This window comes from Cibotium barometz, chromosome 10, assembly GCF_041138505.1.
Source record: "Cibotium barometz isolate CiBa-2024 chromosome 10, ASM4113850v1, whole genome shotgun sequence".
Lineage (NCBI taxonomy): Eukaryota > Viridiplantae > Streptophyta > Polypodiopsida > Cyatheales > Cibotiaceae > Cibotium > Cibotium barometz.
In genome coordinates this window covers 20,862,227-21,124,726 of record NC_141055.1, presented here as the reverse complement: position 1 = coordinate 21,124,726, position 262,500 = coordinate 20,862,227, and the positions used below count along the sequence as shown (strand labels likewise).

The window sequence follows — 262,500 nt, the reverse complement described above, 5'->3', positions numbered from 1 at the left end:
GGTAAGCAAGCAAGGCATCCCTTTCCTAAGCATGGGAATATGAGTAGGATACCCTTAGAGGTCATACACACTAATATATGGAGATCCACACATATATCTCCCTTAATGGCTAACAATGTTATGTTTCATTTATAAACAACCATACTAGGAAATTGTTTTATGAAAGAGAAGAGCAAAGTATTTGGGTATGTTTAGTAATTCAAAGCTCTGATGAAGAAGCACAAAGGCATGTGCAGAAATGCATGAGGTTAGACGGTGGAGGTGAAAACACTTTAGATGGTGGAGGTGAAAGTACTTCAAATGTTATATGCATTTTTGAGAACTCAAGGGATTTCTAGATAGCTCACATGTAGGTATACTCCTTATAAAATGGGGTTGCCAAGAGGAAGAGCATGCACATTGCAGAGGTGACTAGAGCCATGATGAATGAGAGGAATGTGTCATAATACATGACAACGAAGTGATTGCAACAAGAGTAACACTAAGAATAAATTGCTAACAAACAAGCAGTTACAATGATCTTCTCTCTGTACACCTATGTCAGGCTAAGCCCTTTAGTGGGTGGAAGAGCTATACAGTGTGCCTCATATGATGCATGTACCTTAGTTGACTCTCGTGAGTAAATGATGAATACAAGACCCTGGGGTTCTATTTATAGGGTGCAAATTGCCAACCCTGACCAATTGGTGCAACTAGACCATGCCCACACTAGTCTACCCATTGGTTTGCCGATCCATGGCACCCAAAAGAGTAGTTCCACACACTTATACAAGCCAGTGCCCAAGCTAAGCTAGTGTACATAGGACCAATCTCCACCTAGTCAAGCATACAAACAACCACAAACTATCTCCTAAGGGTGCTCACAACATGGAGATGTCCGTCGCCCCCTCATTTTCATGGTTGTGAAGTCGATGTTAATATATTGATGCCAAGGCTCCTTGTAATCTCCTTAGCAGCTAGAGAAAGCTCACATCCATATATTTTCTCCAAACTTCCAAATGAGCAGAACTCCATGTCCTCCTCTAGTACAATCGTTTGGAACCTTGATCAACACATGATCCCACTAACACCACATCCCATCTTTGGGCATGCATTCCCACCTTGCTAGTGGAGAAAATATATATCAAGACCTCATTAAATCTATATAGATCTATACCAAGGACTCATAATCACCCTTTTGATCTTAGCACCTGTCAATGACAATGTCCAACTATCTTGAACCACCATGATCTGACATGCCTGAAACTCGAGACACACTTCCCCCTCTATCCAAGGAAAACATGAGCAACTTGGATCCGTGCACATGAAACTTGTATGCTCCCACATCATGAAGTATGTACCCTATTCCTCTACCATCATCCTAAATGCTCAATGGTCCCACTCAAAAATCACATGCACACCACCTTTGCAACGGTCATCCACAACTGCCAACTCGCCAAGTCCCTCTAGATAGTCCAATGCCTCTATGACGTTGTGCGAACAACCCAACATGTGAATTGCTCCTTAGAATTGGCCCAGCCCTCTTCCTAGCACATGTGAAGGGCCACCATGTGTGAAGTCTAAGCCTTAGGCTCTAAGGCCCATGCAAGAGAAGAAGAAATAAAGCTACAACATCAACTCCATGCAGCCAGTATGCATAGAGGGAAAAAAACGTAGCACCTTGTCTTCAAATCTTCACTGACCTACCAATAAATAATGTAGCTACATTGCCTCTACTGTTGTGTCACCTTACACCTTGCCATGTATGATCCACATAGCCACAATAGCTAGCTTTAGCTCCATCTCACCTAGACATAATGCATGGTCTTCTTTTTGTCATCACTGATCGCTCCATAAAGCCACCTCATGCTCACTATCATGTTGTCTCCCATGTGTCTCATGCTCAAGCCTCTCATTGCCATGTTGCTCCAAGTCTCCAAGAAAAATGCAATCCATGTGCTCATGTAATGTAGCCCATGGTTGCCTTCACACAAGCTCCTTGCCTACAATACTATGTCATCACCTTTCCATGAAGCACTGATGCCATAAGGCTTGGTTACAAACAACTCATAGTTAACCAATCCTTAATTCGAGTAGCCGCCTCCTCTTTGTGACAACCCCATAGCTGCCTCCCATGCAAGAAAGAAACACAACCATGGCCCTTGCCTTTGTTCTAGAGCCTTCACCCAAGCCCATGCTCTCCTAGCTTTAGTCGGAAAACAAAATGCAGCACATCCTTCCATCTATTCAACAAACACAAGAGCCCCAATGCTAACAAACAAGAAACATAGCTCGTGGCTCCTTGCCTTCCAATGCATGAAGAGAAAGATCCATCCACCACATACATCAACAAATAATTTATAAATGTAGATCCACAAGCAAAGTATGTGCTATGATACCATGTTAAAATAGATGACAACGAAGTGATTGCAACAAGACCAACACCAAGAATATATTGCTAACAAACAAGTGGTTACAATGATCTTCTGCAACAATGAACCATGATTGATCACTCAAAGTATGGAGTAGTAACATGGGTGTAGGAGCACCATCCATGAGCAAGGAGAAGGGCAAGATTGCCATGAAAGCTTATTAGCTTGTAATTCTTGATTAGTATGAGTTAATTGTGATTAACAATTCACATTGGCTTATATACCATGGCCCCCTTTTCACACATAGATTAACAATTCACATTGGCTTATATACCATGGCCCCCTTTTCACACATACTTATTAATGTCCACCCTACTTGGCCTTTGGCCCATAAGCCTATGTCCTTCACTTACACTTGGGTCCTTGGCCTAATACAACTTATGCTTGGCCCTTGCCCTCCTATGTACAATTTGTGTCCACTGCTTCATTACAAACCATCCCCACCCAAATATGTTTCATCCTCGAAACATGCACAAAAGTAAAATCATAGTATGGATGTTTTGCATAAGCATCAAAATGAACCACTTAAGACTTCTTTGCAAAAGCTGTCCCCAAAAGAGCATGATTTGAGCCTTTAAGACCTCCAAAGCTTCATGTAATGCTCCCCAACTCATTGTCAATCATGGCTAAGAAATGTATATGTCAATCGCATCCGTTTGAGCCTCTCTTATGCCTCATACATTAAATTACATCAAGCATTTTTTTCACTATTTTGACTCAAAAATCTATCTCAGATGCATCAAAAAGGTGTTCCATCCCCTCCGACATAGAGGCGGGTTGTCATGTTACTTCATCTCGAGGTAAACCTTTCCACTTGACAAGGTATTCACGCAAAGTGCGATTACATAACACCTTCTCTCTTTCTCCCAACACCTTCTTGGGAATGTACTCTACTGTGCCATCTTCATTCATGGGTGGAAGCTCGTCTAATACTTGCACCTCAGGCCCAACATGTGCCTTCAAATGTGATACGTGAAAGACATCATGTATCCTTGTAGTAGATGGAAGTAGCAATTGATAAGCCACTTCATCAACCCTTCTCGATACTTCATCAACCCTTCATCCTTGTAGTAGATGGAAGTAGCAATTGATAAGCCACTTCATCAACCCTTCTTGATACTTTGTATGGCCCACAATAACGATGTGCAAGCTTTGTGTTGGTACTACCTTTGAGAGATCCATATCGAGTCTTAGGTATCCTACACAAAGTCTCCTTCTTTGAATTCCAATGGCCTTCGATGTGCATCTTCATAATACTTCATCTTCTCTTGAGACTTCTTGATGTTCTCTTTGCATGTTTGCAGAAGAGTTTGCATTCTTTCAACTTCCTCCCTTTGCATGTGGATTTCCATTCTCTTGCTTGAATGCTACGATCGGTACATGCACCTTGTAGCCATACATAGCCTCAAAAGGCAACATTCCAATACTACTATGATAGGTGCTATTATAGGCAAACTTCACAAAATGCAACTAATCGTCCCATGCATGTTGCGTTTCATAGCAATAATGCCTCGAGTCTCTCTCAAGTCATTTATTGACCCTCTCGGTTTGACCATCAGTTTTCGGGTGATAGGCTGTGCTAGGAGTCAACTTGGTACCAATGCTATCAAACAATGTACACCAAAATGTGCCCATGAATTCACATCTTGATCAGTCACCATTTGTTGTAGCATACCATGCAACTTGAACACATTTTCCATGAATTGGTGTGCCACCATAGATGCAAAGTATCTCACTTTTGTTGGTACAAAATGGGCAGCTTTTGTCAATCGGTCAACCACCACATAGATGCTATGCCATCCCCTCTTAGTAGAAGGCAAGCCGGTAATGAAATCCATAGAAATATGCATCCATTTACCCTCCGGAATAGGTAAGGGCTAAAGCAAACCACTGGGCTTGTGTGTGGGATCCTTGTTGAGTTGACAAGGCATACACTTAGCAACATACTCTTTAACTTCCCTCCATTGACCCTTCCAATGAAAGCTCTTCCTTATGGCATCATAGGTTTTGAACAAACCCAAATGTCCCACCATAGGAGTAGAATGCATCTCATCCATGACCTTTTTCTTAAAGGATGAGTGGGGTATAAGATACACCCTTTCCTTGTGACAGAGGAGACCATTTTGTAGCCGAAAATGAGGTAAATCATCACAAACACCATGTTGTAATTTCTGCACCATTTGTGAAGCTTCATCATCAAGCATATATTCTTCTTGAGTCTCCTCAATCCAATCGTTATGCACTTCCGTGATGGCTGATAATGAACATGCCCACATTCTAGAAAGTGAATTTGCTACCACATTTTCCTTTCCCTTTGTATATGTGATCTCAAAGTCATATTGTTGAGCCAGCCACCTTCTTTGCTTAGGTGAAATATTTGATTGTAATAGGAAGAATTGAAGAACCCTATGGACACTTCACACATAAAACTTGCTTCTTGCATTTGTAGCACCCAAAGTATGAGGTAAGCCATCAGCGTAATCATAACGATCACCAAGAGAACCATCAGGGTTAAAACAAAACTCCTCTTTCGGTTCTAAAGAATGGTCGACATCCACAAACTCATAAAGCTCATCAAGTGGCTCCATTTCTTTATCATTAGTCTCATCCACCACTTCCAAATAAACCGTATTAATTTTAACATTGCGGGCTTTGCACTCCTTCCAATGCTCTTTGTGATACTTCCCACCACATTTGTAGCATAGGTTTTTGTCCCTCATCTCATTGATGCGGTCTTCCTTCACAAATCTAGTCTTATTAACCCCATCATTGGTTGGCTTTACACCCACTTGTGAAGGAAGTATTCCCACTTTTGAAACCTCCCGCATTGTATGGTTTGCCACCACTACCATAGATGGTAAGAAGTTTAGGTAAATTAGGAGTGGTAAAAGGTGGCTTTGTGAAAGCACTTGACCCATAATCTGGCCGATGATTCACCCATGTATTTGCATACTTTTCCTCATATACCTCAGCCAAGATCATAGCATCCTTGAGAGTTGTTGGTCTTTGTGCCTTAACATCCGTTCTAATTGCATTCTTTAAGCCCTTGATATACTTCAGTATTTTAAACTCTTCACTAAACCCTTCAACATGAAGCATAAGTTTGAGAAACTTATGTGTGTACTCCTTCACACTCGATAACCTTTGTTGTAGATCATCCCATTCACAAACCATTTTATCTTTGTGCATCTTGGAAGTGAATGCTTCTCTCATATTTGCCTTGAATGCATCCCAACTCGTGACCTCATAATCTTGTGATTGGAGATGCCTCCACCATGTATGAGCATACCCTTCCAAGTGCAAGGTAGCAAAGTAAACCTTAGCTTCCTCACTTCGAGGGTTCATCTCGAAATAGAGATCCAATTTGTTCACACATTCCTCAAAGATGTCATTGTTAGTGCCTTCACCTCTAAACTTTGAAAGGACAATCTTGTCTTTCACACCCTTGAATTCATCTCCATCCCCATGACAGTCACCACGCCTATGCATACGCCCATCCATATAATCATTGTTATCCTCAAACTCACCAACAAGATCTTCCTCAACATGAGGTCTTGAAGCATTACCTCGATGAGTATTCCCCTTGAATGAAACATGATCATCACTCCTTGGGAATCTTGAGCCTTCATTTCTTGGGTTTGGAAATGCATGACCCTTGCCTTTGGCTTCATTGGGTATGTACGAAAACATTGGATTTTGCATAGCACCATAAGTAGAATGAAAACTTTGGTGATAGTTCTCTTTGTCTTCAACATGAGCTTGTCGAACATTGTAAGATGGTCTACCCTTATCTTCATCCTTGCTCTTTATGTCATCACACGAATGCCCCTAATCTCTTGCACAAGGCTGCATCATGTTTTTCACAAGTGATTGCATCATGGTTTCCATCATGTTTTTCACAAGTGATTGCATCATGGTTTCCATCATGCCTCTCATCATCATCATCATTTGTGACGTCATTTGTCATAATGGGCATCGTTGGTGCATTTGCTTCTCCCAATTGATTTCATGCATTGGCCACATTTGCAAAACTTGGCCCGATTTACACATTATTTGTCCTATGTGTCATATTTGCATTGTTGTTCTTTCCTTGTCAATTCATGTCCTCTTCACGAATCACCTCTACATAATCCTCATTCGCTATTTCCTTGTCTTCTCTTATCTCTTGAAGTCCCATCGCTTGCTTGGATGGACGCGCCCTTGGCATAATGGCTGAAAATAGAAAATGGCTCGTAGAAGGCTCAAATGGTGTCGAAAATTGGTGATCTAGGGCTCTATGGTGGATAGCTCTTGTTGCGTAGCATCCAAATATGCAAAAATAGAATTTTTTGGGATAGCCCTAATATTCTCTATTTTAGGGTTTGTACAACACTGTTGAAAATAGTAATTTGACTCCAAAACCCTAAAATGAGGTCAAAATTTTGTCGGCGATATCTTGTTGGAAAGCTCTTGAGTGGTACCATCCCTAAACCAAATCCCATTGCTTGAGTCAAAGTGGAAATATTCTCTATTTTGACTTTTTGTGAAAAAAGTCAACTATGTGTGTTGACCAAGCATGCGATACCTAATTCCAAATTTTTTTATGCCATTTGGTAGGTCTTAGGGAGTACTATAAGCATATCCAAATCACTTCTTTGAACCTCCAAAACCCCTTGAACTGAATTAGGGTTTTATGAATCCGGTGAAACTCTAAACTAGGCCCACTTCCAGTATCTAATTTCCAGTATCTGATTTGTGCAATCAATAGCTTGCTTCAAAGCTCTAGAGAAGTACTTTGCAATGATGTAGAGACCTTGTCACTTGCCTAAAACCCTGATGATTGAATAAGGGTTTTTTTACAGCCACACATGAAATTATGAGTAAAATCGGATAGCATCTCCTTTGAAATCGAGGTAAAATCTCAATGTAATGAAGTGTTACAACACTCATGGACTCATTGTCAAATTCCCCTAATGTCCAATGAAATCCAATTGCATGTGCATTTGACAATTGTAAGTGGCTTTTTGCATGCCAAAATCACTGCATAAATGTCCCAATACCTCACTCATGTATCATTTTGCCACAAGATTTGTCTTGAGGATGTATGTCGATGGAACATGTTGAAGCTTGCCGATCTCTCAGCCAAGCTCTTCCAACCCCTTTACCCAAGTTTACAATCCAAGGGCAAAGGTGGGCCATTTCTTCACCACCATGTACCTAATCCCTCACTGTATCGCTTTTCCATGGCACTCACAGCACGGTGAGTTCAAGCATCACTAGTATGCTAGAAATAGAAGGTGTAATGCAAAGTGATGTGGAGAGTGAATGAACTCAAATAGGTGGTGAGATCATTTACAAATAGATTTTAAGCATGACTCATGCTTTTACAATTGTTCATACATTCAAGTATGTACTCATGCTCCATCAATCATCATCAATGATTCAACACATCCAAAATGGGATCCAATAGTGATTAGAAATCAAATTTCCCAATCCCTTTTCCTTGATGCATACCATTAATGATCTTCAAAGCCCCTTCATAACGTAGGGTTTGCCAAGATTTTGCACATTTGGCATACCATTTACATGCTCCAAAAGCTTGCAATCAACCACAAGGCTCCTCAAGAGGATGCAAATGATTCATTATTAGCAAAATTTCTCCAAACTTGAGAGCAATGGTTGATTAATTAGCCATATGGTAAGAAGCTTTACTTAATGCCATCATTAATTGGTTCTAATGATGATTAAGCAATGCTAAAGGCATGGATTAATGTGGCCAATGGTGAGAAATCAGGGTTTCTTTGAAGAAAGCCCCAAATCTCAAGTGTAGATTCAAGAAACTCAAGAATTAACCAAGAAATGCTTAGCAATTGCTCAAGGATTACCACAAAGCCCCAATCTTGAATGTTGGTGAAAGAGATACCCTTGCCTTGATGAAAAATGTGGGAAACTCTTTGCAGCCTTTGGAAGAGTTCATGGTCTTCATTCATCATGAAACAAGGCTCCAAAATGGTAGAAATCTATAGGAAACACCATTGCTAAGCATATGGGAGCATTTAAACTTGTCTTGAGCACCTTCTCACGATTTTCACCATCAGGCTATTGGAATTTGTGCCACCCTGCTACCGCCTTTCCAAACCCTAAATGAGATGCTTAATATACCCAATAATCTCCCCATAGTGTTGCCTAATTGATGTGATTCAAAGATGAGGTGATTAGAGCAAGAAAGAAGATGAAACTAGGGTTTTCTTAAAGCACAAAAGGGCTGGAAATTTTTACAGCTTTTCATGGTTTAATTTGGGAAAAATAGGATCAATAGGAAGCTCTAATACCACTGCAATGAACTATGATTGACCACTTAAAGCATGGAGTGGTAACATGGGTACAGGAGCACCATCCATGAGCAAGGAGAAGGGCAAGATTGCCATGAAAGCTTATTAGCTTGTAATTCTTGATTAGTATGAGTTAATTGTGATCAACAGTTCACATTGGCCTATATACCATGGCCCCCTTTTCACACATACTTATTAATGTCCACCCTACTTGTTGGCCTTTGGCCCGTAAGCCTATGTCCCTCACTTACACTTGGCCCCTTGGCCTAATACAACTTATGCTTGGCCCTTGGCCTCCTATGTACAATTTGTGTCCACACTCATGTGTCCACCACTTCATTACATCTTTCTCTCCACTTGCACTGAGGACAATCTCTTCAGTGGGTGGAAGGGATTTAAACTTGTGGTCTAGTTCAATAGGAGAGCATCATGTAGGCAGATCACGGTGTTGGGGAGGAGTTCAACCCCATGGTCTCTTTATTCTTGTGGTCTAGTTCAATAGGAGAGCATCATGTAGGCAAATCACGGTGTTGGGGAGGAGTTCAACCCCACGGTCTCTTTATTCTCCTTTTTCCTCTGCCACCTCTCCAACTTGTATGAAAGTGTGTTTCTTAACACATTTGTTTTTTTCAACCATCTCTCTCTACCAGCTCTCGTCACACCTCCAGGGATTTCATTCACGTGATCACGTTAACCGCGAAGTGGTAATAACACTAGTTAATAACACTCTCACACACTTGTTAATATCATAGATATTCACACAACCGGGAGAAACTTGCTATCCCGGTTTTCCCGGCGGGCTACTAGCTTGGCCCGGCGGGCCACTATTTAGCCCGGCGGGCTGCTTATCTAGCCCGGCGGGCCTTTTTTTGCGCCAAAATTTCGCCGTTTTGGAGAGACCTATATAAAGGGTTGTCCGCCACTTCCAAATGTACTTTACCAACGTACTTGGGTGGCTCACCTCAGGCTAAAAGACACAAGAGGTGAGTATAAATATTCTGGATTTTTGTTTGAAGCTTGTTAATAATATTTTGTATTTTATAAGATTTTGATTGTAAATGGTTTATCGCATTTGTTACGTGGACTAGCAATGTCTCCTCTTGGGTGGTCTACTCGAGTGTCAATTGGTCTGGGTAGGAGCTTCCCTAGAGGAGGGTATAGGTGGTGAGATGTTCGGGACATCATCTCTATCTAGGGATGGATTGCCTCAAATGCATCTCACCAAACGTTTGGTTTCTTTAGGTCGACTAGCAATACCTCCTCTTGGGTGGTCTACTCGAGTGCCATTTGGTCTGGGTAGAAGCTTCTCTAGAGGAGGATATAGGTGGTGAGATGTTCGGGACATCATCTCTATTTAGGGATGGATTGCCTCAAATGCATCTCACCAAACGTTTGATTTCTTTAGGTCGACTAGCAATTACCTCCTCTTGGGTGGTCTACTCGAGTGCCATTTGGTCTGGGTAGGAGCTTCTCTAGAGGAGGATATAGGTGGTGAGATGTTCGGGACATCATCTCTATTTAGGGATGGATTGCCTCAAATGCATCTCACCAAACGTTCGGTTGCATTGGCAAGAAGTTGGTTTGACTTTATAATTGCATATTTTGGTTTTACTCAGGCTGTTTTGGATCTCAAATCTTGCATGATTGTTGTTTAGGTGTTACAATGGTTGCTTCTAATTGCGGCACATCAACCCAACGAAGCAACAGACCATTAGAAACTAGTGGAGTTTCCTTGCAACGAGATATGACAGCACAAACTTTGAATGTTGCGTCTCAAAGTGGCAAGAGGAGGAGCGGAGGAAAATCACCGGGACCTGAATGGCAATTTGCTTCCAATCTTTCTAGATTTGTCGAATGGAAGTGTAATTTTTGTGGCTTGGTAAAATCTGGGGGTGCTCCCAGAATAAGGGAGCATTTGCTTGGCACTAACACAAAAAATCCTGGAGGTAAATGCAAGGGTGCAGGAGCTGATGATGCTGCAAAGCGCCTTAGAGCTTTGATAAGTAAACAAGTATCACAAAACAAGAGGCCCAATCTCTGTGCAAGAAATCACCAATCGCCAAATTTGGCAGCATCAAGTGGAGGGATCTCCAACCAAGGAGTGACTCCAACACATACTACTTGCCAAAATGACACCCAAGGTCCAGATGTCTCAATACCGATGGATGCATCTCCTGAGTTTCAGGTGGGTATGTTTCGTACCAGACAAACTAATCTAGTTGACAGCTTTCGTGCCACTGCTTTAGAGGATGCTCAACTTGCATTAGCGAAAGCGATCTTCTTTACTGGTTCTTCATTGTCTATGGTCACGAAAGATTCATGGAAGATGGCTTGGAAGAAGATTGGAGAATATGGACCTGGGTTTTGTCCACCAACTTATCACCACATGCGAAATCAATTACTTGACAAGTGCTATGACAACACACGGGAAAGCGTTCAAAGACTCATAATTGACACCACAAATCAGTCTGGATGCACAATTGTCAGTGATGGTTGGTCGAATGCCCAAAGACGTCCATTGATAAATGTAATGTTGGTATGTCCTCGTGGGGAATGCTTTATCAAAGCTGTTGATAGCTCCGGGGAAGTTAAATCTGGTCAATTTATCGCCGATATCATTGGTGATGCTATCGACCAAGTTGGGTCTGAAAATGTACTTCAAGTGATTATGGATAATGCAGCTAATTGTCGAGCAGCAGGTCATATGTTGGAATCTCGATTTTCCAATATCTATACATTTGGTTGTAACACTCATAGCCTTAACTTGGTGTTACAAGATTGGTACAAAAATGCTGATACAGAGTGGTTCAAGGAGATTATCGATAGTGCAAGTAAGATTGTCAAATTTGTGCTCAAACGGCAACGTGTTTTAGATATGTATCGTCAACGCATGGAAACTATGCTAAAGTTGCCTTGTGAAACCAGATTTTGCACTAATTTTTATATGCTTCAATCTCTCCTAAGAAATAGGAATGCAGTGATGGAAACCTTTGTGTGTGCTGGCTTCTCTGAGTGGGAGGTTGACCAGTCCGAAAAGGTTAAAGAAAAGGTGAGGTACATGCGATCTTTGATATCGGATCGTAGTTTATGGGAGGAAGCAGCAGATTGTTATCATGTTATGATGCCAGTTATGCTTGCTTTGCGCCAGTTGGATTCTAGATTGCCAAATATCGGGAAGGTTTGGATGGCGTGGTGGTCCATTCAAGAAAGCCTCGCAAACCCAGAGGAGCCCACTAAAACTGTTGTCAAGCATTGGAGTCCTCCATTCACCAGAGCAAGGAGAAATATCTTGGCCAAGTATGTAAGCGCTCGGTGGGTAGGAGCACATAGTCCATTGCATAGTGTTGCATATTGTCTTGACCCAGAATACTGGCATATGGACGTGAATGCCCTAGATGAGGAGGTAATCGATGATTTCTATGATGTTGTGGAGCGATTTTATGAAGGTCCAGATGAGCAAGCAACAGCGGTAATTGAGCTAACCAAGTATAAATTGAAAGAAGGTAGATTTGCCTTGGAGTTTGTGCAAAAGCTTGCTAAGGAACAGCCTGCTTGGAAATGGTGGATGTTGAATGGGGGAAGTGTTCCAACTTTGCGACGCTTAGCTGTGAGAGTGCTTGCGCAATGTGCTTCAAATTCTAGTTCTGAACGTAATTGGAGCAGTTACAAGTATGTGCATTCTATTAGCAGAAATCGTTTATTGAGTGATAGAGCTGAGAAGTTGGTGTATATGTATTGTAATGATAAATTGGTGAAGTCAATTGAGTCAGATGATTACAACGAAGAGATGCCTAAGTGGACATATGACATTACTCAGTATGAGTATGATGCAGAAGAGAATGGAGATGTAGAGCCTAATGTCCCACATACGAGCGATAACTTGTGCTTTATTGAAGAGATAGAAGAAAACTTGCAACCCGATTTTGGTGTTAGTAAAGCCACCCGCAGACGCTCGTCACGTTTGATGTAATCATGTTAGTTGACACACTCCAATGTAATCCGTCTTGCAACAACTGGATATCAAACATGTTGGTGAACATTTTAGAGAGAATGGTTTTTAGTCTTGTCATGTTAAACTCAGAATACGAAATCATGTTAGTTTTGACACACTCCAATGTAATCCGTCTTGCAACAACTGGATATCAAACATGTTGGTGAACATTCTAGAGAGAATGGTTTTTAGTCTTGTCATGTTAAACTCAGAATACGAAATCATGTTAGTTTTGACACACTCCAATGTAATCCGTCTTGCAACAACTGGATATCAAACATGTTGGTGATCAATTTAGAGAGTATGGTTTTTAGTCATGTCATGTTAAACTTAGAATACGAAATCATGTTAGTTTTGACACACTCCAATGTAATCCGTCTTGCAACAACTGGATATCAAACATGTTGGTGAACATTTTAGAGAGAATGGTTTTTAGTCATGTCATGTTAAACTTAGAATACGAAATCATGTTAGTTTTGACACACTCCAATGTAATCCGTCTTGCAACAACTGGATATCAAACATGTTGGTGATCAATTTAGAGAGTATGGTTTTTAGTCATGTCATGTTAAACTTAGAATACGAAATCATGTTAGTTTTGACACACTCCAATGTAATCTGTCTTGCAACAACTGGATATCAAACATGTTGGTGAACATTTTAGAGAGAATGGTTTTTAGTCTTGTCATGTTAAACTTAGAATACGAAATCATGTTAGTTTTGACACACTCCAATGTAATCCGTCTTGCAACAACTGGATATCAAACATGTTGGTGAACATTTTAGAGAGAATGGTTTTTAGTCATGTCATGTTAAACTTAGAATACGAAATCATGTTAGTTTTGACACACTCCAAAGTAATCCGTCTTGCAACAACTGGATATCAAACATGTTAGTGTCAATTTAGAGAGTATGGTTTTTAGTCATGTCATGTTAAACTTAGAATACGAAATCATGTTAGTTTTGACACACTCCAAAGTAATCTGTGTGCATGTGTTTGTGTGTGTGCGAGAGAGAGAGAGAGAGAGAGAGAGAGAGAGAGAGAGAGAGAGAGAGAGAGAGAGAGAGAGAGAGAGCATTGGAAATCTTTTGAACAAAGTTGCCGAATCTTGTTAAATTCCAGGGTTGCATTTAAGAGAGAGATAAATTTAAATGCGGCTCTAACTCGTCCATGTGTCGTGCATTGGTCAACCGATCATGGTCGGCACCCAATTTAAAACATATATACAAATTTTTGTGAAATTCTTTGCCGCACAAAGCACACGTAGTACTGTTGACCATGTGTTGCAAAAGACAGGTCAAGTGGTACATGTGCCCACATGGGACAGTGTAGTGGCCAGACCATGAGTGAAAGAAACTATAACAAATAGGGCATGGTCCGCCACTTTCGTGCCCATGTAGAGGTGGTTGCTCCAAACTATTCGGGTGTTCAAATGCCGTCATAGGAGAGTTTGCATGGCCTTGCTCCTCCATTTGCGTTATGCGTCTCTTCAAGAGCTTGTTCTCTCTTAGTATATCTCTAGCGCTTGAACTTTCAGGTGCTTGCCCGCGCTCTGGTGCTGCTTCCGTCTGTTGAGGGCCTTGGGTGCCTCTAATTTGGTTGATTTGAGTTTGAAGCTCATCAACCGTGTGATGAACTTCCATTGAGGCTCCAAGAATGGCCAGTTGCAACTCATCTCGAGGCATAGTGATTGACTCACTCCGAATGTCTTCCACATGTAGATGAGGAGGTCGAGAGCTAAAGTCTACAACTGAATTCTGCACAAATTGTGCATATAGCATTTTAGCAAACCAGAGGGGACAGTCACCGTGATGCATGGGTTGGGCCATGACATCCACAAAAATGCGCTTCGCATGCTCGATAATTAAAGGAACACTACATTGTGTCAGCTTCAAGCGTCCTTTTTTTATGGCATCATTGGAGACGTCAGGCCAGATGCTCTTGACCATCTCTTTGGACACATTCTTGTTTACTTGGGCATACTGTAATCCATGGGCCGGTGCCCATTTGGAGGTGCGTCCGGCAATACGTGCCGCATCATTCACAGTGCCACTGCTCGAGATTTGCTTTAAGCGTTCAAATGCCTTCTTTGCGGCTTCATTATTATCAGCCATCTGAGAAAAAGTATGTACACTTTAAGTTTATAGAATCAATGTTAATTTAGGAATAGCTTTAAAGTTATTTTCAGATGTTAGGTATAAGTTTATAAAATCAATGTTTATTTACTGCAAACTTGTTATTTTCAAATACTCATAGAGTGAGAGAGAGAGAGAGAGAGAGAGAGAGAGAGAGAGAGAGAGAGAGAGAGAGAGAGAGAGAGAGAGAGAGAATTGGGATCAAAATAATATTTAACAATTGGGACCACAATAGTGTCAGTCGATTAAAGGCAGGTCATGGAATAGATAGCCAACCAAAACATATCATTTACAAGAGGCTTTATAATAAGTGTGGTGTCATCTCAGATAGTGGACGTAAGCATGCAGCAGGTGACACTTCCAAATTCTTCAATTGCTCCTCAAAATCTGCCATGGTCTTCCTATCTTCCTTTGATGGCGTCATATAGGCAGCCGTCCATTCCTTAATCAAATTTGTGTGGATGGCAGTTTTACCCACCCACGGCACTTTGGTCATTTCTGCAAACTCAGCACAAAATAATGTAAACTTTTCAATCACCCAAGCCAAGCAGAAGACATCTGATGCCTTGCTCCATGGACAAGGGGACCTTACATCTGCGAGCTCAGGGGCTCTCCAGGGGCGTTGATCGTGCTCTGCTTTGTTGGCGATATTTGTGGGTTTGAACTCAATCCCATCCCTCAATGCAAGACCCCAGTCAATGATGCCTACCCGTGGCACCCCTTCTTTGGTGAAATCTATCATTATATTCCAGGGGTGGCAATCATTGTGGATGATCCCTTCAGCATGTGCAAAGGCCATGGTATTCACAAGGGCACAGATAAGCTCGGGAGCATGAAAAATCAAAGACTTGTATCGCTCCATTTCATGAGGAGCCACTTGTTTTTTCTTGTATCTGTTGCCTTTGTCTGCAGCAAGCATGGAACTGAGGGTCCCCTTAGGAGGCGGAACACACTCCATTATATCTCCAAGACTTCCCCCATTAAAGAGGGGGAAGAGCAGTATCCATGGCTCCTTCCTTGTGTGCCCAATGGCGCGCACTATGCCCCTGTGGGTTAGGTCGATTGAAGCCTCCTGAGCAAAAGACTTCAATTGAGCCCTTCGGCTACCAAGGAATTGCTTTGCACAATAAGAAATGCCTTCTGGAAACCAGGAGACACCTTGAATATGGCATTTATGTACAACGCCGTACGATCCAGAGCCCATCTTCTTTTCTGTGATGATGGCCTCTGCAGGCAACCCAATTGTCATGCTGCAGTTAGTATTATGCATTGTGCGCTGCAAGTGGGTGCCTTTAGAGACCTCACGTGCACCAGATGATAAATCTTCTTGTTCATCAGCAGGCCGGTCCAGCTCTTTGCGAGCTCTCTTGCTCAGGATAGCTTGGGTGTCTATGGCCTTTGCACGCTTGGACCTCTCTTTCTCTACCTTCCATTTTGTGTGGAAGTGCTCCAGCTTGGATTCATTTGTTTCCGCTGGTCTGTCGTCACCTAGGTCAACAGCGCATCTAGGCATGTTGCCCACAATGCTAGTAACAAAATGCTTGATGGCTGCTCCATCAGCACCCTCATGGATATTTTTCACTGCGCGGACAACCTCACCTAATATTTGCTCAAATCGATTCCTATCAGACACAATACCCTCGATGTGATTAGGTGACAAGCAACTAATGAGGGTAACGAGTTTGATACGAATTGATTTCTTGATTTCAGGAGTAAGTGCAAGCGTCGCCATCAATCTGCACAATATAATTGACAAATAGTTGCAACATTTATAACCACAAAAAATGCTATTTGTAAGCTAACTAAAGGATTTCTACATCCAACACACTTATGACTCATGTCATGCAAACTAAATAATCACAGTCATCGTCAAAAACAAACACAAAACACAAGTTTACGACTTAACTTGACGTCAGCAGACCTAGTCAGTATACCGACCATCTGCAGATATCGCATTAAGATGAAAACTATGGCACAAGTTAAATGCTTTGACACATCGTCAGCAGACCTAGTCAGTATACCGACCATCTGCAGATGACTATCAAACCAAATAACAAAAACAAACTTCACCTCATAGCTTGGTGTCAGCAGACCTAGTCAGTAAACCGACCATCTGCAGATACCGTACTAAGTAGCAAAGCATCACACATGTCAAATGCTACGAGCGCACATCAGCAGACCTAGCCAGTAAACCGGCCATCTGCAGCGGGCTCTCAAAGCATTTAACAAAAACAAAGCCGCATTGTAACTTGGTAACTGCAAACCTAGTCAGTAAACCGACCATTTGCAGATACCGTGCCACAACGAAAACTTCTACATAAGTTAAATATTAAGAGTGCACATCAGCAGACCTAGCCAATCGCTCGGCCATCTGCAGCGGGCCTCTTAACATTTAACGACACATGCACATGCATCACAAACAACCTTAAACTTAAGCGTATGCAAAAAATTAAATGACACCAACACTTTCAACTTAAAAATTACCTCAAGTTGATCACACTAGCACCACTGACACCAAGTACAAGGAAGATTCTGTGAACAGTGACCCCCTGGACCACCCTTTTATACCACAATATAGCCCGCCGGGCCGGGAGTCGGGCCCGGCGGGCTTCTGCGCGCCCGGCGGGCCCGGCGGTCCAGGCTTGTAGCCCGGTGGGCCAATTGTGGGTTACCAGGTCATCCCACCCTCTAGGATTTGAGAACTGTGAATTTTGTGAACATTGAGATTTGTGAACAATAGCTGTGATCACAAGAAAAAAGGCTGTGATCACGTGAATATGAAATCCCTGCACACCTCTCCTCCTCTTTCCCCACCTCAACATTAGCCACCCATGGGCTGCTAGCCATGGGCCATCGTCGTAGCAGCACTGGCAACCGCCTCTAATTGCCATCGCCTTTCATGCTGAACACTGCTTACTGCACTATTGCAGAGCCCTTGCCACATACGGTTGCCATTTTGGACTTCATCGTCACTCTGTACTACTTTGGATCTCGCTTATCGCTAGTGTTGCGATCATCTGCCACACTGATGCTGCGCCACAGCCTGCGTCGCCACCAGGGGCGAGTACCTTCTCGTCTTGCGCCTTTCATTCACCTCCCATCCTTGCCATCCTCAAAGCAAAACCAGCGGCCATCATCAACCATAACAGAACCAAGCTTGGTGGCTGTCCTCGAGTGTCGCAAGAGTTTCAGTCAGGGTAGCTGAGTCGAGTTCAGTTGTAGGAGCTAGATGCCAAATGAGAGACTTGTGGTCTAGTTCAATAGGGGATGCTACCATTTCACTAGAAGGGTTGGTTTGGGGATCCAATTAGGATACTCCTCCTTGTCAAATGTTATTGTAATGCTCAATGAAGCATGTGCTTTTGTGTCTTTTGTTTGCGGGAAGGTGGAGTATATCCATCTGGGAAGGTGGAGTATATCCATCTGCTCACAACAAAATACCTTTGTCGCGTAATTCGATAGCATCGAACCCGGGTCTTCGCAATGAGACCCAACCGTTCTACCAACTCGCCTACGCGTTGCGGGCTCTTTTGTGTCTTTTTATAGGGGAGGTTGAAATGCTAAAAAGCCCCGAGTACTTGTAGATGGTTAGGTTGGGTTAAAAGTTTCTTTGGGCCTTTAGTGTAGCCTTGTGGACAAAAAAGGGCCATGAATGGTTTCCAAGTGTGTCTTGGTGGACTATTTTTTTTTTCTGAGAACTTTTGTTGGTGGGTATAAAGTAAAAGATGGTAGAATTTTGTTGTCAATTATTGGTACAAAAGGGAATGGCATAAGCACTAAGATTATGCCTTGGCTGAATTCATCCTTGGATAGAGTGGACAATAGTGATCTATGAGCTAGCTCTCTTTAATGATCTTGGGAATCTTTCAATGAGTTACACTCACTTAACACAAGAAAAGAAGGTGTGAAAGGTTGAGCATAAACATTGCCAAGGTTATGCCAAAGCAAGACATACAACTAATGGAGGTAAATCATAGTTATTCTTGAGGTAAATCATCATTATGGGTTTGTGATCATGCTAATAGACATGAGATACATATCTTAGAATCTCACTAGATGTAGTGCTAATATGCATAGGAAACATGCATCTCTATTAGTGCTAGAGGCAGTGCTAATATGCATAGGAAACATGCATCTCTATTAGTGCTAGAGGCAGTGCTAATATGCGTAGGGAACATGAGCTCTATTAAAATTGAGCTAGTTGTATTTAAGTTGCCATGTCACACATACAATGCTTAAGGTAAATCATCCATGTGGGCTTGCAATCACACTAGTGGACATGAGACATGTACCTACTAATCTCATGATCTCATTGGATGCACGATATGTATGATAATGCACACTAAAAGCCCTTTGCTTCTTCTAGCTTCAAGCCATTGCTTCTTCTTTGCATAAAAGGGGTCCAAAATGTAAATTTATTAGTGTTCTACAAGACCTTATTTTTATAAGGTTCTTTAGATTGCCATGTTCATCCTTGATGAGTAGCACCCTTCTTGTCCCTATAGAAGCTCGAAATTGGCCCCAATCTAGGCCTAAGCCATCTTCTCCTCTTCACCTCTTCCTATTCGCTTACACATTCTCCTCTTCACCTCTTCCTATTCGCTTACACATTCTCATTGATTACTTTTGGATTGTGCACCCCCTTCCTTTTTGGAGCACATGCTACATCCTACATCTATCCAAGTGTTTGCTTGTTCTTTCCTCCTTGATATCAGGGCTCATTTCTTGTCTAGGCCATAGCCATCTAGCATGTCCTTGTGCATCTATAACATTATTCATGTAATGCCCATGTAAGCACTAGAGAGCCAGATAACTTGCGCATTGTCCTCCATCCTTTAGGAATTGTGTGTAGTCATTTTAGCCTATGTGTAATTCAATTGAATTATCACGATTGTTCAATTTAATAATATATACACGAATGCCATAGGGATAATTGCATTCCTAGATGAGTGTATAAAATCTCTCTCTCTCTCTCTCAGATTGAGAACTGATTTTTTTTTAATAGAAAATTTTGGATTGAATTCTTAAAAATATATATGGTTGCTTATTCACTCTTTCACTATTAATTAATTTTGTTGGTGGTGCTTATTCAATTTTCAGTGCAAAAGAATAAAGATGTATTAAGGTTCAAAGGTTTAGAAGGGAGTGAAAAGACCTTTGACAAATTTTAGTCAAATACTTTTTGACGAAAATTAGTAGCGGCATTGAAAAGAAATATAATTAATATAAATTTCACATAAGTAAACTATATACATCATATAGAAAAGAGACATGTACATTTGAGAGCAAAACACAAGTCTGACGATACATCAAACAGAAAGCCTAATTTACAAAAGGGACACTATACATTTGATACTACAGAAGTGGCTTTTTATCAAAAACCGAAAAACCTATAGAAAACAACCATCTTCTTCATTGAGGCCCACATATTTACATACTTGCGATAGAGGTACAAAATTATGCCCTTCCACAATAGATCTCTTGAAGTTGGCAGTCCTTTCATATACACAAAGATATGATTTTTTGTAGTTTTCTTGTTGTTGTTCTGGCACATCATCATCAACCACAATCGGGTTGTTTCTAGTCCCCAGCTCATTGTTGTTTCGATATTGTTCTTCCTCAGTATTAGCTGGGTTCATCTTCATGTTGAGCTCGAGGTGCTGGATTCATGTGGTCGAAGTATCTTCTGGTGGGTTCATCAGAGAAGAAAATTTCCTTGATGTCAATACATTGGGTCAAGTGAGGGAGTTTCATTACTTTCCAAACAGCAGCTGATCTTTGCTTGTTCATGCTGGAACCAGTTTTGGGAATGATCCATGAAGCAGTCGAGTAGTATTTACCGGTACGCACCATCTTCAAAAGTGTGCTTTGCAATGAGGCTCCCAGTTTATTGGCTATGTAGTTGTCCATATATACATATGCTCTCTCAAATAAGTTTACAAGAGATAGGCAAACCTTATTTTTTAAGTCTGCTTGGCCATACAAAGCGTATAGCTGTCTACCTCTTGTTATCTCTTTGTTGGAGATGTTTTGCGAGAAAAATTTAAAGTGTGGCTTCTGCAAATCCTTCATACAGTAGCCTATCATTCCTTCTAGTGTGTCTGTCAAAGGCCTCTACACATCACTAAACCACCTTGAGGTTTAAACATATCCCACCCCAAGTATCTCTTTATGGTTTTGCCTATGCTAATTAAAGATGGAGCCATTAAACTAGCTACCATTTGAAGTGCAAGTGATTTAATGTGCCCCCCTTCTCTAGAGCAAAAAGACCTTTAAAGCTCCATTCTAATAAATTCTTCTAATGGTTCCCAGTAAGACAATTTAATATCACCATTTCCAATACCTATTGTCACAGATACTTCAAACAGCCTTGTTTTTTTGTCTTCTGGGAATTTAGGTATCTTGTGAACCGACGGTTCGGATGTCTCTGGCTTTTTGCCTTTTTTATCTGAGTGTATCGATCCTGTAGTTTAAGAGAGTTTAAAATACAAACAATTATCGTTTAAAGTATTTTTGAAAAAACATGGAGTGCATATGGGCAAAAAAATTTGTTAGGGATTTATAAGAAACTTAGGAGAAATATTTTTAAAAACAAAGGAGAATAAATATCACTAAATTGTTATAATTCTGCATAAAAACAGTCTACGTATCAATGGACTGTATCAATGTATTGTTACTAAAAAAACCATAATAAAAAAGACAATCAAAATAGTAGGAGAAATATAAAAAAAGGAAAAACAGAAATAGCCTAATTCTTATAATTCTACTTTTATACAGTCTGCGTAGCACAATTCTTATAATTTTGAATTTATACAATCCGCATATAAATCGACTACAAAATTGATTTAATTTCGCATAAATATAGTATGGGTATGAATGGACTGTATCAATCTACTGTTACCAAAAAAATAGCTCAATAAAAAATTAAAATTTAAAATCAGGAGAGACAAAAGGGGAAAAAAATAGAAATAGCATAAATCTTATAAGTCCGTATATATACAATTGTATTAAGCGACCACATAAATAGAGTCCGAATAAATAGAATTTGGGTAAACGAGGAATTTTTTTAATGGTATTCATGCATAAAAAAATTACGACAAATATAACAAAGTAATTAATCAATGCACCCTAAATCTTTTGTGGGGGTTGCATTGATTAATTATTGAATATAACCTTAATGCAGTCCTTTTGCATGTGAAGGCAGACACGTGTAACGTGCACCCCAAGTTGATTAATATGCGCACTGTATATATGTGCAATTATAAGAATTGTACTAATTTTCATTTTAATGACTGCTAAAATATTTATTTACTTTCCTGCATATTGAACAAAAAAAATTTAATGAATAAGGTGCAGGAAAAAAGAGAGCATAACAATGGAAAATAATTGAATAACTACATACCGGCTGATCTCGCTGTCTTCTTGACCGCACGAAGATTATGGACTCCAGAAGGCCCATCCGGTGGAGTGCTGATGCGAGGTCCCTGAGAGACAGGTCTAGGGACAGTAGATGTTGTGGGACAATTGGAAACTTGAGGCAATCTAGGCGGACTTTGCATACATGCATCAGAAAACATGACGGGGGAAGGACGACGATCAAGACACATATAGTTTGTTATGTCATTCATCGATTTCCTTTTAGGAGCCATTTTGCAGAACAGAACTAAGAGAATCGAACAGAAAAACACTGATAAGAGAAAGATGCACTGAAAAGACTAACAGAGCATACATTAAATAGCTGGGAAAAAGATGCATCGAAAAGACTAACAGACAGTTCATTAAATAGGCAGAAGAAACCTAATGTGCAAGTCCAGAAGGACGTGAAGATAAACAGCTGCCCATACCATTCGAGAAGAGCCACAAGCAGGCAAAACGCTGATGAACTCTTCAGAAAAACAACGAAAGGAATCACCTGATGACTCGCTCCATAACTCCATCCACAAAAAGCACGTGACCATCCCATACCATGCCAAAATCGGTAATAAGATCGCAGAAGTCGGCCATAACATCAGAGAAGTTGTCCATACTAACCTGAGCATAGGTTCCAGAAGACAGGAAAGATAGACGAGGAGGAGCATACCATCACAGATTCGACAACGAAATCGGGTATACCATCGCAGAATTCCGCGAAGAAGCACACCGAACCATCGCAGAAGTCGGCCATACTAACCCGACCACAGGTTCCAGAAGACAGGAAAGAAAGACGATGACAACCACAAATAACGTTACATGTGTCCGCGTTCACATGCAACAATGCATGCGAACGTTACACGTGTCCGCGTTCACATGCAAAAGGACATTATATAATTATTTATTACAACCGCCACAAAACCAGATTAAGGTTATATTCTATAATTATTTATTGCAACCCCCACAAAAGATTTGGGGTGGATAAGCATGACAGAGAGAAAGGTTTACCAGTGCGACATGACAACAAGAACATAAAACTGGGAAAAGAAATGAAGTTTCGAGAACAGCACATGCAGCATGGCCGACAATTGTGCACGAACGCTGAAGAAGATAGCAGACGCAACCGGCAACTGTAGATGACCCGAAACAAAGACGTTGGAGAGAGGAAGGCGCCATGCACGGACGAAGGGGAGCCCTGAAGAAGACACCACAATCAACTGGCAGCTTGCTTGCAGACGACCTAGAGAGGAAGGCACCATGCGCCATGCAACAGACGAAGGGGAGCGCTGAAGAAGACACCTCGAGCAACCGGTAGCTGCAGACGACCAGGAGAGAAAGACGTCATGCACAAACGAAGGAGCAACCGGCAACTGCACAGACAATCCGGAGAATAAGGTGATGTGCACCATCCACAGACGAAGGAGAGCATTGAAGAAGACACCTCAAAAAATCGGCAGCTGTAGATGACCAGGAGAGAAAGATGCCATGCACAAACGAAGGAGAGGAGTACATAAATGAAAGAAAGAAAAAAACGACACTTGTCAAAAGAGTGGAAAATTAATAAATGCACCATAGTTTTGTTGGGGTGCATAGTGGCTGCATTTCTTTCCTTGGTCCACATATACGAGTACAAAATAAATTACGGAAAGCGCAAGCATGATTTCGCTTCGTTTTCTCCTTCCCTCCAAACTGTCCTTTACCTACGTGGTCTCATCTACCTCCGCATTAGCACTCTACACGCCTCAAGATTAGCGTTTGGAGAAGCTAGATTTCCGTGCATTCCAGCTCCTCTTCTCAGCTCTCTCCAGCTGCCCAATCTCACTCGTTGAGGAGACATTTATCGAGCTTGCAGAAAACACTGAAAAGAAGCCCTAGCAGGATACAGAGAGAGAAGCCCTAGCGGGATAAAGAGTAGAGAAGCTCTAGCGGATAGTAACTCTAGCTGGAGACAGTGAAAAGCAGACAAAGGCAAAGAAACCCTAAATGTTGCGGGCCAGAAGCACCGTATTGTCACAGTCCATACGACATCGCATTCGCAGGCGTGCTGCCGAAGAAAGCAGAGTAAGTTTACCATTCGCAGCAGAATTTCATCATTTTGCATAGAAGTTTCATGGATATTCGCGTTGTTCTGAAGAAAGCAGATCAAGTCTCCCCGCAGCTTCATGTCAGAGTTTGAACAGAAAGTTCATGTTTTTTGTGGGGTGCTTTTTCTCTCTTCAGAACGAAGCAAACGGTAATCATCTCTTGGTAGACGATCGTGAAAAGTATCGAAAATTCCGAATACGTACCCTCTCAACAGTATGGATGATCGGTGGCTTCATCCTCATCCTATACACGGGCCATCTCTACATCTGGGGAATGATTGTGGTCATACAGATTTTCATGGCCAGAGAGCTTTTCACCCTGGCAGCCCATTCCCAAAGGGAGAAGCAGCTACCTGGAATTCGCCTGCTCAACTGGTTCGTGTCATGAAACCCTGCCCTTCAACCCTTGCTTCTTTCACATGGAAGCTCTAGAATCTATACCTGATAACCCTAGCTTTGTATATTCAAAGGCGAAGTCTGAGTACGAATGATCTTTTTGTAGGCATTTCTTTTTCACAGCAATGGTGTATGTGTATGGACGCTTCCTCAGTAAACAGCTTGTTAGTGCCATTTCCTCTGACAGGCTTCTAACTCAAATTTTCAGTGGATTCATCAAGTACCACATGCTCATTTGTTATTTTTTGTACATTGCTGGTAAGAGCTCTTCTTTTGTGTGCCTGATGTTTTCAAACATGTGAAGTTGTAAGAAGATGGTGTCTTGTACATATTTTTTGCCCTCCCTGCTCCTAAAGTGTTGTACTCAAATTCTTTTGGGCTTACAAACATGAATTTACACCCTTAGGGCAGTCGGTGAAGGGGTAGAGCAGGCTCCATGCCATTTTCACGCAGTTTTAGTCAGCACCCTGGTTATAAAAAACAATTAACTCTCTCTTAGCACTAGAGGGAAGGTAGCTTAATGGAGAACCAAGAGAGAGTCAAATTCATTCAAACTTGCGATGGCAATTCTGGCAACATATTTATGGTTTTTTTGAAACAGCTGGAGCCATGGCGGGAGGGTAGTGCGTAGGCTAGGCAGGTGAGGTATGGAGGTCGAGGGAGGGAGGGAGGAGAGGAGAGGAGGAAGAAAAAAAGGTTGTGGTTTGGTAATCCACTCATCCATAGTATTGATGTCTATTCCTTCAATAAAAATTGTAAGAATTGTTGTCTTAACATGGGGCACGTAATTTAATCCGTTAGGTGAAGTCATGGCAACCTCTTTGCATGTTTTGTTTGATGATGATAGTACTCATAATTATATTGGGTCTTCTCTTGTTCAGAGATTATGTATCTTGGTGGCATCGAGTGACCGTTGTTATGTGGTCAACCTTTCTCCAGGCATTACGAAGTGTTGAAAGATTCAAGACTACTGTGGGAAATTGGGGTTACGGTTAGTAGAGCTAGCACCCATGGAGGCTTGAAGAGATCTGTGGTGAAGTGTGTGATAGAGTGAGAGTGAGAGAAAATGACAAATTGAAAGAGAGAGGGATAGTGATTCCACGACTCAATGATCTTGTTAATTGGTTGATAACCTTACATCAAGTACATGCTTTTATAGGTTAGTAGCCTTATCTTTGACACATCACATAAAAGGGGGCAATGACACATGGCAAGGACAATGACATCACTGGTTACCACATACACACATAAATAGCTATAAGAGATTGTTCGGCGGATGGGTGCGTTAGTGTGTGGCTGGGTGGGTGGGTCGGACATTGGCACAAACAATATCTCAGAATCAACTTGAAGCTCTGATATCAATATCACATGCGGTGGCTTTGGGAGTCTTCTTTCAGTCCTAAACATAATCTTGGAACAACGTGATGCAAAACACAAGCAAGAGATGGAGAGAAGAGAGAGAGATAGCTGAGTTTCAATATATTCATATAGTTCAAAAAGGTGTACATCTTGGCTAGCCTTTGACTGTCCTTAAAAAGGTGGAAAAGCTCCTATCTAATCCTAGTCTATGACCACATTGCCACAAGGAACGAGATCACCAATAATGAGCACTAGGTTGCCCTTTTATAGGCCCTGGAGGAACTATGCGATTGGCTGACTTAATGTCGGCTAGCTACATGGACCAACAAAAACACCAAAGCTACCGATAGGTCCATGACTTTCATCATCTGGCCGACAGGGTGTTGGCCCACCTATAGCCCTCCACTAGTCTATGATTGCCACTGTAGCTCTAAGATCAAGTCTTTTATCGGTTGCATCTCAGGGATTAGCTTTTGGAATGAGTATGCACACGTCTTGCACATGACATCCCCCTCTACTAAACTTGTAACTATTTGGTCCTCCTAGTTCTATTTCACACGATGGAACCCTTGCTTGGACACCAGATAGGTGGAAGAAGGCATAGAGACAATCGGGGTTCCACGGCCGGAAGCAGAGGAAGGGGAGGTACTGTCGATGAAGAAGGTACTGTCGATGGCAGGAGCCCCTGGTGCTGGCCGACTGCACCTCGTGCTCCTGGTGGCTGGCCGACTGCCTATGATGTAGTCGTGGAGGTTTTGATGCTGGCTGACCTGTTTTGTACAGTCGTGGAGATATTTTCTGCTAGCCGACTTGCTTTATGCAGTCGTGGAGAGCCCTCAAGCGCTGGCCGACCCCATCCATGGGGCATATAAATAGGCCCCATGTTCCTCACCATTTTCTCATTCAGTTTTGTACGGGATCTTGTGTATAGAAAAGAGTTTACACGCCTATCTCTCAGTGTTTCTTGTGCTGTCTATTTTCTGCACTCTACTTGCTCGTGGACCCAAGTTTGGTTATCATTTCCGTTGTGTATTTTGACATCCCCGTGGTGTGCTCGGCATCAGAGATCTCGTGCCTCGACATTGACGACGACTTGGATACTACATTGGCATATTTGTTTGCTTTTGTATTTATTGATGTATTGATCCTGGCGAGCGTGCCTGTGGATTGTTTCTGAATAAATAGGGCGGGGCAAGTTTCCCGCTCAGTTGTTAGAAGTCATCTCCTGTCCAGTTTTATACACCAGGGCCTTTGTTGTGGATGTTCATCAGTCGTGGGCTACTGGGCTGCTGGCCGACTGGATTTCATCAGTCGTGGGCATGCATCTGCTGGCCGACTGCATTTATGCAGTCGTGGGACCTATTCAGCAGTCGTGGGCACTTTATCTGCTGGCCGACTGCCCTCCCAGGGATGTATATATAGGCCCCCAGCCCCCATACCTTATTTGTATCATATTCGGGATCTTCTTGTGTATATAGAGCAGAGTTACACGCCTACATCTCTCTCTCTCTTGTGCTGTTTTTCTGCCTGCGTTTTTGCTCTTGTGTTCCGAGATTTGGTCATCATCTCCGCTGCGTATTCTGACATGGTATCAGAGCCCTAGGCTCTAGATAGGTCTTGGGATTCGTGTGAGCAAGAGGGGGACTGTTTTGTGGCTGATTGGTGGACTGTTTTGGGCTGATCGGGAAGAGGAGAAGCAAGAGGAAGGCGGGCTGATTTGCTGGACAGCCACTTGTAGGTTTTAGTTCTTCTTTGTTCCCACCCACCCACCCTTTTCAGAGTACATCCCCGCTATGGCAGATCTGTTTGAGATGGCCGAGAGACATGTGAAGATCCCGACACTCCCCACGTTCCCGGTGGACCGTCAGTTGGACGGGAGCAACTACGGCATATGGAAGGTGATGATGGAATCCGTTCTGGAGTCTTACGACCTCGCCGATTTCGTCGTTGTTGGTGTTCCACGGCCGGAAGTAGAGGAAGGGGGGTTATCGTCGATCGGGAAGGACCGGGAGGCCCAGACACAGATGTGGGATCGTGTCAATGCCAGGGTCCGTTCGTTTATCTTTCTCAACTGCACACCACAGGTAATCAATCATGTAAAGCATATGACGCTGGCCAGAGGTATATGGCAGCATTTGGCCTCACTTTACAACAGGGTATCGCCCATGAAGAGGATTTCCTTGGAAGTACAGATGCGGGTTATGAGCCCTGCAAAGTCGTCGACGATGCGGGAGCATATTAACAAGCTGCAGGCTCTTCAGCAGGAAATTCTTCAGGCTGGGAAGGAGATGTCGTCAGAGGACATGGCCATAACGTTGCTGTCACACTTGCCCTCTTCGTACTCAGCATTTTACTCCTCTTTGATTACCAGTGGCAGGCTCAGCACCATCACGTGGGAGGAGTTTGTGCCCATGGTCCTGGACCAGGAGGAACGATTCACGAACCCTCCTCAGGGTGGAGGTTCGGAGGCCTTTACTGGCCAACGGTCGAAAGGCCGTAACTCGGGCAAAGGGAAGGCTTCATCGGAGAAGTCTTCTGAGAAGAAGTCCGACGCTGACCGCGAGAAACTGAAGGTAGAGAGGACCTGTAATGATTGTGGCGAGAAAGGCCACTATTGGAGGCAGTGTCCCAAGCGGAAGACCGAGAAGGGTGAAGACTTCTCAGCAGCAATCATGAAGACTCCGGCTTTTGTGCACCTGGAGGTGATGGGACACCGATGCTTCATTTTCTTCAGGCAGGGAGGAGATTGGAGGACTCTCCGCAACGGATACTCGGGAGTGGATTCTCGATAGCGGTGCTTCCAGGCACACGACTCCTTCCCGTTCCGGTTTACAGGATCTCTGCAAGATTTCTGGTCATATTCTTACGGGGGATACGTCCACTATCCCAGTTCACAGTGAGGGCAGGATGGAGATAGTTCCCGATGGCAGAGGGGGGAAGCATTCCTCCCAGGTGTTGTATGTTCCGGCACTTGGTTTTCATCTGTTGTTAGTGCATCAGGTTTGCAAGACTGGCGTACGGGTGGAGTTTGATGAGCATTTTGTTGCTCTCCGGGACAAAGCAACAGGCCAGGTGGTTTGGGAAGGTGGAGTGGAGAATGGAGTTTACAGGCTTTCAGCACTCTCTCTCCGAGGTCCTCAGGATTGTGATGAGCGGCAGTCTGGTAATGGCTACTCAAGTGTGGATACGCTGCAGGTGCGGGCTTTCAGAGACTAGGTGGTGGATAGCTTGCCAGTAGATGGCAGCAGTTGGCAGGAACTTTCCAGTACTGATGTTGGTAGTTCTTGTGTTCGTGAGTCAGAGGAAGCTGAACAGGTCACTTATGCTCTGATGTCTTGTAGTGTTCGGGACATAGAACTTCCAGAAGATGAGGATGTTCTTTCCACGGGGACCTTTCGGAAATCTAGGCAGGTGGCAGGTGCTTACTTGCAGAAGGAGGTGGTTTCTCCAGGCTTTGTGGTTCCGGATTCAGAGGGGGTGGTTGACAGGTTTCATCAGGTTTCCAGGACTTGTTTGTGTACCGTAACAGGTGTTGATCCTTGTGAGCAATGTGATGCCTCTTTTACTCAGAAGCTGTATGGTTCATTGATCTGGTTGATGGACACCAGATTGGACGGGAGCTTCCTGATGAGGCGGTTGAGCTCATGGTTGCAGATGTCTCTTTGGGAGGCAGGATTGCGTTTCCTGTGGTTTCTGCGGCATGCGAAGGATCATGGACTCTTGTACACAGGAGGGGGATTGTTGGGTGGAGTCCAACTCCACGGTTGGAGTGACTCAGTTTGGGGAGGAGATCCGGACACGAGGGGATCTACTTATGGCCCAGGAGCAGTTTTACGGAGCAGCAGGAGGTTACATTGCAGGTTTGGGTTTCCACTGGAGGAATCCATGGTCATCCAGAGGCACTTTGTTCGTGAACAGATCGTTGCTGATGACATCTTGCTAGTTTTCTGTTCTACAGAGGACAGTACGGTGGACCTCTTCACGAAGTCGCTCTCTCAGGATTTGCTCGGGGCACCCCAGCTCCCTGTGGTTGGTTTCACAGCCAGGAGCTGAGAGGGGGTGTTAGAAGTCATCTCCTGTCCAGTTTTATACACCAGGGCCTTTGTTGTGGATGTTCATCAGTCGTGGGCTACTGGGCTGCTGGCCGACTGGATTTCATCAGTCGTGGGCATGCATCTGCTTGTCGGGATCTTCTTGTGTATATAGAGCAGAGTTACACGCCTACATCTCTCTCTCTCTTGTGCTGTTTTTCTGCCTGCCTTTTTGCTCGTGTTCCCAGATTTGGTCATCATCTCCGCTGCGTATTCTGACATCAGTGTGGTGTACTGTGCAAAGTTCCCTAATCCCTTCTCTCTCTCTCTCCTCCTCTCTCTATATCTTTATCTCTTGGATACGTGGTTGAGTTTGTCACGGCACACCCCATTGGGCTTACAGCGATATCAGAGTAGGATTTCCTTCAAGGAATCTTTCTTGGGGTGACAGAGTCTTGTCGAGAGTAGAGGGAAACCAAGGGCCTAATGAAGGGAACCAGAGCCGTTGATCCATTACTCATGAGACCGCGGCTATGTTATCAGAAGAGTATCATGACTTTTAGCAGTTCAGGCAATTTTTCACAGACGAAGAATTCCTTGCTTGGAGAACCAAGAGGGCACATGACTAAAGAAGGGCTCAAATGTTTGAAGAATTCATCACGTAAAGAGCCATCGAGCCGAAGGATTTGAAGATGCCAAAGCCTATCTTTGTGCCAAAGGGGTCACCATTTCGGAAGGATCTAGAGCCACCATTTCGGAAGGATTATTAGATTGATATGATGCCAGAAATATCGTCAAGAGGTTTGCAGTGGATGCTAGACCAATGCAAGTTTTAACAAAGAAAGCCGTGGAATCTTTGTGGACCAAAGTTGAAATAGAATCCTTTGAAGCATCGAAACTCTATGTTTGCAAAGGACCAATGTTGGATATTCTGATGAGCTTGCATTGGAGCAGTCTTGAACCAAGAAGGCCATGCTGTGGCCTATGAACGTCAAAGACAACAAGGTAGCAGATGCATTATCTCGGAGACCCCTGAGCCATGCAGTTTCTATGGGTTACCATATGGGTTTCACTTTGATGAAGGATCTTTATGCTACCAAAGAGGATTTCAAATATGTGTTGGAACGGATTGCATAATAGAGATTTGGTGACTTCTTATGTCATCAAGAAGGGTTTTCTTATGATGCAAACCCGTTTATGTGAAACAAAGGATTTGAGGCCAAAAGTGAATAAAGAAAAGCCATGCTCCACCTTACACAGGGCAAAGAAGCATACTGACTGCAACTCAAGGTTTGGAAAGCTACTTTTATTAGGCCTTGTATGCGAAAGAACGTTGAATTATACGTTCGAGAATGTTTGATTTTGTCAGATGGTCAAGTTTTTGATCGACAAAAGCTAGCAGCATTGTTGTACGTTCTATGCAAGAGTATTGCTATGGATTTTATCTTTGGATTACCAAAGTTAGGGAATGGAAATGATAGTATTTGGACTTTTTTTTTTCCAAATTACCAAGAAGATCAACCATGTATGTTATCGTTTGGACTTTCCAGAGCATTGGAGGATATATAATGCCTTCCTTGATAGTTTATTGGAACCATGTAGAGGGTTATTCCCAAAGGAGCGTGTATTGAAGGATCCACCAGGGTTGGAAGAGCCAGAATAGATCGAGTTTCATTCTGTGAGAAAAAAGAGGAAAGATAGTGGCCAGACAGTTCCTCTTGGAATTCGAGAATTATTTGCTATTGGATGCGAAATGGATGCCAGAAAAGTACTTCAGGGACTATCCGTATATACTAATGAGCTTATGAGGAAGTGGTTAGTCCAGATGTATTTGAAGTACAAACATAGACGTCTTGCGATTAAGACAGTTCAAGAGGGAGGGATTGTATCTCTAGTCCTCTTCATTGTATATATATTGGATTGAAATTGATTATTATTCTGCTTATATAATAGTTACTCGGACATGCTCTAGGTTGGGTGGCAAGGATGTTCGATAATCCAAGGAGCAAGATTTGTATTTGGGTGGCAACGATGCCAGATGACCCATTGGACGGCAATGATGCTAGATATCTTGGACTTCATAGTCAGACGGTCATTGCGACCAGACGGCCCAGGTGACTGTATTGGACTTTACAATCGGGCGGTCATTGCGACCAGATGGCCCAGATGACTGTATTGGATTTCACAGTCAGGCGATCATCCACCATATGGCCGAGATTACTGTATTGGATTTCACAGTCGGGCGGTCATTGTGACGAGATGGTCGAGATGACTGTATTGGATTTCATAGTCGGGCGGTCAATGCGGCTAGATGGCTATTGATGAACTCTCGGGCGGTCCTAGTGACCAGATGGCCTTGAGGATAGTCTAAGCGGTTTTTCTCGAGAACCAGATAGCTTAGCACGGTTTTCGATGAAACCAGACAAGCTTGTGCACTGCATATTGATGTATGTTTTGTTTTTTTTGACTTTGTGTGTTGTTTTTGATGTGTAGACAATGCTTGGATTTATGGCATGTGATAGTCTATTGGGCTCCAGACTACCTGGCTAGTATTTGGAATACCTAGCAAACTTGAATGATGCATACTTGTTTGTTGACTAGCTTCTGTCTAGTTTTTGCAGGAAGTAGGTATGCATTTATTTTATCTAACACATATGATAGGCCTTGAAGAAGTATCATCAAGAACAAAGCCATTAGTCAAAGATAAGGCATAGAGATATTGCTAGGTGAGCAAATGACACCACAGATATGGGGAAAGACCAAATGAACAAGCTCACCAGACAGGGCTAATATTGGGAACATATGGATGTACTGGAAACATATGGATATGCTTGGAACACTTGTTCGCAATCGAGGACATAGCTCTATTTCACATAACGGAACTCTTGTTCGGACACCAGATAGGTGGAAGAAGGCATGGGGATAGGGACCGTAAGGTTTGCTCAAGAAAAAGAACCAATCTTGGTCAAAAAACAAAGAAAAGCAAAAAGTCAAAATGCGTTAACCGTGAGCCAAGGGCACCATTGGCAAGGGAGACTAAGCCGGACGAAAAAGCAAAGAGCTGCTTTCTCAAAAAGCAGCTCTAGAGCCAAAAAGCAAGGCCTTAAAGTCAGAAAAAGCAAAGCTAAAGAACTTTGACAAAAGTTGAGCAATATTTTATTATTAAAAAGCAAAAGGGAAAAGCAAAGAGTAAAAGGCAAAAGCAAAAGCATGGATAAGCTTTTGGCAAAAAGTAGGGCTCTCCTCAACCTCTCTTGTAGTACCATGAACAAGATCATTGAAGAGTGGGAGCTATCATCAAAGCTTGAAGATCAACTTCTTCATTGTCATCAACAAGAACGTGAAAGTGTGTGAGAAGATCATCATCATCATCGTCATCATCAACATCAACATCATCGGCTGTTGCCCGTTTCCCTGAATGCATTCGCCACCCATCTGTGCGCCTGTTCAACACTGCTGCCAAGCCACTTGTTACTTGATCGCCACCAAGTGTCGTTGCTCGTTGTTGCAGCTGCTTGGCTGTTGCCTCCAGAACCACCACCTGTGCCAGCCTGAGCCAACGCTGCTTCCGCTTCAGCCAATGCCGGCGCTTAGCCTGTCAGTACTGGTTGAGCCAGCCTTGCTTGTGCCGGCCAACAGAGCTGCGCTGCCATCTGCTCTCTGTTTGGCTGTCGTCTACAAAAGCTAAGGCACCAGCCATTGCCTCCTAAGGTTCCGTTTGCAGCCAGTGCTGCTACCTGCATTTAGCACCTTCCTCCACCAGCCTGTGCGCCACTTGCGACTTGGTTGCCACCACTCGAACTGCTCGCAGCTTGTATTGTGGCCGCCTGCCCTCCCTTGTGCGCCGACTACAGTTCTGAGAGTCGTCGTTACTTGTTGGAAAGCGCCGCTGACATCTTTTGCGACTGCTTGCTGTGCATCACCAACTGAACTACAGCGTACTACGTTGTACTTCAGTTTTCTACCAAGTAGTGGTTGACATATTGCTTCATAGACTTGTCTTGTGGGTTGTCTTCTTCTCTGACTTGGGCAAGAGAACTTGGCAGAACGTTGATCGTCATATACTTTGTCATCCTCACATACCACCTGTGTACCTGGTGTGCTAGGTTTGGACTTGGACTTGGACTTGGATTCATTGGACTTGAATTCATTGGATTTGGATATTGGATCTAGTACTAGCACGGTGAAAGATTCTTGTGGGTCATCCCTGTGGTGTGCTTGACATCAGAGACCTCGTGCCTCGATATTGACGAATACTATATCAACATATTTGTTGCTTTTGTATTCATTGATATATTGATCTTGACAAGCGTGTCCTTGAATTGTTTCTGAAGAAATTCTTAAAAGGGGACGGGGCTTGTTTCCCCACTCAGTGTGGTGTACTATGCAAAGTTCCCTAATCCCTTCTCTCTCTCCCCCTCTCTATATCTTTATCTCTTGGATAAGTGGTTGAGTTTTTCATGGCACGCCCCGTTGGGCTCACAAAACTTGATGACGGGATTCCAACCTGTGACCATGGGTGATTGTCATCATCTCTTTTGTCTTCTCACGAACTCCCAAACTTGTCATCCTTCCCTTCATGGCAACCTTTTCATTGAAAACCTTGTCCGGTCTCCAAATCCACTCCAAATCTGATGAAGATCTATGCATTTGTTCCACTTTGTCTCCTTTCCTTTCTTTGGTCTTCTTTTCCCGAGTATTGAGTCTGGCAATATATATTACATTATATATACACACACATGTATGTGTGTAGGCAATGGATAAACCATAGTTTAGAGAAAAGCAAAGAAAAAAACCAAGAGGTTGCCAAAAAATGTAAAGGCTTAGAGAATATGGATCCACTCTAACTCGAACTTGGACATTTGGACATTACAAGTTACATTTTTAAAAGGGGCAAAATGGTAATACTTACCACTTGTTTACACGCCACACCAATGTGTCAGTAAGTAGCACTCCCACGGTATACTGGGGGCGTCTCCGTCCAATGTACTGGCACGGCAAAACAGGCAAACACACGCAAACAAATCATGCGAAAACAAGTTTATGTATGCAATCATAAATGCATGTGCACATGTAATGGACGAAATCTCCCTTTCATGAAACTTGTACAAAAAGTTCTTGTCGGGCACAAAATTGGTATGACAGAAATATGAATATATGTCCTGGTCTTCCTATGGAGTGACAATCCCATAGGTAAGACACCATCCTGGCCATACACGGGTGGCACCAACAGGCTCCCGTAACACGAAGCAAGTCTCACACGGGTGGTACAAAACTGGTTCCCGTCCATGGGACGTAGTACTGGTCACACGGGTGGCAGGAATCTGGCTCCCATCCATGTGACACCAAAAGACTGTCCCTTTCACATGGGACACCGGCCAGGCCCCATGTGAACATGGCACAAATCTAGCCGCTCTATGGAGTGACAGTCCCATAGAATTGGCTCCAGAAATGGAGATGGACCAAATGGTGATATCTCCTCGGGCTTCTAAACAGTTGTCCTCAAATGAAAAGCCTCAAGATATGCCTGCAAAAGCTGAGGGTAGTCAGCAAAATAATCCTCGTCTACCCACTTTGCATCAATTGGTAAATAATTTTTAAATTTCACAAGGTATCTCTTGGAAAGCTTCCCATGTGGTAACTCTCTCTCCTTGTGAAATACAATCTGCTCTGGCTGGAGGATCTCCTCAAGCTCATCAATCTCGGGCGGATCTTTTGTGACAGGCTCTTCTGGATCTGGCCCCACATAATTCTGCAAAAGACTCACGTGAAAAGCATTGTGAATCTTCCAATGACTGGGTAAAGCAAGCCTGTAGGACACTTCATTGATCTTGTCAACCACTTTGAAGGGTCCATAATATTGAGTAGAAAGCTTTGGATATGATCCCTCTCGTCCTGGCCTCTTTCGAAGCCTAGTTTTCTCAAATTTCAGCAATACCTAATCACCTTCCTTGACTTGCATGTTCCTTCTATGCTTGTCTTGTGACCTTGCAATGGCTGTCCGCACCTGAGCAAAGGCTACATACAAGTCACGCACATCCTCATCAGCTGCAAAAATCTCATCCTTTGTACGAAGGATGGGTAGCAAGACCACTTTGCCATAAATAATCTCAAACGGGGTCTTTTCCGTGTAGGCATGAACTATGTTGTAGGCAAACTCTACAAGTGGAAGATACTTCTCCCACGCACTCTTTTGATCTGCCACATAACACTTCAACAAATCCAACACGGCTGAATTCGCAGCTTCGCTTTGGCCATACCTTTGGGGGTGATATGCCGATGAAAACTCAAGCTTAGTGTCCATGTTAGCAAATAAAGCCCTCCAAAAGAGGCTCGTAGTCCTGGGATCTCTATCCCCAACAATGGACTTAGGTATACCATGATGCTTGAAGATGTGAGCAAGAAAAAGCTTCACCATATGATCAACTTTAATGGTTTTCTTGGCGGGCAAGAAGTGAGCTTGCTTAGTAAATCTGTCTACAATGGTCCAAATAGCATCATTCCTATGCTAGGATCTAGGCAAATCCATAATGAAGTCCATAGTAATACTTTCCCATGGTTGCGAGGGAATAGGCAATGGCTGAAGCAAACCTGGAGGCTTTTGCCTATCAAATTTCACCTTTTGGCAAGTAATACATGCGCGTATATATGCCTCAATGTCTTTATGCATGTTTGGCCAAAAGAAATATCTTTCTATCATGCGTGTCGTAGGTAAAATACCTCTATGACCAACATAAAGTGGAGCGTGACATTCCTCCATAACCTTTGGACGCATATCCTTCATAAGATAATCCTCTTTGATCACATAAGAGGCATGCGAGTGACCAGCCATCAAATCAGTCCATATATGGGAAAAATCAGCATCCAAATGATACAAATCACGCATGACAGACAAGTCCCCATGAGAGGCCACTGAAACTGCAGCTATATAAGGCTTCCTGGACAAAGCATCTGCCACCAAATTCTTCTTTCTCGGAGTATGTACAATCTGAAAATGAAACATGGAAATAAAGTTTGCCATCCTCATTTGCTTCTCCGAAAGCTTAGTTTGAGATAAAAAATACCTCAAGCTTTGATGATCTGTCTTGACTACAAATTCATCCCCAAGAAGATAATGCTTCCATGTCTTTAAGCCATGAATTACAGCCAGGAGCTCTTTTTCATAAATGTCCAAATGGATCTCGACATCATGCAATCGACGGCTTTCATAAGCAACTGCATGACCCTCTTGATTTAGGATAGTCCCTATACAATTCCCACATGCATCACATTCCATTGTGAATGGTCTTTGCAAATCGGGAACAATCAACACGGGCCCACAAATGATAGCATTTTTGAGTTGCAAGAAGGCATCCTGCTCATGCAAAGTCCATTTGAAGGTGGCTTTCTTCTTTGTAAGATCATGCAATGGTGAGGCAATGTTGGCAAAATGCCTGATGAATCGCCTATAGTATGAACATAACTCCAGAAAGCTACGCACATTTTGCAACTTTGGCCAATTTTGAATGGTTTCAATTTTAGCAGGATTCATTCTGACACCCTCTTTGGATGCAATGTGGTCCAAATAGTGTATCTCTGAAAGGAAGAACTCACTTTTCTTAGCATTTATGAAGAGTTTATGCTTTCGCAACTCTTCAAAGATTGTAGCCAAATGAGTTTTATGCTCCTTCTCATTCTTGGAGAAAACCAAGATGTCATCAAAGAATACACCTGTGAACTTACGATGGGGTCGAAATACCCTGTCCATCATGCGGTTGAATGTTGTCGGGGCATTGGTAAGGCCAAAAGGCATTACCAAGAATTCATACAATCCAAAAGCTGTCTTGAATGCAGTCTTATGGACATCCTTGGGTACCACACGAATCTGGTGGTAACCACTCTTCAAATCTATACGACTGAAACAAGCCAAACCATCAAGCTTATCCAAGATGTCATGTATGCGTGGGATTGGAAACCTGTTCTTGATGGTGAGCTTGTTTAGAGCTCGATAATCCACGCACATGCGGAAAGATCCATCCTTCTTTTGCACAAGAAGTACAGGAAAACAAAGTGAGGAGCTTGGTTGAACTAAACCCTTTTCTAAGAGCTCATTAATCTGCTTCATAATCTCCTTTTGTTGTGCGGCACACACGATATGCGGGTTTGTTAGGTGGGGAACTACCTAGCACAAGATCTATACGATGATCCTTAGGCCTCTCAGGTGGTAGTTCTCTTGGCAATGCATCGGTAAAACAATCTTTATATGCATTAAGAAAATTCAGCCTATCTTGAGTCAATACATCCACATTCACATTACTTTGTTCAATTTTGCCACGAACAAAAACCAAGTACGCGGAAAGACTCTTTTTTATTGATTATTAATTTGGATGTGAGATACAACTGGGATGGAATCCCCTTCCTTGCCCGCATCAATAACATGCATGCGACCTCTATGCATAAATGTGATCTTGTTGGTTTTATACTCGTTTCGAGGCTCAAGCCGATGATGCCAAGGCTTGCCAAGTAATACATCACATCCATTGAGTGGGGCAATCAAGAAATGCTCATGATCCAAATAACCCTGTATATGAATGCGCAACTTTTCAATAAGAGGCATGACTTGCACCTCTTTGCCCACAAAAGCTGCCTTTGCTTCACTTTGGGGTCCCATGTCCCCAATCTCTATGCCCAAGGCGGCTGCCATTTGTGTAGAGAGGAAATTATCTGTTGCACAATCATCAAACATGAATAAGGCGGGCTGATCCTTGATTTGTCCCCAAGCTTTGCATACCACTCTCTCTTTGCCATCATGCTCGGTGGTACCCTGCACATCGGGTATGGTATGCACATTTGCCTTTGGTGGCTTGTCTTCATGCTTTTGCTTGCGGGTAGGGCATTGCCTAAACATGTGCTCTTTATTACCACAAGAAAAGCATTTCCCCTCTTTGGCATATTGCTCCCTTTGCTCAGGGGACAAGCCAAATTTGTTCTTCTTTGATGCAGTGTCTTTGGATGGGGTTCTTTCAGCTTTACCACCCTTTTGGGCCTCCTGAAATCTCTTTTTAGGTGGCTGTCCACCTTTTTGCATGTTTGGGACAGCCCTCTCTTTGCTCTTGGAACCTCCCTGATCTTGCTTAATTTTAAGCACCAATTGCTCCGCAGCAAGAGCAGATGCTATGAGCTGCTGAAGAGTGTGTTTCGGGTGCAATTCAATGCCTGAACGATAAGTTGGTTGCAATCTAGAGTGAAACTTTCTCTTTCTTTCATCCTCGGAGAGTTGCATAAAGGGAGTTACCTCAAGTAACACTTTTCAAAACTTATTGACATAATGTTGCACACTTTCATTATCTTTTTGCTCAAGTCTATCCCACTTTTGGGTGAGAGTTTGTTCCACATTAGGAGGCAAGAATTGGGCATAAAATCCGTCCTTAAACTCTTTCCAAGTGCAAATGGGATCTTTGGTGGTCTTTTCAATGATCCACCAATGGACAGCTGTCCCCTTCAAGAACATGCTTGCATGACGAATTTTGGACTTCTCAGTGAAGTCCTCATCACTAAAAGCAATGTCAAACTGTGCCACAAAAGCTAGCACCTTAGAGGCACCATACTCTCCATGGAAGGCATCAAATTTCATGGACTTGTCCCCTGCCTTGAACTCCTTGAGCTTCTTTGGATGTGGTGCATGTTCTTCTCTCTTTCTCTTCCCCTTATCCACCGGGGCAGCCCTCTCTGCATGGGCTTCATGGGCAACCAAAGATGTTTCAAGAGGCACGAGGGCATGTGCATTATGAATCTGTGGCCCCGATGCATGTGACCTCCCCAAATGATACAATGTCCCACCATGAGACAACTCAATGGGCAAAGTCTTTCGGCTTGCATGCCGACCACTCTCTCCATGATATACCTTCTTTGAATCCACAAGGCCATCATGTCGCCCACTAGCTCCAACATGCACATACTTGTTGCCTCCTGTCCCATGAGGAGTAGATGCATGGCGAGAAGTGACTGATACCTCTTCCTTGTGTATAAAAGACCTCAACCGTTGAGATGCTAGGTCTCCTTGCTTCAAACGAGGTGGATTCTTGAATACTAACTCTCCATCCTCTCCTTCCTTGAGATTCCCCTTACGGATGAGATAGGAGAGTGTCAACTCCCTTGGTTTCTTGCCCACTTCACGAGCCATGGACTCAAAGGTCACATCCACCATAGCATTAGCTTTCCTTGCTTCAATGACACTTTGTACATGGGGGTCTTCATGGAGAAATTTCAGCTCTTGCTCCTTTGCCTGCAAAAGCTTCTTCATGTGCTCCAATGCAGTCCTCAAGGCATTGGGCTCTTCCTCATGCATAGGCTCTTTTCCACGGGATGGCTGACCCATGAATGCACTGTCATAACCTCTCTTAAGACGCTTGTGCCTACCAAGCAATGCATCAGAATCTCGTGAAACACTTGATTGACCTCTAGAATCAGGCACCTCCAAAGGATTGCCTTGGCTGTCCATTGAGTCAAGTGTCCGTACTTGCTTCCGATCTCAAAACTCCGTGTCTTCTCTTGAGAAAGAGAGACGACTGGGCTCTGATACCAATGTAACCGTTCCCTACTGGAGGCCTACAAATCCGAAGACAAAATACACATTTTTAGAGCACTTAACTAATACCATCAATGGACATTATCAGCAACATTAATACTGAAAATGATAACACTTGACACTAGCACTGGGGCCGGAAAGGGTTGCCCCCCCCCCTCCCCCTCCCCCCCCCCCCCCCCCCCTCAATACATTTGTATTTCTTGGAGTATTTATATGTACAAGTGTCACGGGCCAATAAGCTAGATTTCTCCTCACATGAAGTGAATACAACTCAAACAAATTGGGTACTTGTCGATGAAGTCTGGACAGTCGAAGAAGTCCCAAGTCACAGGCACACTCCCTCCCTTCACTGGGTGCACAGCTGCCTTTCACTGGTCTTCCGGGATCGTGCACCAACAGGCACGCTCGTACTAGTGCAAGCAAAGGGGTACACCGCGGAGGGAATTTGCCTGGTTCTCCTAGATAAGCTTTGCTCCCAGATTTCCCTAGTGTGTCTAACCTTCACTGGTTCTCAGAAGTTCTGAGGGCGCGGTTAGCACTACCACTCGGGGAAAAACTAACCACACTAGGAAAGCTTCCTGAGCATGGCTAGCATAAATATGCTTTGTTCTTGCTTTGCACAAAACAAAACTTAAAGAAATCTTTGAACTTAATTTAGCAAATTTTAGTTTTACACAAATAAGAAACACGAGGCACTTGGTACAGTAAGTACAGGTCTTAGTACAGTAGGTACAATTCAGGTATTGCAGGTACTGTAGGTACAATTCAGCACATGGGCAAGTGCAGTAGGTACAATTCAGCACATGGACAAGAGCTGCGGGCACAATTCAGCACATGGGCAGGAGCTGTAGGTGTATTCAGCAAGTACAGCACACGTGTAAAAGGTACAGCAGTCGGGTACAATCAGGTGGGTACAGAGCATGTGGGTACAACTGAGGTAGAGCCAAGCGATGGAGAGAAGGTACAGCACGATGGAGAGAAAGAAGCCAGCCCCCACCACCCATGTGGGGAATCATACTAAAAGTTTCATGCAATACCTTTAACTTAAAGGTTATAAAGCCTTAATACATGTTTAATACTATGGGCACCATTAAAAGAAAATGTCCAGTCCCTTTTTAAAATGTGTGTGAACACATTAGCTTATAAATATTAAAGTTAACCATAGCTTTGTTAGAAGTCATCTCCTGTCCAGTTTTATACACCAGGGCCTTTGTTGTGGGTGTGCCCGCTCTTATCAGGTGTTTTATCATTTTTCCTCACTCCCCGTATTTTTCCCCTATTTTTTCCCATTTTTCTCAGGCTTGGGAGGGTTGCCAGAGGATGCCAGGAGCACTCCAGTGCTGGCCGACTGGATGTTCATCAGTCGTGGGCTACTGGGCTGCTGGCCGACTGGATTTCATCAGTCGTGGGCATGCATCTGCTGGCCGACTGCATTTATGCAGTCGTGGGACCTATTCAGCAGTCGTGGGCACTTTATCTGCTGGCCGACTGTCCTCCCAGGGATGTATATATAGGCCCCCAGCCCCCATACCTTATTTGTATCATATTCGGGATCTTCTTGTGTATATAGAGCAGAGTTACACGCCTACATCTCTCTCTCTCTTGTGCTGTTTTTCTGCCTGCGTTTTTGCTCGTGTTCCGAGATTTGGTCATCATCTCCGCTGCGTATTCTGACAAGCTGATGGATTTTACATTTTTAAAAGGAGCAAAATGGTAATACTTACCACCTGTTCACACGCCACACCAATGTGTCAGCAAGCAGCACTCCCATGGTACATTGGGGGCGTTCTCGTCCAGTGTACTAGCACGGCAAAACAAGCAAACACGCAAACAAATCATGCGAAAACAAGTTTATGCATGTAGTCATAAATGCATGTAAATGCATGTGCACATGTAATGGGCGAAATCTCCCTTTCATGAAACTTGTACAAAAAGTTCCTGTCGGGCACAAAGCTGTCGCGACAGAAATATGAATATATGTCGTGGTCTTCCTATGGAGTGACAATCCCATAGGTAAGACGCCATCCTGGCCATACACGGGTGGCACCAATAGGCTCCCGTCCATACACGGGTGGCACCAATAGGCTCCCGTCCATACAGCACGAAGCAGGTCACACACAGGTGGCACAAAACTGGTTGACGCAGTACTGGTCACACATGGGTGGCACGAATCTGGCTCCCATCCATGTGGCACCAAAAGACTAGCCCTTTCACATGGGACACCGGCCAAGCCCCATGTGAACATGGCATAAATCTGCCCGCTCTATGGAGTGACAATCCCATAGAAGTGGCTCTAGAAATGGAGATGGACCAAATGGTGACACACCACACCACACCACCAAAAGATCAAGACACAGTGAACTAAACTGTTTGGACATAGCAGTTTAGCATGTCGAAGGTCAACAGTCAACTGGTTGTAGATTTTTGTCTGGTCATCTGATTGGTGGTGAATTGCACCGGAAAAGTTCAGTTTAATACTAAATTTGTCAAACAACGCTCTTAAAAATTGACTAGTAAACTTGGCATCTCGACTTGACACTATGGTCCTAGTAATTCCACCAATCGGGTATCCAATGCCAAATGAACAATTGGGCAACATCTTCGGCGGTCACATTGGTCTTGCATGGAACAAGCATAACAAATTTACTGAATCTATCAACAATAGTTAAGCACCGAGTATTATGCTTACCCGGTCTTAGAGACAGATTTGTGACAAAATCCATCAATATATCTTGGAAAGGTCTTTTGGGAATGCGTAAAGACTCTAATAACAATCCTATCTTCTTCCCACGAATAGCTTTTACTTTTTGATAAATGTCATAGCATTGCACATGAGTGAACACATCTCGTCTCATTCTTGGCCAATAATATTGCCTTTCTAGCTTCTCCAAAGTCGAATTCATGTCTCTATGACCACTGGTGATGGGCGTCATGAAGAAGAGCTGCACTGAACGACTTCATGACACAAAGGCGGCCTTTGTAGAAAAGCCAACCATGTCATATCAAAAAGTGGCATGGTCTTGTGGCATCCAATGCTTTTTTCCAGTTTGTACCGAATTCCTCGGAATCCATGTACGTGTGCTTCATGTCATCTAGCCCCGTATCAATAAGGTGGAGTCTAGTGTTCTGAATAAAAGTCGTGGTTCCTCTCTTGTTCAAAGCATCGGCCATTGGGTTGGCCTTTCCTAGAAGGTACTCGATCATACCACCAAATTGCTGGAAGATATGGCTCCAGCGGTGTTAACGATCACTTTACTGTACACTTGGCATTGTTTGAATGGAGTGCAATGCTTGATGGTCAGTGCGAACCACGAATTCGCGCCCATAAAGGAAGCGTTTTCAATGTTTTAGAGCTTGAATTATTTCTAGGAGTTCTTGATCCAGATCGAGTAATTCTTTTCCGTGGGCAATAACTTACGTATGGGACATGTAAGCTACTGGATGACCATTTTGTTGTAAAACAGCTCCTATTGCGATGTTACTTGCATTAGTGATTACTTGGAACTTCTTGTCCCACGAGGCAAGCACTAGACAAGGAGCTTCTGACAAAGCCACCTTGAGGTTTTTGAATGCCTCCAAAGCTCATGGAGTCATTCCGACCCGCTACCTTCTGGTCTTGACACCAGATCCGCCGAGAGGTCAGAGAATTTGTCGATGTGGTTAGAGTATGGTTGGCATATGCCCACAAAGGATTAGATATCGTATGCTGTCTGTGGTATATTCCAATTGATCATCTTGGCCACCTTGGCCAGATCAAGTCGGATGCCCTTGGCATTGATTATGTATCCAAGGTAGTGAGCCTTGGACATATAAAACTTCGACTTCTTCTTCGAGAACTTGCTCTTGATAGTTAGCTTATTGAGTGAAATTGACGCACAATGAGGAAGAACCACTCTTTTTCTTGACGAACAAGATTAGGGCTGCAAATGGCCACACACTAGCACGTATGAAGCCAGATTGCAATAGCTCTTGGAGTTGGCGGTCCAACTTTGATTCCATTGCCTTGGACAGGCGGTATGGAAACTTGCTCGAGGAACTTGGAGGAGGTCTAACTTGTGGTCCTCCGGTCTAGACGGGGGGGTTGGGAGGGAGAGATTCTCTCGAAGAAAAATCTTTTGGAACTTGTCATGGAGAGCCTGGTACTTCTTGAAAGCATTGGCTATCGTTTGGGCAGCGCAGATATAAATCATTGCACATTGTGTGTCTTTTTGTATTTCTCATTTAGCTTGCAAGTGGCTTATAAGCGGAAAGTTCGGGACCCTTGGCTCACACTTAATGGATGCTGGGGCTTTGGACACATTCCGGGTAATCTGAAAAGTGTGCCTGTCCCAATCAATGTTTGGTTGGAACTGGTGAAACCATTGAATTCCAAAAATTATGTTTGCTCCTACAAGAGGGGCAATCGTAAAGTCTGGCACAAACTCTATGCCTTGAATCACTAGCTTGGCACCTTGAGCCACAAACTTGATGCTCGTCATGCCTATGCTAAATTGCTCCTACAAGAGGGGCAATCGTAAAGTTTGGCACAAACTCTATGCCTTGAATCACTAGCTTGGCACCTTGAGCCACAAACTTGATGCTCGTCATGCCTATGCTAAATCCCTCAACCTTCTTGTCTATCGAAGTTAGTAGGAACTTGGCTCGCCGAGCGGTATGTTTCGTGACCACATCCTCCGTGTTGCCGCTGTCAAACAAGACGATGACTCTTTGGCCACCTATGTAGCCAAAAGTCTTGAGCAGTTCGTTGCGCTCATACTCCTAGTCTTGGCCACCCTTCTGCTTATTTTCAAGCTCCTGACTAACAATTGCACCAATCGAAGAACTGGGGTCCGAAGAACTAGGGACGATTGCTGAGGTCTATGTGGGAGTGGGGCTCACCACGGAAGCCGTGGAGGCTGGGGTGGTAGTTTGCGGAGTGGTAGTCTTCTTTGGACAATCCTTAGAAGTGGGTCCTTTTGTGTGACAAAAGAAACACCTGCCCTCCTCCTGGTACTGAGCTGTCTCTTCTTGACTTAGTTTCCCATGGGTCTTGCTTGCCTAAGCTTTTTGGTTTGGAGTAAGCTTGGGTGCATTAGTCGAGTTCTTGGAGCCAGAGGCTCTCGTGATCTGTCCTGGGGAAGACGCCAAGTGGTTTTGCCTTTTTCCCCCCCTGCCTTGGGAGTGGAAGGTTGGAAAGTCTTGGGAAGTGTGGGTCCACCATGGAATGACCGCACCTTCTTTATACCAACTAGCCAAGATCATTCTATCAGTATCATTTTTCCTTACAACAACAGCAAAATAAGCTTCAAATTGATGCAACCAAGAATAAAGGGTCATGGGGTTGAGTTTACCATTATACTTACTGAAGTTCTTCCTCTCGAGTGGATGACTAGAGGAAGAAGTTGGTGTCGCTCTTGCGTCTAAAGCTGCAAGAAATCTTTCGTGCTCCACGCGTCTTCTTGTGAAGCAGCACGGGATGCTGCCGCATGGTCTTCCATCAATTGAATCTCCAATGCTCTCATCTGCAACTTGAGTGTCGAACTTGGCTGCAGTGGTAGCCCTTAAAAAGGGTTGTTAGGAAGAGGATTTGCTATCGGGATTTGGGAAAGAGAAGGAAAGAGAGGAGACGGAGAAAAAGGGGCTGGAAAACGGGTTCTTTCTTCCAGGGGCAAGATTTGTGCCTTTTGCTCTTCCAACTTGGTGCTCTGGGCTGCAATTGCTTGTATCATTGTCTGGAACATGTCGTGCTACTCATGTCTGTGGCCCTCGAAGGACTGCTTGGTGCTCCTTGTTCCGAGGTTCTTTGTTCTCTCTCTTTGTTGAAGCTCGCCATTGTGGGCATAGCACTTCCTTTCCAAAACGCAATAAAACCATCCACACTGTGTGTGGGAGACTTTTTGGAGGCTAAAAACCAACCATCCTTCTAGGGAGAGGAGTCACACCGAAAGGGGCGGTCCTCCGGAGTCTAGAAACCAACCACACAAGCGATTTTTTTTTTTTGGGGTTTTCTGGCTGAATCTTCACACTTGTAGAAGGCTTTGATACCAATGTAACATGCGGAAGCTTGGTGGATAGAATCGGTAACTTCAATGTTCAAAATTCAGCAATCTTTTGCGACGTAGATAACTCATAGCATAGAGAGAGATGTGCAGAAATAGAGAGAGAGGGAGTCGGACATGATATTGGGTCCCGAATACCCTCTGTAGTGCCCCCACCACGAATGGTGTATTTGCTTTATTAGAATGATGCAAGTCTGCAAATAAAATCTGGTTCTTGACCTTTCATCTTCACCTTGGCTGAGAGCTCCTCTTGGCTGTCCTGGCCCTTGGAATTCAGCAACCCCTTGTGAATGTTCAGATGAATGAATGAATTCTATGCTTGGCCATTTATAGCCCCTGCTGATGCTGGCTGGCTGGCTGAAATGGCAGTTGGCTTGCTTTTTATTCTCCACGACTTGCTGATTTGATCCCTTTTTGGCAGTGCTTTTCACACTGGATCTTGGCCGCCCTTTTCTGCTTTGTCCAGGCTGCTGCCCAGACCATGCGCTGGCTGCTGGGCAGCCAATGTGCCCTGGCCGCCTACAGCCTTGGCTGCCCAGTCCCATGGGCTGGCCTACTGGTTGGCCAAGCCCACATGGGCTGGAGGGCAATGGCCATGGGCCTCCTTGGCCCCCCCCAAGGTGGTTCCAAACGTAGTGAACGATACGTTTGGTAACCGTTTGGAAAACGTGCTGAAAAGATTCCAAACGTAGTGAACACTGCCTCCGATATATCTATCTATATATATACACATATATATACAAAATTTATAGTTTACTTATAAAATTTTGAAATATGAAGATCAATGAGCATTAAAGCACTTACTAATACTATACAACCTTTAATTTCAATTTTGCACAACTTACAAGTCACAAGTGATAATGGCAAATGCAAATATCAAATAAAATAATTAAACAATGAACATTGATGAAAGTGAGATGGATCACGGATAAATCTGAAATCATAAGACTATAGACATATGTCATACATGATACTACAGAGAATATGATCTCAATTCTGATTCCTAGAGGCTAGGCCCCTCAAACGTGGAGGCTGGGCCTGACAAACAAAGCAAAGTCTAGACTAGTCACTGAAAAAGTGGAAAAAAAACGACGTTGACTTGCGTCTGTTTTTTTAACCTATAAAATCAAAAGTGCACGTTCACTAACGTTTCCAAACGTTTGGAACGTTTGGATTACATCCAAACGTAGTTTGGATGCAACTATGGCCCCCCTATGGGTGGCCTAAGTTCTACCTTGTGGCTATACTCAGGGAATACAAATCCCTTCCTAGGCCAGGTAGCCCAAAGGGCTGCCCGCTTCTTCTACATGCATCTACATGCTTCTACAGAGATGCTGGGCATCTGGTTGCAAGCACAACGCATAGAACACCTGACATTATTCCAGAGGGAGACTCACAATATGGACTGGCACTGCTTTGTGTGGAGGACAATGCACACCTGACCAAGACCATGTATGGGACTTGTACACTTGACCCTGGATGCTTAGAGTGGAACCTTAGCTGACTCGTCCTGGACTGGGGCTCACATGTGACCAGTTTTCCACTCCAGGTCCAACACTTGCTGTACGGATATGGCCACGTGGCATTGAAGTGCGGAATGCACATGACACACCCATTTTGTGGTTGCGATGCCGTGAGGGGTTTGGCGGTGAAGCAGGTGGTACAAGGGAAGCTAGTATAAGGCTAGTCATGGATGATGGAGAAGAGTTGTGATGTAAGTGTGGATATGGGCAATGCAAGCTCAAGTGTTGAAGTGCGGCAGGATTGTTTACTTTGCTGATTTACAGGTGTGTTAGGGCGACAGTTTGTCTATCGCACTTTGGTTTCTACTAAAGGCCGGTTTCAAACTCCATCTATGAAGATCACCTAACAAAAGGGAGCTAGAGCACTTCTACAAGAAAACAACAACACCTGTTGGCCCCAAAGCTTGGCGCCCCTTTCGGTATTTCTTTATTCACATTCAAGGAAGAGTTCAAATGAAAACAACATGGCCAAACATGGCTTATACATATGCATGTCCAAACTGCCAGTCCTCTGGTCCTCTCAGCATACAGGCTTCACACAGCCCTGTTCTCAAAACGCCACACTGTTCTTCACCTCTAATTTGCCAAGAAGGTACATCCACAACATAGTCACCAGAAACGAGAAACGGTAATGGAAACGGGGAAACGAGTTTTTAGGGGTGGAAACGGCCGTTTCTTGTGACAATATCACTTGGGAAACAAGAAACGGCCATGGAAATGGATGGGGTTCTTAAATGGAGAAACGCGTTTCTAGGGTTTGAAATGGCTGTTTCCTGTGACTATGATCCACGAGGCCCTGAAACGCAGCCAATTGGCCCATGCACATTGCCATAAAACAGCCCACAAACCCTTCCAAAAACATGCTAGAATTGCTCCTGTTCCTGCCCTCTTAGGCTGCAAATCCCTCCTTTCACAAGGGACCAAGAGTAGTACTCTCGAACAGCCCATGAGCCGGAAGAGAGAGGAACTTTAGCCTGTGTGCGTTTGACACCGCCCACCAGCCTGCGAGAAGAGAGAGAGAGATTAAACAGTGGTCGGCTGTCTCTGTCCAGCAGCACCCCCCTGTTTCTCCTGCAATCTGTCACCTTCCACGAGAGAGAGAAAGCGTGAGAGATGCCCTGTTCGCTGTCCAGAGCTGCCTGCAGTTCTGCGCCTCAGCAACCCAGCCCGCCAGCCTTCCAAAGCAAGAGAGAGAGAGAGAGAGAAAGAAAGAAAGAAAGAAAGAAAGATTTTATTAACGTCTTCCAAAAGACCGAACTCGGCCTATGAGACAAATCGGAGTACATGTATGAAGAGAGAGAGAGAGAGAGAGAGAGAGAGAGAGAGAGAGAGAGAGAGAGACTGTGTGCTGCAGCTCAGCCCCTCGCAAGAGAGAAATCGTAGTTCAACCCTGCACTCCTTGCTGACCAGCCCACCTCCTGGAGTCCAACCCACCTCCTGCAGTCTAGCCCACTTTTCCAAGAGAGAAAAAGCACGTGTGTATGCTGCCCAACTGTTTGCAAGGGAAAGAGAGGCAGTCCAGCATGCGCTTCTTGCAGCCTGCTAGTCGCCCTAGAGAGAGCAAACATGTAGCTGCAGCCCGACCAGCCCGCCAGCCTTCCCACACGAAAAAGCACTCCTGTGCGTGTAGCTGCAGCCGACAGAGAGAGTCCACGTGCTGTTCAGCCCGACCCCTCCAAAAGAAGCCTCCCCTCCAATAATAGCGTGACCCTTCCTCAAAGGGCCACGAGCTCCAAAAAGAAAAGTAGTTAGGTTTTGAAACCTTTGTCCCCTATGGGTTATGAAAAAGGGACCTTAATAATACCTTGAGTCCATGTGCTGCTCAGCCCGACCCCTCCAAAAGAAGCCTCCCCTCCAATAATAGCGTGACCCTTCCTCGAAGGGCCACAAGCTCCAAAAAGAAAAGTAGTTAGGTTTTAAAACCTTTGTTCCCTATGGGTTATGAAAAAGGGACCTTAATAATACCTTGAGTCGTCTTTGACCCCAAGTATGAACACTTGACAAATGTCTTGCACGCTGACCACCATGCCCAATGTTCGGATACGTTGTACAAATACACAAGGTCGTGACATACCCCCCTCTTGAAAAATGGCAAGCATCCTCGGTTGCATCCTGGTGATACAATAAGACATCTAAGCAGAATCACACTGATAACGAAGGCTGTCCATACAACAAAATATCAGCCATGTGATCCAAAAGAAAGTGAAACGTACAATATGGCAAGATCAGCGTCCCAATCTCTCTGAGCCATACATATGTTGCGACATTCACTGCAAACCAATGGTGTAGTAATAGTCCAAGTTGTATACCACTGTGAACCATACATAACCACAGCATCCAATGTGACTAGTACACATATATCATAGAAGTCCCATAAGCAGATGTATAGTTTTTAGAATTTGTGCATCTCTGTGTTTTGGGGCTATACCTATTATTGGGTATTTTATACATTTCCGTCTATTTATTTTGTTGAGGGCTTGTCGGCCAGCCCTAGAGGCAATCGGCCAGGTCCCTATTGCACTATATAAGTATTAAGGAGTTCCCCATTATTCTCTCCATCATCCACTTCCCTTGCACATTGTTCAACACTCAGTTGTTGGCTATTGCCATTGTAAAGCTTTACTGCTGTTATAAAAGGTGATCTTGTCCAACTCTCTCAATCTCCTTTGCACTCTCTCATAAGTTTATTGTTTATGCTTCTGCCTGTACTATCTCCTTCATGGTATCATACGCTTAGGTCCAGGCTTCTCCAAACGCTGCAAGTCTGCCCACCTTTCCCTCCTTTGTTGTATGTTTTCCTCCATATCTCTCCCGGCTGCAGATCCGTGACAACAAGTGGCTGCGTTTCCCAACTGTGCTGCGTTTTTAGGTCTGGTCAGCCTGCTGTTTGCTGCCAGCCAGTTTGGTGGCTGCGTTTTCTCCTACAGAGGCAAGCCGGCTAGGTACTTGGCTGCGTTTTCTTCTACAGAGGCAAAAGGGAGTTGTGGCTGTGTTTTTTGCACCGGCATCTGTTTTTGGTGAGTTCTTTGCATTTGGTGCTGCCAGACAAGTGGCCTTACATTGTCTTCTTCCTCCACGAGTCCCTGCCCTTCCGGTAGGAGGTTCCTGGTGGATCTTGGACTGTTTTGCTGCTGTCCAGTCTCTTTCTCTCTCAGGTTTGAGAGGAGGCTAATTGTTCCTGGTGCCTCGCTTCGTTGGAAAGCACTTGAGAGAAGTGTTTGAGAGCTGAGATATATTCTTTGTTGCTGTGGATATGGCTCCCCCCTGTACGAACAAGGATGACAAGTTGAAAGGACCCAACTATGCTCATTGGAAGCTTCAGATCTGGATCTCGTTCATCCACAAGGGTTTGTGGGACATTGTTCAGGGCACTGAAAGGAAGCCCGAGCATCCTCAAAACTCTAGGAGGTGGACTCGGGATCAGGAGGATGAATGTGCTACGGAATTACAAGACTCGGAGAATTAGGACTCGATGTCAGAATATGCAGCGGAAATGATAACCAAACTTGGGAGAGCAAGTAGACTGTAGAAAATAAACATCACAAGAAACACAGAGAGAGAGGTGTGTAAACTCTTCTCTATACACAAGATCCCGGAAAAACTGAATGAGGAAGTGGTGGGGGCAAGGGGCCTTTATATACATCCCTGGGAGGGCAGTCGGCCAGCAGATGAAGTGCCCACGACTGATGAAAAGGTCCCACGACTGCATAAATGCAGTCGGCCAGCAAATGAATGCCCACGACTGAGGAAATCCAGTCGGCCAGCAGCCCAGTAGCCCACGACTGATGAACATGCAGTCGGCCAGCACTGGATTGCTCCTGGCACCCTCTGGCAACCCTCCCCACCACTAGGAAAAATGGGAAAAAATAGGGAAAAATACGGGGAGTGTGAAAAAATGATAAAACACCTTATACAGGGCGGGCACACCCACAACAGAGGCCCTGGTGTATGAATATAGACAGGAGATGACTTCTAACACCCCCTCTCAGCTCCTGGCTGTGAAACCAACCCAAGGGAGCTGGAGTGCCGCCTGAGCGTAGCCTGAGGTAGAGACTTCGAGAAGAGGTCCGCCGCATTGTCGTCCGTCGAACAATAAAGTAGCAAGATGTCACCAGCCAAGATCTTCTCACGTACAAAGTGATACTGTATCTCTATATGCTTGGTCTGGGCATGGAAAACCGGGTTCCGAGCAATAGCTATACAACTCTGGTTATCGCACTGGATGACTGTGGGCTCCCTCTGTGGAAACCCAATCTCGCCTAGCAGCCTCCGCAGCCATACAACCTCACAAGCAGCACCACAAGCAGCCCGATACTCTGCCTTTGTCGAAGAAAGGGCAATAGTTGGCTGCCTCTTGCTGCTCCAAGAAACTGCTCCTGAGCCGAGGGTAAAACTGTATCCTGAAGTAGATCTCCTCGTGTCTGGATCTCCTCCCCAATCTGAGTCACTCCATCCTTGGAGCTTGACTCCATTCCCTCCTGTGTAAAAGAGTCCCAGATCCTTCGTACTCTGCAGATACCGCAAGGTCCGCAATCCTGCGTCCCAATGAGACTTCAATGGCGTCTGCATAAAAGAGCACAACAGCCCCACGGAGAAGCTCAAGTCCAATCTGGTGTTCAGCAACCAGATCAATGAACCAACCAACTTCCGGTACTGCGAGGCATCAACTGGCTCACAAGGATCTGTAACGGTTAACTTTGTGTTCGGGTCCATCGGCGAAGTAATAGGCTTGCAGTTCTCCAACCCAAAGGCCTCAAGCAACTCATGAACATACCGCTGCTGAGAGACGAAAAACCTCCTTTGGGTCTGCCAGATCTCCAATCCCAAGAAGAAGTGGAGTAAGCCTAAGTCGGTCATCTCAAACTCCTTTGACAAGGCAGCCTTCGTCACTCCAATGTGCTCCACATGACCGCCGGTGAGAATGAGATCATCCACATAAAGGATGATGAGTGTGACCATGCTGCGTTTCCCGAAAGAGATACTTGTTCGGATCTGCAACCGATCTCTGAAATCCAGTCCGAATAAAGAAGGAATCAATCTTCTGATTCCAAGCCCTGGGAGCCTGCTTAAGACCATACAAGGCCTTACGTAACCTGTAAACCATCCCTTCCGATCCTGGAACAATAAAGCCGGGAGGTTGCTCAACGTACACCTCCTCCTGCAGGTCACCATTAAGGAACGCGGATTTTACATCCATCTGATACACGGGCCACCTTTGAGAAGAAGCAAGGGCAAGTACGGTCCGAATCGTGGTCATCCGCGCTGTCGGTGCAAAGGTATCCTCGTAGTCGATGCCTGGCCGCTGAGCATAACCTTTAGCCACAAGCCTGGCTTTGTGTTTGTCCACCGACCCATCAGACGCGTATTTGGTCTTAAAGATCCATTTGACACCAATGACTGACCGCTTCGACGGCCTCGGTACCAACTCCCAAGTGTTGTTCTTCTCGATGGCATCAAGTCCCACCTGCATGGCTTTCCTCCAAGTATCCTGTGAAAGGGCTTCCTTTACGGAAGTGGGCTGTTGTCCCGCATGATACGAGACATCAAGGCATAGTTCACCTAAAGAAGCTCCGCCGTGGTGCTTTTATCTCGGACTCGATGTGATCTTCGAGGGCCGTCCTCTGTGGTCCACTCGGAGGGTAGCTCCGTGACACCTGACTCCCGAAGGGTGTCTAACAACCACCTAGGTACTCGAACAGATCGTGGAGCCTCCAGTGGTCGCGGGGGCTCTACTCCAGGTGCGGGCTCAACCTCCTGTGATGAGTGAGGTGGATCAACTGGAATGAAAGACTGGGAATCATCATCAGACTCCTCTGGATCTCCAAGAAGTGGCGGCTCCTCGTCCGCCTTCCCAAACAACTTTGCCTGTCTCACGGTCCCTTAGAGCAACTGAATGCTCCTCAAATTCCACCCGAAAGCCAGTCTTGCATACCTCATGCACTGACAAAAGATGAAAACCCAGAGCAGGGACATAAAGAACACGGGAAGCATGCTTGCCCTCCTTGCCGTCGGGAATAATCTCCATCCGGCCCTCACTATGTATCGGAATAGTGGAGTTATCGCCAATAAAGATACGACCTGACTGCCGTTTCAGATCCAGAAAGAAGTCACGGGATGGAGTCATGTGCCTAGAAGCACCACTGTCAAGAATCCATTCCCGGGTATCCTTCGCGGTGAAGCCACCTGCCTCCTCGCTCGAAGATGATGAAGCATCGGAATCCACCATCTCTAAGTGCACAAATGCCGGAGTCTTTGCAGCTGAGGCTGAGGAATCAGCACTCTTCCCTATCCGCTTAGGGCACTTCCTCCAGTAGTGGCCTTTCTCGCCACAATCATTACAAGATCTTTCGGCCTTCAGCTTCTCTCGTTTTGGATCAGGCTTCTTCTCAGAAGACTCTCCGGTGAAGCCTTCCCTTTGCCCTTGTTGGTATTCCGGCCTTTCGACCGTTGGCCAGTTAAGGCCTCCGAACCTCCGCTGTGAGGAGGGTTCGTGAAATGTTCCTCCTGGTCCAAGACCATTGGCACAAGCTCCTCCCAAGTAATGGTGCTGAGCCTGCCACTCGTGATCAACGAGGAATAGAAAGCAGAATACTGACCAGGCAAGTGGGAAAGCAAAGTGATGGCCATATCTTCAGATGATATCTCTTTCCCAGCTTGTAGGACTTCCTGCTGAAGGGCCTGCAGCTTGTTAATGTGTTCCCGCATCGTCGAAGACTTTGCAGGGTTCATAACCCGCATCTGCACTTCCAAGGAGATCCGTTTCATGGGTGACACCCTGTTATACAAAGAAGCCAAGTGCTCCCATATGCCTCTCGCCAGCGTCATGTGCTTCACATGATTGATCACTTGTGGTGTGCAATTGAGGAAAATAAACGACCGGACCCTGGCGTTGACACGATCCCACATGTGTGCATGTGCCTCTCGGTCCTTCCTCGTCAATAATAACTCCCCTTCCTCAGCTTCCGGCCGTGGCACCCCGATGATAATAAAATCAGCAAGGTCATATGACTCTAGAACCGACTCCATCATGACCTTCCAGATGCCGTAATTGGACCCGTCCAACTGACGATCCACTGGGAACGTGGGGAGAGTCGGAATCTTCACGTGCTTCTCAGCCATCTCTAGTAAATCTGCCATCGCGGAGAGTAACCTGAAAAGGGTGGGTGGGTGGGGAAAAAAAATCTGTAAACCTGCAAGTGGTTGTCCAGCACCTTGGCCCGCCTTCCTCTTGCACCTTCTCTTCCCGTTTAGCCCAAAACAGTCCACCAATCAGCAGCCTAACGCTCCCCCTCTTGCTCAGAAAAACGCCCAAGATCTGTCTAGAGCCTAGGGCTCTGATACGATGTCAGAATATGCAGCGGAAATGATAACCAAACTTGGGTAGACAAGAGCAAGTAGACTGCAGAAAATAAACATCACAAGAAACACAGAGAGATAGGTGTGTAAACTCTTCTCTATACACAAGATCCCGGAAAAACTGAATGAGGAAGTGGTGGGGGCAAGGGGCCTTTATATACATCCCTGGGAGGGCAGTCGGCCAGCAGATGAAGTGCCCACGACCATGGTTGATATATACGTACGTACGGATCTGATCCGTACCGTACGTCCGTATTGTACGGATCCGTACACGTACGGATCGATCCGTACGTGAGGGTTTTTTTTGGCTGAAAATCGACGAGCGTGTATGAATGGGCGCCCGCCTGGCGGCTGGCCTTTGGGTACATACTAGGCCTTTCAACTTTGATTATTGGACTCCAGAGAGCGTGCGTTACAGAGAGGCGAGAGCAGAAAGTTTTCGAAAAAGACCAGGCGACCACAGCGTTGGAACTTTGGCGCCAGGCGTGCGTGTAGGTAAACTGAGCATCTTCCTCTCTCTCTCTCTTTCTCTCCCTCTTGAGTCTTGAGTCTTATCTCTTTCTCTTGCATATGTGCTGCGCACTTGGCAGGTGCAGACAAAAGTCTCAAGAGCCATCATGCCTAAGCCAACTAACCCGTATTGGCAAGAGCACACCAATGTGATCCGCATTGTCAACACGCCAGGGCAAGCTGGATCTGGCACGCGACGATGGCAATGCAAGTATTGCAACTTTCAGCTCACCAGCACCATTTCTCGCGTCGTTATGCACTTGACAGGCATTGGCACAACCAATAACTGTGCAGGGTGCAAGGCAGTACCAAAGGACATTAGGGATAAGTTGATTGCTGAGAATTTTCCAGCAATGGGTGCAGGGAAAAAGGTGAAAGGTAGTCAACAGACACAGGATGCTCTCCATGATGCACTCTTGGGAGACTTGGGTGGTTCTTCACAGGTTCAGGAGGAGCAGCCCACTGGCAGTAGGAAGAGGGCTCGTACCATGCATGAGCAGCAGGACTATGTGGAGGATGATGGAGAGATGCATGCACCAAGGCAGACTACCTTGCCTTCTCGAGTGGCCTCTCTTTCTTGGGTGAAGGAGCGCCAGAAAGTGGCTGAGATGGAGATTGCTCGCACTCTCATTGAGTGCAACATCTCCTTTCATGTCTTGAGGACTGAGCAGTGGCAGAGGATGGTCAGAGCCATAGCCCAGGTTGGACACACAGAGGATTGGTCGGGGTTGGAATACAATAAGATGCGGACCACTACGCTTGAGGAGCAGAAAGCATTGATAGATAAGGCATTGGTACCAGTGAAGGCAGGTTGGGGGCAGTTTGGGTGCACCATCATTTCAGATGGCTGGAGTGACATTCGTAGGCGACACATCATTAATATTCTTGTGTCGTCTTGCCTTGGCACGTACTTCTTGCGTGCTGTTGATGCAGGAAAGGCTGGAGAGCGGATTACAGGTGAGTTTATCTATGAGCACATCCGGCAGGCTATACTTGAGGTTGGCCCAGAGAATGTGGTGCAGGTTATTACTGACTACGCCTCCAATTGCAAGGCTATGGGTGAGATGATTGAGGCAGAGTTTAAGAACATTGTTTGGACTCCATGTGCAGCTCACTGTCTTGACTTGTTGATGGAGGATATTAGGAAGTTAACATGGGTGTTGCCTATTGTTTCCGATGCCACAAAAATGACTACTTTTTTTCGCAAAAAGCACAAGGCATTGGCTATCTTTAGGAGTCACAGTACACTTGACATGGTGCGGCCCTTGAAGACCAGATTTGCATATATGTATCTTGTGTTGCAGCGACTCTATGCAGTGAGGGATCCACTTCTACAGACAGTAGTGGACCCGAAGTGGAGAGAGATGCATCACGCACAGGAGGAGTCCACTAGATACATACAGCGGCGGGTGCTTGATGAGTCCTTTTGGTCGGAGGTGCAGGCTATGATAGTAGCATTGCAGCCAATTTATGTGTTGCTGCGTGTCACAGACATGGAGGGCTCCACCATGGGCCTAGTCTATCATCTCTTCTCAGAGATGAAGACACACATCAGAGGCTGCAGATCACTGGCGCTTGATCGGTATGTACTTGCTTCTGCAATGATTACTCTAGAGTCTATTAAATATTTAGTATAATACTATAATGTATAATAGTAAATACTATAATCAAAATTCAGCCTGTTAACTAATGTTGCGTCAATGCTTTTACAGTCGGGAAGAGATCTTGGCTATTGTAGACAAGAGATGGACATTTATGAGTTGGCCCATTCATGCGATGGCTGCATTGCTTCATCCTTTCTACAAGAAGCCAACTCTTTTTAATGACAGGAGTCTACTACAGGGCAAGGATGCGTACATTGGCTTGATTTGCGAGGAGGATGAGCAGTTGGACATTGATGCAGAGCTCGCTAGCTATGAAAATAATTTAGGGTCATCCTTTACTAGAGCTGTGGCGTTGAGGCCGGAGGCAACGAAGTTCTCTCTTACATGGTGGCAGAGTTATGGAAGACAAGGTCTTCCAAAGCTCACTCGTATCGCTTTACGTGTCCTCTCCCAGGTAAAGTTTTCTATCTTTACATTTTCCATACATGTGTTATAGACCTGGGACCATGGTTCATTGTCCAATGTCTATTGTCTATGACCATGTCCAATGTCCATTGTAATTTGTCACCATTGACACGTCACAATGCACATGTGACATGCAGGATTGCTCTGCTGGTGGATGCGAGCGCAATTGGAGCGCTTATTCGCTAATTCACACGAAGATCCGTAATCGACTCAGCACTGCACAGCTAGAGAGATTAGTCTACTGCCGAGCAAATATGAAGCTTGTGCGAGATTACCACGCTTTGGGGACACCCAAGCAGGTTAGAAAGTTGAAACTTTGGGCTAGCGTTTATACATATTACAAGCGAATATTTGTAATTACTAATTACTACTTTCTACGCTGTTAATAATGTGAACACTGAATTGCATTTTGTTTTTTAACAGACAGATCCATCAAAATTGAAGTTGGTCTCGGAGGGGAGTGCAGAGGAGACTGAGCAGCAGCAGCAGCAGCTTGTGAGAAACGATCAGGAGGAGATTATTCGCATGCTGCACAGAGAGCTGGAGAGTGTGGATCGACGTGTGACGAGGTCACGTGCGCGAGTTCTCAGTCTCCCGTTAGTCGGGCGAGATGCAGGTCCAGAAGTTTCACGACGAGAGACCATTCGGCGAGGAAAGCTTCCTGTCCGTACTCCTCGGAGACGGGCAAATGAGGCTGTTCCTCTCATTCAGCCTACGGAGGATGATGATCCAGGACAGCAGAGTATGATGGCAGAGCCAGAGTATGATGAAGAGGGCAACGTCCTGACAGATGGGGACTTGCTCTCTTCAGGAGTGTCATCATCCTCATCCGATGAGGAGTTTTGAGATTCAGAGAGTAGAGTCTCGAGAGTCGAGTCGAGACTCTTTGTTATTGCTTAGTGTTTTTTACTTTTGAGTCTTGACTCTTGACATCAGACATTTATGATTTGTTATTTGTATGCTCTAGTATGAGCCTTTTAGGTTGACATCAGACATTTGTTATTTGTATGCTCTAGTATGAGCCTTTCTACGTCTATTTTGTCTTCACAGCCATTGTGTCAAGTATATGATGTGTGTTTTGAAATTAGTACATACTACATGCAAATTGGTTTATTTTGATTCTTGAATGTTTCAAACTTTTATGTACCTTAAATGTAGAAAGGTGTTGAATGTCCTATTGTTTGCCAATGATACGTATTTTTACGTACATAAAAAATTTTACTGTACAGAACACCGTACAGTACGTACATATACACAACGTACAGTACGTACACATCAACCTTGCCCACGACTGATGAAAAGGTCCCACGACTGCATAAATGCAGTCGGCCAGCAAATGAATGCCCACGATTGAGGAAATCCAGTCGGCCAGCAGCCCAGTAGCCCACGACTGATGAACATGCAGTTGGCCAGCACTGGATTGCTCCTGGCACCCTCTGGCAACCCTCCCCACCACTAGGAAAAATGGGAAAAAATAGGGAAAAATACGGGGAGTGTAAAAAAATGATAAAACACCTTATACAGGGCGGGCACACCCACAACAGAGGCCCTGGTGTATGAATATAGACAGGAGATGACTTCTAACACTCGAAGGCGCATTTCGTGCTTGTGTGGACCATCACAGAGGAGGTCTCACTGGTCGTGCAAACTCTCACCAGTGCTGATCAGGTATGGTCAAAATTGGAGGATCTGTTTGCACGAGATTCATCGATGAGGGCAATTACCTTGCAAGGGAGCTCCATGGTTTGTTATTTTTTGAAAACAATTTCAGTCTTTTCTCATGAAGGCCAAGGCTATGGGTGCTGCTTTGTCCTCTTCTCAACTGGCTGCTCTTATCCTCACCAAGCTTCCTCCGGACTATGATGTGATTTCTCAATCTTTGTGGTGCCAGGTCACATCCACTCAGTTGGATTTTGATGATATTAGCTCCCTACTTTTGGAGGAGGAGTTGGTTCTCGTCTCACAGGGTAAGTTCAAGGTGTCAGCCAACAGTTCTGACTAGGCACTTTCCTCAGTTCAAAAGAAAGGTCGGAGTCGTTGCTTTACTTGTGGAAAAAGAGGCCATTTGTCCAAAGATTGTTTGTCTAAGAAGGACAAGACCAAGGGCAAGGCTTCATCTCAGAGAAAAGACAAAGACGCGACACAAGATAGTGATACAGATTCTAGTATCACTTCTAGGGCTCCCAAGGCGCTTCCGGCTTAGAAGAACCCAGATGGTGTACTTCTATAGTACACATGCAATTTCCCCCATGTGCTTCCAGCCAGAAGAGGCTTGTGGGCGGGAGAGGGGGCTGATTGCAGCTCCACTTACTAGTGCATGGGGCCGTGATTTGGAGTTCCAAGCATTAGACATCTAGCAGGACATGGTTATCTTTGGTACAACAGAGATTATGAACTGGATCTGTTCCAAGTTCATTGTTCGAGGCTTTTGGGACGTGATGTGTTCCATCCACTGTTGGGGATTATGGGTGCGGTGTGTTGAGTGTTCCATCCACTGTTGGGGATTATGGGCGTGGTGTGTTGAGCTGCTCATCATCTATTCTTGGAGTCCACCGCACACTTGTGTAGGAATTCGTGGCCAAGCAAAGTTCCTTGTTGTTCGTGGTGGCATCTTGTTTCGAGGAAATAGGTTGGTAGATGCTGTCTCCGAGGTGATTCCAGTATTCACGATGCTGGAGGATCCATGGTTGCATCTTCATCGACTTATCTTCTTCCGACTCTTGCACACTATGAGTTGCAGAGGGGGTTAGAATTTGTGCATCTTTGTGTTTTGGGGCTATACCTATTATTGGGTATTTTATACAATGGCTTTTTGTTGATGCATGGTAGATTGTGTTACCAAGCAATTACGGCTCAAGGTTATGATTGAAAGTCATGCTCCACTGCATGCAGGTCATAGGGGCATTGAGGCCACAATAAAGGCAATTGAGGCTTTCTTTTATTGGCCGACCTTGAAAAGGGATGTTGATGCCTTTGTTGATTTTATTTTTGATCTTCCGAGGACACAAACGAGAAATAATGGCATTTGGACTATCATATGCAGGTTCAGTAAGCAGGCTTATTTCATTCCCATGCGTATGAAGATCAAAGTAGATCATATGGTGAAGTTGTTCATGGCATGGCATGCCTTCGTCTATCTCATCAGTGATTGTGATCCACGGATGACGAGTTTATTTTGGAGAGGGTCGTTTGACAACATGGGTACAACTCTCAAGTTTTCATCATCGTTTCATCCACAAACAGTTGGGCAATCGGAAGAGACCAATTCCACAGTGTTAGATCTTCTCAAGTGCTGTGTGTCCGAGCACAAATAACAATGGAAACAGTATCTTCCTTTGGTGGAGTTGGCTTATAACAACACCGTCCATACCTCAACGAGCAAGGCGCCTTTCGAGATTGTGGAAGAAGGGAAGAAGGTACCATCCATTTTGCACACAAAGGATAAGATCTTTCATGCTAACCAGTATGTGGAGAGTATGGATGAAGCTTACAAGAGAGTTAAGTTGGCACTCCAAAGAACTCAACAAAAGCAAAAGAAGGCAACACACCGTCATAGGCGTGCATTAGGGTTCGCAGTGGGTGACTGGGATCTTTTGCGTTTTGAGAAAGCCGGGCTCAAGAAGATGAAGGATAAAGAGCGCTTATTCCCTAAGTTGAGCATGCGCTCCTATGGACCTTTTCAGGTATTGGAAAAGATCGGTGAGGTAGCCTATCGTTTGAAGCTACCACATCACTGGAGGATTCACAATGCATTTCATGTGAGTCTTCTTAGACCTTTCCGAGGGGATGTGCTTGAAGATGTATTAGATGAGGCTTAGCCGGAAGTAGAGGAATTTGATGAGGTTCTTATTCCTGAGCAGATACTGGCACACAAGGAAAGAAAGATACGAGGTAAAGTTTCCCGTCGCTATCTTGTGAAGTTCAAGAACTATTCACCGATGGATGCGAAGTGGATAGAGGAGGGTGACTTAGTAGATTCACCTCAGGTATTGCAGCTTTATCTTGATGTCTTCGAGTTGGAGTTGACTCGGTAACTTCAATGCTTAGAAAAAAAAAATAGCACACTTGTCGCGACGAAATTAACGCACAAAACTGAATGTAAATGTGCAGAAAAAATAGAGAGAGAGAGAGTGGGAGAAGAGGACGAAGTATTGGGTCCCGAATACCCTCTGTAGGGCCCCCACCACGAATGGTGTATTTGCTTTTATTAGAATGATGCAAAATTGAAATAAAAGACTGAACCTAAACCTTCTTGGCTGAGATAGATCTCTGCTCTTGACCTTCAATCCTTGACTCCTTTTGCGTTAGCTTGTCCTTGGCTGTCCTAGCCCTTTGTTCAGCTTCAGCACTTGGTGAATCATGAGATAAATGAACTGATTTATGTCTTGGGTATTTATACCCTCAACAGTATGCAGTCGGCCATCTAATTTTCCCTCCACGACTTGTTTATTCAACATTAAATGCTGGTTTTTTATATGTGTTCACACTTGGGCTGTTTGGCCACTGCAGGGCTGCTGTCCAGGCATGTGCAGGCTGCTGGGCAACCCCTGGGCACTGGCCAACTAGCTAGGCAGCCCTTTGGTCTGGCCGTTTGGCTGGGCTAGCCCAAAGGCCTTGTCGGCTGCCTGGCCAGGCCCCTTAGACTGGCTGACAGCCTACCCAGCCCTTACTTGGGCTGGTGGGCAAGTCCTAGGGCCTGCTTGGCCCCTTGGGGTGGCCCATAGCCTTCCTCGTGCCCATAAAACTGTTCTTGGGGCAGCCCTATGGGCTGGCCCCATTCCTACCTACAAATCCTACTTCTACACAATCGCCTGACATCTGGTCACAGAACAAACATACAAAGCAACTAACATCATTCCAGAGGGAGATTCACAGCGCGGACTAGCACTGTCTCATGTGCAGGACAATGCACACCTGACCTCGGACGACTGGAGTGGAACCCTAGCTAACTCGTCCCGGACTGGGCTCACATGGGACCAGTTTTCCACCCCAGGTCTTGCACCTTCTGTACAGATATGTCTACGTGGCATTCAAGTGCGGGATGCACGTGACATCCCCTTCTGCTTAACTTGACGGAAGCTGCATAGCCTCCAAATAATCCGTCAATAACGTCGGATAGTCGTCGAAAAATTGTTTGTCAAGCCATACCGCTTCGTGGGTCCCTCGGTCCTGAAACTTTGTGAGGAACTGTCTTTGTCTTTGGCCTGAGCCATGCTTGAAGCAGTGCAAAAGGATTTGTTCAGGAACCATAACTTCATCTTCATCAATAATATCTGGTTCCGCCTCATCTATAACTTCTGAAGGGATTGGACTTGCATATGGCTTTAACCAACTGACGTGGAACACATCGTGCATAGTCCAACACGGAGGTAGCTTCAACTTCATTGAAACCTCATTAATCTTTCTCTGGATGGGAAAAGGTCCGAAGCTCCTGAAAGACAACTTTGGGCATCGCTTGCTCTCCTGCTTCAACCTTTGCTTCATAATCCGAAGATAAACCCAATCCCCTTCCGAAAACTTCATGTCCCTTCGGTCTTTATTGACCTGTCGAGTGTAGGCCTCTTGCGCTTTAGCCAACCTGTCTTTTACTGACTCTAAAATCTCCTGGTAAGACTCCGTCACTCTGTTTGCTTCAGGTACTGAAGACCAGGTCTGGTCAATAGCGACTGGAATGGTCTTCCAAAGCTGTCTCATATGGAGTCCTGCCAATGGTTGAAGAAAAAGAATCATTCAAAACAGCTTGAACTAAAGGCAAAAATGATTCCCACTTACCTTGCTGATCGTGGACATAACACTTCAGCACATCAAAGGCCAACTGGTTGTAGATCTCTGTATGGCCGTCCGTTTGTGGGTGAAATGCACTGGAAAAATTCAATTTAGTACCAAAGTTATCAAACAATGCCCTCCAAAAATGACTGGTAAACTTGGCATCTCGATCTGACACTATGGTCCTAGGAATCCCGCCTATCGGGTACCAATGCCAAATGAACAACTGGGCAACATCCTCGACGGTCGCATTGGCCCTGCATGGAATAAGCATAACAAATTTGCTAAATCTATCAACTGTAGTTAAGCACGGAGTATTACGCTTACTCGGACTGGGAAGCAGATTCGTGACAAAGTCCATCGAAATATCTTGAAAAGGTCCTTGAAGAATCGGCAAGGGCTGTAACAACTCTTCCCATGAGGAGCTTTCACCTTTTGACAAATATCACAGTGTTGTAAATATGAAAACACATCTCTGCTCATCTTTGGCCAATAATACTGTCGTTCCAACTCCTCCAAAGTCGAATTCATGCCCCTATGACCACCAGTAATGGTGTCATGGGCATCATGGAGAAGAGCTGCCCTAAACGACTTCATAACACATAGTCGGCCTTTGTAGAAAAGCCAACCATCGCGTATCAAAAAGTGGCATGGTCTTGTGGTATCCAATGCATGTTCCCACTGTGTACCGAATTCCTCGGAATCCGCATACGTGTGCTTCATGTCGTCTAGTCCCATACCAATAAGGTCGAGTCTAGTGGTCTGAATCAAAGTCACTTGTCCCTTCCTGCTCAAAGCATCAGCCACTGGATTGACCTTTCCTGGAAGGTATTCAATCATACCATCAAATTGCTGGAATATCTGGCTCCAGCGGTGCTATCGGTCACTCCACTGCGTACTTGGCATTGATGGTTAGTGCGAATCTCAAAGTCACGGCCATAAAGAAAATGTTTCCAATGTTTCAAGGCCTGTATAACTGCAAGGAGTTCACAATAGTAGACTAAGTAATTCTTCTCGGCGGGCAGTAACTTACGAGACATGTAAGCTACTGGATGACCATTTTGTTGTAATACATCGCCAATTGCGATGTTACTCGCATCGGTGATCACCTGAAATGGCTCGTCCCACGAGGTAAGTGCTAAACAAGGCGCTTCTGATAAAGCCACCTTGAGGTTCTTGAATGCCTCCAATGCTCGTGGAGTCATTCGAATCCATTGCCTTCTTGTCTTGACACTCTTTTGTAGATCGGTGAGATCCGCCGAGAGGTCAGAAAACTTGTTTATGTGGGTTGAGTATGCCTGGCATATACCCACAACGGATCTGATGTCATAAGCTGTCTAAGGTACTTCCCAATTGACAATCTCGGCCACCTTAGCCGGATCAAGTCGAATGCCTTCTGCACTAATTATATATCCAAGGTAATGAACCTGGAACAAATAAGATTCCGACTTCTTCTCATTAACGTAGAGCTCGTTGCTTTCCAACAACTTAAGGACTTTCTCCACATCAATGTCATGCTGATCAACCGTAGCTGAAAATACCAGTATGTCATCTAGAAATATGAACACACACTTTCCAATTAATTCCCGGAATACACGCATCATCATGCGGTTGAATGTAGCTGGGACGATCGTCAAGCCAAAAGGCATGACCACAAATTCATAGTGGTCTCGTTCCGTACGGAAGGTTGTCTTGGGGATGTCCCCCTCCACAATCCTCACTTGGTGGTACCCACTCTTTAAATCGAGTTTCGAGAACACCTTAGTCCCATTTAGCCTCTCAAGAATATAATCTATTCGAGGCATCGGGAATCTACTCTTGATAGTCAGCTTATTGAGTGCACGATAATCGACACACAAACGAGAAGACACATCTTTCTTCTTGACGAACAGGATCGGTGCTGCAAATGGCGACACGCTGGGGCGGATGAAGCCAGAGTGCAACAATTCTTGGAGTTGGTGGTCCAACTCCAATTCCATAGCCTTGGAGGAAAGGCGATATAGAAACTTGCTCGAGGGCTCTGAGCCTGGGAGGAGATCAATCTTGTGGTCCTCCGGTCTGTACGGGGGGACCTGGGTAGGGAGATTGTCCCAAAGAAAAATCTTGTGGAACTTTTCATGGAGAGCCGAATACTTCTCGAAAGCACTAGCCACCGTCTGGGCAGTCTAGATGTATATCATCGCACAATGTGCGCCTTTCTTGATTGCTCGCTTAGCCTGCAAGTGGCTTATGAGCGGAAAGTTTGGAATCCCTGGCTCACACTTAATGGTCACTTGGGTGTTTGACACATTCCGATTAATCTGGAAAGTGTGCTTGTCCCACTTGACATCAAGAAGAAACTTGCCAAACCACTGAATGCCCAATATTATGTCTGCTCCTACAAGAGGGGCAACCATAAAATCACGCACAAATTCTATGCCCTAAATAACTAACTTAGCACCTAGAGCTTCATACTTGACGCTTGTTGTCATGCCTGTGCTAAAATCCTCAACTTGTTTGTCCACCGAAGTCAGGACGAAACGGGCACGCCGAGCGGTCTGTTCCGTGACTACGTCCTCCATGCTGCCGCTATCAAACAAGACAACGACTTTCTGGTCACTTATGTAGCCAAAGGTCTTGAGCAATTCGTTGCGTTCATGCTCCTGGTCATGGGCGCCCTTCTGCTTATCTTCGAGCTCTCGGCTAATGATTGCTCCAACTGAAGCATTGGGATTTGAAGAACTAGGAGCAACCACTGGGGTTTGTGTGAGAGCTGGGCTCACCACGGAAGGTGTGGAGGCTGAGGCGGCAGTCTTTGGAGTGGTAGGCTTCTTATGACACTCTCGAGAAGTGTGTCCTTATGTATGACAAAAGAAACACCTACCCTCCTTGTACTGAGAAATCTCCTTAGCACTCAACTTGCCACCTGTCTTACCTGCTGCCGCTTTCTGGTCTGGAGTAAGCTTGGACGCATTGTTCGAGTTCTTGGAGCCATAGGCTCCCGTGCTCTGTCCTGGGGAAGACCCCGTCTCCCACACCCTGCATACCATGGAGTCTTGTTGACCCTCCCATGTTTCCAAACATGCCACTATGCATTCCGGGCTGCATGCCCCCATACAAATTTCCTTGCATTCCGAGCTGCATAGCACCATACATACTGCCTTGCATTCTAGGCTGAAAACTGGCACCAAAATTCCCTTGCGTTTCCATGCTTCCTTGAGGATAACCCCCAGTCATAGATTGGAACACGGAACCTCCGCCAAAATAGCCTGGATGCAAAGATTGCTGCGGAATAGGTGGCTGCCCGAAAAAGGAATTCTGTGGGCTAGTACCATAAGTGTTCTACATGTTGGAAAACTGTCCATAAGCAGGATCTTGTGGGATAGCACTACTGTTGACCTGTGGTGGGTTCTTAGAACGCTCCTTCTTCTTCTTCTTCTTAGGCTCAGAAGGGGCCATCATAAATTCAGTAAACTTCTCACTCTGCGTGAGCTGCATGAGCACATCCACTGCACTTGCCAATCGGGCTTTAAATTGGGTATCCTCTTCCTCTTTACTTGGCATCTCTTCTGGCTGCGTTACATCCTCATAACGTGCATCTGCTGCAGCCTGTTCTTCTGCATGCGTATCCTCAAATTCAGTCCTCTCAGGTGTGGTTTCCTTCTCTTCCTCTTCATCATAGTCATTGTCTTCCTCTTGATTAGACGTTTTGCTGAAATTTACAGCAACGACTTTCCTCAAGACAACCACGAGCTCACCCCCTTTGGGAAGTTGGTGATGGTCCTGGAAACGGAACCTTGAAACCGGCCTTTAGTAGAAACCAGAGTGCGGTGGACAAACTGTCACCCTAACACAGCTGTAAATCAGCAAAGTAAAGAAACAAAAGGGAGCTAGAGCACTCCTACCAGAAAACAATGACATCTGTGGGCCCCAAAGCTTGGCGCCCCTTTTGGTATTTCTTTATTCACATTCAAGGAAGAGTTCAACTGAAAACAACATGGCCAAACATGGCTTATACATATGCATGTCCAAACTGCCGGTCCTCTAGTCCTCTCAGCATAGAGGCTTCACACAACAGTGTGATCAAAACATGACACTGTTCTTCATCTCTAATCTGCCAAGAAGGTACATCCACGAGGCCCTGAAAACGCAGTCAATTGGCCCATGCACATTGCCATAAGACAGCCCATAAACCCTTCCAAAAACATGCTAGAATTGCTCATGTTCCTGCCCTCTTAGGTTGCAAATCCCTCCTCTCACAAGGGACCAAGAGTAGTACTCCCAAACAGTCCACGAGCCAGAAGAAAGAGGAACTTTAGCCTGTGTGTGTCTGACACCGCCCACCAGCCTACGAGAAGAGAGAGAGAGAGAGAGATTAAACAGTGGTCGGCTGTCTGTCTAGCAGCGCCCCCCTGTTTCTCCTGCAATCTGCCACCTTCCATGAGAGAGAGAGAAAGTGTGAGATGCCCTGTTCACTGTCCAGAGCTGCCTGCAGTTCTGCACCTCAGCAGCCCAGCCCGCCAGCCTTCCAAAGAGAGAGAAAGAAAGAAAAGAAAGAAAGATTTTATTAACGTCTTCCAAAAGACCGAACTCGGCCTATGAGACAAATCGGAGTACATGTATGGGGTATCCTCTGTCATCCCAACAAAATGAAAAAGTACTGAATAAAAAAGCTGAATTTGGGTGTGTAGGGGATGGAGCTCTATTACTAGGAGAATGCAAAGCTATATGCATGGAGTATACAATCATGATATGCAACCTAGCTAGCTCCATCCTGTACCATACTGGGGGTATAAAATGGTATACATCAGTGAAGGGGGTGTCCACAGCTCCCTGAAGAACATGCCTGGGTGTGCTCTGAAGCGAGCCAGTCGCTCCTCACCCTCTCTGTGAAACTGAGCTCTGATCTCTGTCATCTCTCTCTGGTATAGGCGTGGTGTCCGAAAGCCAGGTGTCCTCTGTCTCCTGCGGGCTCTAAGTGTCTCTGCTCTCTGGAGAGTAATTCCCTGCCGTGTAGGGGCTGGGACGGGTATGGATCTCTGAAAAAATGTAGTAATCTGTGTCTGTCGCCCCCCCTCTGGAGCTGTCTGAGCCTGTAATAATGTCTCTCTGTGGCGCTGTATGTCTAGAATGTATCTCCCCAGTATGCGCTGGTCTGCTGCCTCAAAGATCTGGCGTAGGGAATGTGGCTCTCTGAATAAAATGGGATATCTCTCTCTGATGGCTGTATATGCTCTGCATCTGCATACATAATGCTCCTCACTCTCCACCTCCTCTCTGCACAATCTGCATACCCTCTCCTCTCGGGGGATCCGTGCTGCTCTGCCAGTCTCAATCTCCAATCGGTGTGATGAAACTCTGAGCTGACCAATAGCCACTCGGGAGCCGTGTGGTAAAAAGCCCTCCATGTATCTAGGCCTCTCTATAAATCCATCATCAGTGATACTCATGAAGTGATCTCTGTAGTATAGCATCTTCGGTGGAAGAGGCTGTGTAGGCGATATCCATGTCTCTCGTGTATAGAGCTGCCATAGATCCTGTCTCAATACTCTGTTCCTCTCACTATGAGAGAGACGGATATGTGGTGCATCCCTGTCATACTGGAATGGTGGTAGATGATCCATGTCTAGGCCATGCTGTGAGAACCAATGTGTGACCTGTGCATACCATGATCCTCTGTCTCCTGCCTCAGCCAACTGTCTAGATGCCTGAAAAGCTCTGTATGATAATCTGTCCTGTGGCATCTCTCTGAATCTGTCTAGCAGGCATATAGTCTGAAATATGGCCTCTACCATCATAGGAGGCGCAGCAAACTCTGCTCGGATAATGTCATGAGGTACTGACGGTTTGCTGCGTATCATGCGTGCCATCATGAGGGCCTGTGGTCTCTCTATCTGTGTCCACCAATGGGTAGCAAGGCCTGGCGCCCATACTGCTGCTCCATACATCAATGCCGGTGTGACTAATGTGTCAAATAGCCACCCCTTCGTCCGGGGCTCCTGAAAATGCGCCTGGTGGCACTGTCTCTCTAGCATAGCCAATGCTGCATATCCCCGTGTCAATCTAGCTCTGGCTGCTGAACCCATGGTAAAGCATGTGGCTGCTGCAGAGAAGGTAACCCCTAGGTACACGTATGATGTCACCACCTCCACCTGGCATCCTGCGAGAGTGAATGTCAGCTGACTCCTGCCCTGTCTCGATGTATGAAAGACCATAACCTTGGTTTTCCCAAGGTTCACAGTAAGACCCCTCTGTGTGCAGAAATCATGGAGTGCATGTAGATGCTGCTGTAGACCACCGGGGGACTCAGACACTAATACAATATCATCAGCATAGAGCATAATATGTACTGAGGTACCTGCTAAATCAACTCCATCTCCGCCTCCCCGTGTAATGAAGTCAGCCACCTCATCAATGTATAACCCAAATAGCGTGGGGGAAAGTGGGCATCCTTGCTTCACACCAATGGTGCTAGCAATAGTCTCGGACATACCTCCTGGACATCTGACTCGCCCAAAAACCTGCTCATATAATGCATAGATGCCCCATGTCATATCTGCTGGTATGCCAAGAGACTGCAGGCGCTGAAAGAGCCTCTCTCGTGGTACTGTGTCAAATGCCTTGCGGAAATCCACAAAGCAGCAATAGAGCTTTCTCTTCCTCACTCTGGCCTGATCAATCATACATCTCAAAGTGAATACATGGTCAGTGGTAGAGAAAGCTCTCCTGAAGCCTGCCTGCCCTGATGAGCGTAAACCTGCTCGCTCAGCATATAAGCTAAGCTCCTGCTCCAGCATTGCACCATAGAGTTTGGCCAGCACGTGGCCAACCATAACCGTCCTGTAGTTGCTCGGATCGAGCATATCCCCTGTTTTGTGAATCGGCACAATGGTGTGCATCGTCCACTCCGCAGGCAAACCCTCTGCTAGTGCCCTGTTAAACAGGTGTGCAAGAAAAGGAGCTAAAGAATCTACTGCATATATGAGATGCTCACCCTGCAGGCCCATATGGTCGGCGGCCCGTCCATGCTGTAGGCGGCGGATAGCTTCCTGTACCATCGAGTGGGTAAAGAAGCTAGCTGTGGTAGGTCGAGGCTCCTGTGGCTGAGGTATAGGTGGCTGCCGTGGGGCATGGTATAGACCCTCTGCATATGTGTGCCATGTCTGTGGGTCTGCAATAGGTGTCGGGGTCCGGGGCTCTCTGAAGTGCCGCCATGAGACAGGGCTATCTCTACTCATGAAGAAATGAAAGATCTCTAGCTCCTGTATCTCTGCGAAGGCCCGCCTTTTGCGGCGAGTAAGTCTCCTCATCTCTCTCCTCGACTCCTGCTCTGTGATGGCTCCCAAGGCTCTCTGTATGCGGAGTCGTGAGTATAGGGTTCTGCACTCGTCATCATACCATCTGTTCTGGGGCATAGTCCCAGGTCTCGCAGGCTCTCCTGAGTGTACATGATGTGGGAAGCTCTGTAATGCAGCCGTGTGTAGGAGTGATGCGAGCTGGGCTGTAATGGTATCCATAGATGCCAGGGGATCCATGAGTAGGAGCCCATCCTCTACTCTGCCAGTGTATATGTCTGCCATGTCATGTGTGAAGTAGATGGTAGTGTGTGGCGTCGGTATGTGGGGGGCTGGTGATACTGGTGATCCGGCTAGTGAAAATGCCAAGTATGTATGATCTGCCCCAATAGGACGAGGTGGAATGGAGAATGAGGTGACAAGCTGTGATGCCTCCAAAGACCCCATAATGTAGTCTACCACCGTGCCTCCGGTCCGTGTATGACCCCCATGTGGGAAGCATGTCAGCCCTCCTGATCCCGGCCACTGTAGCATCCCGTTATAAATAACGAGACGATGCCTGGCTCCCAACTCTAGTAAGTGGTCCCCATAATGTCCTCTGTCTGGTCCAGTGTCCTCTGATGCCCGACTAGCCCCTATCTCCTCTGGATCCGCAGGGTGGAGGATCTCCATGTCATCATAGTCATACACCTCACACTGTCTGCTCTGTGTGTGGGCATTGAAGTCGCCCGTAAGAAATACTTCCCCTAGTGTAGAATAATGCATAATCTCCTCTGACAGACAAGTGTATGGCGAGGCTCCTATCTCCTCCTCATGTGGCATGTCCTCTGTAATGACATAGGAGGATCCTGATGGAGAAAAGTAACATAGAGCTATGTATATAACCCTGTCCTGTGAGAGCTGTAAGCTGATCCACATGTATCTGGCCTCTGGATCCTGTGCTACCACTCTCAGTCTCCCCTGTAGCTCTCGTCTGAATAGGACTGCTACTCCCCCCGACCCTCTCGAGGTACCCTGGCGTGTGGTCCTCCTGTATGCTGACTCCCACTGGAATCCCTCTACTCGAGGTAGCCCTCTCTCTGGGCTCTGATGTGTCTCTGTCAGAAGTATGATGTCTCTCCCCACCATAACATGCTCCAGTTGTCCAGGCTGCACCCATAGTGAACCATTACAGTTCCATACTGCTATGTGTATCTCTGTCAGTGGCCTGGTCTGTGTCCCATAGGCCCCAAACCGCTAATCCATGGGCCGGCCATCAATGATGACCCGACCATCTCGATAGAAGGCCTTCTTGCCTTCTCTCCTCGCGTGTAAGACTCGTGGCATGCAAGTTCTCCTATGCTCAAGCTGCATCTTCGTGAGATCATCATCCAAGAAAATAGGAGCTCCCTCTAAACCCCGTAGTATAACCCTCTTCCTCATGAAGGTGACCCTCTCCGTCTCTCCTGCAAACTGTAGGATGAGGGCTCGCTTGCGTGTTGAGTCTTTCCCGGCTCTCCATGCTTTGGTGAAGGGGAGAGGGTGCTCTTCCTTGTAGCCGAGCTTCATGCATAGAAGCTGTCCATCTTTCTCGGGAGTGGAGTCGGGTGTCTCGGCTATACCTGTGACTCGAATGTTGAGGCGGCGGGCATGCCTCATCTTCTCCTCCTCAATGGTGGTGTGAATGATTTGGTTTTCTTCCCTTTGAGTTTCCTCTCTCACTTCTTTACGGATGTTCTTCTTCACCACCTCGACCCATCCTGACTGCTTGGCTTCGAGCTTTCCTTCCATGTCCTTTGTGATCTCCTTGGAGATCTCTTCTTTGATGGCCGTGAGAGTGTTGTCATTGATCTCCCCTTCTTCCTTCTCAGCATTCTTGATGGCTACCATTTCCACTTTCAATGCACTCACCTCCTCCTTGAGTGCCGTGTTCTCTTGTTCGAGGTTCGTGACCCGTGCTTCGAGAGCTATGATGTGCTTGTGTAGTTTGTTTTCCACCTCATTGAGAGAGAGAGAGAGAGAGACTGTGTGTGCTGCAGCTCAGCCCCTTGCAAGAGAGAGAAAGCGTAGTTCAACCCTGTGTTCCCTGCTGACCAGCCCACCTCCTGCAGTCCAACCTGCCTCCTGCAGTCCAGCCCGCTTTTCCAAGAGAGAAAAAGCATGTGTGTATGCTGCCCAACTGTTTGCAAGGGAAAGAGAGGCAGTCCAGCCTGCACTTCCTGAAGCCCGCCAGTTGCCCCAGAGAGAGCAAATGTGTAGCTGCAGCCCGACTAGCCTGCCAGCCTTCCCACACGAAAAAGCACTCCTGTGCGTGTAGCTGCAGCCGAGAGAGAGAGAGTCCATGTGCTGTTCAGCTAGACCCCTCCAAAAGAAGCCTCCCCTCCAATAATAGCGTGACCCTCCCTGAAAGGGCCACAATCCCCAAAGATAAAAGTAGGTAGGTTTTAAAACCTTTGTCCCCTATGGGTTATGAAAAAGGGACCTTAATAATACCTTGAGTCCTCTTTGACCCCAAGTATGAACGCTTGACAAATGTCTTGCACACTGACCACCATGCCCAATGTTCGGATACGGTGTACAAATACACAGGGTCGTGACAGAGTCAAGATCATGATGGAAATGAATGCGTGTGAAGTGGAAAAAGAAAGAGGGGGGGGGGGGTTGCAAAAGACGACGAAAGCGAGATAAGTATGGTGGGCTCCTATGGGTAGGGGTGGGATAGTGAAATTGGATATTTTGCATAAGAGTAGGAGACCCCATCAAATAATCGACCGTATTGGAGCTCTCCGATACGATAGGCGATCAAATATAGACAATAGGACATCATGTTATGTATGATTAGCTCATGCTTGGCTCCCATGTCTAAAAAAGGCCTCTCATACATAGTAACATGCCCTGAAGTCCCATCTCTCTCGGAGAGCATAACAGAGTTTGCATGAAAATCATATATCTAGACCAATTCAGGTTTTGGTAGTATCTTTGACTTTTTTAACTTATAGAAGTTCCCATTTGGCAAAAAAATAATAAAGGAGAGCTTTGTTTTATTTTCTTGATGTTTAGCATTATGTTGTTGGAAAGTGCATTGGTCCAAACATTTGTGAAATCTTTTAAAAAAGTCACTAGGGTATTGGATTACATTGAGTTTAACAAAAAAAAAAAGGCTATTCAAATTAAGTTTGCAAATCCCTATTGTCTTGTACTCATTGCTTCTTTTGTTGTTTAACATATTGATTCTTATTGATCATGTCTTGCAGGTTTTGTTTGGTTCATTTTGACTTTGCGGAAAGGGAATTATCAATATCAATTTGGACAATATGCATGGACACACATGATTCTGTTTGTTGTCTTTACTCAATCAGCTTTCACGGTTGCAAACATTTTCGAGGGAATAATATGGTGAGTATAAAAAAAGCCAAGTTTTAGGACTTTCTAAACTTCATAAGGTTCATTGTAGATATACCTTTTTTTCAATTGCCTAACTTTTTTTCTCCCCCAAGAAAAACTCCTACTACTAGTAGAAAAAAAAGGACGTCCGCATAAAAGTGGACCACAACCCTCTCATCTCATGAGGTAATGATACAATGAGATACAGGGAGGGGGGGGTGGGGGGCTACATTGGGAGTAAAGGCCACACTAGGGGGTTGTCATGCCAAACTAGGCCAGAGTTTAATCGGTAAATTGTTAGAGGTATGCAAGGCGAGTCATGGGCCTCACAATCTTTCCCTGATGACCTAGACCGAGAGTTTGACTTTATGAGACCAATCATTTGAGCATAGTAGAAAATAGGTTGGGGCAAGATCTCTTTAATAGTGTTAAAAGGTGGGCAAAGATCGCCAAACCGAAGACCATTGGTTGACTCACTTCTTAGTTGTCTGGAATTACCTTGGACCATAGGCATAGCATTTGCCTTCAACAGGGGAGTTCATCATTTGCAACTTGGGTTGAGATCAATAGGGTTGATCAATTTTTTGTGCTTTGAACAATCGGTTGTACTTCTGTTCATTGTATATAATACAAGGTTTAGGTTAGAATTAGTGTGTTGTGTTTGTGGGTCTTCCACTGCACATCTCTTTCTGCTAGCACTTTCACATCGCTATTAGTTTTACAATGACACCCCCTTTGGGCAAGGGGGATTTGATGGGATCATACTCCTTACGAACTGCATGATGAGGCACTTCAAGAATCAATAATGCCAAATAGTATGAAAGTGTCTACCTTAATTAAGCTGTTATGGAGAGCCCTAAATATTAGCTCTGTATAATGAGAAACATTGCTCATCCAGTAAGGGTAAAAGGGCACCTAGCTAGGTGCCTTTATTTTACATTTTGGCTATTCAAGACAAAGTATTGAGACACTTCATTTGAGCTGGTCTTGTTGTATACTTGTCTTCAAGGTTGTGAGGACTGAGAATGGGAGGGTGAAATGGTAGAGAAGGATCGGGGCCAGATTTGGAGGAGATAGTTGGGGAGGACTGAGAAGACCGGGAAAAGAGTAAGGCAGGCTCATGGTGTGCTCCAACTCCGGAGTTCCTAATGTTTGAAGTGCTAGTATGAAGTTGAACACCTTCAACTAAGGAAACATGTCTGGAAATTTAGCTAAATCTCACACACAACCCTTGTTGGAGAACAAGCCTATTCCAAGTACAAAAGGATAAGTGTGTGTGAATAGTCTCCAACATATGTATGTGTGTGTGAACTCACTCTTAGAGTGGAGAGAGAGAGAGAGAGAGAGAGAAAGAAAGTTGTATTAACGTCTTCAAAAGGCCAAAATGACCTATGAGACCAAAAGGTTACATCATATCCATGAGGTACATAGTCCTGGGTACAAAATAGTAATAAAGAAAGATAACAAAAATCTAGAACTTTAAAATCTGATCTAGGTACATGAGCAGAGAGCTCTCATATCACCCTAATACATTCCTCATGGGCCACTGTGACATGGTGCTCAAGGTGGTAAAACTGAGCTGGCATGAGAAGGTCCTGCGATGATGGCCGAGATCTTCATGTGGTGGCGTGGTCGTGGGCCAGGGCCATGGGGTCTGGGGCGTGGAGCTCTGCATAACTCAGTGGCTCTATCGAGTGTCACACCTCTCGGCCGAGCTCCTACACTAGCTTGTGGTGTGGGTATGATGGGTGGATCGGCCCTCGGTGTCACTAGCCTGGACATTTCCCAGTATGAAAGGGGTCTGCTGGACTCCAGGATGTCTAAATATTTGGAAAGTACAAGCTTTGGGAATGGGGGATTATCCTAGAATACAAAGGACCACACTCCTAAAATTTAGGAGAGTTGCTATTTTTGGCCCGACTCCGATGGAAATTCTGTTCGCGTGATTACATCTGGAATTGAGCAGATACCAAGAGTTGGCAAAGTGCCTATGACAGAATGTCTACCAGTTGGGATATTTTTAGAGATAAAGTTTATGGAAGGATCCATCTCTTAGATTGGGACATGTGGCAAGAAAGTGGACCAAAGTGAGACAAGTGGCGTGACACTTGTTAGAAAGTGGATCAAAGTGAGACAAGTGGCCTCACACTTGTCACTTCAGCTATTGTGTGGCTCTCCACTTGTCATTGTAGCCTTCTTTTGCCATTTTAGCTCATGGGAGGCCCAAATCTATAAATTGGAGCCCTCTCTCTTCATTAATAGAGGCTCTCTTGCTGCACACCAGTCTCTACCACCGTTACAGGTTGCCCTAAGGATGGCTACTCTCTTTCTCTCTCTTGAAGGCTGCCCATGAAGAATACCGACTGTTGGGGACTATTTTGGAGGCTCTTCCATCGCGAAGAAATACTGAAGGCAAGGGTATTTAATCATTTATTATGATTTTTAGCCATTGTGCTTGTTGTACCAGCCTTTGTATTGGCTGTACCAGTCCTTGTACTTGTTGTACCATCCATTGTATCGGTTGTACTAGCTTTTGTACTTGCTGTACCAGCCATTGTACTTGATGTACTAGTCACTGTACATGCTGTACCAACATTTGTACTTGATATACCAGCCACCGTACCGGTTGTACCAGCCACCGCACCGGCTGCACCACAGTCACTGTACCAGTTGCACCACAGTCACTGTACCAGTTGTACCAGCCATTGTAACTGCTGTACTGGCTGAATGGAGAGTTGTACTTGCTGTACCAGCTTTTATGTTTCATGCAAAGTGATGATGGATATATGTTAAGGCTGTGGCCATGTTTAAATGTTTTAATATGCATTCATGGTATCAACAAGTGTGTCAAAGGCCCTAGTCCCCCGGGCATCGCCGCGAGTTACATGGGGGTTGGCCCATTCCGGCCTCTATGCGGTGTCACACGTGCAAGCTCCATTTTCAGCATTTGTGGATGTTTTGTCCAGCTTTATGTTTAAATGTTTTAATATGCATTGATGGTATCAACAAGTGTGTCAAAGGCCCTAGTCCCCCGGGCATCCGCCGCGAGTTTCATTGGTATCAGAGCATAGGCTTTCTTGGAAGCGGAGGCTTCCTTCTATCAATAAGGAAGAGAAAAGATCTCAAGTGGGGACCACACTCACCATCATTGCTGTTAAGCATGGCCAGCTGCTTCATAGCTTATGAAGCAAGAGCATGAGCAGTAGACAGCTTGTTGATCTAAGGATTTATGAATTCACAAAATTTTATCTTGGAAGTGTGGAGTTGGCTTTATGTGCACACGTTTAGCACTCTTTCCATATGGATATTGTGGATTATATTATCAAGCTTACAGGCAAGCTATATGGAGAACACTACACAAGGTATGTGAACCATGAGTTCCATAAGTCCAATGCATCCCAAATAAAGGGAGCCATAAAGAATAATCCATAAACCTAAGGATGGATCCAAATCCCTAGAAAAGAAGTCCAGGAATCCATAGACCTGTGTACCATAATCCTTGTATACCATCACTCTTACCACATACTCCATGCTAACCACACACCTTGGAGTAGAGGTGGACTTTTATCCATAAAAGCATCATATCCATGAGAGATCCAAATATTTCTTCTTTATAAACTGGGTCAGATTCGTCCATAGAAATTGCTTGTGAAGGCTAATATCTATATAAATCTCATCCAAGAAAGAAATCTCCATAGATATAATCCATCCCAATAAAGGGAGTCATAAACAATGTTTCCCTGAAACGATCTCAACGCAAACAACACCACCTTTCTCCTTGCATGGCTATACAAGGGTTAGTGAACATAAAAAATACTTCATAGTAAATAGCCAAAGCACCAACTTTGCAAACTCAAAGTATACTTAGCTTTTCTTTGCCAGTTTGGTCATGAAGCCAAAAGAAATATCTTGTCACCATATCCTTAAGATATCCCGAGATATATCTCTTGTTCTAAGTGCTCTCTTGAAGATTAGTTCTACCATGTGTGGGTGGAACAATAGAGAGCAGACGGAAGGGAACATGGGTACTTCAGAGGGTAGTGTAGAGCACAACATACCATGTGTAGTGTTCTCTTGTCTTACGTGCTCACTTGAAGATTGTTTTCATCATGTGTGGATGGAACAATAGAGAGCAGATGGAAGGGAACATGGGCACTTCAGAGAGTAATGTGGAGCACAACATACCCTGTGTAGTGTTCTCTTGTCCTACGTGCTCTCTTGAAGATTGTTTCTACCATGTGTGGGTGGAACAATAGAGAGTAGATGGAAGGGAACATGGGCACTTCAGAGGGTAGTGTTGAGCACAACATGTTGTGTGTAGTGTTCTCTTGTCCTACGTGCTCTTTTGAAGATTGTTTCTACCATGTGTGGGTAGAACAATAGAGAGCAGATGGAAGGGAACATGGGCACTTGAGAGGGTAGTGTGAGTTGGTGGCCGTAATGCCTATAAACTGTGTGTAGCAGAAATGCTTATGGAACACCAGGTTATCTATGCCTGCGAGTGATTGTTTTATCTTGTTACTTGAGCCCACCTCTCATCCAAGGTGTGTGGTCAGAGTACCAACACGGAGTGCAAGTGGTAAAGTGGACATGACGCCTGGTTGGCACAGGACTTATGTCTATGCCAAGGGTCATGTGGACCGATGCCTTGTTGGCAGGAGACTTATTTTGTCTCGCCCATTTACTTGGGACATGGATTATGATATCTGGACTTCTGGGACTGTTTTTGTCTCGTCCATTTATCTTGGGACATGATTTTGATATTAGTATTATGGAGACTTATTTAGTCTCACCCATTTCTTTGGGACATGGATTCTTCAGTTATATTGGAATTTTGAGACTGTCTCGTCTCGCCCACTCGATGGGACATGATTATATCTTGAATATATGGCTTGAAGATTAAAGTTGCGGACAACTTTTAAGCAGCTGGGGAGGATGTCACTAGCCTGGACATTTCCCAGTATGAAAGGGGTCTGGTGGACTCTAGGATGTCTAAATATTTGGAAAGTACAAGCTTTGGGAATGGGGGATTATCCTAGAATACAAAGGACCACACTCCTAAAATTTAGGAGAGTTGCTATTTTTGGCCCGACTCCGATGGAAATTCTGTTCGCGTGATTACATCTGGAATTGAGCAGATACCAAGAGTTGGCAAAGTGCCTATGATAGAATGTCTACCAGTTGGGATATTTTTAGAGAGAAAGTTTATGGAAGGACCCATCTCTTAGATTGGGACATGTGGCAAGAAAGTGGACCAAAGTGAGACAAGTGGCGTGACACTTGTTAGAAAGTGGATCAAAGTGAGACAAGTGGCCTTACACTTGTCACTTCAGCTATTGTGTGGCTCTCCACTTGTCATTGTAGCCTTCTCTTGCCATTTTAGCTCATGGGAGGCCCAAATCTATAAATTGGAGCCCTCTCTCTTCATTAATAGAGGCTCTCTTGCTGCACACCAGTCTCTACCACCATTACAGGTTGCCCTAAGGATGGCTACTCTCTTTCTCTCTCTTGAAGGCTGCCCATGAAGAATACCGACTGTTGGGGACTGTTTTGGAGGCTTCCATCGCGAAGAAATACTGAAGGCAAGGGTATTTAATCATTTATTATGATTTCTAGCCATTGTACTTGTTGTACCAGCCTTTGTACCTGTTGTACCAGCCTTTGTACTGGCTGTACCAGTCCTTGTAGTTGTTGTACCACCCATTGTATCGGTTGTACTAGCTTCTGTACTTGTTGTACCAACCATTGTACTTGATGTACTAGTCATTGTACATGTTGCACCAGCATTTGTACTTGCTGTACTTGATGTACCAGCCATCGTACCGACTGTACCAACCATTGTACTTGTTGTACTAGCCACTATACCGACTGTACCAACCATTGTACCTACTGTACCGGCTGAATGGAGAGTTGTACTTGCTGTACCAGCTTTTATGTTTCATGCAAAGTGATGATGAATATATGTTAAGGCTGTGGCCATGTTTAAATGTTTTAATATGCATTGATGGTATCAACAAGTGTGTCAAAGGCCCTAGTCCCTCGGGCACCGCCGTGAGTTACATGGGGGTCGGCCCATTCCGGCCTCTATGCGGTGTCACACGTGCAAGCTCCATTTTCAGCATTTGTGGATGTTTTGTCCAGCTTTATGTTGAAATGTTTTAATATGCATTGATGGTATCAACAAGTGTGTCAAAGGCCCTAGTCCCCCGGGCACCCACCGCGAGTTTCACTCGGAGTGCTGGTATGGAAGAAGTCAGTGAGAGCTCTCTGTGCTGGTCCTCGAGCAAGTACAGCTGATCTGGATCTCACTAAGAACTCCCTATGTCTACGGAGCTCTAGAAGAAAAAGTCCCGGGCATCTCTGATCCGGGAAGTCCATGATCCTGGAAAGTGGCCCGAACCCAGCTCGGAAGAGGCAGTGGAACCTCCTCCGTATCTCATAGTACATGGGGCATCGGCATATGTAATGGTCCTCTGTCTCGGGCTCTGTGTGGCAGAGCTGGCATATCCTGTCCTCTAGTGCGGCCGCCCTAGGCCCATATCTGGCAGTCTCCACTCTCAGTTGGTGGGACGACGTGCGGATCTGGCCGATTGCACATCTCACCCCAAAGGATAGATGTATGTCCATGTAGCGTGGACGGACGATGAACCCATCCTCTGTCAGGCATAGGAGGTGATCTCCGTATAAGGCCATCTTTGTCCCCAGTGGACGACTAGGTGAACTCCATGTCCTCTGAGTATCCAGTCTGACAATGTCCTTCCTGATAACCCTATTCCGCTCTGTGCGGTTGAGAGCAAATGACGGGGCCTCTATGTTGTACTGGAAGGGTGGGAGTGCCTCCATCTGCATACTGTGCATGCCAAGTACATATGATTAGATTGATAGAAGTGATCGATACTGCCAAGTACAATGCTTTTGTAGGCTTGCAGCCTTATCTTTTGACCCATACAAGTATCACACTCTAATAAGTGGATGCCACATGGCACACTTATCTTATCCACTTGTAAGAGTGTGTTCACACACTACTAGAACAATAACCCTTTTAGGGGCTGTTCACACACATAAATAGAGGTTCACACACACACACACACACACACACGACTTCGAATTCCAACGAACTCCCCTTCGCAGCAGTGAAGGTGGAGGTGATTGAGAATACCTTCAATAGCAGCTTTAGGATAGCCTTCGGACTGTACCATGTACTCCACTATTCCAAGAACATGGCTTGTTCTCCGCTTCGAACTTAGAGGCTGGTATGAACTTGGCTCAGAGGCTCACATACGAGCATGGGTCGGGTGCTCACCAAAGCATGGTGTTTGCGAAAGACTCAGAGACCAAGTTTCCCTTTCAGGGAGACAATGGCACCAACATCCTGTAACTCAAGCCGGGTTTGACTCTTGGGAGAACCACCATATATTTGCATCATACATTAGCCCTCCCAAAATTACAGCCCCCTTGGGCCCTTTTCTAAGCAAGGATATGATGAGAATGATGAAGCCTTTTATAACATTTAGGCATTACAAAGCAGATAAAAACACACAGAATTATTGCATTCCATTTAGGGGGACTTTCGGGCAAAGAACCCATGACTCAAACACAAAAATAAGGAAAAGAACAATCTTTGCAAGTTAACAAACTTCCCCTTGACCTCTTTCGGCAATGTTTCCATGCCACTGCTCCTTCCATGGCACAATACAAACTTCAATTCGATATTGGAGGCTTCAATTTGGAAAAGACCCAAAGTTTGGATATTGTAGGAACTCATATTTGATGCAGAGGGCTAATTTTTTGCAAAACCCCGAAATTTTTGTGATTGAAATAGCTGGAATGTGATGATCTCTACTTGATTTTTGAGAAACCCTAATTTTTGCTGACGTGGCAGCCTGTAGGTACAACTGATGTGGCGGTGTTGCACATGTGATTGACGAGCTGCTACAGCATGTGTGAGTGTAGGTACAACAGAGGTACGTGCAGGTACAACATTAACAAAGAAGTGGTGGTGCTCAGGGACAGCATTGTATGGAGGCGACTGTCAGCAGCAGCAGCAATAGGGCGTTGACAGTGCCAGGGGCAGCAGCGTATGGCGATGGTGGTCATCAGCAGTGGTAGTGGTATGGCGCTGCAGAGGTGGCACATAGGCTGCACAGAGACTACTGTTGCTCAGGCAGCGACACACAGGTGGCTGCTGCAAAGAGTAGCACAGGGCAGCACATAATGGCATGGACAGCGGGCAGCTGCAGGTCGCTAGGGACGGTCTTAGCAGGTGGTAAAATTGGTATTGCAGCTATGTGCAAGAGAGAGAGGAGATGGTTATGTGTGTGAGAGATTAAACTATTAAATTAACAACATTAATGAACATCTAACCTAATAAAGACGGAAATAGGCAAAGGATTACATTGTGCTGAAAGTTGTCATAAAAAACGAAATAAAAGCACTTGATTGTTTACAAATGAAGGTACAAGTTCATTTTATAAGCTTCTAGCCTTATCTCCATGCCACCTAAGGTACCACGCACATAATAGGATCACTAGACAGGCATCCTCATCTTTATACCTCATAACTGACATTCCCATGCCACACCACACTCAACCAAGCTCCGATATACCCAACAATCCCCCCTTCGGAGCTTAGGTGATGAGACCTTAATGCAAAGAACTCACCGGACAACAACTTCATCACCTCACTGCAAAGAGGCGGATTAGCCATGTGGACCTCCCGGGCCATGCTATCCCCTCAGTCAGCGAGTAATCAAAGTTAAGAATGTGCTTTGTCAACCCCCTTCCTCCTAACTAGGGATAAAAGATAAAATTGAAGCCTTTTATATCATTAAGGCTTGAATTACAAGGCTAGGATTTGGAGCCAATAGCCTATGGAAAAACAAAAACACACATATAGATACAATCAGATTTTTAGTGGGACAACCCTAGGGCAGAGAACCCTTATTTTGATGCAACACAAGTAAAGGAGAACTTTAGAGGTCGGAGCTGCAGCCAAAAGAAATGAAACCAAAGAAGAATCCCCTCTCAAACTAAAGCAAAGTTTTGTTTGTGTTGTTGTTGTAATATGTTAAATAAAAGTGATGAAGTACTCAATGGCGATGTCGATGGAGAGATTGATACCTTTGCAAGAATCCACAATGGAATGAAGGCCAACATTGGAAGTCTAACCTGATATTGACCGTGTGAACGGCTCCCAATCCCAAATTGTAGCGTTGATACAGGGTTAATTTTCAAACCTTATCTCCTCTTTTTGTGGGGTTGTGCAAATTGCCATGTGGCGGCTTTCTACAGTGTGGCTCTCTTCTTCCTCTGCGCTGATCTCGGCCTGTTGCCTGTCTCTCAACAACCGACCTGACGATGACGTGATTCTTCTCTCAATTGTGTGATACGCCTTTTTTGTTCTAGTGCTGTGCTTGATCTGCATTACGGTTGTTGAGATGATGATGGCAATGTTGATAACCTTTTGTGGTCTTTTGATCACAGTCGCACACCGTTGCACTCAATGTGCTTCTCGCAAGTGTTGATTGCCTCCCTCTTCTTCACTCCCTCTTCTCGCATGTGTTGATTGCCTCCCTCTTCTTCACTTGCAGCTCCTCGGGGGCTTGCTTTACTACTCAGTCCCGCCCTCAATGGCTGCAACTAATCCTATTGTGCGTCTGCTCACACCCAATGATGAAAGACTCAAGCAGGCTCCTCCTCTTTAACAATAAGCTACAATAGCTGCTAATATGGTGCCTATTTTGCTCCTGTAGCAGCCTTTGGCATTGCTCTCAATCATCAAACATCATTTTAGTCTTCAAGCAGGTACGCATGAAGCCGTATGGCTCGGTGAAGAATTCTTTCCAGAGTATCCCCAACTCTTGGCGGACTACTTGGAAGCCATGAACCCATTGCCAACCTAAGGAGGGAATGCTACATGCACCTTGCACTGAGGTGCTATGTAACACATTGGCTCATCATTCAGTGTAACATTGTACATCATTAGTACCCATTCAGGAACATTGTTCGTATGGTGTGACCCCATTGTGAGCCCTAGTCCGGGACATGTCATGCCCGAGCTACGTAGGTTAATCTACCAGCCTTAGAGAGTTTGCATGCGTCAGTCCTCTTACTTATTTGGAGATTTCAGGAGATACATTCACGTAGGAGCATGTAGAAGTTAGCCTAGAATTAAGTCTTGCATCAGAAGCATTTATAGCATAAGCATGTAGCATGGGCCAGCTCTAGGCCAGCCCATAAGGCAGCCCACCATGGGCTATGCCTTGGGTTTGGTGTCTAAAACACCATCAGCCCATCAAGCATTCAGTTTGCAGCCTATATAGGGCCTTAAACAGCCAGTCAGCTAGCATTAGGCAGTCGGGCAGCAGTTGGACACGTGTGAAAGCGGAACATTTAATGCTATTTTTTGACATTTTCTCTTGTCCAAAACAGGCCGACAGCCTCTGAAGCAAACTGACACAGCATGTAGTGTCCCTATATAAACATGGGCTCAGTCCTTGCATAAATCATCAAACATCATTTTAGTCTTCAAGCATTCAAGAGCAGAAATGTGTGCCTAGAGCCTCTAATCTCTTGTGCATACATGAAGCATTCTTGTGCTACACTCCCCAAGGCCTCAATGAAGATCTTCTTCAGCATTCAGCCAGCATATGTGCATTCCTCAATAGTTCTAGGCTTGCATAGTGGTCATTGAAGAGATATTCAAAGTGTCTTGGACATCATATGGTTCAGCTTGCGTTCGGTCTTCCTCGTCCTTGCTTTGGGCAGCCCTCAGTCATCATTCATTATTATTGTACAAAGTTCTCCAAAGAAATACAAGCAAAAACTCTTTCGGGGGGGGGGGGGGGGGGACTTCGATGGGTAATTGGGACCCAATCTAGTGTCAACTCATCTTCTCTCTACTTACGCTTGCCAAGTACTACTTCCGATGGATCAACTAGCCAACGACCATAAGCATTTGTGCGCATCTGACCACACAAAATTGCCAACATGATAGACCAAGGCTGCTCTTGTTGAAAAAAGGTTTTGAGCATAGTGATCTAACGCTTCGTGTGTATTCTCAAGCTAGGTGTCATGACCCTGTGAAATGGGTGCAGCATAAGTGTGAGCATGGTGGTCGGTGAGCAAGATAAATATTTTAAGGTTCATACTTGGGTGGCCGGACAAAAAGAAAACATGTGTGGACAACCCCAAGTGTGAAGGGGACAAAGGAATTAAAGTTAAAAAGGTTTTATAACCTTGGGTGGCCCCTAGGAAGGTTTTAAAACCTGGAGTGGCCCCTAGGCTATTTATGGGGGGCTACTCTACTTTTGGAGATTGGGAGCTAGCACACCTCTCTCTCTATCACTGGCTTTTGGGGAAAAGACGGCTGGCGGGCAGCGCTGGGTGCTGGCTGGGGAAAACAGCTACAAGGGCCTCTGCACTGCTGGTCACAGGTTGCTTCTTGGAAGGGGATATAGTCGGGCTGTGTTGCAGAGTGTAGAGGCGCAGCCTAATACTTATTTATGCCTGTTTCTTGGGATATGAAAGTTCGTTGCTGTGTTGCACTACAAGGCAGAGACACAGGCCTACGTTTCTCTCTCTCTCTTTGGCTCTTGGAGGATTGGTTGGCTGCTGTGTGGCTGAATATACAGGCGCCTACAGGATCTTCTTCTTCTCTCTCCTTTGCTTATGGCAAGAAGCTGACTGTCAACTGAGAAGTGTGGACTATAAGAGGGGAACACAAGGCTGGACAGCAGGTTCTCTCACAAGTTTTCTCTCTCCCGGCTGCAAGACAAGAGGGCAGGACTAAACGGGGATTTTCCTCGCGTCTCTTCTCTCTTGTAAAAAGCGACACAAGGACTATAAGTTTCTCTCTCTCTTTGTGAGCAGGTGGGATTGCAGGAGGTGTTATATTGAGTCTCTCTTTTCACTGGCTCGTGACTGTTCCGGAGTTGTTCTCTCTGGCCCTTTGTGAGAGGAAGGGTTTGGCAGTTCAGAGGGTGGAAACAGGGCAAGATTGTGGACTGATTTGGAAAGAGTTTGAGGACTGTTTTCATGGCTGAGTTTGTGGCTATGTGCATGGTTTAGTCAGATGCATATTCAAGGCCTCATGGATGCACTGACTTAGCATATTAGAGGGGATAATAGTGTGGTGTTCTTGGGACACAAAGCTGTGTGTGTAACCTCTATGCTAAGAGGTCCAGAGGATTGGCAAATTGGACTTGTAGACATACGAGCCATGAATGGCCATGTTGTAATCATTTAAACTTTTCCATTGAAATTGAATAAAGAAATACCGAAAGGGGCGCCAAGCTTTGGGGCCAACAGGTGTTGTTCTCTTTCATGTGTTGGAGCACTCTAGCTCCCATATAATTGTTTTATTGGCTGGACTACAAATGGATTGGGTGACTGCTAGTCTACCGCACTTTGGTTTCTACCAGAGGCCGGTTTTACTAGGCTTATACCTAGGGGGGTATACAGGGATTTGATGGCAAATCAGATTCAGGTCAGCCGTGCATTTTCAGGTCATAAAACATCATCAATAATGTCATAAAACATGTCCATATAGTGTCCAACATGTGCTCTATCCATTGGTGCATGTTCTAGGCACCTTGGGCCCTCTTTTCTGTCGAGACTGCACAAATAGGACTGTATACTGCCCCTAATCTGGCCTAAAAGATGGTTGCAAGTAAAGCTCGTAGACACACAAACGCAGATACATGGCAAACTGAAGACCAAGGTGAAAGTACTGGAATGAAAATCCCAGGAAGTGCATGGATCAAGCAGTGCAAGTTGAAGCCATAGAGTCAGGGGGGAAGTGCAGGAAATCAATAGGAGAAACCAGCAGGAGTTTACAAGATGAAACATGGTTGAAAATGGCTCCAAATGGGCCTTCATGAAAGTCTGTTGGCTAAGAGATTAGCTCTTATGAATGAGTTCAATTGGTATTTTTCATACATGAATGTGTAATCTTGAGCATAATTTGTGTGGAAAGACCCTAGATGTGAATGTGAATTTGGTTACACCACATTGTTGCGTTTCTCACATGGTTTGAGAGCTGCTCTCACACACGGGATCACACCAAACATCTGGTATGTTCTCAATTATCAAGATTGTGTCCTTCATTAACATGAACCTGTTGCTTAAAATTTGTGGTGAACGTGGGTTCACCTGTACAATAAAATGATTAACCTTTGTAACACTTGTGCTGTTTTAGGAAGATTTTGATATAATGTTTGGATTTAACAAAGCGCTAAGTATTTTGTTCTAAATGCTGGCATGAACTTCAATTAAAAGATCCTGTCAGGAAGCTTGTGATATCCAGTTTTAGGTTCCTGCAAGTATTAACCGATTTTTTTAAATAAAATTTTTTTGGGCAGGTTTTTATTGCCAGCATCCTTGATTGTCATCAATGACATTGCTGCATATATATTTGGATTCTTTTTTGGGCGTACCCCTCTTATCAAATTGTCACCCAAGAAGACATGGGAAGGTTTTATTGGAGCATCAGTAGCAACAGTGATCTCTGCATTTTTGGTTGGCTCATCTGTTGTTGAATTTGGAGCTGAAGTTTTTCTTTGCAGATTTTCCTTTTCTAATGTTGCATTTGAAGAAAGTTTTATCTATACTATCCTGACACTATGCTAATCTTGGATCTGTATGCAGCTAGCAAACTTGATGGGCCAGTCTTTGTGGCTGACATGTCCTCGAACGGTATGAAGAGAGCATGGGAATGTTCACATAATCAACCCAATCATTTCCTTCAAGAATTTGCTTAGAGTTATGAATGATCTATTTTACAAAGCAATGTATGAAGCGGACCGAATATGCAAGTTTTTTCATTCATTGTTTGGTATTATTGGGCTGCTTGTTCGCTTTGGTGTGGTTTCTTTATTCTTCCAGTTTTCATATGAAGCTGATAATCAACTATGCACCTTGTGTAACATCTCATACAACGGCTGATCAGGCTTCTTTTGCAGGATTTATCAACAGGCCCTTTACATTGTGATCCTGGTCCTCTGTTCAAGCCAAGACATTATAGTCTGCAAGATTGGGCACCCTCATGGGTGAGCTCCAGATTACCTCCTTGTTCCTCTCAAGTCTAGCACTAAAGAACACACGGATGCACATGCACACATAATATCTAGTTCGGCAAATTGTTCTGATTTGGATAGAAAGGAACAATACAAACCAGCTGGCACAACTTGGAAAAACTGCATGTCTTATGATTTGTTTGCAAGTCAATTGCATAGAGAAACTATACCCTCTATTAGTTGGCTCAGCTAGATTTCTTCAAGGGTCCTACAACTCTATGGAGTGGCCTATGTGAGTTATCTAGAAATATAATCATAACCTCAAACTTTTTACGAATTCAGCCAACACACATGATGACTAGCTAATGGCCACATTATAATAGCCTACAAGTTAGACCAAGGATCAAGGGCACATACATACTTCACCACCTTGGATACACAGACTGAGACATGTAAAATAGCAGCATTGAAGTGATTCGTGTTTCAGAGGGAACTCTAGAATGGGATAAAACGAAGCACTGGAGTGAGAGAAAACAATTACATCATGTTTTTGTGTATGATAATTCTAATAGGACAAAGGCATGCTACATCAGATAGACCTTTACAACAAGAGGTCAGCCCTCTTCAGTAGACATCTCTCTTAGCCTGCTTGTCATTTTTTCCATTCGTAATACACTAATATATTTTTTCCATCTGTAATACACTAATATATTTCAACCATGGAAGCTATTTTATCTTGAATAAGTGTTGTGCATAAGTCATACTTGGACATTTTACTTTTTTGGTCTCATGAGCCACTTTGACAGTTGTCATGCCTGTGCCCCTGCGCACATGGACACCATGGCTGAGTTTTCCCTTCACCTCCTGGTAAGTGATAGGAACTCAATTTGATGGTTTATCATTGAAGATTTGTCTACTAAGGTGACATATCTTTATGCATGAACCTGCACCTGCTCGAGTGCTGATGTAGTTTATGCTATGCATGATGGAGTCAATGATTAGAAAGTTTGTGAGTAGACTCTTGTGGAGTCAAGATCACACTTCAGTTTTTGTTAAGTTTGGAAAATAACCGGGATTTTTCCTTTGGTATATAGTTTGATTCTAGCCTGAATCACAAACAAGTTATGCTTGGCTGTTGTTTACAAACAAGATCTCCAGTCCTTTCTGTTTACTAATTGCTATTTTGTTTTTGTCTTACCAGTAAGTGATCTGTCAGGTTTGTCTTTGTAAATTGAACTAACTGCTAATCAATCTATGTTTTTCAGTTTCCATTGCAAGAATTGAGTGTTTTACCAGTGCAAAATCATGCATTAGCATACGGGCTCTTTGCATCTATTATTGCTCCGTTTGGAGGTTTTTTCGCCAGTGGTTTTAAGCGTGCATTCAAAATCAAGGTCTGTAGGGCCATCCTATTTATACATCTCTCTCATAAAGTTTGTTAGGAGCTTAAATGGAAGCTTACAAAAATGACCACCATTGTACTGTAGGACTTTGGGGATAGCATCCCTGGACATGGAGGGATTACAGATCGTATGGACTGTCAGGTAAACTTTTTCCATGGGAGGAAGTATGAGTAGCATGAGTTATGCTGTAGTTTGTTTTTTTTAGCGTTGGATAAAAAAAAGTCTGTCTTCACATAGCAAGCGTGTGGGTAGGTAGTTAGGGTTAGCAGAGCAGCAGCTATGGGGGCTTAAACAGGTACATGGTGATGAGTAGTAAAGAGAGAGTGAGAAATTTGACAAACTGAAATGAGAGAGGAACAGTGATTGCATGACTCAAAGATACTCTCATTAATCTCGGTAAAGCTTCAAAAAACAATGCTTTTATAGGCTTTTAGAGCCTTATCTTTGACACACCACACATTGGGGCCATGACAACATGGCAAGTGTCCATTACATCACTGCTTATCACATACACACGTAAACGGCGACAGGAGATTGTTCACACGCACTTACTCACTTACATAAGTGAGTATTTACACACATACGATGGCTTTTCACACATGGACACAAGCGGGTACACAAACATGGGTACATGTATACGATGGATACACACACTCACAGACTCCGAATACCCAACAATCCCAAATTTTTGAGCGAAGGTGGTGAGACCCTTATGCAAGAAAAGATGCTACCACCTACCCCATTCACGTTGCCTCAGAGCAAGACTCACCATGTGTCACCTCCCATGCCATGGTCACAAAGTCTCTGTGTTTAGGGTTTTGGACCGAGGTAGTGAGGTCAGCACTTTATATCCCCCTTCCCCCTCCCCCCCCCCACACACAAAAAAAAAAAAAAACTCCTAACAGGGATAAGAGAAAACATGGAGCCTTTTATAAGTGAAGGCGATACAAACATATAAAGGACATGACACACACATGGATTATTTAACTTAGTTTTTGGGGGACTCCCCGGACAGAGAACCCATGACCCACACATAAACAGAAAAGGGAAATTTTGGAAGGTTTAATGACTTCCAAGACGCATGTCGATGAAGAATAGTCTCTTTCGGTGGTGTTTCCAAGATTCCGACACTTGAATGCCAAGTGTGGAAGGCGTACTTGCAGTGCTGACGGTTACAAACTTTTTAGGCATGAGAGCCAGGTAAGGAAAGGATAAGCTCCTCCATGATACTCTATCTCTGCAGTAGGTCAGCCCCGATCTCTCATAGGTGGCAAAGCGGTGCTAAAGGCATCAATACCTGAGATGGTGGTAGATGACAATGCTGTTCTCCAACAGCATTGGCAGTTGGCAACGGCAATGACGTGGCCCTGAAGTTGACTCTGCAGCTAGTCAGCCCTGATCTCTCACAAGCGGCAAAGCGGTGCTGAAGGCATATCAATAGCACAGATGGCACGGTAGATGACAGTACCGTTCTCCCACAGCATTGCTAGTCGGCAGCGGCAACAGTAGTTCCAGGAGCACAACAAATGAAGAAGTCCGCAAAGCTGATGGGCGAACGAGCAGCGTGAGCAGCAAGGTGGGCGAGAAGTAGGGTTGTTAGAGGCGTAAGAGATGTTTGGTACGAGGCGGGTATGGTATGCACCTTGAAAGACTCGTATTTTTTAGAGACATTAGAGGCTTGTTAGAGGCTTCTGTTAGTGAGGAAGTCCGCAAAGCTGATGGGCAAACGAGGAGCGTGAGTAGCAAGGTGGGCGAGAAGTAGGGTTGTTAGAGGCGTTTGATACAAGGCGGGTATTAGAGGCGTTTGATACAAGGCGGGTTTTGTATGCAAGGTGGGCGAGAAGTAGGGTTGTTAGAGGCGTTTGATACGAGGCGGGTATTGTATGCACTCCGAAAGACTCGTATTTTTAGAGACGTTAGAGGCGTGTTAGAGGCTTCTGTTTTATATATGTGTGTGTATGTAGATAGATTATTAGAGAGAGAAAGAAAGAAAGAAAGAAAGATTTTATTAACGTCTTCCAAAAGACCGAACTCGGGCTATGATGGGGTATCCTCAGGAGAATGCAAAGCTATATGCATGGAGTATACAATCATGATATGCAACCTAGCTAGCTCCATCCTGTACCATACTGGGGGAATAAAATGGTATACATTAGTGAAGGGGGTGTCCACAGCTCCGTGAAGAACATGGGTCTGCTCTGAAGCGAGCCAGTCGCTCCGCACCCTCTCTGTGAAACTGAGCTCTGATCTCTGTCATCTCTCTCTGGTATAGGCGTGGTGTCCAAAAGCCAGGTGTCCTCTGTCTCCTGCGGGCTCTAAGTGTCTCTGCTCTCTGGAGAGTAATTCCCTTCCGTGTAGGGGCTGGGAGGGGGATGGATCTCTGAAAAAATGTAATCTGTGTCTGTCGCCCCCCCTCTGGAGCAGTCTGAGCCTGTAATAATGTCTCTCTGTGGCGCTGTATGTCTGGAATGAATCTCCCCAGTATGCGCTGGTCTACTGCCTCAAAGATCTGGCGTAGGGAATGTGGCTCTCTGAATAAAATGGGATATCTCTCTCTGATGGCTGTATATGCTCTGCATCTGCATACATAATGCTCCTCACTCTCCACCTCCTCTCTGCACAATCTGCATACCCTCTCCTCTCGGGGGATCCGTGCTGCTCTGCCAGTCTCAATCTCCAATCGGTGTGATGAAACTCTGAGCTGACCAATAGCCACTCGGGAGCCGTGTGGTAGAAAGCCCTCCATGTATCTAGGCCTCTCTATAAATCGATCATCAGTGATACTCATGAAGTGATCTCTGTAGTATAGCATCTTCGGTGGAAGAGGCTGTGTAGGCGATATCCATGTCTCTCGTGTATAGAGCTGCCATAGATCCTGTCTCAATACTCTGTTCCTCTCACTATGAGAGAGATGGATATGTGGTGCATCCCTGTCATACTGGAATGGTGGTAGATGATCCATGTCTAGGCCATGCTGTGAGAACCAATGTGTGACCTGTGCATACCATGATCCTCTGTCTCCTGCCTCAGCCAGCTGTCTAGATGCCTCAAAAGCTCTGTATGACAATCTGTCCTGTGGCATCTCTCTGAATCTGTCTAGCAGGCATATAGTCTGAAATATGGCCTCTACCATCATAGGAGGCGTAGCAAACTCTGCTCGGATAATGTCATGAGGTACTGACGGTATGCTGCGTATCATGCGTGCCATCATGAGGGCCTGTGGTCTCTCTATCTGTGTCCACCAATGAGTAGCAAGGCCTGGCGCCCATACCGCTGCTCCATACATCAATGCCGGTGTGACTAATGTGTCAAATAGCCACCCCTTCGTCCAGGGCTCCTGAAAATGCGCCTGGTGGCACTGTCTCTATAGCATAGCCAATGCTGCATATCCCCGTGTCAATCTAGCTCTGGCTGCTGAACCCATGGTGAAGCGTGTGGCTGACTCCTGCCCTGTCTCGATGTATGAAAGACCATAACCTTGGTTTTCCCAAGGTTCACGGTAGAGTCTAGATCATTAGTTTTTAAAGAAATTAAGCATGATTGGAGGCTTCTGTTAGTGAGGAAGTCCGCAAAGCTGATGGGCAAATGAGGAGCGTGAGTAGCAAGGTGGGCGAGAAGCAGGGTTGTTAGAGGCATAAGAGGCGTTTGGTACGAGGCGGAAATGGTATGCACTTTGAAAGACTTGTATTTTTTAGAGACATTAGAGGCGTGTTAGATGCTTGTGTTAGTGAGGAAGTTTGCAAAGCTGATGGGCAAACGAGGAGCATGAGTAGCAAGATGGGCAAGAAGCACAGTTATTAGAGGCGTAAGAGGCGTTTGGTACGAGGCGGGTATGGTATGCATTCCGAAAGACTCGTATTTTTAGAGACGTTAGAGATGTATTAGAGGCTTTTGTTTTATATGTGTGTGTGTGTGTGTGTGTAGATAGATTATGAGAGAGAGAGAGAGAGAGAGAGAGAGAGAGAAAGAAAGCTGTATTAACGTCTACTAGAGGCCAAACTCGACCTATGAGACAAATCGATGTACAACTGTCAATGTCTTCTGGATGTCCAGAAAAAAAAAAGGTCAAAATGAACATGAAATAAACTATGAAAGTATTGAGCTAGTGGGGGGGGTGTGATGGATGGAGCACTATTGCTAGAGGCTCAGCATGCAACCTATATGCGCAGGGTATACAAGAATGCAATGCAGATCTATCTAGCTCCAACCAGTACCATAATGGGGGTGTAATATGTGATACATAGACGATGGCGAGGCAAAAATACCTCAGAGCATGATCTTCGGGTGTGAGTGTAAGTGAGCTAGCCGCTCTTGGATATGGTGCTGATGTCGAGCCCGTATCTTTGTGATCTCCCTCTGATGTAGTCTGGGAGTCTGATGCTCTCGGTCTCCGTCTGGCTCGGAGGTCCGCAGCGCGCTGAAGTGTAACCCCCTCCTGTGTCAGGATAGGCACTGGGATAGATCTCTGGAAGAAATCAGTGAGCTGGAGTTGTCGCCCACCTCTCCCTGTGGTATGAGTCCGTAGCAGTGTCTCTTTGTGGCGATGTGTCTCTAGCAAGAACTGGCCAAATCTGCGCTGGTCTGTGGACTCCATGATCTGGCGGAGTGAGAGAGTATCAACTTTCAAGACCTTAGACGGTAGAGTCTAGACCATTAGTTTTTAAAGAAATTAAGCATGATTGGAGGCTTCTGTTAGTCAGGAAGTCCGCAAAGCTGATGTGCAAACGAGGAGCGTGAGTAGCAAGGTGGGCGAGAAGTAGGGTTGTTAGAGGCATAAGAGGCATTTGGTACGAGGCGGGTATGGTATGCACTCTAAAAAACTCCCATTTTTAGAGACATTAGAGGCATTTTAGAGGCTTCTATTTTATCTACGTGTGTGTGTATGTAGATAGATTAAGAGAGAGAGAGAGAGAGAGAGAGAGAGAGAGAGAGAGTCAACTTTCAAGACCTTAGACGGTAGAGTCTAGACCATTAGTTTTTATAGAAATTAAGCATGATTGAACACTCAAAAAAGTGAGTAGGTAATAGATTCATGATTCATCATTGAAGAGGGCACATAAAAAAGATTCATACATGCCACATGATCAAAAAAGATTCATGGCCTAGGGACCAGGTTCCATACGTTAGTCAAAGTCCGAACTATCGGATCTACCACTAGTAGCCTCACTCTCATCACTACTAGGAGAAGGTTGTTAGAATGCACAGCGGAAATGAAGATAACTGCTGTAGAGAGCAATACACAGATGAAAGAGAGAGAGAAGCTATGTAACTTTGCTATATACACCAATAAAATCCCGGAAAATATATAATGGAGTGTGGGGGCAAGGGGCCATTTTATATGGCCCCTGGCTACTGGTCGGCCAATCCATACACAGCCGACAGCAGCCTTGGCTGCCCACGACCAGCAAAATGCTGAGTCGGCCAGGAGATGCAGTCGGCCAGCACTGAGGGATAGTCGGCCAGCACCAGAGTAGTCGGGTAGCAAGAAAACACAGTCGGCCAGCATCTGGGGGCAGCCGACAACCCACCCACTCCAGAAAAATAGGAAAAATATACTCTGAGAGAGGAAAAATGGGAAGACACTAAAACGGGCGGGCACACCCACAACAAAGGTCTTGACATAGTGTAGAGACAGGAGATGACTGCTAACACTCCCTCTCAGTGGCGTAGAAGAGTCCAAGATCCTTTGTACCCTGCAGATACCACAAGATCCGCAATCTTGCATCAGCGGCGTCTGCATAAATGAGCTCAACAGCCCCACAGGAAAGCTCAAGTCCAATCTGGTGTTTAGCAACCAAATCAGTGAACCAACTAGCTTCCGGTACAATGTTAGGACCTTGTGTTTTTCTTTGGACAACAAGCAGGTGGGCACGGGCACGGGATGGACAGTGTGAACGGCATCAGTTTGGATATGAAAAGGAAACCCATATGTGTGGCCAGCCCAAGTGTGAAGGGGAACAAAAGGATTTTAATGTTTATAAGGTTTAAGAACCTTTGAAGGCTTAAAAATAATTATTATATTTGAATGGATGCGTTTTTGCTATTGCTTTTAGTTTTTGGAGAAAAAGCAGGTGGAGGCGCCTCTTTATAAAGGGAAGGGTGGCGGATTCTGAAGCGTGAGTCATCGTGTGGTAGCGTGTGGTATATGCGGGCGCATCTCCTTGGAGCAGGCCACGTGTGGGCACTAGGCGGGCTGCAGCCAGCAATGGGCACCAGGCGGTTGCGGGTATGGAAAACAGCCAGCCGGCTGCGTGTATGGAAACAGCCAGGCGGGCTGCGTATGTGGAAGCAGTCAGACGGGAGACCTTCGGCAAAGTGGAGCAGTCCACATGCACGTGGCGGCTGCATGTGTGAAAGTAGCCAGGCAGAGTGATGGTCTGTGGTGGTGATGCAGGCGGAGCAACGGTCTCAGGTGGTGGCGGAGGCGGGGCGCAGGTGGACAAGGACGGCATGGCTATGAGACAAGTCCGGGCGTGAAGATGTACAGCAGTTCCGACGCGATGGGTGTCCAGGATGAGCTCCTACGGGGCATCTACGCCTACGGCTTAGAGAGGCCCTCGGCCATTCAGTGGCGCGCTAACCGTCCCATCATCTAGAACCATGACGTTATCGTCGAGGCCCAATTGGGCACCACCAAGACCTCCATGATCGCTCTCGCCGTCTACCAGATCATCGACACCTCCGTCAAAGAGTTCTTTATTCGTGGATTGCAGGCCTTGCCTTCCAGGGGCAGGCGTCACTCCGCCGGAGAGAGAGGGCCCCGGGGAAGCGCTTCCCCCGCCGTTTTAGAGAATGGGATACAGAGGATCAAGCTAAGATGCACAGGATGATGTTCATGGAAGAGTTGTGTTGTTACTCTTTGTCTTGGACTTATGTGTATTCAGGGATTACTTGACACGTCCTCTATCTTTCTCTCTCTGGGTTTTGGCAGTCGTGCGTGGATGGTATATCTGTCATGGAAAGAGGACATTGGTTTTAGATAAGAAACAAGACTTTGGTATCGAGGAAACATGCCTTTGGTTTATGGGATACAGGTCTTTAGTTTATCTGATATAGGTCTTTGGATTCATGTGAACAGGTTGTAGTCTTCTCGAGCTTACATGCAAGCTTTGACTATAGGGAAGGACATATGGTTTGGTACAGCCCTACTGCCGTTTGGGAAAGGGTTTGAGGGATCCATGGTAGAGATAGAGAAGACCTTTTCAAGGAGGGAGGTGTTGTACAGGTGTGCCTTATCTATGGTATACTGTGCTGTAATAACGAGAGTTCTTATTTGGAAGTCCTGGGTGAAACTATATGGATGCGAAGTGGATGGAGGAGGGTGACTTAGTAGATTCACCTAAGGTATTGCAACTTTATATTGATGTCTTTGAGTTGGAGCCGACTCATGCGACGGCTCATTCAGGTTCAGCAGAGCATAGGTCTGGAGCATTGCCTGATGCTCAAGAGGGGGGTAGCACCTCCGCTCCCTTGTTATAGACAGGCTCAATTTTCATCTAGGAGTCGCTTGGTGACATCTTTGTATTCACCCGAAGCTACTGAGGCTGAAAGTACATCTGCTTATGGGACTTCTATGATATTGTGTACTAGTCACATGAGATGGTAAAGTTGGGTTTGGTTGAGCTCAAAGTGTGCAGCAACCTAAGCTAACACTTCGAGACTCTATGAAGGGCATAAGTCTTGTGAGCAATCCTAGAGTTGGTTTGGTTCATAGATATATGGATCGAACTCTATCTGTGCATGTATTTATACACTTTCCGAGGTATTATTGTATTCTGGTGCCATTGGATCCTGGTACCCTTGGGAATACATGGGTAATACTTTGGATGTGTCAGGATGAGATGCATGTATGTTGGTATGATACATCAAGTACTTTATTATGTTCATGCATGCACCACTGGGTGTAGCTCTTGCGGGATGGCCATGTACAGTGTGGGTAAAGCATCAAGAGGGACATATGTGGCAAGTACTTAGTGGATGTATAGTTTGTTTGGATATGAAAAGGAAACCCATATGTGTGGCCAGCCTAAGTGTGAAGGGGGACAAAAGGATTTTAAAGTTTAAAAGGTTTAATAACCTTAGAAGGCTTAAAAATAATTATTAAATATGAAGGCATGCGTTTTTGCTATTGCTTTTAGTTTTTGGAGAAAAAGCAAGTGGAGGCGCGTCTTTATAAAGGGAAGGCTGGCGGATTCCGAAGCGTGAGTCATCGTGTGGTAGCGTGTGGGATATGCGGGCGCATCTCCTTGGAGCAGGCCACGTGTGGGCACCAGGCAGGCTGCAGCCAGCAACGGGCGCCAGGCGGCTGCCCGTATGGAAAACAGCCTGGCGGTTCCGCAACAGCCAGGCGGTTGCGTGTATGGAAACAGCCAGGCGGGTTGCGTATGTGGAAGCAGTCAGGCGGGCGACCTTCGGCAGAGTGGAGCAGTCCACATGCACGTAGCAGCTGCCTGTGTGAAAGTAGCCAGGCAGAGCGATGGTCTGTGGTGGTGGTGCAAGCAGAGCAACGGTCTCAAGTGGTGGCGAAGGTGGGGCGCAGGTGGACAAGGATGGCATGGCCTATGAGACAAGTCCCGGCGTGAAGATGTACAACAGCTCTGACGCGATGGGTGTCCAGGATGAGCTCCTGCGGGGCATCTACACCTACGGCTTAGAGAGGCTCTCGGCCATTCAATAGCGCGCTAACCGTCCCATCATCTAGAACCATGACGTTATCGTCCAAGCCCAGTTCGGCACCAACAAGACCTCCATGATCGCTCTCGCCGTCTACCAGATCATCGACACCTCCCTGTTAGAGAGTTCTTTATTCGTGGATTGCAGGCCTTGTTTTAGAGAATGGGATACAGAGAATCAAGCTAAGATGCACTGGATGATGTTCATGGAAGAGTTGTGTTGTTACTCTTTGTCCTGGACTTATGTGTATTCAAGGATTACTCGACACGTCCTCTATCTTTCTCTCTCTGGGTTTTGGCAACCGTGCTTGGATGGTATATCTGTCATGGAAACAGGACATTGGTTTTCGAGAAGAAAGTGGACTTTGGTATCGAGGAAACAGGCCTTTGGTTTATGGGATACAGGTCTTTGGTTTATCGGATACAAGTCTTTGGTTTCATGTGGAAAGCATGTCTTTGGATTCATGTGAACAGGTTGTAGTCTTCTCGAGGTTACATGCAAGCTTTGATTATAGGGAAGGACATATGGTTTGGTACAGCCCTACTGTCATTTGGGAAAGGGTTTGAGGGATCCATGGTAGAGATGGAGAAGACCTTTTCAAGCAGGGAGGTGTTGTACAGGTGTGCCTTATCTATGGTATATTGTGCTGTAATAATGAGAGTTCTTATTTGGAAGTCCTGGGTGAAACTATAAGGGATCCTATTGGTAGAGGATTCTACAAGTTGTACTTTGTGCTCAAATTTGATCAAGTAAAGAAATACCGCAAGGGGCGCCACTGCGTTTTGGGGCCAATCGGTGTCCTTGTACTATTTGCAGGAGCACTCTAGCTCCCCCTGTTTGTTTCCTTTTCCAGGTCCCCATGGGTGATGAAGTGTTTTGTGTGTGAGTGTTTGTTTCACCGCCCGTCAACTTTTTGAAGGCCGGTTTCATGGTTCCATTGTCGGGATATCATCGACTTTCTCAAGGAGGCAAGCCATTAAGGTCACCATCAAGGAACACAGATTTCACATTAAGGAACACAGATTTCACATCCATCTGAAATACGGGCCACCGCTGAGAAGAAGCAAGGGCAAGAACGGTCCGAATCGTGGTCATTCTCGTTGTCGGTGCAAAGGTATCCTCATAGTTGATGCCAAGCCGCTAAGCATAACCCTTAGCCCACAAGTTTGGCTTTGTGTTTGTCCACCGACCCATCTGACGTATACTTGGTCTTAAAGACCCACTCGACACCAATGATAGACCGTTTCGACGGCCTCGGAACCAACTCCGGCATCCAGTTCCACATGCATGGCTTTCCTCCAAGTATCCTGTGCAAGGGCTTCCTTGACGGAAGTGGGCTCTTTTTTCCACATGATATGAGACATCAAAGCATAGTTTACTTGTAAAAGCTCCGCTAAATGACTTTTGTCACGAACTCTATGCGATCTTCAAGGTTTATCCTCTGTGGTCCATTCGGAGGGAAGCTCCGTAACACCTAAGTCTCGAAGGGTGTCTACCAACCACCCGAGTACTCGAACAGAACGCGGAGCCTCCTGTTGCTGCGGAGGCTCGGCTCATCTCCAGGCGCGGGCTCAACCTCCTCAACTGACTGAGGTTGTCCAGTTGGAACAATCGATTGGGAATCATCATCAGAATCATCTGGGTCTCCAAGAAGTGGCGGCTCATCAACAGTGGAAACTGGAACATGCTCATCGAAAACCACATTTATGCTGACAATGACCTCGTTCCTCTCTGGATCATACAACCTGTATCCCTTGGAAAGAGAGTTATATCCCACAAAGACAAGCTTTTGAGACTTTGAGTCAAGCTTCCCCCTCTGCTTCTTTGGAATGTGAATATATGCATCACTCCGAAACACACGTAAATGGGAGACATCTGGTTTCCTGCCAAAATATGCCTCAAAGGGAGTCACGTTCGGTACTGCAGTCATCGGAGAACGGTCGAGGATATAAACAGCCGTAGCCGTAGCCATAGCCTCTTCCCAAAGTGGACGAGGAAGATCACGATGCTCCAGCATCGTCCTCGCCATCTCCACCACAGTCCTGTTCTTACGCTCAACTACTCCATTATTTGAAGGCGAACCTGTATTGGCCAGCTCCCGCTTGATGCTATGTTCCGCACAAAACGGCACGAATGCATTGGAAGAAAACTCTCCTTCTTTGTTAGCCCTAAGAGTCTTTATCTGCAAGCTAGGCTCTTTCTCCACCATCACATGCCACTCCTTGAACCGAGCAAAAGCTTGGTCCTTTTGTAAAAGAAAATTAACCCAAGTGAATCTGCTACAATCATCAAGTAGCAGCATGAAATACAAAGAACCTCCCAAGGATGGCGTCTGCATAGGTCCACACAAGTCAATGTGTACCAACTCCAAAGGTTTCGAAGTCCGCCTGGAAGTTTGCTTCGGAAAAGATTCCTTGTGTTGCTTACCACGAACTACAGTGTCCGTGCCTGCTGCCAACATCTGGCAAGCCATCTGGTCCCAGAAAGCTCACTGCAGCACATCCACATTCAAGTGCCCTAACCGAAAGTGGCACAAATCACCATTGTGAGAGCCTGTCAATGAGGAGAGTGCTGAGATTTTGTATATACCATTCTCCACTCCGCCTTCCCAAACAACTTGGCCAATCCCTTGGTCCCGTAGAGCAACAGAATGCTTCTCAAACTCTACCCAGAAGCCAGTCTTGCAAACCTCATGCACTGACAACAAATGGAAACCAAGTGCGAGGACATAAAGAACACGAGAGGAATGCTTCCCCCCTTTGCCATTGGGAATGATCTCCATCCGGCCCTCACTGTGAATTGGTATGGTGGAATTGTTGCCGATGAAAATGCGACCTCATTGCCGTTTAAGATCCTAAAAGAAGTCACGGGAAGGAGTCATGTGCCTGGAAGCACCACTATCAAGAATCCATTCCCGAGTATCCTTGGCAGTGAAGCCAACCGCCTCCTCGCTTGAAGAAGATGAAGCATCGGTGTTCGACATCTCCAAGTGCACAAAGGCTAGAGTCTTTGCAGCTGAAGCTGAAGAATTAGCACTCTTCCCAATCCGCTTGGGACATTTCCTTCAATAGTGGCCTTTCTCGCCACAATCATTACAGGTCCTCTCGGCCTTCAGTTTCTCACAGTCTGAATCAGGCTTCTTCTCAGAAGACTTCTCCGATGAAGACTTCCCTTTGCCCTTGTTGTTGTTACGGCCTTTCGACCGCTGACGAGTCAAGGCCTCAGAACCTTTGCCCTGTGGAGGGTTCGTAAATCGCTCTTCCTGGTCCAAGACCATTGGCACAAGCTCCTCCCATGTGATGGAGCTGAGCGTGCCACTGGTGATCAAAGAGGAGTAAAATGCTGAGTACTAAGAGGACAAGTGTGACAACAACGTGATGGCCATATCCTCAGAAGATATCTCTTTCCTAGCTTGGAGAACCTCTTGTTGAAGAGCTTGCAACTTGTTGATGTGCTTCCGCATCGTCGACGACTTTGCAGGATTCATCACTTACATCTGAACTTCCAAGGAGATCCTCTTCATGGGTGATACCCTGTTGTACAGAGAAGCCAAATGTTGTCAAATCCCTCTGGCCAGCATCATATGCTAATATAATTGATCACCTGTGGTGTGCAATTTAGGAAGATGAAAGAACGGACGTGGGCATTGACACGATCCCATAACGTGCCTGTGCTTCCCGTTCCTTCCATATAGAGGGTAACTCCCCATCTTCTAACTCCGTCTTGGAACCCCCACTACAATGAAATCAGCCAAGTTATAGGACTCCAAAACAGACTCCATTATTACCTTCCATATGCCGTAGTTGTTCCCATCCAACTGTCGGTCCACCGGGAACATGGGGAGTGTTGGGATCTTCACGTGCTTCTTAGTCATCTCAAGCAAATCTACTATCTCAAGGGTTCACAAGGTCTTGTGAAGGGAGGGTGGGTGGGAAAAAAAAAGAAGATGCTGCAAATAGAATGCAAGGTGGCTGTCCAACGGTGATGGCCGCCTTTCACCCGATCTCCAAGTCCCGTATAGCCCAAACAGTCTCCAATCGGCACCTCACTCAGCAAACCCTCGACGTCCCACTGTCTCCAAGCTTCAAGCTACCTGGGGCTCTGATACCATGTCAGAATGCACACCAGAAATGAAGACAACTGCTGTAGAGAGCAATACACAGATGAAAGAGAGAGAGAAGCTGTGTAACTTTGCTATATACACCAATAAAATCCCGGAAAATATAAAATGGAGTGTCGGGGCAAGGGGCCATTTTATATGGCCCTTGGTTGTTGGTCGGCCGGCCCATAAATAGTCGACGGCAGCCTTGGCTGCCCACGGACCTATTGATCCGAGAAGAGTTTGGGTGTTTTGTAGAGATGATGGATGAATGTGGCCATACCATAAATGGGCTTACGCATCCATCGCCACCTCGTGTCCATAATGGTCTTGATCTCACCAAGCCTATACAAGCGCACATCACATTGCAAAAATTAAAAACAAGCTTACAAGTACTATTTACAGACCTTGATTTAAGAGTGCATCAATTAAAATAGCTTACTAACCTTCTTGCATGAAGTGTCATGCAAGCTCAGAGCTCCTCAATTGCCTTTCTCATAAAGTATGTGAGAAGGCCCAAAGTGGATCCTTGCCCAAGTACAATGGAGTCATCACAACTATGATCATGATGGCTCAAAAGGAAGTATCCAAGCACTTGCGTTGCACCGCATAAGTCTCGGGGCTTAGATAATCATCCCATTCTTCCCACTCCTAGGACACCACTGTGCGTTGAAGCTCGCTATGGATGGCATGTAGTCTCTCCAAAAGAATCCACATGTAGGCAAACCTTGTTTTGGAGGGCTTTACGAGCTCCAATCGCGAATGAACACGGAAGATGGCCAAGGCTTTCACCTTCTTCGTAAAGGTCACAATGGTGGTTGCGTGGGTCAAAATGTCCTTGGACCGAAGTCAACTTGCCGATATCTTCCATGAGTAAGTCAATGCAATGGGATGCGCATGGAGTCCAAACAATCGTCGGAAACTCCTCCTCCGCCATGTAACCCATTGCACGACAATTTGCTGCATTATCGGTTACGACTTACACTACATTTTCACGGCCAACCTACAACCCAAACTGCTCATGTAATTACTACTATGTGACATGTAGACTTGTAGTGTACTATGAATAATGATCTTGTGTAAAATTTAAATTTATCTTGATGATTGCTTGGTGTATGTGTTAGAACATGAAGTGGCCACTTGTCTTTCTACCGGCTTCCCCAACATTCACCGCGAGTAGGAAATACGTGCCAAGAGGGCAAGACACGAGGATGTCGATGATGCTTCTCCTCTTCTGATCACTCCATCCATCGGAGAGGATTCTATATCCATACTTGGCCCATCCCAAACGAATGGGCTCAAGTGATCTACTAATCCTCTTCTCCTCGGTGAGCTTCGTCATCCTCATCTCGGTGTAGCTCACTCTTGTCCATCCCTCACATGGATTGATGGCCACAATGACCTTGACCTTTCTCTTCCATTGTGGGGTTTGAAGAATATGAAAAGAGAGATTGCACTCGATGATGGTGCGTGCAATTTTGATCTCTGCCACTTGTTGCCCCTCTTTGACATAGGCCTTCGTGTTTTGAGTGGCATGTAAAGTGGCTTGTACAAGCCCTAAGTCCTCTAGCACCAACATCATTGGAGGGATGTCGTGGTCGCTTTGATTGGGAGTTTGACCCCGATCAATTCCCGATGTTGACACTTGCACTACTGGAACTAGTGGTGGGGGGCCAAGCACTATGGTGAAACGATCCCATGCGGGATTGGCAGGCTGAGGCATGATGGATCATGGAAGGGAGAGAGAGAGTGTGTATGAGAGACGGAGAGAGAGAAAGAGTGTGTGTGTGTGAGAGAGAGAGAGGGTGTAAGTCTTGAAAGTTGAAATAGAGAGAGACTAGAGTGTGTGTGTATGAGCCTTGAGGGAGGGAGAGAGAGGTGTGTGTGAGAGGGAGAGAGAGTGTGTGTGTGTGAGAAGGGAATTCGTTGAGGGCTGAAAGCATACATTGGACTGCGGCTCTTGCCCGCCCATTGGCATTCACACAGCCAAGGAAAGCTTTCTTCTTGGCAAAAAAGGGCATAATTGAGATCCATGATGTGGTGGACTAGGCTGGAAACATTAAGTCCTTCCCTATGGCTTGACATATTTTTGGTTTGGGTATGCACTATAGACCTTTGTGGCGTGAGATATATGAGTTGATCTTCCCCTTTGCACCAATACCACCGCTTTGTATGCATGACTGCCTGGTTGACTGGAAAGTTTTGGGAGTGCCTTTGGATATTATATTGGCTAAGAATTTATATGTGAGGCTGCAACCACCGCCATGGATTATGCTTGTATGTAATGATCTATGGCACTTACAAAAACCTTTACTATGGTGGAGGAAATGTTTAAGAGGGATCTGGAGGAGCGGTTTGCCATTGAAAGAACTCTTGTTCCTCTGGAGATGCATGCTTGGAGTTCTCGCAATGGGTGTTTTTCTGCACTCATGGCATATCTGTGCCCCGTCATGCCGCTGTTATGGTGCGCAGACTGAGACAGTGTTGCACCTTCTTAGGTCCTGTCCACATTCCAGACTGCTCTCGGACAGGTTTCAGCTTGCTTGCGCATTAGATTTCCGCACACTTTTTTGGGAAATAGTTCTGGATATAGCATTCTTGTGTTAGAGAATTATTATTTTGTTGCCTCTTTTGTGTTGCAGCTCTTGCACTAATCCTCTCTTTCAGCTTCACAAAAGAGAGGTAAGATCTCTTGTTCTTTTGATTGCTTATGCATGTTTTTCCTTTATTGCACTGTTGGGTGCTGGGTTTAGGTTTGGCTTAGGTTTACCTCTATGCATTGGCTCTTGCAAGCTCTATGCATAAAGATTTTATGCGTAGGTTCTATGCATAAAGCTTCTATGCGTGACAGTTGCGCTCCAGCCTTATATTGCGTTTTTCACCTGGGTATGATTCTTGGCTCTGTGGACAATTTGGACCAGTCGGAACCGATTCATGTTTGGACAGCATATGTCAGGCACCTCCTTCTTCAGGCTCTCCTTGCGACAGACATTGCATTGTTTTTATGCGAGCTGGGATGTTGATTTGCAGACTCACTTTTCTTTGACTGTTTTTGAGGAATCCTAGTATGGGTCCTTTTCGGACTCACCATTGTACAGTGCATATTTCTTCATGGGTTTTCACCTCACACTGAGGTTTTCCACTAGTAATATATCATTACTAAAAGAAAGTGTGTGAGAGAGTGACAAGTGTGTGTGTGTGTTTGAGTCTTGAGAAAGGTTTAAGGGAGGGAGGGAGAGTGTGTAATAGAGAGAGGGAGGGAGAGAGTGTGTGTGAGAGAGACTCTCGAGAGAGTGACAAGTGTGGCCCGTGGGAGAGGGTGTGTATGAGAGAGAATGTGAGAGAGAGAGTAAGAGTGTGTGTCATGTATGATGTGAGAGGGGGAGGGGGGTTGCTCTGGGCTCTTAAAGCCCCTCATTAAGTCGTCTAGAGACTCAAACAGGCAGAAACGAGCGGATCAAATGGGCAGAAACGGGCAAAAAAAAGAGCTGACTGTGGATGCATCAAACGCCTGGAATGGTTTGAGGCACGCCTCGTAACAACTATGGCGAGAAGGCCCAAGCAGCGACCACAAGCTGGCTGGGCAGCGGCGGTGCGACCAGCAGTAGTGCCACACGATTTTGGTGGTGGTTAGCTCTGGGGCAGTGCTCAGTCGGCAGGTGACTCGGCCGCTGATGAGCTGGGCGGTGGCGGTGCGTCAGCAGTAGTGCTTCCCGATTTCGTTTGTGGGCGGCTTTGGGGTAGCAGTGGTGTGCCTAGCAGTAGTGCTGCCCGATTTTGGCTGCGGGCAGTGGTCAGCCGGCAGGTGGCTCGGGCGTTGACAGGCTGGGTGGCAGCAGTGCGCCCAGCAGTAGTGCTGCCCAGTTTTGGTGGCAGGTGGCTCTGGGGCAGTGGCACTCAGGTGGCTCGGGCGGCAACAATGGACAACAAGGTGAGGATGTGGCTCTGATACCATTTGTGGGTAGTTCCGGTTAGCAGAGCAGCAACTATGGAGGCTTAAACAGGTACATGGTGATGAGTAATAAAGAGAGATGTGAAACTGAAATGAGAGAGGAATAGTGATTGCATGACTCAAAGATACTTTGATTAATGTTAGTACAGCTCAAAGAGTACAATGCTTTTATAGGCTTTTAGAGCCTTGTCTTTTGACACACCACACTCGGGCAATGACACATGGCAAGTGCCCATTACATCACTGCTTATCAAACACACAAATGGCTACAAGAGGTTCACACACACATACTCACGTAAGTGAGTATTTACACACATACAAGGGCTTTTTACACGGACATAAGCGGGTACACAAACAGGGATACATGTATATGATGGATACACACAAAGACTCCAAATATCCAGCAAAGGGATGATAAGAAGAAAATTTGTCTTGGCATCCATAGAGCAGGCGAGCAAAAACACACTTGTGAAAAGCTTTTTTTTTTGTCTTTTGATTAGTGAGGTGGTTTGGTTGATGTGGTGTTTCCAATGTCCATAGCAGATTTCAGTTGATTGGCAGCCCTGTAACCTTCTTGACATCCAGTCTGCTTTGATCTGATTTTATTTTTTGACAGATGGTAATGGCTGTCTTTTCGTACATATATTATCAGTCATTTATCGCTTCCCTCAACATAACTGTAGCTGATAAATTGGACCAGGTAAGGCTTAAGGGTGGTCGGGCATGCATATTTGTGCATCTGATTTGATGCAATGGTGACACTGGTGTGTGTTTTTTGGTTGTACTAAAATGAATCAGCTCTTTCATGATGTGTGTGGCTAGTCCAGAGGATACTGTATGATGCTTCCTCATGTAGATGTTGGAGCTTGTGCCCTAGTTTGAACAGCTGCTTTCTTTAACGCTCAAAATTGCTGCATGGAATGACAGATTCTGCAAACATTAACCCTGGAGCAGCAAGCAGAACTTTACAAGGAGCTGGGCGAGGTGTTGTCCAGGAGGGGTGCAGCTTTGGCCTAGTTGTTATTATGTACATAAGAATGGGATCTTTTGGTGAGATTGGATGCTCTAGGATCTTTGGCTTCTTGGTTTTGTATCAGGAAGCTGATCTTGTACCTTATTAGGAGAGGTTCCTCGTGCAAGTTTGTCAAAATGTGAAGCTGCAAAGTGAAAGGATCATATCTATCTTTTAAAATCAAGGCAGTAAGTCTGTGCAGAGTCCAAGTTGTTTCAATAGTTCTTTTCATTTATAGTGGGCATTTGTAAAACAAGTTGAATCCAACATGAATGCTAAGTGAATGCTAAGGGCATGTATTCTCCAGGAATAGTTCATTTAGTTTCTGTAGGAGAAATAGCCACAGTATAAGCCTTTCTGAAAAATGTACGGATCCCCGAGGAATGTTTATTACCTTTGTGAAAACTAGATGCTTGTGTTTGGTGCATATATGCCTTGGTGTTTGTTCTTTTGGGTACTTCATCAAATAAAGTTTCTCAAATCATTTATTGACATTATAAATCACTCATAAAAGAACATGCTACTTTCAAGTATAGCTACATTTCGTTTTAGCATCGAGCATGAAGTACAACCCTTGTATTGTGAACAAACCGGTCAGTCTTGAAGAAACAGGTCACCAATATGTTGGAGTGCAACATACTAGGTCATTTGCTGGCTCATTATACCCGAAACTACTTTGATGAGCAGGTATGTATTCTGAACTTCTTGGAATACTGTGGTGTATCTTTTCAAGTTTTCCCCCTCCTGCTAAGGTGCAGAATTGAACAATTGCAATCATAACAAGGATACCCTTGGATTATATTTATTCCTTGTATTGTGCTGGCCAATAAGATCAACTACTCAGCCTTGTCTGGTGGCGAATGTAGTGGAGTGATTCTTTAGTGAAAAGATGAAATTTCATTGTAGGAACATTTTATAGCTTTTTATCCTTAGAATGAGAGCTGGCTTACATATTATAAGTAGTCTGGCTGCACGTGTCTTATGCATTGAAATAAAGCACTGTTTCCTTACATTGAGATCTATGAAAAATTTAAACATAAATACAAATGTAGAAAACATATGAAGTTTCCTGGTCAACATTTGACAAGTTTTCTGGTCAACGTTCGACAACCTTAAAATTCGTAAAAGAAACAAATAAACGGACTAGTGGCACTACTGAATAGGAGCTTACTTTGAAAGTAGAAAATCTCATAAATTCAACATGTCACAACGTTAAACATAAAATGGTGGGAGCTCTGTTTTTTCTATGTTGGGTGGAAAGTATGCAGAAATCTTGAGATGCCATTCTTCGAGTTTCTATGCATGCAAGGTTCCCTTTTTGCGTTAGTGTAGGGCTGTAATTGTAGCGTCAAAACTCAAATGATCAAGGTAAGCGTTATCATGTGCTTGATGTTTAGGAAAGTGAACTAATGGTAAATCTAATGTGTATGCTGGTACAATCTCCATGACCTCTCCGTCAAATGTAAAAGCTTCTCTATGCAAGTAATTTAGGCTAGCGAATTATACCTTATCAAAGCTAACTTTAGGTGTAGTTATGGGAAGAATTAGGTACGTTTGGTTTCCTGGTCGATGGATAGGCATCAAAAGTCTCGGAGCTTGGAGAAGAAAGCTTGTTCGTTGTACTCAAGTCTTCCATTTTTCATTGTGTCTAGCTTTGCTCATCGTGTAGGGTCTGGATTAAGTTGTATAGTGTCTATTAAGGGGGGCATTTTGAATTTCATTCCAGAAATTCTTGAGTTACTCCATCACTCATCGGGATACCAGCCATTTTGTATACTCTTAACTGATTGTTGAGAAGAGCCACATAGCCTTGAGTGGTAGCGTCTCTCAGCCATTTTCTAGATTCCTCTCTGTTTACTTGAATCATGTACTTTGCATTCAGACACACACACACACCATAGGGTTCCAACCCAGGTCTATTTGTTTGGATAGTGTAGAATTGCACCACTCTTCACACAGCATAGAGGTTGGGGTTCGAACACGGGTTCATTTGTCTGGGTAGGGTAGACCACTCGGGCTAGAGCCCACTGACTTATCAAGGATTTATAAGTCAAGGAATCTTGGCATTAAACAAGGTAATTGATGAACTTAAAGGTGAGGTGAGGGGAGAGAGTTAAAAAAAAACACGTGCAAAAGGTAGAACAATAGCAACACAACTCATTTCAGTGTAGATATCAAATTTAGAGCTTGCTTTTACTTTTCACAACCACTTGTCTAATGCACACACCATTCAGTGCTAGAATCCATCTCAAAATTTAGAGCTTGCTTTTACTTTTCTCAACCACGTGCCTAATGTTCACTCCACTTAGTGGGCACCTTGGATGGGAGAGCTGAAGCTAGAGATTGACTTCTTGGTAGTGAGATTGGAGTAAGAGGAACGTAGAAAAAACTTGGAAAGGCAAGATCATGATGAAAAGGCATTCATAGCATGATACCCCATCAAAAAGTCAAGGATGGAGATGGAACAATACACAGGACATATTGCAAGAAATGATGTGGTTTTATTCAAAGGATAAGGGCATTTTTCAAGAGACTATGCAAAGACGATGGTAGACAATTGAAGGAGGAGGAATGCACATGCAAACACCCCTCGTGGACTCATTGGGAAGAACTTGGAAGGAAACAAACGGAAAGAAGGACAAGAATGGTACATCAACACAGCAGAGCCTTAGCTCACATGTGGATAGTCACTACAAAAGGTATAAGGCTCCCACACACATGTTCTTGGGAGGTAAATCAACATCCAAATGGGAGGAGGAGTACCAAGGCACCCTGTAAAATGTATAGGAGTTTGATAAGCAAGGGAGAAAACTATTGAAGGGGACAAGAGAAGGAGCATTATACAAGGCAAAGACACGATGTATGTGTAGTAATTGCAACAGAACATATATATATATATATATAGAGAGAGAGAGAGAGAGAGAGAGAGAGAGAGAGAGAGAGATCACCTAGCTCTGAAGGTTCAGACACATTAGGCATGATAGCTGGAATGAAGTACAGAGAAAAAAACTGAGGGAAATCATGGATTACAAGATCATGGACATGCATAGATTGCTAACTTGGGAAAGATGCATAGTGAATCCTCGACAAGGAGAGGTATATTTGTAAAGTCAAAGCTAGAGCTACTACATATGGATCTTTGTGAACCGATCGCTAGGAGGGGCAAATTGCTTCTTTGCCATAATAGATGAAATCCTTCACTAAAACACTAACTCAGAAGGATGACACATTTTCACCTTCATACCTCATTAACCGGCTCCCAACCAAAACAAGCCTGGGGGAAGCCGGAAGCGATCCATAGTGCACTGTTGTTCTTTGCAGAGAATTTCCACACATACCCAAGTAGAGGAAGCACAAACTAGAACCCATGTTGGACAAGCAACTTTTGACCATTCACTATTTTGAATTTTTTTTATAACTAGGAAAATTTGCCTAATTTCCTAGATTCAAACATTAAAATTTTCCCTTCTATCTAGAGAAATCTATCCACTATATATTGAACCTCTTTCTATCTAGGAAACCACCGTACATAGGTAATTACATAGAGAATTACATTTCTTATAGCTCGAGAAACTTATTTGCTACTAGGAAACCTCTTCTAACTTGAGAAATTTATTTACTTTATACTAAGCACTTTTTTATATACGTAATAACATTGTCATACATTGAGAAATATCACTTTTCTATATAGAAAAATAATGTTTAAGCCGAAGATAAATACATTACCAAGCTTGTTTCGAAACCTTCTAGTGCATTTGCAACCATAGGATTTGACCTCGAACTCACCTCAGGCAACAAGTGACTTTTTCATATTCATTCAAGATTGGTTGGCACTATCATGTATCTGCAATATGTTTAGTCCATAAAGACTAATTGAATATTTATAGTGTATGCATGGGTGTGTAGTTTCTGCAATATGTTTAGTCCATAAGACTAATTGAATATTTATAGTGTATGCATGGGTGTGTAGTTTCTTTTGTGACAAGTGTATTTTCTTTTTTAGATAGTTTCTTTTATGAAAGTGTATGTGACTAGGAATCATGTAGAGAAGGAAAAGTAGAATCACTAGGAGTTTTTATAGATATGTTACTCTATGCTTCTTGTTGGCGGCCAACCGACCCGTTTGGCCGCAACCCAAGGCACCACCCAAACTGACCCGTTTGAGCAACAAACCAAGCCCTTTTTGTTTTATAACAAACTTGTAATAGTTTCTTGGAAACGGGTAGTATCCGTATGGATGTAAGTAGCAAAGGGAGAATTAGTCGGATATATGTGGATTAGAGGATAAGGAATATAGAATAGTTGAGTACTGAGTGGATGGGTCAAGCTTTTGCCATTCTGCTTTGTATCTATTCAACCTAACGCTGAAAAATGTTGATAGGGTTGGTCTCTCACTTGTCTCTACTCTCCTTTTGCATTATCCTGTCTATTCTGCATCATTCCCATGTTAAGTGCATTCCTGTCTGGACAAGAACACCTATCCAAAATCATGACAGACCTAGGAACTAACCTGCATGAAGACACGATTAATTCCACTAGATTAAGCAGATGGGTAGCTCAAATTGTCAGCATTTGCTTATCTCATTGGGCACCGTTACATTAGTCGTTCTCTTCAAGAGCCGACTAGGTGGACCGAAACCACATAAGTGCTAGGTCTTGAACAAACACTAACACTTTTGGCGATCCTGTTGGGGATGTGGTAAGCTACGTAGGGGAGTAGAAAGATAGAGGTTAGTTGGAGGTCAGTCCTGCATAGTGAGTCCGTATAGAAAAGCTAGTTGGGGTAGATAAAGAAAAGAAGTGCACACGTACTGATGTCGAGAATTTTCACGAGGAAGCCATAGGAGTGCAATGGAGAGTGTATGGAGAATGAAGGGAGCTTAAATAGAGCAATGCGGTACTGCAGCAGATAGCCCGAAGCTGCAAGAAATAAAGGGTAATTGTATCATCCAAGAAGGGATTCCACGCGTCAGCAAGAACGACAGTATCAGGAACCACTGAGGAACCAAGAAGGAGAGCACTAGGAGGTTCAAAACATGAGGTAAGAGGCTAAAGAATAAGAAGAATCGGTAGAGCTGAGGGAAGAATGTCTCTCAAGAATCCAAAGTTCAAGGGCAAGAGCGAGGAGGATCCATATGCTTACATCTTTGCCTTTGAAAACGACATTCTTGGCCACCCAAGCTCCGTTGGGCTGCAAAAGACAGAGTACTTTGCGACAACTTTGGATGGCAAGGCCACCAGTTGGTGTGCACAATATGGTCTTCGAGATGTTTGAAGAACTGAAGAAAGCTTTCCTGAAAAGATTCAGGAAAGATAAGACCATCACAGAAGTAATGGAAACGATGTAGAGGCTAACTCTGAAGAAGAGGCCAACATAGGATTATGCAGCAGAATTTCGAGCACTGCTAATGCATCTGGATCAGCCCAATAGAGTTGCTCCAGCCACGCTGAGTCAATGGTTCGTGAGAGAACTAAGGAAAAAGCTCGAGATAGCGGTGGCCTCCTCGTATGATTTGGATGCCCTCACCTTTAAACAAGAGGTGGCAGGAGCAACTAGAGCTAAGAGCATCTTGAAGCAAACAAGCAAGGACCCCAAGAAGAAAAGCAAGGATAAAAGGAAGGAGGAGGAAGAAACTTCCGAATTGGATTATGAAGAAGACACCTCAGAATTAGATTCCAATTAGGAGTCGGATGCCAAAGAGTGAAAGCCCTGGAAGAAGAAAGGCAATGGATGTTCAAGGAGAACTGAAAGCCGCCCTGGCCAAGCTTGCTAGAGGACACGCAGGATCTGAACTAAGATAGGACGTTTGGTGCATGAAGTGTAACAATGAGAGTCATATACGAAGGAAGAGTGTCAATTAAAAAGCACGCAGCAAGCATGCACTATCTGCGAGAAGAGCAACCACACCACTGACACGTGTTCCTACAACACTCAGAACAGGAATCCGAGAGTGGTGGAAAGGCAACAACGTCAACCCGCAACAAGTCCCAGCTATTAACCATGTTGCCACAGGACCTCAAAACAATAGACCATATGGAAGAGGAGGTGGAAGATTTGGGCAGAGGGGAGTTGGGCTAATATGCTTCTACTACAATGCCCAAGGGCATAGACAAAATGGCTGCTCCATATTACAGTGCCATTAGGCAAGAGGCAAAGCTGCAAAGGGAGGCGAACCTAGCAGGAACTGATGCAGCAATAAATATGGAAAAAGTGGACCAATGAGCAAGAAAACAACAAGAAAAGCCACCAGTCGTGATGGGCGTGACAAGATTGCAAGGACTTGTCAAGATGGGGACATGCAAGAATTCTGACTCTCGGAACAGAAGCAGAAGCCAGAATAGTGGGCAGGGCAACAGAGAGTTTGTGTTGTGAGCAAATCACCAAGTTGGTGTAGAGTGCACAAGGAATGGTGTGGACAATGCAGGAAAGCCCACTCTTGGGAGAGCATGCTGATGAGGATCCGGATAGGACATGCCTAGTCAAGAAGAGGGAAGAAATTGCAGAGCATGCAAGAAGCCGATGTGCAATGATAGAGAAATGGAAGAAAGGATGTTGAAGCGCGAACTGAAGTCAACTACAGCCCAGAGCAGCGGAGGTGTCCTGAAAAAGAAAGTGGAAATAAATCTGGAGGAAATCTGGATAGGAAAACTTATAAGGGAAGGTCATGAAAAAGAAGAGAAGCAAAGGAGGAAGAAGGAAGAATGTACAGAGGCCAGAGTATGTCCACTGACGAGGAGAAAAGTAGCAACTCCGTGAAGGAATATGACCTATGGGGGGATCTCAGCAACATGAAGCTGAACATCACATCAGACCAAATGTTGAATCTAGTTCCCAATTACAGGCAAAAGCTGCTTCAAGCCATAGTGCCAAATGAAAGATTGGCGCAGATGCCCGTGTAGGAAATGGAAATCAGAAGCCAGAATGCAGGATTATGGAGATAGTCCAGGACTATGACACATCAACTCCAGAGGTGACCATAAAAATCAGAGGGGAGACAGTGTCAAGTGTCATTTTGGAAGGAGGATCATGAGTAAACATAATATCAAACAACCTGACCAAAAATCTAAGAATCACGGATATGCAGCTGCTCCGTCCAGATCCGGATGGCTAACCAGAGAAGAGTCCGACGAGTTGGAATCATCAGGGGAGAACAAATAGAAGTGGCATGATGCATGTTCACTTCCGTGTTCATAGTCCTGAAAATGAATGAGATAGCGGGTACATATCCAATACTATTGGGAAGACCGTGGCTCGGAAGTGGAAGAATCAAGCATAACTAGGATACGAACATAATCACGATCCGGAGGAAGAAAAAGAAATAACACATCTCAGTCTCGCAGTAGGAAAAAGATAGGTTAGACCTGGCCAGTAGACCATTGCATGTAGAAGGCCTAAATTACCTGGAAGGGGTAGAAGACGACGAGGAAGAGCAGATCCTGAAAGAAAATCTAGATCTATTGTCACTCTTTGAGCGAACGTTGAGTAGATTGTAAAAAGGGAGGCGAACCCAGCAGGAACTGATGCAGCAATAAATATGGAAAAAGTTGACCAATGAGCAAGAAAACAACAAGAAAAGCCACCAGTCGTGATGGGCGTGACAAGATTGCAAGGACTTGTCAAGATGGGGACATGCAAGAATTCTGACTCTCGGAACAGAAGCAGAATCCAGAATAGTGGGCAGGGCAACAGAGAGTTTGTGTTGTGAGCAAATCACCAAGTTGGTGCAGAGTGCACAAGGAATGGTGTGGACAATGCAGGAAAGCCCACTCTTGGGAGAGCATGCTGATGAGGATCCGGATAGGACAAGCCTAGTCAAGAAGAGGGAAGAAATTGCAGAGCAGGCAAGAAGCCGCTGTGCAATGATAGAGAAATGGAAGAAAGGATGTTGAAGCGCGAACTGAAGTCAATTACAGCCCAAAGCAGTGGAGGTGTCCTGAAAAAGAAAGTGGAAATAAATCTGGAGGAAATCTGGATAGGAAAACTTATAAGGGAAGGTCATGAAAAAGAAGAGAAGCAAAGGAGGAAGAAGGAAGAATGTACAGAGGCCAGAGTATGTCCACTGACAAGGAGAAAAGTAGCAACTCCGTGAAGGAATATGACCTATGGGGGGATCTCAGCAACATGAAGCTGAACATCACATCAGACCAAATGTTGAATCTGGTTCTCAATTACAGGCAAAAGCTGCTTCAAGCCATAGTGCCAAATGAAAGATTGGCGCAGATGCCCATGTAGGAAATGGAAATCAGATTCCATAATGCAGGATTATGGAGATAGTCCAGGACTATGACACATCTACTCCAGAGGTGACCATAAAAATCAGAGGGGAGACAGTGTCAATTGTCATTTTGGAAGGAGGATCATGAGTAAACATAATATCAAACAACCTGGCCAAAAATCTAGGAATCACGGATATGCAGCCTGCTCCGTCCAGATCCGGATGGCTGACCAGAGGAGTCCGACGAGTTGGAATCATTAGGGGAGAACAAATAGAAGTGGCAGGATGCATGTTTCAATTCCGTGTTCATAGTCCTGAAAATGAATGAGATAGCGGGTACATATCCAATACTATTGGGAAGACCGTGGCTCGAAAGTGGAAGAATCAAGCATAACTAGGATACGAACATAATCACGATTTGGAGGAAGAAAAAGAAATTACGCATCTCACTCTCACAATAGGAAAAAGATAGGTTAGACCTGGCCAGTAGACCGTTGCATGTAGAAGGCCTAAATTACCTGGAAGGGGTAGAAGACGACGAGGAAGAGCAGATCCTGAAAGAAAATCCAGATCTATTCACTCTTTGTCACTCTTTGAGGCGAGCATTGAGTAGATTATACAAAGTTACGATCGAGAAGTCTTGGTTGCTTATCTTGAGGTGCTCATGAATGAACAAAGTACAAGGGATGATGAGAAGCCCACTCAGGATAGTATGGCAGAATTACAAGTTGAGCAGGAGAAGGCCATGGTTGCTCTTAAGCAAGAGGAAGATCAATTAAGGAGGCAGAACATAAGAGGTCAGGAAGATGAGCTTGAGGAAGTAAACATGGGAGATGATCAAGAGCCCAAAACAGTCAGAGTCAAAACTGAATCAAGAATTCAGAGGAAGACTCCTGGAGTTGTTGAGAGCCTACAAGGATGTGCTCACATGGAACTACTTGGACATGAAAGGAATTGATCCTAGCTTTTACTAGCACAAGATCAACCTAAAGGAGGTTGTAATTCCTATCAGCAGGAAGAGCAGGTATAGAATGAACCCTAACTACGCCAAACAGGTGAAAGAAGAGATTGATAAGCTGTTAAGGGTGGGGTTATTCTATCTAGTGGATAGAGCAGAATGGCTACCACCCATAGTCATTGTCTCAAAGAAGAATGGGAAGCTCTCAGAGACTATGTAGACTACCGCAAACTGAGCACCTCCACCATATCAGATCCATTCCCACTACCATTCACAAAGATTCTCTACTGGATGTAGTAGCTGGGCATGAGACGTACTCTTTCCTGGATGGATTTAATGGGTACAACTAGGTATGGATGGCTCTAGAGGATAAGGAAAAAACAACCTTTGTGACAGAATGGGGGGCTTTCACCTCCAATGTAATGAATTTTGGGTTGAAGAATGCTCCAACCACGTTCCAAAGGATGGTTCAAGAAATATTCTACGAATATTTAACCACCTTCATGAGGGTCTTTGTGGATGACTTTAGTGTGTTCGGAAAGAAAAAATACCACATAACACACCACATGATCTCCCTGGAGAAGTGCAAAAAAGCCAGACTGAGCCTCAATCTAGCCTAAGTGCGCTTTGCTATCACTTGGGGCACATAGTATCTGCAGAAGGACTGTATTGTAAAATTGCAGCCGCCCAAGAATGCTAAGGAACTTACCATATTCTTGGGATTGATAAAATGGCATAGCAGATTCATGAGGTTCCTGGCGAATGTGGCAATACCCCTGTATAGCCTGACTGTGAAATGTCTAGTCATGATCTTGTCATGAGGCATTTCGGAATCTTAATCGGCTTCAACAGTCAAACTTTGATCTGGTGTTCCTTGTATTTGTTGATGCTTTTGATTTTTCCATTGGTAGTGCTTTGATGCAGGAGTCACAACAAGAAAACTGGTTCTGACTAGTTTACTATGCAAGCAGAAGGCTATCCAAGCCAGAAAGGAACTACTCCACCACAAAAAAGGAGTCACTGGGTATGATCTACTCGATCAAGAAATTCAGGCACTATCTCTTAGGAAATGTGTTTGAATTTCATGTGGACCACAAAGCACTCTTGTACCTGGTGAACAAACTAGATGTGTCAAGAAAATTAGCCAGATGGATGCTGCTTTTACAAGAGTTTGAGTTCACTATCAAGTGCACCCCAAGAAACAAGCACGAAGTAGCAAATTTCTTTTCCAGACTGGTGTGTCAGGGGAAAATCTAGACGAGGTGGAAGATGACTTCCTGGATGCTCAACTCTTCATAGATGGAGGAAAACCCAGTTTTTATGATGAGATGTTGCAGTTCCTCTCCGATTTGTCCTTTTCGAAGTACATGTCCAGAGATTAGAGGAAAAAATGACTCTCTGGAGCAAGTAGTTTATGGTGGTGCCAGGTTAATTTTACAAGATGGGCAGATCCTCAAAAGATGTATCCCAGAGCATGAACAACAGGCTATGTTGGCAGAAGTGCATCAAGGGATAAGTAGAGGGCACTTTTTCAAAGAAGTCACGGGGTGAAAAGTGTTCTAGGCAAGATTATGGTGGCCCGACGACATTGAAAGATACACACAAGTTCGCAAAGGAGTGCAAGATGTGCCAGAGGCCGGGCCAAGCAAGTGATGTAGACCAAATGCCTCACACCCCAGTATTGCCACTAGAGCCGTTCCAAAAATGGGGTCTAGACTTTGTCGGCCCATTCAAGCCAGTAGCTCAGAGAATAGGAAATAGATACATTCTAGTGGCTACAGATTACTACACAAAATGGTAGAAGAGCGAAAGACTATCAGGCATCATTAGTAACAAAGTTTCTTTACGAAATTATCATGACAAGATTCGGGTGCCCAATAGATATAGTCAGCGCGTGACCAAGGGAGCCACTTCCTCAATGAAGTGATTAAGAAGGTGTGATGGAGCAACATATGATCATACATAAGAAGTCAACAGTCTACTGCCCACAGGAAAATGGGCAAGAAGAATCCACCAACAAAATCCTGAAGGGAATTCTGGTCAAGACGGTGAATGAAAATAGGACCGAGTGGGACACGAGGTTGCACTCAGTGTTATGGGCATTCAGAACAGCTTAAAAGAACACAACAGGACTTATGCCTTTCATCATGGTGTATGGACTGGAAGAAGTAGTGCCCATGGAGTTCCTCACACAAAGCCTTAGGATAGCCGTGGCAGAAAGACTCTCTCCGAAAGAGTCAAAAGTACATAGAATTAAGCAGCTTCTTTGGCTAGATGAAAGGAGACTGCATAGTCAATGGACAAAATTGTGCAGAAGAGGAGAGACAGAAACACAAAGTTTAAGATCTTCGAAGAAGGAGATGCAACCTTACTTTTCTCGTCAAGAATGGGACCCCACCTAGGAAAACTAAAAATGAGATGAACGGGCCCATACTAAATTGTCAGAAAAACGAGGACAAGAACCTTCAAGCTAGCAAGTCTGGACGCTAAAAAACTAAGGAAACTGGTGAATGGGTACAAGCTAAAGCCTCATTATGGGCAAATGCTAAGTAAGAAAATTGTGTCCGAATCCGGTGAATGTCCAACAAGTAGAATCAAGGCTAAAGCCTTATTATGGATAAATGCCATAATAGGAAAGAAAAGTGTGTCTGGATCCGGAGAATGTTCAACAAGTAGAACCGGCCAAGTGGGCAAAGGAGCTGGAAATAGGGGAGGAGGTGCCCAACAGAGAAGAGCTGCACGAAAAATGAGCAGATGTGTGGCAAGAGATAGAAGTCTGGAAAAAGAGATTCACAATTTTGAAAAAGGATATGAAAAGAAGCTAGCCGTGCAATCTGAAGGGAAAGGAAAAGAGATCATCTTATGGAAAGTATTATCAATGGATCTCATACCTGACAATGAACTTAAAGAGGCATGCATGGGCAGGAGGAAAAAGAAAATGATGAGGCCTCACTAAGGGTCTAGATTGAAGAACTGGAGGCACTCATCAAGGAATTCAAAGAACAACAGAGACAGGATGGCAAAACAATAAAAACACTGAAAAAGGAAGAGGAGGAAGCCACACCTGTAAGGGTAACAAGAGGCAAAGGAGGGAAAATAACCATCAGTGAGTTGAACATTGCCTTGACGATGACAGCAAATGCTGACCTCAAAAAGAAAGAAAATCAAATGGAGGCCATGAAAAAGGCACATGCGGAGGAGGTGCAGTCAAAGGATAAAATGCTCAAAGAATTCCAAAGCTGTGCTAAAAGAGAAGGGCAAAGGAGGACCTGTAGAAAAAGGTGTAAGAGGAAATAGGCCAAAAAAGCATAGGAGGTTGCACCAAAGTGCATGAAAATCTAATCCAGATGACACAGCAGGCGGGTGCCATGATGAGGCCTTCCAACTGGGACAAAATTGCAAAATTCATGAACCAATTGGAAGTGCCTAAGGTAGCAGTACAAGGCGAGAACAGCTCTCCCAGGCACCAGAGTAGTCGGAGAAGGAAGAAGCCCCGATCGAGAGTCTTGCAGCAGCAGCAGGGAAGGAGTGGGCTCTTATGAGTGACAGATTCGGGTGAGGAGGCAACAACTCACTCAAAGAGAAATAGTGCTAGTTTCCCTCGCCACCAATGGAGTCACCTAGCAGAAAAAGGAAGGGGAGTGCCAAAGTCAGAACCAACAGGCGTACCACCCTATGGGTGGAAATGGAGTCGGGGCGGGAGAAGAAGGCCAAGAGAGCCAAAACAAATAGTGTTTGAAGATGATGCCATTTCCTTAGCGCAGACACAAAGCCCCACACCTTTGCATAAGGAATGGATAAAGACATAATGAAAAGGGCCAGGGCAAGGTATCCAGAGGCATGTCCCATAGACGTGCAGTTGTGAAGGGCGGACGAAAGAATCGGATTGGGCCATGCATGGATGAGTAGTAGAGGAAAAGGGCCTATGAGCCAAGGTATGCCCAGGACCATCCAATCAAGTTTGTTTTTTCAGGAAGCATTGTAGCAAAAGGAGAAGCAGAAGGCAGATGGGACACGCCGTAAGCATTTGGGCTACAGGATCCAGAGTCAGGAATATTCGAATGCAAAATTTTTCCAAAACAACAGCTGTGGGCTTCACTCTTGGTATAGTGTCCACCGTGATCGCCAGGTGGTGTTGGTGGCCAACCAACCCATTTGGTCATCAACAAACCAAGCCTTCTTGTTTTGTAACAAACTTGTATAATGGTTTCTTCGAAATGGATAGTACTCGTATATGGATGTAAGCAACAAAGGAGGAATTAGTCTGTTATATGTGGATTAGAGGATAAGGAATATCGGATAGTTGAGTACTGAGTGGATGGGTCGAGCTTTTGCCATTCTGCTTTGTATCTGTTCAAGCTAACGTTGAAGAATGTTGATGGGGTTGGTCTCTCACTTGTCTCTACTCTCCTTTGCATTATCCTGTCTATTTTGCATCATTCCATGTTAAGTGCATTCTTGTGTCGACAAGAACACCTGTTCGAAATCATGACAGGCCTAGGAACTAACTTGCATGCAGACATGATTAACTCCCCTAGATCAAGCAGATGGGTAGCTCAACGTGTCAACATTGGCTTATCACATTGGACACAGATACATTAGTCGTGCTCTTCAGGAGCTGACTAGGTGGTCCGGAACCATGCAAGTGTTGGGTCTTGACCGGACATTGACACTTCTTCCTTTCCATGCTTGGGTAGTAGTGATAAACATTTTTTTCTAGATCGTTCTTGGTGAAAGAATAAAAGGGGAAGAGGTCATGCTCCTTTCTAGCTTGGGAAACAATATGCAAGACCAAAATTTGTGGTGGCTTTGAGATTCATAATATGCAAGCTCATGTATGTAGAGGCAGGATTGGCTAGCATAGCTCCTTCATTCTTAGCTCAAGATCATCCTTGGATATGGGTTTTGTGAAAGATTTGTCTGGGTCATTATCTGGGTCACTTGAAGTGACCTTGAATGGAAAGGACAAGGAGAAAGATAGGAGGAATATATGGTCATGATTTGTAGTATCTCAATGTATAAGACAATGTGAGATGATCATGATCGAAGACCTAAGATGACTTCCAAAAAGATGTATTGCCATGTAAACTTGCAAATTTTATCCAACTTTACTTTCCCAATATTATTTTTGGCACTTGTTGAAGTAGCTCTTAGACCTTTTATTGCTCCTCTATGTTTCTTTATCTCTTTAAGTTAATGCAACCAAGGTTTGCTATTTTTGTTCCCCCAAGTAGTAATCAAGCTACCATGGACATAATCACCTCTCTCCCACGTAGTCATCACAGAGACTAGATAGAATAAAGAATTGCAAGCCTAGAATGAGGAGTAACAGAAAGACATGCAAGATGCTTAAAGGCAAATAGAAGATGACAAACAAAGGTTGGAAGATGAGCTTGAAGAGATGCAATGGAAGTTCAAGAAGGTAAAAGATAAGCTCCAGGAAGTAGAGGATAACACATTATAGCATGCAAATTATTACAAACACAAAGGTTAGATTCTTAGAGAGCTCATACACACCAAAGACAAGGCTACCGAGAAGCTTGAAGAGAAAATCATCACGTCATATCTAATAATTATCGAGAGTGTAAGTGTCTACGATAACTAAATATCATAGGATCAATTCATCCATAGATGTAAATACACATCAACGTGCTATATCATATGATAGATTCCCAACTTCAATCAAGCCTCCGATAGCTAACATGTTTTGCAAACCATCTTTCTTCTCATCAACTACAGGGCCCACACGAATGATCTTCAATCCCACTACCCAACATGATATTAATTTACACGCATGTGAATGATGTTGACGATATTGCTACAAAACCAATAAATTTTGGGAGAAGACAAAAGAACCTCAAAGACAACATATATTTAGGTCAAACTTTTGGAGAATATAAGTACACTAAACATGTCGAATTATAAACCAAAGTTTGGAATGAAATCAAGCATGCACAACACAATATCATATACTATTGTGGTTGGAAGAGGTTAGCCTAAGCCTCGTATCCACAAGAACGTCTAATTATCTTTGCTCATAGAGACCTCAATGGAGACCCTTATGGAAAATCACTCATCCTAAGTGAACTCCATTTTTTCCGTCCCTAATTTCCCAAGGTCTCTAAATTACCAAGGTGTTTGAGAGAGTGGGCATTGGTGGACTGGGTACCACTAACAAGACATGCAGATATGCGTGGTCAGCCATGCTCAGCACCATAGTAAGTTTTTTTAATTAGAAATGCCTTAAATACATATATACATACATATGTTAAAAAATACTTCTGCTCTATGTTCTTATACATACACACACACCCACACACATATATGCTACATAAGTTAGCATATAGTTAAAAGTATGTTTTTTTAATCCTTAGTTTGCCCACCCATGGTAGCTCTCCTACCCTTATCTATCATAGAAACCCTTTACACCATGTTATTATCCCTCCATGTGAGATATACACGGTTAGATGAGAGGTTCACCCACTCCATGGGTAGCTCATAGGGCTTCATTCATCAAGCTACACACGTGAGGGCTATTCAAAAGTTATCTTAGCATAGCATTACGATGGTTAGAATTCTCCTATACCACCAAATGAAATGTACATATGGATCCACTAATTGAGTCTCTCTTGCGTATTGATGAATTTCAATCATTGATATAGGAAATTAAGAAGTATATCTAACATATGGTCCAAAATTACTCTTTTTGAGTTTATATTTAAGAAACAAAAACACCTTCTACATGGAGGTAAAGGGCCACTATAACTTGCCATTGCTATATGGGATAAACTGACAAGGTTGAGACCCTATTTCAATACATTACTAGAACTTTGAGAGAGAGAGAGAGAGAGAGAGAGAGAGAGAGAGAGAGAGAGAGAGAGAGAGAGAGAGAGAGAGAGAGAGAGAGAGAGTTGGCTAGATGTTAAATCTTGTGAACTTTTCTTTTAAAGGATGAGAAAAGATATAAGTTTTTTACGTTGATGATTTTTTTATTATAAATGTAAGCATACACTTCTTGGTTTTGAAGATGTAAGCAGAGGAACACCATTCTATGAGCACTATCTCCAAGACTTGAATGGAAATTTAGGAAATCATTTTAAGTCAACAAGGTAATAGTGATGAAGGTTCTCAATAAATCGATGTGGCACCACTATCTTCAACACAAGAGGGTAGAAAATCATCACGCAAATGTAGTGCATATTGCTATGGTGGTCATCTAGTGGCTCTCCATCCACTTTTTCTAGGCATCAAGAAGCACATAAAAGATATGAAAGCATTTTTGTCTCCACATTCATTACAATGAAGGGCAAGGCACTAGAGAAATAAATTATAGAAGCTTTAGAAGCCAATCTTAATGAAGATCATAATAAAATGGAAGAACCTAGAGAAGTAGACATTGGAGGTTTTGATGTGCTCAATGAAGTAGAAGTCAATCTTAGTGATAATAATGATGACTTTACTATGGAAATGAATGATACATAGTAATTATCAACAAGAGAAAGTGGAAGAATTTGGACTATCTTTAATTGATTAAATAATGCAAAGGGTGATTGAGCTACAAGCCTTATGGGATGAGCATCAAGTTTCTATTCAACTCTAGAAGCACACATTGGAAAATATGATGTGCATGTGAAAGACATACCATGTTGTACGTGTCTAGATTTTGTACATAGAGAATCCAAGAAGAAGCCTTATCTTACATGCAAGCACTTGTGCTTCATATATTTGTGCGTTCTTGGCTTGAGCCAAAATGAGAATATGTTCATCCACCAACCTATCCTTTCTAACTTGGAGCTCTACAAAGCTTTGTCTTGTAGGAGAACCTACCCTAACTTATACCATTGAATGCATGGAATTTCACATGCCAAACTTTGACATTTCACGTCCTATAGTATTTTGGGACTTTTGTAAAAGTTGTCAATAATGCATTTAAAACCATTTTTTAGTTATCTTGGAAGTAACCTCATTGTAGAGGGTTTGACTATGCAATATCTTGTTTTGTGGTACGTGTGTGGTAGGACCTTTATACTAGGCCATTGAGAAAGTGTGAGAGAGAGAGAGAGAGAGAGAGAGAGAGAGAGAGAGAGAGAGTTGTAGGGAATCTTTTTGGAGTTCGCTTGCCCGATAAAAAGCACGTTCGCCTAGAAATAGCTTGCCATATAAAATTTCCCTAGATTTTGAATAGTGGAGCATCCCGAAACATGACCAATAAAAAGGGTTAGTAGAAGCCTCTATAGGAACCCATTAGTGTTGTTGAAAATAATGCTAAATGTCCAACTAAAACCTCTACGGGAATCCATCAGTGTTGTTAGTATAGGTCCTAGAAGCCTCTTCAAGAACCCATGAGTGTTGTTGAAAATAATGCTAAATGTCCAACTGAAGGGTCTAGAACCATCTCTTTTATGGTAGCTACAAGTGAAGAGAAGAAGCTATTAAAGACGTATTTTATATACCTCAAATAAAGAGAAACCTACTGTCAATTGCTACATTGAACAAATCGTGGACTTGAAGTATACTTCAAGAAAACTTGAACAAATTCTAGATGCTACTGGCAAGTTAGTCATCATCGCCAATAAAGAAGTAAGACACAAAAATCTCTACTACGAGCTGAGTGCCCTTATAGCAACAACTGTAAATAAGAGCACGACAGGCTTTGGCGCAAGCGATTTGATCACACTGGATTTGTAGTGCTGAAGGAGATGCAAAAAAAAAAAAGAGAATGGTAGCTAATTTTTTGCATTTTCAGAATTGCAGAAACCATGTGAGGCTTGTGTGATGGGCAAGCGATAGTACAAGGCATTTCCATAGGAGAGCAGCAATACGGAAAAGACTCCTCTAGAGCTAGTACATGTTGATCTCTTTGGTGACTCCATTGAGAGGATCTTCTTACTTTATACTGTTAGTCGTCGATAATTACAGTAGGAAGATGTGGGTTTATTTCCTTCGGCTTTTGGCAAGTCTAAACAGTGGCATAAGCTTATAGAGAATAAGACAAGAAAGAAGGTGAAAAAGTTCTATATAGATCAAGGAGGAGAATTCCTTTCACACAGAAATTGATCGTTTACTACAAGGAGAAAGGCATCAAGCACCAACTCACCACTACTTCATACCTCAGCAAAATGGTGTTGTAGAACGCTATAATTGAGCGTCCTGGAGATGGCTCGATGCATGTCAAAAGGAAAAGGGTTTGTAGACACTTTCTAGCCTGAAGTAGTGAGCAAAGTTCCTCAATCAAAGCTACACAAATGTGCTCAAAGGTATCACACAGCAAGAGGCCTAGTCTGGTAAAAAACCTTCAGTGTCTCTTTGTAGAATATTTTACTGTGAATGTTACGTGCATCCAGGAAGAAGCTTGATGCCAAAAGCAAGAAGTGTATCTTTCTTAGATATAGTCTTAGATATAGTCAAGAGTCAAAAGGCTTATGGACTCTATGATCCAAAGGTAAAGAAGATAGTCACTAGCCGAGATGTGGTGTTTATGGGAGCAGTAACACTAAGTGGAAGGAGACATGTCTATCCACTCTATCATCAGTCAGAGAAATAACCCACCATGAGTCCCATCCATCAGTAGATTTTCTCTTAAGGATGAGGAGGTTTCAGAGGAAGAAGACTCTTACACACCACACTAACCTAATGCTGCACCACACGGAAAGCCACTTCCAAAGTAGGCACAACATCTCTTTGATGAGCGCAACCCCAGTACCTGAGATCCTAGAGCCTTCAGGATCACAGAAGTGGAGGGTTTCGACTATGTTGAAACCTTTGCTCCCACAACTTGCACCATAATTATCAGGGTGGTACTTGCCTTGGTTTCTCATAGACAGTGGCTAGTTTTTCACATGGATATCAAATCGGCATTTCTAAACGGATGTCTCAAGGAGGAGATATATGTAACTCAACCACCAGGTTTTGAGATGCCCGAATCAAAAAACAAAGTTTACATGCTAAAGAAGGCATTGTACAGGCTAAAATAGGTCCCAAGGGCATGGTATCACATGATAAACCAATTTTTCAAAAAGGTTAGTTTTACTGCTTCTAATTCTAACCTATATGTTCTTAAAAGGCATGGCAAGATTGCTTTGGTTATCCTATATGCTTGTGAGTATCCATACCCTCTACACTTAGTATATTCTTCATCCAAAGTCTGACTAGATCACCATCTAGGCTCCTACCTAGTGCATTGTGCACTGCCTTGACAATGAACAAATTAATCTTGTACATATATCTACGTGGAATATAAATTGCCATTATAAATACAATGCCCCTTAAGCCAAAAAAAATATGAAAATTAACTGTCATAAATACTCCATGTAACACCATGATCTGTACTCACATAGCATGCTCATACCGATATCTATATGAATAAACTTTTGTTCAGGCGCATCATGCCATGAGCTACTATAGTGGGTGATATAAAGTACCCTCATACTACTCAACATCTATTACTTACAAGTGTCAATCACATTGGCTAGAATAATTAATTTGACTCCTCAACAATTGATCCCAACATGATTATGCTCATAGGCACATACACATAATACTTGTAATACACTAGCTCAATATTTAACACAATAAATCACCGGCAATAACAATAACACTAGCATGGTCTCAAATTCATATACCGATAACACTAGTCCATTAGTATTAGTGTGGTATCACCCACGATACTAACTACCAACATAGTAGAATGATGTGTCACGTATCCTCAATCAACCATAGAGTGGAATATCTAACATCAACTTCTCGACCAAATCACATGAATGATGTTTATGTTGGGTTGGTTGACTAGAAGATGCACCAACAAGTATACCAAAGGAATATCATCAATCCATGAAAAACCAAAATATAACATAATAAATATTGGCAAAGCCCTCCCTTCTTTGGTAAAGCAAAAGATATTACTCATTGTGCTACTATGTTAATAGATTTTCATTGTTCCTAGAACACAAAGATAATAATGTCAACAAATAATTAAATGTAAGAGAATAAAGAATGCTTATATAAGGCATCCCAACGTATGTGAAAGAGTGGAAGATTAAGTGTGTACGCAAACAAGTTTGTTCGGGATATCAACTTAGAGTGCCTGAATGTCAACTTAGACTGAGTCATCATGCAAAGATATGTCTAAATGTCAACTTGGAGTGAGCCATCATGCAAAGATATCTACCTAAATAAGCAGGTGCAGAGAACAAGTAATCACAATTGTATCCTTGTAAGTGTCCAAAGTGAGGCATTGCCTTGTCTAATAATAAGAAGTTGGTTGTGAAGGGGAAAAAAAAGTTCTACGTAACTTATAGTTCATCTTGAGCAAGAAGTCAATTATTTGAAAGGACCTAGTGTGTACCTAGAGAAAGCTTGCATTGTTACAAGGCTATGTGTAGGAAATCCCCACCATTTTTCGGCCCCCTATTCATCATTGATTAAATTCTTCAAAGAGTTACTAACAATGTGCGCCCCAACATCAAGAAGAGAGTGCCACATAAGAGCACAGTGCCATAAAAGGAGAGATGAAAAACCACTGATGAACTTGGATTATTTGTATTTTGTGGTGACTATGATGATGCATTCATAGCATCCACAACCATATTAAAAGAAGCTTGGGACTCTTTGGATACATTATTCAAAGCAAAAAGGGAAAATTCAAAGATAATCTTAAATATTCAATTTGCTCCTTTGTCTCTACATTTGGCACCCAATGTGGGCGTACACCATTCCATCCCACGATGACCTCTGAATCCCTATATTTCCATCCATGCTGAACCCCAGATCCACCATGTAAGCTGCACCTTGGAGGTGACATTAGTGGCTTTCCTCTACCTCTATCATCACTACGTACAAGCGTTTTGTATCTTCTGCGACAAGTGTTGGACACTTCGTGCGTGCTCTTCAGAAAGAACTGAAGAAGAATACTTCTTAAAAGCACCGTCTACATGACATGAGTGAGCTTAATATGCTTTTGTGCTTATCATATGCTTCTTCAGTTTGAAGATGGACAGCAGTGGCTTTCCGACGTGTCACCTCACAGTGGCATGTTTCTGAGCCAGAGCAGGATTAGGCTTTAATGGTACTTTAAATCAAAAATCAAATTGCACCTTTAAAAAAGAAAACTTAAGACTGGTCATTATGTGCCTAGAATCACTTCAAAACTTTGAGAGTGCATACTACATGGGGCTGGATTTCGAGGGTGATAGTTTAATCTCTATTTAAGATACATGCCAAAGATTGGTATCACTATGTTACAATATACTGTGACGTTTTTCTATGCATGTCAATCAAGTGATTTCATTTTCTACAGAAATCAAGATAGATATGTTAGGCATGCTACGAGTTTGTGGTTTTAGGAAATATGTATGCAAGGATTTATTCATGCTAGACAGTCATGTTAGACAGCATCGCTTAAATACAGTTCTGGCTAGAACATCATGACACAATGTGAATCTACAAAAAGAAACTATACTTGTGACCGAGAATGTGTATAGGTTCCTATTACACATTAATGAGGTTGATATGCACACATTTTTTCCATTATTGGCATCATCTTCCGGTGCAATTAGAGGAGTCCTAAGGGACTTTTGTTGTCTTAAATTTAGGAAATGTGGAGCTTTCATGGTGCTTCACTCTATTTAAAGGGGGGATAATTCTCTTCCATAGCTTCTAAGGGCTAAAAATGAACTCTACAAAATGATCGAGAGAGCTATGAAGTTTGAGCCCAATGTTGCACGAAGGGAATGGTACAGAGAGCTCGCTACAGAAGCCAATCGTTGAGAACACAACTTCATAATAACAAAAGGAAAGAGACTTCGTTATTTTATTTTCTATTGAAGTAAAACAAACTAAAATTACTCTTCAATTAGGAACATAAAAACTTGTTGCCTGACCTCTAACAGCTATTAGTATACAGCAGTATAGCCCTTCCTTTTAAAAACAATTAAAATTACAAAATAAAAACTGAAAAAGCATCTTATCTTCACCACTCCATCGCTAAAATCTAACTCAGCCATCGCGCAACACCATCTTCTTCTCCTATAACTGCCAAAATCTCCACAGCAATTTTCAAGGAAACCTGCAGGAAGAAGTTAGATAAATTAATTGCTAGCCTTGCAAGAATCACATTTAGTTTTGAATGCTATCAGTAAAGGTTACAACCATCTTTACACACAAAAGCAGAATAAGAGTTCGCAATAATCTCTCCTTTACTCTAAGGACTCGCATTACCACATCTAGCATTGGGAGCTTCCAATCTAGTAGCCAGCGAGGGCACACAAGGAGTCACCATCTAGAAGCATTCGCACTTCAGTTGCTTTGATTTGCAGCTATAGCACAGGTGCACTTCAAAACATATTTTTTGGAAATCTGCTTCGCTATATCAAACATCCCTTGATACAAAAAGGTCTGGCATCTCGTGCTACACATTCTGCTATTTTGGTCCTCCACATAACATCAACAAAAGCCGAGTAATAGCAGGTTCGAGATATCACCACCCTCTGAACCAGAGATCAAGGTTTAGTAAATCCCTCCCTTTCTGCGGTAAATGATATCTGGCCTCTGCCTTGTGGCACCACAATACAACTATGTGCCTTAACCCCACAGGTCAGAATGGGTAAGTTGACACACTAAAAATCTGTGCCGGAGCACTACATGAAACCATCATGGCATTGACCAACAATAAAATGGTTTTACATGAAAAAAAGAAACCTTGCAAAAGGTCAATTCCAGCAATCATTTTTCTTGACAAAAACTGTGAGTGCAATTTGCAGAATAGATCGGAACTGTAACAAAGACTTACTGTGCGAAATTTGCTATTGGTTAGTCTGCATTCCTCTAACACTGTGCCTTCTAGCACCCAGCTCTCCCATACATCAAATGTATGATTAACAAACACAAGCTCCATTTTTTTGTTGGCCTGAAAAGGAGAGGGGAACTTCTCTAAAAGTTCAGATCAGAAACAGTGAAAAAAAGAGATCACATGCTAGGAGAGGTTATCATGTCATAGTTAATGGTATATGAGATCACCCAGCAGCCTACAATAAAACTTAAAAGAAAAACAAGCTAATAAACCTTACTTGTAAGAGCTTTCCCCCAGCCGCCAGAGACCGCAAACCAATCCTCTCCTATAGAAGCAAGAAATTTGACTTGATTGCAATCAAAGAGGAGCTTGAACTTCAAAGTTCAGGGTGATCTTACATAGTACTGACTTACTTTCAATTGGGTTTTAAAATACTTCATTCAGTAAACACAGGAAGAAAGAAAATTGTTACCCGATTTCGTAAAACCACAAGGAACTGCGCTGCTGGATCACGAGTGGTAACATTACACATTGTGTCAAGACACCATCCACGGCCTGGACCCCATTGCCTTGCCACATGGTAACCAGACCCATCTTCTGCTCGTAAAGCAACAACATAACCCTCTTTGAGTAGGTCAATTGCCTGCCCCTTGTTGAAACTTAATGAGCTTCGTCTTTCAGACATGACCTCTTCAGCAAGAGGGTACTCTCCTCTTTTAGACTTTGAATCCTCTGGTGATGCAAACCGGGAGCTGGAGCTGAGCACCTGATCCCTTCCACTAATACTTGCACCACGATCATCACGTTGCAATGCAACCCAGTTAGTCTCTCTTTCTGTTGCTAAAGAATCTGCACTTCGTTGGGACTTCCTGCGACCTGGTCTCTTCTTCCCCTTTTTCCCTGCACCTTTACCATGACTCCTACTATCACGTTGACTAAGAGATTGTGAGACTCCACCATCTTGAATACGAGGATCTGGGGTGTTGAAATACATTTGCTTGGGCCGGAGCTCCTGTCCTGGTTGAGTATCCCCCAACAAAGGTTTCGCATCACTGGACCACACAAGTGTGTCCTTCTCTTGTTTATCCTGCCTCTCTTCTTGCCAAGCATAATCTCTATCATCATCTTCCTCATCAGACACAGCACTGCTGGGAACCACTCCATCTAGTAAAAACGACCGCAAAATTGTGACAGCTTTTGCCCGAATTTCCATCCACACTTCCTCACTATAGTCAGCACTTCGAGGTAAAATCAAGACATTTGGCATCTCTCTGACCTGCAAAAGAAGACAGTAACTTTGGCCTGAAGTTTTGCATGCAAAAAAACAATAGCTGCATTTTCTTTTCTATGTTTTTCTGCCTAGAATAGCAAGAATCCAGTTTAAAACGAACCCTGAAAATTGTTGCCTTGCAACTCACACTAACAAGATACAACACCAAGCCCTACTGCACAACAACTTCGTCATAAAAACACACTTCCAATAGCATCAGCAGGGAGCACTTGTACGAATCAGGAAAAAAAAAGGCAGGCTTGTTGACTTTGGAAACATTCAAGAAGTGAACACTTATATATTAACTAGAAAACTTAAGGTCATCATATTACAAAACATATCGCCAACAAGCCTGTTCGTGTCAAAGGCTTGTCAACTTGAAAACAGACTCTATCCAGTACCAATCCAAGTTGATTTGAGGACTTTATTACAATGTCATAGTCCAAGAACAATTCCAAGATTTTAAGGTTTTGCAAAGTTATGTTACTTTGGGAAAAAACCATGGGGTTCACAAACCCAATGCTCACTCCCAAACCTAGGGATTAAAATCCCTTGATAATCAAGTTCTCTCAGATAACTTCTCAGATATTCAAGATTCTAAAGACTCACATCTCAAAACTGTCGAAACGAGTCGTAGGTGCTTCAATAATACCAAATATCGTGTCCATGGTCTACCTGAACAACAGATAAGACCGTGGTCCCAAAGATTGGAAACTAAGGTTTTGATCAGTATTTTCAAAACAGGCAAGATCAATGATTGAACACGAAAGTAATAACAACAATAAATAATCGTTAATTTAATTGTTGTCAAACCATCAGCTCTGACAAAATATCTTCATCGACGGGTTAAGAATTGGTAAAAATTATGGATGGCCTTTTCAAGATTAAACTAAAGTTTATTTGGAGACAATCATGCCGGCCATGAATTACCTTTTGGGTTAGGGATGTGCACTGGGCATTTTGAGAGCCCTTGTCTAGGGACCAATCTCCAACTGCCATCAGGGTACTGTAGGGTAGATCTGTGAGTCGTTATTAAGTGCCAAGTCCCACACAATTTTGTAACCCACTTGGAGTGGAACTTTGTAGAAGGGTCAACACAGCTTACTAGACTAAGAACTGGGCACTGGATGTGTGGACAGTTTACAGGACAAACAAGTTGCTGGACAACCCAAAAGCAAATTCCAGGCAGTAAGAGTAACCATCCAGGGAGATTTGGACCCATCTGGGCAGGCTGGACAGCACAGGCAGGAGGCAGGGCTGGTCAGGCAGCAGTGAGCACAAAGGGGCTGTCTGAAAGCAAATGAGCAGATTGGGCAGCCCAAATCAGGACATGGGGCTGGTCAACACTTTGCTATTTAAAAGCATGCCGCACTCCCCCTCCCAACAACTCGTCTCTCAGATCTGCAAGAAGCATTAAGGAGCAAGATCTGGCATCAAGGACTCACCGCAAGAACAGCCCAGACCACCCATGAACCAACAATGTGGATTTCAAACAAGCATTACCCGATCATTGGAGATTCGCAATGCTTTTCATGTGTTTCCTAAAAGCTTATATAAGGGTCCCGAACCTTTGGAACCAATGAACGATGATCCACTAGAAGTTGAAGAGCTAGAGGAAGTTCTTAAACTAGATTAGATTGTCTTTCATAAGGAAAGAAGGGGATCGCATGGCAAGGTTACTAGAAAGTACCTTGTCAAGTTCAAGAATTATTCGGCTATGGATGCCTAGTGGGTGGATGAGAACTTCTGTTAATGACAACTAATTAGAAGCCAAGGGATGTCACCGGCCTTTGTATTTTGACATCCAAGGAACCAGGAACAAAGGAGAATGCTCAAGGTTTATATTCAACATCAAGGAATTGAGTATTCTACTTGGCAAGGTTACTAGAAAGTACCTTGTCAAGTTCAAGAATTATTCGGCTATGGATGCCTAGTGGGTGGATGAGAACTTCTGTTAATGACAACTAATTAGAAGCCGAGGGATGTCACCGGCCTTTGTATTTTGACATCCAAGGAACCAGGAACAAAGGAGAATGCTCAAGGTTTATATTCAACATCAAGGAATTGAGTATTCTAGAACTCGAGGGTGGTTGTCCAAGTTGTATCCAAAAGGAGCAACTCTAAGATTGAGCAACACTAAATCTTTTGTACAAGAGTCATGGGACTAGCCATCTCATGGAGGCACTATTTATCAATGAAGGAAATTAGAACAAAGTACATGGATATGAATACTGCTAGTCCACCATAGTCATACACTGACATGGATAGTTGAACTATAGTAGGAACCGGTGTAAAAAACCAAGAAATCGGTGTCAAAACCAAGGAACTGTTAGTGCATTGATTAATTCATTTGATTTATGCTTGTGAGCATATCTGTGTATGTGTGCCAAGGGTTGGGGATGTGAGGACAAAAAGACAAAAGGACTAGATGTACGAGAGATCAGAGCAAAACAACATAGCATGAAATGGCTAAGTGAGTGTATATATGATGGTGAGCAAAAATGTGTACAAGAGGTCCTCTGATGTGAGGGGACTCTGTGAAGAAGACCGGTGCAGAAGCAAAGACGATGTCGGAACTGAAGCACGGCCGGTGACAAAGGCTCGCATCGATGTGAGGCAAAGGCACTCCGTGTCGAACGCTCTTGTGAGTGGGATGCAAAGGCACTCCGAGGTGGTAGTGGGCAGCGAAAGGAGAAGTAATGCAGACTCTGGTGACAAGGGTGTTGCGGTACCCAAGGGGTGATGAAGAGCAGAGATGGCTACCGTCCTGAGTGGTGTAGTGGTGCAAGCTCTGGTGACAAGGGTGCTGCAGTACTTGAGTGGTGGTGAGGAGCAGAGAGGGCTGCCATCTCGATGAAGATAAGCAGAAAGGGCTGCCGTCCCGATGATGTGAGATGGTGAGCAGAGAGGGTTGTTGTCCCAAGGTGAACTGTAGAAGAAAACGCAGATATGTTGTAGCAGAGAGTGGGCTGCTCTCCCAAGATATGAGCTGATGATAAAACACTGGTGTTGATATGTGGCAAAGAGTGGGCTGCTGTCACAAGAACACTGTCCAAATCATAAGGGTGGACCAAATGGTGACATCCCCCCCTTCTCTCATAAGCAATTGTCTGCAACTGTAAGATAACAATAGTTTATAGAAAATTTCAGTTTTGAGTAGCATATTTCATAATGTCGGATCCATTCAAATCCAAGTTCTTGTCAAGCACACACATAAGAGCCAACTATGTTGTTCCATAGAATAAGAGATCAACTACTAAAAATCAAAGCCATACGTAAGGCAAGAAATCCATAAATCCATTAACTGCGATGACCACCAATCATTCCATCAATTTTTCAGCAAGATACCACCATGTTCATGAGACTTTCAACTCTTCTGCGATGCCAGTGAACTTTATATGGGCGCTGCCCATATGATCCATGCGCATGCACAAAACATTTTGCTATGTTCTTGGACTCCAATATGTGCACCACCAATATGATCCATATACATACACAAACCATCATAAATCTCTTTGCAAGTTAATACAAGAGTTAGACAAGTACCAATCATACGAGCTTGGCTCGTCCAATTAGAAGTACCACTCCTATCTATAGCATCCCGCCACAACCGTGAATGCGAGCACCGCTCTTCAAGTCAAAGAATACTCGCACTACAAGCTTTTGTAGCCACCAGCCACCGCCTGGTCTATCTGACGCTTCATGAGCACTGAATCCCGCAGACATACGCTCGAGGGACCACCCTTTGTGCTGTCCACATTGGTTTCTCACATGATGAACCATGCTTCATGTTTCAATTTCGCATGCGCACCACATAGGGTTCAATCCAAGTCTTTAGTATCCATCAAGATAGATATCAAAGAAGTCCAGATTCGTCGATATGAAATGATCCAAATGTCAAATAAAAACTCTTTTCCTTAACATGAGTTCCAAATTGTCAAGCAACCCATCATACCTTGGAAAAATTCCCCATTCACATCCCTCAACATGATGCCTTGGAACCATGGAAGGAGACCTACCAATCGTTATGCTAAAGGTGTTTCTACATGAAGTTGACTATAGACATAGATCACCGCATGCTTAGCTCCTATCTTGATTTTGCTGAAAGAGATGTTCCAACAGATGATGCAAGCAATCGCAGACCAGAGTACCAAGTTGGAAGAGCAAAAGGCACACATACTGGCTCTGGAAGAGCACACCCGTTCTCCAGCTCCGTGTTTTCCGTCTCCTCTTCCCTCCTCCCTCTCCTTCCGTTTCCCAGATTCCAAATCCTCTACACAGGGACCCTTTTGAAGGGTCACGACCGCAGCCAAGTTCGATGCTTGAGTTGCAGATGCGTACATTGGAGATCCGACAACGTGAAGATGACGCCATGCGACGCGTGGAACATGAGCGATACCTTGCAGCTTTGGACGCAAGACTGACACCACTGTAACATGCGGAAGCTTCAAGGGAGATCGGTAACTTCAATGCTCAGAAATCAGCACACATTTCACAACGAAAATAACACACAAAACTGAATATAGATGTGCAAAAAATAGAGAGAGAGAGAGAGAGAGAGAGAAGAGGACACCGTATTGGGTCCCGAATACCCTCTATAGGGTCCCGAATATCCTCTATAGGGCCCCCACCACGGATGGTGTATTTGTTTTTATTAGAATGATGCAAAATCTGAAAGAAAAGACTAAACCTGAACCTTCTTAGCTGAGGATAATCCTCTACCCTTGACCTGCAGAATCCACCCTAGCTTCTCCTTGGTTGTCCTGGCCCCTTGGGTGGCTTCAGCACTTGGTGAAATATGAGATGAGTAGGACTAAATTATGCCTTGGGTATTTATGCCCCCTAGAGATGCTAGTGGGCTGGTTTATCACGGTCGGTTTGCTAAAAAGAGACCCACGACCTGTTAAAGTAGCATTTAATGCTAATAAAGCCCTGAGGCCTACCTGGCCCCTCTTCCCAAACATGGGATATAATACCCCCTTTCTGGGGTAGCCCTAAGGGATGCCCTCTTCTACATGCAACCTACACAGATGTCTAGCATGTTTCATGTGCAGAGGGAGACTCGCAACGCGGACTGGCACTGTTTCATGTGCAGGACAATGCACACCTAACCTCGGACGAATGGAGTGGAACCCTGGCTGACTCGTCCCGGACTGGGCTCAAATGGGACCAAGTTTCCACCCAAGGTCTTGCACCTTCTTGTTTAGATATGTCTACATGGCATCCAAGTGCGGGATGCACATGACAACATGCAAAATGAGTGGGATTCTAGGAATACTCCTATCCCCATGAATTATGACACTTTGATAACCGTCAACAATAGTAAAGGTGTCCTGCCACCAATCCAAGATGGGTGAGCGAAAATTCCAAAAACCATTGGACGTCAAGAATCATGTCACACCCCAAAAGTGGTGAAACAATGAAGTCTCCGCTGAAATGTGACCTTTTGAACATGAAACTCAACTGTTGAGCTTTGTGAGTAATGTGCATGCAGAGACCAGGAGTAAATCCGTCCACTACTAGATGGTGTGTTACTAAGATACAACCCAACTTAGCATGTACTGTGAAGAGATGGCGTCCTCAGAGCTACCCTTGTCAAGAAGGACAATGAATTGTTGTCTCTTCATTATGCCATAGGCACAGATCAAGCTTTTGTCATCCCTTCAGCCTCGATCTCCTGCTTATCATCAAATACCGTTGGCGATACTAGATTCAAAGCAAGCAACACCTAAACAGTATTCAAAATTGAGAGTGGAGGATAGAGGTACTTTCGACCGTGGGGCCACTGTAGAGAACGTCTTCACAGCTTTCTCAGCCTGTCACTTAATACAATCCTTCTTACTATGGTCCACTTGATAGCAGAAGAAACATTGGTTCTCCACCTGGTATCACTTTTGCTCGTCTGGCTAGAGATAATCTCCAATAACTGTAACTACTCCCTAATTTCTCAAGATTCGTATTGTAAATTCTCTATTATCCATGGACATGGGTGTTGGACACTACATGTAGCCATGGAATGTTTATGGTTAAGCTTCCCATGTATGTGTACATTGTATACTAGCTGTATCTACGAGACCCTGGCTGCATAGAAGCATGTTAAGCATTTAATGGATCATGGACAACCAAATGCAATATATAATGCCATGGATATTTGATGGATCTTGGAGAGCCAAATACCATAGTCCTTGTAAATATCAAGTACATAAAAATAGATGGGGTTTCTTCCAAATTATGTGTTTAAATGCATACATTTGTGTACATGGCTTATTTTTATTTGCGTGTATTGTTTTCTTTGCCTGGACAATGCTTGTATTTTATTGCATGAGAAGCTCATGGATTTGGGGTCGCCTGGATTGCACCCATGGGTTAGCATGTTGCATAACCTGTCTTCAATTAACTTGTATTGATGGATTTGTACATGAATGATTGACATTGTGAAGGCAACCCACTCTTATGCGGGTTTTCTATCTCTATGCATGCATGCAATGACAGTCTAGCTAAGTATTGTTGATAAACTTCTTCTCCATGATGAGAAACCTCCATGCATGACAGTCTAGCTAAGTATTGTTGATAAACTTCTTCTCCATGATGAGAAACCTCCATGCATGAGACATGCATAGTTAGAAACCCCCATACATGGGACATGCATGGCCAAAAACCCCCATGCATGCGACATGCAAGCTTTTTCGGCTACATGCATGCATTATGTGCTTTATCTTTCATGCATCTAAAAGTGTGCCATGCAAGCTTACTTTTCTTAAGAGTAAAGCATGCAAGCTCACTTTTCTCCAAAAGAGTCATGCAAGCTAGTTAACTCAAAAGAAAAAGATAAAAAGTAAACTTTTCCTTCTCTTTTAGCTACACGAGTTGCTACTTTGCTAATAGCCATTCTTTGATCCAAAAGTCTTGCACAAACCTCTCGCTACCACATCTTTTCATGAGCAATAACCTCCACTCCTCCTCTTCATCTAGGGGCCTCCTTCTAGGCTGAATAGAACTCTAAATTCAAAATTCTAGCCTCATTCAAGAGTACTTCTTGGCCTTTGTTTATTGCTCTATCTAATGCACATATTCTAGAGTATTTTTCCAACCATACATAGTGTTTTTATTTCCAGCTAGAAGAAGAAGAAGAAGAAGACTATTCCCAAGATTGAAGCTGTGGAAGAATCATCTTGGGTCCGCTTGCTACAAGTTCTATGCGGGAGAACCCTTGGGAAGTGCTGGGCATTGTCTTAAGGCTGATTTTCAGCCATTAGGTGGTTGATATTATTGAAGTTAAGCTACATTTGAAGAAACCGGGATTGCTGGGCAATCCTGGTGAAGGGTGCTGGGCACCATATTGCTAACTTGTAGCTGGGCTACTTGTAGGCAAGTACAGTGTTTGTAAGTTGTTTTCAAAAATTTTGAAAGAAACGATGGTGTATGGCTGGGCCCATCCACCCGTTTTATGTACTTGTAAAATTCTTACTCCCTTAAGGCAATACATATCCTTGGAGGAGGGGGGAACCACCCCATCTTCTGGTTCCTAGTGCAGTATCATCTCTTTTTAATACTTCCACATTTTATAATCAATTGTTATGGCTATGTATGTGGGATATGGCAATGATCAAAGGATGATAAATCTTGTGATTTCAGTATTAAATTCTGTATAACCACGCCCCCGTTTGTGACAGTAATGCTCTCCTTGGTCTTCTCCTTGGGCGTTTGCTTAGGCTTTGTCTATGTTTTCTTCTTCCCACCCTCTGAGACTCTTTCCTATCCTCATTGTATTTGTTATTATGTGCTTCCTTACCCAGCTAGGATGATAACTACAGCTACTGTTGGGGTTTGGGGCTTGTCTGGATTTGCTTGGACTTGTCTCCATTCACTATTGTCCCTTGATTCTAAGCCAAAATCACAACCCGGTTATCTAACTAAGGCTTGAAATTCCGTACAGCAAACTAAGTGTTTATCCAAGCCCCTAAGAAACTATTTAAGCTTCTCTTCTTTTGACTTCCTAGCTGTTCTACCATGGTAATGACCTTACTGGAATAGGTCAACATTGGAGACCCATTGGGGGAGATTTTGTAAAACTCATCCTCCAAATTGGTCATGTACTGATGTGAAAGAAACCTCGCTTTGAGATTGGACACAAAAGGTATTCCATACATAATGTGACGTGCCGTTGTTTGGATCTGTCATAAAAATTTCAAGTCCTTGTCACTGACTATTTCTGAAGGTAGATCACCCCACTTATGGTGCAGGTTGGCCAACATTGGACAAGAGTTGGAGAGGCCCCAAGACAAGCACATGTGCCATGTGGCAGTCAGCCAGAAGAAGCACGTGGAAGGAAAATCGTCACAATTATCTGTCTTTGCTCAGCACTAGTCTCTCTAGTACACAAGTCAATCTTTATAAAATAAACTGCGCCTTGCAGTCTGTCAATCAAGTCATCCACTCTCAGAGGGAGAAATCTTTTCTTTATAGTAACTTATAGTTGACACAAATCTTGCAACACATTTTTTACAATAATACAGAGATAATTAAGATGCTACAGCCCATATAACTCCTGAACCACTTCTTCGGAAAAAAGACTTCTTGGGCAAGAGATAAGATTAAAATCTTACCCATGCTTCCATCCATTGAGGGCCTTCCACACCATCCAAAGCACACCCCGCAACAGTTCCATCAATCAGCGCTTGCTTCAAGGCACAGTCATCCAGCAGGTGGCTGCTGCTGGAATTCACAAGCAGAGCTCCTAGACACAGGCAATTATTTGACTGTTAGGTTCTGTAACAAACAGAACAGTTTAAGCTGCAAAGGACTGAGAGGGGAATTAACCAGTGTCTTACCTGGTTTGATATGCTGCAGGGCATCTGCATTGATCAACTGCACTGTTTCTGTTGTGAGGGAGCAATGCAAAGACACAACGTCACTGGCTGCCAGAAGCTCCTTCAAGCTTTCCACCTTCCTTGCAGCTGATGGAAAGTTTAACCGTCCATGAAAAACTCCATCCTTTCCCTGCAAGGAGAGATTAAATGAAAAAGCAGAAAGAAACCTTCAGCAAAGAGAAAAGGAAAACAACTGCCATAAATCTGACGCCAAGATGTATCTTCGGTATTTGGTGTTGTGCATACCTCTTCGACCTCAAAATAGAGAACCTTCATCTTGAAAGCTAGGGTCCTGGATGCTAAAGCGCAGGCAGATGCCGATCGGCCAACAATCCCCATCACAAGGCCTCGGCATCGCCTCATCCCACGGCACACAGGCTGTATGGTGCCAAGCCACCCTCCTGAACCCGACAGGCCCCTCCCTGAGAGAACATGCGTGTGCCGGAGCAACCCTAAAACCAGAGCCATGACAGTGTCTGCGATTTCTTCAGCCCGCCCGGTGTCTACATGGAGAAGGTGAAGCCCTAATTCGTTGGCGAGCGAAGAATCAGCCGCTTTGTCAACCGATCCGAGGCACAGGATGAGTTGCCATGGCTGCAGGCGGCGCTGTGCGGCCCGCGGAAGAAAAGAGAGCGAATGCAAGAGGACGGCGATGGCGGCTTCAATTTTTCCATCAGAAACCTGCGTGAGGCCAACGTGCTGTATGTGGGCTACGCCTGCGAGCGCTTCCTCCTCTAGATTGTAGTCTTCTAGGCAGTTGAGAGCTACGATCAAAGGAAGAGCTGCTGCTGAGCTCCCTCTTTCCTCCTCTTTTCTCATAGCCACAGGCTCGTCTGCATTCCTGCCGCCTGAAGAGTCGATCCCTGTGAAGAAAGAACCGGTGTCGGCACTCGTTCGTGATCCTGACTCGATCTTGGTCATGGTAGAGGGGCGTGTTAGCGTGCCCAGGGGAACACAATAGCCATGGCTGTGGCAAATGCAGAGGCAAAGCCAACTGAAGTCCTGATCCAGAGACGACAGGGGGCAATGCAGGGATGAAAATGGTGGGGTTTTGGGAGATGATGGATTGGGGTGAAAGAGGCAAGAAATAAAGGTGCGCTACAGTGCAGTGCAGCAGATGGGTCTGGCAAGACTAGGGCACGACAGGGATATGAGGCGCGGGAAAGCCCAAAGCCCCCCAAACCCGAGGGTGAAGGCAATGGCTCACAGCACACCAACAGATCCAAAAGAGAGACTACTCCTACCATTTTTTCATTTCTCCTCCCTAGAAGGGCCTTACCACACTTCTTTTTTTCTGTTTTTTAAGGAGAGTAGAAAGGTGGCAAGTTGGTGTGTAGCCTGTTGGGTTGGCTCTTGAGTAGATAGCTCGGTTCAAACCCTTCCCTCAAACACAAAATCCTTAAGAACCCAACCTTAGCAAAAAAAAAAAAACCAGAATGTTTGAGTAGCCGTATCCGCTTGTACAAGTGCACAAGTGTGCTCGAACACACATGAAGTCTTGATTATTGTAACACGTCTTCTTCTTAGGCGTGTTTTTCCTAAGTTTCGGTTTGCCATGTTACCTATAGCAAATGTTTGGCGGTTTTGATTGACATATCTCGAAAGCTAACTGTGCAGTTTTACTTATAAATTTCTTGAATTGATTGAACGAACATGAATCTGTAAACATACTTGGAAAGGGTGTTGGAGGCACGTCTGCTATATCGATGAACCACATGCTTATGCTTATGATCAATGGAGATCTTTAAATACCTCGCAAAAAGGATAATTACAAATTGGTTAACACATGTGAATCTAAGTTACACGTCGTTGTTCAAGTCATACAAATTTTGTGCTTGTTTGTGCGCGTGAAAAAAAAACCATACATAAAGTATGGTGAGGAGTTGGCACAGTCCTTCCCAAAATTTTATAAACATAAGGGAACATGCCTTCCCCCTGCTTTCCAAATAACACTCTTGGTATCGAAAGTGAACCAAAGATACACCTTCAATGTTGAAAGTGGCCATTAGTTTGTTCGAACATAAAAGAAATAAAAATAAGAATAGCTTTGTCAGTATGTGATGCTCAAGTCGATGATACGACGAGTTTCATACGATATTATTTCACGATCGTTGATTAATGTAGAGCTATAATCGTTGTCGGTGCGCACTAGTTATCTTCGATCTCGTACCAAAGCCGTAATATACAAAAAAGCATCCAAATCAGGAACGAAATTAAGATACAAGCAAAGCTTCTCCAGCAAGTGGCTATCAAGGTAGCTTGATCAAATAGCTAAGTCTAAAGAGGGCATGCTTGAGAAGCTTCTTTCTTAGGATGTTGTCTCTTGGAGTGCACTAATATGTACAACATCGCTAAGTATGGTATTTTAGTGAGAGAACCACACTTGGCATACATATCAAGCACAGTCTTGCCAAGCATCACATCATTTCCAAACAACCCTTGTCTAGCAATCTTATCACGAACTCTTTGTCAGTTGCCCTTATGTTACCACGAGCTTTCTTGATGTAAGCAAAGAGAGAGTGGCCCTCATGCTACATTTGTTCAAAACAGTTTAGCGCATCCTAACTGTTATGAGAATATATTTTAAGCTCTCTTATAAATATTATTCTAACCTCTTAGATAATTCAGGGACTAGTTATAATGTAGAGCTATAATCATTGTCGGTGCGCACTAGTTATCTTCGACCTCGTACCAAAGCCGTAATATTTATAATGGCATCACCCATGATATTCACATGATTTGGCATGTGAATATCATGGGTGATGCCATTATAAATATTAATACGTTTAGTATACATTAACGTATGATTAGAGCTTCCAATGTTTGTTACAGTTGGTTTGTATAGAAGGGTGATTCATGGGTTACTTACACCTGGCAAACGTGTTAGATATCCGTAACGCCGCTACGGGCGTTACCACAGGAGGGGACGGCCTCTGGCTCACCACCCAACCATAGATTAAGAATGAGGATTGCCCCTCATCCCCCAAGCTATATAGTGTGTGGCCTGCCGTCCACACTAGCCTGGCTGCCCATGACTCCACATGGGCATCCTCTCCCATTGAACCTCGGACATGGCCATCCGGTCTGCCGTCGGTCACACAGGCATTACAGCCTACGTGACATTACCTCCCCTTAAGAAGAGTTTTCGTCCTCAAAAACAAACTGGGGAAACCTTTTGGAAATTGCACTACGGCGTTCCCAGGTTGCCACCTCCTCATCCCTATCTGTCCATTTATCAAGTACCTCCTGGTTGGTACACTTTATGTCGGGTTTGTCTGTCACGATACTCTAGAATATTTTCAGGTTCGTGTGGTATCTTTGGTGGCTCTATCAAGTCCACCAAAATCTCTGGAGAAACTGCGTTCTCTAACCCGTGAACTGATTTCTTCAGTTTACTGACATGGAAGACATGATGGACTTAGAACTCTCCGGTAACTCAAGTTTATATGCTACGTCCCCAATCTTCTTAAGGATTTTAAAAGGACCACAATATCTCGGAGAAAGTTTATTACACTTTCCCATTTTCATGGTTTCTGACTGCGCAGGAACCTTGAGGAATACAAAGTCACCTTCTGCAAAGGTCACCTTTCTATGTCCTTTATCCGCATACGTTTTAGCGCGATCTTAAGCGCTACGAATGCTCTCACGTGCGGCTCTGAGCATATCATTCATATCTTCAAGGAAATCCTTGACAGATTGAATCTTCTCCTTTTCTAGGCCTACAACCATCGGAGATCTCGGCTGGAATCCATACATTAACATGAATGGTGTAAATCCAGTCGCTGAGTGTTTGGAGCTGTTATAGGTAAACTCCAATAAGGGCAAGTACTCTTCCCAATTAGATTGCTTCTTACTAACATAAGAACGCAACATATCCTCTAGAATTTGGTTAACTCTTTCAGTTTGACCATCAGACTCCGGATGATCTGCCGTACTCATACTCAGAGTAGTATCCAACTTTTTGAAGATTTCCCTCCAAAAATGACTGTTGAACTTTCTATCTCTATCCGACACTATATCTGCGGGCAGGCCATATAGCTTGTAGAGATGTTCAATAAAGAGTTTTACCAACTCTGGCGTTTTTACAGTTTTCTTCGTGGTAATAAACTTTGCCATTTTAGTTAACCTGTCCACTACCACCCACACCAAGTCATTCCCTCGACTCGTCTTGGGTAAACCGGTAATGAAATCCATGGAAATGCTTTCCCATTTCCCTTGAGGAGGATGGAGTAGTCCTCCAACCTTAAGACGTTCATGTTTATTGACCTGGCACTTACTGCATTTCAGCACATAAGTCTGGACGTTCTTAAACAAACTAGGCCAATAAAACTGTTTTTTTACTAGTGCATAGGTCTTCTGAATCCCAGGATGACCCGCACTTGGACTATCATGACTTTCTTTAAGAATTTGGGCCCGAAAGTCACCAATAGTTGGTACACATACTCTACCCTTGTAAAGTAAGTACCCGTCGTCAATGGAGTAATTAGCATATTTCTCCCACGTGTCCGGTCGAGCTCGACCATCGCTATACGGGCAATCCGACGTGCCATTAACTGGGGAAGTCATTGGTAAGCAAATGTCTAGTAGTACTCATGCAAGCCGTGATTTGGTATTTCAACCAAAACCCCAAGGCAAATTTCATGCCTTGATTTTGCATGTCATTAGCATAGAAGCTAATGTACTGGAGAGCACTCTAGTAGCGCAAGTTCTTAGACTATGCTACTAGATATTTGTAGACTATGCTACCATGTTGCATCACCAACTTGTTAAAACTTCTCCTTGTAAAGCTCTACGGCCATAGGAGAAATAAACTAGAGCCAATCTAATCATGCATCACAAGGATTAGTTCCAAAGTTGAGAGATACTTTCTCTCTTAGAGTAACATCTTTGCACAAGCATATGCTCTAGAATCTTGTTGAGTTTCTAACTACCATCAATCTACGGATGGTTAAACTCCACCTTCAAATATAACAATCAAACTTCCTATCTCTTATGCCATACTATATATGCGGGCAGATCATATAGTATGTGGAGATGTTTGATAAAGATTCTTGCACCACTACGGGTGTCTAGAATTACATCCAATCACTTACAACTCTTTGTTGCTATTACCAGACACATCCCTTCAAGTATTGTCTAGACTCACACAACTATTCGAGTTTATGTGATATTTGAGGATATCCCTCCTTTCCCTCAAGAAAGGTTTTTGTCCTCAAAAACTCTACTCTCAAGCGGACTACGCGCTAGTGTCATAGGTCCAAGAACAAATCTAGACCATGTTTAATATCATATGTTATATTCTTGAGTCCTTCCAAGAAACTTTTAAACATCTTGCAACGAAGATGTGGTATAGTGTCTACGCACATATGATGGTACTATTGATAAACTGCTTTGCAACAGATCAGTGGTTTCACACTTGTAACAAAGTGCTTCATTGTTGCATATTATTACCCTTCATAAGGGTTACACACTTATGAATCATTTGGGTGGGTTGTACCATCTATCAAGAAAAATTCTAAACTACTAATAACCACATTATCAATCCACAGATAATGACTGAGCTTGCTGCGAAGCCATAGGTTGCTAGATAATTGATGGTAATTACACAAGTCCAATGTCTCATTACATCATACATTCAATATAAATGCAAACATCACAGTACTTCGTGATGATGAACTTAGGAATTTCATCCTATCCCTGTTTAGTGTTGGTATGAAGTATAACTATGAGAACATTGTTTGCTGCCTCCTCATTATAGCGGCAAAGCTACCTAGTCATCACCACAGGTGGCAATCTCTACCAAGCTATAACCGATGACAAGCAAATAAACGAGTACTTTTGTAAGAACTTCATAACCATATCTCACACCAAACTCATAATCACTACGGATTAAATGCCAAGGCTTGTAAAATTGAATGTTGTCTGATAGGTAGAGAAGATCATCAAACTACGGATGACCTTGACAACTCACTAGGACTAGTGATGTGTAACTTTTAAGTTACTCCACTCTCCTTGCTTATTCCATACCATCGAACAAATCGGTCCCTCGATTTGAGCAACGTCAACATATTTATGAGTACCTCGATACTCATGGATTGTGGTTCAGTAATTTAAAATGTTGATCTAGAGTATCTTTCACTCGAGGATCTTAATTTTATTAGCAACTATGTATTAGTAGTGAGTAACTACGTACCCACTATCATCACACTAGTAGCTCCATACTAGTCTGTGAGTAACTCCGTACCCAATGGCGTACCTCCCCCGAGTGGGAGTACCATATACAACCATCTATAACAAGATGCTTAAGTCACTTGCTGTTAAGAAGTGACTACACAAATTGACATACTAGTCTGTGAGTAACTCCGTACCCAATGGCGTACCTCCCCCAAGTGGGAGTACCATATACAACCATCTATAACAAGATACTTAAGTCACTTGCTGCTAAGAAGTGACTACACAAATTGACATACTAGTTTGTGAGTAACTCCGTACCCAATGGCGTACCTCCCCCAAGTGGGAGTACCATATACAACCATCTATAACAAGATGCTTAAGTCACTTGCTGCTAAGAAGTGACTACACAAATTGACATACTAGTCTGTGAGTAACTCCGTACCCAATGGCGTACCTCCCCCGAGCGGGAGTACCATATACAACCATCTATAACAAGATGCTTAAGTCACTTGCTGCTAAGAAGTGACTACACAAATTGACCCCTCCATTGCACATTGCAGTACAATTTCTGGTATTACAACATGAATTTTTGGACGTCCTTATCATAGAGGTCAACTTAAAAACTAGTGCATAGGTCTTGTGGAGTCTCGGCTGACCTAATTACACCACTGGTGACTTCCTACAAAAAATGTGGCGCTGAAGTCACCACCTATGTACTTTAACTCCGTAAAGTACATGGTCTTCATCTATCATCTATGGAAAGTTGTAAAACATTCCTGCGATGGATTTTTATCACCCTAAAATTATTGTGTACTATTTTAGTGTGAAGAGCTTTTTTCCAGGGTACCATGGTTTACCCCAAGCTCATCTGTTGCTAAATTCTCCGATTTAACAAAAGATATGTCTGCCTCCGAACACTCCAGTTCAGCCCCAGACTTTGAGTTTACTTCTTAACACTCCGGTTAAGTCAAAACTCACCAGATACAGTAGGATTTACCACTAAGCTCTCCGGCTTAGCCTCCTATCCTAACTCAGCTCGAGTTTATGTACACTACATATGTCGGATCCGATACTAACAATAACCAGGCTCGTCTGGAGTGAGATACTACTCACTATTGCCATGTAAAACCTTATTAAATCCTAGAAATGCTCCACTCATTCCCCAGGGGTCATACGACTTATAGGGTTTACATGCACATGAACTTTGTAAGCAAAATAGCATGTCCTGCAATATTACAATTGCTTATGTAGGAAAGTAATATATTTCTCAAATTCATATGGTAGCAACTAAAATGTGCTCACAATCGCACACTTATGTTGAACATAGGCAAGACTACGCTTGCAAAATGCTATAGGGCGTCCCCCATGCATGAAACTGTCCAACCAAACTAGTCTTACTGCTAACCTCTAGATTTAGATCACTCCAGAACTAAATCACTCTGTTAGCACTAGTACACCATCATGGTCTTGCTACCTAGAGCTTCTCCGAACTCTGTAAAACTGGGTTTTATCCCAACTTATGGCTATAATTGGTAATTTTCAAAGTTCAAATTTTATCTTGCACACTTTATCACTACAGACAAGTGTACATACAGACCTGCCAAAGAGTCAAGTTACATGCACAAGCCTTGGCGTCCCATTCCACCAAGACTACAATCGATTCCGTGAGAATTTGATGTCCCATACCATCAAATTATCACCAAACCAATTGATGTGACATATAAAAAGGCTCTTTCCCCCCTCGAAAGATCACCACAAACTCTCGAGCAGTGGGATGTCGACGCATGGCAATAAAAAGAAGAGAAAACCATGCTAGTAAGTCAGTTCTCTTCAACTTCTGTAAGGGCATTGAGCATTACATCTCAAGACTATACCCCTTCAGATTTACCTTTGATTTCTACAAATCAATCCTAAATCTGCTATTATTATCTAGGCGTATGCTAATCCCTCAGATTAGTACTCCTAGATAAACCATTCAATTGAGTACTGCTAGCAGCACTACTAGCCCCTTTATCCCAAGTAATACACACCTTAGGGATTACTTTGACAAGGCAATCTACGTGACTAAATCAAACTAGTCACCACTCTCTAGGCCCAAGTAGTGACACTACCAACAAGGGCCATCTTGCCTCTACGGGCCAAGGCTCTCTTGTTGCTACAAACAGTAAGCAACTTGTTTGGACACAAGGCCTAACCACATCAAGACTACGCTTGTACATGGTTCTCATTTGCCAAAGTTTATCACAATCTTCTAGCAAGTGTTAAAAGATTGTGAAGGGTTATGAGCACTACGGCTCAATTAGGCTTACCTTGATTTCTCATGATAAGCACTTCGTCTAATTTGAGCACAACTGATGCCACTACCGGTCCTCTTAGCCCAAGTAACACACACCGCAGTTTTAGATTTACACTATAGCCAAACTACGTGACTTTGATGGTCAATACTAAGTCTATGCTCAGCTTAAATTTAGTCTCTCTAAACCAAATGTGTGATCACCACATGTGCTACTTTCGAGGCGCTACGGCCATAGACGTGTTCACTAGGCACAACGGCCATAGAACGGCTCTCTCTCGAACGACTCGGCACTACGGCCGTGGGATTTGTCTCTCTCTTAGCACGCGGCGCTACGGCCGTGTGCGGTGGGTCTCTTTCGTGGAAAACGGGCACTACGGCCACACGGCGCGACGCCCGTGTTGGGTTTGTTTCGTGGGGTGCACCGTTGTTTTGCGTTTTTTTATTAAAAAAAATAACGAGCTGGGCCGGCCCTTGTCGCTTGGGCGTGGTCGCCCGCCCGTGGGGAGTGTCCGCCTGGCTGGCTACCGTTTGGCTGGCCGCCCGTGGGGAGTGTCCGCTTGGCTGGCTGCCGTTTGGCTGGCCGCCCATGGGGAGTGTCCGCCTGGCTGGCTGGCTGCCGTTTGGCTGGCCGCCCGCCGCTGGGCTGTGGCCGCCCAAGGCTGGCCACCGGGGCTGGCCGCCCCCCCTTAGACGCACATGCCGCCTGCTGGGCTGTGGCCACCCGTTGGGCTGGCCATCGGGGCTGGCCGCCCCCCCTCAGACGCACATGGGCTCTTCGCCCCACCTCAAACTCCAACAGGTGCACATGGGCTCTTCGCTTCGCCGTGGGGCAGCCGGTCTTCGCCCCAGGCTCTTCGCCGTGGGTCTGGTTTCGCCCCCCCACACCAAACGTTGCCTTCGCCCCCCTCCCCTCCCCCACACACAGTATAGAGATAGTCGATTTTTCTCTCCTACCAAACGAATTCGGTTTGCAGACAATTTCAACGCAGAGAGGAAAAAAAATCAAGATGCTTACCTGCAATTCGTATAGTTGTGTGAGACGGGGAGAGAGAGAGAGAGAGAGAGAGAGAGAGAGAGTTCTTCCCTTCCAAATCTGTCTTGGCCGCCTCCCTCCACACACTCCATTGGAGATAAGGGTGAGAAGATGAATGGTTGAAAACCATCGAGTGGGCTTCGGTCCCCCGTTCACGCGCGGACTCTGACAATCCCATCGAACCATGCTCTGATACCAGTGTTAGATATCCGTAACGCCGCTACGGGCGTTACCACAGGAGGGGACGGCCTCTGGCTCACCACCCATCCATAGAGGAAGAATGAGGATTGCCCCTCATCCCCCAGGCTATATAGTGTGTGGCCTGCCGTCCACACTAGCCTGGCCGCCCATGACTCCACATGGGCGTCCTCTCCCACTGAACCCCGGACATGGCCATCCGCCGGTCTGCCGCCGTCGGTCTCACAGGCATTACAGCCTACGTGACAAAACGTGTGTGGTGATGGTTTGTATACTTATGGAGTATTTGTTTACCAATTCGTTGTTGACTATTTTATAAGTGAAGAGGATTCAGAAGATTGAGGAGAATACGCACAATATTACTTGTTGACGTACATTTTTATAAACAAGCTTTATATATACATGTGCTAGCTTGTACACATTTTGATTTATTTTGGAAAGCTTTGATTTATCAAGCTTAGACTTAAACTTTAATACTTTTGTAAAGCGTGATATGCTTTAACCCTAGCCTCAATTTATCGACACTCTATTTTGAGCAAAAGAGAGTGTCATGCAAGTAGAAGCACCTTTTTGTATTTGTAGAGGCTATGGTCTATTTTGGACTGAAAGAATTAAGAAAATACTCATGTGTGGGGAGAGGCCACACACATAAGGGTTGATGATGATTACACCCAATGTTGAGTCGTTATCTTGAGCTAAATATTTTACTTGTTATTTATTCAATTCTTAAATATGTTGAATTTCTAGTCTCTGATGAGTTAATTGGGTTGACTAATCTATTCTCTTGCAAGTCTCTATTCTCTCTATTTTCCTAGAAGTGGATCCATGTCAGTGATATTAGAGTAAGGGTCTAGGAAGATGGAGGCAAGATTTAAAAGCTTGAAAGCTTAAATCAAAAATTTCAAGAGTTGCAGGCTTTTCTCCAATGGACAAAGACCAAAAGACAAAGGAGGTGGCAAACCACTCTGTATAAACCATCAAACCACCCTTTCTGTTGAAAAGCGGTTTTCAAATTCTTTCTACCTCTTGTTGATCCGTCTACACGGATGAAATCGGCATACAAGGGAGGTATCAGCTTCACTATCAGATTGCTAAACCTTTGCTTCAGATGTAATTCCATAATGGATGGTGGAAATTTGCTTATAAATCAATTTTGTGAAAGAAGCGCTAATCGATTTATAGTTAGATTTAATCTTGGATTTTTGTTTAGACTTAATCAAAAGACAGAAACTCAATCTTATTCAAGTGGGGATTAAGGAATTGATTATTCATCTTTTATTCTCCACTCAGCGAAAATTGGACTACTGGCGATTTCTTTTCTTCTCGCGTAGGCACATCCGTGGGGGTGTCACAGTGAGAAAAACATGTTTTTTTAAATGCTTCATAAACTTTTTAAAAAAAAAAGCTTATTACTATAAGATTACAAAAGCTTATGACTATTATAATCTTAAAAAGCTTATATCTTGCATAAGTTTGAAAAGTTTATATTTCTTAAGCTTCAAAAAGCTCTCATAAAAGCACAAAGAAAAAGAGAGAGAGTTCTACCAAGAATTTCAATTTGCTATAGAAAAAGTACAAAAAAAGTTTATGTTCATCCTTTGAAAATTTAGAAAGCTTTTTGCAAGCAAATTATGGGCATCATCAAAGGGGATCAAAAACCGAAAGTTTTTAGAGGTGTTATCTTTGATGTCGATTTCTTCATCCTGTCAAGCTTCAGCGGGATTTTTGGATAACAAATTTGAAGTGGCTTTAAAAATCTTGCCAAAGTTGACCGAAACTCAAGCTTCTTGACCACACTCAGGATTCATTTAGAATTGGAGTAAAGGACGGTGCTAAGATCAACCTTTTGACAAATTTCAAACCTGAATTCAACACGGCTCAAGATTTATGTTTCTCATTCTTATTTATTTATCCGCATCATAAAATTGCAGTTTCTTTATTTATTTATTTGCAATGGCCAATTTACGTGAACAACCCACTATGCAAGAGCAATTTTTTTTCAATGCAAGAGCAAATTTTTGCACTATGCAAGAGAAAATTGCAAGTGAGCATGAATACATAAAAAAGCTAGAGCGACATGTGAAGCATTCTAAGCACAAGCGTGACTCTTTTGACTTTGACGAGGAGGAAAGTGATTATGTTAGGCGCATTGCCAAAGCTACTTTGCATGCTCACTAAAAGTCAAAGCAGCTGGACCTTCATCACATGAGGAGAGCCAAAGTAAAGTGTCACAAACTAGGCCACATGGAAAAAATTTGTTGGTGCAAAAAAGAAGACTCAAGCCAACACTTAAGCAAATGCAATGATCAAAGAAAAAGAAGAACCAATGGAAGGGGCTTTTTAAGATGGAGGCTAATCATCGAAATATCTCTTCTAGCACCTCTTCCACCTTGTGTCTAAACCCACTCATTGTATTGTATATATACCCTTGTGTAAAGCTTCTTGCCCTAAGCTAACATCGTGTAGCCAAACAGGTGCATGTAATAGTCCACTCTAGGAAATGACTAAAAGTGTAGATCTAATGTATGTATGGTAGTGGGAGTTCATCACTTGAGGGCGAATGTTAAGAATGCAAGTCATCCTCGGTGAATGTTAGGAGCAAGAGAGTGTTGTGTGACCCTCAAATAAAGCAAAAAATGTTCTAGTGACTAAGGTTCAAAAGGTGTCCAGATAGAGTGCATGTGGCGAGTGTCCGAGGTTCAATGGTGGGCAAGCAGGCCAATATATAAGCTGGCAATGTGGACACTTATCCATGGTCCTTTATGGTTGGGTGGTAACTAGAGCTCCTTGCCCTCTTGTGCTATGGTGGAGATGATTATGACGATGTAACATTGGTATTATCAGAGTTGCGTTTCGATTTATCGAATGGCCTCTCTCCCACTTCTCGCATGTGAATCGACTTTGAAAGTGATAAGCCTTATCTCAATTTTTATTTTTCAATGGTTATTTGGTCTGCAATTTTGAAATGAGTGTGAGAAGAAAGAAAATCATTTTATTTTCTCTCTGAGTTTTCCTCTTACATGTGAAAGGCTCATTCTCTCTGAGTTTTTCTCTCGTTTGCAAGAACTACAAAAAGCATTTGAAAACCAAACGAGGATAAGGCAAGGAGATAGCAGGGGGCGGCCCAACTAGAGAGATAGAACATTGGACCTCTCTCTCTGTCTGATAAGGGAGGAGGAGGAGGAGGTTGGGGGCGCACATATAGCCCACCAGCCATAGCGCAGAGAGGGCGGCTAGAAACAGCACACATAGGCCACGCCCGTGCACGTGCGCACACACTCCATTTGGTTATTCTACACAACACATAAGGGAGTGTTCAGATTTTAATACAAGTTGAACGAAGGATGCTAATATGTACAGGCATGACGGAAATAGAGCTAATAGATTCGATAGATGAATTGCTAAAAAGTAGCTTTTGTAGCATGATAGCTCTTTCAAGAATGAGTTTGTTTTTGGATGTAACATTATGCAAATTGTTTGTGGGGTGTTGACGTATGGCACAGGTTCCTTTTTGTTTGACTCTTTTTGGTACCCATTTCAGAGTACGTGCAAGAGATTGAAGCTTAGTCAGAGGTGAGATTTTAGCGATAGGCATAGGAAATGCATTGGGACAAATAGGAGGAGGTGTGAATGGAGATGTTTGAACACTTTTGAGCTTTGGCAACCATATGGCACCTGTGTTCTTGCCATCTCATTGGGCCTTCAAAATTTTCTTGGGTCTTCAGAGTGTCCAACTCTAACACCTATGCCTGTAGACTTATGGCTGGTAATGTAATTTGATTAGGGAAAGAGTAGAATACCGACGACATTCCAAATAGTTGGAGTTGTAGGAAGAACGCTCTTTCCTTGATAGTCAGGGAGTCTACTTGTGTAGGAGCCTGATTGAAAGTTGTTGGCTTTGTAAGACAAACTTTGACATTGCTTGTGTTTTGAGGAATAGACTCTGAACCTGATTCGGTTGCAATGTCCTCCTTCTGATGTGTTGCCTCTGAGATAGAAGTGGGTAAAGGTACCCACTTGCCTTTTTCTTCCCATGTCAGTTTGGAGTATCCCTTTCAATTCGAGACCCTCTGATGATGTCCGATTGACTCGTCAGCTTGTGTTTCCACCTCGACTCTTTCAGGCGTGGTTTCCAGTATTGATTTGGTTTCTGTAAGTGAGGTGGTATTGACTGCTTTTGTTCTTGAGTAGATTCAAGAACATAATTATGTTTTGCTGCAGTAGTCCCTGCATTCTTCTTTGGTAGCCACAAGGTAGTAGCACCCTCGTAGTAGCCTTGTGCTTGCAGAACCTTCTTTGGGATCCACCGTTGTTGAGTGGTCTTGTTGGAGGTGGAACTATTGGTTTTGGTGAACCTTCTCTTTAGCTTTGTATTCCTTGGATGTTCCTTGGCAGCATTGGGTCTTGGCTTGCGAGCTGCTTTAGGTAACCAGATTTGAATTCTAAGTGCTTCCCCCCTTCCGTAGCCTTGTACATATAAGAGAGATATTGGCACATGCCATCCTTGAGTATTGTCATTGTCATTATTCACCCAAATCATTGGATCTTTTGAGGATGTCTCTATCACAGTAGGGATGGTTTCCACCTGTTGAAAATTTGGGAGTGCCGAAGCACTTGATCCTATAAGGTGAGTAGAATTTACAACAAGGTGTATTGTCGTGAGTTCCAGTCTATATACCGCATCTGGTGGTTCTAATCCATGATCTGCCTAGAACAACATCCACCACTGCTTGGCTCTTGTTAGCAACATAAAAAGTCACGTGCGCATAGATTGATCTTGAATGGACATATTAATACAGCACTTGCCTAGGGCTAGGGTTTCATCACCAGAGAAACTCTGGAAGTTCAATGATGCATTGGTGAGCAAAGGTTGGCCTAATGATGTCCACGCTTCATAAGACAAAACATTGCAGTCAGCTCCCGAATCTATAAGTGTAGATGCTGCAAAGAATGCTCTTTGAGTAGGGATCCTTACTTCAATATGAAAGGGATCTACAAAGTCTTCATCATCATTTAAGTGGATGGCGATGATAGCTGCCTTGCGGCGCTCTCGTGCTAGTGCTACTCTAGCCTTAGCTTCTTCTTTTGCTCAACTTTGTAACAAAGCTTGAGCTTTTTTACGTGTCTGACTAGCATGTATGCGTATCAGCATATCATCTGTTAGAGGTTCTTCATAGCGCTTCAAGCGGCTACTATTGATGAAATTAGTCATTGGCTCTCCATCTAAGGTTTCCAACCTTATTGCAAAATGGACCAAGTCCTTGCTTTTTCAGCTTGCATTTTTGTTTCTTCAATGTGTAAAGCAACACTAGATCACCTCTCTTTAAGCAACCTTTCTTTACATGCGTATCATGCTAACGCTTTTGGCGTCGTTTTTTAGCATACATGCCAATGACTGCCAATAGCCTGTCTTCATCTAGCCTCTCCAATTCATCTATCCGTGTAGAGAATTCATGATCCGTCCACTCAAGTTGTTTTGCAACTCAAAGTGTAGGTACAATAAATTCTATCGGAAGGATAGCGTCCAATCCAAAAACTAGATTGAAAGGTGTCGTGCCTATGGATGTTTTGTAAGCAATTCGGTAAGCCCATAGAACTGAGTGAAGTTTCTGTTCCCAATCTGTTCTATGTCCCTCAACAATCTTTGTAAGCGCAGTGCAAAGAGTCTTGTTTGTGCTCTCAGCTTGACCATTTGCTTGCGGGTGATAAGGCGCTGATCTCTTATGGATGACCATAAAGTCTTCGAAAAGAAAGGTAATGACTTCATTGATAAAATGCACACCTTGGTCACTCACAATCTCAATAGGTAAACCGTAGCGTGTAAACACATGTTCGTATAAAAACTTTGCAGTGGTCCTAGCATCGTTTTTTACAGTGGCTTTTGCTTCGACCCACTTCGTAAGATAATCTGTGGCTACAATGATATACTCAGCGTGTGTATGGCATGCTGGTGGTTTAATCGGTCCCACAAAATCAATTTCCCATTTGGCAAAAGCTCTAACCCCCATAATTGGTCTCAATGGCATGTACTCATACTTGGTATTTGGCTCTTTGACATTGATCACATCGTTTGACATACTCTGTTGCATCATGAAAAAGCGTAGGCCACCATAGTCCTGACCATAGTATAAGTTTGGCAGTTGTTTCTCCACAGAAATGTCCAACCCCAACTCCTGAATGTGCATGAGTCAATACGCTAAGGTAGTCACTCTCACAAACACAAGTCCGTAGGTTTCCATCTTTGCCCCTTTTGTACAGCTGGCCTTCAATAATCTGAAAACTCGCTGCTTCTACCTCTATGGCTCTCTTTCTATGCCTAGGCATCTTATCGTCCGTATGACCCTGCGTCAAATACTTCACAATGTACGAACTCCAATTGGGTGTTGTTGAAATATAAAATAGAGTCACATGGGGAATGGGTTTCCTTTGTTGACAAATTTTACAATTCTGTACGTACTCTTTTGTATTAGCATGAAGTGTTGGCCACCCACCAATATCCTTTCCACAAAACTCTTTCAACCGTATCCTTTCCAGAGACATGTCTGCCTCCTAAGCTCACGTGGACATATGAGATAATCTCATCATATTGATCAGGGTCAGGGCATAGACGAAGTATTCCATCTTTTCCTAATTTAAACAATCGTCCAGAAAGAAGCTTATAAGGAGCATAATGTTCTAAGGTCATTATTTTTTCATTGGTGGGACTAATGGAGTTAACAAATCCTGTCGTTAAAACTTGAATGATGGGTTCTGCTCATCTTGGTGCTGTCTCAACCAAGAATAGAGTAGTGTCAAGAATATCATCATCTATACCAATGGGTGCTTCTCCTGAAGTTATCCTGGAAAGATGATCAGCCCGCTGATGCATTTTTCCCTTCTTTACCGCTACTTCAAATTCAAATTTAAGTAGAATAACAAACCAGCGTACAATCCTTCCGGTTGCACATGGCTTGTTCACAAGGTAAAGCAAAGCTTGATGATCTATGAAGAATGTAAATTTGTTGGCCAAAAGGTAATGCGGAAACTTCTTCACAGCATAGATCATAGCTAAGCCTTCTCTTTCCGTGGTGGTGTAATTCTTTTTAGCACTATTCAACTACCGGCTAGCATATGAGACTGGAAAGTCCATTTTGTTCTTGCCTGGTTGAGCTAAAATACAGCCAATTGCAAAAGCTGAAGCATCTATATGTACGTGGAATAAATTATCCCAATCCGGTGGCCTGAGAATAGGTGCCGTCACTAATGCTTTCTTCAGCTTTTCAAAGGCTTCTTCACAATCCTCTATCCATTCAAATACAACAAGGAGTGCGTACAATGGCCGTGCTATTTCCACGTACATATAGATAAATCTACGATAGTAGTCGCAATGACCCATGAAAACTTGTACCCCTTTTGCATTGTAAGGTCTAGGTAGCTCAACAACAACAGCTATCTTTTTCGCATCCATGGATATACCATTCCTAGACACAATGTGGTCTAGAATCTTCCCTTGCCTAACCATAAACTTGCATTTATCAGGGTTAAGGCATATGCGATACACTCTGCATTTCTCATCAAAGATTTTTTTGAGATGCTCTATGTGTTCTTCTCTGTTTATGGAATGCACACACAAGTCATCCATGAATATTTCAAGGAATAATCGCAGGTATTCTTTGAACGCATGGCTCATCAGCCTCTAAAAGTTGGCTGGAGCGTTAGTCAAACCAAAAGGCATGACTCTATATGCAAACACTCCCCATTCTGTAGCAAATGCGATTTTGTGTTGATCCTTGGGATCAATAGATACCTGGTTGTAGCCCGAAAATCCATCAAGAAAACTGTATGCCTTCTTACCAGCTACCCTCTCCAATACATGATCAGTGAGTGGAAGCGGATAGTGGTCCCGGACAGTAGCAGCATTTACTTTCTTTAGATTGACACATACTCGTAGTTTTCCATTCTTCTTAGGTACTACCACAATCGGTGAAACCCATTCTGTATGTTCAATCTCATAAATAAATTTAGCCGCCTAACAGCTTGTCAATCTCTTCTTTGATCTTTTTGGCAAAATTATCATTATATGTGTAAGGACGTTGCTTGGACGGCTTGGCATCTTCTCGCATGGGAATTGTATGATGGCAGATCTTTGGATCTACCCCTTTAAGGTCTTTGTAACTCCAAGCAAATATGTCTCGATACTCTCTCAGAGTAGAGATTAGCAATTCTTCCTCTGCTTGGGTTAAGTCTGTGGCAATCCACACGTTACGTGGCTCTTCGCTTGGTTCTGCCAGGTCTAATTTCTTGGCGTCCTCAGGGCCATCATAGGAAACTCCTGGTTCCTCAGGTTTTTGTCGAATAGGTTGTTGCAAGACTATTTTCCGATCTTGTATGGTGAATTTCTTGAAGTTTGAGGGGATATTTGTGGTATCCTCTTCTTCCTTTGAGTCATCACTCATGGAAGACCATGCTGCTTTTAGCATTCTCTTCCTTTCTTGCACTAGAGCTTTACGCTCCACTCTCGTCATGGTGCTTTGTTCAGTCTTAACTGAATGCACTGAAGCCTTAGATTTTAGCTTCGGTTTCCTTTTCCTCTTCTTCTTTGGGTTGTCACTCTCCTTCTCGTTTAGTTTTTGCACTAATTGAAAGCCGTATCTCCATTTCATCTCATCTTTGATGCAATCATCAGCTCCCAAGTAGTACAAGTACTCGTTCTTCCCTACAAAGGTTGGAGGTGGAATAAAGTCTTCTTTATCCACATCTTCTCTTTCTTTTTGTTGTTGTTGTCTCTTTTACTTGACTTCCTGTTTGCGAAACTTCCGGTGACTCTTGCAAAACTTACGTTTCGGTTTGTCACTAGGAATACTCAGCAAGACCTCTTTGCACTTTAACAACAATCTTATCTTCTCTAACTCTGATTCAGGGACTATGGCATCGTCATCAGAATCCTTCCCATCAGAGGATTCTAAGCATCTATCCTCATCTCCTTTGTCAGCTGAGCTGTACTTAAGAGGGGATACTTCCTCTACAGATACCATATCTCCTAGCAATAATGATTTGTTTGCTTCATACCTAGGGGCTTCTTGAGGTTCCTCTGCATAGATTGGTCTTAGCATTCTTACGGGAATAATGTCATACCCATCTGGATCACAGAACTGTGTTTGCCTTGGCAATACACAAGTGTCTATGGTAGCTAAAACATGGTTCCATTCTAAAGGATCTATCAAGTTCTCAGGAAAAGGTATAGGGATATACGCCTCATCCACCACACTTCTGTCTATGGTAACATTTCCAGGTTGCAAGTCTCGACAAGATGCTCCACAGATCTATAGATCAGCTCTTCCTTCAGACATAGTTGCTCCCGATGCTTCTGAAGAAGCGGAATCAAACTCATCCACAGGAGAGTGCATCACATCTCGATAAGCATGGTTTTTCAGATTCACCCTCGTGGTTACATTCTCATGTCTGAGGTACAAGTAATTGTAACCCCAGTCTTGAATCATTTTGAATTGGCACATGAATGGCCTTCCTAGGATCACTTCGTAATTTGTGTTCTTGCCAAAGTCTACGATAGCAAAGGTATGTCCGTACTCAATGCCACATGACTTGACCATGACGTTCTCAAGCAATCCTATGGGACTCTCTAGATTTTCGTCTGCCAATTGCAAACTTATCCTTGTACTTCTAATTGCAGGTTTTTTCCACATTTCCCATACAGTTTTTGTTGCTATACTCACCCCTGCTCCGCTATCTAGAATAGCTATAGATTCAATCTTGTTGATCTCCACAGGAAGCGTAGTATTTCCTTCATCGTCTTCACAATGCTTGCCAACTTTGTTCACAGGAACAGGAATTGTTTGCTTAAGCATTAGCTCAGAAGCCTTTGCCTTCAACAACTTCTTAACCTGGATGTTCTGGTTCCACAATCCTTGCTCAGTTAATTGTGTAGCCACTTCTCCCCACAATCTTGGCCTAAGCTTTAAGAACTCTGCGAGTGGAATGGTACACATAACTGGTGCCGACATTAAAGCTTGCAAACTCCCTATGTCTCGTTCCTGATGAGGTTGTCGTGTCATTGATGGTACTCGCATGATTTGGCTATGTGCTTCGTACAGTCCTAAATATGAGGGCAGTGTCTTGCATGTGAGCTTGTTGCTCCGAGCTGAGACAACAGTATGAGCATCATCTGGTAAAGATAAAGCATCTAATTCTTGAACCCTTTGATTCGAGAATTCTACTATAGAAAACGGTGGGGTGACTTGTCAGAAGATGCTAGATCCTCAACTTGTTTTTGCACCGCTTCCCACATCTCCCTTGCTATTGCTTCCTCTATTTCAGGAATTTCATCTCCAAAATCTGCGGTAGCCAATGGTTTTGACTCGTTTGCATTGGTATGAGGTAAATCATCTCCTTCAAGCATTTCTAGGAAATGTAGAGATACAACTTCACTTCCCTTTTCCATGCTTGGCGTGGCTTCTGGTATCGTCTCTAAGTTAGGCTTCAGAGAAGCAAGTCCTCTTGCGTACATAGGTGGTGGGCCGTCTATTAGAGTCTGAGTATCCCTAATCAACTGCTTATGGATAGCCAAGTTGATTGTCTCTTCACGAGGGTTGGGATATTGAAGCGTTGCATCTAAAGGCTCGTACACCTTGTCCATAAGGACTGATCCTCCTGAGCTTTTCTCAGACTCGGATGCTTTTCCCTTTTGCTCATTTTGAGTTTTCTCTCCGATTTGTTTCGTTTTCAACATTCCTTCTAGCTCTTTTGGGATAGAGTTTCCTCCATCAGAGCTCTTCTGCTCCTTCGACTCCTTACTCCCCTTGCTGCGTGGTTTATGTCGAGTTGATTTCTTTCTCTCTTTTCCATCTTTGGATAAAACCTTAATCTCAGAGGGTTTCTCAACAACCTCTTTGACATTCTTTTGCGCTTGGGCTCTAGTCACTACTCTTAGCGACACTAGTTCGTTCTCCTTCTCAGATGTCGTGGGTGATGGAATCACTTCAACATAGTTGAGGGGCGCTTTAGCTTTTTGTGCTGCCGGATCCGCAGGCTTCAACAAGCAATCCTTTGGTAGATGGTCAATGCTACACCCTTGGCAAAACCTCTCTATAGGTGGAAACGTAGATGTTGTGCCTATGTTAGCTAAGAGGGGTCATTTCTTGTTTGGGCATTCTCTCGCCCAATGTGGTCCACCACATTCGTAGCATGGTCCTGTTTGTTGCGCGGGGTATAGTCTCTTTGTAGGATATGGTCCTGGATAACCTTGAGTCTTGGTTGGCTGAGATCCTATAAGCATCAAAGAGCTTGGGTCTCCATTAAAGTCATGAACTAGGCTTGGTCCGGTTGGGTTCTCAAAGTAGGGTTCGACAAGAGGATGCTCCATTTCGATGTAGCATGGTTGAGAGCTAACCATCTCCATACCTAATTCAGGATTCTCATATTCCACATATCTAAAGGAAGCTATGCCAGGTGGAGGAGGTTGAGCTCCTAGCACCGGCCGTGCTTGCTCTTGAGCAACTAAGGTTCTCTCATGGTTCACAACTTGCTGCCTAGGTGCAGAGTTGTTTGCTTGTTCCCTTTGTATCCTTGCAATGTGATTGCAGTCCGAAGTCACATGTGTGTAGTTCCATTTACAAAGCTGGCACCACTTCTTTGTTGGTTGATTGGCAACCAATGGTGAAAAGGTTGGGCACTGCTCGGTTTTATGGCTACCTCCACATCCTCCACAGATGTAGGGGCCTGTAGGTACAGTATGCATGTATGATGGTTGGGGTCGGTAGGAAGGTCTATAGTATTGTCCCATCTTTTTCAATACTATCTCGGCAATCTGATCTGGATTAACTAATGGCACACTAGAGTCAGAGCCCTTCCCAGAGCTACGTTTATCATCCGGATGACTATCTTGGTTTCCCATGCCAGTCATGTCGAAGTTGTCATCGTAATCCATGGCATCCATGCAACACTCATTGAAGATGACATGCTTCTTTGCGTACAAGTGAGCGTGAAGTGTCTTGTTTCGTAAGCCTTCCAGGAAGATAGAAATTAATCTTCCTTGGCTTGGCTTCTCATTGTCAGGGCATCGATTGATGTACTGCTTTAGCCTATTTACACAATCTCGCACAGATTCTTGATCTTTTTGCTTAAAAGCGTAAATTTGAGCTACTGCATTGTGCTTAATTCCCATTTTTGAAAACGCAGCTATAAAGTTCTTTTCCAGTCCATCGAAAGATCGCTTTGCCTCAGGCTCTAAAGTTTGAAACCATGATAAAGACTTACTCTCTAGCGTCAAGCCAAATCCTTCGATTTGTGTATGCGTATCCGTGACTTGCTCCGCATGTATAGCTTGCTTAAAAGCTGCTATATGGTCATATGGGTCACCGGATCCGTCATACTTCTTGACAAGCTTTTGCAGCGCAGATGGTCTCACTTTTCTAGAATATTCATCGTCATGTCTCCTATATGAGTCTCGGCCTCTAAATCTAGGCTCTTCAAATGTCAGTTCACTTGGTCTATGGGGTTCTCTTGGAGGTACATATCCACTTGCTCGTGGTCTTTCTTCTCCCCTAGATTCTCTAATAGCCCCGGGTCTCCTCGTAGGATCAATCGTTGGAAAGACTGGTCCTTTAGCAGTTGTTCGCATGGAAGGTGCTGGTTGAGCCACACTTGGGGTTCTAGCCCATGGTGGTGCTAGTGTTTCTCCTCGAAAGGCAGATTCATCTTGACGTGCCGTGTCTAAGGTAGACACCTCAGTGAAAAGGGGCCTTCCTTTCCATGTCATTTCCCTAACCTCTGGCCATTCAAGGGTTCTAAAGTCGTTCCCCCATCTATCATGAACACGCTTAGTGAAACCATCTAGATGCTCTATAGTTATTGTATGCGTGACTGGAAGCTCTAAGCTCGGGTGCTTAGTGGTTGCATAGTAGGTTTCTACCACATCCCTATACACCTCTTTAATTGGGTCGTCTTGATAGATTTTAACTACTGGAATTTCTTTTACTATGTCCCATGGGTTTTTCTTGGTCTCTTTTTCTTTTCCCGTTTTTCTATCCTCCCAATTCCTGTCGGAAAACAATTCTTCAAGTAAAGAATTGGGCGTACCAGGTCTGCGCGATGTTCCTGGCACATTTGGGTCCGATGGAAGCTCCTTTTTCTGCTTTGCTTGTGCGCTAGGTTGAAGTACACCCAAAGCATCCACTTGTTCATGATTTTTGGTGACCTCGTAGCGTACTCCATTTCTACCTATGTACATATCGTCTTGGTAGTTTACCCATGGTGCTGGTTCAAACGCAGAATGAATGTCTGTAATTTTAACAACAAATCGGCTCATTGGATCTTTGTAGATCTCACCACCATGCGCGTTTGTATACAAAAAATGGAGTCTCATGTTGTCAATCAACTCCCCATCTAGGATTTCAAATGGATTAGCAGAATCTGCCATACCAATGGGTGTGGATGGTCTATTCATGCCAAATGACTCGTTTATGTCCATTGAAATATTACTCTCGGTTCTTGAGAGGCTCTTTGTTTGAGACTCCGAAGATGTCTCGAGAATGCTCCCCAAGTTGCCAACCACCGATTGAGTGCCGCTCCCTTGAGTGGTTACCCTAGATGGTGCACTAGTCTTACGTCCCCCTAGTAATGTTCCTCCCGAGCGTAGGTTCATATGCTATTTTTAACACGTTGCAGTGTCCAGTTTTTGATTTTTTTGATTTATATTTTTTTAATTTATATATATATATATATATATATATATATATATATATATATATATATATATTTAAACCCTACCTAGCCACTAAATGCAACTAACATGAATATGTGTATAAATACCTATTTTATTTTATTTTTTGTTTTTTTATTTTTTTAATTTTAATAATTACACAAAAATACGAATTATGCAAAAAATTACAAAAATTTTAAAAAAATACAGAATATGCAAAAAATATGGACTCAAAATAAAACACATAATTTATAGATTATTTTTAATTATTTTTTTAATTATTTATTTTTTTAAATGTAAAAAAACTAAAAATTACCTAGTATGCAGAAATTATAGATTTTTTTTAAAAAAACTAAAGACTAACACAATACAAAAATAAAAAATAAAAAATAAAAAATAAAAAAATAGAACACACCTTTTTGGACCGGCCACCTTATCTTCTTCACAGCCACGCGCTCTCTCTGCTCTGCGGATTCGCCGGCGGCTTATCTTCTTCACAGCCACGCGCTCTCTCTGCTGCTCACCTTCACCGGCTCAGGTGTCGCCTTCTCCTCCAGCAGCTCTACTTCCTTCAGTGGCCAGGCGCCTCCTTCTCTTCCACTGCGGTGGTGGCGGCTCCTCTGCGCCTCAGCTGCAGTCCGTCAGCTTCACCACCTTTGCCGGCCTTCGCTTCTGTTCTCCTTCCATAGCCGCCTTTGCTGCGGGACTGTGAGGCAAGCTCATCCCTCAGCTATCGTCAGCTCCTCGCGGTACCTTCAACGGCCAGGTGCCCTTCTCCGCCGCCTCTACCGGCCTTGTTCTCCTTTTCCTCCTCCTCTGCACCTCGCCTTCGCCCTCTTGCCTTCTGGCCCTGCCGTCGGCGGCGCCTAGGCCTTCGCCTTCGTACCGGGCCCCTGCAGCCTTCGTCTACTGTGCAGTCTCAAGCCTCACCCTCGTCCTTGCCCTTCACGTTCTCTGCTTTCACCTTCTCGTCTGCTGCGGATGGCCCTTTGCCTTCACCTGCAGCTCCTTCACGTCCTTCTCAGCCCCTTCACCTTCGCCTCCCTGCTCTCTCTTCAGCCTTCGCCGGCACAACCCTGCTCTCTCTGCTCACCGCCTTCACCTTCGCCTTCGACAAGCTCAGCTAGTGCCGAGCTTCCCCTCGCCGGTGCTGCTGACGGCGACACACATCACTTCCCCTTCTTTTTTTCGGCCACCTCACCACCGTCGGCCAGCCTTCGCAGCTGCCGGCCTCTTCGCCTTTATTTTCGGCCACCTTCACCACCGTCGGCCAGCCTTCGCAGAGCTGCCTCTCGCCTCCTTCGTCTCCTTCTCGCCTCCTTCATGCCTCCTCGCCTTCTTTGCTGCGGGTGAGGCAGAGACGGCCAAGTACTTTCTATTCTCTAGTGTGCATGCTTCTTTGTTGATGCTTGTGGATTCTCTATCAGGCTTTGTGTGGTAGTGGATTCAAGCTTAAGCTTCTCCATAGCTTGTAGCTTATCCATGGGCAAGGCATTGCTTGAGTAGTGAATGAGAATGCATGTTTATTTCAAGTTCCATTAAGCTTCAAGGTTTGTGTGCATGCTAGGGAAGTAAGTGCTTGAGAATGAAGTATGCTTTGAGCTTGTGTATGCATTAGCTTAGCTTTCTTCTTGTATTGGATGTATGAATGAGTGGGATGATGAGTAAATGAGCTATGGCAAGATTGAGCTTATGTGTGTAAAGTCTATGTCAAGGTAGTGGTGTTCATAGCATTCTCTCCTGAAAGGGATAAGCTTCTGTGCACCATTACGGGTTGAATCCCTAGCTCCGAAAGGGATGCAAATCCATTGGATTGAGCTACACATGGATCATGCTACTCTTGCTATAAGTGTAGAGAGTCTTTCGTCTCTCCATTGGCGCCACTGCCGGGGAGAAGACTCAAAACCGATTGAGAAGCTTGCATTACTACCACTAATTCTTTTTGTTTTTAGGTTTAGGGTTAGCATGAGTGTGGAATCTCGGAGCTAGTGATTAGAAGAGAAAAATTAGATTAGTACTTACTTGTGTGGTGGAGATCTACTTCGGCTAATGTTTTTTGTTTATTGCAATGCTTTCATTCATGTTTATGCCTTAGTACATCATGTTGTTCTTAGCAAGAAAGTAGAACACTTCGTTCCACACCTTCTCACCACGGCCAAAGTTCTGTCAATTCTCCACTTAGCAAATTAAGCTCCTTGCTTCATTGCATTGAATTAGAAGAGCATTGCTCATACAATAGGATAGATGGGAAGACAGAAGAGCTTGCACCTCTATGAACAAGAGGGAGAGCTAGTCTCAAGAGAGCTCAAGCATAAGTTTAGCCCAATGTGTACATAAGCTCTCAAATGAGCCACTTTTTATACTAAAACTCCTAAAACTCCCAAAACTTCCCATGTGGGATTATTCTCAAGCCCACTCCCACACTCACCTACAACTTGAAACTTTTTACAAGAGCCCTAAATAAGAATGTCAAGTCTCTTGTTTTCCTGCTTGCATCTTTGTGTTGCATCCTTGCAATGATCACCACTCGTCACGCAACAGCTTGACCAATGCACCAGCAACTTTTCAACGCTTCATAAGTCAGGTATTTGCACCTTACTTATTGGGAAAGTTTATAAGGGTCTTTTTGGATGATTTTTGCATCTATTCAAGCCGCATGGATCACTTGGAAAAGTTGAGGTTGGCCTTGCAAAGTATTGATGATGCAAAAGGGTGTCTTAATCCTAAAAAATGCCGCTTGGCACGAAGGAAGGTGGTTCTCTTAGGACACGTTATCTCAAAAGAAGGCATAGAGATGGATCCTGAGAAGGTGTAGGCAATTGTGGCCCTTCCACCACCTACCAATGTAAGGGAGGTAAGGAGGATTTTGGGTAAAATAAAGTATTACCAATGCTTTATTGACATGTTCTCTGAGAAGATGTATCCTATAAATTTGTTGACAAAGAAGAATGTTTCTTTCCAATGGGGGCCCGATCAAATTCAATCTTTTTGTTTGCTTAAGGAATGCATGAGTCAAAGTCTAACTGTGCACCCTCCTAGGTGGGGGGAGGACATTTATGTGAACCCAAGTGTCTCATCACATTCAGTGGGTGCTATACTCTTGCAAAAGGGAGAGCAAGGGCATATGCAACCAGTGTATTATGCAAGCCGACAACTCATTGATGTCGACAACTCACTGATGCTGCCGAGGAGAGGTATGATGAAATGGAGAAAGGTGGTTTGTCTCTTGTTTTTGCAGTAAAGAAGTTCAGGTCATACTTGTTACCTCGCCCTTTTTTCTTCCTCACATCTCAACCTTCTTTACAATTCTTGGTCCGCAAACCCAATCCTGCAGGAGGGAAGTTTGAAAAGTGGTAGTGAGCTTCAAGAATTCTCTTTCACTTTTATTACAGAAAACACCACTAGGGCCTCTCTTGTAGATTTGCTTACAAGGAAGGAAGAGGAAGAAGGAACAGGAACAAAGGAAGAAGTATATGAAGATTTGGAGATACCACCACAATTGCTTTCACTATGCATTTTGATGGAGCCTTTAGCCCTTCCAGGCAATGTGGGGCTGGGGGGATAGTTTTATTTGATCCAGAAGGAAAAGAGGTATGGGCCAAGGGTGGGGAATTTCCAAAGGCTATATCAAATAATGTGGCTGAATACAATGCATTAATTTGGGGATTAAAAGATTGCATAAAAGATGGAATTAAAGAGGTAGAGGTTAAAGGGGATTCACAATTGGTCATCCGACAAATAAAAGGAGAAAAAGGCAGTCCTAATCTCCAAGAATTGTATAAAAGGGCAATGGAGTTAAAAGAAGCTTTTGAGTTTGTAAATTTATGCATGTTAACAGGAGGGATAATCAAAAGGCTGATGAATTGGCTACTAAAACTTTGGCTTCTTTCAAAGTAGCTATTCTTGCATTAATGGATACAGGTTGTTGGCCTGAGCTCCAAGATGTTCACAACACTATTTAGATACACGATACTTCCCTCCTGGATTGAATCCTCAACAGAAGCAAAGGCTTATAAAGAAAGCTCATCCTTACACAATTCTAAGGGATGTTCTTTACAACAAGCAAGGTAAGGATAAGATTCTTAGGAGGGTAGTGAGCCTGGAAGAATCTAAAAGGATTATGGAATTATGTTATGAATGTTCAGGTCACTTTGCCTCAGCCAGCATAACTCGGAGGATCCTTAACACATGTTATTATTGGCCTCGATCAGTAAAGATATCTATGAGTGGTGTAGAAGCTGTGAAGTATGCAAGGCATATGGGCATAAACAATTGGTTCTCGGACCCTTAAACCCTATCCCAGCATATGGTCCATTTGAAAGGTGGGGATTAGATTTTGTGGGCTCACTTTCTCGTTCCTCACATGGGAAGTATTACATATTGGTGGCCACAGATTATGTAACAAGGTGGGCAGAAGCAAAGGTGGGCACAGATTATGTAACAAGGTGGGTAGAAGCAAAGGCCATGGTCAATAATAAAGCTGTGGCTGTGGCATCCTTTCTCAGGGAATACATATGTGCCCGATTTGGGTGTCCATTAGAAATCCTTACCGATGGGGGGAGGTCTTTCAGGAATGACTTGATTGAAGCTTTGGTGCAAAAATTAAAAATAAAGCATGCTATGTCAACTCCCTATTATCCCCAATGTAATGGTTTAGTAGAAAAAACTAATGGACTGCTTTGTGGATCTTTGTCTAAGCTAGTGGATACTATGAAGAGAAAGTGGGATGTGCATTTGCCAGGTCCTATGGGCCTATAGGACACCTCATAAACTCTTTCTTGGTTTCACACCTTTTCAGTTAGTTTATGGAATGGAGGCTATTTTGCCAATAGAATTGGAAATCACAAGCCTTCGCACATCTTTTGCACGCTTGAATAATGAAGAAGAAACTCATGCCCAACGCCTAGTACAACTGGAGACCTTGGATGAGAGGCGACTTTAGGCACTTCAAAATTTGGAGGCTGTACAACAATGGCGCAAGGCAAGGCATGACACTCTCACGAAGAAGAAGAAGAAGCCAGAACTCAAGCAAGGAAGCTTAGTCATGAGGTATGATGGTCGTGTGGAGAAACGGCTAGATAAGAAGCTTCTTCTATGCTAGGAAGGCCCCTTCAGGATAAAGCAAAAGTTCAAAAATAACACCTATCTTCTAGAGGATGCAAGTGGCCAGGAGGTTCCCGGACGTGCCAATGAGTACCAGCTAAAGATATTTTACCCTCGAGCACCATGGCCAGCAGATCCCTAAGACAAGTATGGAGGATCTACTGGGGGGAGGGAAGATGTGACATGAAAAATTGATATATTTTATTTTCAATTTTGTACATATTTTGATGGTTTCTCAATGGTAATAAGGTGGAAGCTTGTCCAAGAAGATTGCGGCGCCCACAATGGAATAACGGCGTGGTGATGCGGCAGCTTGGCGGCTACCCTGATAACAGCATTCTATCTTCAAATATAATGGTTTTACTTGATTTAGGGTGCACACATTGTAAATGCCACAAGTATGCTTGATAAATACTTTGGTATGGTAGATAGGCTAGTGACGTGGAAAATAAAAGTGGGCCTTCATGCTCACATGGATTTTAATTGTATTGTTAATATAGTATTCACCATAAGGCTACAAGTTGGGGAGTGTGGAAGACATGTGGAGGAGTGTGTGTAGGTGCATAATTGGGAAAGATTCTTCTAGAATTCCTACATGGAAGAGGAGAATTCCGCCATGTGTAAGTGGGATCTCCATCTACATGCCACTTAGACTTGGCTATTATCTCATCACACTTTCAAAGTCAAAAAGTCTTCAATTTAATAATCAATAGAAAACTTAGCCTAAGAGGACAATTGATGGTGACATCTACCCTTATGTCACTGAAAGGGTTGAAGTTTTTAATATTGTAATTTGTAACAATGGAAGAGAGGGTGATTCTCCACCTATAAAAGGAGCCCTCCTCTCCCTTTCAAATCAAATGAATGAAGCCTCCTCAATTGAGCATTTTGTATCATTGCCATTCTCTTATCTTCAAACCCTTATTTAATCACTCTCTTTACATGTGAATGTCTCATTTAGCATTAGCTCCTCATGCTTAACCCAATTTTGGACCTCTTTGATGATTCATGATTCTTTGATAAGTGGGATAAGGAGTTATTATCTTGGTGGGCCTGTGACTTCTCAAGGTAGCCCTTGCCTTATTGCCGCCCTCCTTTGGAGGTACCAATGGTTTTAGCGATAAATAGTGAGCATGTGGAAAGACTTTGGGGACCATAGATAAATCTTTACGATTGTCCGCTGAGCAATGTTAACCCTTATCCTCTAGCTTGAATCATGAAGGAGATGAACAACAAGAGACTATGTGAAAATTGAGGTTTTATGCAAAGAGAGGGAAGTGCAGTTTTTGTGGTCTAATACCCAAATTTCAACTGGTAATTACTCATCACTCGGATATTGGTTTCTAAAATTGATCATATGGCTAGGAAGCTCTTTATATGCTCTTTCCACTCATGTAACTAATTTCTTAATCCTTTACTTCATTGATGATCAGAATTTCTTCCAAAGTTGCTAACTTTAGGCGAATTTTGACAGTTTTATAGTCTTGTAGTAAAATGCTCATAACTTTTCGCTCGACTACCCCGTTTCAAAAGTTTTTATATAGACGCAAAGCTCTCTTCAAGCTCTACATACTTATGTTATCCTCTTTTGTATAGTCTATATGGATTTAAAACTGCAATTCTCTGTGTATCTCTATTTTTATAGACGTTTGGCCATTATTTCTTCTTAATAATGATTAATTTCTCTTAATCTCTTATCAAAAAACAAATCCCATGTATCTTATCCTCTTGTAAGTGATTGCTATATTCGAACAGATGAACCTTACCAACATTCCCTGTATGTTTCTGTTCACATAATCCTGAGTCAGAAGATTTTCTTCCAACAAAGAATTGCCCTCTTATTTGGAGCTGCAAGACTGGCAGAAATTCTTGCTACTCTTGAGCCTTTCATCTTTCCTTCCATGAATTATGATCTCACCTTTGATGTGTTTATCTTTATCTTAACCTAGGGAGAGAAAGGAAGGTGAGGAGGCTGTGAGGTTTCATACAAGTGTGTTTTGATTCTAAGAAGTGACCGAAGTCAAAATCCCAACTTTGTGTCATAGTACCATCTACCTTTGTAATTTTTCCTCTCTTTGTCTGCTTGTCATATGTATGGAGATATTTTGCGCAGAGGTCTGTGTCGATCCCTCCGGGTAGTATTGTAGCCATTCTGTCAAGCCCAACTTTTTCCAGCTTATCCTTTACTTCCGCATCTTCCAATAGATGGAGACACTCCTTACTGTGGCACTGCAGCGTGATTTTCCCATGTGGTGTAGTGACCTATTTTCTAATTAGATTTCCCTGGAAGGACTGGGCGTAAGGGCCCAAGAAGTTGGTCCTCAGCTTGCTGGCACTTTAGGCACCTATGGCACTACTAGCTTGTGTTGGAGGTGGTTGCTCCCAGGACTCTGATTCTGATGTACAACCATATATTGTCAGTTGAATGACTGGTGGAAGCCACCTTTTTTCTTTTTTTCTTTATCTTTCTTTCTTTCTTTTTGTGTTAATTAGTGTTAGTATGTTAGGGAAAGGTTCCTAAGGGCCTTCCCATATAGTAGAAGGTGTGAATTTGAAGGCGTGAAAGATTTCTCCGTGAAGCAGCAGACGTGAATGTGATGCGTGAATGTGAAGGTCTCGCGTGAAGTTCGGGGACGTGAAGGTCTCCCATGAAGTTCAAGGACGTGAAGGTCTCCCGTGAAGTTGCAGACTTGGGGACGTGAAGGTCTCCTGTGAAGTTTGGGGGCGTGAAGGTCTCCTGTGAAGTTTGGGGGCATGAAGGTCTCCCGTGAAGTTCGAGGACGTGGAGTTGCAGACTTGGGGACGTGAAGGTCTCCCGTGAAGTTGCAGACTTTATAAATTTTGTGTGACAATGAGGCTAGATTTTTTGTTTTCTACACCTTATGTATTTATGCAAATTTTTCTTGGAAGGTTGATATCTTACGTTTTTACATTTGCATTTTACGTTTTTCATTTGTTGATCAGTCCATGAATCGATAATAATAATTAAAAGAGAGACAATTTTAACACCCATCAAAAAATATACACATTCAAAAGAAATAACAACAAAAAACAAAGAACCAAAAAGAAGGAAAGGAAAGGTATAGCTCCCACCTTGAGAGGCCGGGAAGGCGATGTCGGGAGCAAGGAGTTGAAATCATGCAAGGAATCGATGAAAGAAAACTCGAAATCACCAGTGAAAGTGACAAAATCAAGAAAGTAAATCGATTTTATAGTGTAGCTATCGGACAGGGCGACTACATTAAATGATCAATCCATGTGTCATTTTGTGATTGGTTCTGTAGTTCTTACCGTTTCACAGGGTGAACTTCTTTGCACTTTTTCACGGCATGAAACACTAAAAAAGGTTCATGTCGTGAAAGAGTTTGAGGTTCTTCACGACGTGAAACACCAAAAATAGTTCACGTCGTGAAACATTTTGGGTACTTCACGATGTGAAGTATTTTTCTGCTGTTTCACGTGAAGTTTATAAAATCAAATTTTTGTGCTCAAACACACCCACATGCACATGATGATGCATTGATTTTCTTTTTCTTTTAATTTTACCATGGAAACCAAGGGTTTTAACTAGTACTTCTAGGCATTTTTTGATGAAATCTTTTTAATTCTAATTGGGATATTTTTAGTATTTCTTCCACCCAATTAAATATTTTTGTGGCAGTGTATGCTTGTGTATTGCTTATACTAGGGACACCCTTGCTTCTTCCTTCATTCATATTGTTCAATTCTCTATTTACTGTAGGTATTGTTGTTGCTTGAATCATTCTCAACTTAGGTTGTTGAATTTGCTTCCTTCTCCACACAAGTGCAGGTGTGGGGTTTGTCCTTTTGGGGAGTTGATGCTGAAAGCTCTTACCCTCTTTTGTATATTGATTCAAACCTATTGTGGCGTCTGTCTCATAGATTTTCTTTTGGGTAGCCATTTTGTTGTATTGCCTTGATAGAAGCCTTGTGCTCAATTAGGTCCTTTCAAATCCACTGTTGCATGACGGCTGTCATGATGCTTCTGCAAGTTTTTGACCTTCTACCACTTTGTAGGTGGTGTCAATGGTTGACTTTTGAACTGGGTTCTCTCATTGAGAACGTTCGTCATTCATTGGTTCCTTCCTCTCAGGTTGGCCCTTTGGGTGAATCTTAGGTACCCATTTATATGTACTCTTGTATGTTGGGCTTTGTGTAGGCAATTTGAACATGGTGGGTGTAGAATCTGTTTTCTAAAGTACCGCTTCTGCACAACAATTTGTTTCCCTTGATTTGCCGAGGTCCATAATGGTATGGACATGACTTTTTCACCGATGGTTAGCGATGTTGTTCTGTCTTCCCATTGGATATTACACTTGTTAGCACAGATCTAGGATCGTCCTAAGATCATCTCCTCTTCCATTGTACCTACAGGCACTACAAACACCTTTCCAACCAAGGGATTATTACTGATGGAAATGTTAACATTTAAATACCCAATGGCCTTTGTGGTTGTTAAGTGCATACTACGAACTTTTACGTCCATGTGTTCCAAGTTTGGTCTCCCTAAGGCTATCCAAGTATCATATGAGATTAGGTTGTGTCTCGATCCCGTATCTATCAATGCAACACTTGTTGCAATGCCCTTATTTGTTGTGAGTCCCAACTTGAGTCTTGTTGGTTCAATGTTTAGATCCTCTTTGTCCACCAGGGCTATGGACACCATATTGACATGAATCAGACCCTTCTGCATTTTAGCTTTTGCTTGCCTAGCTTTAGCCTCGTCTTGCGCTTGCTGGATCTTTTCTTTTGCTTGCCTAGCTTTAGCCTCGTCTTGCGCTTGCTGGATCTTTTCTTTTGCTAATTGCTTCTGTTTTTTTAAGAGGTGTTCTTGGAAGAGCGTCTCTTGGGTTAATTGTCCAAAGTACTTTTTTTAGTTTACTCCCATTGACATAGCCCTCCATTTGGATGCCGTCAATTATCTCTATTCGGACAGACCCTTGAGGTGTGATTTCTAATATGCAGAATGGTCCCAGACCACGGTATTTCAGTTTTTTTTTCCTGGCGCTTCCCACACCATACATGAGGACAAGGTCGCCCATTTTTTACTCTTTTTGCTTGAGGTTTCTATCAAACCAATGTTTTCTACGTAACTTTTCAACCATGAGTCCGTGTGATGCTATCAACCGGGTTTCATCCAGTTTTTCCAAGTCAATTATCCTTTCAGCTAATGCATTTTCAGTTAGACGTTCTTGTATAGCAATTCTTAAGCATGGGACTAAGTATTCCATGGGCATAACTGCTTCAACACCATAAGCTAGACGGAAAGGATTATATCCTATTGCCACCTTATAGGATGTGCGGTAGGCCCAAAGAGTTGTTGTAAGCTTATGCTCCCAATCTATTCGACTTGCCTCCACAGTTTTCGTCAGGATGGTACACAAAATTTTATTGGTACTTTTTGCTTGACCATTTGCTTGGGGGTAGTATGGTGACGAATTACGATGGATTACTAAGAATCCTGCAAGCAATTGATTAATCACCTCATTAATGAAATGTGAGCCGCAGTTACTCACCAATCCAATGGGCAACCGAATCATGATATGATTTGCTTATATACAAAATTCGCAGTATACGAATCCAATTGGTTGCTTGCTAGCCCAACCTGGTGAATTCAAATTGCTTATATACAAAATTCGCACATCCGCTCTCTTTGAAGTTCTGGCTTCCGCCGTCCACTTTGTGAAATAATCAGTATCTATGATTATGTAGGAGGTTTGTGATGATTGAGCCGCCAAACTTATATGCCCCACAAAATCTGTTTCCCATTTCTCAAATGGTTGCCTGACAATGATGGGGGTTAGTGGCATCTTGTCTCTTTTTTATGGGATAGCGAAACGTTGGCATTCCTCACATCTTTTGACGAACTCATTGGCGTCCCCGAATAACGTGAGCCACCAAAGTCCAGCTTGGAACACCTTCCGGGCTCTAATTTCTCTAGCAAAATGCCCACTTACTATCCCGCAATGAGACTCTTCCAGTATGGTCACGAATTCATCCTCCCTTACGCATCATCTGAGCACATTGTCTTTGCCCAGTCTATACAACTCTCCGACAGACAATTGATATGGTGCTGCAAGCTTGAGAAGCCTTCGCATCTTATCCTTATTTAAGGATACGTCCTGATGGAAGCCATAAGCTAAATACTCTGAGGTCTCTTTGCTCCCTTCCGGTACCATATCCGATTTGAATAGACAAGTATCAGGGAGGTCATTGTCGACACCAGGCTGGTTCTCCATTTGGAACTCTAGACAGGTGGTCGGCCCAACACATGTTGTGTTCCCTTCCTTACCGTTGACAGTAAAGTCAAATTCCAACAACAATAGTAGCCAACGTGTGATTCTTCCTGTGGTGCAAGGTTTATTCATCACTAGATATAGCAAAGCTTGATGGTCCACAAAAAATATGAATTTGTTAGCCAAGAGATAATGTCGGTGTTTCTTGACTGCGTAGACCATGGCTAATCCTTCTCTTTCGGTAGTGGTGTAGTTTACCTCTACATCATTCAATTGACGATTGACTAGCAAAGCAAACTAGATAGTCCAATTTGAATTCACCAGGTTGGGCTAGCAAGCAACCAATTACAAAATTTGACGCATCAATGTGTACATGGAATATAAGATCCCAATTGGGAGGTCACAAAATGGGTGCGCTTGCCAAGGCTTGCTTCAGGCGATCATAAGTCTCTTGACACTCCTTAGTCCACTCAAAGACAACGAGCAATTTATACAAGTGTTAGATATCCGTAACGCCACTACGGGCATTACCACAAGAGGGGACGGCCTCTGGCTCACCACCCAGCCATAGGGGAAGAATGAGGATTGCCCCTCATCCCCCAGGCTATATAGTGTGTGGCCTGCCGTCCACACTAGCCTGGCCGCCCATGACTCCACATGGGCGTCCTCTCCCACTGAACCCTGGATATGGCCATCCAGTTTGCCGTCGGTCTCACAGGCGTTACAGCCTATGTGACATTAGTGTTAGATATCCGTAACGCCGCTACGGGCGTTACCACAAAAGGGGACGGCCTCTGGCTCACCACCCAGCCATAGAGGAAGAATGAGGATTGCCCCTCATCCCCCAGGCTATATAGTGTGTGGCTTGCCGTCCACACTAGCCTGGCCGCCCATGACTCCGCATGGGCGTCCTCTCCCACTGAACCCCGGATATGGCCATCCGGTCTACCGTCGGTCCACAGGCGTTACAGCCTACGTGACATTACCCCCCCCTTAAGAAGAGTTTTCGTCCTCGAAAACAAACTGGGGAAACCTTTTGGAAATTGCACTACGGCGTTCCCAAGTAGCTACCTTCTCATCCCTATCTGTCCATTTAACAAGTACCTCCTGGTACACTTTATGTCGGGTTTGTTTGTCACGATACTGTAGAATCTTTTCAGGTTCATATGGTGTCTTTGGTGGCTCTATCAAGTCCACCAAAATCTCTGGAGAAACTGCGTTCTCTAACCCGTGAACTGATTTCTTCAGTTTACTGACATGGAAGACAGGATGGACTTGAGAACTCTCCAGTAACTCAAGTTTATATGCTATGTCCCCATGCTACGTCCCCAATCTTCTTAAGGATTTTAGAAGGATCACAATATCTCAGAGAAAGTTTATCACACTTTCTCGTTTTCATGGTTTTTGACTGCGCAGGAACCTTGAGGAATACAAAGTCACCTTCTGCAAAGGTCACCTTTCTACATCCTTTATTCGCATAAGTTTTAGCGCGATCCTGAGCGCTACAAATGCTCTCACGTGCGGCTCTGAGCATATTATTCATATCTTCAAGGAAATCCTTGATAGATTGAATCTTCTCCTTTTCTAGGCCTACAGCCATTGGAGATCTCGGCTGGAATCCATACATTAACATGAATGGTGTAAATCCAGTTCGCTGAATGCTTGGAGCTGTTATAAGCAAACTCCAATATGGGTAAATATTCTTCCCAATTTGATTGCTTCTTACTTACATAAGAACGCAACATATCCTTAAGTATTTGGTTAACCCTTTTTGTTTGACCATCAGACTCCGGATGGTCCGCCGTACTCATACTCAGAGTAGTATCCAGCTTTTTAAAGACTTCCTGTAAAAGTGGCTGTTGAACTTTCTATCTCTATCTGACACTATATCTACGGGCAAGCCATATATCTTGTAGAGATGTTCAAAAAAGAGTTTTGCTAACTTTGGCGTTTCCGTTTTCTTGGTGGCAATAAATTTTGCCATCTTGGTTAATCTATCCACCACCACCTAGACCGAGTCATTCCCTCGACTTGTCGTGGGTAAACCGGTGATGAAATCCATGGAAATGCTTTCCCATTTCCCTTGAGGAATGCTTAAAGGATGGAGCAAGCCCCCAACCTTTAGCCATTCATGGTTATTGACCTGACACTTATTGCATTGCAGCACATAAGTCTGGACGTCCTTGAATAAACTAGGCCAATAAAATTATCGTTTGACTAGTGCATAGGTCTTTTGTATCCCGGGATGACCAACACTTGGACTATCGTGACTTTCTCTAAGAATGCATGCTCGAAAGTCACCAATAGTTGGTACACACACCCTACCCTTGTAGAGTAAGTACCCGTCGTCAATGGAGTAGTTAGCATACTTCTCCCCCCCGACGAAGTTTAGCATCATCCTTTGAAACCGTGTCGGAAAACAAAGGTGATGAAGGGCCTATGTCTGAGCTCTCCGGCTCAAAACTATACCCTGAAGACTCGGCTAGCCTCTCCGGACTAACTCTCGCTTCGCTACCTGCTGCACCTACGGCCAGTCTCTCCGAACCAGCATTACGTGCCAACGAGGAAGGTGGGCGCGGCTGTGACAAAGTGCATACGCATACAGCACGCCAGACCTCTGTAAAGACAGGATCATGCTCACACAAGCCACGGAGTGATTCCAAGAACTCATTCTTGAAAACCGTAAAGCTTAATTCATTAATTTGTGGCATGTGGCTAAGCGCATCCGCCACAACATTATATTTACCTCTTTGGTAATGAATCTGAAGGTCGAACTCCTGTAGAAGCTCCGCCCACCGAGCTTTCCGACTTTTCAACTCGTTTTGACTCGAAAGCCATGTCAGGCTTTCGTGATCCGTATGTACTTCAAAAGTGGCACTATATAAATAGTGTCTCCACTTTTTAAGTGCATGTACGATGGCCAGTAACTCCCGCTCGTAAGCCGAGTAGTTATGCTAAGCCCTATCTAATTTTTGCTCTCAAATGCAATAGGGCGTCCCCTTTGCAAAAGCACGGCTCCAATGGCCTCACCACTAACGTCTGTCTCCAAGACAAACGGCTCAGTAGGGTCAACTATAGTCAAAACAGGTGCAGCTGTTATGGCTACCTTAAGTTTTTCGAAGCTTCTTTTGTTGGTCTCCCTCCCAACATATATTCTTTGTTTTTGTGCGCAATTGATCCGTCTCACGGGACTGCGATCTTCGCGTAGTCCTTTACATACTGTCGGTAAAACCCCGACATGCCAAGAAAAATCTGTAGTTCTTCGAGATTTTTCGGTGTTAGCCACTTGAGAATAGCTTCCACTTTCTCAGGTTCCATCCGCGTACCATGGGCGGATATAATGTGGTCCAAATAGTGAATTTCTCTTTCAAAAAATTCACATTTGCTCTCCTTCGCAAATAGCTTGTGTTGTCGCAATAACTGGAACACTAATTGCAAATGTGCCAAGTGTTCTTTACGCGTTTTGCTGTACACAAGAATATCATCTAGAAAAACTACTACGAATTTTCCTAAGTATGGACGTAAAACACTGTCCATCAGCGTCATAACAGTCGCTGGAGCATTGGTTAGCCTAAACGGCATAACCAAAAACTCAAAGTGACCGAATCGTGTCCTAAATGCTGTCTTCGCAACATCCTCGACCTTAATTCTAACCTGATGATACCCAGATCTCAGGTCTATCTTAGAGAAATATTTCGACCCATAGAGTTGATTAAACAACTCGTTCATACGTGGCATAGGGTACTTATTCTTAATCGTGACTTGATTAAGCGCCCGATAATCTATGCACATGCACATAGAACCGTCTTTCTTCTTTACCAGAAGAATCGATGATGCCCAAGGACTCAAACTAGGGCGAATAAACCCTTTCTCTAAGTATTCGGTCAACTATTTTTCCACCTCCTGTGCCTCGGAGTGGCTCAACCTATAAGCAGGCTTGCTTATTGGTTTGGATCAAGGCATAACTTCGATGCCATGGTCTACTTCCCTTGATGGTGGTAAACCATCTGGAAGCTCTGTAGGAAAGATCTTGAAATTCCTGCAATAAACTTTTCAAAGCATCTACGTACTTTGTTTTTAGAGTCTATTTTGCCTTGGACTTTGTTGTTTCATCATCACATGCATGCCAAATAGGGTTTTCAGAAAATAGTGGGTCTCTTCCAAGGCTTTGTTTTCCATGTTTGTCTACGCAAACATTACTTTTAGTTTCAGCTACGGAAACAGAATTTACTAGAGGGTAACAAGCATATACTTGTGCTACCTGGCCGCTGTGCGGACTGCATGGCATAACTCGAGCGATGCTATAAGTGGTGAAAAGGGGACACTACGGTCTCCCTGTAGGGTGATGATATTACCCCCAGACTCAAACTGTAATGTGTTGTGTAAATAACTCCGAACTAGGCTAGGACCGAGGCTATACAGCCACTCCCTGCCTAAGTAATCATCTGCTCTAGTTAAATGCATGACCTGGAAGTCAAGCACGACCTCATAGTCCTGCATGATCAAAGGGACTCCCAAGACCACGGTATTCCATACCTTTTTATCATAACCATTGGCCAAACCAACGGTATACTCATGATCACTTGCGGTCTCTTTTAATTTCAACTTCTTGACCAATGAATAGTTCAAAAAGTTATGGCTAGCCCCATCGTCTATAAAGACAGTGACTCTACGGCCACCTATGGTGCCATACATGCGCACCATGTCATGCGGACCAACACTAGGTTGCCACATAGCTGGTGTCACTGAACAAGCGTGACGCTCGTCACAATGACTCACCGTAACCTCTCTGAACTCTCCGCCACGCACTGAGAGGGAGCGTCTGCACTGTGTGCAACTGCCTAGAGGATTTACCATCACTCTTACTAGTGCTTTCTTTTAACTTTGGGCAATCAGCCTTGTTGTGCCCCACTTCATTGCAGTTGAAGCAACGATTTTCCTTTTGTGCTTGCAAGTATTGCTCCTTTTTGTGGGTTTCAGAACTTTGTTTTTTCTTGAAGGGTCTTGGTTTTTTTTTTAAAAGACCAACGACCCCCTGACTCCCCTCTGTCCTCTTCCCTGATTTTTCACTACGGACACCCTTTCTTTTAAACCCCGACCCCCTTTTTTTCCTTTATCCACTGATCTCCCTACCCCATCTCGCGCACCACGATGCTTAATGTCATCATAGATTTGCGCATACTTGATGGCCTGAGAGAGGTCCTTAGGCTGCAAGGGCTCTACATACTCAAGATAATTATTTGTTAGGCCTCGTTTGAAGCCCCTCAATGTTTGGAATGCATCGATTCTCTTCAACTTGAGTATGAGCTCTCTGTAGTCAGAGACGTACTGGGTGAGGGTCTTGTGTTCTATCGAACACTTGTCCCACGCATCCCAACTTCTTTCTTCTTCCTTGCCTAGCAAAAACTCCTTTTGAAACATTGTTTCGAAAGCTGCCCAAGTGGTAAGACTCATCCACCACTTGTATGCCTTGCCATACAATAAGAAACTAGCCTCTACGGGCTGCACATGACTAGGCTGCTTACGCAGCTCATGAAGTCCGACCATTTCGCTAAGAACAAATTAACAGAATCCTTGTTACGCTCTCGTTCCTCGCCGCCAAAACTAGGCAACTTAAAATCTTTAAGTAACACCGAGGCTGCCTCTACAGGCGACCTCGCAGGCACTGCAGCCTATCCTCCCGGACCACGAGTGAGGCTGCGTTGACGCGTGTCATAGGCAGGCGTCTATCACGAGGAAGAGGAGAAGATGTCAAAATAGTGGACAACACGTCTAGGCGTGTGCCCTGCAGCATCGTGACAACGTTATCCTGGACCCTCTGTAAGGTCGTCAATTGCGTGTTAACATATCTAAACATCCCATTAGAGCGCTCCGTCTCCGTGAGGATGTCGGCAGGGTCAGTAAGGTACTGGTCAAAATCATGGTCTGCCAAGAGGTCATCGTCCCCCTCGGCGACGTCAGTGTCCATATAATCCAGCTCATCGGCCAGAGCGGGGTCAGCCAGGTCGGCGGCCTCTACGGGCATGCCAAGGACAAGGGTAGGGTCACGAGATGTGGAAGGCGCTTGCGGGTCACGAGACGTGCCCGGAGAGCACCCCTCCGAACGGGAGATGGCCTGGCGTCTACGGCCAGCCAACTCGGTCGAGGTAAGGCCCACGACCGAGGAGAGAAGTCCTGAAAAACCTACCGGACTAGTGGGTGGGGACACATTGGGACGGGTAGACATTTTTATTTACTTGCAATGTAAACAACAAGACTCTCGTCCCCGTCGAAAAAACATCCGCGATGCAACGATCCACGAAGGTCGACGGCACAAGCAAGCAGTAAACTGAAAAACAAACACATTTGAAAAAACAAGGTAAAAACGTGTTTGTACAAGTTTAGTTACTCGACGCTACGGTCGAGGAGACGGCTTTTGTTTTGCAAACAATTTACAAGGCACAATGGCCTTCGACCACTTGCTCTAGGCACTACGGCCTAGGAATTTCCAGGCGCTACGGCCCTATGTTTTCTCCTCTAGGTGCACACGTGTAGTGCACACGTGCTGGATGAAATTTCCTCTAGGCGCTACGGCCATAGAAGTGTTCACTAGGCACAACGGACATAGAACGGCTCTCTCTCAAAGGACTCGACACTACGGCCATGGGAGCTGTCTCTCTCTTAGCACGCGGTGCTACGGCCGTGTGCGGTGGGTCTCTTTCGTGGAAAACGGGCATTACGGCCACACAGCGCGACGGCCGTGTTGGGTTTGTTTCGTGGGATGTATTGTTGTTTTTTTTTTGTTAAAAAAAATAATGAGCCAGGCAGGCCCTCGCCGCTTCGGGCGTGGCCGCCCGCCCGTGGTGGGGAGTGTCCACAATGTGGCTGCCGCCTGGGCTGGCCGCTCGACTGGCCGCCCGATGGCATGGCCGCCCTCTAGGCTGGCCGCCTCGACCGGCCGCCTAAGGCTGGCCACCTGCTTGGCCGCCTGCCTGGCCGTCGCCTGGGCTGGCCATTTGGGCTGGTCTTCGCCCCCCCCTTCAAATGTGGTCTTCGCCCCCACCCACTCAAACGTGGTCTACTCCAGCAGTCGTGGGGCTGGTGTCGCCCCCCCCACAACAAGTTCACAATGAAACGCTTTTCGTTCCAGACAAGCTTCAACGATTTTTCACAGACAAGCTTCACCATTATCAAATGAAAATTTATTTCGCACACAAGCTTCAACGCAGAGAAAAAAAACGAGCTCTTACCTGCAATTCGTATTGTTGTGTGTGACGGGGAGAGAGAGAGAGAGAGAGAGAGAGAGAGAGAGAGAGAGAGAGAGAGAGAGAGAGAGAGAGAGCTCTGATACCAGTGTTAGATATCCGTAATGCCGCTACGGGCGTTACCACAAGAGGGGACGGTCTCTGGCTCACCACCCAGCCATAGAGGAAGAATGAGGATTGCCCCTCATCCCCCAGGCTATATAGTGTGTGGCCTGCCGTCCACACTAACCTGGCCGCCCATGACTCCGCATGGGTGTCCTCTCCCACTGAACCCCGGATATGGCCATCCGGTCTGCCGTCGGTCTCACAGGCATTACAGCCTACGTGACATTAGTGTTAGATATCCGTAACATCGCAACGGGCATTACCACAAGAGGGGACGGTCTCTGGCTCACCACCTAGCCATAGAGGAAGAATGAGGATTTCCCCTCATCCCCCACGCTATATAGTGTGTGGCCTGCCGTCCACACTAGCTTGGCCGCCCATGACTCCGCATGGGTGTCCTCTCCCACTGAACCCCGGATATGGCCATCCGGTCTGCCGTCGGTCAGGCGTTACAGCCTACGTGACAACAAGGGTCTAGTTATCTCCGCATAAAATATGATGAAGCGTCGATAATAACCCACATGACCCATAAACCTTTGCACACCTTTGTAGTTGGTGGGCGGTGGTAGTTTCAAGATCAACTTGACCTTGCTATCATCAGTGGATATGCCATTTTTTGAGACTATGTGTCTTAGTATCACACCATGCTTGACCTAGAACTTGCACTTCAAAGGGTTTAGTGATATCCGATATAATATCGGGAACATTCAAACACCTTCCCCTCAAACAGTTCAAATGATCTTCCCATCGAGAATGTGCACATAGATCATCAATAAACACTTCCAACCACTTTTGCAAGTAGTCCTTAAAAGCTGTACACATCAATCTTTGAAAGGTTGCTGGGGCATTTGTAAGACCGAACGGCATGACCTTATAACCGACTATTCCCCACATGGTATTGAAGGTAGTCTTATGTTGGTCTTTTGGTGCTATGGACACCTAATTGTACCCCAAAATCCCATCCAAGAAGCTGTACGCTTCCCTTCCAGCCACTCTTTCCAGGACGTTTGGTATACGGTAATGGGTAATGGTCCTTTCGAGTGGCTGCATTTACTTACTTAAGATCGACACATACTCTCAATTTTCCATCCTTTTTAGGTACTATCACAATGGGTGATAACCAATCCGTATGTTCGATCTCATAGATAAAGTCAGCAGCAATGAGTTTATCAATTTCCTCCTTTACAATTGCTGTATACTTTGCATTCATTTGGTATGGTTTCTGCCTGGCAGTGATCCTTCCATAATTGGAATCGTATGTTGTACCACCTCAAGCGGTACCCCTTTCATTTTCTTATAGTTCCAAGGGAAACAATCCTTGCATTCCTTGAGAAGAGCAATAAGCTCTACTTCCTTTGTAGAGGTCAAATCCTTGGCAATATATACGGGCCTTGCTTCTTCCCCTGAATCCGTAATATTAACCTCCTTGACTTCTGCTGAGCCATCGTATGATGTCAACAACCCTTCCTCTTTTACCCTAGTGGCTATTAACCGAACCACTCTTCGATCACATCAATTGTATAGTTCTTGAAATGGTCAGGCAGCACACTGAGAGTACATCTGTTTTGTCCTCATTGTCTTTTTTGGTTTTTTCCATGATTTTCTTGGCCTCACGTTTTGCCTCTACCAAGGCTTTGTTGCATTTTCGGCGTCCTGTTTTTGTAAGTTTGGGTGTATCGATTTCCATAAGGGTGATTTTCTCTAGATTCCTCCCTTCCAATGATATTTTACTCAACTCTTTGCCCCAATCCTTGGTGAATTCATCATGTACCCTTGTAGCCTCAAGGTATCTCAACCATTGGGCATCCATTGGTTTGCTTCGCAGTAATGTGTTTTGTCGGGCTAGGTACCGTTTTTGTCTCCGCCCATCGCCTTGATACGCTGACTACTGGTTCAAATTTGCACCACGGTACCTTCTAGACTTGATGTCTCCTCCACTGACTCCCCATCCATGGTTTGCCAATCAACCATGTAGATAGAAGTCGTAGGGATGTTTCCAGATTCAAAATATTGGGTTCCTTTAAGTTGCATCATAATCAATTGTGGCCAACACATGCATCCAATTCTCACAGAAATCTGGGGGAGGTAGTGATGCATACATCTCCGTATCCTCCTCATCCTTGGTTTCCCCCTCTATGGGCTGGCATATCTGTAGGGATGTGGTTCGCTCCGTTGTATGACCGAGTCGTTACCGAACAATTGCCCTTCCATGGGGTGTGCCTTCCATGCTCTTAGATCAATCTTCAATGTTTGTGAGTCCCTGCGTACATATACATGATCCAAAGCCCAATCATGCACCAATTTGGATTCCCTCATGAAAGGTCACCCAATATTATGTCATATGTATCAGGTTGGTGTAGGAAGTCCATAACCACAAATGTATGACGATATTGAAATGTAAAGAGTCTGAACTTCACATTTTCCAAGAGCCCAATGTGTCTCGAAATTGTTCCATTAGCCATCTTAACGATTAGATCTGCTCGTTTTAGATCCGGCTTCCCCCAATTTTCCCAGCAATGTTTGGTAATGATGCTGACACCTGTCCCACCATCATCCAAGATGGCCAACGCTTGGTATCCATTATGATGAATCGGAATGGTATCATTCGTGTCGTCACTCTCATAGTAGCGTCCCAGTTGGTTAATTGGTATCTTAACCACTTAGTGCAAGTGAGCACTGGCATGTCATTGGGTATGGTCACCACTTGTGGCTGGTGTGTGAGTCATATTCTCATTTGGGCATTCGGCTACTCGATGTGGCCCACCACTGCCATACATTGTAAAGGTCCTCTTCTTAGATTTGAGTTGATTTCCTTGCCCTTCCACTGTACCATGGTTTGAAACACAGGTACTAGCTTGTAACTTTGTAGGACATATTAATCTAACATGACCTATTCCCCACTAAATTCTAGTTTTTACGCCAGTTCAATATCTTATGATGGCTCTTCAATCACTACTTGATTGATCTTGGCCTATGGTGGTTATGGCAATAGAACCGGTAGAAAGATCCCTGTCTCCACCGCGCAACGAATTCAGGGAGCGGAAGTAGCACTTCTTGCGTGAGGCAGGGTCCCTCACTCAGGGCCTCGCCCACGGATATCCAGACAAGAGACTAATCCATTGGTTCTTCTAAAACCAAACCGAAAAAAACTTCCCTCGCCCAGAAAGCACGGGCGATTCCTCCAGGATAATTTTACTCTAACGTAGTCAAAAGCCTTAACTAACTGAACGGATCTGACCGAACTCGTAAGTCCCACAGTTAGATCAAGGAAAAGATTACACTTGGATCATAGAGACCAACGCTTTTTTCCTCATTGAGAGGCACAACCGTTGATTCTTTTCCATAGAACAATTTTTATCCGGGATTTACTTCATCTATTGTACCATAATAGAATTGAGTCTCATTTTAGGGATCCATCAGTCCCAATCCTATCCAGTCCCATCGGTTAGCCAATCGCCCAACCACTATAGTGATAGGATTCATTTAAGAATTTGGTTAGGTTTTGTCTCGGGTACCAGGGAAAAGAGTTCCCACATCCTCTTCACATACACATTCACATCCATTCTTCACATAGACATTCACATCCATTCTTTACATACACATTCACATCCATTCTTTCACATACATCCATATCCATTCTCATCACATATCATCCACTCATATCCCATATCATTCATTTACATCCTGACTCACATGACATCACATCACATCTCATCCATTCATTCACATCTCATCTCATCCATTCATTCACATCTATGTGATTCACATCACATCTCATCACATCTATTCACCTCACATCTCATCTATTCATTCACATCTATCCGATTCACATCACATCTATTCACCTCACATCTCATCACCTCTATTCACATTACATCCATCCATCCATCCATTCATTCACATCTATCTGATTCACATCACATCTCATTACATCTATTCACATCACATCACATCCCATCCATCCATTCATTCACATCTATCTGATTCACATCACATCTCATCATATTTATTCATAGAATTTAAACATAGAATTTAAGAGAATTATAAATTTGATATAAAGATTCTTTATGCATCTATTTATGCATAAAAATCAACTTTAATGAGTAACACTTTTGAAATAAAAATAAATCCTTTATGCATCTTTCTATGCAAAAAGAATTAATTTTAATGAGAATAACACTTTTGAAATAAAAATAAATCCTTTATGCATCTTTCTATGCATAAAAATCAATTTTAATGAGAATAACACTTTTGAAATAAAAAATAAATCCTTCATGCATCTTTCTATAATGCATAAAAATCAATTTTAATGAGAATAACACTTTTGAAATAAAAATAAATCCTTTATGCATCTTTCTATACATAACAATCAATTTTAATGATTAATATCAGTGATATCCATGCATATTCATAGGTGAATATGTACATGGAGTAATCAGAATATTTCTTTTAGATGCAAAATATGGTGGGAATCACTCTTTGTGATGAATAACATAAAAACAAACTTTCTTTTCCATAAAATTATGAAAAATTTTGCCATAACCTCCTTTGTATGGCTGACCATTTCTCATTTTTTATCATTCTATTTTAACTTAAATTAAACCAAATTAGATTCATAGAACTCTAATCTACACAATTTTCTAAAATTCAAGAGAGTAAACAATAAGAAGAGTTTAATTAATCCCTTAGTTAATCTTTCTAGGATTAAGAAAGGCTGGAATGTAAAGAAGAGAAGGGGGTGGCCTTTTCCTCAAAGGCATAGCATTTGAATTTAATTCAATCAACTGTAAAACATGAAAATCAAGAAAACCATAGATTTAAAATTAAACAAGTAAGAAAATTAACTTACATAGAGCTTATAAGCTTTCCTTTGGCTTGAGGGATTGAGGGTTCTACTCTTGTTTGAAGCAAGAGTGGCCACCAATTCACTTTGGAGAGGATTAGGCCAAAAACAATTGAATTATTAAAAAATTCAATATAAATGGTTCATCAGGACAGGAGCAGAGTAACAGTGCATAAACACCATTAAGCTTTTACAAAGGGGGAGGCTTCTATTTATAGGAAAAAGTGAGCCTCTAACCAAGAAAGCTGATTCTAGATTTTTTCAGATTAGTTTGGTCAATTTTTGACCATTTTTGCGTCAGTTCAGCATCTAGTTTTGAAATAGGAGAGAGGAGAGATAAAAATCTTATTATTTTTGAGTTTAAAACTCCTCCACACATGTGAAATAGGCACCTCCTTGAAGAGCCCCCTTCTCCTTACCAAGGTGTCAAAAATATATCATTATACCCAAAATATCTCATTTTTTTAAAGTAATATTCATAGTTTTTTACTAATAAACCTTGTACTCAGTCAACTCTTCATCTTATGTGAGCATTTACTCATTTTTGGGGGTTTTTTTTTTATTCTTCAATTTATCTCCTCCCTACATTTGGATTAATCTTATTGGTCCATAGGAACCTTAATTGGACCATAATCCAAAAATTTCTGAAAATCTGGACCCTTAGGCTAAGGTGCTTTTATACCTATTTTCAATTAATTTCAATTGCACATTGGAAAGTTCTTTTTGAATTTATGTTTCAGGGAAAACCATTTTAGACACCAGGAGGATTATATCAAAAAATATCTCAATTTTGAATTACCTCCCTCTAGACATTTTCTCTCTCCAGGCCAAAACAGGATAAAACAGGATCTTTCTTTTATTTCAGAGAGGGGAATAATTATAAGATCAGAAGGGGAGGTTCTTACACCTGCACACCTCAAAAGATGGAGGGAGGAATCTTACATTGATGGTGGCAAGGGCGAAGCGCCTTGTACCCAAAACATCCCCCTAGGTAAGTAAGAAGGGTTGGGTTGTACAGTAGTGGCAGTGGTTTGCACAGGTGGTGCTGGCAAGGCCAGTGGGGCTCTATTTGGTTGCAGTTGTGCTATATTTTGAAACCTTGGAAATCTACACGATAATGTGTCATGATTGCCCAATTTGACACAATGCGCACAATATAGCAATGGTCTGGACATTCAGTGGTGGTATGGTTTAGTCTGCACATGGAACACCACACCAATTCCCTGCGGGGATAAAGGTGACTATGCCCATGGCCCGACATCTCTCTTCCTTCCCTTACCTTTAATTTCTCCAATATGGCATTGCTGAGCTCATCCACATTCATATGTCCGACTTGTTTGCCTTTTCGAGTTCCAATTTCTTGATGACTCGAGACACGCGAAGTCGTGGTTGCTGTCGATGTTCTAACATTCTCAGGTTGTGGCAATTCCAACATGTTATCTTCGTATTCGATTATCGATTTGCAGCATGCATCAAGGATAGCTGGTTGGGCTAGTACCAAGTAATCATGCATTTTATGGTCTCTAACCCTGTTTGATGTTATATAGTTGGGCCACATGGCTCCATTTGTCACCACTACGTGCAAAGCTGGGCACAAAAACATTTTTTAACCTAGTGAAGTTAACCTTGTCCTCAGGCTTAAGGGTTCTAAACCACTAATGAGCTTTTCTGTCTAAGGTCAACGAAAAAGCATGTATCATGGTCACATCACTGATTGGTCCGCAGGTTTCACATGTAGATTCAAAAATCTCTACATGCTCGATAGGATCTCCATCCCCAGAGAATTTTTGGACAAGTTTTGAGATGATATGGGGTTTCATCTGGGAAGGTCGAGGTTCTATAGTAGAACCTAACTCCCTGACCATCCCCCTACCCATCGAAGCTGCAATATTTAACAAATCTATCCTTGTGGCTCCATTAAGGTCCATGGCTGGATCGTTTCTAGGTCTCTGGGGAATTGCTCCCCCCCTTCCTAGACCTCGTCCCCTACCCATATTGGCTCTTCTTGGTATCTCAGGTTCATGGACTTATCCGGTTGTGGTATCCTAGTGGGATTGCCCAATAATAGCCTATGTGCATCTTTGTGTAATTAAGAGCTCCATATCTTATAAGAATGTAGGGTGATTGATCATTAGCTCTATGTCCTTCTGAGTATATAGCCGATCCTCAACTTCTACAGCCAAGTTGGCTATGTTACCCTCTTCTTCTCTGGTTATAAGCCCTTCCTCCATTCTGGATTCCTCATTGATGGGTTCCAGGTTCGGAATATCTCCATCGACTCTACCTGTAGCAATTTCAGATTCCTTTCCTCGTGATTGGAGATGATTAACATTATCTATCTCCTTTCTCTCACCTCTTGTCCTACGCGATCAAGCTCTTGTTTCCTTAAAGCTCAATTCTCGGAGTTGTCGTTTCACCTCACTTCATTGGAAGTTCAATTCCATTTCCTCGGTGGTGGTGGGAAAGAATATTTAACCCGTCCTAACTGCACTTTCCATATCTCGTTTAATTCGAGGGGTGCCAATATTTGACAGCCTAGAATTTAACGTTTGGAATGGCCCTTCTTGTCTTGGATCGAGTCCAGCGCTAGTTGACGGACCCATGCTTGTCGCAGATTGCGCTTCTTCATCATGACTGGTTTGAAGACCAAAAAATCCCCGGGCTATATCAATGATCCCACTGGACTTGGTTGGAGAGTGTGGTTTGTCACCTTCCCCAAACCCTCAGCCCTTCTTCTATGGATTCCTCACTACGGGTTTCTGTGGTGGTCATGTTTTTCAAGACACTTAAGTGTGTGCTTGCGGACTATCCCGATCCCACACTTCTTTGATAGGAAGTTCCTCGATGATTTGATGCACTATTGTCAGGCGCGTAAGATCGTCTCCGATGAGTTTCCAGATCTTAAGTGCATGTATGTATGATTTGATAAGATAGTATCCAACCCAAATTGATTCAATTCTTGGTTCTATCGCTTTGTTCAGGAGGGTCTTCTCGTAAAACAACAGGATTGAGTTCTCATGAAACAAAAAGTGTTTCACGTCGTGAACTACTTCGAAAATGGTTCACGTCATGAAAGCCTACTGCACTTTCACATGATCCACTGAATTGTGTCAGGATAAAGGTTTCTATTTTTGGAATGTAATCTCGTGATTTTTGGCGAAAATCTCGGCGCTGATTTTGTGAGCGACTCGCGGCGTGAAATTGTAGGAAAATGGTTCACGCCGTGAACAACATGCACTTTTACGTGAAGTTTTTCGCGTCGGCAATTTGTAGTCTTGGGTGCATAATACTTATCCAATTGATGAAAATTAGATTGTGCCAATGCTAGGGAATGAAATGCAAGTTCCTGGCTCGATCAATGGTCCCTTATGTTTTTGATTTTGTTGAATTTTTGAAAAAAGAAGAAACCAACACACAACCTGCTTCTTCACGTTGGCGTTTTTTTTTGTGGTGCTAACATCAAACTTATCAAGAGTAACCAATGAATCCTTTCCTAAACTACTGTCCACACAACATTTAGAGCATCAAAACTATAATTTTTTTCTCAACCACCACACACACCTTATCCTTCCATTTTCCACACAATTCATTACCAAAATGCAAAGGCAACAATGAATACTATGTAATGGGACTAAAACTCAAAGAGTATGGAAGAAACAAAGGTGTCTCCCCAACAGCGGCACCAAAAATGTTATGCTTGACCACACCTCCAAGAAGGAACTCTATACATTCACCTAATGGATGAGCAATGAAACACAACCGTCATGGGGTACTTACCAATGCTTCGAAGTCGTGTCTCTTGAAGCCTCCAAGCTCACATGTATGCTCCAAACTCCAAGCTCCACCTCCACACTGTCACCGTGGAGTTGCTCACACCATCACATAGGCCAATCACACTCTCTCTCACTCTCTCATACAAGCATAAACACACAAACATGAAAGAGGCACAATGCTAGAATGCTCTCACTCCTCACTCTCTCACAAGTACAAGGGAAGATCTCTCAATAGCACAAAAGAGATTGTGTCCTTTCATTATGAGAAAATACCTTATATACAATTGGCCCTTATTCACACTTGGACGCCCAAAACTTACTAACTAGGCCTTGGGTGGCCAATGTCTCATAATGTACAACCTTTATAGTGCCCTTACATGACACTTATTAATGTCCTCAATTGAGGATCATGGTGTTAATCCAAATGGGATTAACAAAGGGACACGTCAGCAAAATTTAAGGTCCTTATGTTAATTTCTTCCTATTAATAATATATACCATATCTCCCTACTCTCGCAATATGGTGCTATGAACACTATTCAAAAGAAGCTTTATGTTGACAAATTTTTATCTTTATTTTAAACATTTCACCTTGCTCATGGATTTACATTATTTTACACACCTTGTGAATCTATCCTTAGCTCTACACAATATCCTTGCTATAGGGTATTTTTTAAAACTCTCCCTCACATAGTTGATTCCCTTTCAAGTGCCCTAATTTTTCTCATAGCTTACATATATAACTTGCTATAGGGTATTTTTTAAAACTCTCCCTCGCATAGTTGATTCTCTTTTAAGTGCCCTAATTTTTCTCATAACATATATACCTTACACATCAATAAATATGGTAATCGAATATGTAGATAGTGATATGATTGTCATGTTTAGCTACAAGGCTTATTCTTACCTTCATTAAAAAATTTAAACATTTTTCACTTGGTTAAGTGGGTTAACAATATTTAAGCCATATCTTACTCTCTCTCTTTTTTCCACATGGTAAAGGCCTAATGGCAATAATTTATTTATTGCCTACAAAAAACTTTATGTGCTCATTTTCACATAGTTCTACACATTGACTTAGCTCTTTTAATGAAAATCATAATAAAAATTATAATCACATCCTATACATTGATGGGAATCTAATTTCAAGAACCATGGTTAATAAGTAAGTCCTTGTTTTTACACACTTTATAAAGTCGAGACCATAAATAACAAGTGGGGAGAGTGGTGATAACACATGTGTTTCCACAAGGTTAATATGTAAAGTATTATAAGCATTAGAAAAGTCGACATGGTGAAGCTTATAAAACCATATAAGAAATACAAAAGAGTATGTAATATGCAAATTAAGAGATTAAAATAACACCTTGATAGGACACCTTGATCAAGAGAGGGTGCATTTTTTAAATAAATATGATAATCAATTATTAGACATGTAGGACAAACTAAGAATGACAAGTTTTGAAGCTTTTCATATAATAGGCTAGGAGAAAATATGTAATTGATAAGTTCAAATGAGAATGAGAAAATATGGGCTAGAATGGCCTATGTGACCAAGTTGGTACAAGGTGTGTATAATTAGCATACATGGAGGATGCCTATAACCAAGAGTACAAAATGCACTATACTAAACCTTGGACATTTTTCTTATGATTTGCAAAAGTGGCTTGTTAAAAGAAGGTTTCTCAAGATATCCATTTGTGGTTTAAACATATGTTTGTGTGACTCATCTAGCTTATGCAACAAACCTATCATAACTTCTTATTTATATAAGGAGACTTCTTTGTAATATTTTTTATTAGACATAATAGATGTCCGAGTAATGTTTTATGATTGCGAAAGTAAATAAGAATATGTCATTATATATACTACATCATATTGAACAAGATCTTAAAGAAATGAATGGAGGATGGTTTTCTGGTTGCTCAAGTAAATAAGAATATGTTATCATGTATACTACATCATATTGATAAAAAATGAATGGAGGATGGTTTTTTGGTTGTTGAAGTAGATAAGAATATGTTATCATGTATACGACATCATATTGATCAAGATCTTAAAGAAATGAATGGAAGATGGTTATACATAGAAACCACGACCATTTAAGATCTTCAAGGTTGTTAAATAAAGAAATCGCTAAAATATCAAGATTTACATAGTATGAACCTTTTGAAGACCATGTGATCAAGCGAAGTGGTGGTCAACAAGAGTATAAATGATTTCTTTGGTTGTGCAGTCACATTCAATATAGAAAGGTATGATGGAAAAGTTTTAACAATAGAAGGACACAAAGGCCAATTTTTAATGGGAAAATCAAACCTTGATATAGAATGCTATGTAATGAGTGAGGGTATGCATCCTTACTGCTAAGTGCTTATAAATTAGGGTTATGGAACCAAGATAATATGAGCATGTAAAACACTCATATGTCAAACATGAAAAAGAGAATGATGTAAGTTAAAAGCACATCTGTGTTTGGGATTTTTGTTCACATGTTGTAACATGACAAACTGTATGCTCTTATAGAACACCACACAAGAATTGACACTTGTTTATGAAATTTAGAGAGCCTAAATAAAGACATCTAAAGTAAATAATATTTCTATCTTTTCATGACTTACGTCAAGAAAAAGGTGAAGTTTGTGGATTAAAGAAAAGGATGGTTGTTGTTGTATCAGTGTCAAATGTAGGCTGGGGCCTTCAACACAAGATGGGTCCATGTCTCTACTTAGTAAGAAGACAACGATTTTGAAAACTTTCAACTTCAATGGTCTTTTGTTAGAGTGAGGGGCTAACCTAAGAATGTGTCTTCAAAGTTCAAACATAAGATTTTTGTTTTCTTTTTGGGGTATTTACTCATATTAGTAGAAAGTAAATGTCTCCCTTAATTTTGTATCTCTACTTCTCTAAAGTCAATAGGGTAGGCAAAGATGGGAAATAGAAGCAACATACTATTATAAATCACAAATCAATTAATACTTGTGAACTCATTGACTGCACTCAAAATGTTCTTGCTTTTTTGATAACACAATTAAGGATAGCTATGTGTTTGGCATGTGTCTTAGAAACAAGATGGTAATTGAGTAGTTTCAAGTTATCTTTGGTCAAGTGTTTAGCAGAGCATGTCGGGGTCTAGGGAGCATGAATCATCCATAATGGTGAGTGTCATTTTAGTGAAAGGATTAGGAAGATCTAGAGAGCGCTTTTTTGGTTCCCTATGTAGTGGGGATGAAGTGGACGTGGCTCCGTTAGCCATGGTTTCCAATGGGAGGGCATGGTAAGTTGTGGTGGTGGTGGTTTTTTTTTGGGGGAGGGGGGGGAGGGGAGGGGTGTTGTTTGCATTGTAGACATGGCATAGTGGGTGGGGTGTGGCATATTGACATGGAGTGTGGGTGGGGGTGTGAAATTCTCACTACTTATAGCCACATGGCTGCCCTTGCCAAATGGAGGCTAAATGGCAAAAAAGAGAAGATCCAGCCTTGCAAAATGGTATGCATTAGCCTAAAGCTAGGTGCAAGTTGTTTGTCTTTGGGCCATTGCCTTATTAGTAATGTAGATAAAAAATAAAACACTTATAAGAAAATCTTAGTGTTGATAAAAGCTCAACATTTGCTAACTTTATGATGTGAGTTTGCACCCCTTTCACAAAGTTCTTTAAACCGATAAGTACTTACACCTTCAAAACTTCAACGTTGAATGAGTACTTTAGCCAAGAAAGGATTTGGAGGTTTGGCTATCTCAATACTCCAATAGTTCGGGAAATGAAGGAGATAGGTCAAAAGTTGCCTTATGAGAGGCCATTGAGATTAACCTAGATTACGATGGATTATATGGAGCCCTCTCTCTCTACACATTTTTTTCTCATGAAATTTCTCAATTTTATTGAGGGTGTTGGGAGCCTTTTGTAAGAAATTATTAATCTTAGGCTTCAGAGCACCCAAAACCTTCAACCCTAGTGAATTTGGTAGTTGTGAATGAGCTATATCTACAAACCATACTTAGATGCCTTAACATGATCATACAAACCTCTTGCTATGGGGCTAGCCTCTTGCCTTTTTGCAAAGAACAAATACTTAGCCATACGCTTACAAGGAGAAATTTCCTTAAAAAACCTTTTTTCCGCTTACAAGGAGAAATTTTCTTTAAAAAACCTCTTTTCCACTTACGAGGAGAAATTTCCTTAAAAAAACCTCTTTTCCGCTTTCTCTCTATTGATTCCTTCTCTTCTCTTCTTTGTATTATTTTAAGGAAGAGTTTCACAAAGCTGCCACGTGGCAAGAATTTAGAGGTTCGGGAAGGGTAGGAGGAGGTTTGGGTAGAATTTGATTTTGGAAGCCTCAAAAGAAGTGGTTCCCAACTAGTCTTTATAATATGCAAGCTTATTATGATATGTTCTAATTGCTTAACAAAGGGGAAAAAAAGCCTTGATACAATTTTTATTATTCTAATCTCTCTCTCTCTCTCTCTCTCTCTCTCTCTCTTTGTCTTTTATTCACTTGATGAGTTAAAACTAGTCTACAAGGCACAAATCTCAAAAAAGTTCAATTAACATTTTTGTATTGAACTTTTTAGACGTTGTCGGCGGAGGAGAGCATGTGCATTGTGTAAGCTGGAAGTGGTGCAAGATTATCTCTAATTAGAACTTAATTAATTTACAAAAGGTCATTTTTTACACCTACCTAATATAAATATAAATACTTATTGTTCCAAAAAAGAGAGAAAAAGAACTTAATTAAATATGAAGAAGCTTTATCATTGGAAGTGTTTTTCGAACTACTTCATTAGTGTTTAAATGTTAAGGTTCTTAAAAATATTTCCCAAAAACAAATGTTAAGGTTTTTTAAAAGTAAGATAACGAGGGTTTTATAAAATCTAAAAAAATTGAAAATGTGATTTGGAATTTTGGCGGTTTTGAATGAGGGCACGTGGACAAGAAAGGAAGGGTGAGAAAACCACCTTGTGTGGAGCTGTAACCGCTCCTGAGTGCTGTCGTCTGCTTTATTTGTTACTGCACCTCGGTTGAATTTATATGCTTGCTAGCTAGCGCGCACTGTTGTCTCTCAGCGCCACCGCCACTCGATGCATGCACACTGCATAGCCTCCAAGCATTTCAACATCCATCACCTTACAGAGTGACACTATCTCGTTTGTCGTAAGCGTGTAGCAAAAGGTTTTTCTTTAATGCCTTTTCTTTCTTTTTTCTTTGTTTGGGAGGCGGGCTACTGTAGATGTTTCTACCCCTCTTTGTCCCATTTGTGCGTCTTCTCTCCTCCATAAAGCTGAAGTGTGAGGTGCTTCACTTTGCGAGTCGCAGCAGCGTACTAGGTAGCGTGTATTTGTTCCTCTAGTCTCTCTCTGTCTCTCTTTCTCACTTTCTTCTCTCTATCACTCTCTTACACACACACACACACACACTCTCTCTCTGTCTCTGTCTCTGTCTCTCTCTCTCTCACTCACGGACACACAGACAGTTATGTGCTGATTTGCTCAGAACACTACCACTCCACCCCCTCTCTCTCTCTCTCTCCGCCTTTAGTTACTTCACAGTTTCCCCATCTCTCTCTCTCTCTCTCTCGCTCCCCCGCTGCCTTTAGTTCCTACACATTTTCTACATCTCCATACCTCTTCATCTTTCTCTTTGTATGTGTGTGCGCGCGCGCGCCCCACTGTGTCTGTCATGCTGTGCATACCCTCCTTTTGGCTACTGTCTAACTAGAAGCCCACTTCACATCTGGGAGTTTCGGCTGGTCCGCATTCACCATGCATATCCATAACACATGGGGTGGGTCGTTCGACGTGACCATGGACTCGGCGACGGACGATGACCGGAGCCGGAACCTGGACATGGACCGGGCGGCCCTGCAGAGACTGGAGGAGACCCAGCAGAGCTGGCTGCTGGGTCCAAGCGAGAAGAAGAAGAAGAAGTACGTAGACCTGGGCTGCATGGTATGTAGCCGGAAACTCTTCTGCTATATAGTTGGGGGCATCGTGGCCGTTCTCTTCATCACGGGCTTTGTGACACTCATCGTGAAGACGGTGCCTCGCCACCATCCAGCGCCGCCACCGGAGGACAACTACACGCAGGCTCTGCACAAAGCTCTCCTCTTCTTCAACGCGCAAAAGTGTAAGTTTTCTGACTGTGTGTGCTGTCGGATCTAGACAGATTGTGTCGCCGTGGTGATTATGTGGGTGTTTTAACGTCTCTAATTGCGAGTTCATCTTAATTTGAGTGTGAATTGGGGCGCATTGTTGTCAGGTCGTTATTTTCTCTAAGGGAGGGGGATCTAGCTAAGACTGCTTATTAGGCGAAGGGTTCCCTAAGGTCAGTCGCATCACAGGCGGTCCATTCTCGGCTGAAAGATTCGCCGTGATCATAGCGGCGTGAATTGGTGTTGAGGCCAGGGGGGTTTTTGTCGCGATGATGTGATGGCACATTTTGGTAGGTGCACTCACTCAGTGAGGGTTGGTAGCATTTTCTGGCTCCGTCATAATCACGTGGACCCTGCCCTCAACGGCTTCAATACTTTTTACACCTTCTCGCCCGCCCGTCCGTCCGTTGCATTCCCATCCTAGTGTACAAACCTTACGTTTATTATCAATAAACCCTAGGATCACGAGCAATGGATCATGAGCAAGATCGATTCTCACGTGCCAATGTGAGCGCCCAAGCAATGGGCAAAGATCGATTCTCACGTGTCAACGTGAGCGAGTCTTTCAGATCAGACGTGTGAACATAAAATGTTGGCCCCCCCAAGATGGTAGCAAATAGTCCCTTAGACTACTCTTTTTTTTTCCCAAGTAGATATCATTCTAATCAATCGAATGTTGCTCCTCTCCAAGCTCTATCCATAGGGTGCAAGGAAAGTCGAGAACCCGTCAGTGGGCAAAATATGATTGAGTGTCCATTGGTTGGGGTAAGTGTAATCACTTACCAAAAAGACTACATGCTAATGGACACCCTTAGATAACTTTAAAAAGTGAGTGGATTGTAAATGGTGGGAACTAAGCTTCACGAAGCTGTCAGAAGGGTCACAGACGAGGGTCAAGTTGTGAATTGATGTGTGTCCTATATGAAAAAGACAAAGTTTGAGGGCGAATATATCATGTTGATGTGATGGCATGATCTTAATTAGTGAAACATAAATATTTTGATCCAACCAAGGGCCTCACTTAAGGTTTATAAAAACACGAGAACTACACCCTATGACCTTGCAATTAGAGCTCTATGCCATAATCTATGCTACATATTAATTCATTATTTTATAGACGTACAAGCACGCAAATTATCACACTTGAAGTTTGAATTGAGTGTAAGGAAAGTATGCTCAAAGTGTTATAATAATTCTTTCTATTTGTTATGATCCCTGAGTGCTAGGCTTCATTATGGCTGACTCCTTAGTCTACCTTGCATTTTCAGAGCTCCGATTGAAACTTGGTACATAGACCTTTGTATGAATGTATGCTTTTATGTGTGTGTGTGTGTGTGTGTGCGCGTGCGTGGGGTGTTTGTGTAAGAGAATAAATTGATACCAAGTTCTACACCCACTATCGGGCATTGATGATGTTAGGGGAGATGTCGCAGAATCTAGTCCATACTATGCATGATGGAGTTGATGGTTTATTGTCTTGTGGATGACTATGATGAGGTTATAAATTGCTCTTTCTTATAAGGTGAATTTGGACATGTTCTTGGATTCATCTAGGTATATGTATGCCCAAAGTGTGAATGAACCTTGAGATGATAATATACTCGAAGTGTGAATGAACCTTGAGATGATAATATGCGTATTACTATTTTTTACGAATAAGTAAATAGTTACCTTCATGTGATGTATCTTAATTTTTTAGCTTTTGATGCATTTGGTGTGGGGTTGGAGTGTAGAGGGGTTGGTTGGCTTACATGCATGGATTTATAGTGGGGCCTAGTGAAGCAAAATAAACTAGGGAGGTTGTGGGCTCTCTTAAAGGATAGAGTCGGGAGGTCCACTCGTAAGATGATAGTTTGGGTATATTGTAAAATTTTATCACAAAGAGAGCTCTAGTCGTAATGGAGGGTGACTTAAACAAGTGAAGGTTTGTGTCTATCAATTGTTATGATTTAAAAACAACATGATTAAAGTTTACATAATTAAAGAGTAACAAAGTAGATGTGAAATTGATTGGTTGATGTATTCTTAGGAAACATTGTTGTAGTCTTCAATTTTCATTGAAAAGAGAGAGGGAGAAACTGAGTTGGAGGAAAAAGAGAATGTAAGTTTATTTGATTTTTAAGCATTGCTATGAGAAAGGGAGATATTAAAACACAACAGGGAAGGCTCAACCTTGTTGGCCTTACACTTAATGCCTTCCTCGGCTCCCATTCTCTTGTTCGACCATTTTAAGGGGGCAGAAACAAGAAAATTCCATGTTTGCAAGAGTATGGAGATGTAAACTGTCGAATAAATAATCCATGCACACTATTGTGTCGATAGATTTCCATTGAAGTAAGCCCAATGGATCCATGCACATCCTGCACACTAATCCTGTCATTGATGTGCAGTGACATTCACAATATAAGTGCAAAATATGTGACAAGTTAGAGTCTCGTTTGTACATAAAATAAATATCCATCAAATAAATTCATAAATTCCAAATAATGTGAATAATTTCAACAGACGTTGTCCCTAGGGTCCAAGGTTATCGTGCTTGCTCATGACACTGAGCTTATTGAGGACTTTGTGTTGCGTCTAGGACCTAGCGGTCTGCTGAAGCAATGTATGGAGATTGCAAGTAGGCCTGAGCAATGCCGAGTTTGTCACCAAGGGAAGATCTGCAACTAAATGCATGTTTGTGCTGGCAGTCTAGCTCATAAGAGGTCTACTTTAAGAAGGGGGGCGTCTCAACACCCCTTTGGAGTTAACACATTTTGTACCTAAGCTTACTTGCTAAAAACTCATAGCCAAGAGTTGTAAATTTAGTCCATGTAATGTTATCAAGTCTATTGTCCTTTGTTCCTATTCTTATGTATAATTGAAAAACTCTTGGCTAACTCGTAGAGTGAGCATAAGAGTCTTATTTATGTATGCATTTGGACCTATGCATGGGCATTGATGATGTCAGTGACAATACCAAGCAAGTAGTCTATGCTATGGGTGATGGAGTTAATGATTTAAGGCTTTGTGAGTAAGACATTGATGAAAATCAAGATTGCACTTTAGATTTTGATAAGTTTGGGAAATAACATGACCTTTTCATTTGCGTACATAGTGGTTGAGTACTTCAGGTACGGTGTGGTATGGTACGTGTACGGTACGAGTACGTAAAGTACGCATCAAGATAAGTACTTTAAGTACGTTCACATTTTATACTCTATATATATATATATATATATATATATATATGTATGTATGTATGTATGTATGTATGTATGTATGTATGTATGTAAAATAACAAACATCTAGCATCCATACTCAGTAGTGACCACTGACTAAAGTAATTAAAAAATGGGCCAAATAAGTGTTGTACATTGAACCTCATATTCGGTACGAAGACCTTGTCCGTATGAGGTACGGTACATATGGAGTGGTATGGAAAGTATTGAAGGTACTCATCGGATGAGTACGGTACAAAATGCAACTATGTTTGCATATATAACAATTTTCAATTGTCAAAATGTTTTCGAACTTGTTATGAAAGGTAGGTTTCTCAGCCTTGCTTTCAGCAAAGGGAAAGCTTAAGTAGCTACATGCATTTATGCTATCCATATCGTATCACACATAATGGTTCCTTTTTATTCTACGGTTTAATTAATTGGTGGGGCAAGGCAAGTGTTTAACCTTAAGGCTTAGTGAAGTTTCCTATCTTAGAAAGAGACCCACCCCTACAGAAAGAGCAAGGCATTGTAATGGAAAGAAATGTGCTTCATCACTAGACGAACATCCACATGATTTTATTTATTGCTATGTTGGGCTTTTTCTTGCAGTGCTTTTGTTTTGCTAGAAGTGCGTTGCTTTTGTTTTCATAGCCTTACTAATTAAGAAAAACCCATGTACCATAAGATTAAGCTTAAACCTACTCGTTTTCTAATTTATAAACAGATTTGGGAGTAGCGTTTTTTTTTCTTTTTCTCAAATCCTTTGTTGTATCACTTTGTAGTAATATTACAAAATAAAGCCTCAATAAGTTCAAATTTCTAAGGGAAGGGAGGATTTGCTCGTCATTGTTGATGCAGCTGGCAAGCTTCCAAAGCACAACAATATCTCATGGCGTGGGAACTCGGCTGTGAAGGACGGGTCAGGACAGAATGTGGATTTGGAGGGTGGCTACTATGATGCGGGGGACAACATAAAGTTTGGTTTCCCGGGCGCCTTCACGATGACAGTGCTGAGCTGGAGTGTGATAGAGTACAGTGCCAAGTATGAGGCTATTGGGGAGCTGGACCACGTGAAGGAGCTCATCAAGTGGGGAACAGACTACATGCTCAAGACCTTCAACGCGTCAGCACCAAGCATAGATATCCTCTGGGGGCAGGTAAAATTCAATATGCTTAGTGTGCCCTAATCCTCTCAAGCTGTAACTGAATCATGTGAATTTGAGTGTTTCAATGTCTCCTTGCTCGTTACAGGTGGGGACTGGTGGAGCCCCCGGTGACACCTCCTCCAATGATCACTACTGCTGGGAGAGACCTGAGGACATGGACTATACACGCCAGGCATACAGTTGTGGCTCCTGCTCTGACCTGGCAGCTGAGATGGCTGCCGCGCTGGCAGCCGCGTCCATCGTGTTCAAGGACAACCGAGCGTACTCCCTCAAGCTTGTAAATGGAGCCAGAGTGTTGTATGCTTTCTCTAGGGATAGGAGGGGCAGGTATGTCAAGTCCATCCCTGATGCCGAGACCTACTACAATACAACAGGGTATTGGGATGAGTTCATATGGGGTGGTGCCTGGATGTATTATGCTACGGGTAATTCCAGCTACCTGCAATTAGTGACCACGCAGGCCCTCGCCAATCACGCAGGGGCCTCCGGAGGCTGGAAGTACTATGGTGTTTTTGATTGGGATAACAAGCTGGCCGGCGCCCAGGTAAGGAAATGTCATTGCAGATCTTCGCTGTTGTTGCTGCTGCTTTTTCCTGCTTCTCTGGGTTTCTAAGGCTCTGGCATTGCAGGTCTTGCTCACAAGGTTTAGAATGATGATGAATCCTGGTTACCCTTATGAGGACGTCCTCAGGCAGTACAACAATGAGACCAATATCATTATGTGCTCCTACTTGCCCCAGTTCAAAGCTTTCAATGTAACCAAAGGTCAGGGCAAAGTATACGTGTATTTCTAGACATGTTTTGGGGAAAGTATACATATATTTTATATTTTTTGACATTAGCGGACATGCAGATTCCACATTGTGAATTTTCGTCCGAGTTGTGGCCAGTTGATATTGTGCTTATTCTTTCTATCTTTGGCGGTGCATTTGCCCTATCAACTACTTATTTGCTGTACTAATTCTTTCTATTGGCTACTTCCCTTAGTGCTAGGCTTCATTATGGCTGAGACTGCCTTGCATCTCCGGAAACTCAGTATGAAGGCCTTTGTGTGAATTTATGCTCTTATGTGTGTGTCGAGTGCGTGTGTGAGAGCATATCTTGATACAGAGTTAGTGGGGATGTTGTAGTATCTAGTCCATACTATGCATAATGGAGTCGATAGTTATATAGTCTTGTGGGCTGACTACCATGAGTGTATAACATGCATGTTCCTAAAAGATGAATTTGGGCATGTTCCTAGATTTATCTAGGTATATATATATATATTTTGACATGTTTTGGGGTTTTTGGCATTTGATTTTTAAGGCATCACTGGCCATTGTTCTTTTTGCACAGGTGGGCTTATGCAGTTTAACTACGGCAACCCTCAACCACTGCAGTATGTAGCCAGTGCTGCCTTCCTAGCAGCCATCTACGCTGATTACCTGAGTGCTGCTGATGTCCCTGGCTGGAACTGTGGTCCGAATTTCCTGGTCAAGCAAACGTTGCGCAATTTCGCAAGGTCACAGGTGAGAGAAGACTGTCAACATACATGTGTGCTAGTATAAATGCGAGCCCTGTGTGAGCAGTAAGTATGACCCTGAACCCTAGTCTCAAACGTGAAGGGATTGATGTCGTACTTTTGATATGTAGCCCCCATCTCAGTAGCAGCACGTCGAGCAAGCATGTCAAGAAGTTACATATATGTGTTGTGTTATTGACGGGTGGGTTTTTTGCAGATTGATTACATATTGGGAAATAACCCAGCAAAGATGAGCTATGTGGTGGGTTTTGGGAAGCATTATCCAACGCGCGTGCACCACCGGGGGGCTTCTATCCCACATGGTAAATCCTCCAGGGGCTGCACCACTGCCTACAAGTACAGGGATGCCAAGTCTCCCAACCCCCATGTGCTGGTTGGGGCCATGGTGGCAGGCCCCAATTCCCATGACAAGTTTGCTGATGTCCGTTCCAACTACAACTACACAGAGCCCACCATAGCCGGCAATGCTTGCCTCGTGGCGGCACTCGTTGCGCTCTCAGGCGGTGACGACAAGGGCGTAGACCCCAACACCATCTTCTCTGCGGTGCCACCCCTCTACCCCAATGCTCCCCCTCCCCCTGGCCCCTGGAAACCCTAGAAGCTGCGCCTGAAGGGATTTTCACACAGAGGACGGTTTCAGGCCCATTACAGCCACAGCTGCTTGTTGGCGATAGTGTCTTATGGTCCTGTCAGCTTTCTGCCGCATTTGTCAGCTTTCTGCCTCATTGTAAAGAGAACCATCGGTGATGATATGGTGTCAAAAACATGAGTTTGTACTAATAGAGTCAGCAGTGATGGCCAAGACCTTCGAGTTGATTATTGCTTTTTTATTCTAATTTCAGATTACTTTTGGTCTTACGGACGGACAAATTTCGAGAAGTGGGTTGTTTAAACTTAAATCTTCCCCCACTTTCTTGTAGCGAAATGACCTCTTGAAGGCACAGCACAGGCGAGCAGAGAAATAAAAAGCTTCAATTACTTTCCCGAAGATATAATTATCTAGTTCTACTGGCTCCTCTCCAGAAAACTGAAGTTTGATGGTGAAATTAATAACATCAACATGGCTGGCTGTCTTCTCAAATTAGCACTTCTTGCACATAAGGAAATTTTGTCCGTTGCCTATATAACCGAGTTATATGAATCGATTTTCTCCTCTTTATGTAGGAAAATCCACTTCCTACAAATCTTACACAGGGCTATGGAGGAAATTTGACCTTTTCTGTGAATAAATAATTGAGTGGAATGTATATATCCTATTTAAGAAATGGGATATTTTGCGTAGGAAGTTCTTTATATATAGGAAATGAGATTGTTGTAGTGAATCATTCTGTAAGAAAGTTGTATTTTTCATATATGTAAAATATTTTTTCAATTATAGAAAATGAATTTATACAAAAGTAGCACATGAGAAAAACAATGTTCAAAAAACATTATAATGTAAAGTTTATAACAATAGTTTTTAGCATGCCTTCACTTTCTAAGTATATCTTTTATTGTTATTTCTTATATGAAGTGTCAACATACATATTTTAGAAACTCATGGAAAAATTTATATGAAAGAAAATTATTTACTATATCGGCCACAATGTATTGCGGTTGTTAAAGTCCACACAGAAGGCTTGAGTTAGATCCGTTCCTTGGCTAAAATAAATGTGAGGTGTAGCCAATCACCTTTTACTTGTTGCCGATAGGAAGTGCCACCTCGGCCACAACGTATCGCTCTTGTTAAAGCCCACACACGAATGATGTGAGAATTCTCACATGCACTTGATTCAAAAAAATGCAATGAGACCTGTTGCCACCTACCACATTCAGTGCGACAAGCGCACTTACCTTTACCTTCACACGTTGACAGTTGATTACCTTCTCCTATAAGTTGTCAATGATGCAGGCATCCATAATCTTGATAAGTAGCAGCTTCTTAATCAAAACCCTAATTGTTTTTCCTAGCTTATAACCATGTTTAGCTACTCTATTCGCTTCTCTATAGCTTATTATCACGATCAGAGTAATCACTTCTTTATTTTCTAAGAGAAGCCTTGTAGGTAAGAAATTTATAAGATAATCGAGTCCCTTGTCTAGGGAATGGCCTTGAATATATAGGAAATCATTTGGTAGAATAGAATAGTATGTCTAAAGGAATTATTATTCTCATCCCAAGATAAAAATTCTATTGAAAAACTAGGGACCACAAAACTATAGTAAACTTTCAACTTTCAGGCATAACAAAAGCTTTGATTCTACTCACACTAAGTCAAATGAAGCAACATTAAATTGATTATTTTTTAATAATAGTGGAAATATAAGGGTGAAATAAATCAATATTGACTTTATATATGTTGATCATTTATAGCAAGATAAATCTCTAAAAAAAATAGAATAAAGTTTTTAGTTTGGACATACTACCAAGTGAAACTTGTGTGTATGCACATATAAGCACATTCGCACATACATACTTGCATGAGGAGAGAGAGCGGGCAAGGGGGGTTTCTAAGCACTACCTTCACATGCATACCTCAAGCCTTGGTGATTGTGCAATTTGTTAGTATGGCCCAAGATGTTTTGACTTATGAATAAGCATAGGAATACTTTTAAAAGATCAAACAAGAGGGAATACTTTTAAAAGATCAAACAAGAGGGATACATTTTTTTTTCCAAATAAAGGCATGTGTGGAAGCTCATTAGCAAAAGTAGGGATCAAACAAGAGAGGGAAAAAACTTGCAAATAAAGGCATGTATGGAAGCTCATTAGCAAGTAGGCCATCTAGCCTTCCTTGTGAGATATTAACATTTTCATGTGATCTATGCTATAATCATGTTTAAACACACATTATACATTTTGGTCCATTTCAATATGCTTATAAGATTAATTTCTTTTTCTAATAACCTCTAGTGCATTTAAATAAGACCATATACAAATTTTGAGTATTGTATTATTAGCCAACTAGAGGTTGAATCTAGGCTGGGCACCATACTATTCTTGTGAGTGACAATCTTATCTATTCTTGGTTAAGCAAATCCAAACTCTTGAATGAATATATCATTGAAGAATCTTTCTCATGTATATCTCCACATCCATATTATATATTTCTATAGTTTTTTAATTTCGAAAGAAGATCACAAAACCATGATAACTCATAGAGGGATGTAGTCATACACACTGAAGGAGTTTGATGTATCTTATAAAAGCTTGTAGCTAGAGCTCTTGTGGGCATGGAAGACATTTTGGAGCTCTAAGAGACTATTGAAGTTTTAGGGCTTAAGGGCTTTCACTTTAGGGCTTAGGGATTAAGAATTTGGATATCTTTGACTTCAGATAAGCACATATGTGCTAGAACATTCTGACACAATTTCTTATAAAAGCTTGTAGCTAGACCACTTAGAGCTCTTGTGAGCTTATGTAAGGAAGGGCTCATGGATGGGTGCTCACTGCTGAACATTCTGGCATTCAAGAACTAGGTTATCAACCCCCCATCACATGATCTACATGCATTTGATTCTCGTTTGTTGATGGTGCATATTCACGTTTTGTTGATGTTGCATATTTTATTAATGCCCACGAGCGTGGGCATTAATAAAATAAAGGGTTTTTTTGTATAGTGGGATATCCAGTGGATATTTCAAACGATTCACACGAAGGCCTCGTCAGTGAGGTCATGCCATGGTGGTACTAATATGAAGTCATCTCCCTCACTGATAGCTCTCAGGAACTCTACGGCTTTCTCTTCAGATGAATTTATGTATGGCTCTGCAGGATCGACATTGGACGGATTGTCCTCCACAAGGATGGGATTATTGCAGTGATGTGTTGGAACACCATCTTCTTGATTGTACAAGAAGGCCTGTCCATCTGCTTCTTCGGGTGTGTGGCATGGTTTGGGAAGGAAGTACCTCGTAGACTCACCTTCAATATAGTGATATCTGAAGAATACCTTTCTTATATCCGCTATCTCAGCAAGCTCAGGAGTCTTCAATCACTTCCACACGGCACGAGCCTTGCTAGAGTCCATGCCATTACCGGCTTTAGGAATAATCCACTGTGCACTTGGAAAATATTTCCCACTCCTCATCATCTTCAAAAGAAGACGCGCTTCTCCCTTCTGCGAGACAAAGAGGCGACTCGCAGACATCGGAGAAGCTCCCACAGCGCTTTCTAGTGCTGTCGAACATGTGCATATAGACACGTGTAGAACATGCGCATATAGACACGTGTACAATATGGGGGAGCAACTCCACTTTACAGCACAAACCTTAATCGTATCCACTCTCCACCCTTCGGCATACATTAAAGGTCATCGCTATCTGTTTAATTAATTAATGATGATGAAAACATCTTATTGTTCCCTTTTTAACGTTTCCTGCCCGTGCCTGCCCACTTTTTCCCCTTTTCTTGAATTGTTCATTTTTATGGATAATATACCTATCGCCCTAATCGTGCCTCTCATGTGACGAGTTGTACACCGGATACGACACCACGTGCCCTGCGACGGCACGGACCCAACACCGGCGCCGCTCTGCGCCTATGCGCTGACCACTGTTGCTAGCTCCCGCACTACTGCAACCAGTTCATGTCTCGACCCTATTCCAAGGAAGCATCACCACGTGTTACTTGACTAATTAATTATTAACTAGTTAATTCACACACACTTTTTCTTAAAAAACGAAACCACTCCCAGAGTGGGACAGGTACACACCTCACTCTATGGAAAAGAGAGCTCTCCAAGATCAAAAGAATCTCTGAGAGATTGGTAAAGTGATTACGGAAGAAGGAAAAAGGGTCGACATGAGCAATAGAAAAAAGCAGCTCATTCCAAACATGGTGGATAGTCCAGAGTGCCGAGAATCGCGTCCAATCTAGAAAGATTGTATAAGCTGGCAATGGCGGAGAGAGTCGACCAAAACAGCCCAACAACCTCCCAAAAGTCTTCGCAGAAATCGGGCCCGTAGGTGCCTTGACAATTTGTCCAGAAGGGTTCGAGAGTGGGAGCAATACCACGGAAGATGGGGCACTCTCTCATGTGGGTGATAGCATCGCCTACATGTGGCTGAAGCAATGTGTCTACATGCCAAAAGGATCCCCACCAGAAAGACACCCATAATGTATCTCCATAGAAACAATCGTTGCTTCAAGCGCAATTCTTAAGGAAACCCTACCCTAACATGTCGTGGGAAGTTGCCTATCCGTCGAGCTTGAGCATGGCTCAAGAGCTCCACTGTAGTCGCTCGTCACCACCGTCTTTCCGCACTCGTTGTTACACCGAGGTGGTGCTCTAATCCAACGGGTGATGCAAGCTCTCTTGCGAAGATCGTGTGGGATTAGAGGATCGCATTGGTAGCCCTAATCACTCAAGAAAGAGAGAGAGAGAGAGAGGAAGCAAGAGGGAACAAGTGATTACCACTAATCACTCCCAAACTCTAAACCTAAGCACACCACACATACTAGATTAGAGTTGCAAGAGAGAGGGAGAGAGAGAACACTCCACTTCTATTGCACAAATGGGAGAATAAGTTACAAACAAGAGAAATTGGCTTTTATAGTTCCAAGCCTTTTCCTACTAGGCCCCCCGGGAGTAAGTGACCCGGGGTGCCTAAAACATAGTTACAAGGCTATTCTCTAAGGCTTGGCTAACTGACCAAGATCCTCTTGTCTGTCCTTTGAAGCTCAATACTTGGGAGCGTCTTTAGGGCGTTTCCCTCATCAAATGACGAGATTTACAATATAGTGCGGGCACCCATTACATAAGTGTGTGGACATAGCTGTCATAGGAATGTGTTAACCAATATGTGGTTAACAACAATTAGCTCTTCCATATCCGTCCCAATATGTGGTTAACAACAATTAGCTCTTCCATATCCGTCCCAATATTGCTTTCCACTAAGGCAAGGATTTAGACATCCTCCATAGATGATTCGCATGCTCATGAATCTAAGGGTGGGGTAAAAGGAGCTTGTACGCCCTAGAAACTGTGAGCTGATGAAAAGGAAGAGGTGTATGTCAAAGGAGCTGCTTGTCAAAAAGCCAGTCGGCCTTCTTCTTGAAACATAGGCACTTCCTGCAATGGTTGCATTAATTCTCTCTCTCTCTCTCTCTCTCACACACACACACACACACACACACACACACACACACATACGCATGCACCCACGCACGCGCGCGCACACACACACATATACGTTAATTGATTAATATGTTCACACACGCACACACAATAGATAAATAAATGAATAAATAAATGTTATTAATTTAGTATGTGTTAATTTTAGTTTCATTAATTATGTGTTAATAAGTTTATTAACACACACACACACACACACACACACACACACACACACACACACACACACACACACACACACACACACACACACACACATGCTCTTCTTTGAGAACTGACTCGCTATATGGATATTTTTGGAAACCAATGTTAATGCCTTACACTAGGCCTTACTATGTTTTGCTTCTTCTTTGAGAACCGACTCGTTATATGGATATTCTTGGAAACCAATGTTAATGCCTTACACTATGCCTTACTATGTTTTGCCTTATTACCTGGGCCCAAGGTTATTAACTTCAAGCGTGCCTTTGTCGGACCTATGGCTGCATGCAGATAATGGTTATGCAACACAAGAGATTGCATGATGAAGGCGTTGATGCTGATAGCCAGCAACCTCGACTTTGCTTTGATTATAAAATGGACAAAAGACGGTGAGTTTTACAAGCTCACTTTGCCCGTGTTAGGTGTTTTTCTGCCATGTCTATACTACTTGCATCGGCTGGGAGCTCTTCCTCTCAAGTATCTACGTCTTGACTTTACGTATGGGATACTGATGGATGTTTTATGGGATAATGACTTGTTGAATCCCATTAAATGGATTTCTGAAATTTCTATTCTGTTTGTTTAGGGCATGCACCTCATGTGGCATGCAGACGGGAAAAAATTTATGGTTTATGCTTCTCTGAAGATTGCTACTGTTAGCACTAGGAGTATGCTTTGTGGGATAATGACTTGGTGAATCCCACTTGATGGATTTTCGATGTTCAGACTTTGGTTATTTAGAGCATTAGTATGGTTATGCATGAGTAAACAAATTATGGTTTATGACTTATTTGAAGCTCGCGGGTTGTTTTATGGGATAAGGACTTTATGAATCCCAAATATTTTAAGCTCTAGTTTTTTATGACAATTATATCTTGCTGCATGCATAATGTGAAGTAAAAAAATATTACTCATGTTTCTCTAGTATCTATGCTGCATGTAGATTCTGATGATCATTAGGGACATGCAAGGGGCTAACCCCCTTATTATGTTAAACATGTCATATGATGGAGTTTTCTAACTTGTATTTGCTACAGTTTCCGAAACTGGGAACACTATTACACACAGATATTATGTAGGATGCGGGTTTTTGTCAGTTTGTATTAAGTGGGATCCTCAATGAAGCCCAAATTGCGTATTATAATATTTTGACTGAGTATTATGTTGGGTTGTAAAACAAGGATTGTAGGTCGATATATCAGATTAAGAAGGACATGACCTTATGGGTTAAAATCGGTTTCTATAATCTTAATTAGTCGAAACCTATATATTAAATACATTTTATCCATGAAGGCGCCATCTCCATTGTTGATACTGATTGTTTAATTAGCATAACTAATTATATTCTCTTTTGAGATTTTTATCACACACCTTTTATTAGGGTAGAATACAACGGGTTCTCTTACGAGAATATCTCGGCGAGAAGCCATTTACAAGCACATTTGACTGATAGATTACTTGATTTTGTACTTGGATTCAATTTGATGACTACCTACATGAAGTATAATATTAGCTAGGACACAACATCTAATCACAAGGTGTTTAGGGAATCTATCTTACAGGGTATATAGTATGACTTACTTGATCTAAAAAACACCTTCACTTCATGGCCTTTTTATGCTTGAATATATATATATTTGACTAGATAATGACGGATACGATGAATACCCACTCGGTAACTAACAATAGAATAGAGGGTAGCATGCTCTTGGTTACCATTATATGTACTTGCAAGGTCTATTGGTGAGGACCATTCAGCCATCTAATTTGATGCACATTATTTTGAAAGGTTGTTAAAAAGATAGAATACTTGACCACTTTACCTTAGGTTAGAACTTTTTATGAAAAACTTGTTTAGACATAGAAGGATACACATATGCATTGACTCCTCAGGGTTAACAAAAAACTGGAAAGAGATTAATTGACCCTATCATAGCTTAAATCTAAGGCTCTTTGAGTGACATCTATAACATGTGGTAGATCTTAAGATGCCTGTTATACACACACAGGCTAACAATTTGTTTGTCTATGTGGATGGATGTAGGTAATATAGGATCTACTCTCTCAAATACCTTGTGGTTTAAGCTTCTTGAAAAATGTTTTCAATGATGAAGTCACAGTCTCCTTTAACTCATAACATGATTGTTGTAAACAATATTGCTGTTTAGTCATGTTGAAGACTTCATTTGTCAAGCCTGTTATGGTTCTCGAATTTTTGTTCGATTGTGGATATGTTATTAAGTATAGACCAAAAACACACTCACTACTTGCAGTGTATTTCGTTTTTCCAAAAAGGATATATGGGACCCCTGGCTTGAAATTTTTGACCACGGAATTTAGCTCCCCTCACTATCATTATGCCCTAGGGTGATAGTTTTTAAGTAGGTGGCTTTATGTCTAGGTCGAGATTATGACTCACATCAAGAATGCTTTGCATGTTGGTTGAAGGAAGTCTTGATCTCATTCCATCTTCATTTCAAACACTAATGAGTTATTTTTATTATAGATACTACCATATTTGAGGGGGGTTGAAATACCTGTGGAACATACTCCTTCTTCAAAAGCATGCCAACATGTTCTGGCTTGCATAAAGGATGAAGAAGCTCACAACAAGAGTCTATCCTTTATCAATTCAGAGGCTCCCTCTAGGATCCATCTTGCAGTTTCTCTCATTCAATGACTAGGTTTTGGGTCCTGACAACTCTAGATAAGAATAAGGAAGAAGGCAATCAGACCATTTCAGACTTACTGTCCTCACCAAAGCCTACCACTCAGATCTCACTTCCTTTACTGCAGTTGGAGTTGATATTTCTAATTTTCTAAGAAAGCAATATGGTATAGAGCCTTCTTTTCTTGTAGCTCCCTCCACACCAAAATGTACCCCTAGCAACATTTTCAGTAGGGATCTAGCTGCCTTGGAGGCAATCAAGTCTTTCTAGACAGATATGTGTACTATGTTTGATTCTTGGTTACTAGAACTAGTACCAAAGGTGTCCAAAGTATACCCTTTCCTACCCATTCGTCGTCAAGTGGAGGTAGAAGCAACGGGGGGTTTCACATCATCTCTGGACCCTAGCAAATAAGGGGTTTCTTGCACCTATCCAAGTAGCAACCTGGATTTACCTTGCTAACCTATCGGTGTCCACTCTCGAAGAATGCAAAAACCATGCAATCAAAGGAGTTCAATATATGGAAAGGGGAGAGCTATTGAAATCACCTTTTTCTATGAGCTTCTCTTGGACCCATCTAAATGCTCATCGCCAGTCGGCATCTATGGTAGAACAAAAGGTACCATGACCTTTTCTAGAGCCAATGCAAATTATTACTCAGAAACTATCTGGAATATCTATAGACCCTATTTAAGCAAATTTCTTGACCCTAATGCCTGTTGAGAGATGTAATCTTCGGTGTATGTGTGTATGTGGAAAAGCACCCTAGAGGTGCAAGATATTGTGGAAAGATAAGAATGCCACATGTAATATTATATGGTGTGTGAGTGACCAAAAGAGTGGAAAAGGGAGTGCCACATGGATGATGATGTGTAAAGTGGGATAAGGCTAGAAAGCCTATATCATTGTATGGTTCATTGTGAATGCAATAGAGCAATAGAGCTATTGTTGAGTGTGCAATCTCCCTCTCTCTCTTATGGAGTTCTTAGTGTAGTATAACCCACCTCAATTATGTTGCTTAATCTATGTCCTTCACCACATGATCAATCCCATTTTAGGATTGTTAACATGGTATCAGAGCTTGGGTGGGCCCTTGGTCATGGTGATTATTATGTATATTAGCTTGTTTGTGTGTTTGTTTGATTAAGCATGTTATTATGGTTCATTAATTTTTTTTTATGCACACTCTATTATTGTTCTCTATTTGCATTTGAGAGAGGAGTTCAAAGCTGCCTATGAAGCTGAAAATCGAGATTTCAGCATTATGAAGACTATGGAGTCTTCATCAAACATCAAAGAAGTTGCCCAAGAGAGTTGCAACAAAGAGAAGATTTGGATCAAGGGAAGATGAATATGGAGTTGGAGATGGATATTTCTGTCTCATCAAGAAGCTACCAACAAAGTTTTGTGAAGGTAAAAGCGTGATTTTACCTAAAGTTTTTGTTATTGGCGCATGAAAGAATGCTCAAGTGTGAAGGGTTGCTTGATGGGATGGAAGAACCCCAAGGTCCTTTGCTTGTGAGCAAAGATCAAAGGAGGTGCAGGCTTGTTAAGATGATGGCAAGTGAGATGGTGGACTCAATGGAGCTCACATGTTTGTGCATCAAGAAGGATGCATTCGTGAAGCATGCTATGGCAAAAGACATGCAATTTGGAGCTCAAGGAGCTCACAATAGCCATATTTATGGCCACACTTGGAAACCTCAACTTGGAGGTGTGAAGAGGAAAATGAATGGCAGAAGCAAGAGCAAGAATTGAGTGTTGCCAAGAGCAACCAGCACATACTACTGTAGTAGCAGTTTGAGAAAAGGAGACAACAAGCAAGCGTCAAAGGCTCGTGGTTTGCAAGAAGAGAGAGATATCCTAGAAGTTATGAAAAAGCTAGGCGATAACTGTAAAGGGAGAAGCTCTGAAGGCCACCATTGGAGGAGGCAGCACCAATGTGGAAGTAGCATAAAAGAAGTGAATTGTGAGTGAGAGATGGTGAGTAGCAGCAAGATGCAGTATAGGCACCTTGGGCGGACGGGTCTGAAAGTGAGCGTGCTGTCGTACGAGTCGTGGGGGTGAGCTTCATGCAGCAATGGATAACTGCATTCGAAGAGTAGTGGAGAGCTCACAGTATTGGCCAATGGCTATGAAAGTGTTGGAGCAGCGCCAGCGCCTGCCTTCAAAGAAGCGCACAGACGAGAGAGAGCTCATGACAGCAAGCATGAAGCAGTAATAGCGAACCTCCACTGTAGAGCAAACAACAGGCAAGCAACGAACATTCAGGAGAGCCAAGCAGATTGGTGATGCCTCAGTTGAAGGCACAGCCCGTCAAGGAGGCTGGGAAATTGGTGACGTCTCGCTTGAAGGAAAGCAGAGCCTGTGCAGAGAAAGGTGTAGTATTCAGCAATTCAATGAGCAGGAAAGCTTGTAGCGAGCAAAAGCCAGCTATGGCGGGTGTGTAAAGGTTGAAGAAGACAATGACCTATCCACAAAATGGGTCCCACCTCTAGCACGTAATTATTGGTAGCGAAACACTCTACAAGCTGGATTTTGCAAAGAATTAGATTCAATTTTGATTTTTTTCCAAAATTTAACCTTTAGTGGTTTTAAAGGTTCATTCACACAAAAGACCTTATAAACCCTTGTTCACATGCTTTTTAAGAAGCATATACTTTGTAATTGATTACACACACTTGGGTTTGCTGCTTGGCTTCGGACAAAATGTGTTGTATTTGTTTTTTTTCACCCATGAATGATAAGGGTAACCGTACTCGAGCTTGAAGCTCAAAACGAGGATTTTTTTTGTAATCACCCAATGGTATGAGGGTCGCCCTGCCCGAGCTCACCTAGAAGCTTGAAATGGTTGTCACGTGATGTGTGCATGAGCGATACACGTGTGAGGTGCATGCGCACGGGTTGGTTCCGCTGTGAGCGAGTTGGCTCAAAATGGACTAGGTGTCTATGATGGTAGACACGCGCACGGGTTGGTTCCCACCCGAACTTCTATGTTCAAATCGGACTCAGTGGTTCCGCTGTGAGCGAGTTGGCTCAAAATGGACTAGGTGTCTATGATGGTAGACACGCGCACACATGTTTGGTTGATGGACACTCCAATGTATCATTGAGGGGGAGTGTTGAGAGGTAGCGATTGCGGTTGTGCAATGCTACATTGATATGGGTGATGGGTGATGGGTGAGTTGTGGAACACCTCGATTAAGAGGGGGTGTTGAGAGATATAATCTTCAGTGTATGTGTGTATGTGGGAAAGCACCCTAAAGGTGCAAGATATTGTGGCAAGATATTGTATGGTGTGTGAGTGTTTACCAAAAGAGTGGAAAAGGGAGTGCCACATGGATGATGATGTGTAAAGTGGGATAAGGCTAGAAAGCCTATATTATTGTATGGTTCATTGTGAATGCAATAGAGCAATAGATCTATTGTTGAGTGTGCAATCTCCCTCTCTCTCTTATGGAGTTCTTAGTGTGGTATAGCCCACCTTAATTATGTTGCTTAATCTATGTCCTTCACCACCATGATCAATCCCATTTTAGGATTGTTAACAATGCCTCTAAATGGATGTGGATGTGGATATGGATGTATGAATGTGGATGTGGATGTGGATGTGGAAAGAATGGATGTATGAATGTGAATGTGGATGTGGATATGGATGTGTATGTATGAATGTGGATGTGGAATTGGATGTATAATGTGGATGTACGAATGTGGATGTGTATGTAGAATAATGAATGTGAATGTGTATGTGAAATGATGTGTCGTTGATATGAGTGAATGGATGAGATGTGATGACATGTGAATTGGGAAGTGAATATATGTGTGATGTGAATGAATCTGAGGTGATGAGATGGAAAATGATGTGATTGGATGAGAATGAGTACACATATGAATGGAATGTGGAATAAGTAATGTGGACTGATGAGGGATAATGTGGAAAGACGAGAGTTCAATATAGAAACTGTATTTGTGACCTGTTTGTGTTGAATGACCTGGAGGATCTATTTCTAGACAAGCTAGTGGTCTAACTTCTTTGTTCTTGGCTTGGTGGACAAGCCAGGAACCTGGTTTTAGCACAAATCGCCTTCTTACAATTTAGAGAGATTATGCTGGATGTGCTTATTGAACTCAAATGTACAGAGCCGGGTGCCATACTTACTAGTTATGGACAATTTAAAGGCATTAAGCTTATAAATTCTCTATTAAATCCCTGCATTGATAGTGAATCCCCTTCCTCCCCCCCAGGAAAGAAATCCAACACATCATTTGGTATTCCTAGCACTTTCACCTCTTTTCTCTCCCCCTCATCTATTTATAGTTTTGCTAAAAAAAAATATAAATCCTTTACTTGAAAGGGGCGTGAACATGGCTTTCTCGTCTGAAATTTACATGACTTGTAATTCTATATTTTATGTTAATAGATTCAAAAAGTCCCACTAGGAGATGGATTCTCTATACCAATGATGAAGTGCAAAAGAATAATTTCTTTCACTGCCTATTCATTAATAAAATTTTGGAATATGTTTCACCTAGGTAGGTATTTGGCTTGGTATTAGGAAATCATGATGCTTTACTACATGTCAAAATCGGATGGAAATACACTGCTAGTTTAAAGAAAATATTTTGCAAGCATGATTTTTTAGAGAAGGAAAAACCCCTCTATATTTTTGTTCTGATTTTATAGCTTTTGCTAAAGAATTTATAATTTTGGTCTACATGTATGCAATGTGAATCTGACCATAATTTCAGATATGACTATTAGAAATTTACTTACAAAAGGACTAAATCACATCTCGATAGAATCTACATATGGCAATCAGTGTCCTATTAGAATCTCTAAATCTACATATGGCAATCAGTGTCCTATTAGAATCTCTAAATCTACATATGGCAATCTGTGTCCAATTGGAGTCTTCACACTTTAATGCAATTGGCGCGGCATTTTTCCACATATTTATGGAAAAAATCAAAGGGATTCCCAAAAAATGGCTCTCAAACGAGAACTCTTGGGTTAATCCTTGCTTTATGCATTCTGCATCACAACTACTTGAAAAATTCATTGTACTAGGACTTAATAAAGCACCAAACAATGTATCCATCATTTGTAAACATCTTGCTTATAAGGCAGGGAGAAAGCGGCTATTAGGAGAAGATTTCTATGGGCTTTCTAACAATCCTTCGAGATTTCCAATGGTATACAAGAGGAATTGAGGAGAATGAATATTGAATCCCTTAACACTAGATTACCGGTGTTGGTCCCTACATTTTAAATCCACAAAAACAAATTCAGATGGATTTCTAATGCTGCTAGTTGTATCTTCACATATATTACTTTAATTATCACCAATGTGCTTGACTTGGTTCTTGGCGACTTTCATATGATCTGTGGTTAAGCAACGAGAACTTAAAACTTTTCCAAATATCCAGTTTAACCCTTTTTGGATCACAAGAAATTGAACTGAGGTAATTCTAAACCTTACAGATTCTATCTTTCACAATAGACATTACACAGTGCTATGAAAATATCCCACTAATCCGGGAAGCAGGCCTCATGAACATACTTTGCAAAGTATGTAATATGGTGTTTGAAAAAATAAAGATGGATGGATTCTCTAAAATCTCTCTAAGTTAGGGTAATGCACGATGGGCTAAAAAACCATTTGCCGAGTTTCCAATGACAATAGATGGAGGAGATATTCAACATTTGCTCTTTTGGCTTTTTAACCACAATTTTGTTCAATTGGGCACTCAGGTGTTTAAACAAATAAAAGATATTCCCATGGGGTTCTCTTGTTCCCCTGTTATGTGTAACATCTATTTTGCTTATTTCGAATATTGTTTTGTTACGTCTCATGCGGATGGTACACATAAAACAATGCTGGACAGCATCAAACACTCCTTTAGATATATGGATGATATCCTTAATCTTAATTGTCCTAAGTTTGCTTCTCTCCTTAAAGAAATATATCCAATTGGCCTTATTTCAATCGAACCTACTTGGATTAATGGGTTAAACATTGACGAAACCTTCTTTGTCAACAAAACTAACTATCCGAATATTGAATTTGCTCTTATAAGCCCTTACAATGGTGACTTTGTCACACGATATACTTGGAAACAAGAAAAACTACCGATTATACCTTCGGAATTTGTAAAGAGGAAAAGTAACCGTCCCTTTACTCAAGCCTTAAATAAAATTTTGGGGCCCTTTCACCTGGTAATTAACCCATTGGCTAACCTTTTTGTTGTCTTTGTCTAAATTGATCAATAAGTTTTGTAACAATGGATTAAAAAAAAAGATGTTCTTAGGGTTATTGTTGACTATTTGGCCCGCATGAATGGGTCGGGGCTAAATTCAACCCCTCATTACTTATTAATCTATTGAGGTAGTAGGCCCATATTCATGGGGCTTATTTCCTCAATTTCTTCTCAATTTCTTCTGAGTATGGTGCATGGGTAGGGGTGGGCACACACACACACACACACACACACACACACACACACACACACACACACACACACACATTTCTCATATACGATAAAAATCTTATTAATGGTGTGAATGGGTTGGGAATGGCTTCTTACAAACACCTAAAGTATGGTATCTTCACATGCGTAAAACTACCCAAAAATAATCATATCTATAATATCTAGCATGTGAGTTTTGCTCGCTTGATATGACATTCATTCTGAGCATTAGCCGGCTATGGCTAGTTGTGGTTAATACACTGTGTATTGGAACGGTGCCGGTGAGGAGCTTTCACGGCAGCTGCTATAGCAATCTGACTCCACCTATAAAACAAGCGATGAATGGTGAGTGCTTCCACACTCACTTAGCCCGTGTATTGGTGTTCTTTCGCCATGTCTTTTGTTCTTGCACCAGCACAGAGTGCTTCTTCCTCTCAAGTACCTCATAAGTGACCTGCTTTTGAACTATTGATGGGATATTGAACTATGGAATCCCATGATACACAATTGATGGGATATTGAACTATGGAATCCCATGATGGATTTCATGTTACTGTGTTTTTTAAACTTTGCTTATGATTAGGGTTAAGGACTTGGTTGAAACCCATATTATGCTCTATCCATAATGCTTATGTTACAAAACAATGTGTAGAAATTTCAACCTATGAAGGATGATAGGATAATGACCTCTTGGGGAATCCTATCCGGGATTAATATTTGAATGATGATAATTTTTTCTCTGGTTTTTTTGAAATTCTCTCAGTTCTTTAGGCTACACCTATTGTCTTCGATTGTTATGTTACGATTAACACTGCACCACCTGATCTGCTAATATGGACATATGTTGATATCTAATATTAAGCTAAGGTTACCCTAAACCCCCTTACACATAGATCATTGGATTACTGATGATACAAGGCTGTGTTTGACTATGATCGATAAACGATGTTCATGCTGTTTTTTATTACAGATAGTAAAGGCTAATAAGCATTTTTAAAAAAATCTTTCACCTTTGGCCATGCATGGTTGAGTGCCCATGATGGTGGTTCATCTGGTTTTTTTGGTTGAGATGTTCTCTCAGTCTTATATGTTACACCTACTATCGAATATTTGATGGCTATTATGAGATTAGAACTTCCCTTGATCTATGTTTTATGGGCAGAGCTTGAAACCTAATCTTAACATAGGACACCCTAATTCCCTATGCACATATATTGTTAGATTGTTGAGGATATAGAGCGATGCATAGTTTCCTTCTGAAACCAATACACGATGTATGGTAAGGTTTTTAAATAGTGGCTTATAGCAATGGTAATGTCTAAATGGCATTTTGGTTTTTTATTTTCACTCAGCTTTGCATGGCTCCTCTGATTGCCCATGATGTTGATGATATATCATAGCTCACATTCTAGTCTAAAAAAATTATGGAAACTTTTATGTGTTATAACACTACGTTGATCATAACATGACATTTGTGCATCTTATAATTGCCTTTGTTAAATGGGCATGCATTCATAGATGCCTCATGGTCTCTTTTCTGAATTTTTGAAGGTTATCTCCTAGTAGGATACTAATATGACAATAATTTGTCTAAATCATTTGTTTATGAGCTAGGGTATTTTTTAGGAACATCTGTTGAGATACCTGAATGTTTGTACCTTGATAAGTGTAAATAAATATACGCAATACATTCTAGTTTCTACTGACATGATAGGAGATATACTGAATATCTACTAGGTTATTTGGAATTACTATAAGGCCAATTGTCTTGGTATTATTAGGAAGCCAATTGTCCTTCATACTTATAGGTGGAGATAAGGACTGATCCCTTTTCTTAGGGATGATAGTAGGGTAACAAACTTGATGCATATCAAGGGATTAGATCCCATCTTGGCATAAATCATAAGATATTTTGGTTGACATTTATAACACGTGGTAGATCCTATGACACCTGTAAGACACACACGGGCTAACTCTTTGTTTGTCTGTTTGGATGGATGTAGGTAACAGGATCTATTCTATCAAAATAACTATGGGTTTATGCTCTACACCAAATGTTTGCAAATATTAGAGTCACAGGCTCCATGGACTTGTAATATGATTATTGTATACAAATCTATAGTTAAATAATCATGTTTAACAATTTTATTGGTCAAGTTAGATAAGGTTCTTGGATGTTTCCGACTGTTGATGTAGAAGACTGAGAAAACACACACACACACACACACACACACACACACACACACACACACACACACACACACACACACACACACACACACACACACACACACACACACACACACACACACATTACACATTCTGCTTTTTCTTTGATAAACTTCTCTCCCCTCCCCCCCCCCCACACACACACTTGATAGAAAAATATTTTTCTTATTAGTAGTCCGGATCTTTGAATGGTTGACACACACATTTTACTTGGTAACGTGGAAAATTTTCAGTTTATTGCCTTCTAACCACACCTAGACCTTTTCGAAAATCATTTTGATTTTGGAAAAAATAGAAAGGGTATATTAACCCAATTCTAGGGTTAACAAGATCTACCGCCATTATCTTACATATCAAGGAGTCACGATAGATACACCAAAGGGTCATACATTCAAGATATGAAGCAATGGTGTCCAAAGCTACAACTTGGACGGGCCCCCGTAATGGTGTGACGGAGCATTCATAGCGATTCTTGCTTCAAGAGTGTGTGGTAGTAAGATATGATGAAGTCATAAGTGATGTACTTCATGGATATATTATGAGAGTAGTTATTGTAATAGCATTAGGCCTCTTATGAGCCTAAAGTGCCCGGTCGACCACAGTTTAAGTGAGTGTGAACACTTATGGCCATGTATATAAGTGAATATCTCTCATAATACAACATACTCTCCCATTGTGCAATTGAGTCTTGCTCTTACTAATCCTCTTGCTAATCTCTCTCCCTAATGCATGCCAGTGAGTGTGTGTGAGTGAAGTGAGGTGAGAGGAGGGATGAGTACCCGTAGTGCAACACGACGGTGTGACAACACTTGCGGGAGGCACGGTGGAATTGCTTCTCAAGGAGTTGTAGAGCTTGGAGACCTCAAGGGTTACGAGCTCGGCCATTGGAAAGATCCTCATGTGACAGTTGCGGTTCACCTGCAGGTAATCTCTTTTTGGATGCGTTTCAAGGAGGGTTAGGGTGAGCCCTAACATTTTTGGCGCCGCTGCCAATACTTCGTGAAATAAAATAAATTTTGGGCTCAATTGCATTCTTCCCAATCTATGTGTTTTTCATGTTTATGTTTGTGTCGTCAAAAACTATAACTCTCTAACTATGACTGCTGCTTTTGCTGTTCAACAACAACAAAAGTACTGTGTAGTAAAAAAAAGAGCTGGGGTAAACTAGGAAGTCTTGTACAGACTCCTTGGTCTATCCCAACATTTTTTTACTGCATAGTACTTTTGCTGTCTAAGCAGTGAAAATAGCAACGAAATATCAATGCTCATCAGTGCTATTTCGTTTTGCTGAATAGCGATATTTCATTGCTAAAAAAGCAATGTTATTTTGCTGCTATTTTTATTGCAGAGTAGCAAACCCTTACAACAAAAATAGCCTCTAATCTATGCATTACCCATTGCCCATTATCTTGATCAATGGTTTCCCATGAAAGAGATGTGGATTTGATGGTGATTTGTGTGTAATTTGGTGTAGAATAGCTCTCTTTTTTGTTTTTGAAAAGAATGCTTTTCGCTTAATTTTTAGCTTAATTTATTGTTTTGGTTGTTGTTATTGTGGTTTTTCTTGTTCTTAGGACTTGTACATAGTTTGTATTAGGCTTAGTTTACGTCCATTGCATCAAACAATGCAATTTTTAGTGAATGTTAGCTCTCTTTAGTGTTAAACATAGAACTAAAATAATTAATTTTAGCTTAATTATGTGTTTGTTGTTGAGATTGTTTGCATTAGAGTGTTAGTAAGCATTAGGATTAGCTTAATCTTTCAAAAAGTTTCTTAAAACCATCAAAAAATCCTTGAATTTGACTAATTTCTCTTAAGGACGATTAAGCTTGTTCAAGAGGCAAAAATATGAGTAGTCAAAATTGGTGTTTTTAAGTGTTTTGAGAGCATCTAGATGCATCAAAACACCTAATTACATCAAATTTTTCATTAATTGGAGAAATTTGACTCTCTTTGCTTAATTTTACCTTAAAAGAGGAGACAACAATTAAGAGTCTAATTGATCTCCTATTTTAGATTAATTTACACATTTGTTGATGCACAAAGATTAGCATTTCCTTACTCTATCCAATAATGTGCTCAATTGTGTGAATTAATTAGAGATTAGTGGTTAATTAGAGTCCTTAATTAGTATAAAAGAGAAAAAGATTAGTGAAAGGAATGATCTTGGATTAATTCTTAATCACTTTTTTAACTTAACTCATTAAGGCTAATGAGCATTCAATGAGTAGATGCTCATGAGTTGTCAAATTGTCTATTTTGGGGGTCATTTATGAAGGGTGTAAGGGGTGTCATAAAAAGGTTGACTTTTTTGATTCCCACTTACCTTTTTGGAAAAATGCCCATATCTCCTTAATTTTAAATTCAAAAAAATATCCTCCCCAAAAACGAAATCTGTATTTTCCACTAGACTAAAAAAAAAAAAATTCGAAAAATGATTCATATCGGGAACCATTTTTGTAACTTCACGGCCTAAGGGTTCACGCCCTTGGAGCCCACACCAAAAAAAAAATATCAAATTTAATTTTTTCGTGAAGTCTAGTTTCACGGCGTGAGACCCTTCGTTCACGTGACGACCCCAAAAAAAATTGAATTTAACTTTTTTGTGAAGTCCGGTTCATGGCGTGAGACCCTTCGTTCACACACAACCCAAAAAAAAAGAATTTAACTTTTTCATTAAGTCTGGTTTTCACGATGTGAACCGTTAAGGGTTCACGGGGTGAGACTCTTCGTTCACGCGACCCAAAAAAATTTCTAAATTTATAAAATTCGTCAACTCCGCTTTACGGCATGAACTGCACCACCCTGCTAGTTCATGACTTGAAAGGGGGTCCGTCGGCCAAAAAAATAATTAATTTTTTAATAGAAATGCCCATGTTTGGAGGCCCGTATATCCTAAACCGTATATCCGATGAAGGCGCTCTAGGGCTCATCGAAAAACTGACTCGAGCTCTCCAACTTTGGACGTGGTTGTCTGAAGTCAAAATCGATCATTTTGGCCTCCGACCAGCAGCCTCAAAATTCGACCTGGAAATCGAGGTACACTCCCAAAACCACGAAAAATCACAAAAAACAGCACGAATACGATGATGAGCCATATTCGGGCTACTTTTTGAGGGTCTAAAGGACAAAATCACGGATGGCTCAAGGAAACAAAGTTGTAGTACTGCAAAAATACTACAACTCTCTCATACAGAGTTTTTTAAAATTCCTTTTGGAACAACCCTAAAAACGTGCTGCGAAACAGGGAAAAAATTTCTAATTTTTTTTCCGTCTTGAGACATTGATGGAAAATAGGTTTTAGGACCTCCTCTTCCATATGGAAAGTTACTAGCATACGCTTTTTTTGAAAAATTATCTCTAGTCATTCACGTGCGTATAGCACCTAAGCTATTTACAACGAACGGACTCGTTTGACCCAACGAAGAGTACGCCAGGCCTCTTGAGGCTGTAACGGGATGTGAGAATATAAAAAGCAAAAAAAGGAGGAGGAGAAAAGACTGTGTTTGCTCATTAAGGAGCATTTACGTAAATCAGACATGGCAAACGATAGAGGGATTGCAAGGGATCACAGATGAGATCTATGACACAAATGCACCTCCCAATACCATTGGCCATGTCTATAATAAGCATGTCATTGGGTTTTACACCCCCTGTCACTTCGATCCCACCAGGCTTTGGTCCCTTACCTCTACCACCTCCACAAATCCTATAGGTACCAACCCTTTTCTGGATGCCCACACCTTGGACATACTGACTAGTCTAGGAAGGGGGGGGGTAGCCCAAGGACTGAGTGAGTCTTTCCCTACAAAAGCACTCACATACGGCCTCAGTGACTCATACAAAAATACGGCCATACAGATTTTCAAAATGATGGGCAAATACGACGGAACAACTGACCCTGTTCAATTCATTCAAATGTTTGAACAGAGATGTGAAGTCTTTGGAAATTCCAACTATCCCACCAAGGTACATGCGTTGAACCTATGCTTAGAGCGCAAGGCTAGTCGATGGTTCATCACATTGATGCTGACGATCAAGACCAACTTCAGAACCTTGAAAATAACCTTTATTGACAGCTTTTTCAGACAAGGTGATCGATGGAGTGCAGTAAAAGAACTCTATTCAATTGATCGTCAACCAAATGAATCCATTAGAGACTTTATTCTACGGATAAAACTCTTGGCAGCTTTGCATTCATGGCTTCCATAGCCTTCTTTACACCAGGTGTTCTCATAGCTGGTATCCCAAGATCCTCATCAAGGCTCATCTTTGAGAGCCACTCGACTCTCCATCAACATGAGAATGCCCTGCAGAAATGTCAGGCATACTAAGAGGCTCAACCACTTTCTCTTTGCCTTTATGTGATGTACTAATCACACATGATGGGCTTGAAGAATAACTGCTTACACAACTTGATCATTGTATCCAATCCTGAAACATTTGATCAATGTTGTAAAGAAGCAATATGTTTAGATGACAACATGCTGGAAGATGATCATGCTACGAGGTGTTCCTCATCTAAACCAAGTGAAGCAATGGCTAAAGAAAGATCGATATCAGAATTATCATTCCCTGAATTCTATGCAACCTTGCTTAAAACTTTTCAATCGACATCTCTAAGAGAGGATGAACTCCTTCAAAACAAGACATCCTTAATGCCTCCTACAAGTGAGGAACGAAATGCCTTGTGTTGAGTTCAATCACTACGACCCCGAGACGAGTTGCTTGTCTCACAAAATACAACTCTTAACATCTTAAGTATACAAAACGGGCAATTGTCCACGGTACCCTTGAATGTGCTTATACGCTTAAGCCAAGGCATGAGAGACGGTAAAAAAAGAACATGAAAGACAATACCTCAACATGGGTAGAAGAACATGCTTTAAAACAGAACCCAAAATAGAAAACAAAACCTTCTAAACCCAAGAAAGACAAGGGACAACAAACTGTCGAAACCAAGGTTGAATTAAGAGACAGGGAAAAGGAGCCTGTGGAAGAACATAAATCCAAAGGAGCCAAAAGCTATACATGATGCAGAAACATCCACCTCAAAGACCACCACACAAACCGCAAAACCCATATGTGTGACACATGGTACAAAAGCCTAAAATAAAATTCGATCTCGTCGCATGGGCAAACATAATGAAAAACTGACAATCCAAAGAAAGTGAGAAAATGAAACAAGTTCTAGTACATCACTAAGTGAGGATGAAACAAGTTTTGCGGAGACTTATGAGCACATTAAATATAAACTCACAATGCTCTTGTCACCCCTTTGGATGTGAACAATAAGTGCACAAGAACCTGTTGCTCGTAAGTCATGCCCTAGCTGACCCATTAAAAAAAAAAACGAGGTCAAAACCTGCAATCTCATGGAATTCCATCTCATGGAATTACACTTCACGGAATTCCACTTTACGGAATTACACTTTCACGGAAACACTATCTCACGAGATTAAACCATTTCACGAAAACACTATCTCACGTGATTAAACCATTGATAGAAGACAAATTGAATATATTATGGTATTCTGATTGTCCTGAGAGTATTCTATAGATAACTCTCTTCTATACATATAAACCAATATAATGTATAATTCCTTAACTCCTGAAGGATACTAGGATAATAAACCTAAGTTATATCAAGGGTCCACTATCCCTCTACTGTATAAATCATAAGAGTTTGGGTGACATCTATAACACGTGGTACATCCTATGACACCTATAAGACATAAACAGGCCAACTTTTTGGATGTCTGTTTGGATGGATGTAGGTAACAGGATCTACTCTCTCAAAGTATTTTCATGGTTTATGCTCAGAGGCTCACAATTCTCTTTCACCTAATGGAGTCATTGGCTCCAAGTATTTGTAACATGGTTATTGTAAACAATTTGTTATATAATCATGTTTAATGTTTTCACTGGTCAAGTTGGATAGGGTTCTTGGAGTCTCTCTGTGATTGTAGATATAAAAGACTGAAACACACACACACACACACACACACACACAACACACGCTCTTCTTGGAGTCTCTCTGTGATTGTAGATATAAAAGTCTGAAACACACACACACACACACACACACACAACACACGCTCTTCTTTGAGAACCGACTTGTTATATGGATATTTTTGGAACTAATGTTAATGCCTTACACTAGGCCTTACTATGTTTTGCCTTATTACCTGCCAAGGGCATTAACTTCATGCGTGCCTCTGTGGCGCCTATGGTTGCATGCGAATAATGGTTCTGTACAAGAGCTTGCGCCGATGAAGGCATTGATGGTGATAGCTGGCAACCCTGACTCTGATTTGGCTATTAAATAGACAAAACACGATGAGTTTTACAAGCTCACTTAGCTTGTGTTAGGTGTTCTTCTGCCATGTCTATAGTACTTGTGTTGGGAGCTCTTCCTCTCAGGTATGTATGTCTTGACTATATGTATGGGATACTGATGGATGTTTTATGGAATAATGACTTGTTGAATCCCATTAAATGGATTTTAAAATTTTTTTGTTTTGGTTTTTTAGGGCATGCGCCTCATGCTGCATGCAGACAGGAAAAAAATTATGGCTTATGCTTCTCAGAAGATTGCTATTGTTAGCCCTAGGAGTATGCTTTGTGGGATAATGACGGTGAATCCCATTGGATGGATTTTCGTGGATGGATTTTCGATGTTCAAACTCTGGTTATTTAGAGCATTAGTATGGTGATGCATGAGTAAACAAATTATGGTTTATGACTTCTCTGAAGCTAGCGGGTTGTTTTATGGGATAAGGACTTTATGAATCCCAAATATGGATTTATGATATTTTAAGCTCTGGTTTTTTATGGCAATTATATCTTGCTGCATACATAATGTGAATTAAAAAATTATTATTCATGCTTCTCTGGTATCTATGATGTATGTAGATTCTAGGGACATGCAAGGGGCTGACCCTCTTATTGTGTTAAACATGTCATATGATGGACTTTTCTAATATTTGATGCAGTTCCAAAATCGAGAACACTATTACACACATATATTACGTAGGATATGGGTTTTTGTCATGATTACAGCATTAATAATCAGTTTGTATTAAGTGGGATCCTCAATGAAGAGCCTAGACTGCGTATTATAATTTTCTAACTTAGTCTTATGTTGGGTTGTAAAACAAGGAAATGCAGGTCTATATATCAAATTAAGAAGGGCATGAAGTTATGGGTTAAAATCGGTTCGATAATCTTAATTAGTCGAAACCTATATTAAATACAATTTATCCATGAGGGTGCCATCTCCATTGTTGAGACTGATTGTTTAATTAGCATAACTAATAATACTCTCTTTTGAGAGTTTTGTCACACACCTTTTATTAGGGTAGAATACAACGGGTTCTCTTACGAGAATATCCCGAGAAGCCATTTACAAACACATATGATTGATAGATTACTTGATTTTGTACTTAGATTCAATTTGATGACCACCTACATGAAGTATAATATTAGCTAGTACACATTGTCTACTTACAAGTGTTTAGTGCATCTATCTAATTTGGCCTCTCACAGGGTATATAGTATGACCTAATTGATCTAATAAACACCTTCATTTCATAGCCTTTTTACGCTTCACAATATATATATTTTTTATTGGATAATGATGATGAACACCCACTCGATAGCTAACAATAGAATAGAGGGTAGCATGCTCTTGGTGGTTACCATTGCATGTATTTGCAAGGTCTATTGGTGAGGACCATTCAACCATCTAATTGCATACACAATACTTGACCACTTTACCCGAGGTTAGTACTATTAATGAAACACTTGTTTAGACATAGAAGGATACACATGTGGATTGACTCCTCAGGGTTAACCAAAAACTGGAAACAGATTAACTGCCCCTATCCTAGCGTAAATCTGAGGCTCTTTGAGTGACATCTATAACATGTGGTAGATCTTAAGACACCTGTAATACACACACAAGCTAAAAATTTGTTTTCAATGATGGAGTCACAGTCTCCTTTAACTTATAACACGAGTCTCCTTTAACTCATAACATGATTATTGGAAACAATATTGCTGTTTAGTAATCATGTTGAGCACTTCATTTGTCAAGACTACTTAGGTTCTTAATTTTTGTTCAGTTGTTGGATATGTTATTAAGTGTAGATCAGAAACACACACACACACACACACACACACACACACACACACACACACACACACACACACACACACACACACACGTTAATTAATTACTCTGTGTACAATATGTACTTGTTAGGATAGATTGATTTCATCAACTAGCAAACTTTTGCATTGTGTGACATAGGTGAAGAGGATTGTGAAGATTTCACATGAATAATTGAAGTTGTAAGTGCACATGAATAAATGTCTAAGGCATAGCGTAAGGAGCAAATGTGCAGTGCAGATATAGGATGGTAAATGTGTATCTTAATTTTTTAGACTCTTGAATAAATCATTTTTGTATAAAGAAGGCTGTTTGTCCTAGTCTTGAATAATCGGTGCACCCAATTATCTCCTTTTAGAAAGCTAGAGTTGCTTTAGCATGCAAGCCTCACATTTATGCTTGCAAAAGTGGAACACATGCAAGCCACACCTTTGTAAAGAAGTATTGGCCAAAGGTGGTCTTTCTTGAATAAATATCTAAATACCAATGTGTATGGGAGAAGGCCACACACATTTTGATGGGGGGTAGAGATTGTACCCATTCTTGTGTTGTGCGCATATTCCTTTTGAGTATTTTGAGTATTCTATTTTATTTAAATTTATGTTGAATAGTAGTTTTTGTTGAAGGATTTTAAATGTCTAGCTTTGCATTTTTCTCATCTTTCTTAGTTAGATCCGTGTGTCAGTGATATAAATGCTTGGGTCATAGAGAAAAATGGAGATTGTTTTGAGAAATAGAGAAGCAAATTAATCAAAAAGATTTTGTAAGGTTTAGGAATAGGCTTTCTTTGTCCAATTGTTATGATAATGAATTAATGTAATATTTTATATATTCCCATGTTGTGTAATTTATGGATCCTTAAAAAAATTCATGGAATATTTTTATTCCTAGGTTTTTATGTTATGAATTCTCTTAGGCAGGTTTACATTGGGGCGCCTTTCTACCCATCCCCCTATAGTTAGGAAAAGTTAAAAAGAGAGAAAACGATTTTAAAAAAACAAAAAATTACCTCATTTGTATTTGCATCTCTCTTGTCAATCACAAACGAAAATGACGAAACAAGGCGGCACGCACGTACTGAGCCGGAAAACACTCTTGTGGTGGCTTTCGTTGCAACCTGATGTGTGTCCCATCTAAGGCACCACACATATTTGGCAAAGATGTAATTTCCTCAAACTCAGAAATAATTTTATCCAAGCGATCTCCCGTAAGTACCACTATTCCATGTCTTGCAAACATTGTTGGCAAGCACAAAATATGGATGATGATGCCCATATATTCACGAATAATGGACTCCCCAATCCCAAATAAATGTGAAATTGATGTACTAGAATAACCATGCGCTAATCTCCAAAGAACAGTTGCTAATGCAAGGTCGTCAGCAGCAGCAGGTACAGGATCACGCACTATGTTCTCACTATGTGTGGATGGTTGCATAGATGTAAACTCGATCGGACTTAAAGGCTTGCTTTCGGTAGGAAGTCCTCCCCATGGCGTTGTCAACATAGACATGTGGTAAGGAGAAAGAGGGACGTACTCCTCACAATCATTCTTATATGGAGAGCTAGTTTTAGTGTTAAACACAGCCCATGCAGGTACTTCCTTGCCTTGTTGCGATGACATGCTTCTGCATACATTATCACATAACTTATGTTTACATGCTTATGTAATAAAGCCAAATTGTACACTTGCATACATGTTGTCAATCCATAAGAAGTCTTGCATGCATGTTGCGCATATACATGTATTTACAACTAGAGAGAGAAAGAGAATTATTAGCGTGGTCGACATAGAGATAGAGATAGAGATAGATAGATAGAGAGAGAGAGAAGCTAGTTGCAATACCTTGTAACACCTCCCGGGTAACACAAACTCATTGAACCCACATAACACTTTCAGCCCGCGTAACTTAAACTCCTTCACCGGCTCTTCGACTCGACAAAGTTATTGCAAAGCTTTAGATATGTGGCATGTATAAATTGGCGTTGTGCGTCAAGGTATTACAAAATAGTTTTATTTATTTTTAAATATTTTCCCGACCACCGTCATGTGCGAAGGCTATTTATTATCTGTGCTGCGCGCTGCCGTCGGCCGCCTTCCTTTATAAAAATAAAAATAAAAATAAAAATAAATGTGCTACCTGCCCCCGCCTCTCTTCTTTTTCTAAGATTAAACAAAAAGCTCACAAAAGCTTTAAGTAATCAAAGCTTTTTGTAAAAAAAGGGAAAAAAAAGGAGAAAATATGGGACTGCGCTGCCGCTGTTTCTTCTTTTTGATCCACTCCTGCCCGTTTCAGTTTCACCGGCTATCACCTTGTTATGGTTAGGCTAGCTAAAGCATCATAGCTTAGCTAGTTTATAAACAACTAACGTTTAAAAAAAAACTCTAAAGCTTCCACTTAAAAGCTTTAAAGCTAGCATTTCACAAAAACTTTCAACATTCATCAACCTTAAAGCGTCTTCAACATTCTCCAAACTTTCTTTTAATTTTCTAGAATCTCAATTTATTTTATCTTCCCATAGCTTTTTTCATATTTATACAAAAATTCTCCAATATTTTTTTCCCAAAGTTTCCACGACAAATTGGATATGTTCTCGACACATGCCAAATCGAGGTAGTATTATTTCACATTTGTTTTTTACCACTAACATATTTTGACTTTCTTTTCAGTCAGCACACAATGACTAATCCGAATCTGCAAAATCCACGACAACTACCCAAACTACTACAACTTATGGATGAATGCCTACGTCTCGCATACATATCTACACACAATGCACATTTATTCTAGGCATTACTTCATATATTTAATGATAAACAAGAGGACGAATGGATAAAAATTTGGGCAGACGACCATGAATCGTGTTATGTCATAATACTTATAGGCAATACACACGTATGTCTCCCAAACATTCACTTTTTTCGACTTATGGAATCGTACGAATTTTTTCCTCGCGGGTATAGAATTGAAGACGATACCACTATATGTCGTGAAAATTTTCTTCATAACATAACGTTTCCTACAATCCGTCCTTTCCCCTGAAAAGATCTTCGTCTCACCATGGAAACACAAACTGTCAGAGGATTGCAAACTCATTTTGTCACCCATAACCCACTTTAAATCATAACTTTTGCTCCAACTATATAATATTTTATCAACTCTTTAGTGAATATATTCATGTATTTGTAACTTTTTCTGTTCGTCACCTAATTAGACTAAATTACACAAGAACAAAAGGCAATGTTTATCATAGATATCTAGTAAAGTATAAAGGTCACTCCGTCGAAGATTCTCAATGGTTATCTGATATGCCCTTGCCGCTCATCCTTTGGCTGGTCTTCTCATGTGATATTTGATTGACACTCTTTATATAATTTCATAAGGTTACATGCCCCCCCCCAAATGCCCAAGTGGTTGCACCCTTCATCACTTGTTTTTCAACTCTCCCCTCATAATGATGATGGGTTCCTATCATCTAACATGACATTGTGCTAGAGAGTCTACGTACAGAGAAGGTCCACTCTAGTTTCCTTTATACATTAGGCCACCATGTTGACTTAAAGCTTTACACACAAGGGGAGTAGGATAGGGTTACAACATGAGGTGGGAGCCATGCCATTTTTATAATGTTCTAGAAGAGGTGCTCGTAACTTTCTTCAAGGGAAGCACCTTTATCATCCTTCTCTCCATCTTTGACCACCATCATGTTATAGTCTCGCCTCTCTTCCTTTGCCAATAGTCTTTAGCCATATGTCCCACTTTCACATAGTGGTGGCATGTGAGCTTTTCGTTTGGTCCTTTGTGGAAGAAAGCTTTCTCTTGATGTGTTGATGTAGGCATGTAGCCTTGCTTTGGATTCGTCGGTCCTCTTCCATGTGTGTCACCTCTACCTTCAAATGTAGGTTATGGTAGGTTCTTGAGTGTGGAGACTAGAGGTCCAAACTCCATGCTCTTTAGGTATCCTCCTCTTTTGGTGCTCCAATACATGCGAATTATTGCATTATGATTTTCATTTTATTCACATGTGCAGGGAATGTCTTATTAGTTTCCATTTCAAGACCAAAGAATTGGATTTTAAGGTCAAATTTTGAGTTCTTTCTCTTGCCCCAAAAAGATTTTCTATCTCTTCACAAGCCCCTTTTAATGTACCTTTGTCAATAATGTGATGAAAGAAAGCATATCCCAAAAAGATTTTCTATCTCTTCCCAAGCCCCTTTCGATGTCAAGAATGTGATGAAAGAAAGCATATCCCAAACCTAATTCTCAAACTAAATGTCATAATAGCTAATACCTTTTCATCTCTATTAAGCTATAAATTCTTCCCATCCTCATGTTTTGGACACTTCTCCCTTCCCCCATGAACTATCATTCATAAAAAAATATTTTGAATTTTACCTACCATGTGTGAAAACCTTCTTTAATAAACTTCTCAACAATGAGGAATGAAGTAGCTACGCTGATGCAATGAAACGGGGTCTTAGCACTTGTTTATTCTAATGCTATGAAATGGGGTCTTAGCACTTGTTTATTCTAAAGTCTAGTGTCTACTCTTGTACAACAAGATTTGATGCAATGACCAATGCAATTAACCCAAATAATTACTCAAATTCATCAACAACCCCAAAAATTATCAGCCCCGAAATTGTACTCTAGAATGGAGTGTGGATTTGAGCTACCAAAATGAAGGGGAAATGATGATGGTTGGGCTTGAGTGAGAGAAACTCCCCAATTAGTGATTTGAGCCCTCAATTGCCTCAAATTGTCATTAGCAATTAATGAGTGTGACTAATACAAAGTCCAAAATTGAGTAAGCTGCTAGAAATCACCATTATATAGAGGATATTTGAAGCAATAAATACTTCACTCTTAGCAAGGAGACACCATGCACCCGGTTCTTCAGATTTGTTAAAAACAAGCTCTCCAAGGCACTTAGCTCAAATTTGTGTAAAAAACATTGCTCTCGGGAGTTCGGAATCTCTTCAATCTTGATGCTTGTGATGTTGTGGATGATCTCCCAATGGCTTGGAACCTTGTATGCAACTCCAATTTGTGGTCAAACTCCTCCAATGATGAGGCTTGAGATTATTTATAGAGGTGGATAAAGATGGGATTACTGAAAATATTAGTGCTAATTACTAGTTACCTACATCCATACATTGCTAGGTGGATTTCTTAGTGGAAGGTTGGTGCATGCGACCTTTGAAAACTGGAGCAATTGCTACTTTATTAACTCATTTCTCATACATAAATTCAGCCTCAAATTGGATTGAAGTAGCCATGTTTATATGGTTAACTTTGCTAAGTGAGATTCAAAGACACGGGTCATCATGTTTCGGAAATAATTCTTTGCATCTATGATTATATGTTTAGTTTTTGTAATGGATCATATTACATTCTTTTAATTGGTGAAAAAACACTTGAAATAAATTAGAACTGTTACCATATTATAGTAGTGATGTGTGTGAACACACTTAGGACCGCCGGGGCACTTTTTCCCTCACTAGGAGGTTTTTTCCCCCGTGCATTGTATATACGCCCATTATCTTCTAGGGCTTGTTATCTTTCATTTTTGGCACTCATAATACACTACTGTGTTGTGCTCAAGCTTCCTCATCTTCTTGAAGTTGTGTGTGCATTCCTGCAACCCTAATTCCAACAATTGGTATCAGAGCAGGCTTCCTCCTCCCGGGCAGCATCACCGGCACCTGCCGCTTCATCTCCTCCGATTGCGACGAGGTTTCACGAGCGTCTGCAGGTTAGTATATGCCGTGGGAGAGCCCGTAGGGCTAGGTAATTTCAGAATTTTGATCTGAGGTCATTTCGCCCTCCGTTTTTGCATTCCAAGTACTGCGCAGGCAAAATCGTCCTACTGTGCAGATTTTCTGTCAAGATTAAAATCTGCAGGACAGGTGCCCATTCGTCTGTTTTGGGCTGTGCTACATAGCACAGGTCGATTTTATACAGGTTTACCTCTTACAGACAGCATTTACATCTAGTAGTACAGTCATTGGCCATGGCTGACAACAATGATGTATTCCGCATGTTGGCTGCTGAGGATAAGTTGGATGGCACCAACTATCCATTGTGGGCATATATGATGCGACATGTATTGGTAGCAAAGGGGTTATGGAACATTGTGCAGGGTATTGATGCACGTCCTATTGTGGCTGGGAATGCTGCAAACACATCAGAAACAGGTACTGTTGATGATGGTGCAGGCACAAGTGCTGTAGCAGCTGTTCGAGAACCACCACTTTCAGCAGAGCAGATTCGTTGGGATGGTAGAGATGCGCAGGCTCATGCTTTGATTGCGCTGTCTGTCAAACGTACCATTATCCCACATATTCGCTCCTGCAGGACTTCTAAGGATGCTTGGGATGTACTTGCCACATTGTATCAGGCAAGAAATGAGGCTCGTGTTGCTTATCTCCGAAAACAGTTGGAGAGTGAGCATATGAACGAAGGTGATTCTATGGATAGCTTTTTGACAAAGATCAAGGATTTCAAAGAGCAGCTCATTTCTGCAGATGAAATCCTGTCAGACAGTTCACTTGTGCAGACTGTTTTGAATGGTCTACCAGATTCTTATCAGGGTTTTGCTTCCACTCTTCGCTTGATGATGAAAGGCAATCCCAATGCCTTATCATTTGAGGAGTTAGTTTCTGTTTTGCTGCAAGAAGACCAGTCAAGGCAAAACAGGAATATTATGCGTGTCGCAGATCAAGCTTTCGTTGCTAATCAGAGAAGCGGGAAAGGTAAAGCTGGCTTTTCTTCTAGTAAGCAGAAATCTGCAAATGCTGCGCAACCAAAGAAGGAAGACAAAGATGAGAAGAAGGGTGACAAACAGAAGACATTTTGCAAGTACTGTAAGGGAAATGATCATGTCATCAAAGCGTGTCCTAAGCTGGCTGCGAAAGAGGCTAAGAAGAAAGAGGCTGGTATGGCTGTTGCAGATGCCTCTCCTTCTAACAATGAATCTGCTAATGTTGTGCTAGATACAGAATGGGCATTCAATGCGCAGTGCAGTTATGACCCATCTTTGCATGACACATGTATGTCTGCAGTAGATTCAGATGTATGGTACTTTGACAGTGGTGCCACTAAGCATATCACCTCGCAGCGCAGTTTATTCACTTTCCTTGAGTCTGCTCCCACAGGGAATACTGTCACTTGTGCCAATAACTCCTCTTATCCCGTTAAAGGAGTTGGACAGATTGTGCTGAATGTTGCAAATGGCAACACCTTTACACTTTTTGATGCATTGTATGTGCCAGGGATCAAAAAGAATCTGCTGTCAGTCTCCGCATTTGCCAAAACAGGTTTGGTTGTAAAATTTGTGGATGACAGATGTACTGTTCATGATCTCTCTTGTGGTGACATCATTGTAGCATCTGGTTCACTATGTCGAGGGCTGTATAAGCTCAATATGGATGGCAAATGTGTAGAGGATTCAGCATGTGCTATTATGGATACGCAGGCTATTTCAAATGCAAAACTGTGGCATGCACGTTTTGGTCATCTGAATTTTGCAAGTTTGCTGCGCCTGCAGAAATCTGAAATGGTGTCTTCTTTGCCTAAGCTTGAGGCACCTGTCAAGCATGTTTGTGAGGGCTGCATATTGGGTAAAATGCAGCGTGCTTCCTTTCCCAAAGATGGATCAGTGAGAGCTGAACGCAGATTGCAGCTTGTTCACAGTGATGTTTGTGGTCCCATGCAAACTCCATCATTTGGAAACTACCTTTACTTCGTGACTTTCATTGATGATTTTACCAGGCATGCATGGGTATATCCTTTGAAGGCAAAGTCCGAAGTGTTTTTGTGCTTCAAACAGTTTTTGGTTATGGCTGAAAATGTGTCAGAAAGTAAGATGGGCACCCTCCGTTCAGATCGAGGGGGGGAGTATATGTCTACAGAATTTAATGCATTTCTGGCTGAGCGTGGGATAAAACACCAATGTACAGTGCCGTATACACCACAGCAAAATGGTGTGGCTGAGAGAAAAAACAGGTCTCTCATGGAAATGGCAAGATGTATGGTTAAGAGTCAAAGTCTACCACATGGTTTTTGGCTTGAGGCTGTCATGTGTGCCACTTATGTACTAAACAGGTGTCCCACCAAAGCATTACAGGTTGTCACTCCATATGAGGCTTGGCATGGCCGCAAGCCATCTGTTGGCCATTTACGTGTTTTTGGTTGCCTGGCATATGCATTAGTGCCTGTGCAACATCGCAGAAAATTGGATGACAAAGCTGTCAAATGTATTTTTGTTGGATATAGTGCTGAGAGCAAAGGCTATCGTTTGTATCATCCACAGACAAAGCGCATTTTGGTTAGCCGTGATGTTGTATTTGTGGAAGATGCAGTTCAGCCCTTGGTTTCATGTACTAAGGAGACAGATATCAGCTCACGTGATGTCTATGATACATTGTTGCCTCTTTTCAGTGGTGCACAGTCAAGTGCAATACCTCATGAGGCAGTTTTTCAGCCTATGCAGGTTTTAAATGATAACACAGGTCAGCCTATATCTGATGCAGATGTGCATGATGCACTTGAGGATGAGAGACAAGAGATTGAGGGCTCTAGGAATATGCCTAGATGGCTGGTGCAGACTTTGCGTGACAGCAAGTTGGATGCCCCTTTGTCTAGTCGCACTCGTTCTGGCTCTCATGGTGCCTCTTATGCGTCAGATTGTTATGCATTGGCTGTTTCTAGTATGTGCGATGAAAGTGAGCCTGTTTCATTTGATGAGGCACAAAGTTCAGAAAATTGGATGGCTGCTATGCAAGCAGAATACGATGCTATTATGAAGAATGGTACATGGTCTTTATGTGACTTGCCCCCTGGCAAGAAGGCCATTGGCACTAAGTGGGTATACAAATTGAAGCGTAAGCCTGATGGCACAGTGGATCGCCATAAGGCTAGGCTTGTTGCAAAAGGTTATGCTCAAGAGAAGGGCATTGATTTTGATGAGACTTTTGCTCCCACATGTCGTATGACCACTGTTCGTAGCATCTGTGCATTAGCAGCTCATAATGGTTGGAATGTACATCAGCTGGACATAAAGACTGCGTTCTTAAATGGAGATTTGCATGAGGAGGTGTATGTATCGCAGCCTCGTGGTTTTGTTCAAAGAGGGCAGGAAAACAAAGTGTGCAGGTTAAAAAAGGCTTTATATGGTTTAAAGCAAGCTCCACGAGCTTGGTATGAAAAAATACATGCATATTTGACTGCACATGGGTTTCAGAATAGTCCAACAGAAAGCACTTTGTATGTTAAACGTGTGGATGGTGTACATCTAATCATTGCTCTCTATGTCGATGACATGCTGCTCACAGGACCAAATGAGAGTCATATTGCTGATTTTAAGGCTGATTTGAATGCCTCTTTTGAGATGTCAGATTTGGGGCATTTGCATCATTATTTGGGGATACAATTTAAGCAGTGTGATGGAGGTATTGCTTTGTGTCAGACAAAGTATATTGAAACATTGTTGCGGAGATTTGGCCTTGAAGACTGCAAGCCTATTGCTACTCCAATGGAGACAGGTTTGAAGTTGAGTCTTCATGATGCTGGAGATCACTTTGATGTCACACTCTATCAGACAGCTGTTGGTTGCCTCATTTATGTATGCATTACGAGGCCAGACATTCAGTTTGCAGTCTCACAGGTGAGCAGATTTATGCATAGCCCAGGCATTAAGCATTGGCAGGCAGTGAAGCGTATCTTTCGCTATTTGAGTGGTACTCGGCATCTTGGGTTGTTTTATCCCAAGGGGGGATCATTGCCGCCAGATTTACATGTTTTTTCAGATTCTGACTGGGCTGGTTGTTATGACACACGCGTGTCCACGAGTGGTTTTTGCTTCATGCTTGGAAGCTCATGCATATCATGGTTGAGCAAGAAGCAGCCTACTGTGGCCACTTCTAGTTGTGAAGCTGAGTACAGGGCAGCTTTCACAGCTACGGTTGAGTGTGTGTGGCTCAGACGCCTTATGGCTGATTTGGGTGTTGGGCAGCCATCTGCCACCACCATCTTCACTGACAGTCAGAGCGCATTGGCAGTTGCGCGGAACCCAGTGTTCCATGCTCGTACGAAGCACATTGAGGTGCACTACCATTATGTCAGGGAGAGACTCTCTGCAGGAGAGATCAGTTTGGCTTATGTGCCAACACAGGATAACCTTGCAGACCTTTTCACAAAGGCTCTGCCTCGTGAGAAGTTCGAAGCTTTTCGCAAAGCTTTGGGCTTACTCCCTTTTGTGGATTCATCCACATAGCTAGACACTTCCCTATACATGAGTGCTAGCTCTTGTTCACCGCATCACTCCAGGGGGGATTTGTTACCATATTATAGTAGTGATGTGTGTGAACACACTTAGGACCGCCGGGGCACTTTTTCCCTCACTAGGAGGTTTTTTCCCCCGTGCATTGTATATACGCCCATTATCTTCTAGGGCTTGTTATCTTTCATTTTTGGCACTCATAATACACTACTGTGTTGTGCTCAAGCTTCCTCATCTTCTTGAAGTTGTGTGTGCATTCCTGCAACCCTAATTCCAACAAGAACAAATATAATCTTTTTTTTGAGATTGTGATAAATATATTTGGTTACAACGTATATCAGTCTTGTTTCCAAAATTTCCATTTATTGTATGACTTCAAATTGTTTACTTTTTTATATACTACTTTACAAGTTGAATGTTTACCTCATAACTTAGCTTGTGTTGTGCACCTTGGTCTTCATCCATCAAACTTCTTAGCTATATCTTTTGGAGTAAGAATCACTTGAGGACCAAGTATGCCATTTGACAAAGCATTTGACCAAGCTCTAGGTACAATAAGGATGTCCAAGATGTGTTTTAATTCAATCCAAGGAAGTTAATCTTGAAGATATGAATTTATCAAAAGATTTTCACTTTATCAGATTTGATATCCATAGTATCTTAGCTATGGACTTGTCTACTTTCCAAACCTTCCAAGCCATGTAGAAAAGGGAAAATTACTACATGAGATACTTTTGGAGCACGTCAATGTTTTCCATTGAAGATGCCTTATGACTTGCTTCCATCATGGATCATTTGACCATAGGATTGAGCTCATTCTTGGAACACTTCGTGCTAAGAAAGAGGATAGGTAATACTCACTAAATACAAGAGCATGTCTAGATAGGTCATACTCGATAAATCAAATTTCTATAGGGATCACCAATGATTTTGGTTGGCAAGAAGGATAAAACCATGTGCTTATGTGTGAAGTATAAGGGTCTTAACAAGGTTAACATTAAGAACAAGTATCCTTTACCAAGAATGGATGATCTTATAAATCAATTGATTAAAAATGGTATAGCATCATATTGAATTATGGAGGAGGATGTCTTTAAAAAAAAACTTTTAGGTCAAGTTAAGGAAGATCCTCTAGCATCCTATGTTTTTGTAAAAGCATCAAACCACCAATAAAAGTGTGGCCAAACGTAGCATGCCACAATTGGGCATCTTTCATTGCATTAGAAGTGTCTTCCAAACAAACAATATCACACTTGTTATACATGTCCAATTTGTGTACAAACCATTGGTAAAGATGTAGTAAAAATAATCTATTTGTTTTGTTCTCTGTCACACAGGATGCATTTATCATATCTACAATTTTAACATTAAGACCTCCCCCCCTTGCTAGAGTGGCACAAAAAGTAGACACTTTCGAATACCTCAAACAAAAAGTACATTTCGAAGACAAATATCCTCACCACTTTTAGTAGTGAGAACTATCTCACCAATACCTTTGATATGGTAAGAGGCATTGTTGGCACATGTAATAGTGTGACCATCTTGTGTAGTCTCCATATGTTTGACCAAACTTCATTGACAAGTTATGTGCTTAGAAGCACCAATATCAAGAAACCAATAGTTGCACTAATAGTTGCACTACTGAGATATGCATCCTAGTTAGGATTATTAATGAGAAGTCTTGATGGAAAATGACATTAGCAAAGTCCTCTTTCTTTGAAATCTGATTTTCAAAGGTAGAACTATTGGAACCCTTGTTGGATTCCTTTTTTTTCTTTTCCTTATTTTGAAGTTTAAAGGAATTTCCAATTGCATGACTGGGCTTCTTATGAGACTGGAAAGTCACCGTCTTTGGTTGATTAGAATCACATTTAACCTCAAAAGTTTTGTTAAAATTGGTCTTTTGCTCAAATCTCTTGCTCGTATCCTTGGTTGCTAGATCTTGATCACTACTAAAACTCTCAAAAACATTCTTTCTACATTGTTCCTTATGTAACAATAAGCTTACAAGATCTTGATATGTAAGAGGGGCTACATTGCCTCTTAATATTGGCAAGTCACCTGCTTTGGTTGTTGAGATTCACCCTTAGCCTTAGAAGTTTTATTAGAATTGGTCTTCTTGTTGAAATTTTGTGCCCTTATCCTCGATTGCTAGAGCTTTGTGATTGCTAAAACTCTCAAAAACATTCTTTCTGGACTATTCCTCCTATAACAATAAGCTTACAAGCTCTTAATATATAAGAGGGGCTACATTGCCTCTCAAAGAAAGATGGAGGGAAGTATTGAAACCCAGATAAGATTCAGGCAATGAGGGTGATGTTATAAATCATGTTCTTTTCGGGAATGACTTTATCAATAGTGAGAAGTTGCTCTCTCAAGTCTTGTAATTTCGTTAAATGTTTATTCATGGACCCCTTTTCTTACATATTTTTATTAGCAAGTTACCTCTTCTAAGAGAAAGATAACCCTTCCATCATTTTTAGCTTGACGCATAATTCCTAGAGTGTTCCAAGCAAGCATGGATATTTTACAAGAGCAAATGTGTGGAACAATAGGCCTTTTAACAAGGGAATTAATGCAACGCTTGAGAATCATGTGAATCCCATCTTCTTTGGCCAAATCAGTAGTTTGAGGAGGCTAATGCTAGATCTATTGGCCTTGACTCCTTTGAGGAGTAGCAAGAGTACTTGTGCTAAGGTGGGACTCGTTCACCATTGACATGAGCCTATAAGCCCTTTGCCAACAAGGATATTTTTTACCATAAAACTCCATGGGAGTAATTTGACCCATCAAACTTATCCTCTATTTGGAAAGAATACCAAACAAATCATTTGACGAGTTGTTGGTGGGGCCATACTTGACTCAGTGACTACTTAAGAATTTGAGAAGGAAAGATGATAAAAGAAATCTTGAGCTGATGTCAACATTGCTGTCCTCCTCTGAACACTCTACCAAACTACTATAAATTATCAGTTGGATGGCTAATTAGAGTCTCTGATCAGGCAATCGGGGATAAATAATTTTCGATTGGATGCCTAGATCATCGATCGGAAAAACCGAAACTAAGCATTAGAAAATGTGAAAATGTTGATTGGAAAAGTGGAATCGGATGATTAACCTTTAAAATCGAACAATAAAAAAAGTGCACTTTTTCAAAAAATCAAAAAAGTGCAATTGGACGATTGAAGTCACTAATCGATTTTGATGGATAAATAGGAATTGCATGATCAATTGGGAAATTGATCTTGGCGATCAAAAAATTTAATCATTGATTGGAAAAGTTGAATCGTCGATTAAAAAAGTACAATCGGGTGATTGGACCGGTCGATTGAATGTTGCCATCTCCTCATTCATGGCATCTTCCCATTTGTGCCTGCTCAAAACAAGTGGGTTCTAACTCTTGTATTGCTTTAACCATGTAAGCATAATGATGTGCTGTATATCCATCATATCTCTGTTGGAATTAGGGTTGCAGGAATGCACACACAACTTCAAGAAGATGAGGAAGCTTGAGCACAACACAGTAGTGTATTATGAGTGCCAAAAATGAAAGATAACAAGCCCTAGAAGATAATGGGCGTATATACAATGCACGGGGGAAAAAACCTCCTAGTGAGGGAAAAAGTGCCCCGGCGGTCCTAAGTGTGTTCACACACATCACTACTATAATATGGTAACAAATCCCCCCTGGAGTGATGCGGTGAACAAGAGCTAGCACTCATGTATAGGGAAGTGTCTAGCTATGTGGACGAATCCACAAAAGGGAGTAAGCCCAAAGCTTTGCGAAAAGCTTCGAACTTCTCACGAGGCAGAGCCTTTGTGAAAAGGTCTGCAAGGTTATCCTGTGTTGGCACATAAGCCAAACTGATCTCTCCTGCAGAGAGTCTCTCCCTGACATAATGGTAGTGCACCTCAATGTGCTTCGTACGAGCATGGAACACTGGGTTCCGCGCAACTGCCAATGCGCTCTGACTGTCAGTGAAGATGGTGGTGGCAGATGGCTGCCCAACACCCAAATCAGCCATAAGGCGTCTGAGCCACACACACTCAACCGTAGCTGTGAAAGCTGCCCTGTACTCAGCTTCACAACTAGAAGTGGCCACAGTAGGTTGCTTCTTGCTCAACCATGATATGCATGAGCTTCCAAGCATGAAGCAAAAACCACTCGTGGACACGCGTGTGTCATAACAACCAGCCCAGTCAGAATCTGAAAAAACATGTAAATCTGGCGGCAATGATCCCCCCTTGGGATAAAACAACCCAAGATGCCGAGTACCACTCAAATAGCGAAAGATACGCTTCACTGCCTGCCAATGCTTAATGCCTGGGCTATGCATAAATCTGCTCACCTGTGAGACTGCAAACTGAATGTCTGGCCTCGTAATGCATACATAAATGAGGCAACCAACAGCTGTCTGATAGAGTGTGACATCAAAGTGATCTCCAGCATCATGAAGACTCAACTTCAAACCTGTCTCCATTGGAGTAGCAATAGGCTTGCAGTCTTCAAGGCCAAATCTCCGCAACAATGTTTCAATATACTTTGTCTGACACAAAGCAATACCTCCATCACACTGCTTAAATTGTATCCCCAAATAATGATGCAAATGTCCCAAATCTGACATCTCAAAAGAGGCATTCAAATCAGCCTTAAAATCAGCAATATGACTCTCATTTGGTCCTGTGAGCAGCATGTCATCGACATAGAGAGCAATGATTAGATGTACACCATCCACACGTTTAACATACAAAGTGCTTTCTGTTGGACTATTCTGAAACCCATGTGCAGTCAAATATGCATGTATTTTTTCATACCAAGCTCGTGGAGCTTGCTTTAAACCATATAAAGCCTTTTTTAACCTGCACACTTTGTTTTCCTGCCCTCTTTGAACAAAACCACGAGGCTGCGATACATACACCTCCTCATGCAAATCTCCATTTAAGAACGCAGTCTTTATGTCCAGCTGATGTACATTCCAACCATTATGAGCTGCTAATGCACAGATGCTACGAACAGTGGTCATACGACATGTGGGAGCAAAAGTCTCATCAAAATCAATGCCCTTCTCTTGAGCATAACCTTTTGCAACAAGCCTAGCCTTATGGCGATCCACTGTGCCATCAGGCTTACGCTTCAATTTGTATACCCACTTAGTGCCAATGGCCTTCTTGCCAGGGGGCAAGTCACATAAAGACCATGTACTATTCTTCATAATAGCATCGTATTCTGCTTGCATAGCAGCCATCCAATTTTCTGAACTTTGTGCCTCATCAAATGAAACAGGCTCACTTTCATCGCACATACTAGAAACAGCCAATGCATAACAATCTGACGCATAAGAGGCACCATGAGAGCCAGAACGAGTGCGACTAGACAAAGGGGCATCCAACTTGCTGTCACGCAAAGTCTGCACCAGCCATCTAGGCATGTTCCTAGAGCCCTCAATCTCTTGTCTCTCATCCTCAAGTGCATCATGCACATCTGCATCAGATATAGGCTGATCTGTGCCATCATTTAAAACCTGCATAGGCTGAAAAACTGCCTCATGAGGTATTGCACTTGACTGTGCACCACTGAAAAGAGGCAACAATGTATCATAGACATCACGTGAGCTAATATCTGTCTCCTTAGTACATGAAACCAAGGGCTGAACTGCATCTTCCACAAATACAACATCACGGCTAACCAAAATGCGCTTTGTCTGTGGATGATACAAACGATAGCCTTTGCTCTCAGCACTATATCCAACAAAAATACATTTGACAGCTTTGTCATCCAATTTTCTGTGATGTTGCACAGGCACTAATGCATATGCCAGGCAACCAAAAACACGTAAATGGCCAACAGATGGCTTGCGGCTATGCCAAGCCTCATATGGAGTGACAACCTGTAATGCTTTGGTGGGACACCTGTTTAGTACATAAGTGGCACACATGACAGCCTCAAGCCAAAAACCATGTGGTAGACTTTGACTCTTAACCATACATCTTGCCATTTCCATGAGAGACCTGTTTTTTCTCTCAGCCACACCATTTTGCTGTGGTGTATACGGCACTGTACATTGGTGTTTTATCCCACGCTCAGCCAGAAATGCATTAAATTCTGAAGACATATACTCCCCCCCTCGATCTGAACGGAGGGTGCCCATCTTACTTTTTGACACATTTTCAGCCATAACCAAAAACTGTTTGAAGCACAAAAACACTTCGGACTTTGCCTTCAAAGGATATACCCATGCATGCCTGGTAAAATCATCAATGAAAGTCACGAAGTAAAGATAGTTTCCAAATGATGGAGTTTGCATGGGACCACAAACATCACTGTGAACAAGCTGCAATCTGCGTTCAGCTCTCACTGATCCATCTTTGGGAAAGGAAGCACGCTGCATTTTACCCAATATGCAGCCCTCACAAACATGCTTGACAGGTGCCTCAAGCTTAGGCAAAGAAGACACCATTTCAGATTTCTGCAGGCGCAGCAAACTTGCAAAATTCAGATGACCAAAACGTGCATGCCACAGTTTTGCATTTGAAATAGCCTGCGTATCCATAATAGCACATGCTGAATCCTCTACACATTTGCCATCCATATTGAGCTTATACAGCCCTCGACATAGTGAACCAGATGCTACAATGATGTCACCACAAGAGAGATCATGAACAGTACATCTGTCATCCACAAATTTTACAACCAAACCTGTTTTGGCAAATGCGGAGACTGACAGCAGATTCTTTTTGATCCCTGGCACATACAATGCATCAAAAAGTGTAAAGGTGTTGCAATTTGCAACATTCAGCACAATCTGTCCAACTCCTTTAACGGGATAAGAGGAGTTATTGGCACAAGTGACAGTATTCCCTGTGGGAGCAGACTCAAGGAAAGTGAATAAACTGCGCTGCGAGGTGATATGCTTAGTGGCACCACTGTCAAAGTACCATACATCTGAATCTACTGCAGACATACATGTGTCATGCAAAGATGGGTCATAACTGCACTGCGCATTGAATGCCCATTCTGTATCTTGAACAACATTAGCAGATTCATTGTTAGAAGGAGAGGCATCTGCAACAGCCATACCAGCCTCTTTCTTCTTAGCCTCTTTCGCAGCCAGCTTAGGACACGCTTTGATGACATGATCATTTCCCTTACAGTACTTGCAAAATGTCTTCTGTTTGTCACCCTTCTTCTCATCTTTGTCTTCCTTCTTTGGTTGCGCAGCATTTGCAGATTTCTGCTTACTAGAAGAAAAGCCAGCTTTACCTTTCCCGCTTCTCTGACTAGCAACGAAAGCTTGATCTGCGACACGCATAATATTCCTGTTTTGCCTTGACTGGTCTTCTTGCAGCAAAACAGAAACTAACTCCTCAAATGATAAGGCATTGGGATTGCCTTTCATCATCAAGCGAAGAGTGGAAGCAAAACCCTGATAAGAATCTGGTAGACCATTCAAAACAGTCTGCACAAGTGAACTGTCTGACAGGATTTCATCTGCAGAAATGAGCTGCTCTTTGAAATCCTTGATCTTTGTCAAAAAGCTATCCATAGAATCACCTTCGTTCATATGCTCACTCTCCAACTGTTTTCGGAGGTAAGCAACACGAGCCTCATTTCTTGCCTGATACAATGTGGCAAGTACATCCCAAGCATCCTTAGAAGTCCTGCAGGAGCGAATATGTGGGATAATGGTACGTTTGACAGACAGCGCAATCAAGGCATGAGCCTGCGCATCTCTACCATCCCAACGAATCTGCTCTGCTGAAAGTGGTGGTTCTCGAACAGCTGCTACAGCACTTGTGCCTGCACCATCATCAACAGTACCTGTTTCTGATGTGTTTGCAGCATTCCCAGCCACAATAGGACGTGCATCAATACCCTGCACAATGTTCCATAACCCCTTTGCTACCAATACATGTCGCATCATATATGCCCACAATGGATAGTTGGTGCCATCCAACTTATCCTCAGCAGCCAACATGCGGAATACATCATTGTTGTCAGCCATGGCCAATGACTGTACTACTAGATGTAAATGCTGTCTGTAAGAGGTAAACCTGTATAAAATCGACCTGTGCTATGTAGCACAGCCCAAAACAGACGAATGGGCACCTGTCCTGCAGATTTTAATCTTGACAGAAAATCTGCACAGTAGTACGATTTTGCCTGCGCAGTACTTGGAATGCAAAAACGGAGGGCGAAATGACTTCAGATCAAAATTCTGAAACGAACCTGCAGACGCTCGTGAAACCTCGTCTCGCAATCGGAGGAGATGAAGCGGCAGGTGCCGGTGATGCTGCCTGGGAGGAGGAAGCCTGCTCTGATACCAATTGTTGGAATTAGGGTTGCAGGAATGCACACACAACTTCAAGAAGATGAGGAAGCTTGAGCACAACACAGTAGTGTATTATGAGTGCCAAAAATGAAAGATAACAAGCCCTAGAAGATAATGGGCGTATATACAATGCACGGGGGAAAAAACCTCCTAGTGAGGGAAAAAGTGCCCCGGCGGTCCTAAGTGTGTTCACACACATCACTACTATAATATGGTAACAATCTCAACCTATCTCAAAAGGGTACCTAACCCTCATATCTAAACTTATCTCAACAAGGTACCTAACCATCGTAGACTTGCGTACACCTGGGTGTCCTCAAAATAGCCTTGGTTCTCCTTACACTCCGAGTAACCACCATAGACGGAATGCCATGCTCCTCATCAAGGATCTACTCAAAGTCAATAGAGTTACCATGCTCCTCATCAAGGATCTACTCAAAGTCAATAGAGTTACCATCCACATATGAGTGACCTGCTAACAAATCAAGTACAAAAGGTTAATGTACTTTTTCCTTCCCTTTGCGTGATACATTTGTACCCACATATGTCCTCAACGTACCTGACCATGGACTAAACTAGATCCACTACTAGAGGACTCTACAGCTCCACTAAGTACCTAAGATTACTGCTCTACATGTGGTGCAACATCAGAACTTCTTACATATGTATCTTCACCAGGTTATTTATAATATTTGAAACATGAAGTAAATCTGCCAAGTACTTCATTTTTCCATCCTGTTGCATAGACAATGGCACTTTACCAACATGTGCAATGGGAGCAGTATCATCACCTATTTTTACATAACCTTATTTTTCCATTTTTTGCATACCTTTAAACCATTCCTCACCACAACTGGTCATGTGGTTGAGGTGCCAAAATCTACATACCATATGTCTTTGAATCGTGACACATCTCTTGTTGTGGAACTGAGCATGTGTTGCATCACAAATAGCTACTCACTTATGTCATCACCACCTTGTTTACTAGATGATGCTGCATAGTTGCCTTACTACAACTTTCCACTTTTGATGTTATTCTGCTTTTTAAAACAATCCTTTGCCATTTGCCTTGGTTTGCCACAATAATAGGACACGAGTAACATGCAAGGATCACATGTATACAATGCATAACACTTAATCATCTCTAAATTTCTTAATCAACTCTAACTATCACTAATCACATGTATACAATGCATAACACTTAATCATCTCTAAATTTCTTAATCAACTCTAATCATAGTCGAATTTTAAGGATTTTCCTAAAAACACACTATGCTTCACCATTTTTCAAAATTGAAAGCATCGTGAGCTTAGCAAGTCATAGAGGAAGAAAAAACAAAAGAAAGATCTGAAATTCCATGCTTGATTTACGATTAGCATAGTCGAATCACTAATCACTAATCATAGTCAAATTTTAAGGATTTTCCTAAAAACACACTATGCTTCACCATTTTTCAAAATTGAAAGCATCGTGAGCTTAGCAAGTCATAGAGGAAGAAAAAACAAAAGAAAGATCTCAAATTCCATGCTTGATTTATGATTAGCAAACTAACTAATAACTCATAAACCTTTATTATTAGATTGTTATTTCCAATGAAAATTAGTGTAATGAAATCATCCAAACCTCTTAGATTTAATTATTAATGAATCTCTAAGTCATCTTAGCTAATAAACAAGGGACTATTATGAGATTAGAAGCTAAAATAAGCCAACTAACAAATCAAAGAATAAACCCTTTAATCCAAGAAGTTAATAAGTTTAAATAGACCTACTTGATGAGAAAACTCGAGGGAAAAGGAATGGGATGAAGAGGATTCACTCGGCTGAATCTCCACTAACACCAATCAAGAGAAGAGGATGGTGCCTACTTGATAGCTTAATCCTATCTCTAGCCTTGATTGTAGTCACATTCCCCACCCCCTCTTCATAAGGAAACATAAGAAACTGAAGATAATAAATCCTAGGATGCTCATTTCTCCTAGATTTTAAGAGAAGGGGTGTATTTATAGGTAGAGGGAGAGGTGAGGTGATGTAAGAATTAGAAGGCAATGACACTTGAAGGGGCTATTTTTTAGCAAGAATTTATGAAACATCTAAGAAATTGGGGAGATTTACCTAAGCTTTGTAATTTCCTTCAAACATTGAAACTCAACAAGATAAAGAAAAAAATCAAGCCATAAACATTGGGTATAGTAGCTCCACCTCCCTCTCACATGGGTATTTAAATCATGTATTCCAAAAAAAGACCCTTCGGAAGAGCCAATAATATCTTAGACCCAAAATTGGGTTCTAACCTTGTAAAAATAACCTTAATGGCCTTGCACTTTGCTTTTACATAAATACATAATAAGGTAAATAACCAAATAAATCTGAAACTTGGCTCATGAACATACTATAGCTTCACAATACATAGCTCCACATGACATCTCGATGATTGGTACCCTCGTGCTATCACCATCAATGTGACTATTCATTTGATATGTGTAGCAAATGTGGTTGCCCATAACTGGCATGATACAGGTAGTAAATTTGGTTGCCTAGAATTGGCATGATAAGTGGTGTTACAAGGTTCACTCTAGGGTAGTATATCCTCATGAGTTGTCAAATAGCTAGGAAGATGTTTGGCTTCTCTACCCCACTCCATTACACGATAATCAAGAGACATAAAACACACACTAATGTACACCTCTAGACCACTCATGTAAATTACCAAAGCACATTTAAAGATGGCACTCACATAGAGGCACTCACAGAGTACTAGACACACAAAGGATACAAGGATAGTACACAACGAGAAAGAGTTGGGCTGATAATAACATAATAATTTTAGACACACAATGGCACTCAAAGAGTAATAGACACACAAAGGATACAAGGAGAGTACACAATGAGAAAGTCTTAGGCTAGTAATAACATAATAATTTTAACCACATTTACAACACACAAGAGCCCCTTTTGAACCTATCAATTCCAAGTTATGCTTGCCTTTTAATTTTGTGACACTTGTTTAGAAGGTTGTTTTGGGTGGTGAGGACACGTGCTAACCCCTATGATCGCTTTCTCCCCCTAACCCCCTCACTTTCCTTTTTTAAGTCACAAAAAACACATGTTGCAAACATGATCCATAAATACTAATCTGAAAGTTAAAATGACAAGCTCTACATTCTAAGGAAAAATAACAAGTCATTTTGACCTTGTGATGCACATGAGACAAGCTCTATATTCTAAGAAAAAAGATACATTCATGAAAAAAAACTAGAGACTGGCACCAATGCCATGGTCCTCAATTTTTATGTTTTCCCCCAAAAAAATTGTTTATGGCTTGCATATATAGGGCTCTTGCATATATAGGGCTCTTCTCTTGAGTGTCCCACCAAGACGGCTTATCATTTCGACCTCCATATCAAAAGTTATGATCATTTGATCAAAAACCACAAGGACCAAATTTACAAAGCCCAAAGTCCTAACTTTGCCAATGTACACAACGTACAAGAGTCGATTTATAGTTCACATATACAAACTACAAGATTAGTCATAGATATACAACTCAATTAGTACAAGGTCTAATTGTCTAACATACAACTAGATTGAGACAAGATGCAGCCAATGGTATGTGTATCACTTAACAAGTATAATGTACGAGTGGATGCAGGATAATGCATAAATTAGGTTGGCTAGCCAATTATTAAATCTATGATGTCTTGGTTTATCTACATAGGAGAAGAGCAAACTACGAATGAGGATACTTAACATAAGGATAGATGCAAGAGAAGGGTTCAAATACTTGCTTATTTTTAATGAACCAAGGAAGAGGTGGAGTTTAAGGTTACTTGAATGAGAACTCCCCACTAGTTAAATGAGTTTTATTGAGCCAAGGAAGAGGTGGAATTAAAGGCCTACTTGAATGAGACCTCCACTATTGGTTATAGCCACTTAATTGTGTGGATCTACTATAGTGACATATGATTGCATGGTACATTACATATAGCAAGGAGGTTGTGTGTGCCTATTTGATCAAATAATTTCTAAATGATAACTAAATCTAGTTATTACATTTTAATTAAGGAATTAAGATGTGGTCGTGGTAGCTTTAGCTTCAATTCATTTTTTGAAATAATAGAGGGGAAAAAACTATATTAATTGGGATGCTAATGATTTTACTAACTAGAGTTGCCCTAAGATGCATAGATGATCAAGGGATGATGGTTAGCATTGATACCAACTTGAATTTTATGACTAGAGAGGAATATTATGGGTAGAAATGGATTAACAGAAGCAACATTTTAACATGATAAGAATGCAACAATGTGATTAGGGAAAATGACAAAAAATTATAGCATAAACTATGGCATAATAACAAGATAAGATATTTAGCAAAAAGCTCTGAGTACATCTCCATTGGTCACTAAGTGTGACTCATAAACTTGATTAAGTAATTCCTTAATCTCACCTAGATTTGAGGACCATCTCCCTTGAAGTGAACACCCACTTGGGGCCTCTTCTGACCTAATTCTAGGCATCTCTTCTTTTGGGCACCCTTTGAACCTTAGTCATATGATTAGTACATTTATTGCTTCATTTGAGGATCACATAATAGTCCCCCTTGCTCTACTAACATTCACCCAACATCACTTGCTATTCACAATAAAAAAGACCCAATGGGTCTATGAGACCAACATGTGCTACAAAAGTTCCATGTGTAGATTGTGGCATCACTTGCTATTCTCAATAAAAAAGACCCAATGGGTCTATGAGACCATTATGTGTTACAAAAGTTCCATGTGTAGACTCTAGCATGGAAACAAAAAGTACTGAAAATGAAGGGAAATGAAGACTTGCCGATCTCCCATGTACATACGGTATTGAAAACCCCATAGCAAGATGGCCCTATTGGAGTGGAGACAAAGGTAGCAACACACAAATATGTAGCAAGCATAGATGCGCAAAGAAGCACAACACTCAAAGTAGATTGATGAGAATGAGTGAAGTACAAAGTGAAGCGACATGATAAGGTCACTTACACACTCACTCATAAGAGTGTGTATACACACTTGGGGGCGAAAACCTCCTTAGAAGGGAAAAAGTGTTCTAACCCATTATTAGTCTGATCCACACATCACTACCATATAAATGGCGACAAATCCCCTGGCATGTAGTGATGATATGAACATGTGCAAGGATCATGTGGCTAATTTTTGGCTAAGTGCACATGTGTGCACCATTTCAAACTATTATGGTTAAGCCCATGTTATGATAGCTGTTAGGCAAAGGTTATATTATTTTTGATACCTTAGACATTGGACAAAGTTTACTTTTGTAAAAGAAAAGCTCAATTTTGGAAAAGCACTCAGTTAATGGCCCCAAGGGCTATTTTTGTTATTATGATATAAATACCATGCGTGGAAGAAGGAGCTACAAATGTTGGGGGGGGATTGCACCGAATATTATGTCCTTTGATTATTATCTTATGTCTTTGTTTATGCTTTTCAAGTGAGAGCTAATGGGAAGTTGAGCTCTATATGTAGCCCACTCCTCAAGGAGTGAAGTGAGCATGTGGGATAAAGCCTTCACCCTTTCCTCCACAAGCAAATAGGCCTTCACCCTTTCCCCCACAAGGAAACAGACTGTTTTGAGGACCACAGGAGCTTTGTGTAGGCGAACACGGTGCTGTAAAGCACGCTAGGACCCTTTAAACGATACACTCGTTTCCAGCTATCACACGCCTTAGTTCAGGTTCGACCATAAGTAAGGGGGTTAGAAACGGGTTAAAAACAATACAAAAACAAGTAAAAACGGGGTGTGAAACACCTAAGAAGCCACTTGTGTGGACTTCAAGGGTAGTTACCAACGCCCGTAGGGTACCCACGTCACATGCATCTACGCTCTGGTCAGGTGCTAGAGTCTGAGCCACTAGGAAGCGTTTCAGTTTACGCAGGCTCACACCATCCCTCCATGTTGGCATCTTGGCCTTCAGCTGGAACCCAAGGAAGTGCAACCCAAGATCCACGAATAACGGCTAGTGACTCGTCCTCTGACTCAGAAGCCATGGAAGGGCACCCTACCAAGAACCCTGAGGAGACAAGCCAAAACATGCTAGTTTGGGCCCCACAACCCGGATCTAGCATGTTTAGTCGTCTAATAGAGACCTTTAGTAGAGCTACACGCTCTGAACATGCGACAAGCGAAGTAAATGAAGAAGGAGGGGTAGTAGATTCGCCATTCACATCTTATGTAGACCCTACCCTCCCAAAGAGTGTCCATGTGGATATTCTACCCACTTCGTTTAATGAGGGCCCTACTGAGCTACCACCTTCCAATGCTCTTCCTAAAGTAGAGATCCCTAGAAGCCAATCCATAAGAAGTGACATTGCATCCACTTCAAGAGAACCGTTTGGCACTCCAAGTCTAGATGGGATATTTCTCAATGAAAATTGGGAATATGATCTACGCACAGAGACTCTAACTGACCTATACACGGGTTACACATACCATGTAGGTTGGTTAGAAGTCATACGATCTACATCTAGCGCCACTAATCTAGAGGAGCAACAACAAATGATATGTGAGGTTATTCATAGAATTATCCAATTTGAGAGGCAAAATAGGGGAGTGAACCTAGTTTCCACTGGCCCTATGAGATTTTTAGATACGGGCAAGGCCAAACAACCAACCCTATCACAATCGGAGACTCCCTCGGTGAGTCCCATAGACCCTTCATATGTTGTTTCGCCTGGAGTCTCAATGCAGGTTGAGCCCACGAGCAGTAACTTTCGCTTTCCAACCTTGGCTCAACTTTCCATTAGGGAATCCACAATGCCCACCCCAATGATGAGTATGAAGGAAAGTGCACCTATTACCGCTGTAGTTAGTACGACGCCGCTACTTAGTGGAAATGTACCTACAACAGTGCGTGCCAGTGCCTATCGACCATATGTACCTATCGCTACTCATGCTCATGTAGCTCCTACGCCTCTTAGTATGCCAATGGGGTATGCTCCACGACCGCCTTATCACCACCCTTATCCAAGAGGAACTAGGCCTAATCACATATCACATCCTACATCAGCTGCCTACATACCAAGACCAACGCCAACTCCTATCAACCAGGCTATCCCGGAAGTGCCTCCACCAGCTATGCCTGCTCACCTAGGTGATCTCGCAGCGTTTGCTCAACGATCGGACAATCTATTGCAGAAAACATGTGGGGTATGCCTGAGAGAGAACCCAGAAGCAAGGCGGTACAAGTGGCTAAGCTCACTCAGAACTTCAATGGTAACGAGGATGTTAGGAAGCACATTGAAGTCTTCGAACATGTGTGTGATTCCTTGGAAGAGCATAATGAGCTGCATAAGTGTAAGGCCTTAGGCTTAACCTTGAGTGGGAAGGCCGGAGATTGGTATCGAACCTTAAGGGTTGAAGAGCGCACTCACTACCCCACTCTCAAGAGATTGTTCTTGAAAGAATACATACGTGAGGGTGTGCTTTGGGGAGTAGCATCTCAACTCCAAAAAGCTGAACGCGAGGAAGGGGAGTCAGTGAGAGACTTTATTAGTTGATTGAAGCATCTAAATTCTCGCTGCACTCCCGATGAGCGCTTCAATAACAACCAACTGCTCGATAGATTCATCCGCGGATTGCGCCACGAGGACATATACAATGGCTTAGTCATTAGAGGTCTTACAATGTGGGAAGCAGTCACTGCCAATGCAATCCAGTTAGAAGACAACTTGATGATTGCAGGTAAAAAGGTGTCTTCGGAGACAAAATCCGTTAGTTTCCAAGTATCTGGGCACGAGCCAATGATGATAAAACCTATTGCCAAGGAGCCCATGATATCTGAAATGTCTATGACCGACCTTACTAAGGCTCTCCAAGAATACTTTAGGGGTAATCGAGCCCCTCAAAATAGCCATATGTATCCAAGAAGAGAGCAACAATGGTGTTCGGTTTGCTTAGGACCACATAGCACGAGTGAATGTCCCACATTCAGAGTTAAATTCAATGGAAATTGCAATGCATGTGGTAAGTATGGCCATCAATCTAAGGATTTCCTAGTACTTAAGCGAATGTTGGCAAATCAGGCACCACTAGCCTGGTCAAACACACCTCAAGTACCCGCGCTAATGTCTGCACAACCTGTCGAGCAACCATCACAGCACATAGTTCCAAGGAATCCGAATGTAGTCCAGTCTGTGCCGTTACCACCACCAGTGCTAGGACCACAACCTCCACATCCAAGGATTACCCCTATAAACCAGATGGGTTGTGAGTCACATAGTGCGTGTGGGGATTATGAAGAGGAGATAGACCCCACTCTTCAATATGGGATTGATACGTTTGAAATGACTCCCCAGTACTACATGGAGGATCATTTCGGGCAAGTTAAGCCTGTATATCAAGCGGTTGCTCTTGCCACAAGAGGGCAAAACCTTAATACCTTGGCAAGGAGACCACCTCTTCAATGCTACGAGTGTGGTGGACCGCATCGTGTAGCGGAGTGCCCTAATAGGGTGCCCTAATAGGCTACAGAAGATCGCTACTCAGATGCAACCAAATCAAGGGAGCACATCGGGAATGCCGGTACTTACATGTAATCGTTGTGGCATAGATCATTTGATTGCTCAATGTCCACATAATCCTAATGCACCCAAGATTACGCCATTGAATTTGATTGAGGTCACCAACCAGGTACGAGGAACCACACCCGTTGTACCCGCGAATGTAGTTACATGGTTAATGCTTCAAAATCAAATCTACATTCTTGAAGAGAGGGATACTGCATCAATTGCTCGAGCAAAGAAAAAGAAAATGCGACGGAAGAGATCGCTTAATGCCATGAGCTCCAAGCCTAGTTCAAAGACTAACATAGGGACAGGAGACAACCCCGTGTATATGAATGATCCTGAAGATGATTCCGATTCAATAGAAACCATGGGGACCAAAGCCACTACCTTAAGGGAGGACCCCACTCGGGAGCTCAACGAGGGAGAATCAAGCGAGTACATAAATAAGGGGAAACAGAAGGAAACTTCCTCGGCCCCACAACCAAGTTAGTTAATGCCCTCTCGACCACCCAAACTGACTGAGACTCCCCAAGACAAGCCACGTGGGCCAAAGACCCTCAAGAAAAAGATTGGAACTTACCCGAACCCAGTTGAGGAGATTGAACAAGTGCAACACTTAAGGGGTTTGGTGGAAGAAACACAAAGAGAACTGGAGCCAAACCTGAGAAAAATCAAAATTCCAGACACAGTGTTTCCTACACAAGTTCAGCCTCACAGGAACCATAAACCGTTAGCTATACCTAGTATCATTCGGGAAGAAAGTGAGGATAGGACATCAGGAAGTGGGCAAACACCCTTTTTGCTTGAAAGAATGTTTAGTGAGGGAATGCCTGACCCCATCGAAGAGGAAGTGATTCCACCTTCACCAGTCCCTAGTCAAGGGGCGATGTCTCGAAAAGTACCGTTGAATGTGTCTAAGCTAATGGATTTCATGTCCTTTGAAATCAGAACCACGATCATATCCAAATTATACGGAGATCCTGAGCTATTCTTAGCTCTTCGGGCATTTCTCAATGGAGAACTAAAGGCGGGGCTACCACAATTTGCAAATATGGATAGACCCGACACGCTTCAAGATGAAGGGGAACATTGGGATCTACAACCCAACCTAGATGAAGACTCGGTCGTTGAAATACCTGTGAACAAGTTGGGACAGTACTTTGAAGGTGACGAATCTAATGCAACCCTCCCCATTACCAAAACTAAGTCGTACTGCAAGAAGGCGGCAAAACCAAGAGTTAGCTCAACAACAAAAGGAGGCGGAATTAAAAGAAAAAAATCGGGCACAACAAGAACCAGTAGACTTACACCCCGCACCCGAGCATTTCAAATCATTTACCCCACAGGGGAACGTAAAGTTTCTACACAAAAGCTCAACGAACGCCTACCAATGGGAGTAGCGGTGTCTACGATGGCCCTGCGGTAGTTAAGGAGATAGACTTAGCAGATCCGGGTGAGGAGTCTAAACCAGTTTTTATTGCTCAAGACCTCACCAAGACGAAAGAAGCTGCACTTAAGAAGCTTCTTAAAGAATTCAAGGACATATTTGCTTGGACATATCATGATATGAAGGGTGTTCCACCCTCGGTGGTGCAACACACGATTCCAATGATATTTGATTTGGCAATTGAAGCTTGCTCTAAAATTGCCTGAGCCTCCATAGACTCATGAAGCAAAGCCTCCATAGTCTCGTGAAGCCTTGGACACTGAAGAAATGATCGTTGGGAAAGATAAAAGTAGTTTCCATGTTCATGGTAAATTAAGAACGAACCTCCCTTGTTGTTAACAATATAAGGCATCTGAGGCTACATTTTTATTTTTTTTGCAAAGAAGGATTTACTGTGCGGGGCGAGTTTCAAACCTAGGCTCTCTACTTGAGAGGCGACAAACTACACCGACTCACCCAACTCATGCTACCTGTAAAGACCCATACTAGCTAAGCCGCGTTTGGTAGTATATTGTGAAGATTGATTCTTAGGAGATGCACACACCATGGGTCTAAAGTGTTTATAATTGTTTTTTTGAAGGTCCAGGCTCCAAAGTACACACACACACTGTGGTACCCACTGGCACTCGTGTGAAAGCACACCAACACCCTCCGTTCGTTCTATCTGCTTCACGGTGGATGGGGTCGCGGGAGCAGCAGGAGGCGAGACACAGTGGAAGGCAGGGGCTCCTCATAGCCCTGTGAGAACATGTTCTGCAAGGAGGCTGTCTTGGGCATGGCAGAAGTCTCGTGCTGTCGTTTCGCAGACTTTCTTCGCAGAAACGCCTTCCAACCTGAGGAGCTCGATGCTTCCAGGTCCAACCGGAAGCCTTTGAAAGAGGCCAACAGGGTTAGCCATGGAAACCTCAGAAAAGGTAAGAGGGCGGAGTTAATCTGGAATGATAGAAACGGCAATGGTGCCTCCATGCTCATGGCTGCCCCTGCAAGCCGGTTGGTTTCTCCTGCCTTTGTGGTGAGATGTGATGATAGTACTACCCTCTTAGAAGTCAGAGACATTGCAGATTTTCACACGGATAAGGAGATGTGTAACTTGCAGGAGCATGAACCCATGTGTGATGATGACATTCTCATGTATCATGACAACCAAAGAGCTAGCATTATTAAACAGCAAGATGCCACACCTTCGCATTCATCTGCAATTGCACATACCCCATGTCCCAGTAAGAATCCAACACATGCCAGCACAAGTGCATGTGCAACACATGTTAGTACGAGTGCTGTACATGTCATTAATGCCACACATGATGTTCCTGTACATGTGAGTATGAGTAACGCACATGTCAGTAATGCCGTACATGGTGGTCCTGCAAGCTCTACAAGCCAGAGAGACCTACAACAAGGCCCTAAATCTGTGATAGTGTCTCCCTCTCGTTCTAAGGAGAATCTTTTGGGCTTGGTTTCTACATTAGAAAGTGTCGACACTCCAGCTGACGTCTTATCTTTGGACCTACAACTCAATGCATCTGATTTTGACATAATTTTGCATGCTCTGAAGCCGTCAACAAAAATAGCAGGGCTGTTTCGCTGGATGAAAGATAATAGCAAGACAAGTGGCAGCTTGGATGTTCATGCTATGGTCTTCAAAGTGCTGGGCAAGAGGCAGGAGTGGACTGTGATAGACAGTTTGCTAAGAGAGGAGATATCACACTCTCAAGGTGACGCTACTAATGAGATCTTTAACACACTCTTTCATGTTTGTGTCATTTTTGGCTCACCTAATTGGGCCACCAAGTGGTTTCATTTTATGTTGAAAGAGGGCATTCAACCTAATGTTACTACCTTCAGCCTGCTCATGTCTCTTTATAGAAGATATGAAAAGCTTGAAGAGGCTGCATTTGCCTATCAACACATGAACAGCATTGGACTAGAATGCTCAAAAGCATCTTCAGTCATGATGAAGTTATACACCCGTTCTCATCAGTTTGGAAAAGCGAAGCAAATCTTCAACAGAATGTGGGAGGCAAATCCAAAGTCTGAAATGGAGCTCTGCTTATTGCAGCTCAATGCTTATGTGGAGGAGGGGAAAGTGCAGGAAGCGGAGGAAATCATGAAACATGTGCTAGAGTCTGGAGCAAGAATAGATGTAGCTGCCTTCAATTCAATGATCACAGTCCATGGCAAGGCTGGCAATTTCAATAGCGCCAGGGACTGGTTCCATCGGATAGAAAAGGATGGCCTACAACCGAACACAGCAACATACAGGTCTCTGATTGGGGCCTGTGGAAGGGCTGGAAGATTGCAGGAAGCCCTCAGTTATTATGATAGAATGGTATTGTCTCGATTTTCTCTAAGTCTTACCAATTTCAACACCCTGATTCATCTTCACCGGAAGGTGGGAAATGATGGAAGGATCTTGGCCCTTCTTTCAGACATGAAGAAGGCCTGCTGCTGCCCTGATTCTTCTACCTTAGATTCTGTACTGAAGGTTTATGAGAGGTATGGCAGGCTTGAGAAGATACCGGAGGCTTTAAGACTCTTGAGAGAAGCAGGATGGTCACCTAGTGCGAAGTGCTATGGAATTCTTATTAGGGCTTATATTAGATGCAACTTGGTCGAGCAGGCTTTGGAAGCTTTCAATAACCTTTGTTCAAGGGCTAAACTTGAGGAGATCTTGTGCCACAACCTAATCTGTATGTGTAAGTCTGTAGGTTGCTATGACGAAGCGATTTACATCTTCCATGAAATGCAACGGTCAGGCGGTATTTATCCTTCTTTAAGAACCTCTTGTACGATCATTGACATTTATAGTTTGAAAGGAGCGGTTGAAGAAGGAGAAGCGCTTTTCCAGGGTCTCAGGTCATCAGAGCAAGAGCTGGACACTGTGGCATACAATGTTGCACTTATCATGTACTTGAGAGGGGGTTTGTTAGAGAAAGCAGCGGAGGTTTTGAAGATGGTAAAGGAACATGAAGGGCTTCAGCCTGACTTATACCTGTTTCTTTGTATGCTGAAAGTGTGCTCAAAATGTGGCATGCAAGAGGAGGCTGTGGATATTTATTGGAGGATAGTAAGGTCTAAATTAACCTGGACAGAATCTTTGTATACTGGAGTTATACATTGTTGTGGTCGGGCATTGCCTTTGACAGAAATTTTGAAGGTGTTTGAGGCAATGGTATATGCAAATATTCCTGTCAATAATGTGACCTGCAATATACTAATTGATATTTTCGGCAAAGCAGGCTTTCTTGAAAAGGCTCATTATGTCCTCAGATTGGCACAAAAACAGGGGGTGCAAGATTGTATTTCCTTCAGTTCTATTATTGATGCCTATGGTAAGAAAAGGGAATTTAGTAAGATGGAAGCTGCTTTCACAGAGATGCTAAATGAGGGGTTTAAAGGATGTGTGGAGGCTTACAACTCTATGCTTGATGCTTACGGTAAGTCTGGGCAGATTGGCAAGATGGAAACCACATTCGAGCGTATGGCAACAGCTGGATGCAATCCTGACTTGTCGACATTTAATACTCTGATTAAAGTCTATGGAAAAGAGGGTTTGATGAAGGATTTAGAAGGTGTTCTAAAAAAGATTGAAGAGGCAGATATGAAGCTGGACAGCTACACCTATAATACTTTGATTTATGCCTATGGAAATGTGGAGATGCCAGATGAAGCCATGAAATTATTCCAGGATATGCACGATGCAGGTTTTGTGCCAGACCTAATTACTTACAACTGCTTGATTTCTGCCCTTGAGAAAGGAGGACGTAATCAAGAGGCAACCAGGTTGTCATCATGGATAGTAGAAGCAGGAATATGAAAAGAATTCTTAACTGTTTGTGAAGTCTCTCCTAGGCAATGATTGGGTGACAATGATGCTGTGGGTATTGCTATGCCAGCAAGCATCCTGTCTCATTGTTGCCTCAGTTTTTGGCCATTATCACATCACCTGTACCTGTAACCTGTAATATAACAGAACCTTAAATCAGAAGGGCTGGTAAGCAGATCTTACAGATTTTTTGGCCTGCCTTTGCAAAAGGAGGCCTCAGTTGTATATCAAAAATCAAAGCTGATTCCAGGCTTTGTCAAAGACAAAATCTTCAAATTCATTGAAAATTAAGCAAGATGTTTGCTTACATTAACATGACCCATATGCAATCTTCCTTTTCCACTCTGCAAACTTTCTCATAATCTAGCTCCAGTCCTTTTTATGGCGGTTCCCGCCCACAGTTGGGAGTTGGGTGATACCATTGTAACTAAGTTTATATGAGTAAGCCTTTGGGAGATGCATCACATTTGTTGAGGAAAACATGCTCGCAAGGTATGTTGCTACCTCACTGCCTACTATCACGTGTTGGTGCATGCACATGATATGGAAAGCAGTCTCTTAGCTGTCTGTTATCATTTGT

General features: G+C 42.9%; 6 protein-coding genes across 12 annotated transcripts in view; 5 read left to right on the top strand and 1 right to left on the bottom strand.

The window, feature by feature from the left end:
* Positions 1-23,909: 23,909 nt before the first annotated feature.
* On the top strand, positions 23,910-108,171 carry LOC147634654 (phosphatidate cytidylyltransferase 1-like). 2 transcript variants are annotated; one of them, XR_015266772.1, is made up of 12 exons: positions 23,910-24,320; positions 24,480-24,718; positions 24,846-24,997; positions 74,466-74,607; positions 87,956-88,112; positions 88,242-88,289; positions 88,556-88,642; positions 89,875-90,003; positions 90,097-90,153; positions 107,095-107,186; positions 107,353-107,436; positions 107,664-107,681. XR_015266772.1 is itself a non-coding variant. In XM_086803791.1 (11 exons), the coding sequence occupies exons 1-11, from the start codon at positions 24,243-24,245 to the stop codon at positions 107,751-107,753; spliced, it is 1,263 nt and encodes a 420-aa protein (XP_086659917.1). In that variant the 5' UTR covers positions 23,910-24,242; the 3' UTR covers positions 107,754-108,171. The 2 variants fall into 2 exon arrangements, 1 of the variants encoding a protein (XP_086659917.1); XM_086803791.1 differs by lacking the exon at positions 107,095-107,186 and having other exon boundaries at positions 107,664-108,171.
* Positions 55,851-57,275, top strand: LOC147634656 (uncharacterized). Its single transcript, XM_086804432.1, has 2 exons — positions 55,851-57,182; positions 57,268-57,275. Exons 1-2 carry the CDS (start codon positions 56,231-56,233, stop codon positions 57,273-57,275), a joined length of 960 nt encoding a protein of 319 aa, XP_086660558.1. The 5' UTR covers positions 55,851-56,230.
* LOC147634655 (uncharacterized) lies at positions 57,283-59,222 on the top strand. Its single transcript, XM_086803790.1, has 4 exons — positions 57,283-57,705; positions 57,836-58,181; positions 58,330-58,491; positions 58,616-59,222. Exons 1-4 carry the CDS (start codon positions 57,311-57,313, stop codon positions 59,036-59,038), a joined length of 1,326 nt encoding a protein of 441 aa, XP_086659916.1. The 5' UTR covers positions 57,283-57,310; the 3' UTR covers positions 59,039-59,222.
* A 21,529-nt stretch (positions 108,172-129,700) lies between the features above and the next one.
* On the bottom strand, positions 129,701-142,090 carry LOC147634653 (C-terminal binding protein AN-like). Of its 6 annotated transcripts, none has more exons than XR_015266770.1 (8): positions 141,095-142,079; positions 140,810-140,978; positions 140,585-140,715; positions 131,181-131,984; positions 130,986-131,033; positions 130,709-130,843; positions 130,138-130,406; positions 129,701-129,985 (listed from the first exon to the last, which is right to left on the bottom strand). XR_015266770.1 is itself a non-coding variant. In XM_086803789.1 (7 exons), the coding sequence occupies exons 1-7, from the start codon at positions 141,767-141,769 to the stop codon at positions 129,911-129,913; spliced, it is 2,019 nt and encodes a 672-aa protein (XP_086659915.1). In that variant the 5' UTR covers positions 141,770-142,090; the 3' UTR covers positions 129,701-129,910. The 6 variants fall into 6 exon arrangements, 4 of the variants coding, with proteins under 4 accessions (XP_086659915.1, XP_086659913.1, XP_086659912.1 ...); XR_015266771.1 differs by having other exon boundaries at positions 130,709-130,825; XM_086803789.1 differs by lacking the exon at positions 130,138-130,406 and having other exon boundaries at positions 130,709-130,825; positions 141,095-142,090.
* Positions 142,091-196,779: 54,689 nt separating this feature from the next.
* Positions 196,780-204,601, top strand: GH9A1 (glycosyl hydrolase 9A1). The gene is made up of 6 exons (XM_086803785.1): positions 196,780-197,694; positions 201,781-202,079; positions 202,174-202,632; positions 202,718-202,853; positions 203,427-203,599; positions 203,810-204,601. Exons 1-6 carry the CDS (start codon positions 197,331-197,333, stop codon positions 204,209-204,211), a joined length of 1,833 nt encoding a protein of 610 aa, XP_086659911.1. The 5' UTR covers positions 196,780-197,330; the 3' UTR covers positions 204,212-204,601.
* Positions 204,602-258,676: 54,075 nt separating this feature from the next.
* Positions 258,677-262,500, top strand: part of LOC147634651 (Tetratricopeptide repeat (TPR)-like superfamily protein) — a 4,096-nt gene continuing 272 nt past the window's right edge. The window contains exon 1 of the mRNA XM_086803783.1: positions 258,677-262,412. Within this exon, the coding sequence (XP_086659909.1) occupies positions 258,843-261,911 (3,069 nt within the window). The 5' untranslated portion in view covers positions 258,677-258,842 and the 3' untranslated portion in view covers positions 261,912-262,412. The remainder of the gene's footprint in view (positions 262,413-262,500) is intronic.

Excerpts from the sequence above, each read along its gene's own strand:
- LOC147634654 (XM_086803791.1), top strand. The coding sequence starts at position 24,243 with ATGTTGCGGGCCAGAAGCACCGTATTGTCACAGTCCATACGACATCGC. Across the intron at positions 24,321-24,479 it reads GTGCTGCCGAAGAAAGCAGA|AACGAAGCAAACGGTAATCA; the intron begins GTAAGTTTACCA and ends TTCTCTCTTCAG. Across the intron at positions 24,998-74,465 it reads TTATTTTTTGTACATTGCTG|GTTTTGTTTGGTTCATTTTG; the intron begins GTAAGAGCTCTT and ends CATGTCTTGCAG.
- LOC147634656 (XM_086804432.1), top strand. The coding sequence starts at position 56,231 with ATGCCTAAGCCAACTAACCCGTATTGGCAAGAGCACACCAATGTGATC.
- LOC147634655 (XM_086803790.1), top strand. The coding sequence starts at position 57,311 with ATGACTACTTTTTTTCGCAAAAAGCACAAGGCATTGGCTATCTTTAGG. Across the intron at positions 58,182-58,329 it reads CTTTACGTGTCCTCTCCCAG|GATTGCTCTGCTGGTGGATG; the intron begins GTAAAGTTTTCT and ends TGTGACATGCAG. Across the intron at positions 58,492-58,615 it reads CTTTGGGGACACCCAAGCAG|ACAGATCCATCAAAATTGAA; the intron begins GTTAGAAAGTTG and ends GTTTTTTAACAG.
- LOC147634653 (XM_086803786.1), bottom strand. The coding sequence starts at position 141,769 with ATGACCAAGATCGAGTCAGGATCACGAACGAGTGCCGACACCGGTTCT. Across the intron at positions 130,844-130,985 it reads CTGGGGGAAAGCTCTTACAA|TTCCCCTCTCCTTTTCAGGC; the intron begins GTAAGGTTTATT and ends CTTTTAGAGAAG. Across the intron at positions 130,500-130,708 it reads CCAATAGCAAATTTCGCACA|GCACATAGTTGTATTGTGGT; the intron begins GTAAGTCTTTGT and ends TGTGGGGTTAAG.
- GH9A1 (XM_086803785.1), top strand. The coding sequence starts at position 197,331 with ATGCATATCCATAACACATGGGGTGGGTCGTTCGACGTGACCATGGAC. Across the intron at positions 202,080-202,173 it reads TAGATATCCTCTGGGGGCAG|GTGGGGACTGGTGGAGCCCC; the intron begins GTAAAATTCAAT and ends TGCTCGTTACAG. Across the intron at positions 203,600-203,809 it reads GCAATTTCGCAAGGTCACAG|ATTGATTACATATTGGGAAA; the intron begins GTGAGAGAAGAC and ends GGTTTTTTGCAG.